At 38.6% G+C, this 225,850-nt stretch overlaps 2 protein-coding genes and 3 pseudogenes across 8 annotated transcripts; 1 reads left to right on the top strand and 4 right to left on the bottom strand.

The window, feature by feature from the left end:
- Positions 1-15,667: 15,667 nt before the first annotated feature.
- Positions 15,668-16,917, bottom strand: LOC309794056 (nucleosome assembly protein 1-like 1-A; annotated as a pseudogene). The gene has a single exon. The product of its transcript is annotated as a nucleosome assembly protein 1-like 1-A (transcript).
- Positions 16,918-46,022: 29,105 nt separating this feature from the next.
- On the bottom strand, positions 46,023-47,247 carry LOC309792702 (protein-tyrosine sulfotransferase 2-like; annotated as a pseudogene). Its single transcript has one exon. The product of its transcript is annotated as a protein-tyrosine sulfotransferase 2-like (transcript).
- A 19,839-nt stretch (positions 47,248-67,086) lies between these two features.
- Positions 67,087-197,988, top strand: PDS5A (PDS5 cohesin associated factor A). Of its 4 annotated transcripts, XM_082632753.1 has the most exons (34): positions 67,087-67,224; positions 68,079-68,259; positions 116,674-116,877; positions 117,952-118,038; positions 118,595-118,692; positions 122,812-122,938; positions 125,747-125,827; positions 127,720-127,860; positions 131,147-131,262; positions 134,175-134,269; positions 135,167-135,312; positions 138,265-138,416; positions 139,777-139,890; positions 142,360-142,441; positions 143,662-143,710; positions 143,942-144,081; positions 151,651-151,766; positions 158,089-158,194; positions 160,723-160,883; positions 164,615-164,738; positions 165,569-165,727; positions 168,179-168,247; positions 169,588-169,724; positions 173,010-173,133; positions 173,460-173,664; positions 174,167-174,281; positions 178,010-178,142; positions 178,699-178,818; positions 181,320-181,382; positions 182,125-182,270; positions 183,523-183,631; positions 188,071-188,423; positions 194,055-194,205; positions 195,300-197,988. In XM_082632753.1, the coding sequence occupies exons 2-34, from the start codon at positions 68,119-68,121 to the stop codon at positions 195,333-195,335; spliced, it is 4,200 nt and encodes a 1,399-aa protein (XP_082488879.1). In that variant the 5' UTR covers positions 67,087-67,224; positions 68,079-68,118; the 3' UTR covers positions 195,336-197,988. The 4 variants fall into 4 exon arrangements, with proteins under 4 accessions (XP_082488879.1, XP_082488880.1, XP_082488882.1 ...); XM_082632754.1 differs by lacking the exon at positions 194,055-194,205 and having other exon boundaries at positions 188,071-188,347; XM_082632756.1 differs by lacking the exon at positions 194,055-194,205 and having other exon boundaries at positions 195,300-195,385.
- On the bottom strand, positions 102,416-103,614 carry LOC309812443 (proline-rich protein 11-like; annotated as a pseudogene). Its single transcript has one exon. The product of its transcript is annotated as a proline-rich protein 11-like (transcript).
- Positions 130,170-130,709, bottom strand: LOC309815305 (metallothionein-1E-like). The gene has a single exon (XM_082642011.1). It carries the CDS (start codon positions 130,515-130,517, stop codon positions 130,332-130,334), a length of 186 nt encoding a protein of 61 aa, XP_082498137.1. The 5' UTR covers positions 130,518-130,709; the 3' UTR covers positions 130,170-130,331.
- Positions 197,989-225,850: the final 27,862 nt, after the last annotated feature.

Raw genomic sequence — 225,850 nt, 5'->3', positions numbered from 1 at the left:
CGGCGGCGGCGGGCGCGTGAACCCTGCCTCCGCGTGCGCCGCGCTGTCCGCGGGAGGTTTCCGGGCGCGCTGCTCCTCTGCGCGCTCGGGCGTCGGACACGGCGCGGCCGCCTCGGAGCCGAGAGACAAAGGGGTCGGCGGCAGCCGCGGCCGCAGCTGGGACCGAGGCTGCCTGGTCCCAACCGGTGCCGCCGACATGCGGTCAGAACACGCTGGCGGAAGCACAAAGAAACGAGACCACGTTAGCAACGTAGAACTGTGGGCGCTGACCTTTTGCCCTGCTTAGAGCTTCAGTTTTCAGGTGCCAAGAAAAAGCAACGAGGTTTTCTGCCCTTTTGCATTCACTGTGTTATTAGACCGTCCCCAAAACCTACTCCATTTTTCTGTCCTCCTAAACTCTGCCTTCCTTTGTTTGCTTCTGTGTTCTGACGTGAAATGTTCAGTGTTTTCAGGCACACTAATTTTTCACCCTTGCTTTCTGGGGGTGGTGATTATGCATATTTGTTTTTTCCAACCTCTGTTCCCCTCCGTTTGCAATTACTTTTTGTTCCACCGTCAGTGTTTTTCGTAGAGAAAAGAAGTAGCCCCCTGACAAAGTATTCCTTTGCATCGAAGAGACAGACTGTCAGTGTTGTTTTAGTAATTGCTATAAACTGAGTGGAAATTTGGGGAAAATGCAAGTGAATTTTTATCTTAATTCAGGTCTAGCTGGAACACTAACTCACGAAAACATTCTAGTGGTTTTTTTAGAAACCCGAAATATTTAAGCAGGGACCTCGGGTTTGGTACATGTTCTAATGAAACAAACCACAGGGGAAAAAAAGGTCTGGTTTTTTTTTTTCCTTTTGTATGATTTTTGTATTTTTAAAAGTCCCTTGAGCCCCTGTTAAGAAATTAAAATACAAACACCCCTATCAATGCTTTTATTAATTTTGAAGCAGCAGAGATTTTAACAAAGTACCCAGAATCTCAAGATATAAATAACTATTGCTGAGACCCTGACATTATCTCTGCCTCTGAACAGCCATTAAAAGAAACTAATAACAGTGATACATGCCACTTTAGTAATGAAAGAATCCTAGTAATTAAAAACTTCAAAGAAATCTAGCAAGTTAATATTAATTTCATTCATATGAAATATGAACATGATAATAAAATGATTATCATCCTGATAATATTATCAGCATGATAATAAAAACTGGCATTTAAATTCTTGATTTTTCCTTTGAACATTGTTAAGAATTCATCACATCTTAGGTCTGAACAAAAAGAAATAAAGTATTCTTAACACTGGAAAATATATTTCAAGCCAGCAAGACATCACCCAGGCTGAATATTTAAAGAAAAAATAGTGTTTGCTTACTATATCAATAAAAGAAAAACATCAATACTATAAAGTTCTAAAGTCAGACTCAAATGAAGAACAAAGCAATCTTTACTCAACATCCACAATGCCAGCCTTCCTTGTGAATATTTATAAAGATTTCCTCCTTCCTTATTGGTTTAAATTCTAAGCCAATAGGAAGAGTACAACACATCTTTTAAAGGGTGAGACATAAGCATTAGGTTAAAACATTGGATAAACTGATTGGATAAACTCATTTGAGATTGGGTATCTTTTAATTTTAAAGAAGAAATTTAAGAATATCTGAATTATTGAGTATCTTGATGTACCTTAAATATCAAGGTGCTACTCCTGATCACACTCTGCTCTCTATAATCTTCCAGTTGGTTATGTTACAATATTTAATTCTCTAAAATGCCAGATGAATCTGTAGAATGGCAAAATGCTACCACTTAACATTCTAAATAAGATGAACCTTGGCATTTCTTTAGATGAAAGACTGGCCTTTAAGGAAATAATAAAATTTACATTTTTGAAAATGTCTTGGATTTTTGTAAATAAATAAAATTTTGTAATTTATTATAAACAAATCTTTGATATTTGTCTAAAGCATCTTCGGTCTATTTAACAGCTAAATTCTAAACATGCTTGTTTATGTTTAGAACATAGGTATGATTTCCTCTCAGTCGAAAATAATTTATGCCACCTTTGCATTTCTATCCTTTTAATTTAACTTGGAGCATTCCACTTAATTTAATTATTTACATATTTATAATCTCCCTTAGTAGATCATCAATTCCTTGAAGATAGGTTCTGTTTCCCATTCAGTCTTGTATTCCTCATTACCAAACTCAGACCCTGTACAAAACACTCCTTGGACACTTGATAAGTAAAAGAATGAGCATTACTGTATGACACAGCATATGGCAAATCAAAAGAAAATCTGTCTCAGGATTTTTTTCCTCTTTTACATAGTGGCTGATAAATACTTTTTTCATTCCCAATTAAACTTAGAATAACATTTTGCAATAACATTACTAAAAGAAAGTAAGAACCAACATATGATGGAACTCCTATGTTTTTCAATTTTAAATCTGGTAGAAACTGGATAGTGAGTTATATTGCTGTTATCTAAAGTAAATAATATCAGTGGGCTTATCTTTATAAAAGATTTCTTTACCACACTCAACAGGAGCTGCAAGCTTTGTGGCCTTGGGAAAATTACTTTAAGCCCTCTAAAACTCAATTTTCTCATCTCTCTAATGCATTCATTATATCTACTTATGATTAATTAAAATAATGAAAGCATGTAAAAGTAAAGGCTCAATAGATGGTAGTTATTAATTGCAGGTATTATGGATTCAATCATGAAGAAAAAGTAATTTTCTCTGTGCAGTTATTTATCTATAAAAAGACAGGCATAAAGTGCTGCTTTTTCTTTTAAAAAGTGAGGAAACAGGGCCTCCCTGGTGGCGCAGTGGTTGGGAGTCCGCCTGCCGATGCAGGGGATACGGGTTCGTGCCCCGGTCTGGGAGGATCCCATATGCCGCGGAGCGGCTGGGCCCGTGAGCCATGGCCGCTGGGCCTGCGCATCCGGAGCCTGTGCTCCGCAACGGGGAAGGCCACAACAGTGAGAGGCCCGCATACCGCAAAAAGAAAAAAAAAAAAAAAAAAAGTGAGGAAACAAATATCTCGAAGGAAGGAATAGGGTACTAAGAACATCTACGGAGAGGAGATAACTTTTAAGAATTGAAATTTGCTAAGAGAATACATCTTAAGTGTTCTTCGTGTGCACACACACACACACAAAAGGTAACTATGAGAAGTGATGGGATGTGTTAATTGTGATAAGCATTTCACAATGTATACCTATATCAAATCATCATGTTGTACACTTTAAGTATGTACAATTTTGTCACTTATATTATACCTCAAGCTGGGAGGTGAGGAGAGATGAGGGGGGGAAAGGTCAATCCACTGGTGAAAAAACAATAGCAAAAAAAACCCCAAATCCCTTAGTGTAGTTTCCAAATCCTGCCACTCGTACAGAAATGGACTTCAAATAGACCTCAAGCATAGATCCACTGAGAGATACTCTTGAGAATTTTATCTTTGCTATACCCAGTTTCTCCATAAGTGAATGGCCAGACTGCCAGTGAGGCAGTCTCCAAACTTGACAGGGAAAGATAGAAATGGAATTGGCAAAAGAGAGTATTAAAAAAAAAAAAAAAAGCCACCTAAGAGAACTAGAACTACAGAATGGATGGCAAAGACAGCTTCCTCATGCCTGGGATAATCCTTTTGTAAATGTGATAGCAACCACAGTTCTGTGTCTTTGTGAATAATTTTTACTGGAAGCCATACTTCAGTCCAGAAGCATATTGGGGTAGCTCCAGCTTTATGTAACTGTAAGATTTCATATCATTTGCCAGTAAGGGAATTTTACATTCTATTATCATACCTGTTGACATCTTTCTGTCACTTACATTACTCTTCCATTTGTGACAATCACACACGTCCCTATACATCCTACTTCCAATGATGTTGAGCCACTGGCTAACCTAGTCATTCATTTTCACTCATCTATGTCTTTACAAACCCATTCAAATGCCCTTTCTCCTGTAAAGTTTTCCTAGATGCCCCAAAGATAATGAACTGCTTCTTCATCTACAACCATAGCAATTTGCATATCTCTCTCTTATTCAGCCACAATGATGACTGTTTCTTGGTGTATATCTTCACCAAAACTGAACTCTTTTCCCCTAGACAAGGAGATATATACCCAGTGACTAGAAAACATCCTCTATACATTGAAATGTAGTAGACCCCTTTTAGGGTACCTCCTAGTTCACAATTTCCCCTTTAGCTTTACTCACCCCCATTCAATAGGGTGGACTTCAGGGCATTAAAAAATGACTCCTGGGGGCTTCCCTGGTGGCGCAGTGGTTGAGAGTCCGCCTGCCGATGCAGGGGACACGGGTTCGTGCCCCGATCCCGGAAGGTCCCACATGCCGCGGAGCGGCTGGGCCCGCGAGCCATGGCCGCGGAGCCTGTGTGTCCGGAGCCTGTGCTCCGCAACGGGAGAGGCCACAGCAGTGAGAGGCCCGCGTACAGCAAAAAAAAAAAAAAAAAAAATGACTCCTGGCCACAGTTAATTAACCAAGGGTGGGTGTCTCAATACAATTAGCCCCTTCCTGGAAAATTTTAGAATTGAGACAAAGTCAAAAAGTAGCATTAGTAAAATCAAAAGACAAATGATAAACAAGAAAAAAGTGCAATTCATATCAGAGACAAAGGACTGGTTCCTCTAATATACAGACACCTGGAAATCAATAAGAAAGAGACCAACAACCCAACAGAAGAAAAAAAAATAGACAAAGCATAAAGAAAACTTAAAAATTTATATATTTTACGTATGTCATGTATTATAAGTACATTATAAACACACTTCTGGTTTTTTATTGTAACATTAAATTCCAAAATTTGGAATCCTATAATTTAAAAGAATGATGGCACTCTCTGAGTGCTGATACTGTAAAATCTCCAGGATAAATTGCTCAGTGAAAAAAAATGTGTGTATGGTATATTGCCATTAGTGTAAAAAATTGGGAAGAGGAGAAAGGTAGATAGATAGATAGATAGATAGATAGATGTATTTTATCACATATACATAAAATTTCTCTGGAAGGAGATGGAACAAACTGGTACCATTGGTTGCGCTTGAGAAAGGGAACTGAGTAGCCAGAGGAAAGAGGCTGGAGAGACTTTTTACTGTACCTTTTTTGAACAAAAAGAATTTATTTGCTATTGAAGAAAAAAAATTAAGTAGGAGTGAAATATTTGGGATTCTAGAGAGATTCGTTTTCTTTGTGCAACTAAGCCTATACGGGGTTACCTCAGGAGTTGGGGGCAACTATATTCTGCATGAAGCCTGAGGAGAAAAGGAAGCTGTCTTAGAGAGAAGACTGAAGCAGACAAGCAGAGAAGAGAGATTGGAGAGATGGAGAGAAAGTATTGTCTGGGCTCTCAACAATTTGGTTCTAGTCTTTCCTGGAGCCAGCTGCATCCCTCCCCTCGGTTTCTTTAAAACATTCCTATAGGGCTTCCCTGGTGGCACAGTGGTTGAGAATCTGCCTGCCAATGCAGAGGACACGAATTCGAGCCCTGGTCTGGGAAGATCCCACATGCCGTGGAGCAACTAGGCCCGTGAGCCACAACTACTGAGCCTGCGCATCTGGAGCCTGTGCTCCACAACAAGAGAGACCGTGACAGTGAGAGGCCCGCGCACCGCGATGAAGAGTGGCCCCTGCTCGCCGCAACTAGAGAAAGCCCTTGCACAGAAACGAAAAGCCAACACACCCAAAAATAAATAAATTAATTAATTAATTTTAAAAATTTTTCCTATATTCTTTTTTTCTTCCAGTTTTATTGAGATATAATTGACGTATAACACTGTATAAGTTTAAGGTGTACAGCATAATGACTTGATTTACACCATGAAGTGATTACCACAGTAAGTTTAATGAGCATTCATCATTTCATATAGATATAAAAGAAAAAGAAAAAAATATTTTTTCCTTGTGATGAGAACTCAGAATTTGCCCTCGTAACAACTTTTATATGTAACATACACCAGTGTTAATTATATGAATCATGTTGTGCATCATACCCCTAGTATTTGTCTTACAACTGAAAGTTTGTACCTTTTGACCAGTTTCATCCAATTCTTCCTTCCCCCACCATCTGCCTCTGATAACCACAAATCTGGTCTCTTTTTCGATGAATCTGTTTGTTTTTTGAAGTATAATTGTCTTACAACACTGTTAGTTCCTGGTACACAACATAGTGGTGCAATATTTCTATACATTACAAAATGCTCACCACAATAAGTCTAGTTACCATCTGTCACCACACAAATATATTACAGTAGGGCTTCCCTGGTGGCGCAGTGGTTGAGAGTCCACCTGCCGATGCAGGGGACACGGGTTCGTGCCCCGTCCAGGAGGATCCCACATGCTGCGGAGCGGCTGGGCCCATGAGCCATGGCCGCTGAGCCTGCGCATCCGGAGCCTGTGCTCCGCAATGGGAGAGGCCCCAACAGTGAGAGGCCCACGTACCCGCAAAAAAAAAAAAAAAAAAAAAAAAGATTTTACAGTATTATTGACTATATTCCCCACACTTACATTTTATCCCCATGACTCACTTATTTTGTACCTGGAAGTTTGTATCTCTTAATGTCCCTCACCTATTTCACTCATTCCCCCACCCTCATCCCCTCAGGCAACCACCCACTGTTCTCTGTATCTATGATTCTGTTTCTGTTTCTCTGTGTTTGTTTGTTTTGTTTTTTAGATTCCACATGTAAGTGAAGTCTTTTTCTTTCTAACTTACTGCACTTAGCATAATACCCTCTAGATCCATCCACATTGTAGGAAATGACAAGATTTCACTTTTCTTTATGGCTAACACTCCATTGTATATATATACCACATGTTGTTTATCCATTCATCTACCTATGGGTACTTAGGTTGCTTCCATATCTTGGCTATTGTGAATAATGTTGCAATGAATATAGGGGTGCATATATCTTTTTGAATTAGTATTTTTGTTTTCTTTGAAAAATACCCAGAAGTGGAATTGCTGGATCATATGGTAATTCTATTTTTAACTTTTGATGAACCTCCATACTGTTTTATATAGTGGTTGCACCAATTTATATTCCCACCAACTCTTTTCTTCGCATTCTTGCCAACATTTGTTATTTTTTCTTTTTGATAATAGTCATTCTGAGGTGATATCTCATTGTGGTTTTGAATTGTATTTCCCTGATGATTAGTGATGTTGAACATCTTTTCATGTGCCTGTTGGCTGTCTGAATGTCTTTGGGAAAATGTCTATTCAGGTCCTCTGCCCATTTTTTAATCAGGTTGTTTGGTTTTTTGATGTAGAGTTATATGAGTTCTTTGAATATTTTGGATAATAACCCCTTATCAGATATATTGTTTGCAAATGTCTTCTCCCATTCAGTAGGTGACCTTTTCATCTTGTTGATAGTTCCCTTCACTGTGCAAAAGCTTTTTAGTTTGATATAGTACATTTGCTTATTTTTGCCTTTGTTGCCCTTGCCTGAGGAGACAGATCCAAAAAATATATTGCTAAGATGATGTCAAATATACTGCTTATGTTTTCTTCTGGGAGTTTTACGGTTTCAGGTGTTAAATTTAAGTATTTAGTCCATTCTGAGTTTTTGTTGTTTTTAATGTGGTGTGAGAAAGTAGTCCAGTTTGATTCTCATGCATGTAGCTGTCCCGTTTTCCCGACACCATTTATTGAAGAGGCTGTCTTTTCCCCATTATATATTCTTGCCTCCTTTGTCATAGATTAATTGATCATCTAAGTGTGGGCTCATTTCTGGGCTCTCTATTCTGTTCCATTGATCTACGTATCTGTTTTTATGCCAGTATACTGTTTTGATTACTGCAGCTTTGTTGTATAGTTTGAAATCAGGGAGTGTGATACCTCCAACTTTGTAAAAAACATTCCTATATTCTTATAATAAATCTCCTCTTTTTAAAATAAATTTATTTATTTTATTTATTTATTTTATTTTTGGCTGTGTTGTGTCTTCGTTGCTGCACGTGGGCTTTCTCTAGTTGCGGCGAGCGGAGGCTACCTTGCAGTGCGTGGGCTTCTCATTGTGGTGGCTTCTCTTGTTGCAGAGCACAGGCTCTAAGCGCGTGGGCTTCAGTAGTTGTGGCTCACAGGCTCTAGAGCATAGGGTCAGTAGTCGTGGAGCACGGGTTTCGTTGCTCCGCACCATGTGGGATCTTCCCGGACCAGGGCTCGAACCCATGTCCCCTGCAATGGCAGGTGGATTCTTAACCACTGTGCCACCAGGGAAGCCCTCCTCTTTTTTTTTTTTTTTTTTTTTTTTTTTTTGCGGTACACGGGCCTCTCACTGCTGTGGCCTCTCCTGTTGCGGAGCACAGGCTCCGGACACGCAGGCTCAGCAGCCATGGCTCACGGGCCTAGTGGCTCCGCGGCATGTGGGATCTTCCCGGACCAGGGCATGAACCCATGTCCCATGCATCAGCCGGCGGACTCTCAACCACTGTGCCACCAGGGAAGCCCCTCTTTTTTTTTAAAAAACAAGCCCAAATTTCCTTTTCTTTTCTTTTTTTTTTTTTCTCGGCCACGCTGCGTGGCTTGTGGGATCTTAGTTCCTGACCAGGAATCAAACTCAGGCCCTTGGAAGTGAGAGCACAGAGTCCTAACCACTGGATCACCAGGGAATTCCCATAAATCTCCCCTTTTTTGGCTTAAGCTAACTTGAGTTGTTTTCTGATCGTGGCATCCAAAAGAGTTTAATTATTACACTAGGTTTTCTGTAAATGCTCGTTAAAATGAAATGTGAAGTTCTTTATAATGAAATCCATTTTGGCTCTCAAAGTTTATACTTTTTTTTTTTAATCTCTCAAACTGAAAGAGGATAAGTGGGCAAGTTCAAGGGCATTCTGAAACACATTCACCCTAAGCTAAGGTGATGTTTGCTGATGGAAAATATAAATGAGGCCTGGAGCCAAGTAATACATCCCACCTGCTAGACTTTCCTCTCAGTTCCCCGCCTGAGAACTAAGACTTCTCAATTAGTGTTTCATAATAGCCTGCCTGAAATATAAGTTCTTGACTTTTTCTAATTAGGGTGGAGTTTGAGGATTGTGGGACATTTTTATTAGTTTGCTTTAGGCTGGTTTGCATTTTGATAGGAAAGGCATTAGGGAAGAGTGCAAGAGCACCAATCGAAGGTGAAGAGACCATGGGTGATAATTATTTGAGCATATTCAAATATGAGTTTCCAAGACCTAGGGCTAGTTAATACATTGAGGCTTACCCTTTCAGAAAGCAGTGGCCATTTCTTTGTTCATGTTTTCAAATCTATAGATAGAACTATCATTTAACTATATATTTTTTAATCATTTTTCCTAGTACTTAGAAAAGAGGATATACCTCAGAAAATTCACAGAAGGCCCAGAATGGCATTTGTAGAGCAACTCCTAGAGTTAAACAGCTTGCAAATGAGGCTAAATATAGTTTGTATGAGCCTGGTCTCATAATGCACATTCCAAGGATTGCAGCATAGAAGCTTCACAAATGTTTATATACCTTTGAATTTAAACAGGTGAACATAAGATGAATAAGGTGAACTTAAACAGGATGATGAAATTATCTCTGATGTAAAACGTCAGAATAATTGCATGTAACTACTAAGGTGTAGAAGAACACAGTTTATTTCTATCGTTAAAATCCCACTGAAAAATTAAATACCATTATTTAAATACCCGGAGCTACTCTTCTTCATTCAGCCAATATTTCTTGAGAATTTATTATTAGGGATATTGTAAAAGTATAAGACATGGGCCCTGTCTTTAAGGAGTTTTGTAATTTTTCTGAGATAAGACATACAGATATAAAGCATCATCATTGTTATTCTCACTATGAGGAATAGGATGGTGACATGGAAAATAATATGGGTTTTTATTTTATTTTATTTTTTATTATTAAAGAGCAACTTTGAAAGCCTGCAGTTGAAATCACTGCAGGAATTGAAGGGAAGGTCGTGATCCCAGGCATCCTGGTTCCTCTGTGGTTCTTCATCCCATCCGGTCCCCAGCATGAATCGGAGAGGGCATTCCTAGCACCTCGCTAGGGTCTGACACGTGGAAGACCCTCAGTAAACATCCACTGGCAATATGGGCTTCTTTTTTTTTTTTTTTTTTTAATGGCTGTGTTGGGTCTTCATTGCAGGGCGCAGACTTCTCATTGCAGTGGCTTCTCTTGTGGATCATGGGCTCCAGGTGTGTGGGCTTCAGTAGTTGTGGTGTGTAGGCTCAGCAGTTGTGGTTTGCATGCTCTAGAGCACAGGCTCATGGGCTTAGTTGCTCCGTGGCATGTGGAATCTTCCCGGACCAGGGATCAAACTCGTGTCCCCTGCATTCACAGGCGGGTTCTTAACCACTGTGCCACCAGGGAAGTCCCACTGGCAATATGGGCTTTCAAACTTGGTTCCCGGGCTTCTCTGGTTGCGCAGTGGTTGAGAGTCCGCCTGCCGATGCAGGGGATGCAGGTTCGTTCCCCGGTCTGGGGAGATCCCACGTGCCGCGGAGCGGCTTGGCCCGTGAGCCATGGCTGCTGAGCCTGCGCGTCCAGAGCCTGTGCTCTGCAACGGGAGAGGCCACAACAGTGAGAGGCCCGCGTACCGCAAAAAAAAAAAAAAAAAGAAAATATCAGTAGAGAAAAAGCAACCCTCTCTTAGCAAGCCTATCCTAACTACTAAAATGGTTACATTCACTTACCATAATTCGATAATCCTGGCCTTTAAGATTACCCATCTAACTCTTCTTGCTCCAGATTTCAGTTTACCAGAAAACTTTCTGATTATAATTATATGGCCTCCCATATCTTCCTACCAAGAAAGAGTGTATCAAGCAGCTGATAAGCCATACAACCTGCTCTCTGGTTACATTTATCATTGTAAATTAATAAATTAGCATCCTGATTTACATATTATTCACACAAGAAATTGGTTGGCATAAGAATTCATGGATTTGTTTAATGTATTCATGTAACTGACTTGACCATGTTATTAAACCAGAAAAGTTGAGGTTGAAAATCTGAATCACTGACAGCTTCATCTAAGGTACTAAAACCCTAGAGCACTCCACCTCCGTAGTCAGCAAGTTTTTGTTAGCGGCAGTTCAATTTTCCCATTCTCTAATCACAGCGTCCCTCACACTACTTCTATTAATAGTGTACCCTTAAATTACGTGGGGGGGGCCTGTGGGGGGAGAAATACTCTGGCAAAAGTTTTCTACAACTACTGCTTCCCTCCAGTTCTATTCAGGGAATTAAGAATACCACCTGCTTTTCTCCATGAATTATAATTAGGGGGAAATTAATTATCATTAGTTAGTTCTGTGTAAAACAAATCATATTCTTTACAACAGATCATCCACAGGAAATTTTCATTTGGTCTTAACTACCTCCATGGCCAGACAAGATGTCATCTTGGATCAAGATAAGGAAGAACTGGTGACACAACAAAGTTTATAATGGAATACTCAGTAGTTATGTTCTTTCATTAAACATCTGTTGAGAGCCAATGATGTGCCCGTCAGTATGTGCCTAACATAACTGGAGGCTGCAAAGCATTATCTAGCTGTGTGTCCAAGAAGAAAAGGAAACAGAGTTTGGTGAATATATATATATATATATATATATTAGTTTCTGACTCAGTGACTGGGATTATTATCCCCACTTTCACCGGAAATGAGGCACGGAGAGTAAGTAACTTTCCTAAGGTTGTATCTAGAAATCGTGATATAATCATGATGCAATCATGACTGAAACCCAAGCCTGTTCAGTTCATTAAGCATTTACTGAGTCCTTACTCTACAGCAGGCCCTGTGATGCGCATTGAGGGTGCAGCCATGGCCTTCCCTTGAAGAACTCCATCAGCTTCCTGCCAGCGGGCCAGTAAACCTACCTACATGGCCACTCATGCTTTCTGCCAGCCTTCTTGGTTCCATGGGAGCAGCATAACTTCTCCTCCTAACTAAGGCTACTTATTCCCTGTGCTCTAGATCTCACCCCTCACCTTTATTTATTTATTTATAATTTTAATTTATTTTTTCTTTTGGCTACGTTGCAAGGCTTGTGGGATCTTACTTCCCAGACCAGGGATTGAACCTGTGCCCCCTGCAGTGGAAGCAAGGAGTCCTGGGAAGTCCCAGGAGACAATTTTTGCAAATCATATATCTGATAAGGGACTTGTAGCTAGAATGTACAAAGAACTATTGCAACTCAGTAATAAAAAGACAACCCAATTTAAAAATGGGCAAAGGATCTGAGCAGACACTTCTCCAAAGATGGCCAATAAGCATATGAAAGGGTTCAACAACATTAACTATCAGGGGAATTGTATGTTTCTGGTGCTCTGACATTTTGGGACCTTGCTGACCTGAAGCTCCTGCAGCTCCCCTGCCGGGGTTAGCCAATTTTTATAGACTTGCCTGCAGGCATGCCTTTCATAGACAAACCAACGAATCTACAGCCCAAATCCTCAATCACATTCTTTATCAAACTCTTATACTCCAGGCTACTATTTCCCTATCTTACTCCCCCGGGCCAGGTACCAGACAGCTAGGAGCAGTCCCTTTGCCCCAGGGCTTATGGAAATTATTCAACCTAGCCAATCCTAAACCATACTCAGCCTCACTTGTTGCTTACCACAGAAATCACAATAAAATTCTTACCCACATTCCCCTCCCCTCCTGACTGAACTTGGTGGTTTCCTCTGCCATGGCATGGCGTGCCCCCTCCTCTTGGGATCTCTGAGCATAACAGCTGTCTTTTCAATGGCAATCTGATCTGTTGACCTTGTCATACCTGAATAATAACAAAATCTATTATTTTATTTTATTTTTTTGTCCGCAGCATGCAGCATGTGGGATCCCGGGCTCCCCAGCCAGGGATCAAACTCGTTCCCCTGCAGTGGAAGCACGGAGCCTTAACCACTGGACCGCCATGGAAGTCCCAAAATCTACATTTTAAGACAAAAATGCAAATTAAAAACAAAATGAAATGCCTTGTCACACCCAGTAGGATGGCTGTTATCAAAAAGATGGACAACAACATGTATTGGCAAAGATGTGAAGAAACTGGAATGCTCATACATTGCTAGTAGGAATGTAAAATGGTGCAAATGAATGGAAAACAGCCTGGAAGTTCCTCAAAAATTTAAACATATAGTTATCACATGACCCAGAAATTCCACTCCTAGGTATATACCCAAGAGAAATGAAAACATGTCCACACAAAATCTTGTACATGAATATTCACAGCAACATTATTCACAATAGCCAAAGAGTAGAAACAACCCAAATGTCTATCAATTAATAGATAGATAGATAGATAAAATGTGTATATCCATGCAATGGAATATTATTCATCCATAAAAAGGAATGAAGAATTGGGAATTCCCTAGTGGTCTAGTGGTTAGGATTTGGTACTTTCAGTGCTGTGGCCCAGGTTCAGTCTCTGGACAGGGAACTGAGATCCTGCAAGCAGCACAGCAAGGCCAAAAAATAAGTAAATAAAATGTTTGTTAAAAAAAAAAAGGGGCTTCCCTGGAGGCGCAGTGGTTGAGAGTCTGCCTGCCGATGCAGGGGACACGGGTTTGTGCCCCTGTCCGGGAAGATCCCACATGCCGCGGAGCGGCTGGGCCCATGAGCCATGGCCGCTGAGCCTGAGTATCCGGAGCCTCTGCTCTGCAACGGGAGAGGCCACAATAGTGAGAGGCCCGCGTACCGCAAAAAAAAAAAAAAAAAAAAAAAAAAGATCTATTGATACATACTGCAACATAGATGAAACTTGAAAACATAATCAAGAAACCAGTCACAAAGTACCACATTTCCATTTACATGAAAGGCCCAGAATAGGTAAATGTATAGAGAGAAAAAGTAGGTTAGTGGTTGCCTAGGGACAGGGAGGATGAGTAACAACTAAAGGTTTCTTTATGGGGTAATGAGAATGTTCTAAAACTGATTGTAGAGATAAACGCACAATTCTGTGAATATACTAAAAGCCATTGAGTTGAACACTTTAAATGGGTGATTTGTATGGTTTATGAATTATATTTCAATAAAGCTTTAAAAAAGAGAACTTTTGGGAATTCCCTGGCGGTCCAGTGGTTAGGACTCTACACGTCCACTGCAGGGGGCACGGGTTCGATCCCTGGTTGGGGAACTAAGATCCTGCTAGCTGCACAGTGTGACCAAAAAATGAAAACAAATTTAAATTTAAAAATAAATACAAACGAAAGCTTTTCAGTGGCTTCCCACTGCCCTAAAAATAAAAACTAAATCACTAAGATTAATAGGGAAATAAGGAATCTGGCTCCGTTAATTTTTCCACTGTCATCATTCACCAGTCCTCTCTTCATCAGTCATTACCCTCGTCTTTTACTCTAATTCTAGCCATGCTGAAATTTTTTTTTTTTTTTTTTTTTTTTTTTTTTTTTGCAGTACGTGGGCCTCTCACTGTTGTGGCCTCTCCCGTTGCGGATCACAGGCTCCGGACGCGCAGGCTCAACGGCCATGGCTCACGGGCCCAGCCGCTCCGCAGCATGTGGGATCTTCCCGGACCGGGGCACGAACCCGTGTCCCCTGCATCGGCAGGCGGACTCTCAACCACTGTGCCACCAGGGAAGCCCCATGCTGAATTTTTTTTTCCTTGAATATGTTTGATGGTTTTAAAATATGTCTACAAGATCTTTGGCACTCCTCCTTTCAAAAAGTTGAAGTGTAATTCTCTACCCTTTAAATATGGGCTAGACTTAGTGACTCACTTCTAATGAGTAGAATGTGGTAAAGTGATGTTGCATGACTTCTAAGACTAGGTCATTAGGCATTGTGACCTCCTTGCTCTCTCTTGGGGAAGTTGACATATTTCAAAGATACTCAAGCAGCCCTATGGATAGACTCATGTGGTAGTGAAACAGGAAGGAAGTGGGTAGGACACAACCTTTGAAAGAACGACATAGCCTGAGGACATGACATAAACTGATTAGAACCAAAAGGGTCCAATATGGCGGACAAGTCGACTTCCACTCTTGAGCCTCAGTATACGCTCATTGTACTACATTAGCACGCTAAATGACACACTGGCAGGTGCCCTGACAGTTCCAAGGCCGACCATAAGGATCAAAAAGTGGGTGGCGGCCCAATTCCTGGAAATCCCAGCCCCTTCCTGGAATAGCTAGAATACTCCTTCCACTCATTAGCCTGTGAAATTACCCACCTCTATAAAAACTGACAACCCCATACCCTGGTGCTGCTCTTGCATTCTGAGATGGCCCACACTCTGTCTGTGGAGTGTGTTTCTCTCTAAATAAACTCACGTCTCACCTCACACTTTATCTCTCACTGAATTCCTTCTGCAATGAGACATCAAGAACCTGAGCTTCATTAAGTCCTGAAACCAGGTGTGTGATCTCAGTTGGAAGACCTTGGGTTTTGGCCATGTTCGAGTCCCGGCCTCTTGGGTTCGAGTCCCAGTCTGGGTTTTGGCCGGGTTGAAGTCCTGGCACGTGGGTTCAAGTCCCAATCTGAGGTGCATGGTTTCAGTAGGGAACTGAGGCCTCCTGCCAACAACCATGAGAATGAGCCATTTTGGAAGCAGATCCTCCAGCCAAATTTATTAAGCATCCAGATGACTGCAGCCCCAGCCAATATCTTGATGGTAACCTCATGAGAGACCCTGAGCCACAACTACCCAATTAAGTCACTTCCAAATTCCTGACCACAGGGACTTCCCTGGTGGTCCAGTGGTTAAGACTCTGCACTTCCACTCTTCCCTGGTCAGGGAACTAAGATCCTGCATGCCACACGGTGCAGCCAAAAATTAAAAAAAAAAAAAAAGAAAGAAAGAAAGACAAGAAAAAGAAAAAAAATTCCTGTCCACAGAAACTGTGAGATCATTAAAAAAAATTTTTTTTAATTTGATATATTTTTTTAAGCTACAAAAACAAGCAAACAAACAACAAAAAAAAACTTGAAATAGGCTTTTCAAGTTATGTAAATTCCTCCTTTCCAAGGAAACAGGAGTTAGATCAATGCAAGTTACCCTCAAGGCCACATACATCCTCCTTCACAGCTGCTTGCTCTCTGTTGGGTTTTGATCCTTTGAGTCATAGTCTGGATCATTTTCCTCATCTCCTTCTTCTTCCCCTTTCTCATCCTCTTCTTAACCTTCTTCATCATAATCATCATCATCTTCTTTAGTAACTTCTCCAGTAAAGTATACACTGATCTTGGGATTATACATTCATGTAAAAAGTGATGACTTCCAAGGTCTGCAGCAAGGATAGCTTCAGCAGCAGCATCCAGATCTCCACTCTCAGGAACTTCAGGAGGTGCAGAAATATTAAAGAGTATTAGAAACTGTTTTGGTCACAGTACAAACTGCCCCAAGTCCCTTGTTTCTGCTTCTTAATGATTTTCAAAGTGACAATTCTTTCCTTTTTTCCAATCTATGTGGACCTTGTACAACCCTTAATTTCTGGTCCATCAAAAGAAAAAGGAACAGAATCATCTGGTTCTGACTTCATACTATGTGTCTTTGACAGCAGTTCACTTGTAAAATATTCACTGGGTTCAAAGTGAAACCCTAAGACAAAACTCATAGGCCGGACTGCATCTAAGGACTTCACTTTAATATCTTTCAAGTGCTTCAGAATATGTTTATCATGTTCCTGAAACATATCACTGAGCAAGTCAACATTCTTAAAAAACAGTCAACCAGGGCTTCCCTGGTGGCGCAGTGGTTGAGAGTCCGCCTGCCGATGCAGGGGATACGGGTTCGTGCCCCGGTCCGGGAGGATCCCATATGCCGCGGAGCGGCTGGGCCCGTGAGCCATGGCCGCTGAGCCTGCGCGTCTGGAGCCTGTGCTCCGCAACGAGAGAGGCCACAACAGTGAGAGGGCTGCGCACCGCAAAAAAAAAAAAAAAGAAAAAACAGTCAACCAAAATTCAGGAATTCCCTTGGGGTCCTCTTTTTCTTTATCTTTTTTCTCATCTTCAATCTTGGCCTTTTCTTTCAGTTCCTCCAAAATTTCATTTTCCTTATCTGGTTTCCATTCACATTCTTTTTATGTAGGTTCATAAGTGATCTCAAATCACTTATCAAATAGAGGCTGATAGAGAACAGCATATTTTCCTTCAAGATCATGAACTTCCTCATAGAATTTGGCTTCTGTCTGTGCACATTTAACTTGAAGGATTTTCAGAGCGTTCACTTGTCTTTTTTTTTTTTTTTTTGCATTACGCGGGCCTCTCACTGTTGTGGCCTCTCCCGTTGCGGAGCACAGGCTCTGGACGCGCAGGCCCAGCGGCCATGGCTCAGGGGCCCAGCCGCTCCGCGGCATGTGGGATCCTCCCGGACAGGGGCACGAACCCGCGTCCCCTGCATCGGCAGGCGGACTCCCAACCACTGCGCCACCAGGGAAGCCCCTCACTTGTCTTTTAACTACCCTAGGCAAGCTTTCATTGTATCCTGTTGGTGTTTCTACCAGACCATCAAATCTTTCTTGAAGGGCTGCAAGAATCTGAGGATTTTACAACATCTGAACAGTCAGCTGACCTGCTTTGATTTTTGATTCTTCACCAGTTTCTTCTTCTTCTACTTCTTCAACATCAACCAAACCTTGATCAAGTTCAGACTGCTCTTTCTTGTCAATGTCTGCATTACTGTAAGAACTCCAAATATCGGTGGCTAGCACAGGGAGCCAGGTGGCCGGAGCTGCACAGGTAGTGACTCAGGGTGGCAGCCAGGTGGGGGGCAGGGGTGGGAGCAGCAGGTGGCACCATGAGCAGATGATGCTAAAAAAGCAAATATTTGTTTCTTAAGCCACTAAATTTTGGGGCTTAAAAAAGAGATAACTTATATAATATGACATGCTACATGTCACCCTCAAGCCAAACATCTTAAGATGTTTACCTCACTAATCCTCAGTCATCCTTAAGATGTTCCCCAGTCATCCTTATCCTTATCAGCTTCAAGATCATTTTTTCCAGGCTTCTTTAACTACTGATTAGGTCCCTCTGCTACTTGCTACCATAGCAAATATCCATTAGTTGAATCATCTGTACACCTCTATAGACTCTTTAGTTCAATGAGGTCCCATATAGGATCTGTCTTGTCAATGTCGTGTCCTTAGCACCTGCCACGGTGCCTGACATATGGTAAACTATAAATAAATATTTGGAGAATGAATAGTTAAATGAGTGCATGATTGAAATGGGAGATATAAGGAGATAATATAAATGTAATGAGATAAAGAACCCATGTGTGGGACTTCCCTGGTGGTGCAGTGGTTAAGAATCCACCTGCCAATGCAGGGGACATGGGTTCAAGCCCTGGTCCGGGAAGATCCCACATGCTGCGGAGCAACTAAGCCTGTGTGCCACAACTACTGAAGCCCGTACGCCTAGAGCCCGTGCTCCGCAACAAAAGAAGCCACCACAATGAGAAGCCCGCGCACCGCAACGAGGAGCAGCCCCCGCTTGCCGCAACTAGAGAAAGCCCCTGCGCAGCAATGAACACCCAACACAGCCAAAAGATTAAAAATAAAATAACAAACAAAAGAACCCATGTGTGCAGAGGCTGCTATGAGAGCACAATCTTCACTCCCTTACGGTGTGACTTTTTGGCAAGTTACTAATATCTCTATCTCTCACTCTCCCTAAGGGTCATAAAATTATGCATAAAATTAGGATAAGAGTTCCTGCCTCATAGGGTTGTTACATTCATAAGCTAATACCTAGTAGAAAAAATGATAATAACACCTGGGAATTTAGAGAAGAGCTCCATGAGAAATGAATGCCTGGGTAGTATTAAAGCGTGAGTAAAAGTTAGGCAAAAAGGTGGGGGGAAAATCTAGGCAGACAGAAAAGCAGAAACAAAGTTTTAGAGGTTAGAGGTAGCAAAGTGCATGCAGAAAACTTCACACAATTCGTATCCCTAGAGTATAAAGTGCAGGAAAGGGAAGTGGCAGATGGTGAGACTAGAGATAGGGAGGTAGGGATAGCAACATGGAAGGCTTCTTATGTTATATTACACTTTTGGAATTTATTTTGAAAAAAAAATTAGGGCCATTGAATGGGAGTGAGTTGGTCATATTTGCATTTTGAACATATTATTCTGATTAGCTTAAAAATCAGTAATCTTCACACCCACTGAAATGGCTATAATTAAAAAGATGGACAATAATACGTGTTGGCAAAGATGCAGAGAAATTGGAACCATCATACATTGCCATTGAAAATTAACAATAGTGCAGCTGATTTGGAATTCCTATTTTCTGTTTTTTTGATAGTGGCCATCCTAATGGGTGTGAGGTGATATCTCATTGTGCTTTTGATATGTATTTTCCTGATTACTAGAGATGTTGAGAATCTTTTCATATGTGTGTCACTTATTTGTATATCACCTTTGGAGAAATGTCTATTCAAATCCTCTGCTCATTTTTTAATCAAGTTATTTGATTTTTTATTGTTAAGTTGTAGGAGTTTTTAAATATATTCTGGATATTAACCCCTTGTCAGATATATGATTTACAAATATTATCTCCATTTAGAAGGTTGTCTTTTTACTCCATTGACTGTGCTCTTTAATGCACAAAAGTTTTAGTTTGAAGTAGTCCCGTTTTTCTATTTTTGCCTTTGTTGCCTGTGCTTTTGATGTCATATCCAAGAGACAACTCATTGCCAAGTTCAATGTCATGAAAATTTCGACACTTTCTTAAATACCAAGAATGCGCTCCAGGGAATTCCCTGGGGGTCCAGTGGTTAGGACTTGGCGCTTTCACTGCAGTGGTCCGGGTTCAATCTCTGGTCAGGGAAATAAGATCCCGCAAGCCACGCAGTGTGGCCAAAAAAAAAGTGCTCTCCAGATCCAGATTTTTCTGTTTACCTGTGATGAAAGCCAAGTTTTTTCTTTCCAGTCCGTCGCCAGCAAATACTTTTGTAAAATACAATAAAAATTAATTACTAGAAAGTGACTTTAAAAAGAACAAAGATCTCAAAAATGCAAGCTGACATTTTTATTATTAAATGCAACAAACATAAATTATTCTGTCAAATTGCTATAAAAGTTTCTAAATGTTTGTTCTCAATTTCCATGATTATCTGGACACAGACAGGTAATACTAGTTCAGGAACTAACTCTAGTCCACGGTGCACACTCTGAGACTTAGAGTAGCACTCCTCTAGATCTTCCTCAAGGGTGTGGTATGGCAAGTAAGGTGAGGTAATCACTGTGTCTTTATGTAGCCATGTGCCCCTATGGCTTACAGACAGAGCATCCCAAAATAGTTAAGATTTCCTATAAACACACAAGGACTGAGAATGCCTTCAACATGACTGATCTTCACTGTGACAATGCACAGTGGTCTAAAAGACTCCTCTACATCACCACAGTTAGGTAAAACAAGAACTGAAAAGAATAAAAAAATTCACTCTCACTGTATCATAGTCCCCATAGCAGCTCAAACACCTGCCTCCTCCATCTCCCACTTAGTCAACCAAAAATCCTGCAATTAGCAAGGGAGGATCCTTTCCTGACACCGCCTGTGTGTAAAAGTGGGTGTAGAAATACTTGAAGAATTTTTACTTCTTTTACTTTATCTCAAGGTTTTTAGGAGAAAAATCAACATCAGAAAAATTTAGAGGAAATGCTTCTGATTCTGTTGATGTCACATCATCTTAGTAAGAAAAGCTGCGGAACTCATTATTATGGCAGTGCCACACCTGTCCTTTTTGCAACATGCATCAACAGAGCTCTGGCATCTCAAATATACTGGGAGGAAGTCACTTTGACCCAATCCTATACAGTATTTCCTAGAAAGAGACCAACTCTTGCTATGAACAGAAGAGAGGACTTAGACATACCTACAACGCACTCTTAAAAAAGGCAAACTGATTGGAAGGGTGACTGTGGAATTTGTCCTGAAGCTGTAAGTTTGCACAACAAGTAGGCTACTTTTACTTAGATTGTATGTTTATTTGTAGTGGTTTCCGGGGGTGAGGGTAGCTGATGAAGAATGCATACCCCTCTAGGGCCAGGATTAAGGTAGAGCAAGTAAGTCACTCAACTAGAGGGTAAAATTTAAGGGGTGCCCAAAAAGCTCAGTTATCAAGATAAATAATATTTAATACAATATTTTTTAAAATAAAAATTGGTGCAGAAAGCCCCCAAAACCCAAAATATCAAAAATTTAAAGATAGGATCAGTATTGCTAATTTTCTCTTTGGTCTCAGGCTTCGGCATAGCTAGGCATATCACTGCTTGGCACTGCCATTGAACAAGTAAGTACATGCAGAAAGAACTGCTTTCAGAAAACTGCTGGGTTTTGATTTTTGGTTTTTTATTTTCAACAAAGTCTGGATAGTTATGATCAGAGCAAATGCTTGGAACTCACCTCCACAATTCCCAGGATTAAGATGGCTGATCACTGACTTTTCTAACCTCTTCTTTTGAAAATCTCCTCCAGGGAATTCTCTGGCAGTCCAGTGGTTAGGACTCCGCACTTTCACTGCCAAGGGCCTGGGGTTCAATCCCTGGTCGGGGAACTAAGATCCACACGGTGCAGCGCCCCCCCCCAAAAAAGTCAGAATGAGAAACAGAAACACAAACCCCATCTTCAATAAAACTAGGAAATAGTTGTACCCCCAGACCCCAACATATGAAGACAAAAAGCAGGTGGAGGAATGGTTAGCAGAACTTTCTTGGAGAATACCCTCAAGAAGCAAGACTACCTCGGGAAGGATTGAAGCCTGCAGTACCCTGGAAGACAGTGGAAGGAATAGGGCATTGAAAGCGATGAGTGGGGTCTGAAAAGACTAAAAAAGCAGTTAGCACTCCAAGCCTCACTCCCACCAGTCAGCCAACCACCCCTCCCCCACTCCCACAGTACTTTATCTGGGGGGAGGCTTCCTGGGGAGCAACAGGCAGGAAGAGGGCAGGAGTGAGGATTTAAGGAAAATGAAAGTCTGCCTACTGAACTGAGATTCCTCAGTCCCCTTACCTCACCCTGTGCTACAGTGCCAATGGCCAGGCTTATCCTTCCCGGCAGATTACAGGCTCTTTCTCTTGATAAACTAAATTGCTACAGAGAAAATACCTACACACACTGACATTTGGGGGACCACATTCACACCCACACCCACAAGCTGGCTGACTACCTCTTTAATCTAAAAATAAGCCCACAAGCTGACAAGAACTGCCCACTCACACAGAGCTTCCAATCAGCTTTGCAGCGATTCATTTGAAAATCTGAACAAACATTCAAGGATCACCAGATCTTTGAGGAAAGTTTCCAAGAGTAAAGACAGAGATCAAAACAAATAAACTAGAGGGGGAAAAGAGGAACTCAGAGGAAACAGATAATGCAGACGGTAGATTAACATTAAATTAACATTCTCAGGGAGATCAGATTTTATATCCCTGAAATAAGACTGAAATTCTCTCAGGAAGGAAGGAAAGAAAGGGGGAGAGGGAGGGAAATCAAAGGGAGGAGGGAGAAACATTAGAGAACATTAGGTGCTTTTGGACATTAAAAATGAAGGTGAAGTAAAAAAAGATAAGAAAATTAAAAGATTAAGCCAGGAAATTGAACATCTAACTAAAAGAGTTCGCAAAAGAGAGAACGGTGGGAACAAAATTATCAAGGAAATAGTACAAGAACATTTCCCAGAAATAAAGGCCAAGTCTCCAGTTTAAAAGAGTATATTGAATATACAAATATGCAATCATTATGTTGTACACCTAATATGACTAATGTAATATAATGTTATGTGTAATTACATCTCATTTTTTTTTAAAAAGACCATATTGAGTGCCCAATATAATAAATTTTAAAAACAGCAACTCAGGGCTTCCCTGGTGGCGCAGTGGTTGGGAGTCCGCCTGCCGATGCAGGGGACGCGGGTTTGTGCCCCTGTCCGGGAAGGTCCCACATGCCGTGGAGCGGCTGGGCCCGTGAGCCATGGCTGCTGAGCCTGCGCGTCTGGAGCCTGTGCTCCGCAACGGGAGAGGCCACAACAATGAGAGGCCCGCGTAACGCAAAAAAAAAAAAAAAAAAAAAAAAAAGTTAAAAAAAAAAACCCCAGCAACTCAAAAACATATCAACTTGAAGTTTCAGAATGCCACAAGAAAGGTGATCCTAGAAGCTTTCAAAGAAAGAAAGAAAGAAAAAAGAAAGACCACATACAAAAGGTTGGGAGTTAAAATAGTATTAAATTTCTCAACAACATTGAATGCTAGAAGACAATGGATCATTGTCCTCAAAATTCAGAATTAGAAAATGATATTTAATTTAGATATATTTAGACATGCATAGTATGAAAATGTTTATCTTCTTTTTATCCTTCGTCAGGATGCTATTGGAGGACGCACTTCAGCAAAATAAGAGAGTAAACCAAGAAGGAGTAGGTCATCAGATCCAGGATCCTGGATAGTCCAAGGATGACTACTGTGTGATAGGTCTAGAAAGAAATCAGTACAGATCCGAGCCTGAGGACAGACATCTCTAGGAGGGAGGTCTACATGAGGAGGAAATGGCAATGAAAAGTGTGAAAAATGGAATTCGCAGGCATTTTACAGAAGGAGAATGTGGGAGAAAGTTCTTTGAACCTAGTCAGAGGTTCAAAGAAAACTAAGCAGAGGGGAAAAAAAGAAAGGGTAGGGTGAGGGCGGTTAATGTCATTATTCTACACTTCCAGGCTAAGTAGTAAACAACATAAATACGTGCTAGTGGTATTGAAAACTTTGAAAAATTAAGGAGGAATCCCATGTTTTCCTAAATACAGAAAAACTTCTTGGCACAAAGTTATGCTTTATAGTAATCAGTTATAAACTCAAATATTGAAAGCAATCTAAATGTCCAACAAGTAGGGAATGGTTAATTAAACTGTGACATCACTTCATGGAATTTAATTCAATAACATGGCAGTCATTTCTGCACACCAAGGATTCATTACAGAACCTGCCTTGAGAGCAGCTTGTTAAATTGACAGGAGGACTGAGAAGAGAATGAGAGTTGCTTGCGTGTTACTGTTGTGGGAAACTAAAACTAAATGCCTGCAGAAAGATCAATCAATCAAGTAAATGCCCAAACAGGCAACCTCAGAGCTCCCACGTTGTTAGTATTTAGTATTGTAGATAGGAAGTAGGAAACAGAAGGTAGATGTTTTGGTAAACCTGTATCTGATGGCTTTGGGAAGAAGGACACAAGGGTTAGTAATACCATGATCTCAAAGTGGTACCACCTGGAAAGAGACGGATGGTGGGGGCAATGTCGACCTACCTCAAGAGTGAACTGATTCACTGTGCAATAGGAAACCAGTGGGGAAGGATCTCGGATACAGTCAAGAACAGAGGACTCACATTCCCCTTTTCCTAGGACCAGATCCTCAGCAGATCAAAAAAGCCACGCTTCTACCCCAGCAGCACCAGGCATGAAGTCCTGGCTGCTCCTGAACAGGGCCAGTGAGGCAAGGAGGCAGGGACCCTTGGGGAAACCTGCTGGTGACTCCAAGCCCCGGAGGCTCCAAAGGCATCTGCCAGAAATCTGAGCCTTATGCAATAGGGCTGTTAGATGGCTTCAACAGAAGTGCCCTTTAGGGGTTGAAAAACTGATCAGCTTTGGCTCTACATGACCCACCCCCACCCCTAACCCCGAAAACAAGACAAACAAAAACACGCTATGAGAGTACAAGAGTTTATATTACATTTTCTTGTCTTAGTTAAGACTGTTTTGAAATAGAAACTTCAGCCAAAGAAGCAAATTCACTGTAAGGATACAGGGGAATCTCTTGAACCCATGGGCTTGAAACATAGCCAGGGAACTAAGAATGGAAAACTATCACAAACAAAATCAAATGCCCTCTTAGTCTCTGGTCTGTCTGTCTGTCTTCTACTCTCTCTCCCTCTTTGTCCCTTTCTCCTTCTCTACCTTTCTCCATCTCTCCCTCTTCCTCCCTTTCTTCTCTATCCCTTTCCCCCTTCCCCTCAAGGACTCTCCCTTAAGTAAACTGCTTTTACTTAAGAGAAACGTTCCCCTTCCCCACTTCCTCCCCCATTTTACTGAATAAAATTCTCTGTGGTTTATAATATCAACTACATTTGACTACTATTTTGAACTCGCTGGCTCAATTGTCCTTCTCTGGCACCAGTCTGGCAAATATCCCAGGCCTCGATCAATCCGATGGTTCATACTATCCATATGTGTACCTGTGTTGCTGTGAACATTTGGAGAAAACCATAACGTGCAAATTGGTATGATTGACACCACAATGAATTCATGGTCTCCAATCTCCACTGGGCTCTTACAACACTGTCCAGGAATTCTTTGACTCCCATATCCTGTTCACATACCCATTCTTCATAGATCTTCCTTATTCTTCTCACATCTCCAATCCTACTGCCTCTCCCTCACTAGTACCAAGCTTCCTCATCTCTTACTGTAGAAAGAAAAGGCAACTGGTAATAGTAGAAGATTATTAGAAATAATAATAGAAGAGAACTCTGTTAACTCTTATCAGCGAATCATTCTTTGATCTTTTTTTCCTGTTAACAAGACAGGCATCTCTTCCCTTACCTGAGGCTAATCCCTTTACAGTGTTCCTTCAACATCCTCAGGGATCTCACCCCACAGATTATCCCTCTCTTACATATTACTTGCGGAAGGTTCACCCTCACTAAGTTACAGTGCATCTATCCGGGTTTATTTGTAATTAACAATGGTTTAATTTTGTACGATTACAAACCTGTTCTGATAAATATTTCACATAGAATAAATTGTCCAACAATATGCCCCAATTTTTGTTCAAAAAAATAACTTCACCATACCAACCTTAAAATGAGTATTTACTTTTGGGGAAATAAAATCGGTGAGCATAAGCGTATCTTTTGCTGTACTAGGAGACAGCTTATTTCCACAAATAGGGCTGCAGTGATCATCTCATTTTTTTAAATTTTATTTATTTTAATTTATTTATTTGGCTGCACCGGGCTTTAGTTGCGGCACATGGGATCTTTAGTGGCAGCATGTGGGATCTAGTTACCTGACCAGGGATCGAACCTGGGCCCCCTGCACTGGGAGCACGGAGTCTTAGCCACTGGACCACCAGGGAAGTTCCCTGTTCACTTCATTTGATGAAATATCATCTGTGCATATCATTCACTTCTCAACTCATTCCATCAACTAAATTTAATCATTGTTTTTCGTTTTCATCTTACTTGAACACTCAAAAACTTTTGACTTTTTTGACAGCTTTCCAGTGAAACATTCTTTTCTCTTGAATTCCCATTACAACACACACTTCTGGTTTTCCTCCTACTTAGATGGTCACTACTTTTCAGTTTTCTTTTTGACCTTCTTCTTCACTCAGCCTTTCAATGTTAGAGTCTTCCAGGCACAGTCATTAGCCTTCTCTTCTTGACACTGTATATGTTCTTCAACTACATTATCCATTCCATTCATTTCCATGGTTTCAATATCAATTTTATTTCTTTACACAAGACTTCTGAGTTCCAGATCACTGTCTCTTACTGGGACCCAACTCAACCTCTCCACTCAGACATCACATATTTGGTCATCTCAACACTTAATACTGCCAAAACCATATTCATGATTATCCCTTGCAAACCTAGTCTGCCTCCACTGTCCCTCTCTTGCCCAATAACAACATTCAGCCACTTGTTTATGCCAGAAACTGGGGACTCATTTTGACTTCTTTTCCTTTACCACTTTTATATAATTAATCAACAAGTCCTATAGATCCTACTTTCTACATAAATCTATATTCACTTCTCATCATCTTTACTGGCACCACTTCGAGCCATCAATCATTTCTTCTTACTCCACCTCCTTCATGAACCTCTGCAATAGCTGCTTCTTCTTTTTTTAAAAAATAAATTATTTATTTATTGGCTGCATTGGGTCTTCATTGCTGCACGCAGGCTTTCTCTATTTGCCACGAGTGGGGGCTACTCGTCGTTGCAGTGCACAGGCTTCTCACTGCAGTGGCTTCTCGTGTTGCAGATCACGGGCTCCAGGCGCATGGGCTTCAGTAGCTGTGGCACGTGGGCTCAGTAGTTGTGGCGTATGGGCTTAGTTGCTCCGTGGCATGTGGGATCTTCCCAGTCCAGGGCTCAAACCGTGTCCCCTGCATTGGCAGGCAGATTCTTACCCACTGTGCCACCAGGGAAGTCCCTGCAATAGCTTCTTAATTTCTCCCTTTTCATTCACTCTTGCTTTACCTCAGTATATTTATACCATCTTCTTATGATATAAATCTAATTTTATATAACTTTCCAAGTTCTCCCATACCTTTGAGGCTTTGCATATGCCACTTTCTGTGTCTGGAATGTTCTTTCCTTTCTCTTTGCATGGCTAACTTCTACTCATTCATCAAGCCTCAATTTAAATATCATTTTCTCTGGAATATCTTCACTACTCATTCTCAAACCAGGCTTATAGTCCTCTTTATTTTTTCTTCATAGACCCTATCACAATTATAATCTAAATATTTTATTTGGATAATTATTTGTTTAATATCCATCTCTCCACTATGTGTCTTGCTCACTGTTACATTGCAAACCCTCAGCACAATGGTTGGAGCTTGGAGCATGGTAAATAAATATTTGTAGAAAAAAATATATTTTTAAGTGAATATTTAAGTAGCTAAATGAATAAACATTTGAATGAAGCACATCAAGAATCAAAAATATTTATCTCATTAACTCACTCATCACTCTTCTGAGACTCATTCTATATGAACAATACTAAATAAGGCAAAACTTTATATATAACCATCTTTATTGCAGTCTTATTTATAAAAACATAATATACACATGATCTGAATATCCAACAAAAGGAAACATACGCATACTAAAATGAGGTAATTTCTTCTCGAATCTAGCTGATCATCAGACTCCCCTGAGCAACTTTTATAAAAATAGAGATTTCTGGGTCTCACTCTGGACCTACAAAATTAAGCTCTCTTTGAGTGGACACAGGGAAAAAAATTCCTTAGGTTCCTCTGATGATTAGCCAGGTTTTGGAACCACTGGGTTTAATGGGAAGAATAGAAGTAGGACTAACCTTGCTGCTTATCAGCTCTGAAACCAAAGGCAAGTAAATTTTCAGACTTCCCGGAGGCTCAGTTTCCTCATCTGTAAAATACCAATCCCTGGGGTTGGTGAGGAGTAAATAAAATTGGTGTCTGTAAAGTACTTGACAGGTACATTAAGTAATTGCTATTATTGTTAAGGTACATTGGCACTATAGAATATTATACAGCTACTAAAATAACCTCTCTGAAAAAAAATTCTTGTTCTCCTATGTATATCAGCCAAAGTCCTGGAAGAAAGGACCTGGTACACTGAAACTGCGTAATTTGAGGGGATTTAACAAAGGGATTATTTACAAAAGGTTTAGGGAAACCAGTAAGGATTATTGCAGAGCTTTGGGTCCGTCAACAGCTGTTACCAATCCTAGGACAGAAGGGAAGATCCCAGAAAGGGTAGGGTATGAGAGAGACAGCCTCTGATAGGAGATGGAACCTTCCATAAAGGGACACGGCCAACCCACAGCAATCCCTCAAAGAGGGAGGGGAAAATAAATACTCTTATGTGGTATTGGGTTAATCCATACAGAAGAACGCAATAGAATTTATTGATGGAGTCCTTACTGGTCAGCTTCTGGGGACACGAAGCAGAATGGAGAAGGGAGAGAAGTTGGTCTGGACTAAAGCAGGATACGAATCATATATACACAAGTATTTGAACAGTATAAAAATATCCAAAAAAATATCCATAGCAATTAGATTTAAGTAAATACATAAACATTTTAATATTCATTTTTGGGGGGGAAGTGGGACTATAGATTACCTTCCCTACTCTTTCTAATTGTTTGAATCTTCTAAAGTTTCAACCATAAATAGTAATAGTTAAGATTTATCAAGCACTTATTGTTGTATATAGTAGTGTATTAATACATTTCATCTTTGCAGCAACCCTGTAAGGTAGGTACTATTACTATCTTCATTTTACAGATGAAGAAATTTCAGCTGGAGAGGATAAGTGACTTATCCAAAGTTACAGAGCCGCAGGAAGTAAACTATGGAGCCATGATTTAAATATAGACATCCTCCTCTGGAGTCCATGCTTTTAAAAACGCTACTATGTTATTTACATTCATAGTAGATAACAAGAAAGACTTTTGGGACTTCCCTGGTGGCGCAGTGATTCAGAATCTGCTTGCCAATGCAGGGGACACGGGTTCGAGCCCTGGTCCTGGAAGATCCCACAGGCTGCAGAACAACTAAGCCACAGCTACTGAGCCTGCGTGCCACACTACTGAAGGCTGCATGCCTGGAGCCTGTGCTCCGCAACAAGAGAAGCCACCGCAATGAGAAGCCCGCGCACTGCAAGGAAGAGTAGCCCCTGCTCACCACAACTAAAGAAAGCCCGCGTGCAGCAGTGAAGATCCAATGCAGCCAAAAATAAATAAATAAACAAATAAATTCATTAAAAAAAAGACTTTTACAAAGAAAAAAAATGAATAAGCTTGAATTTGTTTTAAAGAAAAACATTTTTACAGTACATTTTCCTAGTATTCAATTAATATTAAATATATATAATATACATAATATTTGTATAATAAACATAGTAATGTATAAAAATATTTATACCCTTGATTCACTAATCTCACTTCTTCTTCTTCCTTAGTAATAAAATCCCTAATTTTCATCCTGGATGAAGCCACCTAGAATAAAGACTACCTTTTCCAAATCCCCATGTAACTAGGTGTGGTCATGGCTAAACTCTGGGCAAGGAGGAGTAAGCCCAGAAGTTAAGTGTGCAGCACCCAGGAAGTGTCTTTGAAGGGAGAGGGCAAGCACTTCTCTCCTTTATCCTTTCTGTTGGCTGGAATGAGGACATAATGACTGGAAGTTAAGCAGCCATCTTGGATGATGAGGCAAAAACCACATCTTAAGTCTGAGTAAGTAGCAAGATAAGAAGAATTTGTGAAGCCTTTACCAGCCTTGGAATACTCATCTCCAGAATTTTTTTTTTTTTTTTTTTTTTTGTGGTACGCGGGCCTCTCACTGTTGTGACCTCTCCCGTTGCGGAGCACAGGCTCCGGACGCGCAGGCTCAGCAGCCATGGCTCACGGGCCCAGCCACTCCGCGGCATATGGGATCCTCCCGGACCGGGGCACGAACCCGTATCCCCTGCATCGGCAGGCGGACTCTCAACCACTGCGCCACCAGGGAGGCCCCAGACTTTTTTTTACGTAAGAGAAAAATGAACTTCTCTTTTCTGTAAGCCATTGTTAATTTGGATTTTCTGTCAGTCACAGCTGAACCTAATCCTAATTAATACTTTTACTTACCTTCCTTTAATCTTCTTTCTGCATATTTGTTTCCATTCTTCCCTGCCATGTGCCAGACACATCTACTTTTCTCTTCCTCTCCGTCACTTTTCCTGTCCTTATTCCAATAAATGTTTATTGAGCAATGCTATCTACTAGATTCAGAAGAACAAAAATGCAGATGATTCTTGCTCTACCATTTAGGCATTCATGGTCTAATTAGGGGCGACTTGTAAGCAGGTGCAATATGGTGCAAAAAATACCATAAGGAGGTATGTACAAAAGACATGGAGAGAACTTTGAGACTCACCTCATGCGTAAGCTTTCCTGTTTATCCATAAATCTGTATATCTTAAACAAAAATCTTTTATCTTCTTTCTTTGTATCAGCTGTCTTTCTCCTTCTCTAGTATGTTAAATGTTATAGTGGTGATGTAACAAGACTGGCATGAGATGGGTATTACTAGGTCCTTGGGCCTGTTCTTTTCCTTTTGGACCCAAAAACCTTAAAAAGGAGGTGGATGTGAAATTGATGTTTGTAGATGTCAAGAGGCCTTAAAATATTGCGGGATGATAGAAAACCTGTGAATGTGAAATGTTAAAATGTGGGTCAATTGTTAGGTTTAGAATCTTCTGTTTTTTTAAATTGTTTTTTGTCTGTGTGTGCCATGCATATAACATTAGGTACTCAGAGGACTAAAAGATTAAATAGAACACTATCTGTGCTCTCATGGAGTATATGTGCTTAATGGATTACAGTAGAACATAGGATAAGGACCAAAATAGAATTTAAAAATGCTCCCTGTTTCTCCAGGGCAAGATGAGCTACCTGACTCCTGAGCCATGGACTACCTGGTGAGAAAATTGTAAACCAGAGACATCTTGACTCCTGAAACTACAATTAATAAATGTCACAGAGGGCTTCTCTGGTGGCGCAGTGGTTGAGAGTCCGCCTGCCGATGCAGGGGACACGGGTTCGTGCCCCGGTCCAGGAAGATCTCACATGCCGCGGAGCGGCTGGGCCCGTGAACCATGGCCGCTGAGCCTGCGCACCCGGAGCCTGTGCTCCGCAACAGGAGAGGCCACAACAGTGAGAGGCCCGCGTACTGCAAAAAAAAAAAAGAAAAAAAAAGAACTGTCACAGAAATGTCACAAGATGATGATTAACCCCAGCTTCTTTGTTCTTCCCCTTTAAGAAACCCCTAGGACTTCCCTGGTGGCGCAGTGGTTAAGAATCCGCCTGCCAATGCGGGAGACGCAGGTTCAAGCCCTGGTCCAGGAATATCCCACGTGCCGCAGAGCAACAAAGCCCGTGCGCCACAACGACTGAGCCTGCGCTCTAGAGCCCGCGAGCCACAACGACTGAAGCCCGCGCGCCTAGAGCCTGTGCTCCGCAGCAAGAGAAGGCCGCACATTTCAACGAAGAGTAGCCCCCGCTCGATGCAACCAGAGAAAACCTGTGCCCAGCAACAAAGACCCAACACAGCCAAAAATAAATAAATAAATAAATTTATTTATTTAAAACAAAAAAGAAACCCCTAACTCAGAGACAAGCTGGAGTTTGATCTGAGGCTGTCTCCCACTCCCCTTGCTTGTCGCCCTGCAATAAAACTTTAGTTTGTTGCAAAAAATAAGAAAGAAAAATTGCTTCTTGAACAGATGACGACACAATTAATTTGGTTTTTGAAATTTTTACTTATATATTTATTAAAAATTTGAGTATTTCTTGGTGTGTAGAGATTATAAGAACATGTGCACCAAAATCCACTGTGAAGTTTTATTTTATTATGAAATATTACAGACATAAAGAAAAGTACAGATATAAAGAACACCTGTGTACCTCCTACTCAGCTTAAGAAATAAAATATTAAAACCCTCTCGGGACTTCCCTGGTGGTCCAGTGTGTAAGACTCTGTGCTCCCAATGCAGGGAGCCCAGGTCCGATCTCGGGTCAGGGGATTAGATCCCGCATGCTGCAACTAAGAGTCTGCATGCCTCAACTAAAAGATCCCACATGCTGCAACTAAAAAAGATCCCACATGCCGCAACTAAGACCCAGCACAGCCTAAATAAATAAATAAATATTTAAAAATAAAAAATAAAACCCCCTGAGTGCCCTTCCCTATCCTTAGTCCCTTTCACTCTACAAAAGGCAGCCTCTATCCTGAAATGATTATCATTGCCATGTACATCTTTATATTTTTATAACATGCGTATATGTCTCTAAAGAATAATTGTCATTGCTTTAAGTTGTAAATGATTTATATAAATAAAATCATTTTCTTGTATTTTTCTACAACTTGTTTTTTGCTTTTTATTACGTTTTTGAGATTTATTCAAGTTGGTTCATGTAGCTATACTTCACCCCACTTACCTGTATTTTTTTAAATCCTAGCATGCCCAAACTAAGTTATAGTGATAGAAATCAGAAGAATGGTTGCCTCTGATAGGCTGGAGCAGATTGGACTGGACACAAGGGAATATGAGGATGATGGAAATGTCCTATATCTTGTTTTGGGTGGTAGTTACTGGGTTTATATAGTTGTCAAATTCACTAAACTGAACACTTTAAGATCTGTGCGTTTCATTGTAAGCAAATTTTATCTCCACAAAAACATTAAAAACAAGCGAGCAAAAACAATTTAAAAAAACCTCTAGCCTTGGGGATTATAATTCAGTAGGTCTGTGGTGGGGACCACCATGTGTATTTTCTTTATAAAGTTCTAGGTATAATTCTGAAGGGCACCCCCAGTTGCGGACAACTGCCCTAGAATGCCACAAAATTGGGGTAGGAATTAAGAAGAAGAGTCATCTGTCAAAGACCTAGAAACCTCTCCTGGTATTTTTCTGTCCTTCCTAAACCCATTATAGTAAAGATGGAGTTGCATATTTTACAAGAGTAGAGATAGCAGTGTTTGACCCTGAATCAAGCATTGATGGCAGCTAGGCCTGACTGCAATAAAGCTAATATGTTTACAACTTAGTAATGGACACCTTAATTAGATTTAATTCTTTCTCACATATTGGTGAAGGCACAACCAGGAACATATCTCTGTCTTGCACATCTAGGAGGTATGCCTCCCCAAATGACCTAATCTCCTTCCCACCATCTTCTTTATCTTTTACCTTTGTTCTCCTATCTTAAGTTCTTTTCACAGTCAAGTCAAGGAAAGTTCACTTTCAGCGTATGATTTGATTTTTTATTTTTAAATTCTTTAAAAAAATTTTTAAATTTTGTTTATTTATTTTTGGCTGTGTCGTGTCTTCGTTGCTGTGCGCGGGCTTTCTCTAGTTGCAGTGAGCAGGGGCTACTCTTCGTTGCGGTGCGCGCGCTTCTCATTGCGGTGGCTTCCCTTGTTGCGGAGCACGGGCTCTAGGCACGCAGGCTCAGTAGTTGTGGTGCATGGGCTCAGTTGCTCCGCGGCATGTGGGATCCTCCCGGACCAGGGATAAAACCTGTGTCCCCTGCATTGGCAGGCGGATTCTTAACCACTGCGCCACCAGGGAAGCCCACGATTTGATTTTTTTTGAATCTGATTTGTCAATGACATTTTGAGAAGCTGTTTTGTGTAGAGGACCATTTTAAAGATGATGGTCCTGCCTCCAATAAGTTCAGGGAGAGGTACCTGCCTAATGATGCCTATTGGAGGATTTTTTTTGAGTATTTTTAGCCATATTTCTGATGGATACACACATGCATATTTCTGATGCTTACAAAAGCATGCACATGTGTATATGCCACTGTATTTTTAATTTATTCTTCCAGTTTTATCGAGATATAATTGATGTACAGCATTGTATAAGTTTAAGGTATACAGCACAATGATTTGACTTACATATTACCACAATGAATTTAGTAAATATCCATCATCTCATATTGATACAAAATTAAAGAAATAGAAGAAAAAATTTGTTTCCTTCTGATGAGAACCCTTAGGATTTACTCTCTTAACAACTTACATATATAATATACAGCAGTGTTAATTATATTTATCGTGATGTACATTATGTTGTAAGGAGTTTTTTTTTTTTTTTTTTTTTTTGTGGTATGCGGGCCTCTCACTGTTGTGGCCTCTCCCGTTGCGGAGCACAGGCTCCGGACGCGCAGGCTCAGCAGCCATGGCTCACGGGCCCAGCCGCTCCGCGGCATATGGGATCCTCCCAGACCGGGGCACGAACCCGCATCCCCTGCATCGGCAGGCGGACTCTCAACCACTGCGCCACCAGGGAGGCCCTGTAAGGAGTTTTTAAAATCCAACCTTAAGTCTTCCCTGGTGGCACAGTGGTTGAGAGTCCGCCTGCCGATGCAGGGGACACGGGTTCGTGCCCCGGTTCGGGAAGATCCCACATGCCTCAGAGCGGCTGGACCCGTGAGCCATGGCTGCTGAGCCTGCGCGTACGGAGCCTGTGCTCCGCAACGGGAGAGGCCACAACAGTGAGAGGCCCGCGTACCGAAAAAAAAAAAAAATCAACCTAAGTTGGATGTACTCTCTTCCTGGAGAGGACCCTAGTGTGGCATTCCTTATGTGCATTTCAGCACAGTGTCCTGGCCAGTGGTCTTGTGCCTCCTATCTCCCATGTCCTCACTTCATTATTGAAAACCCTCATCAAATTTCAGCTCTCCCATCCTAGGTGAATGTGAAGATTCTCACTTTCCTCAAAAACAGCTGCCAAAGAACAATTGATTAAATCGGAGTCTATTTATATTTTTATTGTAGAAAACAAACTTTTTTTCTCATTAAGAAAGCAATGCATGCTTGCATCAATTAGGAGTATATAATTGCAAACAGCATAACACAAATTTGGTAACTTAATTAAAAAAGAATTTATCAGAACTATATCAGAGTTGTTCATAGAATCAAAGGAAGAACTGAAGACATGGGTATCTGAAAAGATAGCAGCAAGGGCAGCCTCCAGAACCTGGAACTAAATGACCAGTCCTTTCAAGGGATGCCTTTCAACAAATATTCACTGAACTCCAGCTACACACCTGGCACCACCCTGGGTCCAATACAATCAAACACGATGCTTGTCCTTCAGGAGAGGAAAAGGAGGAGAGTCAAGCAAGGCTTTACCAAAGAAGAAACACTTGAAATAGGTCTTAAATTAGAGTTTGCTGGGTGGGTCAGGGAGAAAATAGCATGGATAAATGTACAAAGATACCAAAAATGATTAATGGCATATAGGGGGAGGGACAGTAGTTAGGGAGACAGGGAAGGATACTGGAGGACTCTATGTCCAGTCCCCCAAACTGAAGGGTAATTCTGTGGGGTATGGAAGTTGAGGGTCAGGAGAAGGGGGAGGAACTCAGTCTTGATTGTACCTGGACAGTGATGACTGATGGAAATACCTCTATCTGAAGCTTCAATTACACCCAAGTCACATAAGCATGTAAATTTAAAGTCAGAGGAAGTTGGCCTGAGACTAGCTGGGTGGTGTAATGCTTCCAAACAGGTCAAAAGACCCAGAAGTCTGATATAAATTTGGTGAACAAGAATCAAAGAATAAAAAAACCTGGACAACAAGAACAAGAATGTTCTGAGTGAACATCAGAGACAGGAGCTTAATGTTCACAGATAGACCATGTGTGAGTGAACCAGCTCCGTTTTAGAGCTAGGGATGTTGCAGACATCATTATGTCATGAAACACTTAGATTTAATCATAGGTGATTAGGAAGAAGAGAGGGGAAATGGAGATGCTCACCATTATTTTGAGTATTTACTAATGCCAGGCATTGTGCTAGGAATTTTGCACACATTATATAATTTAATCTTCAAAGTAATCTTGAGATAGATACTATTATTTATCTCTCTTTTGTAGGGGAGGAAACTAAAAGACAGAAGTGCTAAGTAGCTAGCAAGCTACAGAACCAGGGTTTGCTGGCTCTTTCTGACTTATCATGATATGACTTTATTTATTTATTTATTTGTTTGTTTGTTTATTTTTGCGGTACGCGGGCCTCTCACTGCTGTGGCCTCTCCCGCTGTGGAGCACAAGCCACAGACACGCAGGCTCAGCGGCCATGGCTCACGGGCCCAGCCGCTCCGCGGCATGTGGGATCCTCAAGGACTGGGGCTCGAACCCGTGTCCCCTGCATCGGCAGGTGGACTCTCAACCACTGCGCCACCAGGGAAGCCCTATTTATTTATTTTTTTAAAAATTTATTTGGTTGTGCTGGTGTTAGTTGCGGCAGGCGGACCTCCTTAGTTGCAGGACACGAGCTCCTTAGTTGTGGCATGCAAACTCTTAGTTGCAGCATGCAAGTGGGATCTAGTTCCCTGACCGGGGAAGTCCCACCATGATGTGACGTTAATCAGGAGAAGAACATAATCAGTTTGGAAATCTAGAAAGATCTGTCTGGGGGACTTCCCTGGTGGTCCAGTGGGTAAGACTCCGCTCTCCCATTGCAGGGGGCCCAGATTCCATCCCTGGTCAGGGAACTAGATCCCGCATGCATGCCACAACTAAGAAGTTCACATGCCACAACTAAAAAAAGATCCCTCATGTCACACCTAAGACCCAGCATAGCATAAATAAATAAATAAATAATTTTTTTTTTTTTTTAAAAAGGAAAGATGTGTCTGGTGACAGCGTGAAAGGAATTCAAGAGAGTAAGTGTATGGCAGTGGCAAGGAGGCAAGCAGGGCCAGTATGATGAGTGAAGGCAGGGAGACTAATTAGGAGACTGTTGTGATGTTCTGGAAAAGAGGTGTTTAGAATCTAAGCCAGGGTGATTGCAGAAGGGATTGAAAAATAGACTACAATTTAGAAGAAGGAAAAAAAAAGGAATAGAGTTATCAGAACTTGGCGACCTCAATCTTAGCTCTGGGGACATGCCATGGAAGGGGGACTAGCTCTGTGCTCAGTTGTGTGTAAGGAACCAAGTGTTGGGAATCTGAGTATGTGGCGATTTGGGCCAACTATTATGAGTGAAAGAGGCTTCTCATTTTGCTGCCAACCCTCATACATACAGAGTCATACAGGAAATGCACACGGAGGTTGTGGGGAACAGCTATTGAGGTTGTGGGAGGAGAACTAAGGGTGACACGTCCTTGGGCACAGGTCCAGATAAGCACTATGCTGAGCCTGCAGTGTCTTCCTGCTTACCCACGGTAGAGGTTACAGAGGTAGTTATGGCAGTGGTAGCAGACCCTTAGCTTCAAGAGTGGGTATTTGAGCTTTAGCCCCGCAGGTTTCATTGGAAATTCAGTGGTCAGGATCCCTCCATGGCTGACCAAGCAACCCTTAAAGAGCAAATGGAACAGGCTCTCTGGTTTCTTTGAGGCCATTGTTCTTAGGCCTGAGTAAACCTCTGGGGATATTGGATGTATCATGAGCAAAGAAACTCTTGGAAGAAAATAAACTGTCTCTTAACCACTAAATGGAAGCTCCAGTATTCAATTAAAATACTGAAAAAAAAAGTGTCCAGTATAGTGGAACATCAATAAAAGGTTATATTTTAGGCAGAGAGAACAGCATGCACAAAGTTCAGGGTTCAGGGTTCAGGGTTCAGCACGTACTGATTTGAAACTAATTACACTAATGGTATCCTGCTACTTACACAAGCAAGTTGCTCCTCCTCTTCTATTGTTTATCCTAGTCAATGAATGAAGTGTAAAATTGGAGGAGTGACAACAGAAAAAAATTTAAAAACTTAAGAGGGGTTATCATTTGAGGTCTTGTAAGACATGTTAAAATGTCTTTGTTCACTGTCGTCCATTGATTCTGGAAAATTCTGAGCTCTTTGAATACTCTATTTCATTCTATTCTCTGCTTCTGAACCAGATTTTCTTAAAAAAGATTTTTTAAAAATATATATTCTAAATACAAGTTCTCTTTTGAATAAATGTTTTCCAAATATTTTCTCTCAGTGTGGCTTGTCTTTCATTTCCTTAAAAGTGTTTTTCAAAGAGCAATCTTTTTAATTTTTATTAAGTTCAATTTTATATATTTTTTTTCGTTTATAGGTTGTGCTTTTTATGTCCTATGTAAGAAATCTTTTCCCAAGCCAGCTTTTCTTTTAGAAAAACTTAGGTTTAGGTCTATGCTCCATTTCAAGTTCTTTTTTTTTTTTTTTTTATGATATGAGGTAAGGATGAAGCTTTATTTTTTGCTTATGGATACCCGACAGTTCCAGCACCAGTTGTTGAAAAGACTGTCATTTTCTATTGAATTACCATGGAATACTGACCATATACATGTTGGTCTATTCCTGAACTGTTGAATCTGTTCTACTGATCTGTACATCTATCCTTATGGTAATATCATGCTCTCTTGATTACAGTAGCATTATAGTAAATTTCAAAATCAGGTCTCATGTGTCCTTCCTACTTTGTTTTTCTCTTCCAAGATGGTTTTGGCTATTCTGGATCCTTTGCATTTCTATACAAATTTTAGAACTTGCTTGTCAGTTGCTACAAAAAGTCTGCTGAGATTTTGTTTGGTATAACATTGAATCTATAGATCAATTTAGAGAGAATTAAATCTAAATAATGTTGTTAATTCATAAATACAGTATATCTCTCTATTTACTTAGATAATCTTCAATTTCTCTTAGAACAGTTTTATAACTTTCAGTGTACAGATCTTGCACATATTTTGTTAAATGTATCTCTAAGTATTTCATGATTTCTTTATTCTATTGTAAATGATATTAAAATTTTTTTTTAATTAATTTATTTTATTTTTATTTATTTTTGTCTGCGTTGGGTCTTTGTTGCTGCAAGTGGACTTTCTCTAAGTGCAATGAGCGGGGCCTATTCTTCACTGCAGTGAGTGGGCTTCTCATTGCAGTGACTTCTCTTGTTTCAGAGTACGGGCTCTAGGTGCAGGCTTCAGTAGTTGTGGTGCACAGGCTTAGTTGCTCTGTGGCATGTGGGATCTTCCCAGTCCATGGCTCGATCTCGTGTTCCCTGCATTGGCAGGAGGTTTCTTAACCACTGCGCCACCAGGGAAGCCCAATATCTAAAATTTTAAATTTCCCATTGTTCATTGATAATTCGAAATACAACTGATTTTTGTGTATTGACCTTATATTCTGAGAGCTTATTGAAATCACGTATAGAACTAGTACTTTTTTGTAGATTCCTTAGGATTTTCTGTATAGATGATTATGTCACTCACAGATCACTCTTTATGTTAAATTCTAACTGGGAGTTCCCAGATGGATACTAATACAGTAGTGGTATACCCTCAAACTCCAAATCTAAGTGAGGTCAGGTCAAGCTAGTAGTTACAAATTCAAAAAGAATACTTCCTTTTTACTTTCCAGATTCCCAGGCCAAGACAGACAAGCTTTCTTGTCCTTTTACTATGCCAGAGGAGTTTTTCTTACTTCACCTGTCACTTAGAGTAGCCTTTGAAAGTCTCGACTTTGTTAATGGGACGAAATTCCAGCTCCTTACCTCATGAGATGTCAAATCCTTGTTAAAAACCTAAGCTCTGGGACTTCCCTGGTGGTGCAGTGGTTAAGAATCTACCTGGCAATGTGGGGGACATGGGTTTGAGCCCTTGTCCGGGAAGATCCCATGTGCCATGGAGCAACTAAGCCCGTGCGCCACAACTACTGAGCCTCTGCTCCAGAGCCCGTGAGCCACAACTACTGAGCCCATGTGCCACAACTACTGAAGTCTGCGTGCCTAGAGCCCTTGCTCTGCAACAAGAGAAGATACCACAATGAGAAGCCCACACACCACGACGAAGGGTAACCCCTGCTGGCTGCATCTAGAGAAAGCCCTTGCACAGCAAAGAAGACCCAACACAGCCAAAAATAAAAATAAATTAATTAGAGTCAAGATGGCGGTGTGGAAAGACATGGAGTTAGCATCTCCCCACAACTAAGGCACCTGCCAGCCGCTGGTGGAGAACTCTAACACCCAAGGAGATGGGAGGAAACCCTGAGTGAACCAGTAGGATGTAGGGGGACCGAGTGGGGGAGGAGAAGTAGAGGCCAGACAAGATTGGTGCCCCTGAGGCCAGGGAGATCAGGAGAGGCAGGTGGGAGGGACTCTCCGGGGACAGTGGGAGAGGAGTGGAGGGCGATCACCTGGCCCACTCAGACTGGAGAGCTTGCTGAGCTCCCAAGCTGGTTCCCCCCTCCAAAGACCCATCCAGGCTGAGTGGGCCCTGGGGACATAGGAGGGAGGCCAGTGAGATCAGGAGTGGCAGGCGGGAGGAGCAGGAGAGGAGTGGAGGGTGAATGCCCTGCCCACTCAAGCACAGGGAACCTGCTGAGCTCCCAGGCCAGTCCCCTGCCCTCCAAGGCCATCCCTTCCCCCCATACACCCCCAGCCCCTGCCTGCATTTTTCCTGGGGGCATAGGAGGAAGGCCTGGAAGATCAGGAGAGGCAGGCGGGAGTGGCCCCCCCAGATCCCAGATCAGAGGAGCAGGAGAAGAGAGGAGGGCGTTTGCCTTACCCACTTGAGCCCAGGAAGCCTGCTGGGCTCCTAGGTGAGGTCCCCTGCTCTCTGAGACCAGGGATGGGGTGCACGCCTGGGCCCCTTCTGTTCCTTGAGCCTAAGCCCCACCCCACACATCCCCCAGGGCCTTTTCCAGCCCTGTGGGTCCTAAGCATTGACCCCGCCCACCACCTAAACCTCGCCGTTGCTTAGGCCCCTCTTTCCACAGCCAAGGCCTTCCCCCCCTGCTTTTTTTTTTCTTTTCCCTCCTCCTCTTTTTTACTACTGTGGTACTGATGTACTTTCCGGTTGTTGAGTCATCTATATTTTTATTTTTACATTCTTTCTAACATATCTGTTAGTTTCCTAGTCTAATTTTATTTTTAAATTTAATTTAATTTTTTTTTTTTTTTGCTGCCCCTCATGGCTTGTGGGATCTTGATTTGAGAGCCCAGGGTCAGGCAGAAGTTCCTCCAGTTGGAGCTCTGAGTATGAACCACTGGACTAACAGAGAACCTCAGACTGCAGGGAATATTCATTGGAGTGAGGTCTCATAGAGTTCCTCATCTCAACACCAAGATCTAGTTCTATCCAATAGCCTACAAACTCCAGTGTTGGAAGCCTCAGGCCAAACAACCAGTGAAACAGGAACACAATCCCACTAATTAAAAAAAAAAAAAAGAGACAGCAAAAAAATATGTCACAGATGAAGGAGCAAGGTAAAAACCTACAAGACCAAATAAATGAAGTGGAAATAGGCAATCTACCTGAAAAAGAATTCAGAGTAATGATAGTAAAGATGATCCAGAATCTCGGAAATAGAATGGAAGCATGGATTGAGAAAATACAAGAAATGTTTAACAAAGATCTAGAAGAACTAAAGAACACACAAACAGAGATGAACAACACAATAACTGAAATGGAAAATACACTAGAAGGAATCAATAACAGAATAATGGAGGCAGAAGAAAGAATAAGTGAGCTGGAAGACAAGATGGTGGAAATAACTGCCAAGGACCAGAATAAAGATAAAAGAATGAAAAGAATTGAAGACAATCTCAGAGACCTCTGGGACAACACTAAACACACCAACATTCGAATTATAGGGGTCCCAGAAGAAGAAGAGAGAAAGAAAGGGTTTGAGAAAATAGTTGAAGAGATTATAGTGGAAAACTTCCCTAACATGGAAAAGGAAATAGTCACCCAAGTCCAGGAAGCACAGAGAGTCCCATACAAGATAAACCCTAGGAAAAACACACCATGACACATATTGATCAAACTAACAAAAATTAAATTCAAAGAAAAAATATTAAAAACAACAAGGGAAAAACAAAAAATAACATACAAAGGAATCCCCATAAGGTTATCAGCTGATTTTTGAGAGGAACCTCTGCAGGCCAGAAGGGAGTGGCAGGATATACTTAAAGTGATGAAAGAGAAAAACCTACAACCAAGATTACTCTACCCAGCAAGGATCTCATTCAGATTTGAGGGAGAAGTCAAAAGATTTTCAGACAAACAAAAGCTAAGAGAATTCAGCACCACCAAACCAGCTTTACAACAAATGCTAAAGAAACTTCTCTAAGTGGGAAACACAAGAGAAGAAAAAGACCCACAAAAACAAACCCAAAACAATTAAGAAAATGGTAATAGGAACATACATATTGATAATTACCTTGAATGTAAATGGATTAAATGCCCCAACCAAAAGACACAGACTGGCTGAATGGATACAAAAACAAGACCTATATATATGCTGTTTACAAGAGACCCACTTCAGACTTAGGGACACATACAGACTGAAAGTGAAGGGATGGAAAAAGATATTCCATGCAAATGGAAATCAAAAGAAAGCTGAAGTAGCAATACTTGTATCAGATAAAATAGACTTGAAAATAAAGACTTATCTCCTTACAAGAGATAAGGAGGGACACTACATGATGATCAAAGGATCAATCCAAGAAGAAGATATAACAATTATAAATGTTTATGCACCCAACATAGGAGCACCTCAATACATAAGGCAAATGCTAACAACCATGAAAGGAGAAATCAACAGTAACACAATAATAGTAGGGGAATTTTAACTCCCCACTTACACCAATGGACAGATCATCCAAACAGAAAATAAATAAGGAAACACAAGCTTTCAATGACACAATAGACCAGATAGATCTAATTGATATTTATAGAACATTCCACCCAAAAGTGGCAGACTACACTTTCTTCTCAAGTGCACATGGAACATTTTCCAGGATAGATCACATCTTGGGTCACAAATCAAGCCCTGGAAAATTTAAGAAAATTGAAATTCTATCAAGCATCTTTTCTGACTACAACTCTATGAGATTGGAAATCAGTTCCAGGAAAAAAAACTGTAAAAAGCACAAATACATGGAGGCTAAACAGTGCGCTACTAAATAACCAAGAGATCACTGAAGAAATCAAAGAAGAAATTTAAAACTACATAGAAACAAATGACAATGAAAACACAACAACCCAAAAACTATGGGATGTAGCAAAAGCAATTCTAAGAGGGAAGTTTATAGCAATTCAATCTCACCTCAAGAAACAAGAAAAATCTCAAATAAACAATCTAACCCTACACTTAAAACAACTAGAGAAAGAAGAACAAAGAAAACACAAAGTCAATAGAAGGAAAGAAATCATAAAGATCAGAGCAGAAATAAATGAAATAGAAACAAAGAAAACAATAGCAAAGATCAATAAAACTAAAAGCTGGGTCTTCGAGAAGATAAACAAAATTGATAAACCCTTAGCCAGACTCATCAAGAAAAAAAGGGAGAGGATGCAAATCAATAAAATTAGAAATGAAAAAGGAGAAATCACAACTGACACTGCAGAAATACAAAGGATTATAAGAGACTACTACAAACAACGATATAACAATAAAATGGACAATCATGAAGAAATTGACAAATTCTTGGAAAGGTACAATTTTCCAAGACTGAATGAGGAAGATTTAGAAAATATAAGCAGACCTATCACAAGTAACAAAACTGAAACCATAATTAAAAACCTTTCAACAAACAAGAGTCCAGGACCAGATGGCTTCACAGGTGAATTCTATCAAACATTTAGAGAAGAGCTAACACCAATCCTTCTCAAACTCTTCCAAAACTTGCAGAGGGATAAACACTCCCAAATTCATTCTACAAAGCCACTATCACCCTGATACCAAAACCGAAGAAGATATCACAAAAAAAGAAAATTATAGACCGATATCACTGATGAACATAGATACAAAAATCCTGAACAAAATACTAGCAAACAGAATCCAACAGCACATTAAAAAGAGCATACACCATGATCAAGTGGGGTTTATCCCAGGGATGCAATGGTTCTTCAACATACGCAAATCAATCAATGTGATACACCACACTAACAAAGTAAGGAATAAAAAACATATGATCATCTCAATCGATGCAGAAAAAGCTTTTGACAAAATTCAACACCCATTTATGATAAAAACTCTCCAGAAAATGGGCATAGAGGGAACCTACCTCAACATAATAAAGACCATATATGACAAACCCATAGCAAACATCATTCTCAATGGTGAAAAACTGAAAGCGTTTCCACTAGGATCAGGAACAAGACAAGGGTGTCCACTCTTGCCACTCTTATTCAACATAGTTTTGGAAGTCCTAGCCATGGCAATCAGAGAAGAAATAGAAATAAAAGGAATACAAATTGGAAAAGAAGTAAAACTGTCACTATTTGCTGATGACTAAAGATGCCACCAAAAACTATTAGTGCCAATCAATGAATTTGGTAAGGTTGCAGGATACAAAATTAATGCACAGAAATCTCTGGCATTCCTATACACCAACAAAAAATCAGAAAGAGAAATTAAGGAAACACTCCCATTTACCACTGCAACAAAAAGAATAAAATACCTAGGAATAAACCTGCCTAAGGAGGTGAAAGACTTGTACTCAGAAAACTATAAAACTCTGATGAAAGAAATCAAAGATGACATAAACAGATGGAGAAGTAAACTATGTCTTGGATTGGAAGAACCAGTATTGTGAAAATGACTGTACTGCCCAAAGCAGTCTACAGATTCAGTGAAATCCCTATCAAACTACCAATGGCATTCTTCACAGAATTAGAACAAAAAATCTTACAATTCATATGGAAACACAAAAGACCCTGAATAGCCAAAGCAATCTTGAGGAAGAAAAACGGATTTGGAGGAATCAGGCTCCCCAGCTTCAAACTATACCACAAAGCTACAGTAATCAAGACAGTATGGTACTGGCACAAAAACAGAAATATAGATCAATGGTACAGGATAGAATGCCCAGAGATAAACCCACACACGAATGAGCACCTAATTTACAACAAAGGAGGCAAGAACATACAATGGAGAAAAAACAGCCTCTTCAATAAGTGGTGTTGGGAAAACTCGATAGCTACATGTAAAAGAATGAAATTAGAACACTACCTAACACCATACAGAAGAATAAACTCCAAATGGATTAAAGACTTAAATGTAAGACCAGACACTATAAAACTTTTAGAGGAAAACATAGGAAAAACACTCTGACATAAACCACAGCAAGATCTTTTTTTTTTCTTTAAAGTAAGGCACAGACAAATGAGTCCCTGTTCAGTTTATTCAAATAATATATATATTTTTTTCTCTGTGAGTAGTACTGAGGAGGAATCAAAGAAAGCCTCATGTATTAAATTCTTAACTAGATTCTTTGAATTCAAAAGTAAGGGTTAACAGGAGAGGCACGGGTGGTGGGCCTTGTTCCAGCAAACAAAGACACCAAGGCAGTCCTGCAAATTAAGGAGGATGGCAAATCCATTTCTTAAAAAAAATTTCTCTAGGGGAAAAATATATTATGTTTTTGTTTTTTGTTTTAATTTTAATTTTTTTTTTTTGCGGTACGTGGGCATCTCACTGCTGTGGACTCTCCCGTTGTGGAGCACAGGCTTCGGGTGCGCAGGCTCAGTGGCCATGGCTCATGGGCCCAGCCGCTCCGCGGCATGTGGGATCTTCCCGGACCGGGGCACGAACCTGTGTCCCCTGCATCGGCAGGCGCACTCCCAACCACTGCGCCACCAGGGAAGCCCAAGGGGAAAAATATAAAATATCTAAGTTTCAAAAGCTGGACTACCTCCACACTCCTGGTTCTCTACCCCGGACTACCCTAAGTTAGAGTGTTTCAAGGTTAAGTTTTCAATGATTCAGCTTTTGCAAACATATACAAATACATTCCTCATGAGCAGTTCTGTTTTGGCGATTAATAGCAAGCAATATGCTTGGATTAGAGGTCCAATTTCCACTTGAATGCAAAGTTTCTTCTCTTCTGGCAACAAAGCCATTTGCAAAGACCTGGAAATCATGAGCTTCCTAGGTGGGAAGAGGTGCTTTTCTGGTTCATCTGAAGATAGCCTTTCAGAATGGCTGGTGTTTTATCATCCCCTTTCAAGACCCGGTGTGTTGTTGATGACAATGGAGTCGGGCCTGCCATAGTTGGGCCGGTTTGCATAGGAGTCATAGACGAGCCGAGCCAGGATGGGGGCGATCTGAGCCATCTCCCTCAACACATCCCCAGGGATGTGGCCAGTCCACTTGGAGAGAGCTTCCAGGTTCATGGGCTTGATGACCTGGTCTGTGGATCGCTCGATCTTGAATAGGGAGACACCGCCGGGCTTGCCGATGAGGTCCTCATGGTGAAGGATAGCATCGCTCCAGGTGATGCCGAGGAAGTCGAGGATGAGTTTGAGGGAGCGCCGGGGGTGCAGCACCAGCTGCTTGTAGTACACGGGCAGGCAATTGTCCTTGCCCACCTCCATGCACTGGGCGTACATCACCTCAGTGGCCTTGTTTCCCTTGTTGAGGCAGTCGCTGTAGCTGCTGAGGTCGAAGCCAGCGACGGTGACCCTGCGGGTGATCATGGAGTGCACAGAGGCCCGGCCGTCCAGCATCATCAGCAGGAACTTGGAGTTGGGGAACAGGCGCGACAGGTAGATGGAGGACTTGAGCATGAAGGGGAGGTCTTTGTTACAGAGGACGGGCCGGCTCTCCATGCTTGGCGATCACCTCCAAGATGAAGGCCAGCGTCCAGCACCTCGCCTGTCACACCCGCCTCGTCCAGCGGCAGCTTCTCCCGGCCCGACTTGGACCAGGCATGGGCATGGACAGCACGCAGGGAATGATGCAGGTCTCCTCCCTGAAGCGCAGCTCAGGGTGGGCGTCCAGCACTGCACGCGTGAGCGTGGTGCCACTCCAGGGCTCGCTCCCTGCGAAGATGAGTGGCATGGCCTTGCCGTAGAGGTACTCCACATGGTCCGTGCCCACCATCACGAGGTCCTCCTGCTCCAGTCACATGGCCCTCCGGGGGGCCCCTAGCACCGCCCGGCACTCCAGCACCTGCTGCCCCAGCTGGACCACCAGCACCAGGGCCAGGGCGAAGCCAGCTGCCAGCAGTGCCCTCCGCACTGACAGGCGCATGCTGGGCCCGGGGCTGGGGGTGACAGGTGGGCGGGAGCCCCAGTGGGCTCACATCTCCCCTGGACATTCTCATCCCTGGGATCTAGCCCTTGTGGCTGCTTGCCAAGACTCTCCACCGGCTGAGCCTGCAAGAGACTTCCTGTGGCAGGGCAGCTCCACGCGCCAAGCAACTCAGTGCTCGCCAGCCACCGCAGCCCACATCTTTTTCGACCCACCTCCTAGAGTAACGGAAATAAAAACAAAAATAAACAAATAGGACTTAATTACACTTAAAAGCTTTTGTACAGCAAAGGAAACCATAAACAAGACAACCTTCAGAATGGGAGAAAATATTTGCAAATGAAACAACAGACAAAGGATTAATCTCCAAAGTATACAAACAGCTTATGGGGCTCAATATCAAAAAAACAGACAATCCAGTTAAAAAATGGTGGAAGAACTAAATAGACATTTCACCAAGGAAGACATACAGATGGCCAAGAGGCACATGAAAAGATGCTCAACATCACTAATTATTAGGGAAATGCAAATCAAAACCACAATGAGGTATCACCTCACACCAGTCAGAATGGCCATTATCAGAAAAGCTAGAAACAATAAATGCAGGAAGGGGTGTGGTGAAAAGGGAACCCTCCTGCACTGTTGGTGGGAATGTAAATTGATACAACCACTATGGAGGTTCCTTAAAAAACTAAAAGTAGAACTACCATATGACCCAGCAATCCCGCTACTAGGCATGTACCCTGAGAAAACCATAATTCAAAAAGAGATGTGCACCAAAATGTTCATTGCAGCACTATTTACAATAGCCAGGACATGGAACCAACCTAAATGTCCATCAACAGATGAATGGATAAAGAAGATGTGGCACATATACAGTGGAATATTAGCCATAAAAAGAAACAAAATTGAGTTACTTTTAGTGAGGTGGATGGGCCTAGAGTCTGTCATATAGAGTGAAGTAAGTCAGAAAGAGAAAAACAAATACCGTATGCTAACACATATATATGAAATCTAAAAAAAAAAAAAATGGTACTGATGAACCTTGTTGCAGGGCAGGAATAAAGAAGTTGACATAGAGAATGGACTTGATGACATGGGGTGGGAGGGCGCAGCTGGGGCGAAGTGAGAGTAGCATCGACGTATATACACTACCTAATATAAAATAGTTGGCTGGTGGGAAGCAGCAGCATTAGCACAGTGAGATTGGTTCAGTGCTTTGCGGTGACCTAGAGGGGTGGGATAGGGAGGATGGGAGGGAGGCTTAAGAGGGAGGGGATATGGGGACATGGGTATGTATATGGCTGATTCGCTTTGTTGTACAACAGATACTAACACGGTATTTTGAAGCAATTATACTCCAATAAAGATGTATTAAACAAAAAAAAAGTAATTAAAGTTAAAATAGCCTGACCACTGCAAAAAACAGATTAATTAATTAATTAATTAATTTAAAAACCTAAGCGCCAGGACTTCCCTCATGGTCCAGTGGCTAAGACTCGGCATTCCCAATGCAGGGGGCCCGGGTTCGATCCCTGTTCAGGGAACTAGATCCTACACGCCACAACTAAAAGATCCCGCGAGCCGCAACTAAGATGCGGTAAGGCCAAATAAATTAAATAAATAAATATTTAAAAAACCAAAAACAAAAACCTAAGCCCCATTGTTATCAATATGGGAAAACCACCTCTAACCTTAGGATAGGGCTGAGAGTTTACTTGCTTTCAGCTCTGGTTTTACCTTTGTTTTTGGCTCCCAACTATCAGTTATCCATTGCTACATAACAAACAACACTAAAACTTAGTGGCTTCACACAGCAATGTTTTACTATATCTCACACTTCCCTGGGTTGAATGTGGGTTCCCCTCTGCTCATTCTGCCTGGGGTCATTGATGAAACTGCACTCAGCTGGAGGGTCCAAAACGGCCTCATTCACAGGATTAACAGTCAGTGCCGGCTATCGGCTGATGCGCCTCAGTTTTTCTCTACATGACTAGACCAACTTTTTTACATCACGGTGCTGGGGCAGCATTACAAAAGTACAAAGTGGAAAATTGTAAGGTTTCTTAAGACCTAGCCTTGGAAGTCGTATAACACATTTTCACTATATTCTATTGGTTAAATGGCATTATATGATACAGAATATGACCAGTCTTTGTTTCTGGTTCCTGGGAGTGAGGCTCTAAATCCTTGGCACTTCCTAAGTACTAAGGATGTCTTTGCTATTCATGACCCCCCTTGGATATCACCTTAGTTTATGCTATGAGATAAGAAGACTCATGATGGGGCTAGTCATCAGAAAGATCAACTATATGATTAAAAGGTTGGGGCTTTGAGCCAGTGTAATCTCCAGAAAGGGGAGAGGGGCTGGATATTGAGTTTAATCACAAGGCCAGTGATTCAGTCAATCATGCCTATATAATGAAATCCCAATGAAAACTCTAGACACCAAATCCCAGTTGAGCTTCCTGGTTGGTGAATACATTGATGTGCCAAGAGGGTGATACACCCTGATTCTACAGGGCGTGGAAGCTCTGTATTCAGAATCCTCCCACACTTTGTCATATGTGTCTCTTCATTTGGTTGGTTCTGACATGTACTCTTCATAACAAACTGTTATTGTAAGTACAGTGCTTTCCTGAATTTTATGAGTCATACTAATGAGCTAACGAATCTGAGGGGGTTCATGTGAACCCTCCATATTTTTAACGAGTTGGTTGGAAGTGCAGGTGGCTGGAGGACCCCACTTGTGGCTGGCATCTGAAGCCAAGAGCAGTCTTGGAGATCATGACATTCAAGCTGTGGATTCCTACAATAATGCCAAATAATTAGCATTAAAATTGAATTGTATTACAGCACACCAGTTGGTGTCAGAATACAAGAGCAATCCAGGTGTAAAGGGTGAGGGTGAGGGAACAAGAAGCAGCAAAGTTGCACTGCAAAAGGAAGTGCATATTGGGGTGAGAGGAATTTATGGCCATTGAACATCAGTTCTTTACTTAAAAGAATGTTTTTTGGGTTTTTTTTGTTTGTTTTTTGCGGTATGCGGGCCTCTCACTGTTGCGGCCTCTCCCGTTGCGGAGCACAGGCTCCAGATGCGCAGGCTCAGCGGCCATGGCTCACGGGCCTAGCCGCTCCGCGGCATGTGGGATCTTTCCGGACCGGGGCACGAACCCGTGTCCCCTGCATCAGCAGGTGGACTCTCAACCACTGCGCCACCAGGGAAGCCCTGGATGTTTTATAGGAAGATTTTTCCAGTTATCAGTTCACAATATTACCAAAGAAAGGGGAACTAAGATCCCACATGCCGCTGGGCAACTAAGCCCTCAAGCCACAACTACTGAGCTCCCGCGCCTCAACTACAGAGCCCACGTGCTCTGGAACCTGAGTCACAACTAGAGAAGAGAAAACTAGCATGCCACAACTAGAGAGAAGCCCACACGCCACAACGAGCACTGCAGCAAAAGATCCCATATGCCACAACGAAGACCTGACACAGCCAAATAAATAAATTTAAAAAATATATATATTACCAAAGAAAGAATCTATCTTGGGACTTCCCCGGTGGTCCAGTGGGTAAGACGCCATGCTCCCAATACAGGGGGCCCAGGTTCGATCGCTGGTCAGGGAACTAGATCCCACTTGCATGCTGCAGCTAAGAGTTAGCATGATATAACTAAGGTGCTCAAGTGCCAAAACTAAGGAACCAGTGAGCCACAACTAAGACCTAGCACAACCAAATAAACAAATAAAATAAAATAAATATTTAAAAAATTATTATATAAAAAAAGAAAGAATCTATCTTTATTAATTACTGTACATGCTCAAGTGTGGTAGTTAGAGGCTAAAAAGGAAACGCCGAAAGGAAAAATCCTGCCAGTGGCACAGAAAGATTCATTTAAGAGAAATCTAGAGGATAGAGAAGATGATGGGCTAGTAAGTACTAGTTAAAAGTATGTGATAAGAATGAATTATCTAGGAGGCTGGAATGGAGTATTGACTTTGAACTAAAAAAAGAAAAAAGTGTAAAATAAAGAAGAAATATAGCAGAAACAAAAAGAATGTAAAATATTAAAGGGCCATAGAAATACTCTCTGGAAAGAAAATTCCTGCAAGAAAGATAAGTCTCTACTCAAGGGAAAAAATGGTTCAAAATACTGTCTTTTTTAACTACAGAAATAAAAATTCACTGAAGACTGATATTCTTCATACTGTCATGTTTGTACAGTGTTGTTCTTCAATTTAAAGTCACAGTCACGGGACTTCCCTGGTGGTCCAGTGGGTAAGAGCAGGCACTCCCAATGCAGGGGGCCCGGGTTCAATCCCTGGTCGGGAAACTGGATCCCGCATGCATAGTGCAACTAAGAATCCACAGGCCACAACTAAAACATCCTGCATGTCGCAACAAAAACATCCCGCATGTCGCAACTAAAACAGCCCACATGTCGCAACTAAGACCCGGCGCAGTCTAAATAAATTAATATTTTTAAAAATAAATAAAGATGCAGACACATGGTCAGTTAATCTACAACAAAGGAATCAAGAGGAAAGACAATCTCTTCAATAAGTGGTGCTGGGAAAACTACATGTAAAAGAATGAGATTAGAACATTTCCTCACATCATATACAAAAATAAACCTAAAATGGATTAAAGACCTAAACGTAAAGCCTGAAATCATAAAACTCCTAGAGGAAAGCACAGGCAGAGCTCTCTTTGGGAGAAAATATCTTCAAGTGATATAAGCAACAAGGGGTTAATACCCAAAATATATAAACAGCTTATACAACTGAATATCAAAAAAAAATAAAAAATATAAAAATGTGCAGAAGACCTGAGTAGACATTTTTCAAAGAAGACATACAGATGGCTAACAAGCACATGAGAAGTTGCCCAGCATTGCTAATTATTAGAGAAGTGCAAATCAAAACAACAAGATATCACCTCAAACCTGCCAGAGAGGCTATCATCAAAAAGTCTACAAATAATAAATGTTGGCAAGGATGTGGAGAAAAGGGAACTCTTATACACTGTTGGTGGGAATGTAAATTGATGCAGCCACTATGGAAAACAGTACGGAGGTTCCTCAAAAAACTAAAATAGAGCCACCATATGATCCAGCAATTCCACTCCTAGGTATATATATATGGAAAAAAATGAAAACACTAATTTGAAAAGATACATGCACCCCAATGTTCATAGCAGCACTATTTACAATAGCCAAGATATGGAAGCAACCAAGTGTCCATCAACAGACAAATGGATAAAAAAGATGTGGTTTATATATATAATGGAATATTAACCATAAAGAAGAATGAAATTCTGCCACTTGCAGTAATGTGGATGGACTAGAGAATATTATTCTTAGTGAAATAAGTCACTCAAAGACAAATACTGTATGATGTCACCTATCTGTGGAATCTAAAAAAATAAAGCAAAGAAATGTTCATAGCAAAACAGAAACACACTCAGAGATATAGAAAGCAAACTAGTGGTTACCAGTGGGGAGAGGGAAGGGGGAAGGCACAAGATAGGGGTATGGGATTGAGAGAAACACACTACTATGTATAAAATAGATAAGCAACAAGGATATATTGTATAGTACAGGGAACTATAGCCATTATCTTGTAATAACTTTAAATGGAGTATAATCTATAAAAATACTGAATCATTATGCTGTATACCTGAAACTAATATATTGAAAATCAACTATAATTCAATTTAAAAAATAAAGTCACAGATACAGTAACTAAAATTGGAGTAATCAGACAGTGATGCATATGGCAGTAGCAGTTGACTTTCCGTAGCACACCCAACCCCAGGAGTTGCTTTAAGACTGAGACTGCTTCCGATGAATATGCAGATACACTAAAAGTACCAAGGGGTTATACAGTAAAGCTAGAGTTACAGAGCACTGCTATGGGGTCAGTTCTTTGGGGGAAGTAGGAAAGGGATAAGGAGGAGTAGGATTAAGACCATTTGGCAGGGCATAAAGAGTCGTTTAGGTAGTTATGGATTCCTCTTTAGATTAGAGGGTGTAGACAAGATCAGCTCCCCACCTTCGAGCATCAGCAAGAACCCTTTCCTACCTGAACATCCTCTATCTCAAAGTATGGTTCATGTATCAGATGTTGGTGATGTGGGACTCAGGCCAGGCTGCTGCTGTGTCCGTGTTGAATTACCTGACCCAGTTCTTTTTATCTGTAGATGCTAGACTCCAAGTGCCTCATGAGGTCAACAAAAAGATCAGGTAGGTACTGAACTGTTCTTTGCTTGTTTATTTAAGCTTCTGTGCAACACAGAGCATATTCTTGCCTCTGCACTGCAGGGAGGTGGGAAAAACAGTGGACTAAAATTCTCACAACTCTTATACAAGAATGTTCGCAGCAGCTCTATTCATAATGACAAAAACCTGGAAACAACCCAAATGTCCATCAGCAACAAACACCTGCAGATACATGCAACAGCATGGATGAAATACAAGTTAAAGAAACCTTATACAAATATATAGAGTATACATATATACTCTAAATTTCACTTATATGACATTTTAGAACTGGCAAACTGGTCTTTTGGACTCATTCACCACGTTCCCACTGCTTATGATGAGCTAGCTACACTGTCATTCTTTTGTTTTCTTTTATTTCAATCAACAAGTACCCTCCCACCTCAGAGCCCTTGTTTCTACTCTTCCCCCTGAGTAGGATATCCTTCACTCCCCCTTTAATCTAGATACTCCTCTGGTTTTCATATACTTTTTCTCCAAGGAAACTTTCCCTAAGATTCAGACTTAGGTTATCTCTAGAGCATTTTGCACTTCTCTTTTATCACAGTATCATAATTATAAATAAATAATTATTGATATGATTACTTGCTGGGGGTCTGCTCCTCCTTAGACTATGAATATCTCAATGTCAGGGACTATTTCTGTCTATTCACTATTCTATTCTCAGCCCCTAGCAGCATTCTTGAAAATATAGTAGGCAAATAATAAATATTTGTGGATGAAATAGCTAAAGGAATGAATCTTTCCATATTTGCATACTCTCATTTTCTAAAACTTTGGTTATCTTTGATCACCTTTTCATATGACAATGGTTTTGTTATATTATTTTCTATATAGAGAATGAAAAGTAGTTTTTCTTTTCTGTAATCTAGTTATTCAGGGTTTTTTTTCCTATTGTTAGTTTTTGTTTGTTTGTTTGTTTTTGTTTTTTGTGGTATGCAGGCCTCTCACTGCTGTGGCCTCTCCTGTTGCGGAGCACAGGCTCCAGACATGCAGGCCCAGATGCCATGGCTCACGGGCCTAGCCGCTCTGCAGCATGTGGGATCTTCCCGGACTGGGGCACGAACCTGTGTCGCCTGCATCGGCAGGTGGACTCTCAACCACTGCGCCACCAGGGAAGCCCTATTGCTAGTTTCTAAAAACTATATTTCAGCTCCACAACTTGTTTCAGTAATGTCATATAAACTTTTAGGATCATTGTCAAATACGGGAAGCCCCCTACCGAGTTTTTTCATGTATGAGGTGCAAGATTACAAGGCATCTGAAGGTCTCTTGTTCAGTGACAAACCTTAAAAACTCTGCATTGTCAACATGCATCAACAGTTTGCAGAGGCAGAGTTCCTGGAAACCATTTCTACACTGAGACAACTGGCAATAACTTAACTATACATAAAAGTGATTGTAAACCACATAAATATATTTCGCTAAATCCAAATTACTTTTTTTTTTTTTTGGCCCTGCCACGCAACTTGTGGGATCTTAGTTCCCCAACCAGGGTTTGAACCTGGCCTCTCGGCAATGAAAGCTTGGAGATTTAACCACTGGACTGCCAGGGAATTACCCATTGCTAAATCCAAATTAAATGGACCAAATTCAACTCCCCCTCAATCGGATCCCAAAAAATGCCTAAGGACACTCCAAAGTCTCTCAAAATGAGGGAAGTCCTAAAGAAGTGTAGTCACAGGGGATAGAGACAGTAGTCTAAATCTACTGTGGTTAAAACTGCAAATTTTACACTCTTATGACTGTGTGGCTCTGCTAAGGCACTTCCCAGGGGGCGCTGAAACTTAAACTTCATTAGCTTCATGATAAATCCATTTCTGCCTACCTCTCTCAGTTGTTAATAGCATTAAACAAGATATTGGGTATGAAAGTACTTTTTAAACTATAAAGAACTACACACAGATAAAATGATGATGACAATGGGCTCCCAGCCTTGGTCCAAGCTTTGTCCACTATATTTAAGTCTGGAGATACCTAGTAACCTGGTGGGAAGAGCTAAAATAATCCTATTTGCCAGAAAGCAGAAGCAGTTCCTGGTGACAAAATTTATCCTAAGAGAAAAGCCAGGATTGACATATTTGACTCAGTAAACAAAGCCCGTGATGCCTACAGTAAGAGGTGATTATTGTCTAGCCAAGCCCTCTTGTGCACTGTGTCTCATCCCTTTGTGAGAGTCAGTTGAGGGGTGCATCATGAATAAATACTAAAATATCTATTTCGGGACTTCCCTGGTGGCGCAGTGGTTGGGAATCCGCCTGCCAATACAGGGGATGTGGGTTCGATCTCTGGTCCAAGAGGATCCCAAATGCCGCGGAGCAACTAAGCCCATGTGCCCCAACTACTGAGCCTGCACTCTAGAGCCTGCAAGTCACAACTACTGAGCCCACACACCACAACTATTGAAACCCCTGCGCCTAGAGCCTGAGCTCCACAACGAAGAGTAGGCTCCACTCGCCGCAACTAGAAAGCCCATGCGCAACAACGAAGACCCAACACAGCCAAAAATAAATAAATAAATAAATAAATAAATATATCTATTTCATTGAAATAAGCTTGTAAGTCATTGGGCCAAGGAAATTTTGTTAGAGAACTTTCCAAAACTCCACTCCAGAACTTCTTAAAACTTCAAAAATCAGAGCAATATCCTCAAATCTTTTTTTTTTTTTTTAATTTATTTTTGGCTGTGTTGGGTCTTCGTTTCTGTGCGAGGGCTTTCTCTAGTTGCGGCAAGAGGGAGCCACTCTTCATTGCGGTGCGCGGGCCTCTCACTATCGCGGCCTCTCTTGTTGCGGAGCACAGACTCCAGATGCGCAGGCTCAGTAATTGTGGCTCACAGGCCTAGTTGCTCCGCGGCATGTGGGATCTTCCCAGACCAGGGCTCGAACCCATGTCCCCTGCATTGGCAGACAGATTCTCAACCACTGTGCCACCAGGGAAGCCCCTCAAATCTTAAAACAGTTCAGTTGACTGGATAATAAAATACCCTGGATTCTGCCTATGCAGTTTCATGTTCAAATAGAATAATAAGCTATTTCTATGTACTTTATATTGTTATGCATCATTGAAACAATGATACTTTGATAAAAACTTTTTTTTAAAATGTAAGTATGTAGCACTCTCCCATTTCTCCTAGGTCTTATGTCAAGCCAGTCCATTTCAGAGTTGACATGATTGGATAAATACTGGGAAAGGGAAGAAGAGAGCAGCAGATTCTATATTCTTAAAAAATTATAGTAATATTGGAAAAATCTAATTCTACTTCATTGTTGACCCTAATTTCTCCTGTATCTGGAATGGTGTCAGAGATAATAGCAGTAAAAGTGTAATACTCTGTCGTGTCCTGTAAAGTATCTCCTTCTCCTCCTCCTCTACTTATGTATATCACTTGACAAATGTACTGGTTCATTTCTAGTGAAACAGTAGAACCATGCCTGGAATAGGGAAGGCAGCAGTGGTATAGCCCAATATTAAACATCCATATTTTTAGCCAGTTAGGGATAGACACATAGTCCAGAATTTTTTGTTTCAGTTGACCAAATATTTATTGAGTGCCTGCATGTGCCAGGCACTGTTTTGGCATTTGAGATACACCCTGAATAATATAAGCAAAGATCCCTGCCCTCACATGGTTTGTAATCTAGCAGAATGTACACAATAAATAGTACCTTGCTTCAAGTAAGTGTCAGATATCCCCAGATTCACAACAGAGTAAGTGTTTGGAAAGGGTTTCTGTACTCTTTTCATAACAGCTTCCCCAGCCCTCAGTGGACAGGGGTTCTTCCATCTAAGTCCACAGAGCCACCCTACCTGGCTATCCCCCTCTCTGCCAACAAAGAAAAAACATCCTCCCCTTTGGCCCTACCCTTTCTTTTCTTCTCCTTCCATGACACCTGTACCCTTTCCCCTGATCTTATGTCCACTTCTCTACCTCTGGCATAGGCTGTGGGCCATTCAGCTCTGTTCCACTTTAGAAGAGACCTGGGGTATGTCAAATCCTATCAGTGGAGTATATACAATCAGATTTTTCACATTGCAAAGACTGAACCCCCTCATGTGTTAATATGCTGAAGGGGTCTCTGTCTCTTCCACTGCATTCAGTAACGTTGCCAAATGCTCCTTTTGTTCCCCATGGTAAGTGCTCTGCCCTAGGAAGGGAAGAGCATACAGGGAGGAAAAGAATGTCTGTCCTGCCATACTAACAGTGAGAGAATCAGGGATGCAGATCAGGGTACAGAAATGGAGTTTCTTGGAGATAATAGTTTTCTGTTTTATTATATGAAAAAAGATAGATGGGCTATACATTTTGAACTTATTACTATATATTAAATATTTATTAAGATGTGAAAATGTATTTGATTTTTTAAGGTTAAAAAAGCCAAAACTCTGAAAATTCCATTTAAATAATTAACTCTGATGCTAATGGAGAGGGTTTGTTTTTTTTTACAAGTTGGTGGGTACATTGGGAACTTTGTGTGTGTGTGTGTGCTTTGGTACTATTTTTAACAAGATAAACCTTTGGTGGCAATTTTTTGAAAGATGTGTTTGGTCTATGACCCCAAAATCTTTCCTTTCTCTGGAAATTACTGTGGTCTCCCAGTTCATTAGTGGTGGCTCATCCAGAGATATGTTTTAGCCATGACCCTGCCCACCTGGCCCCAATTGATTAGACCAGTTATGGGCACCTGGAGAGACAAACCATAAACAGTAAACATAATAAGTAATAAATTATTTAGTATGCTAGATGACAAGTGCTATGGAGAAAAGAAAAAAAATTAAATTTATTGTCCTTAGCATTTGCAATTTGGACTAAGAAATTCCAGTTTAGTCTGGGCTGATCTAAGATGAAGGAGTTGTGAGCTTAGAAGATGGATGGTTCTCTTCTGCATGTCATGTGAACTGAAAAGCAAAGAAACGAGCCTCTTCAAAGAGCAAAGAATGAAGTAGGCGTTCAGAGGGAAGTAGACAGCATCCTGTATGCATGAATATATAGTAATAACATAATAATAACACAAGAAAACTTCAAATTGCCTGTTGAAGTCAGGGACAATATCTTTTCCACCTTGCATCTTCAACATTTAGTATAGAACTTGCAGACAGTATGTGCTAAGTGGATCAAGGTATCAAGACCCAATTTAACAGAGGTTCTTAACTGGCCTCCCCTGTTGTATTCAAAACAAAAGAAAACAAAACAAAAACCTCAATACACACAGAGATGGAACTAACTTCCATGAAAAGTTCTAGTCTCAGTACATGTTTGGCTCCATCAGTCTTTGATTCTACCCCTACAATTTTGCAAATTCAAGTGGCTTTCAGATTGACAAACCTGAGGCACTGGGGTATGTTCAAACACCAAAGATTCCCCATTATGTTCACTATCCGGTGCTTCCTAAAGAATGAAAAGAAAACTGATGTATTCTAGTAATATTTTCGATTGAGTGGAAAGGAGTTTTCTGATTAAGTTTCAATTTGTCGAAAATTCAATTAACAAGAAACTTCCTATCTCCTGAAAATCATGATAAATCTGTCATGATTAGCAGGTGAAACAGCACTTGTTAAATTTCCTGCAGGCTCACCGTTTAATTTTCTGTAGTCTCTGGACAAGTCTATGCATAACTGAACTCTGAAGAGTTTTTCCAAAACAGTATTTACTAGGTAGTCCACATTACAAATACTATTCAGTTTCTGGAGCTACTTGGAAAAATTCAGAAGGCAAAAGTTACGTAAATTCTTGGCACATTCCTTGGATAAGTCAGATGGTGCTGACTACCAGTTCTGATGTGGTTACATTTTCAGTTAAACCAGAATTTGAAGTTCAGCTACTTATTCTTACAATCTGCCACAGTTATTACGGTAATGACATTTGATAGCTATAAATCATAGAAAATATTGTATTTATAAAAATTCTTAGTTAATAAAATGAACATAATGAAAAGAATAATTGATTATTAAACAAGCAAACGTTGACTTTAGTCCATTCACTTTTGTACAATCTCATTTAGTACATTATATATTCTCATTTCTACACTGCTTTTAAAATTCCAATTTTGCACTTTTCCATATCAGCTGACAAAGTAATACTTTGAGCCAAAGCTTGGTGGAGCTGCCTGCCAAGCAACAGTTCCATTTCTGCAGTTTCTCTTAGTTGTACAATTATTTAAATATTTGCTTGCATATTGTTCTTATTTCCTAAGAATGTGAGAAAATGGAAAAATGAAAATGTAGATTCTAGAGATAAATTGAGGTTCACAAACTTAATGCAATTGAGAAAAATGTAGAAATCAGGTAAGCTGTCACTCACGGCTTTATAAATGTTCTATAGCTCTCTTTTAAAACAAACAAAAAAAATTAGGTCCAAAAATGAGAGTGATGAAATTTGTCTCTCAGAAGGTAAAATGCTTTTGCTTCTTTACAGCTACTAACTAACCCACTTTAAGACAAATTTTACTTATGGCTGGTGGCAGGTGTATTAGTTTCCTAGAGCTGTTGTAACAAAGTACCATGAACACAGTGGCTTACAACAACAAAAATTCATTTTCTTACTGTTCTAGAAATCAAGGTGTCAGCAGGGTAATACTCCTTCTGAAGGCTCAAGGGAAGAATCCTCCCTTGCCTCTTTCCTTAGTTCTGGTGCTTGCTGGTGATCCTTGGCATTCCTTGGCTTGCAGCTGCCTCACTCCAATCTTTGTCTCTGTCATCCCCTGGCCTTCTTCCCTGCATGTCTTTTTTTCTTTTTTGGAGTAAAACTGCTTTACAATGTTGTGTTAGTTTCTGCTGTAGAATGAAGTGAATCAGCTCTATGTATGCCTATATCCCCTCCCTCTTGGACCTCCCTCCCACCCCACCCTCCCATCCCACCTATCTAGGCCGTCATGGAGCACCAGGCCTAGGTCCCTGTGCTATACAGCAGGTTCCTACTAGCTATCTATTTTACACATGGTAGTGTATTTATGTCAAACCTAATCTCCCAATTCGTCCCACCCTCCTCTTCCCCCCCAAGTCCACGTGTCTGTTCTCTACATCTACATCTATTCTTATGTCTTTTTTTTTTTTCGGCTGTGCTGCAGGGCATGTGGGATTTTAGTTCCTGACCAGGGATCGAACGCTCGCCCCCTGCAGTGGAAGCGCGACATCTTAACCACTAGACTGCCAGGGGAGTCCCTCTGCGTATCTTCTTATTAGAACACCAGCCATTGGACTTAGGGTACACCCTAATCCAGTATAACTTCATTTTAACTCATTATATCTGCAAAATTCCTACTTCCAAATAAGGTCATGATTTGAGGTTCCAAGTAGACATTAATTTGGAGGGTACTATTTGATCCAGCCAAGCTAGGTTCATGGATCATGGTTAAGATTTCATGAAGTACAATTGTTCATTCTAAATCAGGTCGTATTTGGTGGTTAAAGTTCAGAAATTTACTCAGATTAGTTCAAGTGAAAGGGATTTTACCGTAAGGAAACAATGCTTATGTGGAGCCTAAGAAAAATGGAACAATCAGGACACAAATTAGGGCAGCTCAGTTTTCCTTAGCATACTCACATGCAGAAAACTGAAGACCTTTACTATTTTACATTGATATAATTCAGCTGAAAGTTCCATCTGTTGCTGAGTTTTAGTTCACAGCATCTCTCATGATATTTTGTTTGGCTCAGCTCAGCCTGTGGACTGCATTTTCTTGGTTCAGGTATCACTGCAGGCTCAGTCAGCTGTGTGTGTGTGTGTGTGTGTGAGAGACAGAGAGAGAGAGAGAGAGAGAGAGAGAGAGAGAGGAAATATATAGGACTGGGATAGGAACAACTGTCTGAAAAGAGTTTGCAGGAGGGGAGGCAATGATTATCCTAATACATTTCCATAAATTAATCTTTCTGTCTCTACTGTAATGAACAAAAGTATTCATCATAAGTTTACTTTCTTATTTTATTTAATTAACTAATTAATTTATTTATTTTGGCTGCACTTGGTCTTAGTTGTGGCATGTGGGAGCTTCACTGCATGGTGCGGGATCCTTTGTTGCAGTGTGCAGATCTTTAGTTGCGGCATGCAGGCTCATAGTTGTGGCATGCGGACTTCTTAGTTGCGGCATGCAGGATCTAGTTCCCCAACCAAGGATCGAACCCTGGGCCCCCTGCATTGGGAGCGTGGAGTCTTACCCACTGCACCACCAGGGAAGTCCACTTTCTTATTTATTTTAATCATATAAAACAATAGGAGGCTGACATCCCAAGCTTCATAATAAAAATACACTTTAATGTGATTGTTGAAAGTTTAATTACCCTGACAATTCTTTTAGTTTTATAATCATTTATCATCCGAATACTAGCAATTTAAGGAAGGGCTGCAAAGTGGCATTCATATAAAATATAACTCCAAATAATTTCTCATTTTACTACCACCATTAGAAAAAAATTATCAAGGGGACAGAATTTCTTTGACATTGGGAAATATAATTTTTAAAAATATTAAATTATTGGGCTTCCCTTGTGGCACAGTGGTTGAGAGTCCGCCTGCTGATGCAGGGGACACAGGTTCGTGCCCCGGTCCAGAAAGATCCCACATGCCATGGAGCGGCTAGGCCCGTGAGCCATGGCTGCTGAGCCTGCGCGTCCAGAGCCTGTGTTCCTCAATGGGAGAGGCCACAACAGTGAGAGGCCCGCGTACTGCAAAAAAAAAAAAAATTAAATTAAATTATCATATAAAAATTTTTGAGTCTGCCTCTTTTTCTCTTCTAGACCTCAGGTGCCCTGAATTGGATTAATCATAATCCTTGGGTTACAAACACATCCCTCCTTGTTCCATGGATTGCTCTCATTCATTCATCCATTCATTCACTTAACATATAATGAACGTACGTGAAGCCACCACTACACCCAAAAGTAAAGCTTTAACAAGAAAACATCTGTCTATGTATTCATTCTCCCATATTGTTCCCCTGTGTTCCCTGCTTTCCCTTGTACTCCAGGGGTAACCAACATCCTGATCTTTGCTTTTGAACTTTATAAATAGGTTATCATAGTATTATGTCACTAAGATTTACTCATGTTGTTTAAATCTGTAGTTTCTTTCATATTTGAAAATATTTAGCTTTAGTTTGCTGTCCCTGCTCATTAAATAATACTTAATTTTGATAAAACAATTTTAAGAAAGCTAATATAATTAATGATGCAGGTCAGCCTTCACACTTTAAATTGAAGAGAGATGTGCATGGAGTCTAAGATATTAAACAGGATTCAAATAAAGTTTTTAAATTACCATGACAAATAAGTTAATCATTAACATCTTGGTCATACTAGGCTAAAATGATTCAGACTTCATATTTTTAGTCATCAGTCATCAGTGAAACATGTCAAATTCATTTTATTCACTACAGATAGATATGTTATTATCCTATGCCTAAATATATTTAAATTTTAGCTAAGCTGTCAGTGATATCTGGAAAGACACTTAAATAAATTAAAGTACAATTTTTTAAGTTTCACACTAATTATGATGTATTGTTAAAATTTCTCTGTGACCAGAGGTATATGGAAGATTCACATGTTTAATCTGTGATATTACTCAGGATAAATTAGCTAGTTACATTTTAAATTGAAAAGTGAATAAAGAATTTCAGATAAATAAACATATTTTTAAAAACTGCTTTAAATATCTTAAATATTTTTTCATTTTTATCTGTTTGGTTGTATTTTTACCTTAGTTCACTTTCACTATAAACGTCTTTAGTCTCCTATTACCCCAATTCATCCTTTGAAACTACCACTCTGTTCAACATCTGCAGCTTTCAGTGTGAACACAGTTTATCCTCTACCCTCATCTTCTGTCAATCACTCTTACAAACTTTTCACTCCAGAGCTGCACTGTCCAATATAGTAGCCACTAGCCACATGTGGCTGCTTAGATTCTTTTAATTAAGTTAAATTAAAAATTTAGTTCTTCCATTGTAGTAGCCACCTCTCAGGTGTTTTATAGTCACATGTGGCTGGTACCTACAGTATTGGACAATGCAAGTGTGGAACATTTCCACTGTTGCAGTGCCCTAGAGTTTGGATCTAGAATGTCTATGAAGGAAGAATTCGTGGTTGGTAGTTTGATTGAAATAGGGGGTTAGGGGTTTGTCCTGAAGCTGCATTGGATGCCATTTTGTACGTAGATTGTATGCTTGTACATTTGTGTATGGGAGAGGGGCTGATGGAAATTAAGTGGGGGTAGAATAAGTCTCACAAAGCCAAGCTACTCTTTTATGCAACTATTGTTCTAATCACATCAAAGTCTTTTCCTCAAAAAGAAATTGCACTTAATTACCTCAAGTTTTTTTTTCACCTTGTGGTTATCTCTGTTAACTATTGCTTGCCCCACAAAAACTACTCACCACAACAACTCACCCTCCAATGCCCAGCTTCAAATGCCCCTTCCTTTGGGAAGTTCCCATAGCACCCCTTTCTGAGGCTCCCAGACAATATAATGTAAATCCCTATTATAGTATAAATCACAGCCTTGCTTTGATTATGTTTTGTTGTATGTCTGTGATTCCTCCATTAGACTCTGATCCTGTCAAGATCAGGGACTTTGTCTTCTTGTTTTCTAAATATTTCCCCAGGGCCTAGTATAATGCCTTACCCACTGCAGGAGCTGAGTAACTGTTAAATTAACTTTTAAATAGCTTAGATTCTAAAAGACTTTCTGACTCTCAATCTGTTCCAAGCACAGTCCTCCCCATCCCAGTTAGTGGTAAATTCATCCTTCTAGTTACACAGGTCAAAAACTTTGGAGCCATCCTTGCTTTCTTGACTCCTCTCTTTTTCTTGTACCATTTTTCATCACTTCCACTGTTATTACCCAGTTCTTATTACCATCTCTCCTTGGGATTTTTGCAGTTGTCTTATACTTGGTTACCCTACTTTTACTTTTGCATCTCTACATTATTTTCAACCCAGCAGGTAGAGTGATTCTTTCATTTTACATATATTAAAAAATTATGTGGAGCTTAGTATGTACCAGTTACTATTCTAGGCACTTTACAAATGTTAACTTATTTATCCCTCATAATGACCCTCTGAAATAAAAACTATTATCCTTGTTTTACAGATGAGGAAAATGAGGCACAGAAAGATTAATTTGTCAAAGGTTGCCTAGCACATAGAACATAAATCATATAATATCACTTCTCTTTTTAAAACACTCCTATCTCAGAGTACATGCCAAAGTCTTTCCAAAGGCCAAAGGCCTAAAAGATTATGTGTGGTCTGCATCTCACCCCTGCTTCTCTACTTTATTTTCTTCTATAGCAATTTATTTATTTATTTTGTCTATCTCTCCCCAAACAAATTAAGCTCTACCACAACACGTAGGGACTTTTGTCCACTTTCCCACTACAGATGTTTTTCTCAGTGCCCAAAACAATGCCTTGTATAATAGGCCCTCTTTAAATAATTGTTGCTCAAATGAATGTACCTCTTCTCATTTACACTAAGTGAAAACTTTTTAAAAAAGAAAGTGAAAACAAGAATTTCAGGATTCCTGAATTTTAGAATTATATAAATTCAATATTTTTATGTGTTATAATCCTTAGAGCTTACTATCCTATGAGTGTTTATAAAATCAAACAGTATTTAAAAAGTAATAAATTGTATAAAATTAAAACTTGTGGGTATATACAAAACTCCATTTAATTATGGGTAAATTACTTAGAGCAAGAATGAAAACAAAAAGCAGCACTCTTGGGGCTTCCCTGGTGGCACAGTGGTTGAGAGTCTGCTTGCCGTTGCAGGGGACACGGGTTCGTGCCCCGGTCCAGGAAGATCCCACATGCCGCAGAGTAGCTAGGCCCGTGAGCCATGGCTGTTGAGCCTGCGAGTCCGGAGCCTGTGCTATGCAACGGGAGAGGCCATAGCAGTGAGAAGAGTGTAGGTTTTGGTCAATTTCATAGTTTGGATGAAGACAATCTTAAATGGATTCTGCCTGCTACTCTAAATGCCCAAGAACAAAGCTCTGACTTTTGGGCAGAGTTGTAGCAAATCAGCAACTGATTCCAAGATGATTGTTCCCTTGTGGAATACCTGAAAAACAATTCACTGAGGGCAGCACCTATGTTTTTTTTAAGAAAGAATTTTTAATATTTATTTATTTATTTGGTCACACTGGGTCTTAGTTGCAGCAGGCAGGCTCCTTAGTTGCAGCATGTGAACTCTTAGTTGTGGCATGCATGTGGGATCTAGTTCACTGACCAAGGATCAAACCCGGGCGCCCTGCATTGGGAGCGTGGAGTCCTATCCACTGCACCACCAGGGAAGTCCCAGCACCTATAATATTTTTAAGATCAAGCAAAGTATGTGGAAAAGACCGATGGATATCCATCAAGAATAATTTAAATAAATAATCGAATATCATTTTAAACTATGGTAGTAGTTTCAAGAGCTGCCTGCTATTTCACATTATTGTGTTCGTTTTTCAACTTCATTTTCGGAAATTATGTACGTGCTCCTGAGGTTCATCTGCTTCAATTTTCTTTTACATTAAACTGCTCAAACACCACTGCATTGGGCTTTCCTTTGGATGAAAGAAAGTTATTCTTCGGTATACTTAACACTTAAAAAAATGAATTATTCCATATTCACAAGAGCCATCTATCTAATTTGTAAACACGCTTATTTCTGGATTCCAGTCTCATAGATCTTCATTCTCCAGGTTTGGGAGTGGAGCCCAGGATCCTACGTTTCAGACCTTTCTTTGAGAACTACTCGACTCAATGCTATTTTCATATTTTGCTGCTTTCAAAATATTAATTTTAGACATCTAAAGAGGGGAGGGCAAACTCTGGTGGCTGTCAGAAGGAACAAGAATGAGCAGCCCACGTTGTACCATGTTGCAAAACTTTTCCTCAGTTTGCAGATCCTCTGTCCCTGGGGAGGAAATCAGTTCATTTTCACCAAGTAATTCAACATTTTTCAACCATTTCCGTCCACGTCCCTCAGGATGAACCCCAAAAGTCATGAACTCATCTCCGCGGCATAAGGTAAAGCCCTGTTCGTCCCGCTTGCCCTCACAGGGCCGCGGGGACCGGCTCGCTTCCCGCCAGCCGGGCTCCTCCTCCGCTCGCCTTTTGGGTCCTGTCCTCCCGGAGGCGTTCGGCGCGGCAGGTCTTGGCGCCAACCGGGTGGCGGCGCTGTCTGCCCCGCGCGCCACCGCCTCAGGCCCGAGGGAGGCGGAGGCACGGCCTGCGGAGGAAGGGGCGGGAGCGAGGCGCGCGCCCTTCTCTCGCGTGCTCTCGCACCGCTCGCGTGACCGACCGGTGTGTGCGAGAGGCGCCGGCTCCCCGGAGCACGGACTGCCGGGCGCGCGCCGCTGCGAGGGGCGTCCGGGTCCGGGTTGGCGGACCCGGCCGGCGCGAGGTGCCGGCGGGCGGGCCCGGGGTTCCGGGGCGAACACACGAGCACACGCTCCCGGAGGAGCTTTTTCCGAGGCTGCTCTTCCTCGGCCAGACGGAGAGCGGCAGTGTCTCCCCGCCCAGCGCTCACTCGCCCCGCGTCTCCCCCCGCGGCGACTGCTCCTCCTCGGCACCGCCAGCCCCAGCGCCGCTCCGGGGCGGGCGGCGGCGGCGGCGGCGGGACCGGCGGAGCCGCTTTGTGTGCAGCCCGGAGAGGGGCGGCGGCGCAACCACCTGACAGAGGCCCGGGCGCTCGATGCACCTTCCGCCCGCATGAGGAGGAGGTAAAGGCGGCGGCGGCTCGGCTCCCGCCCTCGGCTGGTGGAGGGAGGGGACGGAAGGGGAGACCGGAGCGGGTGGGGGGTGGGGGCGCGGGACTGAGGCCCGGCGGGGCTGCCCGGAGGTGCCGGTAAGGCCTCAGCGGCGCCGAGTGGCCGGGGGCGAGAGAAGCCGCCGGGGAGCCTCAGCCGAAGTTGAAGGAACAAAATGTGAAGTGCAGAGCCGCGTCAGCCGCTTCCTGGCTTGGGGTTCGGGGTGGAGGGCGGTTTGTTTTCCCCTCCCGCGGGGGTGGGGGAGCGGGACACGGGAGGGGCGGGAGCGTGGCGGGGACGCCTGGGGTTCAGCAGCTCTGCCCGGCAAGGGCGTTCGTGCCCGGAGACGCCGCTGCGTATTGGTCCGGTTGGGTCCCTAGTTTTGCGGCCTAAGCCGAGCCCTATAGGCCTCGCGTCTCCTTTCCCGGAGGGGACTGGCCGGGCGGGGACTCGAGGCTTTTCTCTGACCGAGCGGGGGCTTTAGGGGCCTTGCCGGGCTCTCGAAGCCGCCAAACTTAGGACTTCGGTGTTTGGGGGTGGATTTCATTGTGAAAGGAGGACTGGGAAACTCCTGGCGCTGCCCGGGGCTTCCCGCGGCCGCCGGTGCCAGAGAGCCCAGTGGGCCCGGTGTTGGAGGGGTCCGCGTGGGTGGGCGCGGCGCGGCGGCCGCCAGGATCCAAGCCCCGGGAAGGAGCGGGTGGCGGGGCCGACGCGAGTCCCCGGCCTCCCGGGAGAAAGGGCCCTTTGCAGATTAGAGATTTTTGAAATGAAAAAAGAGGTTACAAAGTCGTCCTTTTCCCGCTGAACTTTTGTTTTCTGACCGATAGAGGCCGGTAGAGGACTGTGAAAGAAAAGTTGTCCCCCAGGATGGACTTCTCGACCGCGCAGCCCAAGCCTGCCCCTGCCCTCTGTGGCGTTGTGAGTGCCGACGGGAAGATCGCTTACCCTCCGGGGGTAAAGGAGATCACCGACAAGATCACCACCGACGAAATGATCAAACGACTGAAGGTAAGCTCCTCTGGACAGAATGTTCACATTTCAGACGTTTGTGGTAGGAGGTGCTCTCTCCTGTGGTATTACAGCTCTGCTGGGCCTGGCCTTTAAGAGTTTCACCGACCAGGGATCTTTTTTTTTTAGATATTTTACGTTTTCTCTTTTACCGCCTCTGAAAGGTAATGTTCTATCTTGGCTATATCTTTGAATGGTGATTTCTGTTAGGGGCATAACCATTATGGGAAGTTAGAAGGGTGTGTGTGATCTTTTTTAATCTTACTTTTTTTTAAGTATAAGAATTAGAGTATTTTTTAAGGTTTTTTTTTTTTCCCCTAGAAATATTTACGAGAATACTATTCAGAGTAGCTTGCAGCCTTAAAGGTAGGCAGTAATTTGCTTAGGAAGGTTTTCATCAACTTCTGAGGAGACTGATTTATCAAAGCACAAAAGGCATTTTAAAAATTATCACAATTTTCTAACATCCAGAAGCTTAAATATGTATGTAGTATGGTTAAACTTTGACAGAAGGTACTGACTTTTCAAAATTCAGGCTTGAAGTAAGGTGATGATTTATGTCCACATGTTCAGAGGGGTTTGTGTGTGTTTGTTTGTTTAAATATTTATTTATTTGGCTATGCTGGGTCTTAAGTTGCGGCATGCGGGGATCTAGTTCCCTGACCAGGGATCAAACCTGCACCCCTTGTATTGGGAGCACAGAGTCTTAACCACTGGACCAGCAGGGAAGTCCCCAAATGGGTTTTAAGAGAGAGTGATTATGGCTCTTTTTATAAGGAGTCAGCGTATTTTAGCATGGTGGTTCTAATGTCAAGGTTGTAACTTTCAGCCTTAGGTAAGTTAATTTTTTGCTTTTTGTTGCATGGACATAGGTTGTGGACACAGCCTTACAAAGTAAGTGCTGTTCTTGTTAAGGGTCAGCTTGGTGCAGTGGTTCTCAACCAGGACATCTTTGACCCCCAGGAGACATTTGGCAATGCTGAAGATGTTTTGGTTGTCACTATCGGGGCTGGATTGGAACAGAGTAAGACTGGAGACAGGGAGTCCAGCTAGGAAACTGTTAACAGTAGTCTAGGTCAGAGATGTTGAAATCATGAAGTAGGGCTATGATAGTGGGAAGAGAGTGATAGGGAACGTTACAAGACACATTTCAGTGTTAGAATCAATCAGAGTTGGTGGGAGGTGAGGGAAGAAACGATGTTGACACTTTGCCAGTCTTCACCTTGGGCACTTGGTGAAATGTATTTTAAGGAATAATCTTGCCCCTTTGCTTTTAGAACCTATAGTGCCTAGTAAATGTTTACCATGTCATGAGTGATTAATATTTAAAGTATTCTTGTAGTTTGTTGTTAAAAATCTAATTGGATTCTGCAGTTTGTTGCCCCTTTGGAAGGAATGGGACACAATGCCGTCCATTAAAATAAACCTTGATACTAAAGACTGTACATAAAGTAGGGTGCTTAGTTGATGCTTCTTAAGGTTATATTGTTATTGTTCTTAAGTGTTCTGAGATGCTGAAATATGAAATATAAAGCTAAGTTAAAAAATTTATAGGTCTTTTAATTTTTATTTTCATATTAAGAATATCAAAACGTTGAATTCTAGTGATGGATAACCTGGTTAAAAAAAGAAAAGTTATGACTGTATATACATCTTCCATTTGGAAATAGATTAAATATCAGAAATATTGTTAACTAGAAATTGACACCAAGTCTAGAATGAGCATACGGTTAGAATATTCATTTTTTATGAGTTCTTTTGGAAGTTAAATTTGATACACATATTAACCAATTTGAATGTCCTATTGCTAAAATTTTGGTTTTCTCAAGAATTATGATTCTGGGGCTTCCCTGGTGGCGCAGTGGTTGAGAGTCCGCCTGCCGATGCAGGGGACGCGGGTTCGTGTCCTGGTCCGGGAATATCCCACATGCCGCGGAGCGGCTGGGCCCATGAGCCATGGCCGCTGAGCCTGCGTGTCCGGAGCCTGTGCTCCGCAACGGGAGAAGCCACAGCAGTGAGAGGCCCACGTACCGCAAAATAAAAAAAAATAAAAGAATTATGATTCTGTCTTCCTCCTGCCTTTCTAAGTCGATTTTGACTTTGTACATTTTAGGGATCCATGTTTAAAGTATTACTGTCTGGTTGGAAGTATAGGTTTCAAACAATATTTAACTGTATTTTTGATAACTTTCGTGTTATTTGTGGATAAATTTTATAAATTCAGTAGTTTGTTATAACACAGTAACAATGTTCAAATGCTGTATAAATACAAAAGCACTTAAAGGCAAGTAAAAGCTTGGTCAGTGGGGCTTCCCTGGTGGTGCAGTGGTTAAGAATCCGCCTGCCAGTGCAGGGGACATAGGTTTGAGCCCTGGTCCAGGAAGATCCCACATGTCACGGAGCAACTAAGCCCGTGTACCACAGCTACTAAGCATGTGTTCTAGAGCCCTCGAGCCACAACTGCTGAGCCCGCGTGCCACAACTACTGAAGCCCGCGCGCCCAGAGCCTGTGCTCTGCAACAAGAGAAGCCACCACAATGAGAAGCCTACACACCGCAACGAAGAGTAGCCCCCGCTCGCCGCAACTAGAGAAAGCCCATGTGTAGCAACGAAGACCCAATGCAGCCAAAATTAAAAACAAATAAATGAAAAAAAAAAATCTTGGTTAGTGGAATTCAGAGATGTTTGGTCCATTTTCTTCAGTTTTCAAGACTGGAACAAGCATTTTTACAGTGGAACCATAATTTCAGAGTTAGAAGGATTCTAAAAGAAATTCTGGAACTCCCTTTATTTCACAGATAACAAAAGTTACACCCAAAGTGGCCAAGTAATATTTACCAAGGTCAGCCATAGGACAGGTTAGTGGCAGAGCCAGGGCAATAGCATCATGTATCTTTTTTTTTTTTTTTTTTTAATATTTATTTTGGCTGCACCGCGTCGGGATCTTTGTTGCGGCATGTGCACTTTTAGTTGCGGCATGCACGTGGGATCAAGTTCCCCGACCAGGGATCGAACCCCGGCCCCCCGCATTGGGAGCACGGAGTCTTACCCCATGGATCACCGGGGAAGTCCCTGCATCATGTATCTTTTTATTCTTATAGCTGCTTTCTTCTAAGGAATCTAAATGAAGTTGAACAAAGAAGTTGTGATTTTTATTATGCAGTTGAAAACAGTAAAGTGAAAAGAGAAGGGAATCAATGAGAGTTAACTTGGTCTTTTGCAGGGAAATATGGGACAGCATTTTTTTTTTTAACATTAGAGAGAAATTATTGTGATGTTTTGAAGCTTTCTTGAAAATAATTCTTAGAGTATATCTTTGGAAGAACTTAGACATACTTTTGTATTTTAGAAGTTTTAATTTCTGTTTCCAAGGAACTACTTTATAAATATTTTTATGTCCAATCACACTGGCCTTCTGTCAGTTCCTTGAACATGCCATGCTCATTTCTGTCTAGACAGATTTAGAATTATGTAGCCCATATACATACTCTTCCTCCCAGTTCATTAAGGGAAGTCTCTTAGATTCCCTGTTAATATATTCTTTTAATTCCTTCATACCACTTATTACAGATGTGATATTACATTTATGCATACATTTATTTGGTTTGTCTCCCCAGCTTCTCTGTAAGCTTCATGAATATAGGTATCACATCTATTTGCTTACTTTTGTATCCTCCCAGTGCTAAGTTTAATACCTGCCACATAGGTTCTCAACATATATTCCTTGAATGAAAGAATGAATACTTTGTTTTGTTTTGTTTTGTTTTTGGCTGTGTTGTGTCTTCTTTGCTGCTAAGGCTTTCGTGGAGCAGGGACTACTCTTCAAATACTTTGTATTAATACTGGTTTAGAGAAATATTTTTATTTTTGAAGATGAAGGATAATTTGAAAATATTTTGAATTGCAACTGAGTACTTTATCTGAGATTGCATACTAGAGATGATAACACAGATATTTAGAATTTTAGAACCAGAAGGTAGCTTAGAGGTTATTTCATTTTGTTCTAATTTTCTGGATGAGGAAACTGAGTCTCAGAGGTTGTGACCAACCCTAGTCACATAAAGCTGAAAGCCATCATTAACAGTTTTGTTATTTAGATAAATTATACATATATATTAATTGGCAGAAATATTAAAATTAATACAAAAGCTGTTTGCAAGGATAGCAGACATTTTAATACCAATGTTACATTAAGCATCAAGATTTCATTAAGGATTTTGAAACTAATGCAAATCATATCTGATAAGTTTAATAAAGAAGATACACCTATAAACAATGTTGTACAAAGTTCCATTGAGTGCTTCTGCCCACAGTTTGTTATACACAGTCTATCTCAGATCATGTATTACAAAGTTGTGTGCTACGCACTTTTTTTTTCTTCCTTTTTTGCTATTTTGGAAGTGGGAAGCCCTTGAAAGCCTTAGTTTTTAAAGGGAGGGATTAGGATGAAGTTTGTTACTATATCCATTTCTTCTTATCTGCTCTCAGAGTTCAGTGCCCCAGACAGTTCTCTAGCCACAACTCCATACCCAAACCTGCCCTATTCATTCTGTCACAGAATCAAATCAAAATACTTATTACCTTGGTGCTAAGAATTAGGAAAAATTAAATAATAGGGTTTTATTGTTCTGAAAATGTCCCCCACTTTTCTCCCACTAGGTGTTACTTCTGTGTTTTCTTTGTATTTTTCTGTAATCTTTCTCTTTCTGTCAGCCATTCTCCCTCTTCCACACGCTCTTGCTTCTACTTTCTATGGTCTGGCCTGTTGGATAGTTCAGTAGGAATTGGGGTATGGTGAGCTTGATTTAGGTAGGACATCTCCCTTTTCCCATCAAACCTATGTTGGAAGAGGGGAGGAATAGATTAGGGGCAGGAAGGCCATGAATTCTTTCATTTTTCTTCCCCTCAGGTGGACCTCAGAAATACTTGATTTGTTGTAATTATTTTCACTTGCATAAATGACTTTTAATTATCCCTAATTGCCACATAGTATGCTAATTTTGCTCATAATTCAGTATGTAATTTCAAGTCTGAATTTTGTTTATATCTTTTACTTTAATATTTGTATTAATGCAGAAGATTCTGCTAAGTAATTAAGAAGTTAAATGGAGAGGCAAGATTTCTTACAATGAAGTCCTAAAATATAGCCAATATACATTTGTGAAGTAATACTTCATGCAGCACAGCTTTTATTTTATTTATTTGTTTATTTATTTATTTATTTTTGGCTGCATTGGGTCTTTTGCTGTGTGCAGGCTTTCTCTAGTTGCAGTAAGCGGGGGCTACTCTTCATTGTGGTGCACGGGCTTTTTGTTGCGGTGGCTTCTCTTGTTGCAGAGCACGGGCTCTAGGCGCGCAGGCTTTAGTAGTTGTGGCACACGGGCTCAGTAGTTGTGGCTTGTGGGCTCTAGAGCGCAGGCTCAGTAGTTATGGGTGCGTGGGCTTAGTTGTTCCACAACATGTGGGATCTTCCCGGACCAGGGCTCGAACCCGTGTCCCATGTGTTGGCAGGTGGATCCTTAACCACTGCGCCACCAGGGAAGCCCCTACCATTTTAATCATTTTTAATTGTACAGTTCAGTGCTATAAGTACATTCACATTGTTGTGCAATCTCATCATCCATCTCCACAACTTTTCATCATCCTTAACTGAACTCTGTACCCATTAAATTATAACTCTATTCTCCCCTTCCCCCAGCCCAGGCAACCACCTTTCTGCTTTCTGTCTCTATGAATTTGACTACTCTAGGAGCCTCATATAAGTGGGATCATACAATATTGCTGCTTTTGTGACTGGCTTATTTCACTTGGCATAATGTCTTCAAGGTTTATCTGTATCATAGTATGTGTCAGAATTCACACGTATAACATCTTTTGTTTATCCTTCCATCCTTTGATGGACACTTGAGTGACTTCTACTTTTTACCTACTGTTGGTGACTTTTCTTACTATCTCACAGTTTTGTGGATTAGAAATTTGGGCAGGGTTTGGCTTGATTATTCCGCTCCACATCGCATACTGGGCTCACTCACTGGTATTCAGCTGGTGATTAGACTGGTGAAGTATATACACACTGGCTTCTCTCAAACATTTGATACCTCAGTAGGAACAGCGGAAAGACTGGACTCAGCTGGGCCCTTCTTCCTATCTATGATGTAGTGTTAAGGCTCCTCCACATGGTCTCTCCAGCAGGGTAGTTGGGTTCAGGGTTCCAAGACACTATGGAGGAAGTTGCCAGTACTTTTAAAGACTTTATTCAGAATTGGCAGTGGCACTTCTACCTTACTCTACGGTTTAAAGTAGTCATAGCACAGCTGACTTTCAAGGAGAGAAAAATTGACCCTACTTCTCAATGGAAGAAGTAGGAAAGAATTTATAGCCATCTTTAATCTACCACAGGAGCTCTCACGGTAAGTCAAAGTGTACTATACTTTGTAGTTATAGTCATACATTTGAAAAACATTTAATCTCAAAAACAACAGTATATATTTGCAGCCAATTTGCTAGATTTGTAAAATTTATTTAAAATAAGAAAAAAATTGTAGGAACTTTTTTACGTGCTAGCTAGGGAAGAATTATGGGGGAGGTTCATGATTTGATCCTAGAACTTGTTTCTTACATTTTTTGAATTTTTACTAGAAAGTATCACTGACCAATCATAATGATGATCCCCCCTTCTCTCTTTTTTAAAAAAAATCTATTTTAACTTCTTATTTTGAGACATTTTATCCCTCTAGAAAAGTTGTACCTCAACACTCATCCCTTCATTTAGATTCACCAGTTGTTAATATTTTGTTACTTTTGCTTGCTTTAATGTTTCTCCAAACACAGACACACAGAGGGAGACAGATGTAACGTACATTTTTGTTTGAGAGTTACTTGAATCTGTCATGACATTCCACCTCTGAATGCTTCAGCAGTCTTCTTAGAACAAGGATATTCTCCTACTTTATAACAATTATCATTATCACACTCAAGGAATTTAACACGGATACAGTGATATCTGTTATGCTATCCATAATAAAATTCCCTCAGCTGCCCTAAAAATGACTTTTTAAAAGTTGAATTTTTCTTCCTCTATCCAAGTTGCAGTATAGGATCACATGCATTTATTACGTCTCTTTTGTCTGTTTTAATCGAGAAAGTCCTCTCATTTTCTGGGGGTGTGTTGTTGATGACATTTTTTGAAGCATTTGTCTTATAAGAGTTCATAATCTGTTTTGTCTTATTTCCTCATGCTTAGATTCAAATTGAACCTTTTTTGGCAAGTATACTACACAATTGGTGTTGTGTAGTTCCTTTAGCATCATATCAGGAGACATATAGTGTCATTTTGTCCTATTGGCTTTGCTAAGTTTGATCACTTGTGTACAGCTCTCTGCATTGTAAAGGTATTTCCCTCCCTTTGCAATTAATAAGTAATATTTAAGGTAATAAATAGTTTTTAAGAATAATTTGTTTTCCAACAATTCTTACTCAACTGTTTTAGCACCCACTTTGGTGGTTATAAGATGTTGCCTTGATTGATTGATCGGTTTTTTGTTTATTTGTGGTTCGCGGTTCTCTCACTGTTGTGGCCTCTCCCGTTGCGGAGCACAGGCTCCGGACGCGCAGGCTCAGCGGCCATGGCTCATGGGCCCAGCCGCTCCGCGGCATGTGGAATCTTCCTGGACCGGGGCACGAACCCGTGTCCCCTGCATCGGCAGGCGGACTCTCAACCCCTGCACCACCAGGGAAGCCCTTGATTGATTGATTGATGACTGTGTTAGATCTTCGTTGCTGCTCACGGGCTTTCTCTGGTTGTGGTGAGTGGGGGCTAATCTTCGTTGTGGTGAGTGGGCTTCTCATTGCTGTGGCTTCTCTTGTTGCGGAGCACAGGCTTCAGTAGTTGCGGCGCACAGGCTTCAGTAGTTGCAGGGCATGGGCTCAGTAGTTGTGGCTTGCAGGCTCTAGAGTGCAGGCTCAGTAGTTGTGGAGCACGGGTTTAGTTGCTCTGCAGCATGTGGGATCTTCCTGGACCAGGGATGGAACCCGTGTCCCCTGCATTGGCAGGCGGATTCTTAAACCACTGCGCCACTAGGGAAGTCCCAACAATTGGTTTATTTTTTTCTGTTTGTATTTAATTTTATATGTATATACACATACATACATACATGCACTCTTGTGGAGTGGACTCTTCATTTCTACTGACGAGTATTATCCTTGCTTGATTTTTTTTTTATTGTGGTAAAAAACATAACAAAAATCATCTTGACCATTTTTAAGTGTACACAGTACAGTAGTGTTAACTATATGTACATTGTCAATACTACAGATCTTTAGAAAGTTTTCATCTTGTAAAACTGAAACTCTGTACCCACTGAACAACTCCCTTTCCCCCATCCCCCTCAGCCCTTAGTGACCACTTCCTGTTTTTAGGAGTTTGACTACTTTAGATACCTCACATATAAATGTGGAATCATGTGGTATTTGTCCTTTAGTGACTGGCTTATTTCACTTAGCATGAAGGCTTTAAGGTTTATCCATGTTGTAGCATATGACAGGATTTTCTTCTTTTTTAAGGCTGTGTAGTATTCCAGTGTATATATCTACCACACTTTATTTATCCATTATTGGAAGTTTAGGTTGCTTCTACCTTTCAGCTATCATGAATAATGCTGCAGTGAACATGGGTATGCGTATACCTCTTTGAGATCCTGTTTTCAATTCTTTTGGATATAGCTGGGATTGCTGGGTCATATGATAATTCTATTTAAACATTTTTGAGGAACCCCTTCATACTGTTTTCCATAGTAGCTGCTTCATTTTACCTTCCCACCAGTAGTACACAAGGGTTTCAGTTTCTCCACATCAGTGCTTATTTTCTGTGTTTTTGATAGTGGCTGTCCTAACAGGTATGAGGTAATGTCTCGTTGTGGTTTTGATTTGTGTTTCCCTGAGGACTGGTGATGTTTAGCATCTTTTCATGCTTACTGGCCATTTGTGTATCTTATTTAGAAAAATGCCTATTCAAGTCCTTTGCCCATTTTTTAATCAGGTTATTTGTTTTATTGTTGTTCAGTTGTAGGAGTGTGTGTATTCAGTTTTAGGAATTACATTGTTCGTTCTTTTTATTTAATTTTACATGGTTCAAGAGTCAAAACTATAGAAAAACTTACACTTACAGAAGTCTTCTTCCCATTTTTATCCTTTCCACTTCATTTCCACCCACCTCCCCTCTGTAGATAATCATTTTCATTAGGTTCTGGTTTATCTTTTCTGTGTTACCGCCCTTCTTCTTAAAAGATAAACTACTATAGGGCTCCCCCCGGCAGCTGATGCGAACCTGGTCTTCTCAGAACCTTCTGGGGCTTTGGCTTCTGGAACACATGGGGCTGAGTCAATTATGACAGCACGGGGGCTTCGGGACAACACAGGGTCGAGTCCACGCTAATGGGAGCCAAGTCTTCTCAGGAGTTGCTGAGGCTTCGGCTTTGGGACGTTGTGGAGTCCTGTTCACGCTGATGGGAGCCGTGTCTCCTCAGGACCGGCCGGGAGTGATGCGGCTGACGGAAAAGAAGGTTGCCGTTTCAGCATTTCAAGGTCCTTTAGCCTGTTGGTGTTGTGGGAAGAGGTGAAGGAGCTGTGCTGATGGCACTGAAGGCATATTTTCAAGATCCCAGTGTGATTCCTCAACATCATATCGATGAGAAAATGACCCAGAGCAGGAGGAAGGAGAGGAGGAATGGCAGCTTCTCAGCCTCCACAACGGCCAACGCTCATCCAGGCATCCAAGAGGAAATCTGTCCTGGAAATGGATCGCCCGATTAGCTCACTGATCGGGAATGATGACCTGAAATCCACCTGGCCCTCAGGGCATCCCATCAAGAGAAGTTTGGTCCAGGACTCCATAAGCAGCATCCAGGCACCAGGCAAGAGATCTGCTCAGATCTCCACCCTGGCTTGTCTGAACCCACCAAAGAAACCCAGACTGAGTCCCATCCAGTTTCCCAAGAAGAGCACCCTGAGACCAGATGCGGGGGTTTTCCAGAATCTGCAGCTTCCACCCAGTACCACCAGACCTGGGCAAACCGTGGCACCCCAAGTGACCAGGAAGACACATGCCCAGGTGCAAAGCATTAACCTCCAGCCTCCATGAAACACAACTTACCTGAATACTCTCCAGGCCTACACCAGAGTCCAGCCTCCACCCATCAAACATGTTCCAGGCCAGCCTCTCAGGATGCGCTTCAGGAGAGTAGGCAAAGCCTGGTGGAGCTGCACATACATGACATCTCCCTCTTTGTCTCCTGCTGAGAAGCCAACCCCTCCTGCTCAGAGCCCACCCATGGGCAAGAAGTCTGAGGAGCACTGTGCCCCAGGTCCCTGGAGTGTCCTCTATGATGACCTTCAGATTTCTTCTTCCTCTGAAGAGAGTGAGTGAGAGGGAGACACCAATGAACACTAAGACATGTCCTTCAGCCCCAGGTACCCTGGAGGTGACTGTGGAACAGAGGAGGGGAAGTCCCAAGGAGTGGCCTGTCCCTGGTGAATCAGTGATTCTTCACCTCTGGGGGGTGGGTGGGTGAAACAATAGTGGAAACCCAGGTTTTGCTTAGGGGGACACATGTGGAAAGCACTGCATTTTCTCCTGATGGAATTAGAGTCAACATGGAAATGCTGCTTATCAAACTGGAATGTCAGTTCTTTTGCAAACTCAATCCTTTGTAGACAACTTTGAGACAATTCCACGAGAAAGTTTTTTTTTTTTTTTTTTTTTGCGGTATGCGGGTCTCTCACTGTTGTGGCCTCTCCCGTTGCGGAGCACAGGCTCCGGACACGCAGGCTCAGCGGCCATGGCTCACGGGCCTAGCCGCTCCGTGGCGTGTGGGATCTTCCCGGACCAGGGCATGAACCCGTGTCCCCTGCATTGGCAGGCGGACTCTCAACCACTGCGCCACCAGGGAAGCCCCATGAGAAAGTTTTAACTGCGGTGTAAATAGAAAGCTGTGGTGAGAATCTGGAATTGGTGGCAAATGTCTGAAAATATTGCAGCTGGCTAAAGGGCCTAACTCTGCTTTACAGAATGACAGCAGGGCCCTGAGTTAAGATGAGATTTGTGGATTCTGTGGACTTCTTTCCATGTAAATCATACAGGGGACTGCTCCTGTGGCTTTGTTCATTATTATTATTATTTTTTCTTAATAAACATTATTCTAAACCTTTGTTTAAAAGTTTTCTTTCAATACCAATAAAATTCTAGGCAAAACAAACAAACAAAAAAGATGAACTACTATATATACTCTATTGTACTTTGCTTTCTTCACCCAATACATCTTGGAAATCACACCATATCTGGAAATGTCTTTAAATTCATTTTCATGGTGTTACAGTATTCTATGTGTAGATGTGCCATAGTTTATTCAACTAGGCTCTCATTGTTGATTTGAGATTGCTTGTAATATTTTCCTATTACAAGTAATGCTGAGGTGAATAACCTTGTTACCCATTGCTTTGTATTTGTGGAAGTGTATCTTTAGGGTAAGTTCCTAGGGTAAGTTCCTAGGATTGTTGGGCCAAAGGGTACATTTCTGAGTGTTTTTGTTAGAGGTGGTCATATTCTTCTTCATATGGGTTGTACCATTTTGTACTTCCACCAGCAAGTATAAGAGTGTCCAGCCTCTCAGTAATGTATTGTCAAGTAATGCCTACTTTTAAAGTAGCAAATTGGCAAATTAACATCTTGCCCCAAAAAGCCATTTTATTGCCTCCTGGCACAAGAGAAGTTCTTTATGAGAATGATTAAATATAAGTGTTACATTGAGGTTCAAAAGGATAAGAACCCTACTTAGATTTCCTTAGAAACTCAAAAGGAATTGAGTGACTTTTTTAGTATGTTTAAGGAAATGAGGGTGGGTGGGGTAGAGATGGAGACAAAATTTTAGGAACAAAGATGATGCTGAAATCATCAAGCCTCACTTAGGTCTTTATTCAAGACCTTGAGTTAAATAGAAATGAGGTGAAGGTTTATTATTAAAAATCATAAATGAAATAAATGACGGCATTGACATGTAAAATGCCAGTGCCGTGATTTATTTTCCAATTATCAGAAATCTGTAGATGTCCAAGGGAAAAACTGCTTTGTGTTCACAGTAGGAGAATAGGCTTAAAGCATTAATGAATTTTGTTCCTATTAGCATCTATTTTCAGAGTTAATTATTTAAATTAAATACTACTTTGGCTGAGGTTGTTGGCATATGGAAGTATGTCCAGTTGAATTCACTGGTCAGAAAGATAAAATGAGTGGAGTTTATACATGATATAAAAGCATAACAAGTTTTTATTTGCTGAAGACAACAAATCGAGACGTTCCTAGATAACGGTTGTAATAGAAAGCTAAACACAAACATAACGAAGGAGTTTACTAAATTTCTTTCCCTTGCTGTTGGCATTTGGTCTTTTACATCAGTACAGATCTTCCCAATTGATACTCTACACAGTTGTAAGTATGCCTAAATACAGAGTCCCTCAGCCTTTGGAGATTACAAATATTACATCATTTTTTGTATATTATGTGATATTTTAAAAGTTGGGAACTGCCATAATATATGTGTTGTTTTTCATGTTATATTATAAAATTATTATTAAGATGAAACACTTAAAACTTCCTACCAAATAGGGGCCCTGTGATTAGTGCTGATAAAGCCAGCCCTTAAATAGCATGAGTCCATTAGGGGAACCTGGATTTATATGAGGAATAACACTGGAATGGATTTCCGTTTATATGAAGGATATTTGAGGTTATTATATCATAAGTTAAATGTCAGTTATGTGCTAGGATTGTATCTGTTTCTTTGGATAAAGAGGTACTAAGAATTTTGGTGGTCAAGAGAAGTTTCAAGGAAAAGGTGACAGTTGTACTGGGATTTGAAGGCTTAGACCTTGGTAAGCAAATAGGTGGTAAAACATTTCAAACAGATGAATAGCAGGGACAAAGACAGAGACAGAAGCATGCTTGGTGTGTTTGAAGAAAATGAGTAGAATAGTTTTGCTAGAGCTAAAGCATCCTAAAAGAGTAGTTGAGAGGAAAAAAGAGGAAGTTACCAATGAAATTGGTAGAATCCTTAAATGACAGAGGAATTTGAATTAAAAAGAAAACAGCTAAAAAAAAAAAAATGGAGCTAAAGAGTGATATGTCTACATTGTGGTTTTGCATGATTAGCAAAGCTAGGTGACCAAGGAGTTTTTTAAGCACATGAATACCACCCTTCTTTGAGGCCAATTTGTGGAGTTTTTTTATCCTCATGTCCAGACCAGATAGTATCTTTGGTTGAACAGTAATCCACTTCTAATTGATACTGTCTGAATGAATCTGTTAGTTGCTGAGAGTTTAGTCACATGATACTAGGTGTGAAGGCTGTGGATGAGTATAATTTTAAGAACAGTTAGTAGAATTTTATGTACTAGATTGTAACAATATGAATTGGATTTTTAAAAATAAATTTATTTATTTATTTATTTATTTATTTATTTATTTATTTATTTATTTATTTTTGACTGCGTTGGGTCTTTGTTGCTGCACGCAGGCTTTTTCTAGTTGCAGTGAGTGGGGGCTACTACTCGTTGCGATGCGCGGGCTTCTCATTGCGGTGGCTTCTCTTGTTGTGGAGCACAGGCTCTAGGCACATGGGCTTCAGTAGTTGTGGCGCATGGGCTTAGTTGCTCTGCGGCATGTGGGATCTTCCCGGACGAGGGATGGAACCCTTGTCTCCTGCATTGGCAGGTGGATTCTTAACCACTTTGCCACCAGGGAAGTCCCAGATTTTTATTATATATGTTCAGTGCATGTTTTTCCAAAATTTCCTGGAATTTCTGTGGTAGGAATTCAAGTAAACATTAATTGTAATTTGATGCCAAATTATTGGGTTTTTTTCTAATTTTTATTTATTTTTGGCTGCATTGGGTCTTCATTGCTGCGTGAAGGCTTCAGTAGTTGCAGCATGCAGGCCAGGAGTTGTGGCGTGCGGGCTCAGGAGTTGTGGCTCGCGGGCTCTAGAGCACAGGTTCAGTAGTTGTGGCGCACAGCCTTAGTTGCTCTGCAGCATGTGGGATCTTCCCAGACCAGGGAAGGAACCCGTGTCCCCTGCATTGGCAGGTGGATTATTAACCACTGTACCACCAGGGAAGTCCCTCAAATTATTTCAGTACTTGAAAATTAAGTTCAGTGGCCATGTATTATTTCCTATAATTTCAAATGTTTGTTGAATTGAATAGCCTTCATCTAGCCACTACAAAATTAGTAGAGGTGAATTTCTCATCTGCAAAAAGAAAATCATTGAATAAAAGTGTTTAAGATTTATAAGGACTGAGTCAGTGTATATAAGGAGACTGCTTTGTTTCTGGCAGAAGTTTCGAAATGATTTTCTTCTTGAAGCATATACCTAAATAGCTTTGAAGAAAGTGATAAAAAGCATCAGGCAGTTATAAAATGAAAATATTTTTAGATCTCTTGGAAATAATGTTATATAATCTTGTCTACTATATTCAGTTTTCATCCTTTTTAAAAAATTTTTATTTTATTTATTTATTTTTCTCTGCGTTGGGTCTTCATTGCTGTGTGCAGGCTTTCTCTAGTTGCAGTGAGCAGGGGCTACTGTTCGTTGCAGTGTGTGGGCTTCTCATTGCGGTGTCTTCTCTTGTTGCGGAGCACAGGCTCTAGGAGTGCAGGCTTCAGTAGTTGTGGCATGTGGGCTCAGTAGTTGTGGCTTGTGGGCTCTAGAGTACAGGCTCAGTAGTTGTGGCACATGGGCTTAGCTAGCTGCTCCACGGGATGTGGGATCTTCCCAGACCGGGGATCGAATCCATGTCCCCTGCATTGGCAGGTGGATTCTTAACCACTGTGCCACCACGGAAGTCCCCCAGAAAGCATACTTTTAAGAGTCTAGTCTTTTGAAACCTATTAAGATTTGTTTTTTGGCCCAGTATATGTCCTGTCCTGGCAGACATACCATGTATACCTGAAAAGAATGTATGTTTTGCTGTTGTTGAATGTAGTGTTCTATAGGGTCAAGTAATGTTCTTTAAGCCAGGAGATTGACATCATTATTCATCATCAAGTCTTTTCTAATTCTGAAAAGTTTTGGTCTAGTTCTGTTGCTGAGAAAGACTGATAAAACCTCAAATTGTGATTGTGGAATTGTCTATTTCTCCCTTTAAATCTGTCAGTTATTCTTTCATTTATTTTGAATTTCTGTTGTTAGGCGCATGTGCATTTAGGATTGTTAGACATTAGCAAGAGTTGACCCTTTTAGCATTATGAAATGTTCCTGCTGTCTAAGTTGCACCTTTTACAGTTTCTGTATGCATTATATGTTTTTATACCCTTTTGTTTTCAACTTATGTGTCTTTATATTTTAAATGCATCTGGCGTATGGTTGGGTCATGCTTTAAAAATTTTTTTTTAATATTTAAGTATTTAATCTGTTTTGACAATCTTTGCCTTTAAATTGGAGTATATAACTCACATTTAATATTATTGATGTGGTTGGATGATATATGTGGATGATATATGTCTACCATTTTGTACTTTTCCTTTTGTCTCATCTATTGTTGTTCCCCTCTTTTCCTGCCTTTTATCTTTTTAAAAAATATTTGTTGATTTATATTTGGCTGCATCCGTCTTTTTTTTAAATTTTTATTTATTTTTGGCTGTGTTGGGTCTTTGTTACTGTGTGCGGCTTTCTCTAGTTGCAGAAAGCAGGGGCTACTTTTGGTTGTGGTGCGCAGGCTTCTCTTGTTGAGGAGCACGGGCTCTAGGCACACGGGCTCAGTAGTTGTGGATCTTGGGCTCTAGAGCACAAGCTCAGTAGTTGTGGCACACGGGCTTATTTGCTCCGCGGCATGTGGGATCTTCCTAGACCAGGGATGGAATCCATGTCCCCTGCATTGGCAGGCAGATTCTTAACCACTGTGCCACCAGGGAAGCCCTGTGTCCGGTCTTAATTGTGGCACGTGGGATCTTCTGGTTGTGGCATGTGGGATCTAGTTCCCTGACCAGGGGTCAAACCCAGGCCCCCTGCATTGGGAGTGCAGAGTCTTAGACACTGGACCACCGAGGAAGGAGCTCTGCCTTTTATCTTAATTTGCTATTTTTTAGAATTCCATTTTAATTATTTTTGATTTTATAGGTATATCTCTTCACTCTGTGTGTGTGTATCTGTCTGGCTATGTCTGTCTGTCTGTCTGGTTGTGTTGTACAGGGATCGCAATACATATCCTTAACTGTTTATAGTCTTAGACTTTTATTTTTCTGCTACTTGATGTAAAATGTAAGAACCTTCCATTAGTATGGGTCCATTTATCACAGCCCCACCCTTTATGCTGTACATGCATTATAAACCCCACATTAAACAGTTACATGTATTTTAAATAAATGCAACGGAAGTAGTCTTTTATATTTATGCACTTATTACCATTTCTTGTGCTTTTTTTCATTTTTTTCTCAAATGTCAGATTTTCCACCTGATGATATATCCCTTCAGCCTGAGAAACTTCCCTTTAGTGTTTTTCTTAATGAAGATTTGCTGAGATAATTTCACTTAGTTTTCATTTGTCTGAAAATGTTTATTTAATCTTCATTTTTGAAGGATATTACTTTTTGGATATAAAATTCTGGGTTGACAGTTTCAGTGCTTTAAAGATGTAATTCCACTGTCTTGTGTTTTCCAGTGCTTCAGATGAGAAGCCAGTGGTAATATGTATTTTTGTTTCTTTGTATGTAATGTGAGATTTTTTTCTGGCTGCTTTCAAGGTGTTTCTTTTTCTTTGATGTACAGCAGTTTCATTGTGATGCCCTGAGGTTTGTGTTTCCCAAATACTTGTCCTGCTTTGGAATCACTGAGCTTCCTGGACCTATAAATTTATGTCTTTCACCAAATTTGGGGAATTTTTGGTCATGATATCGTCAGGCTGTTTTCTTTTTTTTATTTCCTTCTCCCCTCTTTTTTCCTCTTTCCAGGTTCCACTTACACATATGTTAGATTTTTTTTTTATATTGCCCTCAGATCACTGGGGCTCTTTTTCTTTTTTCAGTCATTTCTCTTTGTGTTCTTCAAATTTGGTCATTCCTATTGATTTGTTCTTAAGTTTATAACTCTTCTATTATTTTCAATCACAGATACAGCCTGAAAAATATAAAATCACAGGGACTTGGAAGATGATCTATATAGCATTAACTGTGTGTGTGTTTCCTCTTTTTAAAAATATATAAATTTTTACCTATAGTAGAGTTCATAAACCTTAAGTACAACATTTTATTAATTTTTACATACGTATATGCATATTGCCATTATCCAGATCAAGATGGCACTGCAGCAGGCTGCCTTATGTTCCCTTCCCCAGAGATAGAGACCCTTCTGATCTTTATCAACTTAGACTAGTCTTGCCATCAAAAAAATGAAATCATGCAGTATGTACTCTTTTATGTCTGACTCTTTTCCTAAACATTGTGTCTGAGATTCATCCATGTTATTATGGGTTGTAGTGATTTTCATTGTATGAGTACACCAAAATTTATTTATCCATACTGTTATTGTTAGGTATTTGGGTTAGTAGTTTTTTGCTTTTATGAAAAAACTTCTATGAATAATGTACGTGGTTTTTGGTAGTAGTAAGGACTCATTTATCTTGGGTATATACCTGGGATTGGTGGATTTTTTCTGTGAAGGGTCAGTAAAAATTTATTTTGTGGGTCAAGAGAATACTGTATAAGTACTTACATAGTAAGAACTTTTATTATTTTTCTAACAAAATTCAAAACATAGTGATTCAGTACTTTTTTTTTTTTTGTAACACAGGTCTGCTAATGAGAAAAATGGAATTCTTTGGAGGGGAAGGTGTGGAACTAACATTTTACTTAATTGGGGCTCAAAGTTAGTGTTTTCTGTCACCAAAATTGATTTCAAATGTTTACCTATTGGGCTTCCCTGGTGGCGCAGTGGTTGAGAGTCCACCTGCCGATGCTAGGGAACACGGGTTCGTGCCCCGGTCCGGGAAGATCCCACATGCCGCGGAGTGGCTGGGCCCGTGAGCCATGGCCGCTGAGCCTGTGCGTCCGGAGGCTGTGCTCCGCAACGGGAGAGGCCACAACAGTGAGAGGTCCACGTACCGCACAAAAAAAAAAAAAAAAAAAAATACTAACAACAAATACTATCAATTAAGGGGTGTTGAGTGCTGAAAGAAGCTGAAGACTACTGGAGTGATGTTTGCAGGAATAGCAAGAAAAACAAGAAGGAATCTCTTTTTCCTGTTCCTGCCTTCTAATCGCCTTCCTGTCAAAGAAGTCTAGGCAGTGCATTTTCCAGAATCCCAGTTTCAACATCAGAGAACAGAGTATAGTGGAGGTGGATTTGGAGTTTAGAGACACTGTGTAAATAATTAGCATACTATTCTGATATATGAACTTCAGTAGAACAAGAAAACTTGTTTCATGTTTCCATCTAACAAGATACAGCTATCCTTCTTTTAAAAATGAGGATGTTCTCCCCTCTTTCCAGATAGTCTCAGTAGTTATGCAGTATCCAGTCCCTAGGTGACAAATACCCTATTCTGGGTGATGTTATTGGTTTTTTAGTTAAAACACTATTCCATCTGAATAGTCTAACTCAAGGGTTAACTTAAATTTCATATTTTACACATGTAAAGGAAAATAAAATTGAAATAATTTGGCTGTTAGTCCTAAAAATCTTCACATTCAGAGGCTTCCCTGGTGGCGCAGTGGTTGGGAGTCCGCCTGCCGATGCAGGGGACGCGGGTTCGTGCCCTGGTCCGGGAGACTCCCACATGCCACGGAGCGGCTGGGCCCGTGAGCCATGGGTGCTGGGCCTGCGCGTCCGGAGCCTGTGCTCCGCGATGGGAGAGGCCACAGCAGTGAGGGGCCCGCGTACCTCAAAAAAAAAAAAAAAATCTTCACATTCTGTTTGACCCTTCTAAATCTTATTTTTTTAATTATTTTTTTGTAGGAGTTAATTAATTAATTTATTTATTTTTGCTGTGTTGGGTCTTCGTTTCTGTGCGAGGGCTTTCTCTAGTTGTGGCAGGCGGGGGCCACTCTTCATCGCGGTGCGCGGGCCTCTCACTATCGCGGCCTCTCTTGTTGAGGAGCATAGACTCCAGACGTGCAGGCTCAGTAGTTGTGGCTCACGGGCCTAGTTGCTCTGCGGCATGTGGGATTCTCCCAGACCAGGGCTCGAACCCGTGTCCCCTGCATTAGCAGGCAGACTCTCAACCACTGCGCCACCAGGGAAGCCCTCTAAATCTTATTTTTGACTAGATGTTGATGTTTGTGTTTTCCCACACAGGATAATTGTTGTCAGAAGTATTACTGATACAGAATATCTTGAAAAAGTGCCCCATAACTGACAAAGGATTAATCTCCAAAATATACAAGCAGCTCATGCAGCTCAATATCAAAAAAACAAATAACCCAATCCAAAAGTGGGTGGAAGACCTAAATAGACATTTCTTCAAAGTAGACATACAGATTGCCAACAAACACATGAAAAGATGCTCAACATCACTAATCATTAGAGAAATGCAAATCAAAACCACAATGAGATATCACCTCACACCGGTCAGAATGGCCATCGTCAAAAAAATCTAGAAACAGTAAATGCTGGAGAGGGTGTGGAGAAAAGGGAACCCTCCTGCACTGTTGGTGGGAATGTAAATTGATACAGCCACTGTGGAGATCAGTATGGAAGTTCCTTAAAAAACTAAAAATAGAACTACCATATGACCCAGCAATCCCACTACTGGGCATACCCTGAGAAAACCATAATTCAAAAAGAGTCATGTACCAAAATGTTCATTGTAGCACTATTTACAATAGCCAGGACTTGGAAGCAATCTAAATGTCCATCGACAGATGAATGGATGAAGAAGATATGGCACATATATACAATGGACTATTACTCAGCCATAAAAAGGAACGAAATTGAGTTATTTGTAATGAGGTGGGTAGACCTAGAGTCTGTCATACAAAGTGAAGTCAGAAAGAGAAAAACAAATACCGTATGTTAATGCACATATATGGAATCTACAAAAACAGTACCGATGAACCCAGTGCCAAGGCAGGAATGAAGACACAGACATAGAGAACGGACTTGAGGACACAGTGGGGGAAGGGGAAGCTGGGACGAAGTGAGAGAGTGGCATGGACATATGTACACTACCACATGTAAAATAGCTAGCTAGTGGGAAGCTGCTGCATAGCACAGGGAGATCAGCTTGATGCTTTGTGATGAGCTAGAGGGCTGGGGTAAGGAGGGTGAGAGGGAGGCTCAAGAGGGAGGGTATGTGGGGATATATGTATATATATAGCTGATTCACTTTATTGTACAGCAGAAACTAACACACCATTGTAAAGCAATTATACTCCAATAAAGATATATTTTTTTAAAGTGCCCCAATGTTGTTTCTGAGATGTTCTTCCAAGTCATTAAACACTTAATGCTGCAGGATTTGGTGCTAGTGCTTTTCTAGATATTGTCAGGCATTGTCAGCCCAGGGTTTTCAAACTGAAGTTTGTACAAGTGCCAGCGACAGCACTTCTTACACTTGCTTCCAGCTGTGACTTTTTCCAAGATCACTGATTTTTAAGACACATCTGAGTATCAGACATGTTAAAATTTGGGTGTTAGAATTAATAAATGTGGTAATTTTAATTTATCATGGATCCATGTATGCCAGACACTAGGCTGGGAACTTCATGTCTGTTATCTCAAAATATCATGATCTTTTAAGATTGTATTATTATCTTTGTTTTATAGACAAAGAAGGACTTATTTATTTATTCAAGTCACATATCCATTGAGAGGTAGAACAGAACTCACACACATGGTCTGAATAAATCCAGAATTTAATTTGTGTTCTTTTTGTGCTCTAAGGAGGAGATCAGTTTCAGAGATCAGGGTAGAATGGGTGTGTATGCTCATCAGTCCTTAGCATTGTTGTCTCAGTGGACTCAGCCAATAGGAACCACTCTGGATTGGAGATTGACAATCAAAAAATTACCAAAATCTGGGATGGTGTAGGTGCAATACTATTAGAGTTTGACTGAAATGGCTACACTTGGGTGTAGGCAGACAGGGAGGTAAGTAAGGCAGGAGGGACCTGTAGAATATGATTGAAGATTTAGAATCCATATTGAAGGCAGTGAGTAGATTTAGTGAGAATAAAAAATGAAGGAGTTAGGGGTTCTAAAAGGATTTTTAACCACTGGACCACCAGGAAAGTCCCTAAAAGAAACTTTTTTTTTTTTTTTTTGCGGTATGCGGGCCTCTCACTGTTGTGGCCTCTCCTGTTGCGGAGCACAGGCTCCGGATGCGCAGGCTCAGCGGCCATGGCTCACGGGCCCAGCCGCTCCGCGGCATGTGGGATCTTCCCAGACCGGGGCACGAACCCGTGTCCGCTGTATCGGCAGGCGGACTCTCAACCACTGCGCCACCAGGGAAGCCCTAAAAGAAACTTTTTAAGAGGTAAAACAGTTTGTAATGAGGTTCAAGATGTGACTCAAGTAGGATGAAGATGAAAAACATTGATGAGGTAAATTAGTTAGAGATGCTTTCAGTAATTCTGAGACAACAGGTATGAACTATTTGAGGCAAGTTGGGGCATGTAGTCACTCTGTGAATAAGGAAGTATAATGCTGGGATATTAATTGGGTCTTTGATCTAGAGTGAATTGTAAATTTAAATTCTTAGTCTGGGAACTCTGAATCGAGAATCTGAAGATTTACGTCTAAATCCTGGATCCTCTTCTTACCAACAGTGTAACCTATCAAAAATCTTTTCTTTGAAGTTTTTTCCTCTGTTGAGAATGGGTATGTTTAGACTCTCTCCCTCCCTCCCCTGTAGTCATAGTTAAGGGTTATAGACTACACACACTACAAGCTAATGTGTTTTTCCCCCCAGGCCTAGGCTTTAGTTTTGTGGTCTTACAATTCCCTGGGACTTTTTCACTTTATAAAAGGCATGCATTTTGCCTTGCAGAAGATTGTCCTGTCTTTGAACATTTGCAGTCTCCCTTAGTTTCTCTGGGTGACTCTTTTTTGCCCCTCTATGTTTGCTTAGAACTTACAGGAGGAAGAGAAATCTATATGCTATAGATGTCAATGCCCAGTGGTTACATAGAAAAAGCCATGGGTAGCTTACTTGGCTTACATTGTCTAGGGCGATTATGTGTCTTCCCTTTCAGTTATTCTCTTTCTTGATGTTGGAAGGTGGCTTGTAAATCACAGCTCTCTCAGTTGAACCTTTTTCATTGCCTTAAAGGGACCTTAACATTTAAAAGAATATTCTTGTGGAAAGATGTGAGGCTTTTATCTCTCCAATTCATTTTTTGAACTAAATTTATTTATTTATTCATTTATTTTGGGCTGTGTTGGGTCTTCATTGCTGTGCGGGGACTTTCTCTAGTTGCACTGAGCGGGGGCTACTCTTCGTTGAAGTGCACGGGCTTCTCATTGCGGTGGCTTCTTTTGTTGCGGAGCTCGGGCTCTAGGCCTGCAGGCTTCAGTAGTTGTGGCATGTAGGCTCAGTAGTTGTGGCTCGTGGCCTTAGTTGCTCTGCGGCATGTGGGATCTTCCTGGACCAGGGATCGAACTAGTGTCCCCTGCACTGGCAGGTGGATTCTTAACCACTGTGCCATCAGGGAAGTCCTCTCCAGTTCATTTTTATTCATCTGTATTGTCTTTTTTAAAAAACATCCTTATTGAGAGGTAATTCGTATACCATGCAATTCACCAATTTAAAGTGTACAATTCACCTATTTAAAGTGTACAATCACTGGTTTTACTATATTCACAGATACGTGCAACCTGCGATGTGTGGCTTGCGGGACCTTAGTTCCCCAACCAGGGATTGAACTCGCACCCTCAGCAGTGAGAGTGCAGAGTCCTAACCACTGGACCGCCAGGGAATTCCCTAGAGCAGCGGTCCCCAACCTTTTTGGCACCAGGGACCGGTTTTGTGGAAGACAGTTTTTCCACGGGCGGCGAGGGAATTGTTTTGGGATGATTCTAGTGCATTACTTTTATTGTGCACTTTATTTCTATTATTATTACATTTTAATATATAATGAAATAATTATACAACTCCCCATAATGCAGAATCAGTGGGAGGCCTGAGCTTGTTTTCCTGCAACTAGATGGTCCCATCTGGGATGATGGGAGACAGTGACACCCGAAGTGTCTTGCTTATGTCCAGACTACTCTGTAATCTCATCTTGGCTGCTGTCACTGCAGAAAGCCCTGCTTCACAAAGATAGGATGTTGTAAATCGAAGCAGGCTTTTCAGTGCTTTTGTGGCAATCTCAGGATATTCCACCTTGACTTTAGTGCAGAAGGTATGGAGATTTGAAGTTGTCTCAAACATACTTTTAAGGGCACCGTCATTTGCCATCTCAAGCAGTTGATCCTCTTCTCGCACGGACAAAGTCGATTCACCTGGCTTATTCACAAATGGGTCGCAGATCCATTCCTTCCCAGTTTGGGGGTCTTTTGTGGTTGGGAAGTAATGCTCAAACTCTTCTGAAAGCTGAGATAAGTGATGATGATGCACCAGCTGGGAGAAAGAAGGCCCTGGCTCAGTCTCTTTCAAAATCTCTGCTAATGTTTGAAACATGTCAAAAATCCCAATGTTCACTCGTCACCCCCCATAATTCCAGTTTGGCTTTGAATGCAGCCACTTTATTTGCCAACTTGAATACAGTTGTCATTCTCCCCTGAAGTGACAGATAGAGTTCATTGAGCAGGTTGAATATGTCACACAAGTAAGCAGGTTTTGCCACCCATTCTTTGTCACTGAAACGTGCTGCCACTGGTGACTGTTTTTCTAAAAGAAATCTCTGGAGCGGCTCTCTTAACTCAAGAACTCTGTCCAGGGCTTCCCTGGTGGCGCAGTGGTTGAGAGTCCGCCTGCCGATGCAGGGACACGGGTTCGTGCCCTGGTCTGGGAAGATCCCACGTGCCGCGGAGCGGCTGGGCCCGTGAGCCATGGTCGCTGAGCCTGCGCGTCCGGAGCCTGAGCTCCGCAACGGGAGAGGCCACAACAGTGAGAGGCCCGCCTACTGCAAAAAAAAAAAAAAAAAAAAAAGAACTCTGTCCAGTGATCTACCTTTAGAAAGCCATCTCACAGAGCTGCATGAACAGGTGTGAGTTAAGGGCATGTACTTTAATGTGGTTGATAATTTTAATCACATCCTGTAAAATGTTGTTAAGTTCAGGTGACATTTTTCGGCTAGCCAGCATTTCTCTGTGGATGACACAGCGTGTAGACTCACATTCAGAAGCGACCTCTATGACCCGAGTAGTAAAACCAGAAAGCCATCCAGTCATGGCAGCCACTCTGTCCATGCATATACCGACACAAAATGACCAGTTCAGTTTTCCTGGTATCTAATCATTCAAAGACTTGAATAGTTCTGCAGCTGTGGTGTTGGTTGGCAACAAAAATGCACATAACATATCCTCATGCACATCCTCCTGAAAAATATATATCACAAAAACAAGCATTGTTGCCTTGTTGTCAACATTGGTAGACTCAGCTTGGATTGCGTACCATGGTGACTTATTAATCCTCTCTAACAGTTGTGCCTCAGTATCCTCTGCTGTTTCATCAATTTGTCTAGTTATGGTGCTAGCCGAAAGAGGAACATGTGCCACCTTTGAAACTGCAACCTCTCCTAAAAGTTCATGACAAATGTCCTTAGCAGCAGGCAGGATCAACGCTTCCCCGATAGTAAAGGGCTTCTTAGCTTTAGCAATGTGGTTAGCCACTAAGAATGATGCTCTCAGTGCCGACACATTTGATGAAGTGGTGGCCTTCAATAATTGCTTCTGTTCTTTGTGTTCACGTTCTTTTTTTCTTTTGAACAATTCCAAAGGCTTGTCTTTTAATGCAGAGTGCTTGGTCTCCATGTGGCAAAGCTGTTTTGAGGGTTTCATGGCTTCGTTGGGTAGCCGGTCGCCACATGTTATACAAAGCGGGCTTGGAGAATGTGAATCACCTGTTGCAGTGAACCCGTAATTTAAGTAGGACTCTCGGTATTTTCTTTTAAATGCAGCTTTCTTTTTGTTGGCAGTCTTAGAGTCTTCTGCTGTCTCATCATTGGGTCTTTTCCCCTTTTCAAAGAAGCTGTCCAGTGGTGTTTGTTTTTTACTCATTTTGGCTAGGGTTAGCTTGTGGGCGTACCAAACTGACTGAGGCAAGTGCACAGTGTGGGAAAGAGGCGCGGATGGAAGTGGTAAATAAAATAATGGTGGGCGACGTGCAGACTAAAGTAAGTGTCGGATTCTGACTTAAAGCCTGCCACCATATGCAGCTGTACAACTGAAGTACATCCACTCACTTGCCACTGTAAAGCCTGCCACCAGATGCAGCTTAACTGTCACTTGCCACTCGCTGATAGGATTTTTTTTTAAAGATTTTTTTTGATGTGGACCATTTTTAAAGTCTTTTTTATTGCATTTGTTACAGTATTGCTTCTGCTTTTTGTTTTGATGTTTTTGGCCGTGAGGCTTGTGGGGTCTTAGCTCCCCAACCAGGGATCAAACCCACACCCCTTGCATTGGAAGGTGAAGTCTCGTGATGCTAATGATCATCTGTATTTGCAGCCACTCCCCAGCGCTAGCATCACTGCCTCAGCTCCACCTCAGATCACCAGGCATTAGATTCTCATAAGGAGCGCGCAACCTAGATCCCTCGCGTGCGCAGTTCACAGTAGGGTTTGCGCTCCTATGACAATCTAATGCTGCTGCTGATCTGACAGGAGGCGGAGCTCAGGTGGTAATGTGAGTGATGGGGAGCAGCTGTAAATACAGATGAAGTTTCCATCGTTCGCCCGCTGCTCACCTCCTGCTGTGTGGCCCAGTTCCTAATGGAGGTTGGGGACCCCTGCCCTAGAGCAGTTTTATCTTCTCAAAAAGAAACCACCTGCCCTTTGGCTGTCATTCCCATATGCCCCTCCAGCCCTAAGCAATCACTAAATTGCTTTCTGTCTCTGTACATTTCCCTGATTTGCACATATCATATAATTGGAATTATATAACATGTTGGTCTTTCATGACTGGTTTCTTTAACTTAAGATAATGTTTTCAAGGTTCATCCATTTTGTAGCATCAGTACTTCATTCCTTTTTACAGCCAAATAATATTCCATTGTGTGGATGTATGAAATTTTGTTTATCCATTCATCAGTTGATGGACATTTGGGTTGATTCCACCTTTTGGCTATTAGGAATAATGCTGCTATAAATATTCATGTACAAGTTTTAGTGTAGACATTTTTACTTAATTGTTAGGTCATATGTAACTCATTTGAGGAACTGACAAACTTTTCCACAGTGCACCATTTTATATTCTCATCAGTAGTGTATGAGGGTTCCAATTTCTTCACATCCTCATCAACACTTACAATTTTCTTATCTGTGTAATTGACTTTTTGATTCTAGCCAACCTAGTGGATGTGTAATGGTGTTTTATTATAGTTTTAATTTGCGTTTTCCTGATAACTAATGATGTCAAGAATCTTTTCATGTGCTTGTTAGCCATTTGTGTATCTTTTTTGGAGAAATACCTATTCAGATCTTTCTTCCATTTTAAATTGGGTTATTTGTCTTCTTATTATTGAATTGTAAGTGTTTCATATATATAAATATTCTGGATATGAGTTCCTTATCAGTTATATGATTTGCAAGAATTTTCTTCTGTTCTATGGGTTGTCTTTTCACTTTCTTTGTGATGTCCTTTGAAGTACAAATGTTTTTTATCTTGATGAAGTCCAATTTATCTATTTTGGTTTTTCTTTTTGTCACACTTTTGGTATCATATCTAAGAAACCATTGCCTAAATTAAGGTCACAAAGATATATGACTGTTTTCTTCTAAGAGTTTTATAGTGTTAGCTCTTACATTCAGGTCCTTAATCTGTTTTGGTCAAATTGTTCAAAAATTTAAATTGGTCAAAATTTGTTTTATATATGGTTTGAGGTAAGGGTCCAAGTTCATTCTTTTGCATGTGGATGTCTGGTTGTTCCAGCACCATTTATTGAAAAAGCTATTCTTTCCCCATTGGATGGCTTTGGCACGTTTGTTGAAAATTAGTTGACCATTGCTGTATGGGTTTCTTTTTGGACTCTTAATTCTGTTCCACTGGTTTGTAAGTCTGTCCTTGTGCCCAGTACCACACTTTTCCCCCCAAGTTTTATTGAGATACAATTGACATACAGCATTGTATAAGTTTGAGATATACCACATGATTTACATATATTGTGAAATGATTACCACGGTAAGTTTAGTTAACATCCATCATCTTGTATAGATTTTTTAAATGTTTCTTTTCCTTGTGATGAGAACTTTGTTTTCCCCAGTCCTGTGGAAGTCCTGCAGTCAAATCCCACTGGCAGATTCCCTGGGGATTCCTAGTCCTGTTGCCGGACCCCAGGCTGGGAAGCCTGACGTGGGGCTCAGAACCTTCACTCCAGTGGGAAAACTTCTGTAGTATAATTATTCTCCAGTTTGTGGGTCGCCCACCCATGGCTTTGGGATTTGATTTATCGTGATTGTGCCCCTCCTACCATCTCATTGCAGTTTCTCCTTTGTCTTTGGACGTGGGGTATCTTTTTTGGTGGGTTCAATAGTCTTCTTGTCAATGGTTGTTCAGCAGTTAGTGATTTCGGTGCTCTCGCAAGAGGAGGTGAGCACAAGTCCTTCTACTACTCGGCTGTCTTCCACAGTGGTCTGTGATGAGAACTTTATACACCATATTAATTGCTGTTGCTTTGCAGTAAGTTTTGAAATCAGGAAATGTGAATCCTCCTACTTTGTTCTTTCTCAGGATTAACTATTCTGCATGAACTTTAGAATCAGCATGTCACCTTCTACAAAGAAGTCAGCTTGGATTCTGATGAGGATTGTATTGAATCTATATATCAGTTTGGGGACTGTTGCCATCTTAACAATGCTGAGCCTTCCAGTCCATGAATGTGGGATGTTTCTTCATTTATTTAGATCTTTGATTTCTTTCAACAGTGTTTGTAGTTTTCATAGTATAAGTTTTACACTTCTTTTGTTAAATTTATTCCTAATATAATTTATTCTTTTAATGCTATTGTAAATGGAATTGTTTTCTTAATTTCATTTTCAGATTTTTCATTCCAAGTATTTAGAAATTTAATTGATTTTTGTATATTGATCTTGTATTATGCAACTTTGCTAAACTTATTAGTTCTAATTGGTTTTAATGAATTCCTTAGGAGGAGTTTTTAAGTGCAAAATCATGTAATCTGTGAATAGAGATAACTTTACTTCTTTTCTAATAGTTGCCTTTTATGTCTTTATCTTGTCCAACTGCCCTGGCTAGAACCTTCAGTATAATGTCAAACAGTAGTGGTGAAAGCAGACATCCTTGTCTTGTTCCTAATCTTTAGCATCCAGTTTTCCACCTTGAAGTATGATATTGACTGTGGATTTTTCATGAATGCCCTTTATCTTGCTGAGGAATTTCCCTTCTATTCCTAGTTTCTTGAGTATTTTTATTATCAAAGGGTGTCAGATTTTGTGAAATGCCTTTTTGCATCTATTAAGCATCATGTGATTGTTGTTTTTTATTCTACTGATATAATGTATTACATTAATTGATTTTCAAATATTAAACCAACACTGCATTCTTGGCATAAATCTCACTTGGTCATAATAGAATTCTTTTTATCTGTTGAAGATTTGGTTTGCTAGTATGCTGTTGAAGATTTTTGCATCCATAGTCATAAGAGATACTGGTCTGTAGTTTTCTTGTGATATTTTTGTCTAGTTTTGGAATCAGGTTAATACTGACTTCATAAAATGAGTTGGAAGTGTTTTACCATCTTTCATTGTTGGGAAGACTTCTGGGAAAATTGGTATTCTTTACATGTTCAGTACAATTCAGCAATAAAGCCATCTGGTCCTGGGCTTTTCTTTGTTTCTAGTTTTTGATAATTCACTCTCTTCCTTTGTTATAGGTTTATTCATATTTTCTTTTCTTTTCTTTTTTTTTTTTTTTTTTTGCGGTACATGGGCCTCTCACTGCTGTGGCCTCTCCCGTTGCGGAGCACAGGCTCCGGACGTGCAGGCTCAGCGGCCATGGCTCACGGGCCCAGCCGCTCCGCAGCACGTGGGATCCTCCCGGACCGGGGCACGGACCCATGTCCCCTGCATCGGCAGGCGGACTCTCAACCACTGCGCCACCAGGGAAGCCCTCTATTTTTTTTTAATTGAAGTATAGTTGATTTACAATATTATGTAAGTTTCAGGTATACAACAGTGATTCACATATTTTGAGGTTCTGTTTCTTACGTCAGTTTCAGTAGTTTGTGTCTTTCTAGAAATTTATGCACTTCATCTAAGTTATCTAATTTATTGGCATATAATTGTTCATAGAATTTCTTTATAATCCTTTTTGTTTCAGTAAGATCAGTAGTAGTAGCCCCTCTTTCATTTCTGAATCTAGTAATTTGAGTGTTCTCTCTTTTTTCTTGGTCAGTCGAGCTAAAGCTTTTGGTTTTCTGTTTCTCTAGCAGTCATCAAGTTCTTCTGGGCAGAAGTATTTTGGGGCAACTGATAATAGGGAGACTTTGCCCAATTCTGCTTCTCTGCCACTATCTAGTCTTTCCCACTGTACCCCTTCTTATCTTGCCCCTAGGGAATTTCCCTATACTTACTATTGCTTATTTTCTGGCTCTCACTGCTTGAACCATAATTAATTCCATCTGTTTTTTACATATGTGTGTGTGTATATATATATATATATATATATATATATATATATATATATATATATATACACTTGTGTGCTTGAACCTCATTATTCCTTTCTTTCTTTTGTCCAGATCTTAATCCATTTAACCTTAAGGAAAGCCAGCTGCTTTTCATTGTGGGTTTTTCTTTTTTTGTAGATTATATTCCATTATAGCTTATTAAAAGATATTGTATAATTCCCTGTGCTATACAGTTGTTGTTGCTTATAAATGTTACATATAGTAGTTTGTATCTGTTAATACAAACTGTATCTGTAGTTTGTATCTGTATCTGTTAATCCCATACTCCTGATTTCTCCCTCCCCCACCTCTCCTCTGGTAACCATAAGTTTGTTTTCTATGAGTCTGTTGCTGTTTTGTATATAGATTCTTTTTAGATTCCACATATAAGTGATATCATATAGTGTTTGTGTTTCTCTGATTTATTTCACTAAGCATAATACTCTCTAGGTCCATGCATGTTGCTATAAATGACAATATTTCATTCTCTTTTATGGCTGAATAATATTTCTCTGTGTGTGTGTGTGTGCACGTGTGTGACATCTTCTTAAGCCATTTGTCTGTTGATGGGGACTTGGGTTGTTTCTGTGTCCTGGCTATTGTAAAGGGTGCTGCTGTGAACATTGGGGTGCATGTATCTTTTCAGTGTTCTGAGTAAAAAGACCTTAAATTATGATTGATCATTTTAAGAATAGGGCAAATGATGCACCTTTATCAAGGAAAAGGAAAGTTAGAAAACCGAAAGTTAAATTAATATATTAAAGGCATCTATTAAGCAGCCATCTACCCGCATCTACATTCTCTACCATAGTCTTCACCTAACTACGTTGTGAGAAAAGTAGGCTTTATGAGCTGGCCTGGGAACATAACCACATATAGTAGTTCTAGCACTATAATATGGTGTAGTTTCTATAGTATACTCTCTCTATATGTATATATTTTATTTTTCTCTAGTCATTTTGGATAACCACTCATCATATTATACTATACTATATATAATGTATGGATTAAGAATGGTAAGAGGTAGGTAAGAGTGATTAGCCACACTGCCTACATTTGAGTTTTTATGCCCTTGAGCAAATTACTTAGCTTAAGTTTCTCATCTGTTAAATGGGTATGTTAATAATGCCTCCCACAAAGAATCATTGTATTATATGGGTTAATAGTACATTTAAGTTACTTGAAATATGCCCAGCACATAGCAAAAATCAGTAAATGTTAGCCATTAGTACTACTACAAATAATTCACCTATAAAAATATGCTTTTTGAATTGCAGATTTTGTCTATGAGGATCAAACTGTAGAATAACATTGATTTGTGCCATGTTGCCATCACTCATTTTGTCCTTCTGCCTCACAAGTACTCGGAATTAGAGAACATCTATGGTTACATTAAACCAAAAGTCAAAACCTCTGAAGCCTCAGTGAAAGTGTCAGACCCTCAGTCTTTAAGGCTAATATTTTAGGACCTTATGAATTTCCCTTAAAGCTAAAAATAGCTTCCATGATGACTGTCTCTTTTACAGTCAGTGTCCAGGTTATTTTTAGAACCCTAGTATTCAGGGTATTTTTAGAACTCTAGCAGTACCAGCTTATCTTGAAGGTGGAAATAAATGGAGTAAAACGTTTCTTGTAATTCAGAAACTTTCAGGAATCTTTGTGAAGTGTAGTTTTGTAGTATATGCTTGTTAAATGGTTTGGGGCTGATAGAATGAGTCTTTAAAATATAATTTGGTTTAGCTCTCAGGAAGAGTACAGTGAAATGTGTAGCGTCTAACTTTTCTATACCACACAATTTAGGTATGAAATAACCTTGTCTCATTAAAGAATAGTGACCTTGACTAAGTATATGAGTAACAAAACAAACTGTATCTTCAAGTAGGCTCTATTGGTTTATTAGAAAAATAGGTTATTGAGTTTTTTCCATAGAGTAACTCAATTTGTTAAAATTGAAGTAGCTGTATTGTTACTCTGTTGTTTGTTTGTTTTTTGGATTTGACACATAAGAGAGATCATATGGTATTTGTCTTTCTCTGTCTGACTTATTTCACTTAACTTAGTGTCCTCTGAGTCCATCAGTGTTGTTGCAAGTGGCAAGATTTCATTCTTTTCTAATGGCTGAATAATATTCCACACACACACACACACACACACACACACACACACACACACACACACACACACACACATATATATATGTATGTATACAGAGTCTACAATTTCTTTATCCATTCATCCATCAGTGGACATTTAGGTTGTTTCCACATCTTTGCTATTGTAAATAAAGTTGCAATGAACATGAGGGTGCATATATCTTTTCGAGTTAGTGTTTTTGTTTTCTTTAGATAAATACCCAGAAATGAAATTGCTGAATCATATGATAGTTCTATTTTTAATTTTTTGTTTTATCTTAATATTAACACTTAGTCTTGAAATATATATTGATTGCATAGCTATTGACAAATCAGAATTTTAGGGAGATTTCTGTTCTCAGACTTGATCAACCACTGAAGTCTAGAGCATGTCAAAAAGTACACTAATAGGTTTCATTCCTTCAGAAAGTATGCATTTATATCTTACTTTATAAGACAAATGTAGAGCCCTTAGAAGATGACAATCTTCTTGAGGACACATAATTTTCATACTAATAACCGCAGCAAGGAGACACTGTAAGATAATTGCTTTGTAATTGGTACAGTGTTTTCAGTTCAAAGGAGTCAGTGATTCTTTCAGACTAGAGTGGGTCAAGCAGGGCTTCAAGAAGAGGAAGCAGAATTTGGGCCAAAATTTTAAGAGCAGGTAAGATTTTTTTTTTTTTTTTTTTTTTTTTTTTTTGCGGTACGCGGGCCTCTCACTGTTGTGGACTCTCCCGTTGCGGAGCACAGGCTCCGGACGCGCAGGCTCAGCAGCCATGGCTCACGGGCCCAGCTGCTCCGCGGCATGTGGGATCTTCCCGGACCGGGGCACGAATCTGTGTCCCCTGCATCAGCAGGCGGACTTTCAACCACTGCGCCACCAGGGAAGCCCTGATTATGGTGTTTTAAATGCCATAAGGTATTATCAGTGGGAAACCATTGTTTTATTGGGGTAACATTAAAATAGATGTTTTAAGAGTAACTTAGAAGCTCTGGGTTTGATTTTGAGACTTAAAGAGACTAAAGTCGGGTGTGATGTAATAAGGGCCTAGAGTATGGAGTATTAGAGTATTAATACAGTTTTATCAACTGTATTAATATGAAGGTAACTTACTTTTGAGAAGAGTAGTCTGGGCACTTAAGAATACTGAAGTTTTCTTTTTTTTTTTTTTTCTTTTTGCGGTATGCGGGCCTCTCACTGTTGTGGCCTCTCCCGTTGCGGAGCACAGGCTCCGGATGCGCAGGCCCAGTGGCCATGGCTCACGGGCCCAGCCGCTCCGCGGCATATGGGATCCTCCCAGACCGGGGCACGAACCCGTATCCCCTGCATCGGCAGGCGGACTCTCAGCCACTGCGCCACCAGGGAGGCCCTGAAGTTTTCTTAAAAGGAATTTACAATGTAGGTACAATGGAAAGACATTCTATTTTTTTTAATCAATTAATTTAATTTTTTGGTTACGCTGGGTCTTAGTTGCAGCAGGCAGGCTCCTTAGCTGTGGCTCCAGGGCTCCTTAGTTTTGGCTCGCCAGCTCCTTAGTTGCAGCATGTGGGCTCCTTAGTTGCGGTATGTGAACTCTTAGTTTGCAGCATGCATGCAGGATCTAGTTCCCTGACCAGGGATTGAACCCAGGCCCCCTGCATTGGGAGCACGGAGTCCCATCCACTGTACCACCAGGGAAGTCCCATGGTATTCTAATTTTTAAGGTCACATTGGAGTTTTTGCTTCAAATTCTTTTGGAACAGTTAGGTTTGAATGGAGGATGGTTTTACTTCTTAATTGCTTATAGGGAACAGAAATAAAATCTAGAGGGTCTGTTTTTTTTGGTTAAGTTTGCAGCACTTAATGAGTGCATGAGCTTTACAGGCTGAAATACTTTGCTTTTCAGTTACCTGAGAATACCCAAGATGAATGGGCACCAGGTTATTTTCTTAATGTCATAACTGCACCTGTAGAGTAAAAATTAGAGTTATCTAGTTAAACTTGAATAACCTCCCCAACCTAAATTGGGTAGTTCCAGGATAAACATCACTTTCGGGATTGCATTTTCCCATTTGTTCTATTATTGATCATGTAAACTAGAAAATATCCTAATACTCGCTTTCTGCTACAGTATGTATGGGCTCCATACATATTTTAATTCTTCGAATGAATTATATATTAATATAATTACTTATACATACGACATTAAAAAAAGATTGGGGTAATATTATCTGTATATTTTATGGATCATCATATGGAGTCAGGCAGAGGTGGCATCAATTTTGTTCATCAAAGCTGCTTGTAGAAAGTGGCAGAGTTTGAGTTGGGCTTCTAGGGTGAGCCAGCTGAAACTTACTCTTCAAGGCCTGGGTCATTACTGGGGTCAGCCCAGTTCCTGTTTCCATATTTTCTTTATTGGTAAGTGGGGTTCCACCTGGGCTCCTCTCTACATCGACTTTTCTGAGTAGTTTCCGCAGATCTAACTGGCTTTTACCAGGAGTAATGAAGACATTTGTAACTCGAGTTGATAACACTTTGGACTTTGGTTTCAGGGAAATGCGCTGCAGGTCAGAGACAGTAACTAGTGGATTCTGTGCCTTTGGTGATGGTACAGGCTTCCTCCTTTCATCAAAACTCTGTGTCTTCTTTAATTTCACAGTCAGTAGATCTTTAACTGTTATCTGCATGGGTCCACTTTTTTTTAATGGTCCAGCTTGAAGTGCTTTAGTGAGATCAGATTTTCTGAGCAGCAAAGGTACTGTCAGTGGTGGAGGCGGAGGGGATGGAGGCACAGGCGGAGGCAGGGGCGGAGGAAAAGATGACTGGCTGGCTGTGGTAGTGAGGCGGGAAGTACAGCCCCCGGGGTCTCCAGGGGTGGTTAGAGCACGTGCAGGCACATTTGTAAGTTTACCACGCATGTGACACATCTGACTACAGCTTGGACAGGAAGAATTTTCTGAGACGGCCTTCAGTGCTTCCTGGAGCTTGCGTAATTCATTTTCCAAAATGAGAAACCATTGTTTCAGACTATGAAGTTCTTGGTGGCAGAAACGGCATGGGAAGATGGTGTCTTTCAATACTTCCAAACTCCGGGCCATGCAGTTCTGAAACCAGTTGTATGTAGACCATACTCTGTTTGTCCAAAGCTTTACTAAATCTTTAAAATTGGGAAATTTGAAGTTCCAGGATGGTCTTAGCCAGCTTCTGCTAAGGGGTGTATCTGTTGAAGGAATAACCACTCTTTCTGGTGAGGGTGGCGGAGGGGGAGGCGTAACTAGCTTAGACTGAAAGTGAGAGGCTTCTTTTGAAAAATCTTTTCGCTTTGGCTTTTAGCTTTATTCTTTGTTGCTTGAACTTGGGCATGGTTTTAGCCTAAGAGTCCGGGGATTCGATGGAGTCCCAGCAGTGGCACCTCCCTCGCCATAAAGAAAAATACAAAAAATAAAATAAAAAAATCAAGACATACTATTAATGTGATAAATTAGTCACTATGTCACTTGAACTTTGAGCTTTAGGCCCCAAAGTTGCTCTGATGTGAGCACACTTCTAAAATTATCATCGAATGTGTATTAGGTAGACTTAAAATTTTTGTAATTGTGTTTTTTGTTTTTGGGGGTTTTTTTGGACACACCGCACGGCTTACGGGATGTTAGTTCCCCAACCAGAGATCGAATCCATGCCCCCTCCAGTGGAAGCATGGAGTCCTAACCACTGGACTGCCAGGGAATTCCCTAATTTTTGTAGTTCTAATGGCTTATGCATTAACTATACCCCTGCCTTGCCTGCTTCTCTCAGGTTTCACCTCAAATGTATATTAGATAAAAGGATTTATGTTAAAAACAATTATATGAAACCGGAAAGGAGTGCATATTGGCAAATAGCTCAGTGCTCATTCTTTTTTTAATAAATTTATTTTATTTTATTTATTTTTGGCTGCGTTGGGTCTTCATTGCTGCATGTGGGCTTTCTCTGTTGCAGCGAGTAGGGGCTCTTCTTTGTTGCGGTGCGTGGGCTTCTCTTGTTACAGAGCAGGGGCTCTAGGTGCATGGGCTTCAGTAGTTGTGGCACACGGGCTTAGTTGCTCCGCGGCATGTGGGATCCTCCCAGACCAGGGCTTGAACCCGTGTCCCCTGCATTGACAGGTGGTTTCTTAACCACTGTGCTACCAGGGTAATCCCCTTCTCTTATTTTTAAATGGAAAATTTCTGAAGTCTTTACATTATCTAAAATATGATTAGGGAATTCCCTGGCGGTCCCATGGTTAGGACTCCTCACTTCCACTGCAGGGGGCATGGGTTTGATCCCTGGACTGGGAACTAAGATCCCACATCCTGCATGCCAGTTGGTGGCCCTGCCCCCCAAAGGTGATAAGATTAGCTCCTTTAAAAGGAATCTAAGATTCTTATGGTACATGTAATTTTTTTTTAACTTTTCCATTTTTTATTATGGAAAAACTTCAACAAAAACAAAAGTGAAGAAAAGAGAATAATGAACTCCTGAAGCAAATCTCAGATAGCATTTCATTACTATTTCAGAATGTATTCCTAAAAAATAGGGTACTATATTAAAAAAAATCATACTATGATTATCATACCTAAAAATTTAACTATTATTAGCTATTATAATTAAAGTAGCTATTAACTTTTATTAAATGCATATATATATATTATGGTGGGTCTTGTGTGTGTGTATATATTTATATGTGAACATATAAAAAGTACATAAAATATGTAGAGTTTAACAAGTAACTATAAAGTGAACATATGAACAAAGAAATAGACTATCAACACCTTCAGAATATCATCAGCACCCCCAAAAGTCTAGTGTGTACCTCCTAGTCATAAACTTTTTCTTTCATAACCACTATATAAATGCAGTCTCTTTGGTTTTCTTATAGTGTCACTGTCTGTGTACAAATCTCTAAAAATATAGTTTTTTCTAGTTTTAGCTTTGAATTTTATATGAATGGAATCATACAGTATGGTTCCTTGTGTATGCGTCTTTTTCAGTATTATGTTTGAGCTTCATCCATGTTATTACTTATGTGTTTTTCAATTATTTTTATTGCTGTATACTAAGTACTCTATTGTACTACTTAACCAATCCTCTCTTGCCAATGACTTCTAGCTTTTTTGGCTTTTACAAACAACATTGCTATGAATATACTTGTATGCATGTTCTATTGTACATGTACAAGCTGCTTTAGGGCATAGACATAGACATTGGTGAAATTGTTGGGCCATTGGGTATGCATATCTTTTACTTGCCGAAAACACCAAAGTGGTTGTAATTAACAGTGAATAAGAGTTTTCATTTTCTATGTTGGACTTTTTAAAAGTTAATTTTTACCAGTGAGGTTTTAAAGTTCTTTTACTTTACTGTTTTTCCCCCAAGACAGTGCCTTTTTTAAAAAACAGCTGTATTGAGTTATAATTGAAATACAGTACGTTGCACATGTTTGAAGTATATACTATAATATATATCTAGTCTTTGTTACCAGTTCTTAGCACAGAGCTTCAAAAACCCTTGCAACTTCCTGAGTGATAGGAGTATCTTTGTTATGTTAATGAGGTGACACCTGACCCCCTTCCTGGATAGCTTCAGGAAGGGACTGGTCACCAAAGTGTTGGAGATGTGGAATTTTCAGCCAACTGGGAGGGGTGGGGGGAGGCTAGTGACCTAGCTCAATGAAATGATAATGAATGAATGAATGAATTATTCCCACATAAGGAAGCCCAGTAAACCTCTGGAAACCAGGAGGAGCTTCCTGGTTGACGAACACATATATGTGCCGAGAGAGTATTGTGTCAGATCCACCAGGAAGGAACATGGAAGTTCTTCATCCCTGCCTTCTCTCCCCAAGATCTTGACCTATGTGTCTCTTCTGTTTAGCTGTTCCTGAGTTATGTCCTTTATAATAAACCTGTAATCATAAGTATAATGCTTTCAATGAGTTCTGTGAGTCATTCTAGCAAATTACTGAACCTGAGGGTATTGTAGGAAGCCCTAAAGTCATAACTGGCCTATCAGAGATGCAGGCGGCCCCCAGGACTTGCATGTATCATCTGAAGTGCGGGGAGTTTTGTGAAGGAATTTTTTGCTCTTTAACTTGCGGGGTCTGTGCTAACTCCAGGTAGTTAGTGTTAGAACTGAATTGAAAGGTAGTACATCCAGTTGGTGTCAGAGAGTTGCTGTCAGGGCAAAACAATCTTACAAGTTTTGACGTACATATATAGCCTTGAAACCATCATCACAATCAAGAAAATGAATGGATCTATCTCCCCCATATGTTTCCTTGTGTCCTTTTTAACCTACCCTTCTCCCCATTTGTGTCTGTCTTCTTTGGCTCTGAACACAATGGAATTCCCAATTAAATTGGGAATTATATTCCCAATGGAATACTTCTCAGCACTTAAAAGGAATGAATTACTGATATGTACAACATGAATGGATCTCAGATGCATTATGTTAAGTGATAGAGCTAGATTCAAAGAGCAGTGTACTGTGTAACTCCATTTATGTGATATTCTGGAATCACAGAATATCACAGATCAGGGGTTGCCAGACAGCACAGATCAGGGGTTGCCAAGGGCTAAGGAAGCAGCTGAGGGTTGACTTCACAGGGACACAAAGGAACTTTTTAGGGCGATGAAGTAGTCTATGCCTTGATTGTAATGTTGGTTACACAACTGTGTATTTGTCAAAATTCGTAGAATGGGACACTAAAAAGTGAATTTTATGTAATTTTACCTCAAAAAACCTGTCTTTAAAAAAAAAGGTAAAAAGATTGGAAGAATTTGCTAATGCAGATCATAAGTTACAGTGGCAGTATTTCAAGCAAAGTGGACTTTAGAACAAGGGATAGTGCCAAGGATAAGAAAAGATACTTGATAATAATAAAGGGATCACTGCAGTAAGAAAATACAACAGTATATACCTAATAACAGCTTCCACATAGCTGAGAAATTAACAAGTCCACAAGTACACATGAAAATTTCAACACTCCTCTTTCAGTAATTGATTAAACAAGTAGACAGAAATCAATAGGGTCATAGAAGAGTTAATTACCAGTGCACTTGACCTAATTGACATTCCATTCAATAACAGCAGAAATACACATTCTTTTCAAGTGCACATGAATCATTCACTAAGACAGATAGCCCCATGTGGTGGGCCATTAAACAAATTTCAATACATTGAATATGATTCATATTACATACAGGGGTAATATGATCACAGGGAGTTTAATGAGAAATTAATAAAAGATGTCCAGAAAATACCCCAAATATTTGGAAATTAAACAGTATATTTCTGAGTAATACATGAATAAAAGAAGGAATCAAGGAAAACTAGAAAATATTTTGAACTTTGTAGCAGTGCTTATTGAGAAATTTATTTTGATAAGCATTTAACTGTTCATATTAGAAGAGAACAGTCTAGAATCAGTGATAAGCTTCTACCCTGAGAACCTAGGAAAAGAACAGCAGATTAAACCTAAAGAAAGTATTGGGTTGGCCAAAAAGTTAGTTTGGTTTTTTCTGTTAAGACGGCTCCAGTAGTGCTTAGGTGTCTTTAACTTCCTTTGAAACAATTTTGTTAGATTGTATTGTGACAGCTGTCATATCAGTGTGCACTTAAAAAAACAACAACCAGTATCTTATCAAAACTGGTGAATTTTTGTGTAGCCATTTTAACATTGAAGATGGAAGAAAAACATTTTCAGCATATTATGCTTTATTATTTCAAGCAAGGTAAAAACGCAACTGAAATGCAAAAAAAGATTTGTGCAGTGTATGGAGAAGGTGCTGTGACTGATTGAATGTGTCAGAAGTGGTTTGCAAAGTTTCCTGCTGGAGATTACTTGAAGGTAGACCAGTTGAAGTTGATAACGATCAAATCGAGACATTAATTGAGAACAATTAACGTTATACCATGTGGGAGATAGCTGACATACTCAAAGTATCCATATCAAGCGTTGAAAATCATTTGCATGAGCTTAGTTATGTTAATTGCTTTGGTGTTCGGGTTCCAAGTAAGTTAAGCGGGTTGGTGGGGGGGGACCTTCTTGGCCTTATTTCTGCATACCATTCTCTATTTAAATGTAACGAAAACGTTCTGTTTTTAAAACAAATTGTGACGGGCGATGAAAAGTGGATACTGTACAATAATGTGGAACGGAAGAGATCGTGGGGCAAGCGAAATGAACCACCACAAACCACGTTAAAGGCCGGTCTTCATCCAAAGAAGGTGATGTTGTGTATATGGTGGGATTGGAAGGGAGTCCTCTACTATGAGCTCCTTCCGGAAAACCAAGTGATGAATTCCAATAAGTACTGCTCCAAATTAGACCACCTGAAAGCAGCACTTGACGAAAAGCATCTGGAATTAGTCAACAGAAAATGCATAATCTTCCATCAGGATAACACAAGACTGTGTTTCTTTGATGACCAGGCAAAAACTGTTACAGCTTGGCTGGGGAGTTCTGATTCATCTGCCATATTCACCAGACATTGCACCTTTGGATTTCCATTTATTTTGGTCTTTACAAAATTCTCTTAATGGAAAAAATTTCAATTCCCTGGAAGACTGTAAAAGGCACCTGGAACAGTTCTTTGCTCACAAAGACTAAAAGTTTTGGGAAGATGGAATTATGAAGTTGCCTGAAAAATGGCAGAAAGTAGTGGAACAAAAGGGCGAAGGGCGAATACGTTGTTCAATAAACTTCTTGGTGAAAATGAAAAATGTGTCTTTTATTTTTACTTTTAAAACCGAAGGAACTTTTGGGCCAACCCAGTAGAAAGCAGGACATAGTAAAGGTAAGAATGGGAATCAATCAAATAGAAAATGTGCAGACAGTAGACAAAACTAATAATGCCAACTTTGGTTCTTTGAAAAGATAATAGAATTGGCAAAATCGCTGTTAGATCAGTTTTCTCCACCTTGGCTCTGTTGACTTTTACAGCCTGATAATTGTGGGGAGCTGTCCTATCCCTGGTCTCTACCCCTAGATGCCAGTAGAACCCCTTTTCCCAGTTGTGACAACTAAAAATGTCTCCAGACATTGGCAGATATCCCCTGGAGGTGGGTGGCAAATTCACTCCTCCTTGAGACCACTACATTAGAACAACCAAGATAAAAAAGGGGGGGCAAGGGGGGAAAAAGAAAAAGTAAAAAAAAAAGACAAAAATTAGCAATATCAGTGAAAAAAGAGACATCAGTGTAGATTTTATCAGCATTAAAAGGGTAATAAAGGCATATTATAAGCAAGATAATGCTAGTAAATTCAGTATCCTAAATGAAATAGATATATTTCTGGAAAAATGCAAATTACTGAAACTGACTTAAGATGAAATAGAAAACCTGATAGCTTTATACTGATTTTAACTATTATACATTGCAGGTGATAACTGGTCACTTAGCTTTTGGCAGATGTTGTGATTGATTATCACTCCTGCTCAAGGTCAAGAAATAATTCACTTAGGAGCTACTCTGTGCTAGGCAAAGGGCTAGGCACTCAGGGTACAGTTTTTGTTTTTGATTTTGTTTTTTGCCGTTCCACACAGCATGAGGGATCTTAGTTCCCCAACCAGGGATGGAACCTGTGCCCCCTGCAGTGGAAGAGCAAAATCTTAACCACTGGACCGCCAGGGAAGTCCCACCTTATACCAGTTTTATCTTATTTTATTTTTAAAATTTTATTTATTTATTTTTGGCTGCATTGGGTATTCGTTGCTGCGCGTGGGCTTTCTCTAGTTGTGGTGAGCAGGGGCTATTCTTCATTGCGGTGTGCCGGCTTCTCATTGCGGTGGCTTCTCTTGTTGTGGAGCACAGGCTCTGGGCGTGTGGGCTTCAGTAGTTGTGGCACGTGGGCTCAGTATTTGTGGCTCAAGGGCTCTAGAACACAGGCTTAGTAGCTGTGGTGCACAGGCTTAGTTGCTCCATGACATGTAAGATCTTCCCGGACCAGGGCTCGAACCTATGTCCCCTGCATTGGCAGGCAGATTCTTAACCATTGCACCACCAGGGAAGTCCCTTTATACTGATTTTAGAAACTAGATTTGCAACTAAAAACTTTCCCACAAATAAAGACCTGGATGACTTCATTGATGAACTCTATCAAAACACTTAAGGAAAAAGGCATACTAGTCCGACACAAACTAAGCGAACAGGAAGAGTGAACACTTCCAACTCACTTTATATGGCCAATATTACCTTGATACCAAAGCAAAACATATTACAAGAAAAGAAATCTGCAGACCAAGAGCCTAAATGAACAACAAAATATTAGCAGGGGAGATCCAGCCAGCCAAACCAAACAAACCAAAAATAGGAAAAACGAAAAACAAAAAAAACACCGCACACGTGCAAAACACAGTGCACCCCCAATGACCACCATGTCAGGTTTATTCCAGGAGTGCAAATTTGGTTTAATATTTGAAAATTAATCAATTTATTTCCACATATTAACACTAGTGTAAATTGGGAAAAACATGTTATCATCCCTATAGATGTGGGAAAAGTATCTGAAAAAAAATCCAACACATTCTTCATAAAAACTAATAGCACCTTAGGAATAGAAGGTAAAACTTTCTCAACCTGATAAAAAGGCATCCACAGAAACCCATTAACTTAATACGTAATGGTGAAAGACTGAATGCTTTCCAAGATCTCAAAAGACGCAAAAATGCTCTCACTTCTGTTCAGTCGTGGTTTTGCTAGCACAATAAGGAAATAAAAGGCATACAGATTAGAGAAGATAAAATTAAACTGTCCTTATTTGTTAATGATATTGCATTTATAGAAAATCCTGAGAAATGCATAAACAAGCTACTAGAACCAGTAAAGCTGTGTAGCAGTGTAAAAGGCTCAGTATGCAAAAATTGACTGCATCTATGTAATAGGAACCAGCAGTTGGAAAATGCAAAGTTTTTAAAATTTGCGGTAGCATCCAAAAAGGTAAATAGTTGGAAGTAACAAAATGTACAAGACCAGTACACTGAAAACTACATAATAAATGCTGGAAGACATTCTTTTCCACTCAACAAACTTTTATTGAGTATATGTCAAACCAAAGTCTTTGTGCCGAAGGTATAGAAATAAACAGGGTGCAGCCATAGCCCTAGCAGAGACAATAAATAGAAAAGCAGAAAGCACAGTGAGATAAGCACTGTGATGGAAGTGTACAGTGTGTGGCAACATAGAGAGTATCCTTCCAGAAGGATGCAGTGATTGTCCCAATATTCAGTCAGTCTGGAAGAGAAAAACCTAAATCAGTGGAGACATATACCATATTTGTGGATCAGAGAACTCAGTATTATTAAAATGTCAGTTCTCTTACCATTGTTCTCCTTTGCATGTCCTTGGCCACCAATGGGATTTAGTCCCCCATTTTTTTGACTATTTGGGTTTCTTTCAAAAAGTGCTTAGTCTAGCAAGTCATTTGTCCATTTTACAATTGGGTTTTCTCTTCCTTATTGAATTGTAGGAGTTCTTTACATATATTTAGATAGGTTCTTTATTGGTTATGCGTGCCACAAGTATCTACTTTCATTAAGTGGCATGTCTTTTTGAAAACTTTAGTGATATCTTTGGTGAATGCACATTAACTTTAATTTATGGAAAGAATCAATCCATAGCTAGTGCTTTTTGTGTCTTGATTTAAGAAATCCTTCCTGCTCGAGATCATAAAGATACTCTTAATTTTTTTTTTTTGCTGTGTTGGGTCTTCATTGCTGCGTGCAGGCTTTCTCTACTTGCGGTGAGCGGGAGCTCCTCTTCCTTGTGGTGCACGGACGGCTTCTCATTGTGGTGGCTTCTCTTGTTGCAGAGCACGGGCTTTAGGCGCGCAGGCTTCAGTAATTGTGGCACGCAGGATCAGTAGCTTTGGCACACGGGCTTAGCTGTTCTGCGGCATGTGGGATCTTCCTGGACCAGGGCTGGAAGCTGTGTCCCCTGCATTGACAGGCGGATTCTTAACCAATACACCACCAGGGAAGTCCCTCTTATTATGAATTATTTTATTTATTTATTTAGTTAGTTATTTATGGCTGCGTTGGGTCTTTGCTGCTGTGCACGGGCTTTCTCAAGTTGCGGAGAGTGGGGGCTATTCTTCCTTGTGGTGCACGGGCTTCTCATTGCAGTGGCTTCTCTTGTTGTGGACCGTGGGCTCTAGAGGCACGGGCTTCAGTAGTTGTGGCACACAGGCTCAGTAGTTGTGGCTCGTGGACTCTACAGCTCAGGCTCAGTAGTTGTGGTGCATGGGCTTGGTTGCTCCACAGCATGTGGAATCTTCCCGGACCAGGGAATGAACCTGTGACCCCTGCAATGGCAGGCAGATTCTTAACCACTGCGCCACCAGGGAAGTCCCCCTCTTAATTTTTAAAAAATGTCTTAGAGGTCCCTTTCAAATTTTGATTTTTATCCCACTGGGAATTAATTTTTTTTGGTAGGTTCTAAAGTGGTCTGTCTATACCATTACTTTTGGGCGTGGAAAATGTTATTGATATTTTCTGTGGTATGGTTTAGGAGTATGTGCTATAAAAATCCTCATTAAGATTTTGAAGGCTCTCTGGATTTTAATGATGTTCAGTTTATTGAATATTTTCTTCATAATCTTTTATAGCTAATTAAAGAAAACTATTTAAGTATAAAAGAAATGGCAAAACAACTTTTCAGAATAATTTGTCTACCTGAAAAGTTGGCTGTGCTGACATTTTTCCTTTGAAATATTTCTAACAATTTGCAAATTGTTGATTTGAGGACCACATAGACATGTTTTGCTTGTCCCTCACAATGGTATGAATTTTTTGGAGTTGCTGAAATTCTCAAGTCGGATGATTTCACTTAACGTTTTATTGTATCCTGATCAACTGAATGATTTTGCAATACTAGGTCTGCATTCTCACCTGGCAACAATTAGCTGAAACCAGCTCTTGTCTTTGGATGGGGCACGTGCTCTCCATTTCTCCCAAGTGGTTATTTCCATTTCCCTCCCCTTGAGTTGTGACCCCTGCTATAGACCTATGTTTAGACTGTATTTACTTAAAAATTCTAAACAAATTTCGAGCAACAGACATAATATACTGATTGAGTGTCAAGAACTGATGAAGTTTTTTGCCAGAATTGTAGGGGCATATGGATCATATTTTTAAAAATATACATAATATGTATTATCAGAGTAGATGTTAAAAAGACATTCCACGAATTTTAAAAAATTTTTATTGAAGCATAGTTGATTTACAGTATTGTGTTAACTTCTGCTGTACAGCAAAGTGATTCAGTTATACATATACTTTTTCATACTCTTTTCCATTATGGTTTATCACAGGATATTGAATATAGCTCCCTGTGCTATACAGTAGGACCTTGTTGTTGATCCATTCTATATAAACTAGTTTGCATCTGCTAATCCCAAACTCCCAATCCTCCCCTCCGCAAAGCTTCCTAGCTTTTATGAGGGGTAGCAATGGTTTACAAACTTATTTTAGTCTTAGGATGTACCGCCCAAATACAGAAGGTCAATATATAAAGCTAATGAAAAGCCAGCTGCTCAGAGGCAAGCAACTGAGAGACCCTGGGCATGTGCCCGTCACACCACTGCTTTTGGCTGTCTTCTCTTGTTGCCTCTACCAGGGCTACTAGGAACCTCAAAGTCGGAACATGGTTGAAACAGCTGTTCTAGAAAATCTCCCAAGTAGCTCAAGTCATATTGGAAACTTGCACCCCAAACCTTAAAAACAAAAGTTCGTTTCACCTAATCAAATTGTCTCCTTATAATTTTGTAATATTTCAAACATTCATAGGGAATAATAAGACAAACATTTATGTACCTACCACTCACCTTTATCAAATCTTAACATTTTACTTTGTTGCTTTGGTTTTTTTTTTTTAATTGGAGTATAGTTGATTTACAATGTTGTGTTAGTTTCTGTTGTATAGTAAAGTGAATCAGTTACACATATACATATATCCACTCTTTTTTTAGATTCTGTTCCCATATAGGTCATTACAGAGTATTGAGTAGAGTTCCTTGTGCTACACAGTAGGTCCTTGTTAGTTATCTATTTTATATATAGTAGTGTGTATATGTCAATCCCAATCTCCCAATTTATCGTTCTCTGCCTTTCCCCCCTGGTAACTATAAGATTGTTTTCTACATCTGTGACTCTGTTTCTGTTTTGTAGATAAGTTCATTTGTACCATTTTTTTAGATTCCACATATAAGTGATAATCATATGATATTTGTCTTTCTCCATCTGACTTACTTCACTCAGTATGACAGTCTCGGTCCATCTGTGTTGCTGCAAATGGTATTATTTTATTCTTTTTTGTGGCTGAGTATTATTCCATTGTATATATGTACCACATTTCTTTATCCATTCCTCTGTCAATGGCATTTAGGTTGCTTCCATGTTTGTTGTAAACAGTGCTGCAGTAAACATTGGAGTGCATGTATCTTTTCAAATTGTGGTTTTCTCCGGGTCATGAGTTTTAATGTTCTTTCAAAAAAAAAGTTTGCAAGCTTACTATGTCCAGTCGTGTTCTAGTCATTGAGGATACAACTGTTAACAAAACAGATAAAAATTCTTTTCCTGACAAGAGTTAGGTGAAAGAAACAAATGACTTATAAAACTGGAAAACATTTTTCTCAGCTATATGTTAATGTTAAAATCAAGTGGAATAAACACAAATATTTCAAAACATGTTAAAAGAAATAAAGCTCTGGATGAAGTAATAATAGTGTAATAAGAAATAATAATTTTAAAAAGAACATCTGGTCCTTGGGAATTCGCTAGGATTCAAAACTTTCAAAAGGGAATGCACCACACACATTGTCATAAAATATAGACAAGTATAACATGAATGGCTTAACCTGGGAAAAACAACACAGATGTGGATGACTGTAAATCACTGTGCCATATGCATTTCTGATTTAAAAGGTTTTAAAGTAGAATTAGAATACTTTATAAATGTGATTTTATTTCCATATTATTAACATCTCTATATCAAACTAGTGATGCACAGATAAATATGTTCTATTAAAATCAGAAAAAGAATAATACATCTTCCCCACCCCCAATTAATATTTAACATTAATTGTTAAAATTTTTTTTAAAAGACAAGTCTTATTTGGTGAGCTTTCATTTCAGCTATTAATATATGTATGTTTGTCCCATATCATGTGGTAAATGTGTTCTTTTTTAATTTTGACTTTTTCTTTTGATATAATTTCTGACTTGGAAAAGTTGCAAGAATAGTAGAGAGCTCCTGTATTCTCCAGATGTTGACTGCTTCCACTTTTACTGTTCCCTTCCTCCTTCCCCACCCCCAAGCTCTGTATGAGCACAAAGCCATTTATAACAAAATCACCGAATTCAGTTCTTTAAGATGCCATTCCTGACGTTTGTATTTAGGCTCATAAGGAATAGTGATTTACAGTCATCCTCATCTGTGTTGTTTTTTCCAGGTTAGGTCATTCATACTGTACCTGTCTATATTTTAGGATAGTGTATGTTATACATTAAAATTGGATTATAATTAGAAAACCAGTCAGTGGGATTTACTCTCGTAACAGAATTAGGTGGAAAATATCACTTCAGTAGACACAGAAAAAAGTATTTGAAAAAACCCAGCACTTACTCACGATAAAAAGTCTTGTCAAAATAGAAATAGAAGTACACCTTCAATATTTGAGAATGGTGACTGGTTAGGTGAAGTCTGATTTATTTAAAGAAGAATTTTGATGGCATGAGGAAATAATCATGATTGGATAAATGAATAAGGAATGACTGTATGGTTATTTGCATCTTTACAGAGAAAACAGACCAGCATAAAATACACAAAAACATAAATAGTGGTTATTTTCTGGGGTTGAGAAATTATGGATTTTTTTCATTATACTTTTTTTGCCTTTTAGAGTGATTCTAAAATGTGCATTTGTTAATTTTGTAACCATAAATAAGAACAGAGGTTATTTTATAATTAAGGCTTTTAATCAGAAGTACAACTACATAAAAAATTTAAGCATGGCTTTCTATTGTGAATTTCAAAACCCATTAAAATGTGAAATGAAATAGTTTTAAGGAGCCTAAATCAAGGCAGCTTTGATGATAAAATGTACAAGAAACATAATTCATGAGGTTGCAAAATATCAAATGATTTGCTTATCCATATGAAGCCATGAACTTTTTACCTGGGCTAGATATAATATTAATAACGAGAGTCTTTAGTTCTTCATAAACCTGGTACAAATGCAGATAATGTATCTATCAGTAATCCAAAAGTTGGTATTTGTTCACGCTTTTAATCTTTACTCGAATTCTTAAATGAAGATATACAAAAATTGATTGTGAATCCTCTGATGGTAACTGATTGCTAGCCTGTGTTGTAATGGAGATGATTAAATATATATATTCTACTGGTTTCTAAATATCAAGAGTTGATTATATTTTTCTTCTATATATTTTTGCAGATGGTAGTCAAAACTTTTATGGATATGGATCAGGATTCAGAAGATGAAAAACAGCAGTATCTCCCACTAGCCTTGCATCTAGCATCTGAATTTTTTCTCAGGAATCCCAATAAAGATGTGCGTCTCCTTGTAGCATGCTGTTTGGCTGACATCTTTAGAATCTATGCCCCAGAAGCTCCATATACTTCCCACGATAAACTAAAGGTAAATACAATTTTTACAAAATTAGTTTACTTTTATAGTTTAGCTTACTACCCTTAGGAACATAGGTTTCATTTTAATCATCCTGTGACCGTAAGAAGATTATATCATAAGTTCTAAAACTAATTAATTATTCATTCAATTAATATTGAGTATCCACAAAAATGATTGGTATTTTTATGTGGCATTAAAGGGTATGGATCAAAACTAGTCCCTATCTGCTCATATCTAACTTTCAGGAATATCCATCTCAAAGCCCAGATGGCTGAATTGAAGGGATGGTGGATGAATGACACTTTTTAAAACAACTATATAACAGAATTTACACATTCAAATGACTGTGTTCCCCTGCAAGTTATATTATATGCAAAACTGTATGCTCATCTTGATAGTTCTGCCTTTGTTTGAAATGTTTGAGGAACTCCTTTTTTGAGTTGATCTCTTGAGCTGATTTCGTATTTTGAATACTTTTATACTTTAATCCTTTGGATTGCTTTCTTTTAAATAGTCCTAAAATCAGTTTGTTCCATACTGATACTATTTGGGGTTAAAACTTCTAAAGAAAGCTTATTAAGAAATGGAGCACTATTGTTGTGGAAAGTACAACCCTTGGACCAGTCTATTATTGCTTTTGTTCCACACAACTTTGTAGTCACTCATCAAATTCAAAACTAGGTACTGAAAATTACTATTTAATTTGGGAAATTATAATGGAAGACTCATATCCAGGTACTTAAACTGAAGATAACTGCCATAATACAAGATTAAGATAGTGAATAAAGTTCTGTACTAGAAGGGTAGCAAGATATAGAACCTATGGTCCTCTCAGAATGAGAAAGCCTAAAGATTTGTGGCAGTAATAATCTTTATTTTTGCTTCTAAAGAATGTAATTTTAAGTGATTTGCTGTTTTCCAGATATTTTAAGTAATGGACTAGGCCAGTCTCAAGTCATTGGCTAAAGGAGAATTTTCTTTTATTGTCTATAATGGAGAATATATATTATAAACTATTAATGTATTGTGAAAGTGACAAGTATTTGTATCTAAATTAATATGTTTTATCATTTTTTAAAACAGGACATATTTTTGTTTATTACCAGACAATTAAAGGGTTTGGAGGATACAAAGAGCCCGCAGTTTAATAGATACTTTTATTTATTAGAGGTAAACAAATTTTATTTAATAAATATCACACTATTTCATGTTGTAGAAAATTCTTTATAGTAACTTTGTAATGTAAAATGAATCTTTTTTTGTTTGTTTTATACGAAGCCCACTTAAGAAAATGTCATTTACAATCTCTCTTTTTTTTTTTTTTTTGCTCCTCATATCCTGAAAAGATAAAGCATATTCCACTGGCAAAGCTGTTATATTATTTGAAACTTTATTTTTATATTTCTGTTTTTATTCTTTTCTAATCCCCAAAGAGATTAAGTTGAATTAATTTTCACTGCGCCTTATATTTTGTACATATATATGTGTTACTAGCCTCTTGACAGTTCAGTATTTTTCAATTAGGGAAGGTTAATGCCAGCAGATACGTCTTTTTAAAGATCAGAGTACGGCTGTTTAAACAATTGTAATTTTATATGTTGGGCCATTATAAGCTTTACTATAGATTTATAATTCTAAAAATTAAATTTTATTAATGAGCTTGCTTTTGTGTAACTTTTATGTATGTGTAAATAATTTTATTTATTTATTTGTTTATTTATTTAAGAATTTAGCTTGGGTTAAATCATATAACATCTGCTTTGAATTGGAAGATTGCAATGAAATTTTTATTCAGCTTTTTAGGACTCTCTTCTCAGTGATCAAGTAAGTTATTTTTTAAGCATCTCTGTCTCTTTTTCTTGCTCTGTGTATTGAAGTATCATGTACTGTGCGTTTACACTATGATCTTTTAGTTAAAAGGAAATGTTTTCCTTAGAAGAGTTAACATAAAAAGGAAAATAAAAAATTCTGTTGTCTGAAACCTGCCTTTGTCCTTATATTACCACTTTAAATTATGGAATCAATTGTATAGGTTGACTCTTGTAAAGCAAGCGGTATGAGACCTTATATAATGAAGTACTAAATTATGAGGTAGAAATTTTAAGTATTGTAAGTATCATTAGTGAGTACTGGGAGGCATAATAGCTCAGTGGTTAAGTATACTGACTTTGATATCATCTCATTTTACAGCTAAAAAAAATTGTAAGCATTGCTCTTTCCTTATAGAAATAGGGACATTCATGTACAGAGGAGTTTGGTGGCTTGCCGGGGCACATATAGCTGAACAGGAGAGCCAAAACTGATTTCAATCCAGTGTTTCATTCTGGTGTGTGTGTATGTGTGTGTGTGTGTGGTGTGGTGTGTGTGTGTGTGGTGTGTGTGTGTAGTAAACCAAGCATTGTTATGAGATGTGTTCTGCAACATTACATTATATGCAAACATAATATATGTCAAATATATTTTAAATTTTCTAGTAGCCACATTAAGAAAGGTAAAAAGAAACAAGTGAAATTTATTTAAATAATATACTTTATTTATTTCACGTTATCCAAAGCATTATTATTTCAACATAAGGCTCTATTCAGACTTTATCTTCAATAGCCAAATGGCTGTTGGATAACAGCTTCTGTATTGGACAGCACATTTCTAAAGTTTTCTGTAGATTTCTTATGAATACTTTAACACGTTTTTCTTTTCCTTAGATAGAATGGTAGGAAGAGAATTAACCTGGAATAAACAGGAAAGGACTGGACCAACCTGGTCTAGTGATAGAAGCTTATAAAAAAACTTCATGAGAAAAAGCTTCCTGTGGCAACTAACTGAAGGCCCTTAAATAAAAGATAAAATGTATAAACTTTACCTTTGTGTTACTTAGCTTTTGCTGCATAACAAAGTAACCCACAACTTGGTAGTTTAAAACAGGTTCCGTTTTATTTTGCTCATGATTCTGCTTGTCAGTTCTTTCTCTCTGGGCTGGGCTTGCTCCTGTATTTGCAGTCAGTTAGCAGGACATCTGGCAGTTGGCTGAGGTAATAGGACAACTGGGTCACGTGTCACTCTCTCGTCATCCAGCAGGCTAGTTCAGACCTCTTCTTATGCTGACTGGGTTTCAAATGTAGCAAGAAGGGCACACCCCACCACACAAGCACTTTTTAAGACCTCTGCACACTTCATGTTTACTTATATTTCATTGGCCAAGCAAGGTTCATAGGGAAGCCCAGATTCAAAGGTTGGTTAGATAGACTCCATATTTTGTTGGACGGAGCAGCATTTTAAAGGCTTGTGCATACAGAGATAGGAACAGTTTGTGGCCATTGTTTGCATTCTACCACATATTTGCAGTGTTTTCTTTTAATATTAAAATCACCAACAAAATGAAAAAAAAGAGCCTGACTTGTCATTCTGCCCATTTTGTGACCTTGGTTATCCACTTAAGTCCGCTTCCCACTCTGCAGTTATACTTCTTTCCTCTATTACTTTTACATACAATCCTATCTATTTTTCTTTACTGACTCTGAAGATCTAAGTTTATTGTTGACCTAATTATCTAATTGAAAGAATTCGCAATGAAGTATCAGTAAATAAAGGACTTGCCTTTTGATAGAGGAGTTTATTAATTTGTATTTACTGACACACTTACCATATATCTGGTATTCTTCATTCCTTCGCATATATGCAGATTTCCATCTGGTATTATTTTACTTTACTCTGAAGGACTTCCTTTAACATTTCCTATAGTTCAGGGCTACTGTTGATAGACTTCTTTCAGTTTTTATATGTCTGAAAAAGTCTTTTATTCCACCTTCATTTTTGAAAGTTATTTTCATGGTATGAATTTCAGGTTAATAGACTTTTTTTTTTTTCTCTTTCAGTACTGTTAAAGATGTTTCCTACATCTTTTTCTGGCTTGCATTGTTTCTAATGATGTTTTGTCATTTTAAATCTTTGTTCCTCTGTAAATAATGGATCTTCTTTTTCTCTACCCACCTAAGATTTTCTCTGTATTACTGGTTTTAAACAATTTGATTTTGATGTCCCATTGTGGATGGAGCTCATAGAGCTGCTTGGATATGTGGGTTTACCCTTCTGATTACTCTATTAGATGCCCTGTGAGTTATAAGATTTTCCACTGTAGTTGGAACATGCACATTGTTAAGACCTGTATGAATTCCGGGAATTATTCCCTCTACTCCTTTCAGGTGGTACCTTCCCCAAACTCAAGAAATTTCCTCACCTGCATGTGCTAATCACTAAGCACCTGAAGACTCGGGGAGCGGGGGTACCCTCTGTGAGCTTGCTCTCTGAGTAGCTCTCTCCCCTCTGGTATTCTGCCCTGTAGTCACCCCAGACTCAGGAAAACCATTAGGCTCTGCTAGGATCTTCTCTTCCCACACTGAAGCCTGGAAACTTTACCAAGTAGGAAAAGTAAGCTGGGAAAATTGTTCCCTTCTTTCAGCAGCATGTGTATAATGTCTGATATCTGAAAACTGTTATTTCTTATATTTTGTCCAGTTTTTTAGTTGTTCAAGTAGGAGAGTAAATCTTACCCCTATTATTGAAGCTTGGGCTGGAACTTGTGGAAATAATTCTTAAGTCCATTTTTCATTTCTCTTTCCTTCACTCCTTTCCTATCCTCAAGTGCATATGGATCTGAGAGCTATATACTCTCTTCATTCTTTTGCATCAAGCTGAATATCTGTTCTTCTTCACCTCCTACCACACACACACATCCCACTGTATAATTGATCTTTCACAGTCTTGGCCTATAGTAAACAAGATATTTAAGAGAGGATATGCAAAAGGGGTATCTTTCTAAAAGGGGTATCTTTCTACACTGTAGAAAACTGTGTATCTAACGATGGGACAGTTTTTCTACCAACTTTATAAATTTTTTCATCTTTGATATTACAACTAAGTGTCCAACAGGTGTATTATACATTACTTCAAACTAATTTTTTAAAAATAATAGGTAAGAAATACATAAATGAAATAACATTTAGTTTAGTCTTAATTTAAACTTCCCTGTGTCTGTAGTAGTGCAACTAAGTTATATCATTATCTTGATTTGTCTTTGCATATGTATTCTGATAAATGTGAAAATGGATAGGTCAAGTCTTTAGTTAAGATGCAGTCAGAGAGGGAGAAACCTAGATGCTCTACTAATTTATAACAATTTTGTAGCCAGTCTTTTTGGGTAAGTTTGTATCAGCAGTAGAGATATTTACTGAGGAGGCCCACATTGACTCTATACTGGCTAAGGAAGCAGGACTGAAACTGATTCTTGGCTTTTTACCTTGTTGATTTTTCATTCATTTGAAATTCTTTGAGAGATAACAGGATGACATTTTCAGAACCTTCTAGTGATAAGTTCTGGTAAGCATTTTATATCAGACTTTGGGTTTTCAGTATTGTTGAACTAAAAAGTCCAGCGGCAAAGATATAGAAGTGTTGACTTTGGCTCTCTTGTGTGTTTATAGTTCTGCCTTATTTGGGGGAATTATTAAGATCAAAAAGGATAAAAAGGATGAAAAATTGCCTACCTTCATTATCCTGTACATTTTTTTTGTCTCCTTACTTAAAATTTTATCACCTTTTAAAATCCAGGGGCATGTAAGCAAAGATGTCCTTTCTTTGAAGTTGACATTTTTGTTTAGTTGAATTTAACTCACTCTTTGAATTCTAATTGTATAGGTGCTTAATTAAATTTTAAGGTTTTTGTTTTTGTAAAATACTTTACAATGATATCTCAGTAGCTGTTTTAATAATCAACAAAGGGAGAAAGTAAATATAGAGCAGCCAAAGTTTCTTTGCCATTACTGGCATGGTTCCCTCAATCAGGTGAAAATCCTTTTACATTTGAGATAGTTGTTTTAAACTCGGAAGTTTAATTTTCTTTTGTAAGCCTAATTTTTTTGTCTTTTTTTTCTTCCTCTTTTTTTAAAGCAATAGCCACAATAAGAAGGTACAAATGCACATGCTAGACTTGATGAGTTCTATCATCATGGAAGGTGATGGAGTTACTCAAGAATTATTGGACTCCATTCTTATTAACCTCATTCCTGCACATAAGGTCTGTATAGTATGAAGATATTAAAGGTTAATATTTAATGGTAGTACTACACATGTGAAAAATAATTGTTTTTCACCATTTGCAATCCCATGTAATTATTCCCATTATCATTCTCCAGCCCCAAATAAAATAGAGTAACACATATTGGTCTTATAGCTATTGTTATCTTTAGAAGATATATTGATTAATATATTGTGGAAGATTTTCATTCAATTAAGTGCTGCCTATTCTCTGGAAAACTAAAAATGTTCCAGATTGATTGACCACACATATCTAATCTAGAAATTACAAGGGATTGGAGTACTGTCTTGGTTAGTTGCTGTTTGTTTGTTTTGGAAAAGAAAATGTATTTATTCCTTTGTAACATAGATGTAGAGTGTAGGAATTTGTATTTCTTCTCAGAACCCATGTCCTACATTTTTCTTAGGCACTTTCAGAAAAAGATTTGGGCAGAAGTGGGAACTATGTGGTTAATGTTAAGGGGAAAAGGATGATTCAGAGCTGTATATTCCTCTCCACTTCCTTTTCTGTTTCTCTCTGCTAGCTCCCCCTAAGAAACAAGGACTTAGCTCCCCACCAGCTCCCCCTCTGGGGTGGACTCAGGCCTACCCCACTGTTTTTTTTTTTTTTTTTCTGCGGTATGCGGGCCTCTCACTGTTGTGGCCTCTCCCGTTGCGGAGCACAGGCCCCGGATGCGCAGGCTCAGTGGCCATGGCCCACAAGCCCAGCCACTCCGCGGCATGTGGGATCTTCCCAGACCGGGGCACAAACCCGGGTCCCCTGCATCGGCAGGCGGACTCTCAACCACTGCGCCACCAGGGAAGCCCTACCCCACTGTTGATATTTACTCTTCTGCCCTTTTCCTCTGACTGTTCAGTGACCTATTATCAGATGTTAAATGAAGATGTATCTAATGATACTTATTCACAGTAAGATGCAGTCAATTATAAATTTTTCTCCTTACTCACTATATATTATTTGCATTTTTTTAATTCAAATGAGTCTGTAATTGGTCAAAATTTTGAGAGTATGGCATAGGGGGTATATGTCAGGCAAAATAAGAAAGGAAAAACTTTTTGAGGAATAGTGTATTTGGTGTTTGTATTCTAGTTAGAGGTTATTTTTAATGAGTAGGAAATATACCTTTTTAGGAAATAGAAAGGTTGCCTTAATTTTTTTCTTCCAGTTTTATCGAGATATAAGTGACATACAGCACTGTATAAGTTTAAGGTATACACAGCTTAATGATTTGACTTATATTATGAAATGATTTATTTCATTTAATTTAAACATTATGAAATGTTTAGTGAACATCCATCATCTCATAGATAAAAAATTAAAGAAATAGGAAAAAATTTTTTTTCTTGTGGATGAAATAAGTCTTAGGATTGATTTACTCTCTTAACAAGTTTCGTATATAACATACAACAGTTTTAATTAGATTTATCATGTTGTACATTATATCCCTAGTGCTTGTTACCTCATAGCTGGAAGTACCTTTTGAATGCCTTCATCCAATTCTGCCCCCCCAACCCCCCGCCATAACTACAAATCTGATCTCTTTTTTTATAATTGACCTACATAACACTATGTTAATTCCTGTTACACACTATTTCTATACGTTTCAAAATGCTCACCTATATCTAGTTACAATATATCAGCATATAAAGATATTACATAGTTATTGACTTATGTTCCTCATTCTGTACATTTCATATCTGTGACTCATTGATTTTTCACGTGGAAGTTTGTATCTTAATCTCCCTCACCTATTTGTTTCCTCCAAGGTTGCCTTAATTTTGAGATAATCTTATCCTCTTGCCAATGGAATAAAAACCTGGAGCAAGTGTCAGGAAGCTACAGCTTGTAGACCAAATCTGACCCACTGCCTATTTATGTAAATAAAGTTTTATTTGAACACAGCCATGCTTATTTGTTTTCATTTTGTCCGTGGTTGCTTCCTGCTACAACAGCCAGAGTTGTGTAGTTGCAGTGGTGACGATATGGCTGGCTAATAAAGCCTAAACTATTTACCATCTGGCTCTTTGCATAAAAAGTTTGCTGACTACTAACCTAGAGTATGGGATATCCTTGCCTTTTTGGGGGATAGGTGCGAGATGATGGTCAGTGAATCTCAGGTTGGTCTAAAACTGCAAAGTGTAGAGATGTTATTGGGGACTGTTCAACACAAGAATTCCATTTTCAGTAAGTTTTTAAAAATTAAATATATGTCTTTTCTATAGGCTTCCTCAGACCCTTTAATTTGTTACCATGCATTGGGAATCTTGAGGAGTGAAGACAGTATTTAGCGTTTTAAAAACATAATTGACTGAGAATTTTACCTGAAACACTTACCAGGTCCACTCTTGCTCAGAACAGACGTTGATTAGACGGTGAAATACTGAGGATTGTGGGTTAGAAAGGGGTGTGTGCGTACGTGCGTGTGTGTGTGTGTGTGTGTGTGTGTGTGTATTAGGATACATGGGTGTGATTGCCAGTTCAAATTGGTTAACAAACAAAACCAAAAAGTCTTAGGTCCATTTTGAGTTTAGTAAAACTAAACTTAATATAGGGTTGGGCTTTTGGCTAATTATCTAATGTATTTTAGTTTTTGATTCATGGTTGTGCTATTTGCAACTTCTGCATTTATGACCACTTGACTAGCAGATATTGGGTAAAACCTTGAGTTGAGTTACATTTTTTGCTTCATATTTTGTGGACTTGAAGACTTTGGTGTTCTAATGTTGCTATCTAGATCATAAATTCACTAATTCATTTGTAACTTTGCATATTTTTATTGTGTTTCAGAACTTAAATAAACAGTCCTTTGACCTCGCAAAAGTCCTGTTGAAAAGGACAGTCCAGACTATTGAGGCATGCATTGCCAATGTATGTATTTCTGCCTGTATTTTTTTTATATAGTTCTTAATCCATTGTACTAATTTATTGAAACCTTTCACATAAAGGCTTATTTAGCCTGTAAACAGTTTCATCTTTTTATAAGAAATATATAAAAAACTGATATGTCTAAATGTAACGAAATGCAGCATAAGTTTGTAAGCTTTAGACATTATTTTTAAATGGTATAAGATGGGAGGATGTTATTTTATGAAAATTTGTCTACAATTCCTACTCTTTTCTTCTACTGCCTTTGTATTTATCTTTTTATCTCCGGGATATGCTGATCTCTTTCACTTTCTCCTTTCATCTTTATCTATGGCTCTCTATATTCTTCTTCATGTCTCTAGGCCATTCTTCTGAACCTTTTTGGTTTGCCCTCTTAAATTGTTATAAAGTAATAAATTTTTTTTTTTACTTTATTGAATAGAAGTTTTTTCTTTTCCTTTTTGTTCTTTAACTAAAAAAATCAATAAATAATTTTGGAAAAAGAGAAATTATAGTTCTCCTACCTTAATGTAGCAACTTCATTATTGAACATTTGCTCAAACTCCTACCTATTTTTTTCATATACTATATAAAACTTTGAATTGTCTTCATTTATATATCTATTTCCATATTTTGATATTTTTTTATTTATGATAAGAATGACTATAAATGTTCCGTTGAATTCACATATAATTTACCTCATCATTTCTCTCTTGCCTCGCATTTAGATTTTTTCAGTGTTTTCCTTTAGTAACTATCTTTAGTAACTATCTTTGTAGCATTTATCTATCATTTAATTATTTTCTACATATAAAAACCCAAGTGAGAGTCTGTTAATTTAAATGGTATGAATTATTATTTATATTACTAAATAAATACTTAAACGTGGTAAAAAAAAATGTTTTCTCAAGTAGTACAAAAGAGTATACAGTGAAAATTGTCTCTCTTCAAACCCTGAATACCCTAGTCATAATTCTCAGAAATAGGCATCACCAATAGATTTTCATGTATCCTTTCAGAATTTGTTCTGTGCTTATTTGTGTGTGCATGTATACTTTTTAATTTTGTTAAAACTATTTTCCTTACTCTTTTCAAGGTCTGTGTAATAAATATTAATGTTTTCTAACTCTTAATGTGTGTTGCTTTTCAAAAGAAATATATCATTTGATGATACTACCAAAAACATATGCTCAAATTAGTTGCATACAGCTGCCTCTGTAGCATTTTTACATTTAATATTTTTTTTCTAAGTTTATGTGTGTTGGCAAGGATTGGAGGTATCTTTTAATTTGTGCTTTTATATTATATTCTCTTTGTTTCTTTTTCCTAGAATTCTTTTAAATTATCAGCCTTTGTATCATCACATTTTCCTTCTCTTTGTCCTCAGAGTTACAGTGTTTTTGACTTTCTGGGTACCTTAAAAAAAACAACTCATCCTCCACCTTCAATTATTCCTTATTACTAAACTAATAGAATCCTCAAGCTTAAATAAAAATCTAAAAGATTGAGACTTTTAAAAATTTTCTGTGCTATAAGGAAATTTCTCTATAAAATTCTCTATAATACATTACATAAACTATCTAAATTGTTTTGTTTTAATGAAAGTTAAGATTCCTAGAATTGTCATCCTAATTTGAAAGAAAGCTAACAACTCAATTACTTTTTATCTCTTTCATGTAACATTCATAATTTGATGATATTTAAAGGTTTATTTCTTCTGTTTTGGTGGACTGTCCTATCATATATATTAGTAATTTAAACATCTGTTCTTTTTCATCACCTTCACTTGTATATGGAATGCCTAATTATATAGTTTTCTTTTAACATGTTTATTAAAAGCCTATCCAAGTTTTTAAATGAAACGGATATTTTATTTTTGTGTTTATCTCCTGTAGTTTTTCAATCAAGTCCTGGTGCTGGGAAGATCATCAGTAAGTGATTTGTCAGAACATGTATTTGATCTGATTCAGGAACTTTTTGCTATAGATCCTCATTTATTATTATCTGTCATGCCGCAGCTTGAATTCAAACTGAAGGTAGGACTGACTATAATTTCTAAGCCCTTTAACATTTAAGAGAAAAATATATATCATATTGTTTTTCTCTAACTGTAAAAGAATAAAATGTGAGTTCAGTTTATCTTCTTATATTTGGTTAAGATATGCATTTTTTAAACTTTTTATTTTATATTGGAGTATAGTTGATTAGCAGTGTTGATAGTTTGTTGATCAAACTATCAACATATAGTTGATAGTTTCAGGTGTACAGCAAAGTGATTCAGTTATGCACATGGGCTTTCTCTAGTTGCATCGAGCAGGAGCTACTCTTTGTTGTGGTGCTCGGGCTTCTCATTGTGGTGACTTCTCTTGTTGCAGAGCACAGCCTCAGGCTCTAGGGTGTGCAGGCTTCAGTAGTTGTGGTGCGTGGGCTCAGTAGTTGTGGCTCGTGAGGTTCAGAGTAGTTTAGGTACTATCTATATATAATTAGGGTGCCCCCTTTGGAGTCACCAGTGTGTGCTAAGCAGATAGCCTAGGAAGTTTTTATAGCTGTGGCGATTTTCTGTAGTTATATCCCTGAATCATATAGCTACAGCCTTTTATAGTTGAAAGTCCTAGGTTACAGTCCTCTGAGGACAATAAAAATACTTGAGAAAATGCTTCAACATAACAGTTTGTTTGATTTTGCTTTATACTGGGCCACAGCATGCAACTGTATACACTGTCCACTGTGTGGGTCCATAGAGTGCTATTATCTCTTATGTTTTAAGGGATACTCTGGAGTTGTGCTACTTAGCAGCTTTGCTATAGTCAGAAAATTTGCCACATTTTATATTTAAGACTTTTTTCATGTTAGGCAGAGATAGACATTTACATTTATTCACCAATTTAAAACATTATAAAACAGTCATAATTGCTTTATTTTGGTTTTAGAAAATTTTTACAGAGAATTGTTCTGAATCAGTTACTTTGTAATTAGAAGCAGTAACAGAGTGGTTACCTTTTTCAACTAAGGTTGAAGAAAAATAAAAACTAGGTGGCCATTTGAATTTCTTTCAGAAAGTCACTGGTAAATTACTAATGCAGAATTTCTCATTTTACCCATTATTTTAATTAACATTATATATATATATATATATTTGTATTCAAACAATGTATTAGGTAATATCTTAATGAGATAATTTTCACTTTGGTATAGATTACTAATAACAGCTGTACATCAGAGACACCAAATGATTTTTGTACCAGAAAAAAATTACCAGCACTATCATCATATTCCAACCTCACTCAGAGAACATATTTAAAAATCAAAAAAGGCAGGGGGTGGCTTCCCTGGTGGCGCAGTGGTTGAGAGTCTGCCTGCCATTGCAGGGGACACAGGTTCAAGCCCTGGTCTGGGAAGATCCCCCGTGCCGTGGAGCAACAAAGCCCGTGCGCCACAACTACCGAGCCTGTGTTCTAGAGCCCGCGAGCCACAGCTACTGAAGCCCGTGTGCCTAGAGCCCGTGCTCTGCAACAAGAGAAGCCACCACAACGAGAAGCCCGTGCACCGCAGTAGCCTCCCCTCTCCGCAACTAGAGGAAGCCCGTGCGCAACGAAGACCCAGTGCAGCCAAAAATTTAAATTAAAAAAAAAAAAAGGAAAAAAAAGGCAGAGGGTGGGAGCAAGTTTTCATTTAATTTTATTTCAGTAGTTAAGTTACATAGATGTGAAATGTCACATTTGAAATAATCACTAAGCTACTAAAGTAGTCACCTTCAAGTAAAGTAAAATTTCCAGTTTTTCTAGTGTTTGACATTTAAGGGATAGATTGATTTTTCTTTAAAATAATAAATCATGTTGGCTACTCAGTTGGACTTACTTACCAAAAGGCATCACTAATCTGCATTGTAGTCACATTGCTTGAGAAAAACTTTGTGAAAGAAAATCATTTTTGTAGTTATAAGTGTTAAAGCTTGAATTTTCATTTTTATCTTTGTTTAGTAAGTGTGCCTATTTTAACCACAAAACCCCTATCCCTGAGAGTTGAGACATTCTTAAGGAAAAGATGATATCCTGTAGTCATTTTTCTTTTTTCACTTACTGTCTTTTCCCATAAATATTTTTTTTTATTGACTTGCTGCTATTGCTTTAGACACACATTATATTTGAACACTTTAAAAATTAGCAACTACTTTTCATTATTGCCTTTATTTTCCTAGTGAATATGTGACTTTTAAAAAGTTTCATGCACCATATGGTTTCAGAATAACTTAATTTATATTAAGACGTGACATCACTAGTGAAAACTAGAACACTTTTTATAGAGTATATTGATTCAGGATAAGAAAATAGGCCTCTATCAAAAAATAACTTTAAGTTTTGTTTTTTTTTAAGTCAACAACTTTTATTACAACTCACATATTTCATAGAAAAAGGAATGTAGCATCAGGTCCGGTTGTATGAAAAACGATAAAATGCAGGTTTGTCCTGGTTGCTCTCTTGACACCCGGGGCAGGCTCTCCGCGACATCAGCCACAGCAGCTGCACTTGTCCGAGGCCCCTTTGCAGACGCAGCCCTGGGCACACTTGGCACAGCCCACGGGGCAGCAGGAGCAGCAGCTCTTCTTGCAGGAGGTGCATCTGCAGGCTTTGCAGGTGCAGGAGCCAGTGCAGCTGCAGGAGCCACAAGTGGGGCAGGAGCACTTGGGGTCCATCTGGAGGAGAAGTGAGGCCCAAGGTCCAAAGCACGGGATGAAGCCGGTTCACTGGTCCGGTGGGGGGCATATCAAGTTTTGCTTTTTTGTAGTGTTCAGTTCACCTGACCTTTTAGGTACTCTTAAGATTCATGCTCTTCTATTAAAATGAGTTTTCCTGAATCATGACAATATTCAGTATCATGTGCTCCAGTCAGCAGGGGAACCTTGATTAAAACTTGACATATCAAAACCTTAATTGATATGGGTTTATGTTGCAGATCAATTATAGGATTAGGGCAGGAATTATTTGTAGCTCTTCCCTTGACAGAATTTTTTTCTAGGGCTCTTACGGAATGTTAGAATTGAATGATTATCTTCATGTTTCTACAGCATCTGTACAGATTGCAAACAAGCAGTGAAGTAGGCATAAATTAACAGTTGGGAGTGTATGAAATAAGAGCAAAGAACCTGATGATCTAACATGGAATCAAGTCAACTTCTGCACAGTAAATGAGAGAACATGATATTTTAAAGTTCTCATCATTTTAAGCAGAAATAATGAAATTGTAGCTTCTCAGAAATGTTTCATGTTATTTTTTTGTAATCTGATGAATAAACCTCAGGCTTTATTTTCTTTTTTCCCTTAGAGCAATGATGGAGAAGAGCGATTAGCTGTTGTTCGACTTTTAGCTAAATTGTTTGGTTCTAAAGATTCCGATTTGGCAACACAGAATCGTCCTCTGTGGCAGTGTTTTCTTGGACGGTAAGAGAACATAACAATTCTGTGGATTCTAACTTTTATATCTTGGAGGCTAGTGAATGTGGTGCACTTGATTAAAACCACACATATCAAAACTTTGATATGTGTTTGTGTCTTTACTACCTGTGTTGCTGTCTTTATTGGAGAGTAAATTGTAAGACAAATTCTTTTTTTTTTTTTAATTTATTATTTATTTATTTATTTATTTATTTATGGCTGTGTTGGGTCTTCGTTTCTGTGCGAGGGCTTTCTCTAGTTGCGGCGAGCGGGGGCCACTCTTCATCGCGGTGCGCGGGCCTCTCACTGTCGCGGCCTCTCCTGTTGCGGAGCGCAGGCTCCAGACGCGCAGGCTCAGTAGTTGTGGCGCACGGGCCCAGTTGCTCCGCGGCATGTGGGATCCTCCCAGACCAGGGCCCGAACTCGTGTCCCCTGCACTGGCAGGCAGATTCCCAACCACTGCGCCACCAGGGAAGCCCCGACAAATTCTTTATGAAGAAAGCTCTGTCTTATTTACCCACATAACAGGTTTTAATCTTTTTTATGTGTGCTAAAATAATGTCATTAGAATAAATAGTTCGCATCTGAGAATGTTCAGAGTCTTAAATTTTTTAAATAAGTCATGAGACTGAAGACATCATGGTCCAATCCATGCTAGTGTGTACTATCTGGTTTTTTTCTAGAAGTTTTCTAGGTGTTAAACTTCTAGAAAAAAACATAGTACACACTTATTGGTTTTAGTAGTATGCTTTTGGATGTGTCTCCTCAGGCAAGGGAAACAAAAGCAAAAATAAACACATGGGACTACATCAAACTAAAAAGCTTTTGCACAGCGAAGAAAACTATCAACAAAATGAAAAGGCCACCTGCTGAATGGGAGAAGATATTTGCAAATGATATATGTGATAAGGGGTTAATATCTAAAATACACAAAGAACTCATACGTAAGGCAGCCTGATTTAAAAATGGGCAGAGGGGGGCTTCCCTGGTGGCGCAGTGGTTGAGAGTCCGCCTGCCGATGCCGGGGACACGGGTTCGTGCCCCAGTCCGGGAGGATCCCACATGCCGCAGAGCAGCTGGGCCCGTGAACCATGGCCGTTGAGCCTGCGCGTCCGGAGCCTATGCTCCGCAACGGGCGAGGCCACAACAGTGAGAGGCCCGTGTACTGCAAAAAAAAAAAATGGGCAGAGGATCTGAATACACATTTTCCATAGAAGACATACAGATATCAACAGACATATGAAAAGATGCTCAATATCACTAATCATCAGGGAAATGCAAGTCGAAACCACAGTGAGATATCACCTCACACCTGTCAGGAAGACTGTTATCAAAAAGACAACAAATAGGGCTTTCCTGGTGGCGCAGTTGTTGAGAATCCGCCTGCCGATGCAGGGGACACGGGTTCATGCCCCGGTCCGGGAAGATCCCACATGCTGCGGACCCTGCGCATCCGGAGCCTGTGCTCCGCAACGGGAGAGGCCACAACAGTGAGAGGCCCACGTACCGCAAAAAAAAAAAAAAAAAAAAAAAAAGACAACAAATAACAAGTGTTGGCAAGAATGTGGAGAAGAGAACTGTGTACTGTTGGTGGCAATGTAAATTGGTACAGCCACTATGTAAAATAGTCTGGAGGTTCCTCAAACATTTAAAAATAGAACTATTGGGAATTCTCTGGCAGTCAGTGGTTAGGGTTCCATGCTTTCACTGCCAAGGGCCCAGGTTCAATCCCTGGTCGGGGAACTAAAATCCCACAAGCCACATGGTGTGGCCAAAAAAAATAATAATGATGAAAAATAAAAATAGAACTATTATTTATCTGAAGAAAATAAAAACACTAATCAGAAAAGATACATGCACTAGCTCTTATGTTCATTGTGACATTATTTATAATAGCCAAGATATGGAAGCAACCCAAATGCCCAGTCAGTAGATGAATGGATAAAGTAGATGTGGTATATACATAAACAATGGAATTTTACTCATCCATAAAAAAAGAAAGAAATTTTGCCATTTGGGATAACATGGACGGATCTAGAGGGTATTAGGCTAAGTGCAATAAGTCAAACAGAGAAAGACAAATACTGTATGATTTTATTTACATAGTGGAATTTAAAAAACAAAACAAATGACCAAACATAACAAAACAGAAACAGAGTCATAGATAAGGAGAACAAACAGGTGGTTGCCAGAGGGGAAGAGGGTTGGGAGAGGAAAGAAATGGGTAAGGGAGATTAAGGGGTAAAAAATAAGTAAATAAAATCACGTTATTCATAATTAATAAATGTTTTTAATTTGCCCAATAAATTTAAAACGAGAGTTTCTCAGCTTATCCTTACTATATGCAGTTCTGAATCTACATACTGAGTTTCATATTATTAAGTTCTTATAATATATTAGACCTAAAATAGCAGTTACAGGTTGGTCCCAGCCATATGAAACTTTTTTGCTATGAGGCAATATGGCACATGTATTTTATGTACTTATCTTTGAATTTCTGTGTCTGCCTCATATATGATTTGCTTTCTACCTCACATTCCTCTAGTATTTTCCTCCTATTAACTTCTTTCAAATAGATTTTGTGCATTTTGAATATTTATTTTTTGTTTTGTAGCATAATTTTAAGCTCCAATTTTTGGTTCCCCAGTGAAGGTAGTTTGGGTTGGGGGATGTGTTTATACTGTTTTTGTTTTAGCATGGTGAAAAAATCCTGTTGTAAAAAATATCCTTGTGAAATTATGTATCTTTTTTACTTTATATTCTTCCTTCAGAACAAGTTAACTGTCATTTTAATAAACCAACACATCTTATAATCAGTAACTGTTGTTGTTTATAGGTGTTTACGTAGCGTTGATATACCTTATTTGAAAATAGTTATTTTGCCTTACAACTAACATTAGCAATCTTTTTCTATGTAGATTCAATGACATTCACGTTCCTGTGAGATTAGAAAGTGTGAAATTTGCGAGTCACTGTTTAATGAATCACCCAGATTTAGCAAAGGATCTCACAGGTAAGGTAGCTGGTTTATTGAAGTATGAGAGTAATCACACAAATACATTTTAGTTGTGGCCTTTGACTTTAACTTCGGTTTCTGAATAGATTTCACTCTGGCACTCTTTCAGGTCTCTATCAGTCATGGACTACTAGTAAGGGATTTCATGTTTATACAATAAAATTACATTTGAAATCTTCACATTGTAATCCTTTGGAATTTTCTGGAAATCATAGTTTGAGGAAGTAGACTCTTCCTTATGACTCTGGGTTTGGGCACAAATCATTATATCTGTGTGATAAATACAGTAACATATCTAATAATAGGTGGGAAAATGATTTCTTCTGAAGTAGACTAGAATTTCTCATTCTTCACTTGAAGTAGAGCATTTAAACCTACTTACTTGGTTGTAACAAATAAAGTAACTGCTATCAAAATATTGTTTACCGAAAAAGAGGAAATAACTTTGTATCGTAGTTATTTAGGATTTTTTTTAGAGGTCACAGAATGTTATTTTATGTTGCGTAATGTGAAGATATATACGTATCAGCAAACTTGCTATAAGCATTTTTACTATATTTTAAGTCTTTTAATATGTATCGTTAACTTAAATTCTAAACTGTATTAAATTAGGTGCTGATTTGATTTCAGGTGCCGATTTGGCTTTTCCAGAATAGTTGATATAAAATATTTTATTAAGGTGTGACTTTACAGTAATAAATAGTGTGGTATAGTTTATTTTGTTATTATGTAGGGTATTGCCACCTCAAAAATTAAATAATTTAAATTTATGCTACATTTTACAATCATTGTTCCAGTATGGACATAAACTTAAAAGCATTAGGGTTTTTTTGTCATTCTGAACATAATGAATATTATACCTAACATTTAGCTTAATTTTTTCTCCTATTTCAGAATACTTGAAAGTTAGATCACATGATCCAGAAGAAGCTATTCGTCATGATGTCATTGTTACTATAATAACAGCTGCCAAAAGAGACCTTGCCTTAGTAAATGATCAGCTACTTGGCTTTGTAAGAGAAAGAACACTGGACAAACGGGTAAAATCTGAGGAATTTTATTGTTTTATAATTTACTGTGTTTACATTGTTAGCAAAATACAATAGAAATTATTTTCTATTTAAAGTTTTTCTGTGTGAAAGTCAACTAATACAATACCAAATAAAAAGCTAATACTTTGTATGTTTCCTGTGTATCTTTTAATTATCTTTACAAATGAATACATTGGATTCTATAGCTTTTCAGATCTTAGGCATGGGTTTTTTAGCCTACCTTTACAAAAAGAACAGCTAAATTAAAGTTTTATTTTACCTTTTCACTTACATGATGAGTTTCAGAAGAATAGTGATTGATCACCAGTATTTATTTCTTTTATAGTTAGCATCTTCAAAAGTAACTGTCTTAGAATATCACACTTTCTATGAAAGTGGTGTTTCCATATTGCTGTGCTAAGCTAAGGGCCGAAATGATGTTTAGTTACTATTCTTTTTGTGTAATTTCCTCCATGTGGATGCAGTTAAAAACGTGGGTTGATAAAGAAAAGCAGTACTAAGAACAGTAGTAGCAGTTGCTAAGAAAGTGTCAACCATGAGTAAGAGATACACAGGCAAGGCAGGCTGATTAAATGTGTTACTTATTAACATCTTCAACAAAGGTTGCCTTTGCAGTGTGGTATTTTATTTGAAGCATAGCTGAAAATCTGCTACCCTCTTGAAACCAATGTAATTTAGCTATAATTTCAGGGTAGAAAAGCAATATCTTGCTACAGAGATATAGCAAGATGCATTCTTTTTTTAACATCTTTATTGGAGTATAATTGCTTTACATTGTTGTGTTAGTCTCTGCTGTATAACAGAGTGAATCAGCTATATGTATACATATATCCCCATTATCACCTCTGTCTTGCGTCTCCCCACCATCCTCCCTATCTCACCCCTCTAGGTGGAGACAAAGCACTGAGCTGATCTCTCTGTGCTATGCAGCTGCTTCCCACTAGCTCTCTGTTTTACATTTGGTAGTGTATATATGTCCATGCCACTCTCTCACTTCGTCCCAGCTTACCCTTCCCCCTCCCCGTGTCCTCAAGTCCATTCTCTACGTCTGCGTTTTTATTCCTGTCCTGCCCCTAGGTTCTTCAGAACCTTTTTTTTTTTTTAGATTCCATATATATGTGTTAGCTTATGGTATTTGTTTTTCTCTTTCTGACTTACTTCACTGTGTAGGACAGACTCTAGGTCCATCCACCTCACTACAAATAACTCAGTTTTGTTTCTTGTTATGGCTGAGTAATATTCCATTGTATATATGTGCCACATCTTCTTTATCCATTCATCTGTCGATAGACACTTAGGAGCAAGATGCATTCTTTAAGTTCTTTTGAAATAGTCGTAGGAGACAGATACATAAAGTAGACACCATTTAACTTGTTCAACTGTGTCAGTAATTCTAACTCTGAGAGTTTTTTTTCCCCTTGGCTTTAATTTAAATGAAATGACACTCCCTACTGGTTAGTTGTTAACTACCCCCTCTCCCCCACCCCCTACTCCCAAACCGGATTTCAGGTATTGCCGTTTGTGTTACTTCCTCCTTTTGGAAACAGTTCACTCCTACTTCTGTCAGTGTTTGTTTATAGTTTCAGGAAGAGTTGAATAAATGATTCTTGCTAACTGAGACTGTATGATATGGTCTAATAATTCAAATAACACCTACTGTACATTTTAGGAACTGGTTTTTGGTGTAATGAATTAAATGACCTTGAGTATAGCCTTTCTGAATTTTGTTTTCTATAAAATATGGGGACAGGACTTAAATCTTTGATTTCATGGCTTACATTCTTTCGTTTCATGTTAGACATGTCAAAAGACATCTGTTACCTGTTATATGGGAACAGAATTTCATTTCATCTACCAAATAGCATACAAATGAGAAAATTATACTAAAAAATTATAAGAAAGCATTAACTTAAATAAGCCAAAGATGGGACTCCCCTGGTGGCACAGCGGTTGAGAATCTGCCTGCCAATGCAGGGGACACGGGTTCGAGCCCTGGTCTGGGAAGATCCCATATGCCGCGGAGCAACTAAGCATGTGCGCCACAACTATTGAGCCTGCACTCTAGAGCCTGCGAGCCACAGCTACTGAGCCCACGCACCACAACCAAGAGTAGCCCCCGCTTGCCACAACTAGGGAAAGCCCACGTGCAGCAAGGAAGACCCAATGCAGCTACAAAATAAATAAATAAATTTATTTAAAAAAATAAGCCAAAGATACATATACTCTGATTTGTTATTGAGACAAATAACTTGTGGTTATTATTAGATCATACTGTTGTTCTAACTCTAGATTTTTATAGTCTACTTTTCTGTCCACTCTCCTCTCACCACCTTTCTTTCCTCACAAACCATTCCAATCTCTTTAAGTCCCAAAGAATCTTTCACGGACTAGGATGTGACTAGGTAAATAATTTGCCCTTTTAATCTACAGAGTAAGGACGTTCACTTAAGATGATCACTAAGGTGCTTTCCAACTTTGTAATTCTAAGATCTTGATACTAAATTTTGCTCTTCTTATTCTGAGTTAATATCAAAAGGGATGTAACTAGGACAAAACATTCCAGACGATAGGGCTTTTGTTTGCAGAGTGAATTATACACTTTCTCTTTTATTTTTTAATCACTTCTAAAACTTGGCCAAATTTTTTTTTAGACAGAATCTAATGAAATCTTCTGTAAGATTTACTATTGCTTGGCTTTGAGAGAAATAAAAAATTGGTAGATGATTTAGTAGTATTTGCACTGGATGATTTCTAAATAGGAAGGAAGATAATCAAAATTGTTGGTTAAGTGATTTGTCTGCCTTTTTTGAAAATTAATATTGTGCTAATCTATGTACACATAAATCTCATTGTGCAACCTAGTGAAGAAATGGTAATTTTTGCAGATTTGTGTACTAAAGTTTGGTATCTAGCTTATCCAATAAACTTTATACCTTCTAGTGGCGAGTAAGAAAAGAAGCTATGATGGGTCTGGCTCAGCTTTATAAGAAATACTGTCTTCATGGTGAAGCAGGAAAGGAAGCTGCAGAGAAAGTCAGCTGGATAAAGGACAAACTTTTGCATATATATTATCAGAATAGCATCGATGACAAGTGAGTCTAATATGTTGGTAAAATGGTTGAATATAAAAGTGCTTTTAATTTTTAAATATTTCTATTTAATTTTTTCATAATAATTAGTTTCTCTTAAGTTTAGAAACCACTTTCTACATATTTAGACATACCATGTTTAAATAAGACTCCAGCTAAGACTGTGAGTTAGCATAATAATAGTGAAATACGCATGAGATTTGGACTCAGACCAGAGACCAAATGTTCATTCTGCCCTTTATTAGATCTGTGCCCATGCACAGCTGATTTAACTTCTGTGTACTTGATTTTATCTAAAAAGGAGTAATAATAAGCCTTTCTTACAGAATTGTCTTATGCATTAAATAAAATAATGAATGTAATGCCCCCTAGCTCACTGCCTGGCAAAGTAGCACTATTTAATAACTTAGTTATTTTTTCCTTTTTACAACACTGTAAGTACCAATAGAGGTATTACTGTATTTTTTTATTGAGGTATAAGTGACATACACATTACATTAAATTTCAAGTGTATGACATAATGATTCTATATTTGTATATATTGCCTAATGATCACCACAATATCTGTTTAACATTCGTCCCCATACGTGGTTAAAAAATTATTTTCTTGAGATGAGAACTTATATTGTTTTCATTTTCTGAATGTTACTTACAATTCTCTGTTGGATTATAGTAATGATTTCGGTTTTTGCAAAATACTTTGCAATGTTTTATTGAGTTAGACTGACTACTTTGACATGATCGATTATGTATTTCATTGACTAATGAAGAGCCCTTAAATTTTCTTGTTCCAGTGATGTTGAATAATAATTATAAGCTTAGCAAGAAGGATATTTTAATATTGGTGAGGAATTTAGAATGTGGAAAGGAGACAAATGTGCATAAGAAAAGCTGAATTTTCAGGAAGATGAAGGAAGAGCCCCCTGATTTTACTAAATGACAACATGGGAAAGGAGCCAAACTAATCAAAGGAAAATTTTTTTTTGAGAATTAATTATTCTTGAGATCATAGCTTTATGTGTAATGTTAAGTAATTTGCTATAGCTCCAGACTGATGAAGAAGAACAGGTAGAACAGCCTAGCACCCTGTGCTTAGGAATAATATATAACCCTTTTAGAACAAATGTTTCATACTGATAAAATGTAAAGCCACAAATAGCAACCGTAGCTCTAAATTTTAAAATAGCCATACTTGAAAGGGAAAGCATTGATCACATACTGATCTTTTCCATTGTATTTTCACAGATAAGTATCATCATTGGTATGATATCTTTGCATGAGGTGGATAAAATATGAAAAGGCTGTGGCTTCTAACAAATAGAATAACTGTGTTACTTGGGTTTTTTGTTTGTTTGCCTCGTAGACTGTTGGTAGAGAAAATCTTTGCTCAGTATCTTGTCCCCCACAACCTGGAAACAGAAGAGAGAATGAAATGCTTGTATTATTTATATGCTAGTTTGGATCCAAATGCTGTCAAGTAAGTTACCTTTTAAGTGATTGGAGTATTTCTTGAAGATTTTATAAAATTACTTCATCTTATTTAATTAATTGTTGATAGGGTTGTTGCTTCTTCTGGTTGAATCAAGAACCTCAGATAAATATTTATAGAGAAAATTTTTATAAGTTCGGTTAAGTTAAAAGCAAAAATATTCCTATATGCATAGGCATATTTGGCAACTGAGCCAGTAATATGGTTTCAGGGATTCAAAGAAGTCCCCATGTCAAAATTATCTTTTGTTCACCTGTTGACTGGGATCTGAATCATAGTATTGGAGCTTTACCATACTAAGCCTAAGAGCTAAGAACTGGTTCTTTGTCAGGAGAGCATGTCCAGATCACTTCTATGTAGAATAACCATGTGATTGATTGTCCAAACTGAGATATTTTTGAGATTGAAAGGAGGCACTAGTAATAATTTTGTTCAGACAACTGGAATAAACTTTAACTATCCCAGGCCACCTAGGATGTGTGGACATTCCACTTTAATAAAGCTTTTAAAAAACTCGGGCTTCCCTGGTGGCGCAGTGGTTGAGAGTCCGCCTGCCGATGCAGGGGACACGGGTTCGTGCCCCGATCCCGGAAGATCCCACATGCCGCGGAGCGGCTGGGCCCGCGAGCCATGGCCGCGGAGCCTGTGTGTCCGGAGCCTGTGCTCCGCAACGGGAGAGGCCACAGCAGTGAGAGGCCCGCGTACAGAAAAAAAAAAAAAAAAAAAAAAAAAAACTAAATAACTCCTGTCATTGAGAATTCTGATTTTTCTGAATAAGAACCTCAGCTGTTACATTTACATATATATATATATTGCCTTTAATTTCTTATAATTTCAAATTTACAGAAAAGTTGTGAGAATAAAACAAAGCTTTGTGATATCCCCTTTAGCCAGATTCATAATTTTTTTTTTTAATTTATTTATGGCTGTGTTGGGTCTTCATTTCTGTGCGAGGGCTTTCTCTAGTTGTGGCAAGTGGGGGCCACTCTTCATCGCGGTGCGTGGGCCTCTCACTATCGCGGCCTCTCTTGTTGCGGAGCGCAGGCTCAGTAGTTGTGGCTCACGGGCCTAGTTGCTCAGCAGCATGTGGGATCTTCCCAGACCAGGGCTCGAACCCGTGTCCCCTGCATTGGCAGGCAGATTCTCAACCACTGCGCCACCAGGGAAGCCCCAGATTCATAATTTTTGACCATTTGCTTTTTATCATTTGCCATTTGCACATACTTTATATATGTATTTTCTTCTGATGCATTGATAGTAATTTGCAGACATTGGATCCCTTTACCTCTGATACTTCAGTGTGTATTCCCTAAGAACAAGGATACTCTTTTATATAACTAGAGTGCCTTTATGAAAATCAGGAGATTTAACATTGATAAAATATTGTCTAATCCAGTGTGCATTCAGATTTCTTCAATCGTCAAATAATGTCCTTTATGGATGTTTTTTTCCCTTTCTAGGATTACACATTGCATGTTTAATTGTCATGTCTCTAGTCTTTTTTAATTTGGAACCATTCCTCAGTCTGTCTTTGTCTTTTATGACTTTGACATTTTCCAGAAGAGTATTGCCTAGGCCAGTTATTTTGTAGAATGTTCTCTCAGTTTGGATTCATCCAGTGTTTCCTCATCATTGGATCAAGATTATGCATTTTCAGCAGAAAGTCCACAGAGTGACGTATCCTTGGTGCATCCTATTAGGAGACATTAGCCATCATTTTAAAAAAGGATTTGAAAGTGGTTCATAATGTTCACTGTAGGTAGTAAACCCCTGGCCTAAGGTCTTGATCTCTGTTTATATTTCAAAATATTTGACAAAGAGTACTCAGAGATAGACTAATTTCCCAGAGGTCTTGTGGGCACCTGAAATTACAGAGTGGGTTTGTGAGAGAAGAAAATCTGCTTTCGTGGAGAGAAAAGAGTCTAGAATAAAGAAACTCAATTTAATTTAGCATTTTGAATCCACATCATTTCTCAGAAATTCATTTTTTGAAATGCACTTCATGCATACCCCCTTAGCCTGGCATAAAAAGGCCTTCATGATCTGATCCTTTTCTACTGTATGTTCCGGCTTCCTTATGCTCCCCCAATCACATTCTGTGCTCCAAGCCTATAAATTTTTTTTTTAACTTTCCTATATGTGCCATGGACTTTGATGACATTTTATCTCTCTTTGTAGCAGAACATTCTGGCTTCCTCTGCTTAGAATGACTCAGTTCCTTCAGTTTACCTGGCACGATCCTGTTCATCCTTAGAAACTTCTCAAATATTTTCTCTCATAAGAAGCTTTATATTAAGTAATGTAAACTAAATTCTGTTAATCCTAATAAGTAAATTTTCTGGTGCTTAAAATTTTAGGTAGATGTAGAAGAATGGTGTAAGAAAAGTAGTAAGGTTGAGTAGTGACCAGTATTGTTATATTATGTATTTTTTTTCATATTTATAACTTTATTTACAGGGCTCTCAATGAAATGTGGAAGTGTCAGAACATGCTTAGAAGTCATGTACGAGAACTACTGGATTTGCACAAGCAGCCTACGGTAGGTTCATGATGTTTTATTTAAATTCAGTTTTAGTCATTGTTAATTTTTCTGTAGTCGTATATAATGAAGCAAGCAAAAAGTATTTCATGTGTTTTATTTTCCACATGTCAGTTAACAATTTCTGTGGTTATCCAAGCTAAATTTGCATTTCACATGAATATAACAAAATTTTATTTTCCAGCATGAGCAAAGAAATGGTGTTTTCCAGCTTATCAAGTATTTAGACAATAAGAAGTTATAGTTTATCAATTATCAAATCATTAGAATTAAACCTTAATATAAAATTATATTAGAAGTCATAAATGTTTTTTGCTCTGTGATTTGGTCCTTTATTGTAGAGTCAGTATCAAATCAGGTATCAATCCTTTGAATATGCCTAAGTCAAATTAACAAAGAAATTCTGCCCAACATTTTCTGGAAGGTAGAGAAAAGAAATTTGAATAATCTCTTAATATACTTCTAAACATATTTGCTAGAATAGGTGTTCTTAGCCAGGGAACCATACACAGAGACCCCTCAGTGGCCCAAGCAAGGGTTGTCGAACTTTTTTTTGTAAGTGACCAGATAGAAAAATTTAGGCTTTGCCAGCCATACGGTCTCCATGACTGCTTAACTCTGCCTTCGTGGTGCAGAAACAGTCAGAGATAGTGTATAAATGAATGGGTATGACCGTGATCCAACAAAACTTTAACAAAAGCAGGTGGTTCATGGGACCATGCAGACTCAATAATAAAATAACACTCTTGTTGTAATGGAGGAAAGGGCAGTAGGAGGGGAGGTGATATATTAAGTAATGGGCCACAAAATCACTAATAGAACTCTATTCAGAAAGAAAATTTTTCTGCTCTCCACATCTTTAGTCAATTTTCTTTGGTGTATGGTTTCACAGTAATTTTGATATGATAATTGTTTTCATTATCTTCTGTTCAGTCTCCTGGCAAGGTAATTTTCCTATGAAAGTTATATACTCTTTTAAAATTTTTTAAATAACTTCCTGCTGGCATCTCCTTTCATTCTATCTGTGCTAACTTAATAGTTGTTGCTACTTCATAGTTCTTTGTTATCAACATAGGGTGTAGATATGGTAAGCCATTTTCTAGTGGGTATATTGTGATGGATTTTTTTTTAACTTAAAAAAGTGTACAATACTGAGTATAGTTTTCTTGCCGAAATTTGGTAGCACATGTGACAGCTTTTGTTTTTGTTTTAAATTTCAGTCTGAGGCTAACTGTTCTGCCATGTTTGGAAAACTGATGACCATAGCAAGTGAGTATGTTTATTCACTCTGTAGATATATAGTAGACATCAAATAATTTACCCAGGGGGACTATCAATTTAATACTAAGTAAGAAAAAGTAATTCTTTTCTTAATAATTTTATTTCTAAGAGCCAGATTGACTGATTATCTTTTGGCACCTCAGCATTATTTTTTAAGACAGCTTGCTTTTAGTTTAGTGGTTTTTCTTTTGTAGTATTGATTCTCTTTGAATTTTATAGAGAATTTGCCTGACCCTGGGAAAGCACAAGATTTTGTGAAGAAATTTAACCAAGTCCTTGGTGATGATGAAAAACTGCGGTCTCAGTTGGAGTTGTTAATCAGTCCAACCTGTTCGTGCAAACAGGCAGATGTTTGTGTGGTTAGTAAATTATACTTTTATATTTGCTCTCCTAGCTTTGCTTATAGAAACTTACATCTCATTAAAGCCTTCTTTACATAAATTATTTTATTTGTGTGAGTTTAACAATATTGTGAGCTCTGAATTACCTAGGAGTATATCTGTGGTCAATTTAGTTCTCTTTACTTACCACTCGTCAGCCAAATTCCAGGAAAAACACTAGAGAACTAAGCCAGGGTGATTGATCCTAGGAATTGAGCAAGATAAAATGCTTTGTATTTAGTAGACATTCATTAGGTAAATAAGAATTTTCTAAATGCTTTTGTGTGTTGTGTGTGTGTGTGTGTATTTTCTTCTCCCATGTATTAGTAGGTAAATCAGCAATAGTTACGTTGGCATATACTCATTTATAGATAAGGTAATTCCTATTTAGGCTTTTGTCTTCATTCTATTCTTAGACTCTTTATTTTATAGAGAAAACCAGTTGTTGACAATATCAGGAAGGAAAAATTCATCCATTCATTTCTTTAGCATTTTATGAGACAGTTTCTGTTTAATTTCATCTTTACCATTTACTACCAGTGAGACCTTTAGTAAGTTGTTCAGTATTTTTGAGACTCATTTTTCTCATCTCTACATGTTAACAACCTCACAGGATTATTAAGAGGAGATAGATACAGATATCCTATATAGATACATGGCCCTAGACTGCCCTTTAGGATTTCAATAAATTGTATTTCTATAGTATTACACATATATGACAAACACTATGCTTGCGACCAGGCTTACAGAGATGAATAAGAGAAAGAAAATCATTTCAGTTATTTATGTCTAACTTTGTTCTAGAAAGATAATTACTTAAATATGTGATAAGGGATAAGGACTATAATAGATGTATATACAAAGTCATCTGGGAACGTGGAGTATGTATTTTTTTCAGTCTAGTAGGGATATAGGGTCTCTAAGTGGATCTTAAAAGAGGAGTAATCAGGAACAGGTGGGAGGAAGCCAGTTTAGGGAAGGAAGCAGTGGACTCTTCCACTGGGCCTAGGGATGTGCTTGTGCCAGGTGCCCAGAATACTTTGGTCTTTGCACTTCTGAACAGGATGGTTTGCTAAGAACATTAAAAGGTTTCATTTACTTCTTCGGCATTTAGAATTCTAGTTCCAGAATATTGTATCCTGCTGGGCATCTACTAATATAATTGATCATAGAATGAAATAGCTTGAAAAAAACGCAGAGAGAATTGGTTTAACCACTTCATTTTACAGGTAAGGATTGAATTTTAAAGAGATGAAGTTTCTCATCCAGTTTTTCAGAGCTGGTTATAGTGGCTGTGCTGCAAGTAGAGTCCAGATCTCACAGACCCTCAGTAGCGCTCTTTCTATACATTTCATTGTTTGCAAGAACCAGTACAGACTGAGTACTGCTCAAGAAATGTGGACCTTGAGAATGAACAATCAAGTGGTATTTTTTGGTCTGAGAAAAATAAGACTTGAGCTTGAGTTTGAGAAATGGTACTAACATGAATTCCTACTATTTGTCAGAACAGAAATATCTAAGAGTTTCCAAGTCCAAAATGTATATGTAAAACAGATGTTGTAAGGAAAACATCTCAGGATGAATTGATTGTAGGAAGCAGGAAAGTGGAGATGAGGACTGGACTTGGCACTGGAAAGAGCATGGTAATGACACCTTTTTGGAGGGGAGGTTATTCTGAGGATATTTAAGAAATGGGCCACCAAATGGCTAATAGAACTCTATTCCAGAGGGGAAAATTTCTACTCTTCGTATTTTTTGAGTTCATTTTCTTTGGTAAATGGTTTCACAGTAATTTCTCTCTTAGCTTACATTAGCATTGTGTATTCTGAGCACACTATTTAACTTTATCTCTATGTTCTCATGTGTAAAGTAGGATTTGTAATACCCTTTAAATGCTCAGGAAAACAACCACCGTTAGAATAGTTTTGCTGTTTCCCAGAACATCTGTATCATTTTGTCCTTCTCCCCAAAGGCTATTGTTATTAGTTATACATATCCTTTAATATCCACATTCCTTTTTTCCTCAGTAACAGTTAGTAGGAGTGGAGATCTGATGTTTTTTTCCCCTTTTGTTTCAATTCCATTCCTAAAAAATTTTAGCAAAAGTACTTTGAGCAAGGAATATGAATAGGCACATACTGTAGATTAATGTGAGTATACATGATGGTATAGTGAGAGGGTGAGCAATGGTATTGAAATATGTGCTGTATAGATTTGCTTTCTCTTTGGACTTCAGGTTTTGAGTTTCCACACCTTGGTTCTAGTGGGGGACCACTTATTTGCCGTAGCTTCAGCTCTGCTTGCTATTTTATCCTCTAGCATCTTCCTATGACCATGGTTCCCAGATTTTAAGATTTTCCAGGAATATTGTTAATTCAACATTTGAGACAGTCCTAGGTTTGAATTTCAGCATTTACTACCAGTTTGACCTTTAATAAGTTACTCAGCATTTCTGAGCCCATATTCTTCACCTATAAATATTATCAACCTCATTGGATTGTTAAATGAATAAGATAAAATTAAATTTTATGTACGGCCTACTAGAGGGTCCCCTGCGCTGCCCTATAGGATGTAAATAAATAGTAATTCTTATGATGTTACATATACATGACAAACACTAAGAATTATTAAAATAGGTCTAGAGTGGGGTCCTGAATCTCCATCTTTTAGCAAAGTCTCAAAGTGATTCTGATGAGTAGTTCACGGACTATACTTTAAAGAAAAACCTTCCTTACGGGATTATTTGGATATGCATTGTGTGTTCAGAAGTCCAAAGTATATTTTGTCCTTTGGACAAGCCTACACCATTATAATTCATTACATAATTTAGTAAATTGTATTATACATGCTCTCTCACCGAAGTTGCTGTTTAGGTGACAGAGGCAGGCAAATATTTCAGTAGAGACTACAGTGTGTTAAATACTCTGATAGAATCATGCGCTTTGGTAACACAAAGGAACAGCAGCCATCCCAGGCAGGGGTGGAAATGGGAATAGCTTGTTCTAGAATAAGTCATTCCTGAGTTGAATCTTAAAGGATGAGTAGGAATTAGACCAGTATATGAAGAATGACTGCTTTATTTCTAGTTTGGGTGACTGGATATCAGAGGAGATACTTTAGGGATAGGAGAAGATAATGATGTATATGTAGCCTCCAGCAGTTACATTTAGAAATCTGAGATTCAGGCCTTGTTGGTATGTATTAGCATAGTTATATCTCCTGGAGGAGGTCGAGAAGAAAAAAACAAAAGGAGAGAGAGATGCTAACTTACGCTATTTAGTAACAGTCATAGAATGCTTCCTGTTTTCTTTTAATATAATTTTTGTTTGTTTTTTTGGCTGCGTTGGGTCTTTGTTGCTGCACACGGGCTCTCTCTAGTTGCGGCGAGCAGGAGCTACTCTTCGTTGCAGTGCGCAGGCTTCTCATTGTGGTAGCTTCTCTTGTTGTGGAGCACAGACTCTAGGTGTGTAGGCTTCAGTAGTTGCAGCATGCGGGCTCAGTAGTCGTGGCACACGGGGCCTAGACCGTGCGGGCTTCAGTAGTTGCGGCACGCGGACTCGGTAATTGTGGCTCACGGGCTTAGTTGCTTCGTGGCATGTGGGATCTTCCTGGACCAGGGATCGAACCAGTGTCCCCTGTATTGGCAGGTGGATTCTTAACCGCTGTGCCACCAGTGAAGTCCCAGTATAACCTTTTCTATAGTTTAATGAGAGCGATACACAGGTGTGATATTGTGATTTCTAATGAGAAATATGTATTTGGTGTTTGTCCATATTTCTGGCACAGAGCTCCTAAAACCCTTGTAATTTCCTAAGTGATGAAAGTAACAAAGGTGTCTTTTGTTATGTTAATGAGATAACTTTTGGAACTCACCTAAGAATGGGAGCTGGTTGCCATCAGAGCCAACCATGTGATTAGAGGGTTGGAACTTTTCAGAGGGGAGAGGGGCTGGAGATTGACTTCAATCACCAATGGCCTATGATTTATTTAATCAATCATGCCTATGTAATGAAGCCTCCATAAAACCCCAAAAGGACACAGTTCAGAGAGCTTCTGGTTTAGTGAACATGTAGAGATTTGCAGAGATTAGCAAGCTCATAGAGGGCATGGAAGCTCTGAGTCCTTTCCTTGTCCTATGCATTTCTTCCATCTGGCTGTTCCTGAGTTATATACTTTTATAATAAACCAGTGATCTAGTAGTAGTAAGAAAATGTTTCTCTGAGTTCTGTGAGCCAGTCTAGCAAATTAATTGAGCCCAAGGAAGGGATGGGGGTTGTGGGAACCTCTGATTTATAGTCATTTGGTTTGAGGTACAGGTAAACCTGGGCTTGCTACTGGCATCTGAAGTGGGAGAGTTGGGCGGGTGGGGGGTAGAGACTGAATTTTAGTATGCTCTGCTTGTGTGCAGAGAATTGCTTGTTGGTGGCGGGGGGACACCCCCCCCACTCCCCGCCCCTGTTCACCATGTTGGAATTGGGCCCAGGGAACCAAAAGAATAGGTCACTAACATGAAAGTTAAACCTTTGGAAATTATTTCGTGTGAGAGATGTGTTTTATCTAGTTTACTGATTCCAGCTACAGAAAAATATTGATAATATAAATCCTTTCAGGAATCTTTTTTTTTTTTTAATGCAGAAGCCTTTGTTTTTTTTAATTTATTTGGCTGCACTGCGGGCACATGGGATCTTTGTTGCTGCATGCGGTATCTTCATTGCAGCATGTGGGATTTTTTTTTTTTAGTTGTGACATGCGGGATCTCTTAGTTGTGGCATATGGGATCTGGCCAGGGATTGAACCCGGGCTCCCTGCATTGGGAGCACGGAGCCTTAACCACTGGACCACCAGGGAAGTCCCTCAAGAATCATTTTTATTAGCTAGGAAAGCAGTAAATTATACAAGAGGAAATACCGTGTATGTGAAAGAATACTTTCTTTTTTAACTTATTTTTTTAATTTAAAAAATATTTATTTATTTATTTTTGGCTGTGTTTGGTGTTCATTGCTGCATGCAGGCTTTCTCTAGTTGTGGCACACGGAGCTACTCTTCGTTGCGGTGTGTGGGCTTCTCATTGCGGTGGCTTCTCTTTGTTGCAGAGCATGGGCTCTAGGCATGTGGGCTTCAATAGTTGTGGCACGTGGGCTCAGTAGTTGTGGCACACAGGCTTAGTTGCTCTGCGGCATGTGGGATCTTCCCGGACCAGGGATCGAACCAGTGTCCCCAGCATTGACAGGTGGATTCTTAACCACTGCACCACCAGGGAAGTACCCTTTTTTTTAATTTAAACAAATAGGTATTTTTTATTGTCAAAATGAGAAAGCTGATATGTATGAAAAAGAAAGGAGATATATAGATGCAGCATTTTTTAAAGCTTTAAAAAATTTTTTGTAATAACCAATTAGTAAATTATAAACTGCTTGAGAACAGGGGCTATTTCCTTATTTCTTTGATATACCTTAAGAGTGCTTAAGTATTCTAAACAACTTATTTAACTATGTAACTAGTAAGTATCAATCTGCAGTGATAGCATAGATTTGATCAGAAATTTCTGAAGCATTGTCAGGAATATAGAAAGAATTAATTTTCTTTACTCTTTCTGCTGTTATTTCCTAAAAGGATTACATATGGTTACTTCTCAGAAGTAGTTCTCAACTACTTTTCAGTTGTAAAACATCTTTATCTGATGTTTCTGTTTGTGTATTGGAAGTATGTGTGAGTACCCCTTTTTTTTTCTATAGTGTGTAAAGAAAACAAGGGAACTGTTTATTTGTTGCTGCTTACTTGCCACGTACTAATTTGGCTTGTTGCTTTATCCCCAGTGTCACTTATGATTATGACATATATTATTTTAAAATAATTGTTATAAGAGATTACCTAAATATTACATACATAAAATATGGTTTGAAGGATTACTTAAATGTAAGATTGTTACATGGGAATACAAAAATATCAGGTTTTTAAAACAGTGCCTTAATATTATTATTTACATGCATTGGTGTATCTTATATAGTGCTATTACTGTGCTTAAATGTGATTTATTCTTTTTCCTGTTAGCATTTCCTTTATTTTTCTTATGATTATATATGTATTACTGTAACTCTTTCCTAATGCCTAGTTTTTCCATTTTTTAGTACTGACTATATAGTTTGCCTAGCAATTTTCCAGTGGCATATTTGTTGTTAGACAATCACTTGACTTTATCTTATGTTAAAGCAACTAAATTTTATACAAAGTGGGGGAAAATTGCCTCTTTGGGAGACCTGCACAAAATAAGTCTGATTTCAAAAGATAGTAGAGGGGCTTCCCTGGTGGCGCAGTGGTTGAGAGTCCGCCTGCCGATTCAGGGGACACGGGTTCGTGCCCCGGTCCGGGAAGATCCCACATGCCGCGGAGCCTGCGTGTCTGGAGCCTGTGCTCCGCAACGGGAGAGGCCACAACAGTGAGAGGCCCGTGTACCGCAGAAAAAAAAAAAAAGATAGTATTTAAGTTGATTTTAAATGTGTATCTGTGGTTTAGAGCAAAGTATATAAGGCCTAAGCACTCCCTAAAATATTTTTATTTTTTCTCAAATGCTGAAAATTTGCTTGATTAATTACAGCTTGCAAAATAAATCAAGCATCTCCTAGTAACTAATAAATTTTCTTCAGAATCTCAGTCCTTTGGATTTACACTCTAATAACAAATATGGGTGGTATCTAATTTAATGTGACCTTTATAGTTAATTTGTGTCAAAATGTTACTGAAACTACAATAGACATTTTTTTCCTTTCTCTTTTATCCCCTTGGACCAATATCCTTAAAAAATTTTTTTACGAGAAATTAATAGAGTGACTATCATTTGTTATTGCTTTATAGTTCAGAAAGCACTTTTAATGTGCTTTATCTTGTCAGCTAACATTTTACACGTATTCATCAGAGATAGTCAATTAAAAGTCTTGTTATTAAAGTAAATTTCTTACCCCAGTGCCCAGCACATTGTAAATTTAACCTTGTCTTTGGAGGACTCAGTCTCTACAAACATTAAGTGCTTATATTCTTTAGAAAGTTCCAGCAGTAATATCTTTTCTTTCTAGGAGCTCTTTGATGTAATGCCACCGTCTTTGAACTGAACTATGATCTTCCAGAGCTGAAAAACTTTATACACTTACAAGTCTTCCCCTCTTTAAAAAAAAAAAGCAAATTGTTGACTGAAATAAAAGTATTTTTTCAAACTATGAAATAAACCAGTGAAACCCATAAAAGTATAAATTGTTTTAATTTTTTCAAAAGTAGAGCATTAAAAAGATTGTTTACAGGGTATTAATTCTATGGGAGAAATATGAGACAAAGGGCATAAATCATACCATGTCACCCCCTTTCTTTTCTCTACAGTCCAAGTTTTCTAGTGATTGCCTAATGAGTATATCATCTTAGGCTGTAAAGCAGGAAGAGGGCTTTTTTACGTCTGATGGTTTTGAATCTTTAAATGCTTTTGTTGCCTGTGATCATTTTTATTTTGAAAAACATGAAAGAGGATGATACTTACCGTAAAAACTCTTTTCCTTTCTATAGAGAGAAATAGCCCGGAAACTTGCAAATCCTAAGCAGCCAACAAATCCTTTTCTAGAAATGGTCAAATTTCTGTTGGAAAGAATTGCACCTGTGCACATTGATTCAGAAGCCATCAGGTAAGCTAGGAAATATATTCACTCATAAATAGAATATAATCTGAAACTACAGTGCTGTAAGTTTAAATTCTGGGTCCCCAAGGAGACCTAAAAAGGTTTCCCGTACACCTTTTTAAAGGCAGAAGCATATATCATTGAAGTTGAAAGAACTACCAAAGTTCTGTTTTTTGATCTTTGGTTTGCTTCACTGTTGATTTTTTTAAGAGTTCTTGTGTTTATTTTTAGCTTGTATGTGCTCATTAAAGAAAACCTGGAACATGAGAAGGAAGAAAATTTTAAATGTATAGGCTATCATCAGCCTTTGAGTTTTCTTAACAGTTTTCATGGCCACATAGTGTTCTTTAGTGTGTATCATATTACTGTTCACTTGAGATATGTGAAAAACAATAATAGTTCGAAGGTAGCACAAGATTGCCATTAGACTAATCTGCTTTCTGAACACGTGTATTACTTACCAGTGTTTTGGCTCTACTTTATCTGAGTTTTTAATTTATTTTTAACTTTAATATGGGTATAACATCTTGTTATATGAATGTGAAAATTAGTGATAATATGCAAAAAGTAAGCAGATTAGCAGACATTGACAGCTATTGTTTTTAATTAACTGTTCCCATAATTTCATGCATTTCACTTGTTTCTAATGATTTTCTATTGTAAACTTCTGAGAATACTTTTCCCTTGCACTAACCATTTTTCCAGTAGATTATCTACATATCTTTTTATGTTGGGTAACTCAATAGCATTTATTGATTCTCTTTTCCTTGGATTAGGAGACCTGGTTCTAGCTGTTATTTTATCTTATGTGAATCACTGCTTTGGTTGTATTGAAATTCCAATTGTATTAGTTTGCTAGGGCTGCCATAACAAAATACCACAGACTGTGTGACTTCAACAACAGAAATTTATTTTCTCACATTCTAGAGGCTAGCAGTCCAAGATTCAAGGTATTAGCAAGTTTGATTTCTTCTGAAGCCTCTCTCCATGGGATGCAGAGATAACTCTTTGCTTTCCTCACATGTCTGTGTCCTAACCTCCTCTTCACATAAGGACAACAATCATTTGGGATTATGCCCCACCCATTTGACCTCAGTTTACCTTAATTATCTCTTTAAAGGCTCTATTTCCAAGTACAGTCACATCCTGAGGTGTACTGGAGGTTAGGACTTCAACACAATGAATTTGGGGGTACACAATTAAGCTCATAATGGTGATGTTTGTAGGGGGTTTTTTGTGGAGTTTTCTTGTTTTTTTTAGCTAAGATCTCCTTATCTTTTAATTTCTTTATTTGCAAATAAGAAAGCTATGGTTCTGAGAGAGATCAGGTGGTTTTTTACAGCTGGGTAACAGCAAAAACCATAACTTAAGCTGAGATTATTTTTAATGTCAGTGTCCTTTGCTCTATACCATTTGGTTTTAATGGGGTAAATCAAGGAAATGGTAGGCACTCTTTCCTTTGCATGTTGATTTTGAAAGAGACATATAATTGGCATCAGGAAGCCTTTGATATTTGTCTCCATGAGGCCTCACAGAGTTTCATTACTTTACTAAATTATAATAAGCTAGTGTTTGATCTCCAGTCTTAGAAGACCAAAAACTCAGTTTTTTCAGTAGTGTCTTATGATTGTCTGGACTCAGAAAAACCGACTAACTTATGGTTAGGTTAGGATGTCTAAGAGACTAATTTTATGCAAAATTCCAATTTATTAATTTTACTGAGAAATATGTCATATAAGATTCCTTCCATGTAACCAAATTTTCATGGAATATAAATTGCAAACAGAGGGTTTATTTATTCATTGAACATACCTTTAGAGGAGTGATTTTTAAAGTACATCAGGCAGTTGGGGAAGGAGAGTTACCTAACCTGAATTGTGTGAAATGGATTTGTTATTAGAAAAGGCTCCTGAAATAGATGGCACATAATATGGGTAGTGAATGGTCAGTAGGAATTATAGAGATGGGCCAGGTGAAGATTGCAGGAGAAGAGCAGACCAGGCCACTAGCCCTGTGTCATTGAGCAGGTTATTTAAATTACTCATCTTTAAGATAAGAACAATAATAATTACTACTCAGTGAAGTTGTTGAGAGGCTTAAATAACATATACCTATGTAGAACACTTAGCATAATGCCTCACACATAGTTAAGTGCTAAATGAATGTTAATAGCTATTCTAGGAAGAAAAACAGCAGACAAAAGAACAAAGGCAAAAGGAATCAAGAATTTAGAAAATTGCATATACTTCAGCCATAATGAAGGATTTGGGAAGGAAGCATTGGGAATAGTAGAAAATCATTCTAAATATAACTTTTAAAAATATATTTATTTATTTTAGTATATTTCCCCCAGACTTATGTACATACAAATACACATATGCATGCTACAGTTAGTTACTGGTCTGTAGATAGTGGTTGAAAATGAAGTAGTGATTGTAATAATGATTGAAACCTGGGGAGAGGGTAAAATTTAGAAAGAGAAACGTTGAGGACTGAATCCTGAGGAATACTAACAATTAAAAGGCTGGCAGAAGAAAAAGAATTTATTAAATTAAAAGATGTTTTTTAAAAAGGCATGGTCAAAAGACGTCAGGGGTCAGATGCTGCCCAGAGTAAAATAGTAAATTCAAATATCCACTGAATTTAGAAAATAGAAAACCACTACAATGCCCGAACAGTTTCTTTGGGTTAGCAAGGACAAATCCAGATTACCATGGATTGAGAAGGGCATAGGATAGTCCTTCCACACCACATCATGGTACACAAAGAAAATTACAGTATTTGAGCAGAGAAAACTGCTCAAGTCTAGAGGTGACTGGCCTAGCTAAGTAGGAGCCCACTAGATCCCACTTGGCCATCTTGAGGTCTGAGAAAATCAAAGGGATATATACCTTATCACCCTTCTAAACTGCTATAGGAGATAAATTGGTATTTGGGGACAGCTAGTATAGACAGTTGAGCTATAAAAAGTAAAGGAGAAAAATGAGCTGATGGAAAGAGAGTAAGGTTGAAGAAGGGTCTTTTCTTGTTTTTAATGAAGGGATTTTGAATATTTAAATACCTTTAAAAGGTGCTAAAAGGAAAGAAGAGAGGTTGAAGATGGGGTAAGGGGACTAGAACTAGGATAGAGTACCATCCCTAAAGAAATGGAACAGGAAGAAGAAAATCTTCCCCTAGGGCATTAAAGGAGGTTAGAAAATAGGATATGGAAAATTACAGTTTTCACTGAAAGCCTCCATTGTTCTCCTTTATGTTAACAGTGAGGTAGTCTGCTCAGTGGAAGGATTTAAAAAATAGACCTGAGTTAGAATGGTAAAGATTTTTAACAGTTGTTATACAGGATAGGAGAGAAACAGACACATGGATAATTTCCCAAGCAGTTTTGAACATGCATTTGGATTGGTGATGATCTTTTGCTTCATCATACTCTGTGAACTATATGGAGTGTATATTATTTATCTAATTTAGAAATGAGGAAGAATACTTTCACAAGAGGAAGGACTATAGTTCTGGCTTTAAGATTTGGGTCTGTCTCACCCAAATAGCTTTTTGACTCATAAGGGTGATCCCACCCACATTGTAATGAAAGCAGAGATTATGCCTGTCTTGTTTTGCACTGTATTTCCAGGATAGACCCTAAGACTTCACACACAGTAGGTAGTCAGTAAATACTTATTAAATAAATGCGTGCATGCACGGACTCTATTATGAGTAGTCAGATACATTTGTAAATTTTATCAAACACGTTTGTAATCGTGTTAATAAATTCATGCGTTTTATGGGATTTCCTTCTAGTAGAAAGCTTAATTCAGAATATTTTTCTCAAATTGGAAATAATTTTTTTAAAAATGTATAATGTCAGAGGTAACCATTCTAGAACAAAATACAGGGTGAGCAAGATTTTAGATGGGACATAAAGAGTACAAACAATGAGAGAAAAGTTAATTATTTTTTTCCTCGCTGCAAGTCATCATTAAGAAAAAGAAAAGTCAAGCCACAGACGGGGAGATAAGACAAACAAACCAATTTTAAAATGGCCAAAAGAATTGAACAGATACTTTATCAAATAAAACATACAAATAGTAAATAAGCACAAGAAAAGACAATCAACATTATTACTCATTGGGGAAATGCAAATTCAAATTAGAGTGAGAAGTACCACTACACACCCACTAGAATGGCTAAAATTAAAGATACTGACTATACAAAGTATTGGTGAGTATGTAGACTTACCTAACCATGTGTTGGTGATATTGAAAGCAGTTTGTTGTACATTAAATGTACATACATTACCTTATGACTCAGGAATCCCAATGCTAGACATTTGCCTATAAGAAAAGAAAACATCATTAAAAAAAAAAAAGAAAACATACTTCCCATAAAGACCTATACTTAACTGCTTTTAGCAGCTTTACTTATGTCTTTAATAGAAATACCCAGAAGTCCATCAGTTGGTAATTGGATAAACATAACTGTGGAATATCCATACAATGAAATACTTCTCAGCAACAGAGAGGAACGAACCACTGATTTCTATGCAACAACATGGAGGAGTCTCAAAAGCATTATGTCACATAAAAGTTTTCAGACACAAAATATGTAAAATATAAAACTTTAGAAAAGGTAAAATTATAGTGACAGAAAGCAGATCAGTTATTATTGCCAGGGTAGGAAAAGGGAATTGACCACAGAAGAGGCATAAGACAGGTTTTTGTGGAGATGGCAATGTTTTATGTGTGTATCTCCACAATGATTCACCACTTTACACCCACTAGATGGCTGTGATCAAAAAGATGAGTTGGTGAGGATGTAGAAAAATTGGAACCCTCATGTATTGCTAGTGGGAATGTAAAGTGGTGGAGCCGCTTGTGAAAACAGTTTGACAGTTCCTCCAATACTTAAGCATAGAGTTACCATATGACCTTGCAATTCCACTCCTAAATATATGCCCATACAAAATCTGTATATAAATGTTTATAGCGATATTATCCATAATAGCCAAAAAATAGAATGTCCCAAATGGACTATCAACTGATGAATGGATAAATAAAATGTGTTATGTGCAGACATTGGAACATTATTCAGAATTAAAATGAATGAAGTACTGATACATACTACAACAAGGATGAACCTGAAGAACAATATGCTAAATGAAAGGAGTCACTCACGGAGACCACATATTACATGGTTCCATTTATATGAAATATTTAGAATAGGCAAATGTATATAGCAACAGAAAGTAGATTAGTGGATGCCTAGGGCTGAAGGAGGTGGAGGTGAATAAGGAGTGACTCCTAATGGGGAAGAGGTTTGTGTTGGGGTAGGGTGAAAGCTAAATTTGTTGAATATTTGCCTGTACTAGGCTATTTGCTGTAATAGTTTAATATCCTCAAAGTTTAATATCTTTCTTCAGTTTACTGATGAAGAATTGAAGTTTCAAAAACGAAGGTCATGTTTGTTTTTACTTAAAATAGTATCATGTTGACCAGGCAATATTCCATTTTGTGGTGGTTAGGTATATTTGAAAAACTAATTCAATAATGTTGGACAATTAAGTAGTTTTTAATTGATGAATGTTTATGGATATATTTAGCACGATGCTTCTCATGAATTGTTATAAATTTCTTAGGAATTACCGATTCAGTGTTAATTATAAGTGATTAATGCCTTTGTCCATGTGAGTGTTTGCTATGTTTTTTTGCTTTGAGGGCATTGTCATTTGTCCATTTAGCCACTGCCATCTTTACTGTTTTTCTTAAAATTGCAAATGATCTCTATATATGGGTACGAATATTACATTGCTTATACTTATAAAAATATATTTCCAGGGTCTCCCTGGTGGCGCAGTGGTTGAGAGTCCGCCTGCCGATGCAGGGGATACGGGTTCGTGCCCCGGTCTGGGAGGATCCCATATGCCGCGGAGCGGCTGGGCCCGTGAGCCATGGCCGCTGGGCCTGCGCGTCCGGAGCCTGTGCTCCGCAACGGGAGAGGCCACAACAGTGAGAGGCCCGCATACCGCAAAAAGAAAAAAAAAAAAAAAAAAAAAAAAAAAAAAAAAAAATATATATATATATTTCCAGTACATGTGTCATTTAGTTTTGTTGTTTTTCAGTAGAATTACTCTTATTATACATGAGTGGGGCAGATACACTAAAAATAAGCTCTGTTGTTATGTAGAGAGCGAAGTTTAAAAAGTCACAAAATAACTTTTTCTTCCAGAAGATACTTGAATTTATGGTTTAGTTTCTGTGTATGTCTGCTACAATGTAATTAGGATACAGTTACTAATATAGTAGTGTTACTAATTTAGATTTTCTTACTTTAATAGTGCACTGGTAAAACTAATGAATAAATCAATAGAGGGGACAGCAGATGATGAAGAGGAGGGTGTAAGTCCAGATACAGCTATTCGTTCAGGACTTGAACTTCTTAAGGTATTTTTGAAACAGTTTGTCTTTTCTGCAGTCATAATTTGAATCCCCTTAAGGATATGCAAGAGTCAGGCTTTATTTCATTGGCAACTATTCAAAAAATTAAAACTTGTAATAGAAATCATATTTTATAAAAATAACATGTTTTCTACATTATAATAATGTAATTACATCATAAAATAATAATTTTATGGGTTTTGCTGTTTCGTACATCATTTGCGTGCCTGCTATGCTTGTAACAGTATGTGCTAAGTGATCTAGTCTTATCTTTCAAATAACCTGCATCTGGGGTAATAGGACTGTTCACAGGAAATTACTATAAGACATCATCTATCTGATTGGGATTTTTTTAAACAATTGGTAAACATAATCGATGCCAAAGAATTAAGAGAATTGAACAATTAGTAAGAGACATGATTTAATTTAGGGGGAACACAGCATCATCAAAGAATAATTCTTGGCGTGTTTTAGGGATTGTTGTGAGTGTGGTCTGACTAGATAAAAGTATTGCTTTGGGGAGTAATGGAAGACAAGGTTGGTTCTAGATTGTGGAGTGCCATTGGAGCAGAAAGGTACCATCAAGGGCATTTAACACTCCTTTTTAAAATGATACAGCACTTGATAGAGCTTTCGTTAGATGGAGTAAAGAGAAGAAATTAAAGGCTAAGAGACATGGGCTTCCCTGGTGGCCCAGTGGTTAAGAATACACTTGCCAATGCAGAGGACACAGGTTTGAGCCCTGGTCCGGGAAGATCCCACATGCCATGGAGCAACTAAGCCCATGTGCCACAACTACTGAGCCTGCACTCTAGAGCCCGCGAGCCATAACTATTGAGCCTGTGCGCCACAACTACTGAGCCTGCAGTCTAGAGCCCAAGAGCCACAACTACTGAAGCCTGCGCGCCTAGAGCCTGAGCTCCGCAACAAGAGAAGCCACTGCAGTGAGAAGCCTGTGCACCGCAATGAAGAGTAGCCCCCACTCGCCACAACTAGAGAAAGCCCATGTGCAGCAACAAAGACCCAATGCAGCCAAAAATAAATAACTTAAATAAACAAATTTATTAAAAATAATAATTAAATAAAGGCTAAGAGACATTTATATCATTACAACATATGAACTAAAGGAGAAGAAACAAACCAGTGCAATGGACATTAGACAGAAAAGAGAGTGATGGGTTTGCATTGCAATGGTCTTAAATATCTTTTTTTCTTTTTCTTTTTGGCCGTGCTGAGCAGCTTGTGAGATTTTAGTTCCCCGACCAGGGATTGAACTTGGGCCCTCAGCAGTGAGAGTGTGGAGTCCTAACCACTGGACCGCCAGGGAATTCCCTTAAATATCATTTCATGGAAAGAACTGATGTGATTCTTCATGAGAAAGACTTTATATTTTTAGTAATGGAGTAATATGTTTAAATACTTTTAAGAGTAAAGTCATCTTTAAGGCAAATGTTTTTAATAGGTTGTTTGATTCAACTTTTCAAATTTAAATCTGCATTTTTCTATGAATAATTAAAACCTCATAACTAAGTATTATCACCGTAAACCCTACCAAATGAGACACTTTCTCCACTTTATAACACATTAAAAAAAATGCTGGGCGTGGTTGGGAAGTCCGCCTGCCAATGCAGGGGACACAGGTTCGAGCCCTGGTCTGGGAAGATCCCACATGCTGCGGAGTGGCTGAGCCCATGCGCCACAACTGCTGGGCCTGCGCTCTAGAGCCCGCGAGCCACAACTGCTGAAGCTTGCGCGCCTGGAGCCTGAGCTCTGCAGCAAGAGAGGCCACCGCAGTGAGAAGTCCGTGCACCGCAGTGAAGAGTGGACCCCGCTCGCTGCAGCTGGGGAAAGCCCGCGTGCAGCAATGAAGACCCAATGCAGCCAAAAAAAAGAGAAAAAAATGCTTATTTAATAAGTTAATGAGGGTTTACATACTCCATTCCCCCCACCTCCTTATTTTTCTACTTTTAGCCCTTACTGCCTATTTTATGCTAACTAAATTATTTCTACTTCATGGAAGGTAAACTTTGTAGACATGTATCTAACTTGCTGTAAATTCCTTAAGGATAGCCCGGAACTTATGTCTCAATAAAGGGAATAAATTATTTATATGTTTGTAATCGTGATTAAAAGTTCCCAATAATGGCTTCTTTGTTTTTAGTTATGATGAGTGAACTTTTTGTGATGGATTTCATTTAAAATATTTCCTTATAGAGTATCTTTTTGCCAGTGAAATAAAGCACAGTGTTAGCATTTTGTTCGCATCACAGTATCACTCCACGAAAAGGAGCCACATTTTCCACATTCCCTGTATCAGAATAGACTAAGAGGTGAAGAAGAAAATATAGCAAGGGCTGTATATCAGGAATCATTAGCCACAACTCAACTTCAAGGGAGACTGCAAGATATAATCTTAGTTGTATTGCTACCATATGCAGCCCATAATTTAAAATTTTATTTGTAGTTAAAAATAGTTCTCTTTTAATGGATTAAAACCATTGTCTGTACTTATAAAGTTATATCTATTCCTCTAGGTTCTGTCTTTCACACATCCTACCTCGTTCCACTCTGCAGAGACATATGAGTCCCTGTTACAGTGCCTCAGAATGGAAGATGACAAGGTAGCAGAAGCTGCTATACAAATTTTTAGAAATACAGGCCACAAAATAGAAACAGACCTACCCCAGATACGATCGTGAGTATGGTTTTTCTCATGGTAAACACAAAAGTTTTCCAAGTTTGGGAGTCACAGGATCATTGTTTCCCTATTCCTTAGGAAGATAGGAGAGAGGAAAGACAACTTTTATTTAGAAGCTGCTTTACTGTATCCTTTGTTTTCATCTTTTCTTGGCCTCACACACCTCCTCTACCATTAGAATATGGGCAGAGGAACAACCTGAAACTTTGTTTGAACAACATGATTTTAAAAATATTAATATTAACAATCAAAAGTTAGCACAGGGCCTCCCTGGTGGCACAGTGGTTGAGAGTCCGCCTGCCGATGCAGGGGATACGGGTTCGTGCCCCGGTCTGGGAGGATCCCATATGCCGCGGAGCGGCTGGGCCCGTGAGCCATGGCCGCTGAGCCTGTGCGTCCGGAGCCTGTGCTCCGCAATGGGAGAGGCCACAGCAGTGAGAGGCCCGCGTACAGCACAAAAAAAAAAAAAAAAAAAAAAGTTAGCACAGAATTTAGAACTTAGGATTAAAATATATCTTCCTAATTTATCTTTTTCTCTCCAACTCCAAATTCAATAGCTACTACCTTCATATCCCACCCAAGAATTGGATCATTAAGTAGTGTGCTTAATAAAATGCTTATTAGTTAGCTTAGTTGTTGGCCATGGTGCTTTTGGTCTCTTCTTCTAGACTACCTCCCCTCTCCTCATAAGAATGAAGTATGTTTTGGTATTTTTACTTTGGCATCTTAAAGAGCTTGCCTTAGGATCAAAATTGTGCTGATGTCTTTTGGAGGAAGAGCACATTGCTGATAGCTATTATAATCGGATGTTATTATATATATGTAAATAGACCAGGGTAAATCCAAATCAAACCTGTTTTTCCTCACGGGGTAATAATAGGACAAGAGGACTCATGACTCCTAAAAGTTTTTATTGAATATGTAAGCTAATAGTTTAATTTGAGAAATAACTCAACATTTATTGTACATTCTCTTCATTGTCGGCACTCTACTGGTTAATATAAAAGATTACCACTGTCAGTCCCTGCTCTTAAGGAGTTTATGGTCTAGAAATGATAATTTTATCTTTGTACATTATAGAAAAAAATCATTGACACAGTAGGATAAAGTTATTTGTGAGTTTTTCAAGGTGGGAAAACCTATACATTTTTTAAGGTAAAGGAGTTATTCTTAAAGGAATTCTATCCCAGAGGAAGCAGTGGAAGAGTTACCTTTGGACACAAGGACTAAAACCTCTTGTTCTTAAGACTAATGGGGAAGGAAGGAGAGAATCACTGAAAAAGCAGAGAAGCACAGCACTGTAGTCCTCAGTAACAACCCTGGTGGCATCACTGGATTGTAGCACACTAGAAAAACAAGGAGAAAGGTTAAACTTGACCTATGCATCATCCATTCATTAGGCTAAGAAGAATTAATAATATATTTAACAACAATTTGATCAACACTGTATCTTCTTTTGTTACTAACTGGTGTTATTTATAAGAACTGTTCCCCTGATAAATGAATTTCAAAGAAAGACTTAAAGTGCTTAGTCAAGGAAGGTATTTTGGCATGAAAATCCTTCTCATTATTCTAAACTGCAGGGAGAGAAATGTGTCATATTCATAAATATCAAATTCGACTTAGACTGACAAGCATATGTTCCAGTTTTTTCTTTGAGGTGCGTTGCTCTTAATGTCTAGCCTCCCCTTATTATAAGAGGACCCTTTGTCACCATTGCATTTGATATCATTGACCTTTATGAAGTAGTCTTATTGCATTAAATATATGACAAGTATCTTTCCTTAAATATTTGTTTTGTTTTTACAGATTTTCTTCTGATTTAAAAAACTACTTAACTTATAAGATCATTGTAAAAAGCTGAAACTTTAGAAAATATAAAGGAAAAGAAAGAGTCAGTGTTAACATTTTGATATATATTTTTTATGAATGTTTTATCTATTTGATGTGTATGCCAATTTTAATGCATTGACTGTAATATGTATTTCCATCTTCTGTAGAAAGATTGCTGTAAATCTTCAATGTCAGTGTGGTGGTTAAGTGCATGGATTTGGAACAGAAATGTTTATCTTTTTAAAAAAACAATTTCCATTTTATTTTATTTTATTTCATTTATTTTATTTTTTAATTTTTGGCTGCATCGGGTCTTAGTTGTGGCACGTGGGCTCTTTCTTGTGGCACATGAGCTTCACTCTAGTTGTGGCACACGGGCTCCAGAGCACATGGGCTCTGTAGTTGGTAGCGCACAGGCTCCGTAGTTGCCCCGTGGCACGTGGGATCTTAGTTCCCTGACTAGGGATCGAACCCGCGTCCCCTGCATTGAAAGGCAGATTCTTTACCACTGGATCCACCAGGGAAGTCCCCAGAAATGTTTTTTTGTTTGTTTTTTTTGTTTTTTGTTTGTTTGTTTGTTTGTTTGTTTTTTGCGGTATGTGGGCCTCTCACTGCCGTGGCCTCTCCTGCTGCGGAGCACAGGCTCCGTACACTCAGGCCCAGCGACCATTGCTCACAGGCCCAGCCGCTGCGTGGCATGTGGGATCCTCCCGGACCGGGGCACAAACCCGCGTCCCCTGCATTAGCAGGCGGACTCTCAACCACTGTGCCACCAGGGAAGCCCGAAATGTTTATTTTTAAATCTCAATTCCACCATTTCCTATCTCTGTCACCTTAAGAAGCTTATATAAATAATATGTTTGTGCTTTAGTTTTCTCATCTGTTTAATGATCATAACAATAGTCTTTGGGTGATTGTGAGGATTGATTTAGTTAATCCATGTTTTGTTTTGTTTTAAAAACACCACTTAGAATGGTGCTTAGCACAAGTACTCAATAATTGTTAGAAGTTTTTGTCACTTTTCTACCTATGTATTGTCTATATCCTTGCATACTCTGTTTCACTGGTATGTTCATTTCTGTTTTTTAATGTAACTTGGCCTTTTGCTACTTTTCTTCCCCCCATGGTTGCTTTAAAAATAACTGAACAGGGGACTTCCCTGGTGGTCCAGTGGTTAAGAATATGCCTTCCAATGCAGGGGACATGGGTTTGATCCCTGGTCAGGGAACTAAGATCCCACGTGCCGTGGGGCAACTAAGCCCGTGAGCTGCAACTACTGAGCCCCTGCACCACAACTAGAGAGCCCACACACTCTGGATCCCACGCACCACAACTAGAGAGCCCTCGCACTGCAACTGAGCCCATGTATTCTGGAGCCCATGTGCCACAACTAGAGAGGAGCCACAACAAAAGATCCCACATGCTGCAACTAAGACCCAACACAGCCATAAATAAATAAATATTTAAAAAAAACAAAAACAAAAAAACATTTGATTCTTAAAAAAATAAAAATAAAATAACTGAAGGGAATTGTGAAAGGGAAGTGGAAAATTTAGGAATATTTTCTCAGAAGATAAATGTAAAAATATGGCATGGGGAAATTTTAGATTATAAATTAAGGGTGGCTTGTTTATTTCTCCATATTCATGAGGTGGCTTTAAAATGAAAATTGTCTTCTGTAGTAGCCCTTTTTTTTTGAGGCATTGTATTTCTGGGGTTATACTTGGGAACAGGGAAGGAGTTTTAGATCTTTTTATAGATCAGGTAATTTAGAAGAGAGGCTTTCTACCAGCATACATCCAAATAGTTACTGCAGATGAAGTAGGAGACAACCAGAAGAACTACTTGTGGTTTATGGGCTTTTTTTTTTTTTAACTGATTATTATTTTTTGCAGGACCTTAATTCCCATCTTACATCAGAAAGCAAAGAGAGGTACTCCCCACCAAGCGAAACAGGCCGTTCACTGTATACATGCCATATTCACAAATAAAGAAGTACAGCTTGCACAGATTTTTGAGGTATATATAATTACATAGGATGTGTTGTTGATTTTTATTTTCATGCTCTGTGGTTTGATGAAGATAGAAAGTTATTTTTTTAGCTATTTAGTCCCACTCTAGAATATAAATTCCATGGGAGCCGGGACTCTTTGTTTCATTCAGCACTTTAGATACTCCCAGCCTTTAGATCAGACTATATAACCAAATACTACATATTGAAAGATGTTTGGTGTGTTTTGTGTTACAACATTTTACTCAATTTTAGCCTTTATTGGCTCAGTGGTCCATTTAGTTTGAGAAACTATCAGTAGATGACTTTGAACCACCCAGTTTAAAATTCCTGACAACCCTACTTGAAAATTAGTTCTGTTTGCCTTTCCTTATGTATGATCCTTTGCCTGATTCCACTACTGGAAAAGTATTCCTATTATCCTAAATTGGATACAATATGAACAGAACCCATGAACTCTTATTTTTTATGATCCATGGTCATTTAAAATGTTCCCACAGGTTAAGAAATCCAACAACATAACAAAACTATTGTACACGACTTGAAAATAATGCTGATTTGACCATGCAGGAATTTTCTTGGCTTTTACTTCTACCTTATATGTGGGCTTTACTTTTTTCTTTTATCTTTGTTTACCTTCTTTGAATCTTATTAAATTTTGGTAGGTGAAATAAGAATCAAGTGTCTAATATGATTGAAGTTACTTTTGATCATCTCATTAGAACAGATTTTTTGGGGCATGATAAATTCAGGAGAACTCAGGAACATTTACTGTTTCTGTACAATGTCTAGATATTTATAAAACAAACTAGTAATTTTGACTGTTTTATTTTTATAGCCACTCAGTAGGAGTCTCAATGCTGATGTACCAGAACAACTTATAACTCCATTAGTTTCATTGGGCCACATATCTATGTTAGCACCAGATCAATTTGCTTCCCCAATGAAATCTGTAGTAGCAAATTTTATTGTGAAAGATCTGCTAATGAATGACAGGGTAAGTTTCTCATTTAATTAAATTTAGAATCATAAGATTAAGACTGTTTACATCTTTATTTGTCACAGAAACAACACTTCTGCTTCTCTCTATGTATGATTCTCTTTTACTTTAAAATTATTATATATTTTACCTCCTTATTTACTTACTTAAATTTCCAAATGACATCCTGCTGTGTAGCTGTTATTACTAGAACTTAACTTTTCTTTAAGAAAGAAAAAAATGAGAATATGAGATAGATGAATCATGAAGTAAAAAATAAAAGTCAAACACTATGAAGGACAATTAACTAGAGTACTAGAATTTTGCTTTATCAAATATTGTTTAAAGTATAAGTGGAATTGTATTTGACTAGCTTTTTGAAATATAATTACATTGCACTTTTGGCACTAGATTTATGTATTCTATTTTAGTTATGCACACATGCATGCGCACATACTGATTAATTAGCTTTGGGTTGGAGCTTTGGGATGTATAGCTTGAAAAGGCTCCCCAACTGATTACTGAAACACGTGTCTGATTAAGAATCACCGCTTTACCAAACAGATCTAAATTAAAGAGTTATTGAATGAAGACACAAATCAGTCTACCTGCTGGATCATTGTGGATGACTTTCAGTGCAGTACTAACTTATCCAATTTATCTAGTCCTTCTAAATGGTCCAATAGCCTTTACACACTCAGTATTGGAACTTAAAAAAAAAAAACTTGCCAGCGCACTCCTTACACTTTTCCCTCCCTCCATTTGGATGTGATAGGGATGCAAGAGCATGGCCAAAGCCTCATTTCCTACTCCATACATCTGTTCTTTGCACTACTGATAGATTTGGCTGGCAACAAATGTGAAATTTGACACTTCTTGGATGATGACTTGATTGTTGATAAATTCTATTTTAATATAGTTCTCTTTTTGTGTGTAGTAAAATATAAATAATATAAACTTTGCCATTTTATCCCTTTTTAAGTGTACAGTTCTCTTACATTATATACACCCACATTCTTGTTGTTGGGTGTTTTTTGTTCTATTAAAAAACAAACAGAAGTTTAATAACATGTGTACTTCCTGTATACACAGAGGATAACCCAGGAAAGCCAAGCAACTCTCAACAGTGGCCCAAGCCACCACCTAAAATATACACCCACATTGTTGTGTAACCATTGCTACTATTTCCAGAACTTTATCATCTCAGAGAGAAACTTTGTATCTATTAACCAGTAACTCCCGATTGCCTTCTCTCCCCCCAGACTCTGGTAACCTCTATTCTATTTTCCTGCTTTATGAATTCGCCTATTCTAGATAACCTCTTATCATACAATATTTATCCTTTTGTGTCTGGCTTATTTCTCTTAGCATAACAGTTTCAAGATTCAGTTATGTTGTAGTATGTATCAGAACTTCATTTTATGCCAGAATAGTATTCCATTGTATGTGTAACTTACATTTTGTTTATCTTCTATTGATGGACCCTTGGGTTTTTTCCACCTTTTGACTGTTGTGAATAATGCTGATATGAACATTTGAGTCCCCAAAGTCAGATCTTTGGGGTATATACCTCAGAGTGGAATTGCTGGGTCACATGGTCATTCTATGCTAAACTTTTTGAGGGACTGCCAAACATTCTTCCACAGTGGCTGTACCATTTTACATTCCCAGCAGCCATGCTCAAGGCTTCCAGTTTCTTTACATCTTGGCCAACACTTATTCTTTCCTGTTTTTTTTTATAATAGTCATCCTAGTAGGTGCAAAGTAGTATCTTGTGGTTTTGATTTGTTTCCCTAATGACTAATGATGTTGAGATTTTTTTTCATGTGCTTAATGGCTGTTCTTTGGATATTGAGTCTTTTGCCCACTTTTAATTGAATTTGTTGTTGTTGAGTTGTAAACATTCTTTATATATTCTGAATATTAGACCTTTGTCAGGTATTTGCCAAATCCAGGATTATAAAGATTTTCCCCTGTACCTTCTTCTAGGAGTTTTTTAGTCTTGGTTCTTAAGTAAAGATCTTTGATCCATTTTTTTGAGTTAATTTTTATATATGATATAAGGTAACGGTCCAGCTTCATTCCTTTGCTTGTGGCTGTATCTAGTTTTTCCAGCACAGTTTGTTGAGGAGACTGTTCTTTTCCCAATAATTGGTCTTAGCACTTTTGTTAAAAATCAGTAGACCATATATGTGATATATGTGAGGTTTTCTGGGTTTCTGTTTCATTCCATTGGTCTATATGTCTATACTTATGTAGGTACCAGCCACATTGTCTCGATTCCCGTAGATTTGTAGTTAAGTTTCAAAATCAGGAAGTTTGAGCCCTCCAACTTTGTTCTTCTTTTCCAGTCCCTACCTGGTGACTTTCTGTGGGTTTCCTAGAGCACTGCACTGTTCATTATGAAAAACTTAATGAGCAAAATTTTAAATTTTTTTCTAAAAGTTAAATTTATTCAATTGTCTATAGTCAACAGGTGAGAAGAATGGGAAATTATGGTCTCCAGATGAAGAGGTTTCCCCTGAAGTACTAGCAAAGGTAAATTTGTGTAGGTCTTAATAACTTTTATGTTGAGATAAAGAACATTTATGGATACCCTTTTTTTAAAACCTAACAGTTAATAAGCATTTTAAATGAGGTACTTTATTTTTAAATCAAAAGTTGTATGTTTCTCAAATTGTAGTTGTCATTGAGTTATTTACATGTAGGTATATGTCAGCATGTTCTTTAGACCTTCCTGCCTTGCTAAGATAATTTCAGTGAGACTGTTTTACATAGAGATTGTAGAATATTGATGCTCAGAAGCACCTCAGGCCTAGCCTCATTACCAATGTCTGTCTACAGGCATAAGAATATTAACTTGGCAAAAACAGATGGCTGTCATCATATTGAAAACTTCTGACAGATGTAAATTATCCCTCACGAAAGCTAATTTTTAAAGTGGTAGTCTTGGGATTTAAAACAAGACTTCTTCATTATCATCTTACTTGATTGATAATCTGTTTCACCTTGTGTAGCTTCATAGTCCTCATTTATTCCATCAGTTCCTTTTTCCAGGTTGTCACTAAATATAGTAAATAATATCTACATTCTTTAGCTAGTTCTTGCATGTATTCCATAACAGTCTTTTGAGTATAAGCCACCAAGCAATTATGGCTACAAATAATTATGAAATCTCCTAGTTTTTTAATCAAAATAGTTTTTCAGTACTACAAAAAATATTACAGTCTAAATAGTTATTTTTAATCACTGTAATCAGTATAGTTTAGTTATTTTTAAACAATATATTTTTAAATGATTTGAAAAGCAATTGTTCAGGTGTGAAGAGTCTGAATTCAAGGAGCCAGGCCTTGGGCGAGTTATCACAGTAATGTGTCTAAGTTGCCTTATTTATTGGAAATAAGAATACCTCTCTCGGGGCTTCCCTGGTGGCGCAGTGGTTGAGAGTCTGCCTGCCGATGCAGGGGACACAGGTTCGTGCCCCGGTCCGGGAAGATCCCACATGCCGCGGAGTGGCTAGGCCCGTGAGCCATGGCCGCTGAGCCTGCGTGTCCAGAGCCTGTGCTCCGCAACAGGAGAGGCCACAACAGTGAGAGGCCTGCGTACCGCAAAAAAAAAAAAAAAAAAAAGAATACCTCTCTCATAGAGTTGTTTGGGAGATTAAATAAAGTAATACATGTGTAACTCTGGGGAAAGTACCTGGCATAGATTAAACAGAATAAGTATTAGTTCTCATTGTTATTATCCTATAGACTTGTTTAATAAAACATGTCTTCCGGCAGCTAAGTAATCTCACTAATCTAATTAACATAAATTAATCTTCCCTTTAAGTGGAATTTTAAGTTGCTTTCTTTTTTTAGCATGTTAATATTTTATAGGTACAGGCAATTAAACTTCTGGTAAGGTGGCTGTTGGGTATGAAAAACAACCAGTCTAAATCTGCCAATTCAACTCTTCGGTTATTATCAGCGATGTTGGTTAGTGAGGGTGACCTGACAGAGCAAAAGAAGATCAGGTGAGATTTTTCTTCCTTCCCACAGGTTTTTTTAGCTCAAGATGTTGGTAGAGCTTACATAGAAATTATTTACTTAATATTGACTGTTGTAATTGCTCTATGTGCTTTGTGTTTAAATTTTACATACTTATTTGGGGTTTATATCTGAATAATGATCATGTATTTTTCTTCATCCCTAAAGACTGACCTTTTTCCAGTAAATTTTTAGTCATAATCACTACAGCAATGTTACAGTTAGCTTCAACATTTGAATCAGTTAAACAAATATTTGTTGAATTACTACTCTTTGCAAAACACTACGAAAAGCATTGCAGCAAAAACAGATAAAATTCCATTCCTGCCTTTAAGGAACTTACCCTAGTATAGTGATTGAACAAGTAGAGTGTCTTAATGCCACGAAGGGAATAAAAATTTCAGTGTAGGTTCAAAGAAGAAAGAGATGCAGCCTCCTGATGGTTTGCAGAAGACTATACAAGGTTCTGCAAATGCCAAAAAAAAAATTTGTTTCATTTCTACACCTGTTCACTCTTCAAATCTGTGAAATCACCATTTCTTCTTTCTGTTCCTTTTAAGGTGAAAATAAAAGCCAAATTTTTTATTTACTAGGGTCCAGCTGAAAAAACTGGAAGATTCTACTTGTGTTGGATTCTTACTTTAAAATTTTTGTTAGAGGATAGATTTAACTATTTATTTATTCTTTCAGTATTTATTGAGCACTGTCATGCCAGGTACTACCAAGCCTTTTAAAGATACAATAATCTCTCCCTCTAAGGAATATGCATTCTAGTGGAGGAGATAGGAAATGCACAATTACAGTAGAGATGCTGAATGCTCTGATAAACTGAAGAAAACAATCAAAAATTATTTTTATCATAAAATAAGCCAAGGGTAGCTTTGCATGAACAGATTGAAGAGTAGGGATAATGAGAAGTTTTAAATTTGGGGAAACTGTGTACAGTGTATAGCAAAGGCTTAATAATGAGCTCTTACAAATCAATGATAAATAGGATCCCCAATAAAGATGAAGATTATATATTACCAGTTTACCTTTAAAAAAGTGTCTGACATCACTATACAATAAGTACAATTTTAATTTAAGTGGAACCTCTTGTCTGTCAAATCAGCAAAAAGTTTTTTAAGCAATCATCACTCCATGGGATCAGGGAAATGGGTTCCTCATAAATCCTGTGAATATAAATGGGCACAGTCTTGGCAGGACAGTTTGGCATTTTGTTTCTAAGTCCTTAAAAATGTTATCCATTGACTCTTTTTTTTTTTGACTCTTTATTTTTACACTCATGAAATTATAAAAGAATCATACAAAAATACATATACAAACATGCTCTTTCCAGCATTTTTTATCATCACAGAAGATAGGGGAATGGTTAACTGTGGAACACACATGTTATGAAATATTATGCAGATCTTAATTAGATGTTATGTATCCCATAGTTTAGCTTAGGCTCTGGAATGAGAAACTTATTCAACTCTACCTATGCTCCATTTACTAGCTATGTGAACTTGTGTAAGTCACTTTCCTAAGCCTCAGTTTCCTCATCTTACAGAGTTAAGTACACAAATAGTAGCATTAATGTTTTTAATTCCTGAATCATTTGCCTCAGAAGCCATTTGAGTGTCCCTCATTGTTACCAGTGCTCAGCTTGATGGTCATGTGGTCCAAGAGTGCCATGTTTTCTCCTCCTGTACGCTAAGTAATAGTCCCTTGTGGATTCAGGGCAGCTTTCCACATTTCCTAAAGTCTTTGAAATATCAAAGCTATGTTATGTTCCCTATAGCAGTTGAAGTAAGAAGACTATCCTTTCACCATCTCACTGTCACGTTTTACCATTTAGGTTATAAAAGTTGACTGGGTGTGGGTGGGAGTGCCTGGACTCCCTAGATTCCCTTGGAAAACTTCCTGATGCAAAGGAAAGTCTGCCTCAGAGACTAGTACCTGAGAGAGACTAGCTCTCACCTCCATATCCTTTCCTTTTAGATATTTGTCTGATGCCTCCCACTTTCTGGTACAGATCACCTCCTCATTCATAGCCCCCTCCATTTCCTCAGACATTTGTAGGCTTAAGATTGATTTCTGTTAGGTCTGTGTAAATATGTGTATGCATTTAAAAATTGTGGGAAATACAATAGATTTTGAATAAGTGATTTTTAACTTTTCAGGTTTTTTAATATCAGGTTTTCCGCGATGAATGTGACTGCCTCTTGAAATGAGCAATACAGCTCCTAATGTGAATGTTTCTTGCTAGCGTTGCAGTTAGTACACGTAAGCAGAGTTGCTTAGCTGTGGTGGACGGTCTAAGCTAGAGTGTGACTAAAAATGAAGGCAGACATAAAAAAAGAATGAAAGTTTGCCATTTGCAACAACACGGATGGACCTGGAGAGTATCATGCTTAGTGAAATAAGTCAGACAAAGACAATACTGTATGTTATCACTTATATATAGAACCTAAAAAATTAAAAGAAACTAATGAGGACTTCCCTGGTGGTACAGTGGTTAAGAATCCGCCTGCCAATGCAGGGGACGCGGGTTCGGCCCTGGTCCCGGAAGATCCCACATGCTGCAAAGCAACTAAGCCCATGCGCCACCACTACTGAGCCTGCGCTCTAGAGCCCGTGCTCTATCTACAACAAGAGAAGCCACTGCAATGAGAAGCCCACACACTGCAGAGAAGAGTAGCCACACTCGCCACAACTACAGAAAGCCTGCGTCCAGCAACAAAGACCCAACACAGCCAGAAAGTTAATTAATTGATTGATTGATTAATTAAAGAAACTAGTGAATATAACAAAGAAGCAGACTCACAGATACAGAGAACAAACTAGTGGTTACTGTTGGGGAGGGGGAGGGGCAAGATAGGGGTACAGGCTTAAAAGGTACAAACTATGTATAAAATAAGGTACAAGGATATATTTTACAACATGGGGAATATAACTAAGATTTTATAATATAATTGGAGTATAATCTATAAAAATTTTGAATCACTATGTTGTACACCTGAAATTAATATATTATAAATCAGCTATACCTGAATAAAATAAATATAAAAATTTTAAATGAAGGCAGATAAATTTAATATCAGATAGTCACAATGATTTGAGCCTTCTGCCCTGTGTTGAAGGACTCAAAGTAACTTTCCCATATTTGTACGTTTTGTCATTTTACGCATAAGTTATGCTAAAGACCTTAACAGTCAAAACGGGATCAAAGAGTTTTGTGAATGATAATGGTTATAGGAAATGTTTATTTCTTTTTTGTTTGTTTATAGTAAATCTGATATGTCTCGCTTGCGATTAGCTGCTGGTAGTGCCATAATGAAGCTTGCTCAGGAACCTTGTTACCATGAAATTATAACCCCAGAGCAGTTTCAGCTCTGTGCGCTTGTTATTAATGTAAGTAGCAATCTTATTTTTGTCATTTACTTGGCCTTCAAAGTTAAATTTATTTACTTTCTATAGATGACAGATCCATTTGCTCTATGGATGTATGCACAAAAGGGATTGCTATTATTACTATTCTAACCAGTTAACTCCCCGAAATTAAGTTATTTACTCCCTCAGTATAATTATCTTTTTTTTTTTAATGAAGACATTAAAAATGCTTAAACTGTCCTTTTGTAAATGTTTGCCAATTTTTAAAAACTAAACTGGGGTTTTTGTCATGGTTTTAAAAGTACTAATACTTTTATTTAAGTATTTTTGGTTTTGTGCTGCTGTAGGATGAGTGCTATCAAGTAAGGCAGATATTTGCTCAGAAGCTACATAAGGCACTTGTGAAGTTACTCCTCCCATTGGAGTATATGGCGATCTTTGCCTTGTGTGCCAAAGATCCTGTGAAGGAGAGAAGAGCACATGCACGACAGTGTTTACTAAAAAATATCAGTATACGCAGGGAGTACATTAAACAGAACCCCATGGCTACTGGTAAGTAATTTTCAAAGTGCTCAGTGTGCAGATATATCTTGTCAGTGTATCAATTTGTGGAGGGTTTTATTTCATATATTTCTATTATAGTTTATAATAACACTGGGACTTTTATAGAATGCTGTTGTTGTAGTTAAGATGTAAGTAAAATCTAAATTCCTGGTTTGTGAGTCCTATTTATAATGCATAAAACTGTTTGGAGGAACTGTGTTTTTTCTTATGGAATCAGCAGTGTGGCTTGATTTGAACACATTGCTCTGATGTCAGAGAGTAAAGAATTACTTTCCTAGCTTTGCCAGGGACTCAATCTTAAATTATCCTTTGTCTTCAGTAGCCTACAAAATTGAAAAAAGTATTTCAGTATCATCTAGATGTCATGTTGCCTCTAATTTAGAAATAACTGAGGGAAAAAATGTTAACTGAAGCGGTTAAAACGTAAATTAGGGAGGGATTTTTATAAAGGCTATTATTACTATTGTTAATAATAATGTTTTCACTTCAGAGAAATTATTATCACTGTTGCCTGAGTATGTAGTTCCGTATATGATTCACCTGCTAGCCCATGATCCAGATTTTACAAGATCACAAGATGTTGATCAACTTCGTGATATTAAAGAGTAAGTCATGTTGATTTTTAATAAGTCTAAGAATTATTTCTCCTTTTTAAAAAATGCTAAATTTTTTCCTTTACTATTCCCATTAGAATAAAAACATTTTTATGGTTTTATTCTTTTATTGTAAATTTTAAGTTTCATCTTACAAAATTGTTCCTACCTAATAAGTTCTATTTGGTTGTTTTGTTTGTTTCCTGTTTGTTTGCAGTTAGCTTTAGCTGAGTCTGTGAAATAAGTTGATTTGGTCTTTATCTTATTTTTACCTTTGTATTAAGATGGGCTTCAGTTACTTCAGTTTGATAATTTAGAAAGCCATGTAGTGAAAATTTCTCTCCTTAAAACTATACTTCAACCTCAAAAGATAATTCCTCAAAAATATGCACACACATACGAGATACTCTGTGGCAGGTCTGTGGTAATACAAAATTAGATTTGTTACACCAGTCACAGAGATATTTGTCTCTAGTGGAAAGACAGGCAGGTAAACAATTGCAAAACACTTGTTTAAGAAGTGTTTTTATGTAAAATAGAACTTTATATATGATGCAGGGTGAGTGAACAAGTAGGAAGTAGCCTAGGCTTGTCTACAAATGACCTCCAAGAAACTTTAAAGCAATGTCTATTTTCCCATTGCTGTGCTTTTGCTTTGCACGTTTAAATTGGTTCCCTCAGCTTGTATTTAAAGTACTATGTTTTTTCTGTGTGCGACATGAAGCCTTATCCCTAATCTTATTTGAGGTTGTAATCAACAGTTTATCTCTGCCTCCTGTAGCTCTTTCAGGAGACATAGGTTCTAGTCTCAGCTATCTGAGTAAAAACTTTACTTCTCTGCTTCAGTTGCCTTATCCATAAAATGCAGGCTATGAAGTAGATAATCCCTAAAATATCTTCCAATTCTAATTTCTGTTTACTTAATAAATATATTTTATTTGCAAATTCTTTTTCCTTTTTTTTAAAAAATAACTTTTTTGGGGGATTTCCCAGAAAGCACTTTCATAAAGTGAAAAAGTGATGTATGTATTTGCCTAGAACACAAGGTCTATGTTAAGGAACCTTTTTAGCCCTATTTCAGTTGCAAGGCAGTCATGTGAAAAAGGGATTAGATTTGCAAGAGGCAACAGTGATGTGGGAAAAGTACTGAAGTCGTTAGTTAGAATTGAAATCACTGGCACATACTTTTTGGTTCTATCTAGCATGCAGTACTTTTGAGTATCTTTAAACATTTCATTTTAAGTTACCATGTAATTTGAAGTGTTCACTTTTCTTTTTCTAGTTAAGGTGTACAGTTTCTTAAGGTATACAGTTAGATCATTCATTGAGATGTTGTTTCTTAACAGAGGGTGTTATCAGCTGTAAATTTCCTTTTTAGTACCACCAGTGCTGAATCCTATAAGTATGGTACGTTGTGTTTTTGTTTTATTTGTCTTAAGGTATTTTCTAATTTTTCTTGTGATTTCTTCTTTGACCCATTGGTTGTTTAAGAGTGTGTGGTTTGGGAATTCCCTGGCGGTCCAGTGGTTAGGACTCTCCGCTTTCACTGCCAAGGCCCTGGGTTCAATCACTGGTCAGGGAAATAAGATCTCACAAGCCACAAGGCCAAAAAAAACCAACATAGGAATGTGTGGTTTAATTTCCATATATGTGTGAATTTTCCAGTTTTCCCTCTTTTATTGACTTAGTTTCATGCCGTTCTGGTCAGAAAAGATACTTTTTATTAAGACTTGTTTTATGGCCTACCATACGGTCTGCCCTGGAGACTATACCATGTTCACTTGAGAAAAATGTGTATTCTGCTATTGTTAGTTGGAGTGTTCCATATATATCTGATATCTGATTGGTTTATAGTGTTGTCCAAGTTCTTTCTTTTCTTTTTAGTCCCTGTCTGGATTTTCTATCCATTATTGAAAATAGGGTATTGAAATCTGTTATTGTGGAAACATGTATTTCTCCCTTCAATTCTGTCCATTTTTGCTTCATAGATTTTGGGGCTTTGTTGCTAGGTTCGTATGTGTTTATAATAGTCATATCTTCTTACTGGTTTTACTCTCATCAATATAGTCCTTCTGGGTCTTTTGCAATCCATTTTGTCTAATTGTAAAATAGCCACCAGCTCTCTTTTGGTTACTGTTTGCATGAATATATTTTTTTCATCCTTTTACTTTCAAATAATTTGTGTTTTTATATCTAAAGTGAGTCTCTTGTAGATAAGGTATAGATGGCTCTTCCCCCCCCCTTAATGTACTCTGCTTCTCTGCTTTTTAATTGGGGGACTTAATCTATTTTCATTTAAAGTAATTACTGATAAGGAAGAAGTTACTTATGCCATATAGCCGTTAGTTTTCTCTGTGTCTTAGGTATTTTTTGTTACTTAATTGCTCCATAGCCTCTCATTTTTGTATTTACAGTTGACCCTTGAACAACACAGGTTTGAACTGTGTGGAGGGTCAACACCCCTAACTCCTGTGTTGTTCAAGGGTCAGCTGTAGTTGTTTTTTGTAGGGAACCTTTTTGATTACTTTCTTTTGTGTATATTTTTAGTTATTTTCTTAATGATTACACTTAACATCTTAAAGTTGTAACAGCCTAGTTAGAATAATAGCAACTTAGTTTCATGAGTATAGAGATAGTCTGCTTTTATACAACTTTATTCCACTCCCTTTATATTTTAATTGATAAAATTATATCTTTATACATTGTTTTATATTATATATATATGATTATTATTTTATGCATTTTCCTTTTAAGTCATATATTTAAAAAGGAGTTACAAATCAGAAGTTCAGTAATGCTGGCTTTATATTATCTATGTGATTACCTTTACCAGTGTTCTTTATTTCTTACAGCTTCAAGTTACTGTCTATTGTTTTTTCGTTTCAGCCCAAAGGACTGAGTTTAGTATTTCTTATAAGACAGGTGTACTAAAAACAAACTACATTAATCTATTTCCCCCTTACAGTAGTCTCTTAAGACATTTACATATACTATAGCCAAAGAAGTATACATAGATTATCATCAAATGTTTTTTCTCTCCTGTTGATGTAGTAAAACAGTAAGTCCATGGTGGCTGCCTGAGAATCATCATGGGAACTTAGTAATAGGCTTTGATCCTAGATTTGTCGATGTAAGCTCCCCAAGTGATTCTAATGTTCATCCTGATTTGGGATTCATTTTTACTTAGAAATTCAGGTGTCACCTTCAGACACTTTATGTATTAAATGAATATAAAGTAACAAGTAGAAAACAGCAAAAATGGTTTGAGATGTGACTATTTAGCTGAATTACTGTTTACTATGCACACCAGCCTCATAGTATGTGAAATTCAGAGTTATGTCACAGTAGAATTACATACAAATCTTAGATCTTCTCCATAGCTTGCAGATAGTCAAAGTGGCAAGACTGTGCTGTATGCTGGTTTGCTTATCATTGCTGGATATTAATACACGTTATATCATCTAAATGTTTATTAAATACCTATAGAATGAATCTCTGTGTGCCTCATGAAACTGTCAGGCTTTCTCATATTAAGCTATGTGTTCATATTTGTTATTTGTGATATGATTCTGTTTGAATTGCATATTATTAACAGGGTATTTCTATTAATCATTAGAGTTTTCTCTGTATTGTACTCTTATTATATTCAGACAACAGAACTTCCCAGTAAGCTATTAAATCCCTTAAGCAAAAGCACCTACAATCAGTCTCTTTACTAAGTGAATATGTTTGTCATTTAGGTGCCTATGGTTCATGCTTGAAGTTTTAATGACAAAGAATGAAAATAACAGCCATGCCTTTATGAAAAAGATGGCAGAGAACATCAAGCTAACAAAAGATGCCCAGTCTCCAGATGAATCCAAGACAAATGAAGTAAGATATATATTAGGCCAGTGGGTATTAAGATATTACAGGAAAAAATATTATGACCCTTGTCCCACTTGTTTTTCCTAACTATTACATAACAAAATATATTATAGAACGTTTATTAAAAATATATACTTAGTTTTTACTTTATTTCATTAAATTGAATTCTATTATTTGAAAAACATTTATTACTTTGAAAAAGATATTAAAACTTCTACAGAGCACAGGAATAAGAACTAGTAAAATTTACAACTATGCTGTCTTAAGAACTTTTAGTAAGAGTTACAGACAAGTAGATATTCTTTTTGTATGTTTGCTTTAGTTTGGTTTATTGTTTTAACATATACTTGGCATTCATGTTAAATTAAGATGAAGGGGTCTTTTTTGTTGTTGTTTACTAGGAGGCTACATAAGAAGAAATACAAATGCAGAATGTTCAAGGAATAAATAATAACCCCATATTATTGTTTTGATTTGATTTTATATATTGGTTAGAATTGGTGGTACTTGTGGTTATTTTTCACTACTGAAAGGTATATGTGATTTTTTTTTTCCTCCCTAGAAACTTTATACAGTGTGTGATGTGGCCCTGTGTGTTATAAATAGTAAAAGTGCTTTGTGCAATGCAGATTCACCAAAGGATCCAGTCCTTCCAATGAAATTTTTTACACAACCTGAAAAGGTAATTTTCTTCCCTTCATTTTTCTACCATACTAAACCTATTTAAATTTGTTACTATCAACCCTAGTGGCAAGTATTGGACTGTCTTGACTACAGAGTAAAAAAAAAAAAAATACCTCTGTGAGTTTATCAAGAAATGGGAGATTGTCTTCCAAAGCCTGAAAAATATCATTCTCACCTTACAGAGTAGAGAATACAAATCAAGCTTGGTGGTGGTGTTCCTATGTGAGCTATTCCTTCTGGATATTTCTAATATGTAAGAGGAATTTTCAAATTTCTTAAATTGTTTTCATCTCATTAAAACACTGTTAGTATTTTTTCAGACAAGAAGTAAGCAAAATATTTGGTAGAGTATAAATATATATACATCTATATATGAAATAAAATATATGAAATAAAATGTTAGAATGAGTGGAATTGGTCTTGGCAATTGACAGACCTGGATTCGAATCAACCATTTCTAATTTGAGGGACCTTACACATGTTAACTCTTCTAAGCCTCAATGTCTTCACCTCTAAAATGCAGATGATAATACCCGTGAACAATTACTAATATACCTAGGTTTCTAAGAGTTTGTCACAAAGCATTTAATAAATGGTATTAATAATAAATAGTACATTTATTCTGCTGTCAGAAAATGAAGTTTTCCATGTAAGTAAATTTTTCAGCTAACTAAAGCTCTTTAAGTTTTTCCAGCTAATTTGGATTAAGGAACTTTTTCAAAAAGAATGCCTTTTATTTATTACCCACTTTAAGGTGGTATTTTAAAGTTTAACTTTCCTGTGCTTTGTTTAAAAAAATATCCTTAATATTTTTAATTGGAAAAAATAAGGCATTTAAAATTTTCAACAAAAATTTTAATCAGACTTTGATTTAGTACTCAGAATTTACTCTGCCTGGTTTTGATAGGAATAATAAGGATTGCAAAGTTACTTCTGTTCTAATTGAATTTACTGGTCTTTGTAAATACTCCTGAGTGAGCTCTTGAATTTAAATTTACGTTATTGTTGACCCAGGGCTATCGTGACTGGAATAGTACCCAAATAGGATCTTCATACATCATCAAGAATTTAAATTGCTGTTTGTCACTACACCTAATTCTAACTGTTTTTTGTTTTGATATGAAACTTAGAATGTCTTTAGCCTTCTTAATAATAATTTTGGTTTTTTTCTGTTTTAAATGATCAGCTTTCCTCATTTCCTTTTCTAATATGTTGCTTTTAATATGGTATAAATTCAGACAGAAGAAAACTAGGCATATTAAGATAGTGAGCTTAGTGAAGCTATAGTATATCTTCATGTAACATTTATTTTAGCTACATAAAAGCCTTTGTGGGGAAGAAAAGAAAGATCCAGCCTTGCCTAGAACACATGTCAAAAGCGTTATTTCTTTTCATAGGGACATTTAAGGCCTCTGTTCTTTTCTGTGACACTAGTGTGAAGGTAAACTTAATAAAAGAAAAATAATTTTTTAAGTGCTATTACTTAAAAATTAATGAACTTCCAGATGGTAGTAAGTCATTTTGCTTCCGTGAGACCATTGTGGTTTACTCGTGTGCTATTCCCAGGATAATTAACAGATAGAGGCACCATAGGATCAAATTGAACTCTTACAGATACAACTTTCAAAAGTATCATCAGTGTCCACATTTGGTTTAATTCATTTATTAACTGGTTAATATCACTGCAGCCAAATAACATTATAATTGACTAAATTAGATTTTGATGGTGTATTTACCTTTATGATTTGGACAGTCTACTTATGGTTCTAGGAAACAAAACATTTTTAATTAAAGTAACAGATTTTTTTTCAGTAAGGATAATTTTCTTGAGATTCTGTGTGGGGTTCTTTTAGTGAATATTAAGTGCCTGATATATGCATAGTACCATTTTGGATGCTTTGGGAGCCCCAAAGAAGTAAATTTTAGGGACTTCCCTGGCAGTCCAGAGCTTAAGACTCCGTGCTTCCACTGCAGGAGGCGTGGCTTCAGTCCCTGGTCGGGGAACTAAGATCCCGTGTGCCACGTGGTGTGGCCAAATAAATTTTTTTAAAAAGTAAATTTTATAATAGAGTGGAGAACATAGTTCATTGAATAAACTGGAGACTGTTTGCCCTGAACCATATGAAAGAATAGAAGTGTGTTTTATTTAAAATGTGATTTAAGGGAATTCCCTGGCATTCCAGTGGTTAGGACTCCGTGCTTTCACTGACTATGGCCTGGATTCAATTCCTGGTCAGGGAACTAGGCTCCTGCAAGCCACGTGGCGCTGCCAAAAAAAAAATGTGATTTAAGTAATTTATATCTGACATTTGACTAAGTCTTGTGTGTCACTGAGTTAATTTTAAAACTAGACTTATGGTATGGTTCATGAAATATGCTTTGATGGTTTGATATGTTTCTTAGCTCAAATGAAACTGTTATTGTAAAGCAAAATGCCTTGAAAAGTCTTGTATGGACAAAAAAATATGTTCACTTTTGTTTGTTTGTTTTTTTTGATAGGACTTCTGTAATGACAAGAGTTACATTTCAGAAGAGACAAGAGTACTTCTGTTAACAGGAAAGGTATTATGTACTAGATAATTGGGGAATCTTTATCTCATGTGCATATTACTTATGCTATTCTTAGAAATAACCTTTAAATGTCCCTCGGATTTTATAGTTCCTGATTCTTAGGGATCATGTTGTGGATTATAGCATCTAAAGCATTTGTTCTCTCAGGCTTTTTTTTTTTTTGCCATAAACCACTTTAGAATTACAACCATGTGTTCTCACCAGTACTGAAAGGCTTCAAGTTATTTAGAATTCACAAAGCAGATTTCCCTGAAAAATGGTATAATATATTTAGATGTGTAAGATAAAGATAATTTTCAAGTACTAATAAGTTAGACAGTTTATATTCTATAAAGGTAATATGACATCTAAAAGAGCAAAGGGAAATTTAATATTTGATAAACAGTGTCTAAACTATTATTATATATACTCAGTAATTTACCTGTAAGATATTTTATTATGTCTTAATTATTACGTATTTCACTATGTTTTAGGGACACTTTTTATTTTGATTGAGCAATAGGAATAATTAAATATTGCATAGTTAGTTTTAAGTAGAGGTAATGCTTTTGATTTGTAATTATGTTTAGATATTGTTTTACAGAATTATCATTTCTAATAAATTTAGGATTTAACTTTCCAAAGGAACAACAATTCCTGGCCGTAAGCGGAACAGTATCCCTTACATGTGTCTAAATTTGTATGTATTCCTTTCAGTAAGGTATAAAATAACATGCATATATGTAATTTTTAGCCAAAACCTGCTGGAGTACTAGGTGCGGTAAACAAGCCTTTATCAGCAACGGGAAGGAAACCATATGTTAGAAGCACTGGAGCTGAGACTGGAAGCAATATTAATGTAAATTCAGAGCTGAACCCTTCCACCGGAAATCGATCAAGGCAATTTTTTTCTCCAATTGTTTTTGTTACTATCACTCACTACTTGGTTCATCTTTCAGTTTCTTTTCTTAAAGCACTGTATCACAAAAATGGACTTTAGGAAACATCTTAGTAAAAAACAGTAGTGCTAAATTTTAGTATAATGATGGAAATTGAGAGTGTACTACACATTTTGAAACTGTTTAGCATTCTAAATGTGTAGAAAAGTTAAATGGAAAAACGTAAGAATTAGTAATATACTAAAACTAATTTACATGAAAGCGTGTGTCTGTGTTTAACACTTAGGAGAACTGAAAATGTAACTCTTTAAATAAATTTAATTTACATGCTTTTTAATTTTTAACTCAAGATTAGTATAGCATGAGTAGAGATAACATTGTTAATAACATTTTCCACTTACTAAAGATTCCATGTTTGGGACTTCCCTGGTGGTCCAGTGGCTAAGACTCTGCGCTCCCAATGTAGGGGGCCCAGGTTCGATCCCTTGTCAGGGAACTAGATCCACATGCCACGACTAAGTTCGCATGCCACAACAAAGATCCTGCATGTCACAACTAAGACCTGACACAGCCAGATAAATAAATATTTTTTAAAAAGATAACATGTTTAACATGTCAAGTGTTTACTGTCTTAGCTACTGCATAAAAATTTCCATCTGACCCTACTCTTACCAACGCTAAATATTGAGGCTTTTAAAGATTTTATTCTAATTCATGAAATTTTAAGCATAAATTCAGTGGTGGTGTTTTAAACACATTTTTAGCAGTAGAATCCCAAAATGTAAAAAAATTAACGTGGAACACCTGTGGTTTACATAGATAGTGGGGGTCAGACACCTCCCCTATGGCCTCTTCTTGCAGCCCCTTCCCTTGCAGAGCATTAACAACACAGCCTGGAGAAAACTATACTCTACGCTCATCTGTTGTATTTTTGCTTTGTTTTAGGGTATTCCACCCCCAACAGATAGGCTTATAGAATAGTTGTGTTGTTTGTTGCTTGTCAACTAAGCTTTCTGTCTGGTGGTTTTAGGTAGTCATTTCTGTCTTACATTAGTAAGGTAAGATGGAAATCCAGAACTTGATATAGTAGAGCAGTAGTCTGTAACCACAGAAGATCTGAGTCTTGTTAACGTTACTTCACTTGGCCAGGCTTCTAAATCAGCCTAAGCCTCTTTCCTTATTGGTATAGTGAGAGAGTACACTTCTATTCATGTGGTGAAATAAAGAAGCTTTGGTTTATTTCTCTTCAACAGGGAACAGAGTTCAGAGGCAGCAGAAACTGGAGTTAGTGAAAATGAAGAGAACCCTGTGAGAATTATTTCTGTGACACCTGTAAAGAATATTGACCCAGTAAAGAATAAGGTAAATTTTAAGGCTTAACAAGTGGGTTTTTCCCATGGAGATTCTTATTACAATTTTATGATGGGGTAAGAAACCCACGGTCTACACATTAATACCACCACCCCCTGCTATACTTACCGGGCTTCCACTCTACAGAAGTGATTCTGTCTATGTCCACTCTCTTCATTTACCAGAGTTTGTGTGGTCACCTTCTCCCACCCTACTTCTCCCAATACCTTGAAAGAATAGGAGCTGAAGTGTTTTGAGATCTTGTTTTCAAAACTTTATTGACTCCCACCAGGGATCAACACTCTGTTTCTGTTGTTGTTGTTTTAAGTTAAACTTAATGAGCTGACCTTTTAAAATATGTTTGAGTTTTTATTTAACAGCTGCACTCTTTGATGGTGTATCTTTTAACTGTGGCCCCTGATATTCTTAACAATTTTTTGGCAGGACAGAAAGGAGTATAACATTGGTAGGAGGATAACTTTCCTCAGTAAGAATGACCTAATACTATTATTTCTTTTTCTATAGAATCATGTTCTTGACATACTTTTTTTTACCCCCCATATATTTATGGTATTATCAAATGTTTTAGGAGTTATCCTCAGGTACATAAAATATGGGACTATACAGTTATTCCACAGTAGCTGAACTTTTCCTATCCAAACTCATTATCTGAATTCAAACTGAATAGGTAAGGATACATTTTTTAGGTCAGTCTGACTATCCATACTCTTGCTGTTTGCTATCTGAACTTCAGTATGTCAGTAAATTCAGGTAACAGGGAACCTCTCACTTTCAAAACTCTTAGAATTCAGAAACCAGTAGATTTAGATATTGTGGGATCCTTCTATAGAATTAAACATTGAACATAATCATGCTTAGATGCAGATATGCATATTGCCACAGATACTTAAAACATGCTTATAATATGTATTAAGAGGTGGTACAGGGATGCAAATGTTTATCTAGTACAACCTCTGCTGTAGAATTGTATAGAAGATAAATTGGACATTTAAATTCTAATTTCTGAGGGGCCAAAATATTACTTTGATTGATCTGTAATATTATATTGTTCCAAACACTGTTTTAACGTTTTCATACTTCCAGAGAATGTTTTAACAGATTCACTGTTGCCTGAAGAGACAGGGGTTGTATTTTGACAAAAGCCTGATAGCTTCCCAGTCAGATCTCCCATAAGTTGATATGATCATTTCTTTCCAGGGTCTGGTTCTCAGTCTTGCAGGCTCAAAACACTATCTTGTTGTACTAAAAGAAGATAAAGATCTAAGAGAGTGTTTCTTGGTAACCAATTTCTCAAAGAGATTGATGCATAAACCAATTTATTAGTTATGTATATAAAAATTATCCAGCAAATTGTATATACATGTTTACAAATCAGAACATTTTCTCCTATTATTTACTCTGTGAGCAAACTCAAATGGTAATATGAAGAATGAATAAGGGAGGTGGTTAAAGGAATATAACACATTAACATTCCGTGGAGCAGGCAGGCAGTACCACCAGTGTTGCCCTTTAGAGTCTTCTATTTCTTCATGCCTACAGCTGACAACTGATTTCCTCTTCATTTGGCTTTTGCATGAGTTCTTTATACATATGCACATATACATAATGTTCATAAATGTGTAAATATGATCATATGCATGACTTTTAATAGTCTTTTTTTCCCCTTTTAAACAGCCTTATCTGTGTGTTCAGTTTTTTCTCTACAGTGTTATCATTTTCATGTTTGTATACACATAAATACTTCCTTTCCCTGTTCTTTGTCACTACAATGTTACATTAAATTTACTGGTGATTTTATTTCTAGGGGCTAGTAAGTTCTAGTAGTGGGAATGCTAGGTCAAGGAGTAAATATACTAGAGATTTTAGATATTTTCATATTGTTTTCTTCGAAAATTAGAACACTTGACATTTCTACCAGCAGGGTACTTTTTTCTCTATATACCCACTAACAACAGGTTTTATAGTTCTTTTGAATTTTCCTCAGTTTAAAGTATCAAAACTAATGCCCCACTATTGTTTTAGTTTATATTTCTCTGATGATCAGTATTTTTGTTGACCATTTGGATGTACTCTTGTGTGAACTGCCTGTTCATATTTGCCCGTTTTTAAATTATCTTTTTCTTGTTTAACTCAACTTTTTTTTTTTTTTTGGCCATGCCATGCACCTTGCAGGAAATTCGCCGACCAGGGATTGAACCCAGGCCATGGTAGTGAAAACCTGGAATCCTAACCACTAGGCCACCAGGGAACTCCCTAACTCAACCTCTGATACTGTAGTAGTTTTACCTTCTTGTTAACATTCTTGCTCCCTTCCAATCTCACCACCAAATATAGCAGCCAGTGTGATCTTTTTAAAATATAATTTGGATTATGTTTGTCCTCTGTTTAAAGTCCATCAATGACTTTTATTAGCACTTAGAATAAAATCAGATTTCTTAAATGTCCCATAAGGCATTCATGATCTGGCCCATGCCAGCTTCTCCTACCTTATACCAGTCTCACATCACTTCAAGTTCCTTAAATCTTCCAAGCTCTTTCCTTCTTCGGGTACTTCATGCTGCCTCTTCCATCTGTCTAAAATACTTCACTTTTCATGTGATAAGTCCTGCTTTGATATTGTTTAATTAATATTCCCCAGAAGAACCAATGAGAAATTGATGCTTCCTCTGTTTTTTTGTTTTTTCTGAATGCCCTTTTCTTTAATCTCTTAGCATTTAGGTTAATCTGTACTTAAATGTTTGTTTACTCTTTAAAAAATTAGTCACCTACTATGCTAATCTGTTTGAGGACAGGAAAAATAACAGTTTTGTTCCCCAGTCTATGCCCAGCAGCCACTGCACCTAACAGGCATTCAGTTGAATGGTTTCTACCTCAAGTTGAACCACACTTAGTTTTTTTATTGACCCTTATTTTGCCCAGGAATCTCCATCTTTCTCCAGGGTGCCTTCGCATATCTTTTCTCTGATCCATTTTGTATTGTTTTGCAGTTTAAATCCTGTGGACCACCTTACTCTTGTTCCCTCATGATGATTTTTGTAACACGACTCTCCACATCCCAAGAGGGTGAAAGAAGTAGGAGTCGTCATTCTCATTAGCTCATCATCCTGGAAGGATGGATTTAAGTCTAGCTGCCCATGTTAAAGGCTCTGATACTGTCTCTTAAAATAGGGTTTACTTTGTTAATCCTCAACGTGAAACACTGATTTGTGGATTTTCTAACTTAAGATACTACTTTCACGAGTTTTCATTTAAGTAAATTTTCTTGAAACATGAAAGACTTATATGTGTTTCCCTGGTCATTGAAAACATTTTTTGGGGAAATGCAAATTAATTAGTTAACTAATTGAAAAGATAAAGTCTCATTTTTTGGGTAAGGATAGTGTTCCTTTGTTTCCCTTGAATCAATTAAAATTATTATAATTGACTCCTAAATATCATACATATAAAGGTCACTTTCACTCTGAAAACTATTATTCCCCCTAATGTCCATTATGTCTCATATTAAAATGGAATTTTACTATTTTGAACATTTTAGATGACAATATGTAATATATATGCCAAACAAAGAGGAAAAAAGAGAGTGTTCAGAAAAAAGAGAATGTTCTGAAAAAAGCAGAAGGTTAATGATGGATAAAGAAGAGACAGGGGGCTTCCCTGGTGGCGCAGTGGTTGAGAATCTGCCTGCTAATGCAGGGGACACGGGTTCGAGCCCTGGGCTGGGAGGATCCCACATGCCGTGGAGCAACTAGGCCCGTGAGCCACAACTACTGAGCCTGTGCGTCTGGAGCCTGTGCTCCGCAACAAGAGAGGCCGCGATAGTGAGAGGCCCGCGCACCGCGATGAAGAGTGGCCCCCGCTTGCCACAACTGGAGAAAGCCCTCGCACAGAAAGCAAGACCCAACACAGCAAACATAAATTAATAAACTCCTACCCCCAACATCTTAAAAAAAAAAGAAGAGACAGAAGTTAGAATGAATGAGTGGAGTGAGATATTAAAGAACTTTGTGTCACAGAACTACAAAGATTATAGTTAGATGCATCATAGAGAAAGAAAATAACACTGAATTATGAAAACATCCCCCCCTCTTTTAAAAAGTGATACATTAAGAGCATACCACAATAAAAAGGACCTTTTCATTTAAAATGGCTGTGAAAGCAAAACTGAGTAGGTTTTCTCTTATATAACTGCCTGTGCACTTTAGTAAGCATTTATTGAGTATATTATATATGCCAAGCACTATGGTAGGCACCTCATTCAGTCCTTACCCTTGAGGAGTTTACATTCTTCATGGGATGTAACAGTTAATTAGAAGTTAATCAGAAGCCCTGGAATTCCAACTCTTTTAAAATACTTGCAGAATGCTGCTTTCTAGTATAGATCAGTGATATTTAAGGAATTATGTTAATAGAATTGTTTTCTGCTCTTTTAGGAGATTAATTCTGATCAGACTGCCCAGGGCAACATCAGCAGTGACCGAGGAAAGAAAAGAACAGTAACAGCAGCTGGTGCAGAGAATATCCAACAAAAAACAGATGAGAAAGTAGATGAATCAGGACCACCTGCCCCTTCAAAACCCAGGAGAGGACGTCGACCCAAGTCTGAATCTCAGGGCAATGCAACCAGAAATGATGATATAAATAAACCTCTTAGCAAGGGAAGAAAGAGAGCTGCAGTCAATCAGGAAAGCCCTGGAGGTTTGGAAGCAGGTAATGCCAAAGCACCCAAACTGCAAGACATAGCCAAAAAGGCAGCACCAGCAGAGAGACAAATTGACTTACAAAGGTAACGTACACCATTCTTTCTGAACTTTGAATTTAGACATCTTGTTTTAATCCTAGTTGCCAGTCACCCCCAAACACCTAGGCATTTGGGAGTGAAAACTGCCCCTGGTTTTCCTGAGTAAGTTATGGTGGCATTTGCTTTTATCTCATAACTTTCAGGACAACAATTTGAAGAGAGATCTCCTTTTTTTCTTTGGTTAATTTTTAATTAGGATATGGTTTTTGATGTTTCTATTTATTAGCAAGGATAACATTGTCTTGGTCTCCCTCACATAGTTGCATGGGGTTTTCTAAGTATAAACGGCTACCTTTTTGATACAGAGATCCCAGAGTGGAATAGATAGATGTCATGGCATGCTCTTTAATTCCACTTGTTACAGTAAATTTTAATATAAGTCAGCAACTTACCTCTCCCCCACCCTCCCCAATGGGAATAACCTCACAGCTACTCATCTTTGATCATGTTTGTGTTGGGATTTCAGATTTTCCACACTGTAACAGTGGTGCCCCAATTGGAGATCTAGAAGTTGGCTCCTTACTTGGTCTACAATTAGAACTTAGCTCTACACTGCTTCTTTTTCCTTATATACCTATACCTACTTCATCTCCCCCCTGAATTAGATTGTAAGATTCTGAGTTCCTTCTAGGAAAGAACCAGCTCTGATCATGTCAGGACACCGTCACCATCCTGCTTCAATATTTTTATAAAGTACAGTGTTGCTAAGGCATATGTGTTTGTAAGTACATTTTTTAAAATTACCATTTTTGAAATTTGGAAGTTTGAGGCTACTAAATTTTCTTACATTTTAAGTGTCTCTGAGTACCTTTTTCAACATCTCATGGCAGCTGATTCAGGGCCATACCTGACTAAGTAATGGGTGTTTCTTCTACTTAGTCACTTCTACTTTCATGGACTAAAAGTGTAGTAAGGAAAGCCAGTATTGGGGGCAAATTTATTATTTTTCTCCTCAAACCTGGACCTTTGACCTGGAACAACATACTTAACCTCGGCCTCCTTTTCTTCATCATTAAGGCAGTATGATAATACCTTCCTCAAAGGACTGTTCCAAGAATTAAATGGTCATTAAATATAAAGCACTTAACAAAATGCCTTTTACAGTCTAAATGCTCAGTAATTATTTTAACCATTGTTTTGAATTCTAGTTGCTTTACCTCTTAATATATTTTTAGTTATACAAAAGCTGAACAAATTTCGTTGGAGACTGCCAGACTTCTCTTAAGGGTTTCTAGAATTCTAGCCATTCCTCACCCACATAAAATAGTACTGATCATCACACCCAGGCCACCTGAGCCACCTGACCTTACCTCTCATGTGCTGTCCTTTTGCCATCTAACCAAAATATGCAGGCACTTACTTGGACCCTGAAAACGTTTTCAGTAGCAGCCAACCTTGTCTCTGAAATTGAGCATTGTAAAACCCGTTGCTCTGCTTTTAGTTACACCATTTGCCCCAAAAGCATTAAACAAACCAACAAAAATGGCTTACATGCCAGAGACTGGTCTTGATTAAAAATGGCCTTGGGCCTTTTTAAAACTCTTAAAACATCTTTTTTTAAGAGTGAAAAGACACCTGAGAAGTCTTAAGTATGCCAGTTAGTAGATCAGTTGGGCAATGTGTTATCCAAAATACAGAATTCTTTTGATGGTTTTATATTCTCGGTGAAGTTAGATGGTTAAATTTGGTGTTCATGATAACACTATACTTCAGTAAAACAGATCAAAGATTTTGCGCACATATATCAGAAACTTCTGGTTGAATTATTGACTACTAATTCGTGGCTGACAAAACATAGAACAACATTCTGAAACTTTCTGCCAAGCTTCCTTTTGTCTTTTTCATTCTTTCCTGAATCTAATATACAACTCTGCCCTTAAATTCTAGCATTATGACTTCGGCTTGGAAACCTAACTTACTCCAGAAACTCTGTATTACTCATGATAGCCTCTTGCATAGGATTGAATGCATTATAGGCACATGAGTATTGTTCCTTATACTTCTCATTTGTTCTTCTAACAAATACGGACAGATTAAACTGCCAGCATTGTGCTGGATGTTGGCAGTACAAAAGTATCCAAAATGGATAGGTTCTCGCCCTCAAAGAATATACTTCTCCAGCTTATCAATTCCAGAATAGAGCAGAAAACTTTCACTTTAGGTCTACTGATTGATAAAAGTATAAGAATTATTTTTTATTACTATGTAAAACAATGAAATTCTGACTTATGCCACAATATGGATGGGCCTTAAGGACATTATGCTAAGTGAAATAAGCCAGACCCCAAAGGGGTCTGTATGACTCCACTTCTGTGAGATACGAGAGTAATCAAATTCATAGAGACAGAATGAGGTAGTTGCCAGGGAGAGCGGGAGGAGAGAATAGGCATTACTAATTTAATGGGTACAGAGTTTCAGTTTGGAAGATGAAAATATTCTAGAGATGAATGGCAGTGATTTATGTTACATATATTTTATTTCACTTAAAAAATTGCTACATAAGATTAATAATAGCTAACACTAATATAATGCTTATTATGAGCCAGGCTCAATTCTAAGCTCTTTGTTAACCTATTAAATGCTTAAAACATCTCTACATGGGTAAGTACTATCATTATCCCCAGTTTATAAAGAGGAGAGAACCAGGAATAGAGAGTCCATGTAGTTTTTGGTCCCTTTGCTTATATAAATAGTGGAGGCAGCATTAAAACCAGGCAGCATCACTCTGGAGTCCACACTATATTGTACTTTAAGGTAAAATTAAGTCTTAATTCTACAGGAACTATACCTGCACACAAAACTAGTTTAACAGAGGATGCTTTGAAAATATTTACTTCCATATTTTAAATAGCTAATGTAGTTAATATATGTGGTAGTTTCCATGAAATGGAAAATCTTTGCATATAGTTTATTATTTATAATTATTACATAAGAAGCTAGTTTATTTAAAATAATCGTAGGTTAAACCAAACAACTATAGTCATCTTTTTAACCTATTTCAGAGTTCATGCGAACAAAAGCTAAAGTATTTTAGCTTCAGAGAGGGAAAAAACCAAGAGAGATCAGATGTTCTTGAATTCAAGTGTAAAACTTAAGTGAAGCACCTAATGCTATAAGAACATTGAAAGACCATAGTGAATATTAGGTAGAATAATGTATGGGGTATTTGCAATGGTGCTTGGCATATATATTGGTAGAAATAATAGTGATAATAAGGAAAGGTTGTTGAATGTATATTTGCCTTGCCAACAATCATTATGAAGCAAGTACAACCCTATATTAGAGATAAGGGGGTTAGACCTGAAAAAATTACTTTCTCAGGCCACCTGGCCAGTGCTACACAGAACAGGGTTTTGAATCCAGGCTGTGTCCCTTATTAATCGCCTTACTATACTGCTAACAGTGGCAGCTGTGGTTATGTTTCTCCTCTAAACTATGAACGTTCACAACTCAATTATTTTTTTTCTCTTAATGTGTAAAAGGAAATGTTTTAAGGTATAGTAACCACCAAGCGATGGAATAGACAGGCACACTAAAACAAAAGTTCCTTGTTTGTGACTCAGCTGTTCTAACTATCCTTCAACTTAAGGAGAAAACGTTGAATGGTCAAAATCCTGAAGGTGCCAGCTTTATTTTTATTTCATGGGAAACTATATAGCTTTCACCTTCATACAAGATTCTAAACATACTTTTGATTAACCGAAGGTATTTACCTATGATTGATTTGACATCTCACCTGTATTTTCCTGAGACCTGGTGAGGATCAGATACAGGTTAAAGCCACATGATTGAACAATTCTGAATACAGAGCTAATATAACACCTTGAATCATCCTGTTAAGGTTATCATTACACTTTGAACCATCTCATTAGTAAAAGAAGAAACCGGGTTGCCAAAGCTGAGAGCCATCAAGCACCGCATTTCTGAGCTAAGGATGAACCCAGAATGGTAGGAACAGCTCACTTATTGCCCTGGCAACTTGAAGCATAGCCTAGAGTCCTTGCATTGTGGAAGATGAAGGATCTAGATCACTGCACTAAAGTAGTTTACCCCCAGATTTAAGCTTGAATGCAAGCCTTTGAGAAATAAGGCCCAGCACCCTTGTGCTTCTCTGTGGCCCTGCTTTCTAACACTACTTCATCTGTCTTTTCCTTTACCTTGCATTATTCTTCACACATTTTACTTGCTTGCTTTCTCACTTCCCTGATGGTCAATTCCTGCGCTGGTCACAACTGTCTGTACATTAACATCTGAAAAGAGCCTTTCCTGACATTACCCTCCCTTCTTTACTCCATGTGCTCCTTTGTAGATCTGTCTGAATACAAGATGATCTCAAGGCAGTCAGTCTACACTGTATACTAGGACCACCTCCAGAAAACTTGCCCATTTTTATTACTTGGTATTTATGCTCATCATATTGTATGATTTCAACTTTATTATTAAATAATTAGTGAAAACCATTTTTGAGGCCCTAGTATATTCCAACCACACTCTAGATGCTTTATGTTTGTAACCTCCTTAATCCTTCAGCCCTGTAAAAGTAGGATCCTTGATAAATGGCAGCCTCTACAGTCATTTAAATACCATACCACTTATGTGTAGCAAGTGCACACCCCTCTAGAATTCCTCTTACTAGGTCCTCTCACTGACATTAGGTAAATAATAATTTTTAGTATGACTCCTACTTATATACTTTATTAATTCAAGGATAGATATGTTATTCTACCAAAATACAGAAACTGTGTACAGAAATTTCCTGGCATAGAATTTACTTAATCTGGGAGTTCATACATTTTAACTTGTAAACTTAACCGTAGGATTTTTAGCTCCCTCTGGATTTTTGCAGTAAATCTATTCCATCAGAGGTTTGTGTGTGTGTGTGTGTGTGTGCCGTGTGCGCACGCGCCAATAAATGTTCCTGTTTATATTTTGGGCTACATTTGGAATTGTTACTTCTTTTCAGAAAATTCCTTGAATTTACCCTGTAAATTTATGAAAATCAGCCATTTGTATACTGTAGTCGGGAAATAGTATCTGAACAACTGGACACTTAATGTTGGCTTCCTGAGTTTGGGAATGGAGGATTCATCATCATTTCAGTTGTTTATTTGCTTTTCCTTTGTTTTTGAATTATTATTCAAATGGAAAACAATTCCAAATATTTTGCATTGAAAATGTGTTTTTATAGGTCTGCTGATTCTTGAGTATGTTTTATTTATCTTTGAGGCCAAATTCTTCCATGAAAAAGAAAATATCAATAAACACCAATGGAGACACAGTCCTTAAACTTGGGACTTAAGGGGAAACTGAATTTAAGGAAGTTACCTATAGAATAACAGACTGTAGTTTTCCCATCTTTGGATTAATATGTTTTGCTTAGTATGCTTAATATTGGAGTGTTCAAGAATCTTGGAATTTCTATTTTTTTTAAGCAAAGGATTTCCCGATTTCCCGTGCTCATTTGTATATTGAGAGTTTCCTCACATCACATCGGTTTGTATCTTAAAGTATCCCCTAAGTGTGTTTCCTAATGTATTAAACAACCGTGTATTAGTTTAATATGAATATTCTTCAGTAACAAGTGAATTTTTATCAAAATAATATGAAATTTTTCAGAAGCCAAGTGCTCGGAAGTGATGGCGATTCACTTTGGGACATAGAATCAAGTCCAGGAAATTCTTCCAGTGATCTGGATCGTTTAAAAGTCTGTGAGAGCAGCCAGGAAGATACTGAGGATTCAGAGCTAGTAAAGGGAAGCTTCCTGAAGGTGCAGCAGGCAGCTTGTAGAGGATTCTTTGATATCATATTATTAAATTTTATCTATTATAACAAATTAATTTAATACTATGTAAGAATCTTAATCACTTATTAGCTTTTTTTGGTTAGCATTGTTATCTTTATTAGAAGGTATATGTTTTGTTGGGGTTTGGGAATATAAGTAAACAGCCCCCTTATCTTTGTCTCCCAAGTTTGAAATTGTTAAAAAGGAGATACTATCTTAATACTGATGTGGCTGATGAAAAATGTGGAATGACAGGGAGTTCCCTGGTGGCCTAGTGGTTAGTATTCTGGGCTTTCACTGCCCTGGCTTGGGTTCGATCCCTGATTGGGGAACTGAGATCCCACGAGCCACGCTCCCCCCCAGCCCCCGCCCAAATGTGGAATGACATAGGCCAGGTAACTACTAATGCCTTGCCCCTAAATTGAACAACCTCAGGCAGACCAGAACATACCTTTTGGAGGCAAAGGAGAACAAATCTAGACAAGACCAAATCCCAGTATGCTCAGTTTTTCCTTCCCCCACCCCCTCACCCATTAGATGGGTTCTTCCTCCTCCCAGAGAGGAGTAGGTGAGGGGAGAAGAGAAAGAGACCCTATCCCACTACTTCATGCTTCCAGAGGTCATAATTTTCCCTCCCTATTAGGGAAATAGGATCAGTGGGGCATTTCTCTTAACAGAATTAAGCTAAATTTTCCTCCTTTTTTTAGTACACTAAAGAACAGAACTTATTTTGCTGCTTTTAAATTCATTTGCCATAGTGTCTAGTATTTTCTACTACATAATCTTGAAAGTATTAATTAAAAATCACAATTACTTCAAATAGCTTTTAGTGTTTTATTGTAGTAATAAACAGATTGGACACTGGGTAGCAATGCTTAATGGTTGAAAATAAAAACTTCATTGGTATTGTGTTTTTATGTAATTTAGGGAAAGATTCCTAAATCAACTAAAGTGTCACATGAACGATGAAAAAATATTTTCGGATTTTAGATAACTATAGAAATGAAATAATCTGTGTATGGTTTGTTTTCCTGTTTATATCTTTTCTAACATTGCTTTCTTCTACTCCTATCCCCAAGGTAAAAAGAAAATTCATTTGCAAAGGGAGAAAATGAAGGCCAAACAGAAGCAGGCTCTAGCTTCTGCAAAAACTTGGATTCAGAATGACCCTGAACAGAAAATGAAGTTAACTTCAAAACACACTTTCTGCCTTGAAAACTGAAAAAAGCTATTACTTCCTTTTTTCACTTGACCACAAGTCCTTTGATGGAAATGTACAGCAGAAACTCTTGAGAGAGAGGCTAAAAGCAACTCTGTTCTACCCTCCCCCCAGACTTTTCTTATGAAAAGTCAATAATTAAGCAAATTGCTTAACACTTGGTTCCAGTTCCTGTATATCTGGAGTTTAACAGCATAATACACCATTAATTTCCATGCTGCAGTCTTTATTTTAAAGAAATTAATAGGATGTCCTTACACTGACAGTGAGAATTCATCAATTTTAAAGCCAGGAATTTCCCATGTTACACAAGAAAAAAATAGAAGTCTACTGAATTAATTTTTTAGAAGAAAAGAGATCAGATTAAATATTTCTTTGTTTTTCCTTTTGGAAACTTTTATGTATAATTCTTTCTGCCTGCCTACTTTTCTGCAAAATGAGATGTACAGATTTCAGTTCCCTGCTATGAAAAGTGATGTGGTGGCAATTTTATAAATGTTGCTTTCTGATTTTTATCAGAGTGAGAAAATAATTAAAATTATTATTGATTTCATATCACTTCATATTTTGATTTCCCCTCCATTTTAGTTTAATATAATTTGCAATAAATGTACATATTGTTTTTTGTTTCATAAAGCATATCACTTTAAAGTGGTTTTTACTCCTGTGATTATGTTGGAATATTTGGAATTTTAAAGGAGTAAAGACTGTCCAGCATTTGGTTTTATACTGTCTGTCACCAGATTTTTATTATTGATGTAAAAAAAAAAAAAGTCAATTTTTTAAAATAGTTGGACTCTGGCAGCTTTGTAAGGAAAGTGGGAGGAGTTTAGGATTGCTATCAGTTTTCAGCATTGTGCTCTTGGAAAATAAGTGCTTTGCTTTTTGTCTGCCAGTCCGGGCTCCGTTTTTATGTTTATTTTAGAAAACAACCGTTGCATCAATATATTGTTTCTTGGCATTGTTCAGCATAGGTAATGTGTGCACTTTTTGTGTACACATTCATATTTAAGCTTTTTGCATAAAATAAATGCTTCTAGATGTCATATGGTAGTCTTTTTTAATCTTTTTATATTATGTTTTCTTGTGAAATTTTTTATGTAAAAGGGCTAAAGTCATAAAGAAACAAAGAACATGATTACAGTCAACTCTCCATTATCTATATAAAAGTGACTGCCTCAGGTTTTAGATTTTGCAGTAATCATAAAATTAAAATAACGAAGGCATACCATAAGAGCTAATTCAGGAGGAACTTGAGATTGGTCCTTTCTCACGCCCAGAGTTATCACCTGCCCCCATTCTCCACTTTATGCCCTTCCCCCAAGCCCTACATGAATGTGCTCAGTGTCCTTGCACACACCTATCATGGGTTCAAGGGCATAAACGTTTGTGTGATAACTTGGTCTTGACAGGCTGTAGTCTACGTGAGATGTAAAACAAACAGTGAATGTGAGCTGTGTCAAAAAAAAAAAAGGATGATTATGTTAAATGTGAAATTTTCTGGTAGTAAATGTCACTTACGTTCTCATAGGTAATCAAGAGTTGGCTGTATACTGACTGAGTGAAAGATGGGTAATTCTTTTAAATATGCATATACATACACATTTAAGTATTGGATGATGGCTAGGGAACAGTGGATACCAGTGATAGAAAATAATATCTTTGAAAGGGCAGAAAGAGTTCTACTCTTCCTTATTGCCTCTTCATAACCCTTTAGAAGTGTAAAACTTGCCTCCGACATGCTGAAAAAGAGTACCTATGCATAAGCATCAGAGAGGTCCCTCAAGCAATCGGTGGGCATGTTCTGTTTAGATTTTGAAGCTCTCTTAGAATCAGCTTGATTCTTAAAGGCAACCAATTTGCCACCAATAAAAAGCACACTGGTAGGGCCTTCTGTCTCTCGTCTATCTCCTTTTAACTAATTACCCAGCATCATAGCTGTCTAGATTACCTAGTGTGAAGTCATATTTAACATAATGTAGCAGACCATTCCCATCAGTTATGGCTGCTTAGATGTTTGCAAGAGAGTAATGAGTTAGTTAGCTAAAAGGATCTGGTCCACAGACATATGTAAATGGCCCACCCCTGATTTTTTAATATAAGCAAGTATCTGGCACTAAAGGATGGGAGAGTAGGATGATAGACTGAGCTGATGGGGAGGGACTTGAATAAAGGAAACTTGTCATTTTTCCTTTGAAAAAGGAAAAAGTAAAAATCCCTTAGGAATTTGGTATTCACATCTCAGAGAAATACAACACAAAGTGCAGACTTACATTTGAGAATTAATGTTAACCCTTTGTGTCTAGTTTGAAGCTTCTTGTATTTGTCTAAAACTACAAGCCAGAATTTTGTATCTCCTTTGATAAAAAGTGTGTATAATGTAAAGTAGTTTTGCATATTCTTGTGCTGCACATGGGCTGAATTTTTTTAAAAAATTTTTAAAGACTTGAAGAGAACCTTGTAATTTGTGTAAATGACAAGTGTAAAATCCTACCATAAAATGCTAAAAATATGCATTGTTTCAAATAAAACCAAGAAATGCAGCATTATATAGTAGTGTGGAACCCTGAATATTCATGAACCCCCTTGGTATGTCACGAGCTGATAAGATGTCTTTGCATATTTTGTTTAGATTCTGGAGTTTGCAAATAAGGGATCAAATGCCACCTTCGAACTTCCTGACTACATACTCTGATCTGGCTTACAGTGACTGAGGGAGAACATCATAATAGATGATAAATTCTTATGGACATTTGGGAAATTTTAGAAATTGTTTAAGAACTTAAAAGTGGCCTTCCATTCATACTATCTATTGATACATCTATTTATCACAAATTCTGGACATGCACATTTAGTTCAAAAACTAGTTCACAGAGAGCAAACAGATTACAGATTACATATATGTATCTGGAATAAGAGATGAACAGAATGAGAAGTAAGAGAAGCTATCATGACTGGTTATGTATTTTACCCTGAATGGGATTATCATTCCACACTTGGGATACTTTTATTCACGAGTAACTCAATAGAAACCACTGGTGACCAACAAGTCTCCAACAGTCTGATGAGCTTTGCAGTGTGCCTAAATAATGATGGCTTTGCCTACAAGAAGTTTAAAGTTTGCTACAAGCCAGCAACAGTGGAAATCAATGGAAATGAGCATACATAAACAAACACTCAGCCTGTAAACTAGAGCTCCAGCTTTTCATTCCCATTTAAGAGTAATAATAGCCTTCACTTATTTTATCTTGTGCCTATTTCAAAGTCCAACAAGAACATGTACAAAGTACCATTTCTAAGGAACATGGGCCAGGCTGGTTGGTGATCAGGACTTCAAATTTGGGGGTATTTCTCAAATAATGTTTTTTAACCAATGCTGATTACAACTTAAGGCACTTTGCTCCCCTTCCTTCTCTAGTTACTCCTTTCTCTAGCAAAGACCACGCATCCTTTTAAGAAACAGCACTGTATGCGTTCTTCCAGGAGAAGCTTGAAAACAATCAACTGGAGGTCAGTTATACACAGAAGGAGTGCCGTATAGTTCAAGGTCCAGATCTGTGGAAGCCAGTAAGAAAGTGTAAGGGTCGGAGGTAACCATTCTGTACAGACTGGGCTCATTGGCAGGGGCTGGCATTAAAACACTAAGATGGGTGCCTTAGAAGGACTAGCAATATAAAGCAAATGGCACAACATGGGCATATATGGCTGTTCAGGTGTCCATTGCCTGGACCTCATAGATGCTGTAGAAGCAGAAAATCCTTACCTTTTCTAGAGAAGTGTTAACTTTGAGAACTGTTTTGAGCACGTAGGTCCCTAAAGTGGGCTGAGCAAGCCACCCGCGTCCGGATTAACCACGTCCGGATTAGCTGGACCTGATGCAGGAGTCAGTTCTCCAGACTGAGGGCCCCCTGGAAGGAGGTGACCATAAGGGTGGGCTGGGGACAGATTAGAAGATGGCTCTTTCAGTAGCACGAACGCTTGAGCACTTCCCTTGTACAAAACATTGCTCTATTCACAGACTCTGGAATACCTGGTCCCAGCCCCCAAACCTTGGTTGTCCACCATCCTGAGTGCACCCCCATCTCGCACAAATTCTGGTGTGTTGCTAATTCCTGTGGCTTCTTTGGACAAACTGTAGGGATTTAGTGAGCTCCAATAATCAAATTTTGATGGGGACCCAGGCAGCAACCCCTCAAAGCACCCATTTTTGTTTTATTCTGAGCCTTTTTGAGAGATCACGCTGGTGGCCACCCAACCCAAAAAAACGCCTGAACCCCTTTCCCTCCCAGGAAGGTCTTGACAGTTTTGCCATCCGGTTTCACCTGGCATGTGGTGGACTGTATCCTCCAAGAGACAGGTCAGCTGCAGAGACAAAAGAGTAACCTGCCCCTTTGCCACCCACCGCAGGTTAAGAGCTGAAAGGCAGAAGGCTGGTACCCTTAAAACTACCTTACTTGTGACCATTTTACGAGCAGGCTCTTTTAAATGCTGTACATAGAATCGCCCCAGGAGTCCAGGGTCTCTGCATTCATTGCCCATTTGGAAGCTTGGCCTGCCCAGGGAAGCTTATAATTATGTGCAGCAGGGCCTGCCTCTTTCTAGAAGTCTATTACATCATTTGCAGTCTCCTAATTCCACCTTTTCATCACAATGGTAACATAAATGGCAATGAAGTATTTGTTGTCCAAAGGCCTGATCTTCAATTGATGCATGATTTCTCTCTTACTGATAATTTTGGCGTTGTGTTTTGAAGGTCACAGCTACCTAAATTTTACAGTTCCTATGGAAGGATGAAGGACGTTACAAATATTCCACAATTAAGTAGAAAAAAGAAGAAAGCCACACAGCAATCAAGACAAGAAAAAGAAATAAAAGGTATTCAGGGCATCCCTGGTGGTGCAGTGGTTGAAAGTCTGCCTGCCGATGCAGGGGACACAGGTTCGTGCCCCCGTCTGGGAAGATCCCACATGCCGGGGAGCGGCTGGGCCCGTGAGCCATGGCCGCTGGGCCTGTGCATCCGGAGCCTGTGCTCTGCAACGGGAGAGGCCGCAACAGTGAGATGCCCGCATACCGCAAAAAAAAAAGTATTCAGATCGGTAGGGAAGAGGTAAAATTGTCATTCTATGCAGATGACATACTATATATAGAAAACCCTAAAGACTCCACACAAAAACTACTAGAACTGATCAACGAATTCAGCAAGCTAACAGGATATAAGATTAACATACAGAAATTGGTTGCATTTCTTTACACTAGCAATGAAATATCAGAAAGGAAATGTAAACAAACAATCCCTTTTAAAATCACGTCAAAAAAAAAAAAAAAAAAAAAGGAAACTTCAAGATAAACCTCACCAAGGAGGTGAAAGACTTATATGCTGAGAACCAGAAAACACTAATAAAGGAAATTGAAGATGATTCAAAGAAGTGGAAAGATATCCCATGCTCCTGGAGTGGAAGAATTAATGTTAAAATGGCCATACCACCCAAAGCAATCTACAGATTTAACGGATTCCTATCAAATTACCCGTGACATTTTTCATAGAACTGGAAAAAATAATCCTAAATTTTATATAGAACCATAAAAGACCCACAATTGCCAAAGCAATCCTGAGGGAAAACAACAAAGCAGGAGGCATAATCCTCCCAGACTTTAGACAATACTACAAAGCTACAGTAATCAAAACAGTGTGGTACTGAAACAAAAACAGACATATGGATCAATGGAACAGAACAGAGAGCCCAGAAATAAACCCACACACCTGTGGTCAATTAATCTTCGACAAAGGAGGCAAGAATATACAATGGAGGAAAGACAGTCTCTTCAGTAAGTGGTGTTGGGAAGGATGGACAGCTGCATGCAAATTAATGAAGTTATAACACACCCTCACACCATACACAAAAATAAACTCAAAATGGCTTAAAGATTTAAATATAAGACAAGACACCATAAAACTCCTACAAGAGAACATAGGCAAAACATTCTCTGACATAAATCATACCAATGTTTTCTTAAGTCAATCTCCCCAAGGCAATAGAAATAAAAGCAGAAATAAATAAATGGGACCTAATCAAACGTATAACCTTTTGCACAGCAAAGGAAACCATGAACAAAATGAAAAGACAGCCTACGGACTGGGAGAAAATATTTGCAAATGATGTGACCGACAAGGGCTTAATTCCCAAAATACACAAACAGCTCAAGAACAAAAAAACCCAATCAAAAAATGGGCAGAAGAACTAAATAGACATTTTTCCAAAGAAGACATACAGATGGCCAGTAGGCACATGAAAAGATGCTCAACATCACTAATTATTAGAGAAATGCAAATCAAAACTACAATGAGGTATCACCTCACACCAGTCAGAATGGCCATCATTAAAAAGTCTACAAATGATAAATGCTGGAAAGGGTGTGGAGAAAAGGGAACCCTCCTACACTGTTGGTGGGAATGTAAATTAGTGCAGCCACTATGGAAAACAGTGTGGTGGTTCCTTAAGAAACTAAAAATAGAGTTACCATATGATCCAGCAATCCCACTCCTGGGCATGTATCAGGAAAAAACTCTAATTCAAAAAGATACATACACCCCTATGTTCATAGCAGCACTATTTACAATAGCCAAGACACGGAAACAACCTAAATGTCCATCGACGGATGGATAAAGAAGATGTAGTACAGACACATACACACACACACAATGGAATATTACTCAACCATAAAAAAAGAACGAAATAACGCCATTTGCAGCAACATGGATGGACCTAGAGATTATCATACGATTCAAAGTAAGTCATAAAGAGAAAGACAGGGCTTCCCTGGTGGCACAGTGGTTGAGAGTCCGCCTGCCGATGCAGGGGACACGGGTTCGTGCCCCGGTCCGGGAAGATCCCACATGCCGCGGAGCAGCTGGGACCGTGAGCCATGGCCGCTGGGCCTGCGCGTCCGGAGCCTGTGCTCCGCAATGGGAGAGGCCACAGCAGTGAGAGGCCTGCATACCACAAAAAAAATAAAAACTGTAAAAAAAATTTTTAAATAACAAAAAAGAGAGAAAGACAAATACCATATGATATCACTTATATGTGGAATCTAAAATACGACACAAATGACATATGTGTGAAACAGAAACAGACCCACAAATACAGAGAAGAGACTTGTGGTTGCCAAGGGGAGGGCGAGGGAGGGATTGGGAGTCTGGGATTAGCAGATGCAAACTATTATATATAGAATGGATAAACAAGGTCCTACTATATAACACAGGGAAATATATTCAACATCCTGTGATAAGCCATAATGGAAAAGAATACGAAAAAGAATATATGTATGTATGTATAACTGAATTGCTTTGCTGTACAGCTAAAATTAACAGAACATTGTAAATCAACTATACTTCAATAAAATTTTTAAAAAGAAGAAGAAAGCCATTGTGCAAACCCATGGCCTTCACTGCCATTTGGCTTTGGGGAGAACAGGGTTGTGAAAGTGCGAAGGAGCAGATTAGAAAGCTTTCTGGCTGTGTTCACTTTCATTTTAATATCCCTGCTTATAATTAATATTTTTTAACAATAATAGTTGAGCAGAGAAACCCAGAAAGGGCTGGCATTGCAACAATAGATTTTCTTCCCCTTAGAAAAGCTGAATCATGAGAGCACAAATCAGATGCAAAGAAACTTTTGCTCTGTAAATTCAGGCAGGAACCCTTGAAGGCTTGGGTTGAGTACCTCACAGTGTCAATCAAGTGGCAGGAACCAAGTGATGATGGAAATCTGCCTTAAAATAATTGCAAAGTCCAGCAGGTGGGGGAGGCCTTACCAGCTCTCCCGGATACTCAGAAGGGCAAGTGCCTCAGAGAAGCCCAGGTGGGGAAGGGGCCTCACACTGTAGGATGCGAGCCTGGCGCACCAGCCTTCGTTCACTTTGGAACAGGGTGATTAGGTGGAGGAGACCAGAATATTTTCCTACTTAGGAATTCAAATTAAAAGTTGCTTCCTTGGACTTCATAAAGTTCAGCACCACTGAGATGCTTTTTATTTTCCTTACTCCATAGAGCACCTTCCTTTCATGGGGCAAGATTCAGTCAGTCTCCTTGGAAATTGGCTGCTTAGTACCTTTCCCCGTAAGCATCAGGTCAGAGTGTGCTGGTCCTTCATTGCCTAGTCTGTCCTGGCTCTGTTTTAGCTATAAAGAAAGTGAGACACAGAAGAGGCTGTTTGTTTTGTCTAAGCTCCAGTCCCCCATCCCACACCCAAAGCTAATACTTAATAAATTACTAACTTATCAAAAGCTTGGATATTTACATACACTGGCATACATACACTTTAATACTCACAATAATCTCATAAGATAACTACTATGTTCATCTCCATTACACATGCCATTGAAGCTCAGAGATGTGTTTAAAACAATAAGCCCAAGCCTCAGCAAGAACGTGGAAATTTAAACCCAGATAGTCTGACGGCACAACTCAGTGCTTCCTGCTTAAACTTTTCCACCAGGTTTCTGAGAGGCCCACAACCTCTCTGGAATTTGATGGTGAGTGAAATACAAAAGTAGAAAGAGAAGGATAATGAATACAGGATGGTGGGGAGCAGCTGGGATGATAGCACCTATTGCTTTCTGTTGCCTCCATGTACGCATTCAGCAGACAGTATCCTAAGGAAATAAAGGTAAAATTGAACAAGAATCATTCAATTGGTGGATGCATGAACAAAATGTGATCTATCCATATATATCAAATTTATAAATAATAGAATACTACTTAGCAATAAAAAGGAAGGAAATACTGATCATGCTACAACACAGCTGAAGCTCAGAAACATTCTGCTAAGTGAAAGAGGCCAGACACAAAGAAGCATACATTGTATGCTTCCTTTTATATGAACTATCCAGAGAAGGCAAATCTGTAGAAACAGAAAGTAGATCAGTGACTGTCTGGGACTAGGGTTGAGAGCAACAATTAACTGTAAATTGGCTCATGGGACCTTAGTGGAGTAATGAAAATGTTCTAAAGCTGTATCATAGTGATGGTTACACAGCTCAGTAAATTAATTGAGAATTACTGAATTATATATTTTAAGGGGAGGTGTATTTTATGATATGTAAGTTGTACCTTAAAGTTTAAGATAAATGAGACATCTTCTCAAAAAAATGTTTAACTATACAAAACAGCAGCATCTACTTAAGTACTACATTGTTAAACCCACATTATGTCAAAAGCACCATTATTAACAATAATTGAGTTTACAGGCACACCACCTTCCCATCAGTGAGCTCCACTTCTCAGAGGGTTACTTGCTGGGGTTACTCCTGTTCTGTTAGGAGGGTCTGGAAACAGTTTTTTCCATGGGACTGGCCTTGTTAACCAAAGACTATCCAACATAGTCTTTTATTTACACAAAAGACTATGTGTAAACCAGAGGCCAGCATGTTCACAATGACTGATTATTTCCTTCTCTCTGCTTGGGAAGTCTCTGTGGGAAGCTGAGTTGAATGAGGTCTGGGAAGTGTAGACTCTACAAGAGGAGTTGGCTGGGTCATCTTCACGATCAGCCTCTATTAGCTGCAACTGCCTGCAGAACCCACCTCTGCTCTGATGTACCTGGCACTGTGAGATCTTGGAAATCTCATAAGCCCTTTTACAACTCAGGTTTCTCACCTGTAAAATAATAACTGCTTCATAGTCATGAGGGTAATATACGGAGAAAACCTCACAGAATGCCTGGCCATAGGAATGCTCACATGCTCACAGCTGTTGTTACCATTCAAGCAGACTGGCAGCCCCAGCTACAGCCAGAACATCCTCAGGCAGCGATCGAAGACACCCAGATACTTCGTTCTTGCTTGCTGCATCTGTTTTCCAGGTTCTGGGCCAACCACTCCACTTCTGTTAATCAATCTTTCTTGAACCGGGGAGAAAGTTTCCACTTCCTCACATTTCCATACCGTTCAGCCCCAAAGAGGCCACATTTACAAGTAAAACCTCATCATTTTTCAGACAGCATACTGAATGCCCTTTTTGGGTTTGGGGAACCCCCACCCCACAATTGACACCCCACGGGGCAGAGCCCGTTTCCCTCCGTAGAAGCTGAAAACACCAACACTTACTTTCCCAGCCTCCCTTGCACCAAGGGCTCAGACGTATGACCTGGACGCTTCAACCAAACACCTATAACCTGCTTTTGAGCTGTGGACTGTGACACTACAGAATGGGGACCACTCCACCCTAGAAGTGGGGGGCAGCAGTATCCAACGTCCAGAATTGGTGGTATCAGTGCTGTAGGCTGGCTGGGGTGCCTCAGGCATTGGCAGTGGAGGCTGTATCTTCACAGGACCAGTTCTATGATATTATTTTTGGCATTGCTTCTGGCAATGTTAGTGTCCTTGTAAGATGAGAAACCAGAGAACTTGTACACTCTCTCTCCACCTGCACTAACTGAGGAAAGGCCACGTGAGGACAGAGCAAGAAGGTGGCGATCTACAAGCCAGGATGAGGCCTCACCAGAAACTGGGTCAGCAGGCAGGAAAACATTTAAGGGATGGGGCTTCCCCAATGATCCTGACCCCCTCTCAGCAGTAGGAGGCTCTAATGGCCTGGTTCCAGGATAGTTTTCTTCCTCTTCCCCATGGGACAGGGGTTTTTTTCTTTTTCTTTCTCCAGCCTCATTTGATCTTCACCTGTACTCTGGGGTGAAAGGTTGCTCTCCTTCTCAAGCAGATACTACTTATTTTACCCAGCAGAGATGAGTTCAGGCAGGGCTTGGTTTCTTTTCCATAGCAGCAATTGCTCACCTCCCCCAGGCCTGCACTACCAAGAAAGTCTTATCTCTGGTCTCCACCGGTACCAAGTGTTCCTTGTGAGTGCCGATGGAAGACCGTGTAGAAGTGCCTACACGTAGGCATAACACTCCCCTTGTGTCTCAGGCACCTCTCCTGAGATTTCAGGCCATTGGGTTACTTCAGTTCTCTGATGGGTTCAAGATAAGTTATGACTTTGTGGATTATCTGCCTTTTCTTGCTAGGGTGGGAACTACCCTCTTCACAGTTTTCTACATTCTAGGCAGAAGGCAGAAGCCTGAAGCCCCTAGATTTAAAATAATCAAATAAAGAAACTGAACTTCAAATACTGCAAATTTGCCATTCTACATGACAACTTGGAGTTTTTGGATTTTTTTTCTATTGAAGTCACTACAATCAACCCTGAAAAGCAACAACACTGACAGTATTGCTATTTCTGGAATATTCTGTGATATGGGACTTTATGAATCTGACACACTTATTATGTTTAAGACCTTTCCTATAATTTGTTATAAGTTGCTTCATTCAATACTTTTCAAATTTAAAACAAAAAGTGTTCTTCACTCATCTATGAGTAAGGATAAATGATAAATCTGGGTATAATCTTTTTTGAACATTAACACAGAAAGATCAATTTTGACAATATTAATAAATTTGGAGAAGATTCAAAAAATAAAAATTGCAATATTCATTGTACATCAGACTAATATGTAGGTTCTTCCTTTTTCTCAAAAAATATATTAATGTAAATTATTACTTTTTACTCTAAAATCTTAAACGATTATACATATATGAAGTTCAATAAAAGAAAATTTTCACTGTTTTATTATTATTTCAATGATTACTGGAAATAATTTTGTAGAATAAAGGGTGTTAAAAAATGATGCACTACAGGTGTTGAGTAGGCTGGGTACATCACTGACAGAGAAATGTTATAGTGACTGGAATGACTGATCTATATTATCGAATAGGTAAATGAGTTACTGTTCCACAATTGTGGCAGGGAGGGGGTATGGGAGGAATCCAGTGAGAATAATATCCTAATGAAAAAAACTCAATCTCTCAAAGTGCTAGCGAAATGCAAGGTGAATTTGGAATAGATATAGGAAAATCATAATGGTAATATCTGTCACCTACTGACTCATGACCAGCTGCAGATCTGAAGATTGCAGAAATGAACTATAGTCTCTTGCTATATGATTTATATAACATATTTACATATTTTAGTAATCTATATAAAATTTTAAATAATATATATTTATATATTTTAATCTATTTTCCACTTTTTTCTTCTACACTATTTTATATACAAGATGTTTTGCAGTTAACTTTTCAATTTAGTCCACAGGTTACGTAATATCTAGACAGGATCAGAGTAAGAAGAGAAATAGATGTTACCCAGAGATCCAAAATGCGGAACCAGACACAGCACCGATGGTATTTTGGTTTGGGCCCACTGAGAGGAATGAGCACTTTGGGATGTCTTTGCTCTTGACTCTCTATTCTCCTCTCCTTGACCCTAATACAATTATTTTACCATTAATTTATTCTACTTGCTTTTAAAGCTTGCCTCAAATCTTTTTTGATGCTTGTCAAGGTATAAATGAAAGGAAGTATGGGAAAGAGGTAGAGTAGAAACAGACCTTTAAAAGAAATATACGATATAGGGCCCTTATAAACAGAGCTGTTTTACACTCAAATCACTTTCCCTTTTTTTTCCAAATCATTTTTTAGAATAGCGCTTCACCTGACTTTCATAGAGGCCTAGAATCTGATCACTAAGGCCTAGAATTACCCAAGTCCTGCGGGGCTTTTGAGTTGAGACATCTTACATTTCTGTTTGGCTATTTAGATGTCTTTTATTTCCAAAATTTTGCCCACAAAGTCCCTGAATATTTTTGGCATGGCTTATAAACAGCACCTTTGGTACCCTTTTCACAGATCAAAATGGTTCATAATAATAATAATTCCTATCGGAAGACATTATTGAGCACCAGTACTCTGCCAGTCTCTGTGCTAGGGTTACAGGTAAAAAAGACGTGACTCTAACCGTTAAGGAGGAAAAGACTGAGATGAAAACAAACTGTGCTAATACAGTGTGATGTGTGCTATAATAAAAGTTTACACAAAGAAGTATAAGCGTTCTGAAAAAATTTACTGTGTCTCAATGAGAGGGAGTTCAGAGAGATGTAAGAGGGAAAGTTTCAGAAAAGTGACATTTAGTTAAAAAGGGATTTAATCAGCAGGGAGACAGGATATTTCAGACTGGGTTGGAAGATAAAAAGAACATGGATTTGGAGGTAGTCTTAATTCCAGCTACATGATTTATTAACAATGTATATATGAACCTTAGGCAAGTCACATCTCAACTTGAGTTTCTCACCAGTAAAAACGAGAGGGATTGCCTGAAAGATCTCTATGACTCTCCCTACTTCCTACAGGGTATATTTACAGCAATCTACACTCTAGACAATAATTCCTTCAAAACAGTAATAATACATTTCACAGCATTTTATATCCAATGTATTTCTTGATTATAGAATCCATACATGTTCTGTAGACCACTCTTCCCACAAAAAAGATAGTATTTTCCATCTCCCCAACATCTTCAATTTCTCTCTCGCTACTGGCATTTCTCCTTTTGTCACAAAGAAGTATCTGTGCACAAGTTTATCATATCTTCGAAAGAAAGCAAACCTTCACCTGACTCTACTTGGTAATTATTTTAAACAGCCAAACTTCTGAAGTTTTAGCTCACCACTGTAACTTCTAGACTAGCTGTTAATCCTATCATGTGATCAAAACTGCTCAGAGATTGCAAGAAAACAACAAAATGCCGAAAATATTGTCCATATGAAATGACCAGCTCAAATCCGCTCCATCTTTCTGATGCCTTTAATGTTGCTGATGGTGCCTTAGTTCCGTTTCCTCTGCTCCTCTTGATATTTATTTCTTCAGTACACACGTAAGTCAATTCACTTGACATTCACTGAGTGCCTATTTTATGTCATGAGAGTAACAAGATCGTGTTTAAGGAGTTTACAATAAAAAAAAAAAAAAAAAAAAAAAAAAAAACGAGTTTCCAGGGAGTTCCCTTGCAGTCCTGTGGTTAGGACTCAGTGCTTTCACTGCTGTGGCCCTGGGTTCAATCCTTGACTGGGGAAATAAGATTCCACAAGCCGTGCAGCTCGGCCAAAAAAAAAGAGTTTACGATCAACTGGGTCAACAACTAACAAGGATATAAGGTAGGATGTAGGTAAGTACTAGAACGCTTATGGAGTCCTATGGGAGATGTGAGGTGGCATTTAGGGGTGGACTTGAAGGATAAGATTTCAATTTATAGAAAAGGAAGAGAATCGTATCCAAAAGAAGAAACAGTAATTTTAAATGCACAGAGGCAGAAAGTACAATGTGTACTTAGAGAAACATTACTATAGGGTGAAAACGGAAGTTCTTTTAATATAAACGTATTTTTGTGAAAAGAATAAATAAATGGTAGTTAAAGAAACAAAAGGCTTATAGTGAAAATAACAGTCTTTTGCCCAGCCTTTTTCAGTCTCTGGTCTTACTCTTTAGAGATAAGCTTTCTTGGCCATTTCTTTGGATATTTGCCATCATATTTTAAAATAATGTACTTTGAATACTATTTCTTAGTTTATAAATTCTGGATATATCTACAATCTGCTCTGAGATGAAAATTTGACACTCTAAGAGCCATCCTCCTCATCTTGCAATTCAGATTTATCACATTTGGTTAAATCGATTATCAGTGTTTACTGCCTTGCAAATGTTGCTCATAAAGTACCAAGTTGTGTAGTTTAATTGCTATATAGCAGCCCATACTGGAGTTCAAACCCTGAATAAGGCAGTTCTTAGCAGTGTTAACTTTGAGGAAGTTATTTTATCTTTCTGCCATTTCCTCATGTGTAAAATGAGCACAGGATCTACAAGGTTGTTTTAAAATCAGATTAGGGACTTACCTGGTGGCACAGTGGTTAAGAATCAGCCTGCCAAAGCAGGGAACAAGGGTTCAATCCCTTGTCTGGGAAGACCCCACATGCCACAGAGCAACTAAGCCCGTGCGCTACAACTACTGAGCCTGTGCTCGAGAGCCCGAGAGCCGCAACTACTGAAGCTGCGCACATAGAGCCCGTGCTCCACAACAAGAGAAGCCACCACAGTGAAGAGTAGCTCCCGCTCGCAGCAACTAGAGAAAGCCTGCGCACAGCAACGAAGACCCAATGCCGCCCAAAATAAATAAATAATTTAAAAAAAAAATACCTCTTTAAAAAAATAAATTAAATAAAATCAGATTAAATAGAGTTAATACATGTAAAAGTACATAGAACAATTACTGGTACTTAGTATATAGCCAAAAAATGTTAGCTATTCCTATTACTGTGGGTTTTGTACTCGAGTTTACATTTGTCTTTCTCTTGTGCATTTCTAGTTGCTTCATCCATGTGGGACATGAACTGTGCAATATCAGGGGCTCCACTCACATGGAAAGAATAAATGAGGTTATGCAATAAGGCAATCTCTGTCTATATCTAATATTTTATCAAGTCTTTTTTTCTAAGAGTCAAAAAGCCCTCTCAAAGCCCTCTGTCCTGCTCTAATAAAGGGTTTCTTTTTGTGCTGTCATCATGGGTCTTTCCTGTATTACTCTTCTGGATTAGTTCCACTGTTTCTTTGACCCCAAGTATCTTTATTTTTGATATACTCCAATTTGCTACAGCCTATCTACAAGCAACTTTTTTTTTTTTCTTGCGGTACGCGGGCCTCTCACTGTTGTAGCCTCTCCCGTTGCGGAGCACAGGCTCCGGACGCGCAGGCCCAGCGGCCATGGCTCACGGGCCCAGCCGCTCCGCGGCATGCGGGATCCTCCCGGACCGGGGCACGAACCCGTGTCCCCTGCATCGGCAGGCAGATTCTCAACCACTGCACCACCGGGGAAGCCCCTACAAGCAACTTCTTAAGACAGTGTGTATAAGTAAAATTTCTGAATCTTTGAATGTTAAAAAAAAGTTTATTCCATCCTAATAAATGACTAACAACTGAATGAAAATTTAGATGGAAAATAATTTTTACTAGCAGTTAAATTAAAAACTGCTCCACTCTTTCCTAGAATACAGTGTAGTTTTAAAGCAATCTGATGTTATTGATCCTCTTTTCTTTCAAGGGGCTTTTAAGGATCTTTTCTTCTGCAGTGCTCTAAACTTTGACAAAGATCTGTCATTTTTTGATTGATCACACTGAGCTGGTAGGTCTTTCAATCTGGAAATTTGTGTCATTCAGCTCTACATTTTTCTTGTACTATTTCTTTGGTAATAGAATCCCTCATTTCTCTATTCTCTCTTGGTGGAGTTTATTCTGTTTTCCTTCTGGTTTGGTCCATTCCTCATATATATTCTTGCTTCTATTTTCTATCTGCCTTTTGGTTTTGTTTTTCCAATTGAGACATCCTCTCTTACAGGGGTCCCCAAGCCCCGGGCCACAGACCGGTACTGGTCTGTGGCCCGTTAGGAACCGGGCCACACAGCAGGAGGTGAGTGGAGGGCAAGCGAGGGAAGTTTCATCTGTATTTATAGCCACTGCCCATCGTTTGCATTACCACCTGAGCTCCTCCTCCTGTCAGATCAGCAGCAGCATTAGATTCTCATAGGAGCGCGAACCCTACACTGAACTGCGCACGCGAGGGATCTAGGTTGCGCGCTCCTTATGAGAATCTAATGCCTGGTGATCTGAGGTGGAGCTGAGGCAGTGATGCTAGCGCTGGGGAGCGGCTGCAAATGCAGATTATCGTTAGCAGAGAGGTTTGACTGCACAGAGAGCATAACAAATCAGTTGCTTGCAGACTCATATCAAAACCTATCAGCGAGTGGCAAGTGACGATTAAGCTGCTGCATCTTATGGAATAGACTGGACATAAGCAACACACGTCGGGTGTCACTGTCTCCCATCACTCCCAGATGGGACCATCTAGTTGCAGGAAAACAAGCTCAGGGTTCCCACTGATTCTGCATTATGGGGAGTTGTATAATTATTTCATTACATGTTACAATGTAATAATAACAGAAATAGAGCACACGATAAATGCAATGCACTTGAATCATCCTGAAACCATCCCCCAACCCCCGGTGGAAAAACTGTCTTCAATGAAACCAGTCCCTGGTGCCAAAAAGGTTGGGGACCGCTGCTCTATTACATTTCTATTCATTCATTCATTCAACAAGTGCTTACTGATGACTGACCTACTATATTCTTCTATGTCCCAGGCAATGTTCTGGTAACTGGAGATAAAGTAGTAAGATAATCCCAATCCTCATGTTGAACAAAATTGAAAAGTGGGTTAATAGTAAGTGCCATAAAGTACCATAAAGAAAAATTAAGCAGGCAGGAGGAGACATGAATGGAAGTAAAAGCTGTTTTAGTTAGGATGGTCAGGGAAGGCCTCACATTAGAACAGCAACATAAATGAAATGATTAAGCAAGACGTGACGATCTGGGGGAAGAGCATTCCAAGCAGAGAGAACAGGCTATACAAAAGACCTGAGGTTGCAAGAAGCCTGGTGTGTTTGACAAATACCAAGAGGCTAGTGCATATAGTATAGAATGAGCAAGGGAGAGAAAGGGATAAGGTTGGAGGAATAGTCAGGAGCAGAGGGGGTGGTAATGTCACACAGAGTCATATTATGGACATGGTAAGGAACATGGGTTTTATTCTAAATTAAGCCATTCTGAGCAGGTAAGTACTACTTTAAAAAATAACAACCTGGCTGCTGTGTAGTAGATGGACTGTAGGAGCTCAAGAGTGGAAGTAGGGACACCTACAAGTTTAATAGTCGAAGCAAATGTGATAGTGGCTTGGTTAGGAAAGTAGCAGACAGCAGTAAGTGGAAATCAGAGCCAGAATATATTTAAAGGTTGACCTAGTAAGAGTTGCTAATGAACATGGGCCATTAGGCAGAGAAAGGAATGAAGGATGATTTGGGAGGTTTTTGCTTGAGCAACTGGATAAATGATGTACCATTCAACCACCTAAGAAAAGATGAAGGAAGGAGCAGATTTGGGTTGTAATGGAAAGGGAAGAGGACTGTTGTCTTTTTTTTTTTTTGGCCACACCGCACAGCTTGCGGGATCTTAAGTTCCCTGACCAGGGATAGGACCCAGGCCCCTGCAGTGGAAGTGTGGAGTCCTAACCACTGGGCCAACAGGGAATTCCCAGGATTCTGTTTTTAATCCTAAGTTTGAAATGTCCCACATAACGGTTAAAAGCACACAGGTGAGTTGCACGCATGAGTTCAATTCCTAGACTGGATGGGGTAAGAGCCTATAAAGGCTTCCTTTTTCTCTTTAAGATGGAGACATACAGTAAGTCTGCTAAATATGAACGAGTTCTGTTCCAAGAGCACACTGATCAGTCCAATTTGTTCCTAAGTCCAACAAAGTTAGACGAGGTACCCAACTAACACAATCAGCTGTATAGTACTGTACTGTAACAGGTTTAAAAATACTTTCCACACAAATAATACATAAAAAAACAAACACAAAAAACTAAGAAAACATTTTTAATATTACATTACAGTACCTTGAAAATTACAGTAGTACCAGCTACATCACTGCTGCTTTTACGCTTGCTTCCAGACATCCTGGGCTTGAAATAAAGATACTGTACTACTGTACTCTATACAGTACTGTACAGTACACAAAAGCACAACCACTTGTAGAGGATGCACGCACGTGACAAAGTACGCCAGACCTGAACTAACTTATAAGACTGGACGTGTGAACGCATGTTCACATCTGTGAAAATTCGCAACTTGAAGGTTTGTATGTAGGGAACTTGCTGTAATACCCAGTTTGTATGTTAAAGTAAAAAAAGAAATTAACAATGCAAGAGAAAGATGGGAGTAAAGTCCTTAAATAGATGAGAGGGAAGACAGAGTATATAACACCAGATGCAGGTAGGAAGATAAATTTGATAATGGAAAGATTTAGTGCTCCTTGCTTCTATCTCTCAATATAAAAAATTAGTTCATTAGTTGTGAGGAATTAGAAGCTGTTGGAGATTTGAGGCAAGTAAGCTGTACAACGGTCACCTCAGAGAGTGGAAGACTGAAATGATCAGAGAGATATAAGATTTTAGCTAGGTGCTAAAGGCCCACTTCAGAATAGTGGTTATCAGTTCACAGTAACAGTACAACTGTTTTTCTCCAGGTAAAAACAGCTATGCAGGTATACATAGGAGCCGACTATGCAGAGATGAAATATTGCAAGGAAGGTCAGAAAGCAAACGATAAGGGGATGATTATAGTGATGGCCCATGGAATCTAAACTGGGTGAAGAAGAAGGTGAATAACAGTGAGTGTACCTGTCTCACCTTCAGGAATGTGGGGTATGGGATTAATGACAGTTACTGAACGGACTTCCCAGGCCGTCCAGTGGTTAAGACTCCTCGCTTCCACTGCTGGGGGCGCAGGTTCAATCCCTGGTGGGGGAACTAGGATCTCACATGTGCGCGGCACAGCCAAAACATAAAAAAAAGTTACTGAAGATTTTAAATCAACCATGTAAGTTATCACTTTAGATAGAAATGGTCTAAACACACCAATTAGAAGACATTAGATTGTCAGAGTGGATTAAAAAGCAAGATCCAACTATATATATGCTAGTGATAAGAAATCTACTTTAAAGACACAGATATATTAAAAGTAAAAGGATGGAGAAAGATGTATCATGCAAACACTACCTGCTGGAGTGTTTATATCAATTTCAGATAAAGTAGACTTCAAAACTAGGAATTGGGGCTTCCCTGGTGGCGCAGTGGTTGAGAGTCCACCTGCCGATGCAGGGGACATGGGTTCGCGCCCCGGTCCGGGAAGATCCCACATGCCGTGGAGCGGCTGGGCCCGTGAGCCATGGCCGCTGAGCCTGCGCGTCCGGAGCCTGTGCTCCGCAACGGAAGAGGCCACAGCAGTGAGGCCCACGTAATGCAAAAAAAAAAAAAAAGAAAAAAAAAAAAACTAGGAATTGTATCAGAGATAAAGAGGGACCCTGGAAAATAACAGATGTCAATTCCTCAAGACAGAACAACACTAAATGTGTACACATGTTTTAAACCAAGTGAACTTCAAAACACACAAGGCAAAAATAAATGATATGAAAAGAAAAATATATAAATCCATCAACATAGTTGGAGACTTCAAAACTCCTCTCAGTAATTGATAGTACAAGTAGGCAGAAAATTAATAAAGACATAGATGACCTGAGCAACACTTTCAACTACCTTGATTAATTGACATTCAGAATATTCCACTCAACCATGTCAGGTTATACTTCTTTCCAAGTACACACGTAACACTCACCAAAACAGACCATATGTTCCATGCCATTAGAGCAAATCTTAATAAACTTAAAATAATAAAAATCTGAAAAAATATATTATTGGATCATAATAAAATTAAATTAGAAATAAATAACAGAAATATCTGGGAAACCACCAAATATCTGGAATTAAACAATATACTATCATCTAAGTAGCCCTTGGATCAAAGAGAGTCTCAAAAGAATTTAAAAAATAATTTAATTTGAAAAAAATGAAAATATAACAGCAAAATCTGTGAGATGCATCTAAAGCAGTGCTTTATACTTTTTCTAATATGAGCATTAAGCACTTATATTAGAAAGAAAAGAAAGCTCTAAAATCAGGAACTTAAGATTCTACGTTAGGAAAAAAGAGCAGGGACTTTCCTGGTGGCGCAGTGGTTAAGAATCCACCTGACGAAGCAGGGGACACAGGCACCCTGGTTCGGGGAGATCCCACAAGCCAAGGAGCAACTAAGCCCGTGTGTCCCAACTACTGAGCCTGCACTCTAGAGCCCGTGAACCACAGCTACTGAGCCCACGAGCTGCAACTACTGAAGCCCGCGCGCCTAGAGCCCGTGCTCTGCAATGAGAAGCCTGCGCACCGCAACAAAGAGCAGCCCCCACTCGCCTCAACTACAGAAAGCCCGTGTGCAGCAATGAAGACCCAATGCAGCCAAAAAAATCCCCAAGAAACAAACAAAAAAAAAGAAAATGGAAGAGGAGGAAACCCTCTCAACTCATTTTATGAGGCCATCATTAACAAAAACCAAAGGTAACAAGAAAACTAAAAACCAATATCCCTTATGATCATAGGTGCAAAAATTCTCAACAAAATATTAGCAAACTGAATCCAGCATCATATAAAAAGGATAATACATCATGACCAAGTGGGGTTCATTCCAAGAATGCAAAGCTGGTGCAACATTTGAAAATTAATCACCATTTAAACAGACTAAGAAAAGCCTCATGATTATCTCAATAAATGTAGAAAAAGCATGACAAAATTCAACATCCATTAAGCTTATAAATAGAAGGAAATTTCCCTAACTTAATGAAGAACATCTATAAAAAACCTATAGCTAACATAATTAATAAGACAGGCTGAAAATGAAGTAAAACTGCCTCTATTCACAGATTACATGACTGTCAACATAAAAAAGTGTAGCTACCAAATGAGGAGACTCTGGGGGAACACTGAGTTCAGGGAGTAGTCAAGCTTCAATTTTGTTTATGACAATTCTAAAAATTAGGGCACAGTGGAAGGAGGTGGAGAAATGGTTAGTAAGACTCAGTCAGATTAGGAATTAGTTTCTTACGGTTAAAACTCTATGTTTTAGGTCAAATAACCTTTGAGTCTTGAACTGGATGAATTAGATAAACTAGATAAAAAGCACGATGTGATTAGTCTTGAAAAGCTCTAGAAGTTGTATAGTTAGTTACGATTATAGCTTCCTTCTTGGGATGGGTTCCTTAGGCAGTTTGTGGTGATAAAGTGTGTGACAGATCATGGAGGTCTTATAAGGAATGTTTTGGGTCTCCCTTAAATCCTGTCAGGACAGAAAAAAATCTGAAAGAGAATCAGTTTTTTAAAGTTTATTTATTTATTTATGGCTGCGTTGGGTCTTTCTTGCAGTGCACAGGCTTTCTCTAGTTGCAGTGAGCAGTGGCTACTTTTCGTTGCAGTGCGCGGGCTTCTCACTGCAGTGGATTCTCTTGTTGCAGAGCATGGGCTCCAGGCATGCGGGCTTCAGTAGTTGTGGCACGTGGGCTCAGCAGTTGTAGCTTGCAGGCCCTAGAGCGCAGGCTCAGTAGTTCTGGTGCACAGGCTTAGTTGCTCCATGGCATGTGGGATCTTCCCCAACCCCCAACCAGCGCTTGAACTGGTGTCCCCTGCGTCAGCAGGCAGATTCTTAACCACTGCACCACCAGGGAAGTTCGAGAATCAATTTTTTATTTTTATTATTATTATTTTTTGCCATACGCAGGCCTCTCACTGTTGTGGCCTCTCCTGTTGCAGAGCACAGGCTCCAGACGCGCAGGCTCAGCGGTCATGGCTCACGGGCCCAGCCGCTCTGCAGCATGTGGGATCTTCCCGGACCGGGGCACGAACCTGTGTCCCCTGCATCGGCAGGCAGACTCTCAACCACTGTGCCACCAGGGAAGCCCCATGATCATTAAAAAAAATTTTAAGTTCTTATTTCTTAAAGATCCTTTTTTCTTGTTAGTGTTGTATGGGTGCAAAGAATTCTTCAATGTCAATTAAGAATAACTAGACTTTTAACCACTCTTCTGTTTCCTACATTGTTTCCTCCAGTTTTTTTTACCTTGGTTTCATGTTGAATGCATTTCTCAAATTTTTTATCTTAGTTTTTTGCATATGGTTAAGGGTGAGGCACTGAAAGACTGATTAAGAATACTGTGACTATTGTTTATTGGCTACCATCAGATCATCAGTTCCTTTCTTTCATTTTATTAATCTTACCCCAAACTATTTTATCTTTCTAGTCCTCTATGTACTGAAATGGCTGCTCAACGCTGCTGCACAACTGGCATTATGGATTTCTCTTCATTTATCCCAGAAATAACAAGCTCTGGCTTGTATCTCATCTTTCTTTTGCACGGCTTACTCCTCCATTTTGGTGGAGTAGGTCATTCAAGTACTTACCAAGAAAGGGACAATGGGAAGACAAAAAAATTCTTTGACACTTGGAATATATGAAAGTATCTTTATTCTACACTGGTACCTCAGTTGGGAATAGAACTCTGTTAGAAATAATTTCCACTCAAAACTTAGAAGTCATTGCTTCCCATATCACTACTGAGAAACTTGATACCATTCTTATTCTCACTTCATTTCAGGGGCCCACTCTCCATATTCCAATCCCGTTTTTTGGACTTTCTCATTTCTCCTAATGTTCTGAAACAAAATATGCCTTATTACGGGTCTTTTCCCATTCATTGCATTCATTGTGCTGAGTGCTTTCAAAGTGAAGAGTGTCAAGTATCCTTGATTATTTTCTTGATCCTTTGCTTTATTCCATTTCCTTTAAGAAACTCCTAATAGATGTTGGACAATCTGGAGTGGACCTCTTTAAAAAAAATCCGTATTTCTGGATTTTTAAATCTTTCTTATACTCCTTAAACTTCAAATGCTTTAATTTTTAATTTGAGCTATATTTAATTTATAAAATCTTTTCTTTAAAGCATTCTGTACTTTCTTCATAGATACAATTTCTTACCTTTGAAAACATTCATTTTCAGGTTTTCTTCTTTCTGTTATCAATCCTGTTTTGGTCTCGGTTATTAGTGCTGGATCAACCTTCAAAAATCTAGTGATTTTTGAGTTTGTTCATACTTTGAAATTCACTTGGTGGGGACTCAACTTTCTCACTGGAAAATCTTCAAATGTCCGAATCCCTTTTGAGGTATTTTTCTAGGACCACTGAGTTTCTACAGAAAAGGATCCTCCCTCCTTTTCCCTTGAGACTTGTCACCATTCTAGAAACTAGGAATATGCCATCCAAGTACACAGAATTTTAACTTATCTTCATTTTCAATCTATGACTGGTATCTCTCAGTCTGAAGACTTGTTTCAAATTCATAAGACAGCAATTCTCATTCCATAGTAAGAGGACAGTAGTAAACTACCTACCTACCTAACTGGGTAGAAAGGAATAGACTTTCAATCAACCCTACTTCCAGCTCAAAATCTCACCCTTACATTCAGCAGTGTCTTTTTTTTCTCCCATTTCTAGGTTATTCTGAGTCTTAAGGAGTAAATCAGCTTGCTTCTAAATAAGCATTCCTTCCATAGTCAAATTTTTAGGTTTGAACTTCCTCTACTATACCAAATCAGTTTCTACTCTTCAGTCTGCTTTCCATCTTCCATTCTGTGGTGCTACAGATTCATACCTTTAGAAATGTCACTTCAGTGGAGTAAATTTTAGGAGGCAGCTAGTATTAAAACATTAGTGGTACCCACTATGTTAAAGTCCAGGCAGGGGCTTCCCTGGTGGCGCAGTGGTTGAGAGTCTGCCTGCCAATGCAGGGGACACGGGTTCGAACCCTGGTCTGGGAGGATCCCGCGTGCCGCGGGGCAACTGGGCCCGTGAGCCACAACTACTGAGCCTGCGCGTCTGGAGCCTGTGCTCCGCAACAAGAGAGGCCGCGACAGTGAGGGGCCCCCGCGCCGCGATGGGGGGTGACCCCCGCCCGCCGCAACTGGAGAGAGCCCTCGCGCAGAGACGAAGACCCAGCACAGCCAAAAATAATAAATAAATAAAATTTAAAAAAAAAAAATAAATAAAGTCCAGGCAGCATAATTTGTAATAGAGAAAATAGGAAACCATCCATACATCTAATAGGGTAATTGATATGTAAAATATGGTAGCCCTACTCAAAGACCTATTTATAGTTATTTAAAATATTCATGTAAAGAATTTTAAATTTTTTGTTTGTTTATTTAATTTTGGCTGTGCTGTGTGGGTTGCAGGATCTTAGTTCCCTGACCAGGGACTGAACTCAGGCCTCAGCAGTGAAAGCACCGAGTCCTAACCAACCACTGGACTGCCAGAGAATTCCCAAGAGTTTTTAAAGAACTGTGATTATCAGTTTTAAAAAGTCAAATATTGACAATTATATACTATTAACTTAATTGTGTAAAAACAGCACAGCAAGGAGAGAATACTCCAATATACTTAAGTAAACTCTAGGATGTAGAGTTAAAAGTTTTTTGAGTCTAAGGTTCCTGAAATTAGCACATTTTTACCACTAAAACTGCTTTTAAAAATAAAAGCAAAGCAAGAGATATAGTGGATAGAAAACCCAAGTTGTCAGTCTGACTATGTCTTGTAATCTCTGGGCAAGTCAGGGCCTCATTTTTTGTATCTGTAATTTGGAAGGGCTATAGGATTTTCAGAACAAATTTAGTATTATGATGAAGACCAGGCCCAAATTGTGAGAGTTAACAAAGAAAAGATGCAGACTATTCAGAAGGCATCATTTTGTAAATGTGATAAGAAGTGGAGTAGGAAAAGGAAATAAAAGCATGTAATGAAGAGATATGGAGGAAAGAATGGCTAGATAGTACCAAAAAAAAAGAAACAACTAAGACCTGTAGAAAGCAATAAACAGTATAAGGAGGTATCCTTGAGAAGAGAAGAAGCTTACTCAAAGGCCCAGTGAAGAGAATATCTACTGAATCGGTTGGGGCTAGAATGTAGGACTGGTAACTTGAACAAATTAAAAGGATTACCATTTAGGGCCAAGGTCTTTGACTACACTCCCTACATGCATGTCTTCCCACCCAGGCACTCTTTTCCCCTCCTACCCTCCCTTCCAAGGGAGGGAGGGTGTGATCAAGGTTCACAACCTTGATCTTTTACTACATCTTGCCTTTCTTTCTTCCTATCATAATCTCTCCCTCTCTCTTCATCTTTTAATTACTACCCCAATCTAGGTGTCAGTCTCCTTTCAGTTTACTTTTGATCTTACCTCTACCTCAGTTCCAACGCAAATTTGTTTCAGTGAGTAAATGCCCCTTACCTGTACATGCCCTGCGGCCAAAGTCACACTACTTTCTCAATGCTTCTGTGTATGCAACAGCCCTCCCTCAACCTAAATTCCATTACTAAGTGAAGATAAAGGTTAGGGATAAAAATAGGGAGTGAAGAGATACTAGGTATAATTGACGGAAGAGAAATGTAATTAACTTATTGTTACAAACAAAGCCTAGAGTTACTTAAAGAAGAATAAGGGCTCCCCTGGTGGCGCAGTGGTTGAGAGTCCGCCTGCCGATGCAGGGGACACGGGCTCGTGCCCCGGTCCGGGAAGATCCCAAATGCCGCGGAGCGGCTAGGCCCATGAGCCATGGCCGCTGAGCCTGCAAGTCCGGAGCCTGGGCTCCACAACGGGAGAGGCCACAGCAGTGAGAGGCCCGTGTATAGCAAAAAAAAAAAAAAAAAAAAAAAAAAGAAAAGAAGCAGCAGCATATTGCTTAATGACCTGGAGACAACTCAAGAACAAAAATCAGAGATATTCAGAAGCTACTGTCTCTATGGATTAGTAGTAGAGGTAGGAAGAGGATCACACATTTTCCACTGTGGACTCTCCGCCACTACTAATTTTTAAAAATACATGCTTACAGGACTTCCCTGGTGGCACAGTGGTTAAGAAACCGCCTGCCAAAGCAGGGGACATGGGTTTGAGCCCTGGTCCGGGAGGATCCCACATGCCATGGGGCAACTAAGCCCATGTACCACAATTACTGAGCCTGTGCTAGAGCCAGAGCGCCACAACTACTGGAGCCCGCGTGCCTAGAGCCCATGCTCCACAAGAGAAGCCACCACAATGAGAAGCCCATGCACCGCAACAAAGAGTAACCGCCACTGGCCGCAACTAAAGAAAGCCCATGCGCAGCAAAGAAGACCCAATGCAACCAAAAATAAATAAATAAAATTTAAAAATACACATTATTTGGAAAAATAATTTTTTAATGAAGAAAATCAACCATGCTAATAATCACCTCAGCAGACTATTATCCTTAATTTGTTTCCTTATTAAAGTTTTGCCTTTGTTTTACCTCCAGGTCATGACATCTTAAGGTTAACTAACCGAAGATGAACTACCTCTTCTCCTCATATACACAGAAGTATGACATTATGCAATTAAGAACTAAAGTATCTGTAATGGAATACAATGATTTTTAGGGCCAATTAGATTTTGAAGTTTAAAAGATCTTTTTCTATTGGTTGCATAAACCAAGAACAATGCTATTTATTCTATTCTTCCAAATATCAGGAAAAAAGTGTGTCCAGTGCATGTAAAGCAACTTCAGTAGAAGTCATGAAACCCTACAGTTGAACTTAGTTCATCAAAACATTCTATCCAATTCATACCATGAGGAATGGTTTGGATATACTTCCCTTGGAATGAAGACCTCACTCTCACCTGAACTGGTTTTCCTTTTCATGCTTGCAAAGGATCCCTCCATATTTCCTATTTTTAAGGAAAACAAGAATAGCATTTTAGGTCTCAAAAAGCTACCAGGTTTAGTAGGCACATATAAATAACAATATTAAGGGACTGTCCCCCCAAATAACCTGTGACTCTAGGTATTCAACTTATTTTAATTGATCTATTTTAAAAAAGGAGACTGGAAGTTCTCCTTTTCCTTAGAATTCTGTAACTCTATGAATATGGTTAGGAGATACCACTGGAACGTCATTAATCCTGTTCCTCAGTATTACTTAGAACAGGAGAACATTCATCTATCAATATAATACAAATAATAATGCATATAGCAAAGGAATATATATTTTTCACACACTAAAAATGAAGAGCTGAGGAATACAGTAACTAGAGAGCTGAATGTTAGCTGTGTAGGAGATAAAAGTCACTATTTGTTGCTCTTAAATAAAAATTAGGTATATTCTGTACATGTAGCTAAGCTTTTACACTAAGGGAGAAACAAAGTACTAGGTATATTAACTAAGTATGAAATACTCTGAGTTTCTGAAATTTTGCCCCGTTTGATAGTGTTTGCCTTGTTTTATCTGTGTATCTTGAAAAAAGGCTCTACAAGTATCAAGTATTGTAAACTGAATATTTAAAACAGATTGCCCTTCTTGACTTTGGTCAACATCCTATTAAAAAGTAATTTACAATAAAAGATTAAGTAGATTTATAAAGTTGTGCTTAAATATACTTTTACTAAAATTCAATGAGGGAAAATGAACATAACATGAATACTTGAGTAGATAGTACATTACTGTAGGAAATACTCCTAAAAACTTCAGAGAATTCATGTTAATTCTTTAATTCTTTGATGAATGAGACAAAACACGTACCAAGTGTTTACTATCATTTCAATTTGACCACCCTGTGCTAAGGATTAGCATGAGCTCTCTCGAATTCCATTTGTTATCCTTGATTTTTAATATGTAAGGATATAGCTTGCTCCATGAAAAGAGCCCTTCATAAGTGGTATTCCAGTGAAAAGCAATTCCATCTCCAGGCTACAGTAACTCATAAGCCTGCTGAAAGCTGGTAATAAAATGCCCTAGAGGGCCTCCCTGGTGGCGCAGTGGTTGAGAGTCCGCCTGCCGATGCAGGGGATACGGGTTCGTGCCCCGGTCTGGGAGGATCCCATATGCCGCGGAGCGGCTGGGCCCGTGAGCCATGGCCGCTGGGCCTGCGCATCCGGAGCCTGTGCTCCGCAACGGGGGAGGCCACAACAGTGAGAGGCCCGCATACCGCAAAAAAAAAAAAAAAAAAAAAAAAATAATAATAATAATAAAATGCCCTAGAGACACAAAGTTAACAATCAGTTTGCCATATGAAATAATACAAATCCTAACCAACATAGCCTCTTCTAATTATCAGTATCAATAGAGGCAGAAGTTATCCAGAACAGTATAACCCAGAACTTGCTGAAACAATTCAGAGTCCTTGCCACTGTATAGGCACCCTTTCCAGAAAGATTTGTGTGCTTACATGAAAATAAATATTACTTTCAGTATCAACTACCTCTGGATTACTCTAAATTTTAGATTAGAATCTAGTCAAATAGTGTTATATTTTCAAATAGTTTTAATTAGAATTTCAACCTATTTTAAAATTCAAAGCACTAATATAATTTATTGCATTTATCAACATATACTCATTACTGTAAAACTTGCCTAGTAGAAATATCTACCTGGTTGTTTTTCTTGTTTAAAGCAAAGTGGAGAATTAACTGCCTGTCTACTGATGAGCACCTAGAAAGAAGATATAAACCATTTTCAGGGGAAAACATGCATGCATTTATTTTTAAGAATTCCCAGTAAGGGGGAAAAAAAATTCAACATCTTTAAAAATGTGTTTATTTTTTAAAAAATCAGTTGTGTACAAAAGTGTTTCGTAGTTTTTAATTCTCAAGACAAATACCCAACCCTCCACCCCCAGCCCACCCTGCTTCAATAGTCTTTCTGGTAACCCACCCAATCTTCCCCTTACAGGAAGTTAACGGCTCAGAATAGATCCTCCTATAGAATTTATCATCACTAACAGATTGTTTAGAATAGAGATCTAGAGAAGCTAACAAGCAAGATTCCTTCTCAGTGAGGTTAATGAAAATCCCTATAATGGCAGTAGACTTCCAGCAGACACCACAACAAAGCACCATCAATTGCTGAAAGCTAAAAAATAGATATTTTCAATAGTATTTCATTTTCTATTGGAAAAGTCTTTAAATTACATTAAATAAGTCTTCTTCCCCCCAAAGAAATAGTCTAGCTTTTAATATGATGCCCGTAAAAAGTAGGTAACAGCAAGCACACAAGGATCATTTAACAGCACAGTGCAAATGATATTCCACTCACCCCCTAGGACCAAACCGATAAACTGTGCCACACCTGGTTATTTACAGCAGCACTGAATATATACATATATATGTATATATTCAATGCTTGGTTGAAATAACCAAGCAAAAGGTGACACAACTTACATTTAGGTGATGATCACAGCTTTATGAGGGTAGATCAGTCCAACAGAGCAGTAACAAAACAAATGGGACAAGTGAGATACTGACATTCCCCTACCCTTATGCCACAAGATTTTTGATCCATATTGCAACAGTGCAAACAGAACATGTGACATAATATGCAGACACGGCAGAAAAGCCACACTTGAAGAAAGTCAGTAAATACTTCAGTAAATACTTCAAGTTACCTTCTTCCCCAAGTGACAGCAAATAGCTGATGTTAAGCATTTATTTTTAACTGGTACTAAAAGAATGGAAATGCAAATTTTTAAAATCAATGGTTTGTACCCTGGAATTGAAATTTCTTGAACTAGAAAAAGTGATTAATACAACATCATTTTGTAAAACTCCATGAAATCAAGTTAACTGTAAACAGCTTCCCTTTCCTATCCAAACACTGTTTCCATCTAGGTACAAGAGTATAACTGGCTCCAACTCTTCCAAGCCCAAATCCATCTTTAAAACACCAAAAAAAAAAAAAAAAAAAAAAAAAAAAAAGAAAGAAAAAAAAGAAAAGCTTTTGTTTCCTGTGCTAACAAGGATCGTGGAACATTATTATACCCCTATTGTAGAGTTTTAAAAGCTCAAATCAGGCATACACTTAGAGCCAAGAACTGCTTTTCACATTGATAAACTTACAAAGCAGCAGTAATACGATATGCTGCATTCTGTAGTGCATAAATAAGCAATATCCACTTTATCTGCCAATTTTTTCTTATACTTTAAAA

Source organism: Mesoplodon mirus (assembly GCF_964341445.2).
Source record: "Mesoplodon mirus genome assembly, chromosome: 2".
NCBI classification, from domain to species: Eukaryota; Metazoa; Chordata; class Mammalia; order Artiodactyla; family Ziphiidae; genus Mesoplodon; species Mesoplodon mirus.
The sequence above is the reverse complement of the archived record's forward strand: the minus strand, read 5'-3'. Positions and strand labels throughout refer to the sequence as shown.

What these genes read in the sequence shown, in the direction of transcription:
- PDS5A (XM_082632753.1), top strand. Translation starts at nt 68,119, where the DNA reads ATGGACTTCTCGACCGCGCAGCCCAAGCCTGCCCCTGCCCTCTGTGGC. An exon ending in GATACTTTTATTTATTAGAG is followed by an intron (nt 118,039 to 118,594) that starts GTAAACAAATTT and finishes TATTTATTTAAG; the next exon opens with AATTTAGCTTGGGTTAAATC. An exon ending in ACAGAACCCCATGGCTACTG is followed by an intron (nt 173,665 to 174,166) that starts GTAAGTAATTTT and finishes TTTTCACTTCAG; the next exon opens with AGAAATTATTATCACTGTTG.
- LOC309815305 (XM_082642011.1), bottom strand. Translation starts at nt 130,517, where the DNA reads ATGGACCCCAAGTGCTCCTGCCCCACTTGTGGCTCCTGCAGCTGCACT.